Source organism: Scardinius erythrophthalmus, assembly GCF_964197995.2.
Source record: "Scardinius erythrophthalmus genome assembly, chromosome: 1".
Lineage (NCBI taxonomy): Eukaryota > Metazoa > Chordata > Actinopteri > Cypriniformes > Leuciscidae > Scardinius > Scardinius erythrophthalmus.
This window is the reverse complement of record NC_138221.1, coordinates 48,153,105-48,428,546: the sequence shown is the minus strand read 5'-3', so window position 1 is coordinate 48,428,546 and position 275,442 is coordinate 48,153,105. Positions and strand designations below refer to the sequence as shown.

Genomic DNA, 275,442 nt, shown 5'->3' with positions numbered 1-275,442 from the left:
GTAGGTCCTGGTCATGCCATGCTCAAGCCATGCTCAAAATAATCAACTACAAAGATGATGAGAAATCCTTCAGCCGCCGCATTAGTCACCTGTTCTTCCACAAGGAAAATGACTGGGGCTTTTCCAACTTCATGTCATGGAGTGTAAGTAAACAGTTTATTTTATTTTATTAGCGTCTCTGCTGAGCTGGTGTTGTCAGGGGAGCAGAGCTAAATAGCTGATGTTGAAGTGATGTTTTCATTTCAGGATGTGACTGATCCTGAGCGGGGCTTTGTGGAGGATGATAAGGTCACTTTTGAGGTCTACGTTCAAGCCGATGCACCTCACGGTGTGGCGTAAGTCATTTCTCATGACGGTTTCGATGTTGACAAGCTTTTACGACGATAGCTGATGTCACTGTTTTACTTACAGCTGGGATTCAAAGAAACACACTGGTTACGTGGGGTTGAAGAATCAAGGAGCCACATGTTACATGAACAGCTTACTTCAGACTCTCTTCTTCACAAACCAGCTTCGGCGGGTAAGACATCTACCTTTTATTATCACAATCAGAAGGTTTTGTTAATCGTTTTTTTTTTTTTTTTTTTTTTTTGCAATATTCTTAAAGAATGCAGTATGTATCACATAATTAGATGTTTGCTTGGGATGTGCATGAGTTAAATCACTATTAAAAACAGTATTCCTACTTTGCAAATTGAATACAGCCTACTTTCCTACTGCATCCCTCACCTAACTGAAGCAGATGCATTATGTTGTGGTGATGAGAGATGATGCAGTCTGCTTTCAGGTGCAGCCAAGTGTGGCCATATTTTGAGTCTTATTGGTAATGTTTGGTTCTTATTAGAGTCATACATCTCACCGGATGGGGATTCACTTTATATTGGAAAGAAAATGTGAAGCAATAAAAGAAAATATTGCTTATCAGAGCAATACTAGAGCAAGTTTTTTTTTTTTTTTTTTTTTTTTTTTTTTTTGTAACAAGCCCTGTTATTAACAGGCACAAATTAAAAAAAATTCTGAATAAGATCATGTAAATTGATAAAAAGCATGGTCAATTTTATACACTACCATTCAGAAGTTTGGGGTTGGTAAGATTTTTTTTAAATGTTTTCCACAGAATTGTGTGAGACTCTGGTGGGTTTACATTGGTCCCTGTAGTGGGGACCAGGGGCATGCCCCCCTGGAAGATAATTTTGTACATTTAAATTTAAAAGCCTAAATCTGGCAAAATTAAGTTACAAGATGAATGAAGAAATGTTCTTCTCTTGTCATGTAGAGCATACATTTGAACCATCAAAAAATATGTAACCTTTGTTGAATTAATTCATTTCTAGAATAATTAGTGGGGGCCTTTAATACATAGTTATTATGAACATATTTACTAGACGTGTAACAGTTAAAACGTTACAGAACCGTTTGTATCACGGTTTTAGGGTCAAGGTTTCGGTACAGTTCAGTATGTGCTATGTTCATGGAAAAATGGACAACTGTCAAATAAAAATAAAGAAAATAACAAATAATTAGCTAAGCAATAGCAAAAAAATAAATATAGAGCAAAGATACAAATAAAATAAACAGTGCTTTTCAGGTTTTTCAAGTTGGTCTAACATTAGTTTTCAGGTACAGAAATTGAAGTAATCAAATGTAAAATAACATTACATAGTTGACTGTATAAATTAAAGATTAATCCTTATAAAAAAAAAAAGTGTGAATTTATCCATTGAAGCGCAAGACTTGAAAGAGAACTCTATGTTTGCGTGCTGTCTGAGATGCAGCTTTCCGTTCAGTGCTTCGGATGAGCGCGCACACAAATCTTCTCGTAGCAGCCGCAAGTTCTCATTTGCGTCTTCTGGCTCTTGAATGTTTAAATTGGCTTAAATTAGTTTAGTTTAAACACAGATAGCAATGTGTGCTGTTCAGGTCTCACCAGTGCTCGCGGGCTATCAACACCCGGGTGATGACTATCTATGAGAATATAGTGAATGCCTGCTGTGGAAGAGTTGTTTTGTTTTTTATTATTTTATTTTTTTATAGCGTATTGTTTATTTAAATGTTTTCAAAAGTAAAGCACAGGTTGATGCTGTGCATATGTCAGAGATCCTGCTTTGTATTTGCTTTTTAGGCAGTTTATATGATGCCCACTGAGGGAGATGATTCCTCTAAAAGCGTTCCCCTCGCCCTGCAGAGGGTGTTCTATGAGCTCCAGCACAGCGATAAGCCTGTTGGGACAAAGAAGCTGACTAAGTCTTTTGGGTAAGTTTTGTTTTGAATGTCCAAGTTTACAAGCACTGTGTATCAGACACTGACACATGACACGTCTGCCTGTTGACATTAAGCAAGATGTGAAGTGTTCCTTGTCATTCTCCTTGAATGTTTTATACTCTGTTGTTGGTCTTCGTAATAATTTGTGTTAAGTGAACATATTATTTTAGTTTCCTGTCAAATTCTACAAACTACATGACTTTTCCTTTTCTTTTAAAGTAGAAAAGGTACAATTGTCGGCAGACCTTAGACTTAAAGGGTAGGTTGCAACAATAAGGATTAAATTAAGCAAAGTTTAGAGCTAATCAAGGATTTGTTGATCTGAGTTTTATTTTAAATCAAGTTGTTGCACCACTTAATATTGAACACAGATTACCAAATCAGGGATTAGAATTCTAACCTGTGATTTAAAAACCTCCATTTATGATTAGTTTTCTCTGCTATGATGTAATTGTAATTAAATGGCAATAATGTTAATTTCCATTTTGTTCTTTGACCACCATAAATTCTGAAATAAGAAGCTCTTGTTGATAAAGGAAATAAACTTGTAAATTTACAAACTTTGCTTTATTTATAAACTGCTGTGCAGAGAGACCGTTACTGCTTAAGCAGGCAATGAAAAGATTGAGGCAGCGTGTGCTTATTTTATAAGCCTGGAAATATATTTATAGTATCAATTAATGGCGTAATATGGCAGCATAACGTATGACAAAACAACTGAGATAAGAAAAAAATAACTAGCATGATTGACCATCTCCGCTCTTGACAGCGCCGACCTGACCGTTTGAACGCTGTCCATCGGCCCTGAAAAATGAGAAGTGCGGCAGCGATCACTGGTGCTCACCTCATCCTCACCGCTGCTAAATATATTCCTCTTCTTTTTCTTGAAAAGAAGAACAGAGATGAGTGATGGATCTGCATCCCAGATTTTATAGCAGGCGTAAGCTTACTGGCCGCCACGACCATCACACTGTGCTGGCTCAATGCACTTTAATTAATTTTTATTTGGTATAAACACCTGTTACTGTCTTTGTTCAATCAGCCACATATTGTAATTGTAGTTGCACTTTATTTTATTTTATTTAAACCTCCTCACCTGTAAATTTAAAGTTAATCCCTAATTGAGATTTAAATCTGAGTTTAAATTTATGGAGCAACAGGATTAAAGTTAATCTATCTTAAATATAAATTAAATCCAGGATCAAAATGATGTGTAAATGTAATCCTGCTTATTTTTAAACAAGGTTTAAAGTTTGGTGCAACAGAATTATTTGATGATACCTTGATTTAATCTAGATTTAAAACGTCCTTATTGGTGCAACCCACCCCATGTGACTTAAATGTTTTTGGTTAGAAATACCATTGTAGAAGTAGAAAATATCTATTCATAGTCAGGTGTACTTTTATGTGAATCCACCTTTTTTTCCCCCATACGTTTGTTTATATTTAAAAATGGTCTGTTTCCTCAGATGGGAGACTCTAGACAGTTTCATGCAGCACGATGTACAGGAATTGTGCAGAGTGGTGAGTTGCCCTATCTCCATGGATCCTGTAGAATCCTTCTCTTTTAACTTTAACTTGTTGATCAAATGAAGGATAAGTCATGTCAGATTGAATGAGCATGACTGTTTTGTGATTGTGCCAATTCTAGTTGTTGGACAATGTAGAGAACAAGATGAAAGGAACATGTGTGGAGGGTACTATCCCAAAGCTCTTCCGAGGGAAGATGGTGGTAAGTCACCCGGACTCTATCTGTGGTTTCGCTCTACATCTGATTCAGTGATTCAACCTTACCACATTTGGGTGTTTCCTCCATTACAGTCCTACATCCAGTGTAAGCATGTGGACTATCGGTCAGAAAGAATAGAGGATTACTATGACATCCAGCTCAGCATAAAAGGAAAGAAAAACAGTAAGTGTGGCTTTCTCTGATATTCTGTTCCAGGAAGGCCATTCTTGTTATGTGGTCTGTAAATGCATGAATTTTCTGACATCTTGCAACTGAGTTCCATGATGGATATTTGATCTGACAAAATTGGCTAATTCAGCTAAGCCGTTTCAAGAAAAATATTGTTGTAGGACTGCTCACAGTCTGAGATTTAGAGGTAGAGGTGTGTTACTAATGCATCTTTTCTGCCCTGCAGTCTTTGAGTCATTCAAGGATTATGTGGCTGTGGAACAGCTGGATGGGGATAACAAATATGATGCAGGGGAGCATGGTCTACAGGTGAGGGGTTTGCATACTTCATCACCCATCCAAGCTAACCAAACCTAAAAGTGCAGTCACATTTACCTTTGTACGGTAAAATGCAGTCTTCTATTTTCTTTGAATATGCGACGCTTCCGATTGATTAGCTGCTATAGGTATATAACTAGGAAAAATAACAGTGCAGAAATGGTAACTATTTGTGCTACAAACCAGTGTTTAAATATGATGCATACCAGTTTGCAGCATAATGGATTTTTGTACAGCTGAAATAACTGGAAATGGATGACACATGTCATATTGGATTCAAGTATCTTAAACTTTTAACCTGCCAATTCACAGCGTCTACCAATATAAAACTGCTTGGTTTTAAAGTAACCTGAGTAAGCTGTGCTTCAAGCATCACTACACCATTTACAATGGACAATGCACCTAATTTTTCTGTTGAATTTAGCTGAAGTTTTGGTGATGTGACTGCCTTGACTCTATCTAATATTATACAGCTTGTTGTGGATGATACTGGTTTCAATGTTTGCACTTATTCAACTGGAGTGCTGTTTGTGGTTCATTTGTCTTCTAGGAGGCAGAGAAGGGTGTAAAGTTCCTGACCTTCCCTCCTATCCTGCACCTACAGCTCATGCGGTTCATGTACGACCCTCAGACTGACCAAAATATTAAGATAAACGACAGGTAACAACTTTTTTTATGTGTTGTAGATGTAATGTTCTGTGCTTTAGATCTTCCGTTTTGACATTAAACGTGTCATAATGAATGAAGAGTTTGTGACAGAACAAGTGAAACTGATACTCATTAAACTTCTGAAATTATTTCTGTGATGTAATGATGAATTTAGCATCAGGATAGAATAAATGCTTGTCCTGTGGAGAGGGAGATTACACTTAAAATATCCTTGTAAGAGTGACTCATCTAAATGTGGTTGAGCACTTACTTGGATATGGACTGGAGGGTGCACTTTAAGATGGTCTGGCATAAGCTCTTGTTCACTCTCTCTGAGATGATGCTAGAGAAATGGAGGCTGAGCTTGATGTTTTGCCTTGCAGGTTTGAATTCCCAGAGCAGTTACCTCTGGATGAGTTTCTGCAGAAGCCAGACGTGAAAGACCCAGCCAACTACATTCTCCACGCCGTGTTGGTGCACAGCGGAGACAACCACGGGGGCCACTACGTCGTCTACCTTAATCCTAAAGGAGACGGCAAAGTGAGTGTCACCGCACCAATAGTGAGAACCTTTAATTTCAGGGGTCCCTATCTTTTCTGATGGTGTTTAATGGGTGGGCTTTTTGGGTGGTTGCATGAAATGTTTTGTTAATTTTAGAAAAGTAAGACTTGAAGCATTGGAGGGCTCCAGACTGAGACTGAATTTTGCTCCAAATAGTCTTTGTTAGTTTTCACACTGTTGTTGCTTATTGATAAATTACCGTTTAAAAGTTTGGGGACAATAAGTTTGTTTTTTGCTTGATATTAATACCTTTTCAAGCAAGAATACGTTAAATTGATCAAAAGTGACAAGCGCTTTCACATTGTTAGTCAATTTGTTGCTTTGGGTCTGTTTTGACACTAAATAGGTACATAAAAAATTTGAAAATGAACACGTTGGATGTGTTAAGACTGTCAAAATACACATTTCTTTAAAAACAATGTACGAGATATAGCCATTCAAATTAAATTTCCACCTTTTGTGTTCAGGTCCGTTGTAACTCGTCAACTGTGGCTTTACACAGGAAATTATGCATAATGTTTTTTGTTTATCTGTTAGTTGGATTTGTCTCAAATTAATTTACTGTGAATAGGCCCAGAGGGTTAATTCAAGCAATTTGTAATAATTTATACAATATTATTGTTTTGACAGAATTACATTACACCTAACAAAAATTAACCAAATCAGGCACTGGCACAACCAAAACTTCGAGGCAGCAGTGCCACAGTTTTCATTAGGGGTAGTAATCACAGGGTACCTTACGTTACACGATACATGGCTCACAATACCGATAATATCACGATAAAGCAATTTTGTGATAATCGATATATTGCTAGACAATCCTATAATGATACATCACGATATCTGTCGAACTATGAAAACAAAATGCCTTTTGAAAAGGTTAAGTGCAGGTTTTCTCTCTTTATTCAAGTCCAAACTGTTTTTCACACAAAATGTTTTTCAGTTTAATTAAATCAAACATTTTATGCTTATATATTTTAAAAGCTTAAACTTTTCTTTGTGTGTAAACTGACACTGTTTATCTGCTTATCGACTTTTAAATAAACCTGGATACTTCTAAATTTACCAACCTCTTTTATTTAAACCTGGGAACATCTCAGTGTTTACCAGCTTCCTTAAAATAAACCTGGTAATAGTGTTGTCAAAGGTACAGACTTTGGTATTTAAAAAATGTGACGATTCCAGAATTCCCCCTAGCATTATTAGAGGATTCTTAAACGGCTCTGACGGATCTGCTGATAGACGCCTGCTTTCAAACACTCCTGTGTGTATCTAAGCGCTCTGTGAAGAGTATCAAAGATGTCTAGACAACCTGTTTGTCCCATCAATGGTATAAAATAGGGCTGAACGATTAATCGCACTTTACATGTAATCGCACTTAAATCGAGATGGCTTATCACGCTTTTAAAATCGCAAAGGCTGCGATTTATTTTATGTGCAGTTTGTCATTGATGTACGGCTCTGTAAACGCTGCTCCATCTGAAAGCACTGTGAGTTTGAGTCACTTATAAAGTGCATTTGAAAAAACAACAGGCGTTAGACATCTTTCCAAAACATGAGAAGCATTTATGAACCTCTTGTCCAACAACAGACAACATTTAATAACATGCATTTACTCCAAACTCACTTCATAACAACAGTTGAGCTCATCCTTCTGTGAGATGATGTGCCTTCTTACACAGAATAAGGCAGTCGTGTATTTATAAGTCATGTTTAATCAATCAAAGCGTTTCAATCTTCTGTTTATTCTGCTACAGCGATGGGGATTTCCTGGAATGATGCGCATTATTGTACTTCTGTGGCGGGGCATATTTATCGTGTTTGCATGAGAGCGCCCTCTGGCGTACAAATGGGGCAGTATTTACTACCAATCAGCCGCACTCCACTGACAAGCTGCGCATAAAATAATCGCAGCCTTTGCCAAGTCGCCTGCGGTTTTATTGCGATTTAATCGTTCAGCCCTAGTATAAAAGCCGAAGTGCGTCCAGACTTGGGACTTAAACGTGGCTGGGGCGTCTATTATTTTACTTGCACTTCTGTTAAAAACCTCCTTTTCCTATGCTAGTTAACTTATGTTCATGTTTCCCTCATTCATGTGTTGAACGCTACCTCAAGGAGCCATGAAGTAGCGGCGCTGGGAGCAGGAAAATCTATTTAGAGCGCCTTTATTTTATTAATTAAAATATCTATATTTGGCGCCAGCGTATAGATTCTCATATCGCATGGAGAAGGACAACGATATGTCGCCTAGGGCTGTGCCGGTAAACTTGACAAACGCACAACCACGGTTGAATGCGCCACCCCGGTGGCTGAGTAGCACCAGCGTTGGTCCGCCAAAATCTTTTTTTTTTTGTATGTGAATGCTGTTTTACATGAATATTATGACAGGAGTGAAGCACAAAGCTTTGTTTACAAAATAAATAGGTTAGCAATTAAATGTTACATCGCAGCCATGGAAACATTTGGATTTGTGACGAATGAGAGAGTTGTGCGTGAGCCCATAAATTTAAGCTTTGTTTTCTGTTTTGCGATCTGGTCACCCGATTATCAGCGAATTTAACAATATTCCATTAGTTATTATTCCACTAGACATGGAACCTCTTGTTTCTTTTCCCAAATCTTCACTCATTTCTCACCCATTTTCGCAGGGGACTATGAACGTGTCTTTCTTTGGTTTTCTTTTAAGTAGTCCTATTATATTTGCATTCATTACTGTGGTAAAGTAGAAAAACACCGTAAGAAAGCCTACTTTTTTTGCTTGCACGTCAAATTCTTTTTAACACCGTTTATGCTTATTTTACTTGGTAAGGCGCGTCAAGTTTATTTATAAAGCGCGTTTCACATTTTTAGTGTTTTTTTGTTTTGTTTTTTAGTTTAGCTTTCTCTGGCAGTGCAAAATCAAACATAGCTTAAATGTCTTGCCTCTGTGGAAGATAAAATTCGCTCTTCAGACCTTTTACAAGTAGAAGAAAACATGAAGATATATATTTTAAATAAAGGAGATGGTCTTTCTGCTCGTGTCCCACATCCCTGATCCCTCTCAAAGCGCAGAGCGGTAGGCTTAGGCTATATCACACGTCTCTGTGGAAATAATAAATGAATGTTTTTTTTAAATATTGAACGATTATATTATTTAAATTAATATTATTTACTGATATTTATTTCAATAACTTACAGGCTTTAGTGTGTTTCAGTGACGGAAGTGCTCAAATAAACACACGTCTATTACTAAATTGATGTTTGAGCCTCCGTTTATTATTATTATTATTATTACTATTATTATTTTATTAATTGATTATATAAATATATATTTTAAAAAAAACACCCCCCAACCACCACGCCGGTAAAAAAAAACTGCCAACGTCACAGCCCTGACGCCGCCTTCACACTGGCAGTTGAAATCAGCTCCGTAATACGCCCTCAGCGGACGTCGTACTACACGGTTGAAAAGCGTCGGAAGTGAGTAAACAAAAATGGCGGAGAGATTAACGGTTGATTTTGTCAGTGTCAGAATGTACAATTCTGTATGATCTCTCTGTTGAGGGGGTTATAGAGACAGGCTGCTGCATGTTGGAAAGTTCCCCAGGACTTTGACATGTCAGGTCGGCTAAATGTGATATAGTGGTATATAGGGCTTTTAATTGTATTAACTGACCTAATAACGTTAGAAAATCATGAAAATAAAAAAATGACATGACAATTTATCGTTAGAAAATCATTATTTATATTATTAAAAGTTAAGAATTCAGGTTTGTTTATCAGTACCATAGCAATGCTAACTTCCGCTGGAATTGTCGGATAGGAACCGTCTGTAGTTTTTTGCAAGAGTTAAATTTTTTTTAACGCATCCGGATGACCAACGGACACAATTTTTTTCGCACCGCACTCATTCGGACCCGCTTCGGACCCATTCGCATGCGGTCTGCGAATCTCCATAGGAAATGAATGACTTCCGGTCGTTTCGTAGCCGTATCAGAGCTGATTTCAACTGCCAGTGTGAAGGCGGCGTAACACCTTATTGATATTTTACCACTCGTTTTCATAGTCTGGAGCCCTGCTTTGTGTTTGTTTGTTTTAGCTGTAGTGTTTAGTCTGGTAGCAAACATTGTTTTGACTTTGGCAATTTGTTTGATTTTTCTCTTGACTGGTTTATTCAATTAATTTCCACATGCCTTCATAATTTTATTTCCAGACGTAATGTTTGTTTGTTCTTGCAGTGGTGTAAATTTGACGATGATGTCGTTTCACGGTGCACTAAAGAAGAGGCCATCGAACACAATTACGGTGGTCACGATGATGACTTGTCAGTGCGTCACTGCACTAACGCTTACATGTTGGTGTACATCAGAGAGTCCAAGCTCAGTGAGTGCCATGAACATAATTAAGCCTGCTGTGAGGTTAATTTATGATGTTATCATTTTAGCACAAGGTAATGTGGACCTGTAGATGCTGACAGCAATCCAGCTCTTATGAAAACCACCCTGTCTTAGGGCATGTGCTTGTCCTCTGTCCATCTGTGCTTATAAGTGCTGTTGTCATGTCCAGGTGAGGTCCTGCAGCCAGTCACAGACAATGATATCCCCCAGCAGCTGGTGGAGAGGCTGCAGGAGGAGAAGAGGGTGGAAGCCCAGAAGAGAAAAGAGAGGCAGGAGGCCCACCTTTACATGCAAGTACAGGTATGGAGCCACATTATGTCCAACCAAACCAATTATTCTTGGGAATGCAAATGTTCCTTCTAAATGGAAGACTTATTTGTCCACTTGGTGTGCCAGATAAAATGGTCACTTCAGGTCATGTTGGCATAGGCCTTATGTTTAGATCTTTAGAGTTGGATTTGTAAAGTAATTCCAAGCTACTTTGTGTTTGTTTAAACCATCCTCTGTGTTCCTGTAGATGGTGACAGAAGATCAGTTCTGTGGACATCAGGGCAATGACATGTATGATGAGGAGAAAGTAAAATACACAGTGTTCAAGGTTCTGAAAAGCTCCACTCTGGCTGAGTTTGTCCAGAACCTTTCACAGACCATGGTGAGCCTTCACTTGACACAAGTTTCTTGGATAACATCTTTCTCTTTTCATATCCTTACAATGTTAGAAAAGGAATTTAGTACAAAAAAAAAAAACACTTTAAAAATCAGGGAAACATTCAGATTGAGTTTGCTCAAGCAACTTTTTTTAATCATCCTACGTGGTTTTACCAATCTTAATTTATTCATTCACAATGCAAAATGTCTTGCCAAAATTTCAGCCAATAAATACTTGTAAAGCAACTATAGATTTTTTTTCCTCAGTGAATTATCAGTTAGAAACAAATGTTTGTTACTTATAATAAACTACGGTGCAGCCTCATCGCCACAAGAACTTTGATTAGCCCAAAGCAGACTCCTTATTAGGGATGCACTGTTACCGCTTTTTCCAGAACGAGTCTGATACCAATATTTTTCTGTATAAATCAAATTAGTGTGCTTAGAAAATAGATATTTCCTTCAGTTATTTTCATGCCTAATTATGCCTGTTAAAATGTATTATAGGAGCTACTGTTACATTCACTGATCATATTATTACTCTATCACTATTTTATCTTTAATTTAATTGTGAATACTTAGAGCTGCTCCAGCAGGGCTCAACCAGTCATGTGCAGTGAGTGATTGTCTTTTGTTGTTAGATTGACATTGAGGACAAAGACAGCAGTAGGCTTATTTTGATGCTGTTACTTTAAGAGCTGCACATATCCAACATACTGTTACACACGCATTTTCTTTTCAACGGTTTACGTTCACTTAAGACATAACCGTCTAAAGGTGATGATACACAGGGGAACTTTTTGAGCAATGTTGCTAGGCAATGTTTACAGGCAATGCTCTGTGTATCATCACCTTTAGTTTCACAAGAATACTTGCCTACATTTTGCTATATTGTCTGAATTTGTCCATGAAAGAAAACTCTATTTAATAGGTTATTCGTGCTGTCTGAGAGGCAACTTTTTGGTCACGTACACAGAAAACCTCTTGAAAACTTCATGTGATTTGCATACCGCCTTCCTGTAATGTAGGGAACCACTTGTTATGCATAAATCATGCAACAGTTCATGTTTTTACTTGCACATACATTTTAGTTTTATATACCGCATGTGTGGTAAATCAGTCAGCAATCAAGAGCATGCAATAGAAGTGTGCTCTCTCTCTTTACCGTCAGTTAACATTAGTAATATGTGCCTTGTACCTTTTGCTATTGCCATATCCGCCCGAACTGCAAACTTTCCAGTGATGTCTGAAAAGGATATGAGCTTTGAGTCTGTGCCGCTGCTATTTAGGTGTAAATATTTAATTAGTTTAACATTCTATTAATTCGACTACATTTACTTCATAGACATCCTTACCTGATATATCCACTCTGCTCTCTGTTTGCTCTGTTGTTGGTGTTTCTTTGTCACAAGCACTGTACTGTACACACACTGCGTGGTATCGGTTGTTGGTATCAGCATTTTAATGAGTACCAGTACACAAGCGCAGAATTGGGCCTGATACTGGTATCGGTGCTTCCCTTCAGTCAGTGCGTTCTGACCATGTATGTGCTCATACCGGTTATCTTCAATCTTTGTTCACACAGCGTCATACTGGTAATGTTACAACTTCTCTATACTGGTAATTTGCCAGAACAGATTTACCGGTATTTTTGAAAAGGTTTTGTTCGCACATGACCCCTTAACGGTAATTTACCAGTAAAGACTGTAGGCTAGTTAGGACAAATTCTCATTTTGTTGGTATTCACTTAATGCCTGAGGTTAGTTGCATTTCTTTTCTGGTTTGTCCATGGAGATGGTCTCAATGAATTTCAATTCCTCCAGGGTTTCCCGCAGGACCAGATGAGACTGTGGCCAATGCAGGCCAGAAGCAACGGCACTAAACGGCCGGCCATGTTGGATTATGAAGCAGATTGCAACAAGTCTGTAAGTCTGTGCACTCATATTTTTAAATATCCGTACTTTTTATAGCATTCTTATTTCATATTTTGCTCTTGATGCGAGAATAAAGCTGTGTATGTCAATGTCACAAACAGATGATCGACTTGAGCGATAACGAGAACCCATGGACAATATTTCTAGAAACTGTAGATCCAGAAATGGCCTCCAGTGGCGCAACGTTACCCAAGTTCGACAAAGACCGTGAGTTTCAATGTCTACTTGTATATTATGAATATACTCAGAACATTAATGTTCTAGTCTGTAAATGTTTCACATTTCATTTTATTTTTATGTAGAGCAAAAGGCCTACAAAAATCTTTCAGTTCTGATTAACCTTTTAACCTTGGTTTTGATTTTCAGATGATGTTATGTTGTTCTTGAAGATGTATGATCCAAAAACCAGAAGCTTAAATTATTGTGGACATATCTACACACCTATATCCTGTAAAATACGTGAGTAATAAAAGCTACATATAATAGGATTGTTCTCATGAAGTTTGAAAGTTCTAATTAAACAGTCAATCCTTACGTTTAATCCATTCTAACCCTGACCCAAACAGGAGACTTGCTGCCCGTTATGTGTGAAAGAGCAGGGTTTCAGCAGGGAACTAGCCTTATCCTCTATGAGGTAAGACTGTTGGTATGAATAATCTATCAATTTGTGTTTTTTTTTTTTTATAGAAAATAGTTAGTAGAAATGCATTAGTAATCAGTAATTGGTATGGTTGAAAACATATATATATTTGTATGCTACAATTGAATTTAGGCATTAGAACTAGTGGTCGACCGATATTGTTTTTTTTTTTTTGATTGCCGATATCTTAGAGAGCAGGATGGCCGATATAAAGACGATATTTTTATTCTATACTTTATATTTATTTTAATCAATATATTATACATTTTAAATAAATCTTTAAAATAAACATGCTTATACTTTAGATGGCAACTTCTTGAATCTGCAATCCTATTACAGTATTTTTCACAAATAAAGTAATTTATTTAAAAATATGTGAATAAAAAGGAAGTAAACACTGTAACATTGCACTCAGTAATCTGGTAATATTGTGCGCACTGGTAATCATATTTTTTTCAAATAAAGACAAGGTAACGCTAATATTACATACAGCTCACAGTGAAAACGATATGAATATGACACAGTGGGCAACTGGGTATAGCACAGCATATTTTAAAATGAAGGATTTAAAGTTTTTCGATCGCGTTTCCTGTGAAGCTGGTCTTCTGTTTGCATTCTCACTTCGCACGGACCGACCGTCACTCGCAGTAACACGTTTATGCAGGCTACAAATGCACACTTCACAAGATATCACAGCTGGATTCCATTAAATCTGCAAGGTTTGTGAAATTAAATGTTTATTAGATATTCAGAGATTTGTTTAAGTGATGTAGATGTGCATTTGCTGAATGTTGACAGTAAATGAGACAGTATTTTAGCCTAATTGTTTGCCTTTTCTGTAACAAATAATATAAAAGCAACACTACTTTTTCGCATACCATTTACTTTCTTTGTTTACCATTTCTGTCTAACAAAGTATTAGATATGACTGACAGAGATCGTAAACTAATGAATACGGAGAATGTGAGTGAGCGCTGCGTGATCAGGCTCTGCCGTTCTCTTCTCAGGCGCTGGTGTTCTCAGCGCCGCCCGTCAAAATAAAAGTCCCGCTTCCAACACATTGGCCAATCAGAAAAACTTATCGGCCGATGCTGATATTTTAAGTGCGATATATCGGTTGACCACTAATTAGAACATTATACTAGAGCAGCATGAAAATAAATGGTTTGTATTTACTGTTCAAAAGTTTATGGTCAGTTTGTTTTTTTTCTTCTTTTTTTTAACATGAGAATAAGAGGTTATAATTGAGATAAAAATAATGATGCATTAAAGAAAACTTTATTCATCAAAGAAGCCTGCATTTTTTTCACAAGGTTTCACAAAAATATTAAGCAGCACAACTGTTTTGAACATTGATCATAATAAATATTTCCTGATCACCAAATTGGCATAATTGGAATAATTTCTGAAGGATCATGTACTGAAGACTGAAAGGCTGCTGAAAGTTCAGTTGTGCCATCAGGAATTTTGTCAGGAATAAATTACTTTTTAAAATGTATAAAAAAAGTTACGTTACGTTTTTACTGCTTTTACTGTATTGTTGATCAAATAAATGCTGCCTTGGAGAGAGTATGAGGCCCTAAACTTTTGAGCTGTGGTGTATTTCATGCATTGTAATGGTTAGTTTAAATGCATTCTGCATAACTAGGAATTGGCTTCAAATAGGGACCTATAGTTAAAACATGATTCATTCTGTTACAGGAAGTTAAACCGAATTTAACAGAGCGAATACAAGACTATGATGTCTCCCTGGACAAGGCTCTGGATGAGCTGATGGATGGAGACATAATTGTGTTCCAGAAGTAGGAATGCGTCATCTTAATTCTTAGGCCATTTTGCACAGGTTTACATGACCTTGTAATCGATTGTTCTTTTGTCGTTTCACCACCAGGGACGATCCTGAAAATGAAACCAGTGAGCTGCCTACTGCAAAAGACTACTTCAGAGACTTGTACCACCGTGTGGATGTCATCTTCTGTGACAAGACCATTCACAATGACCCAGGCTTTGTTGTGACACTGTCAAACCGAATGAACTACTTCCAGGTTGGTATGGATGGATGAAAGAAAGAATCAAAGAAAGAGAGAGAGAGAGAGAGAGAGAGAGAGAGAGAGAGAGAGAGAGAGAGAGAGAGAGAAATGCAAGCAACCTCTGAAAATTGTCATCCTGGTTCATTTGCAGGTGGCAAAGACTGTTGCGCAGAGGTTAAATACTGACCCCATGCTCCTACAGTTCTTCAAGTCACAGGGGTACGTCTTCTAATTTTTAGTTTAATGGGACTTCTTCATCACCCACTCCCCCACCCCATTTGCATCCATGAACCTGAATTTTTATTCTCCTTCCTCTCAGGTACAGAGATGGTCCAGGCAACCCACTCAGGCACAACTATGAAGGCACTCTCAGAGACCTGCTGCAGTTCTTCAAGCCCCGGCAGCCTAAGAAGCTCTACTACCAGCAGGTGAGAGAGAGGCCTTATCTTCCACTTGGCACTCCTCTAAGGGAATATGAGATCTGCTAAGCCGTTACGTTCGGGGCATCTGATTTATTCATGGTTTTCCTCCCACAGCTCAAGATGAAGATCACAGACTTTGAGAACAGGAGGAGTTTCAAAGCCATATGGCTCAACAGTATGTTTCGAGAGGAGGTAAGAACGTGCTGCAATAATTGTACATTGAATATACCATTATGCTAGTTAACCCTACTTATTTACATAATGTACGTTTCCAGCATGTTTAGCACACTTATCAGTGTGAATATTTCATCCCCCTTTTGCATTAGGAGATCACACTGTACCCTGACAAGCATGGCTGTGTTCGGGACCTTCTGGAGGAATGTAAAAAGGCAGTGGAGCTCTCAGACAAAGGCTCAGAGAAACTGAGGTCTGTTTATTCTCATTTCAGTGAAAATTGAAAGCCCTTAATAATGGAAACAGGGTTCTTGTTATAATTTTCTCAATTTTAATTTTTTTTATGAACAATATCAATTCTTAAATCCCGTGAATCGATCTTTTAGTCTATGCTGTTTTCAGTTGATGAATAAACAAAACTATATAGCATCTCCCATCCAATAAATCGCAATAAGCTTTGAGCTTTTTTACTTTTGATATGAAACAAAGTCTGAGCTTTTAAATTCTGCCCATTTTATTATGAAATTCAAACAATAAACACCGTTTTGGCACTCTTTAATGTGGCGACAGATTGCTGTGGTACCTCAGTTCAGCACGAAGCACCAAGAACTGATCATCTCTTCCGTTTACTACCAGTTACAGCATGAAATAAATATGAATGAACATCAGAAGATATGTTGAAAGATACAGTACAACTTACAACTTATCAATGCATTGAGACATACCTTATATACATTAACATTGCATTTTAAAAACACACACACACAGTTCCATATGAGTTCCGTACAATAGGAAAAATTGGCACACTTACGTTTAGTCCAATTCTCACAATTAACTATGACCTTTGCCTGAAACTCCTAATTACGCCTTATTGATAGTTAGTAAGGTAGTTAAGTTTAGGTATTGGGTAGGATTAAGGGATGTAGAATATGGTCATGCAGAACAAGTCATTCATATGCTTTATAAGTACTAATAAACAGCCAATATCCTAGCAATATGCACGCTAAAAAGAAACTAGTTAATAATGAAAATTGGACCCTAAACTAAAGTGGTAGTTTAAAGTATGTGTATGTTAAGTATAAAGGCCCAACCCTCCTATACTTAATTTTCTGCATAATTTTCCATATATATGTACAAAAAGGTGCAGTGAGGCATCTGCATAAAAACCAAGGAGCGCATTACAGAAAGATCCTAACTTTAGAATCCTATCTTATCTGTTACCATGTAACCATGGCAATTTTCAGTTAAGAGCTCATTTAGGACAAAAGCTATTACAAAATGACATTTCTCAAGTGCTTAATGTTATCTCAACTACAGATAGGAAAAGTAGTATTACAGAAGCATCCTAACTCCACAAAAAATCCTTAAACTGTTAACTTCAAAATTAATTAAAAGCCAACTGTAAAAATCACATAATAGCCCTGTCTGAGAATGGCGTCACATTCATTAATGCTACAAGATGAAGAACAGTGATGTTTGATGGTGGAAAGACTTTGTGAACACCCAAATGATGTGCTGCACTTTGACGACAAAACTCTTATTCTATAGGAGAGTGTAATTATTTGTCAAAGGAAAAGGCTTTGTCTTTTCTACCAAGCTTATCAAAACTTCACTTAATGAAAGCACCAGTTATTTTGTTTCTCCATTCTCCAGTTTTTCCGTTTTACTTCACAACAGCTGTTTGCGTGTTGTTGGTTGCTTGGTAACAGACCTGAGAGTTGATTACCGAACTCGATGGAGGGGTTTAAGATTTCCTAACTATAGATAAGATTAGATTTTGTAAGATAGAATAGGAATCCTAAATCAACTTAAGATTTGCTTCTGTAATTTAACTCTTGAAATGGATATCTTTTGTTAAAGACTGTCACTTCTGATCAATTTAATGAAAAATCCCACTGACCCCAAGCTGTTCACATCAGTAATGTGCAAGTACAAAGGGATACATAAGAATTTCCAAGCATTACATTTTCTTGCTATAGATATAAGCATAGAGACATTTGATGTTTCATGCAATGTTAATGCACCTTGCGTGTTTTGAAATTAATGAGCCTTATAGATCTCTTGAATGTGAATGCATTACAAACTGACGATCCTGAGGAAAATCAGCCAGTTGTCTTTAATCACTCAGTGATGCTGCTATACAAGTCACTGTTCATAATTCTGACTCCTTTCACTTACCACTTCTGATATCATTCTCTCTTTTGCTCTTATAGGCTGTTAGAAATAGTCAGCTACAAAATTATTGGGGTTCACCAGGAAGATGAATTGCTAGAATGTTTATCTCCAGCAGCCAGTCGAACATTCAGAATAGAGGTAAGGATGAGCTGATACTCATCAGCCCTCAAATCCCATCATTCACTGATGTGCACAACAAAGAATCTATTCCCTAGTAAAGCCTTTTAAAATGATTTGGAATCTGAGAGTTGCCACTTAATTGTGGATGCTGTTCCCTTGAAACAAGTTTAATGTCTTTCGTGGCAGGAAATCCCCCTCGACCAGGTTGAGCTGGACAAGGAGAATGAAATGCTGATTCCAGTTGCACATTTCCACAAGGAAGTCTTCGGGACATTCGGAATTCCGTTTTTGCTCAAGATCCGTCAGGTGTGTTAGCTGAGTGTTCGCTGAGTGCATGTGTAGGTGGATTGTGGTCATTTGTTCGGTTTGCATGTGTCGTGTCCTTTTTAATGCGTGCATTTATTGTGGCAGGGGGAACCCTTCAGAGAAGTGATGAAGAGAATTCAGAGCATGCTTGACATTCAGGAGAAAGAGTTTGAGAAGGTAAGAGCAGCAAATGTTAATGTGCAAAAACATTTCCAGCTTTGGAAATTCACTGATACAAATGCAAACTTAAGGTCACTAGTGACCCAAGGTATGTAATAGAGCAATTCTATTTTCCTGTGCAACAATATTGAATCTCTACGTGATGAGAATGCGTCAATCATAATACTACCTTGGACATGACATGGTTTAATGATTTTCTGCAAAGCAAGTGCACAATCATATTAGCATCGTTTAATGGTGGATCTGATGACAACGCTCTCAGCTAGGGCTGAACGATATATCGTTATCGTATCTATATCGAGATATGAACTTTCAAGATATTACTATCGAAAAAAGCAACGATATCGACGATATAGATTTCCCCTCTCCGCACTCGCCCTGCATACAACTCTGGCAGTCACAACAAACATCAGTTTTACGAGTGCCCTTGAATGCACCGCTAAAGCCAGCGCGCGCACACTACCAGGGACGTGGGAACTATATTGTGAAAGGGGGGGCGGCGTTTCCATGGTGACGCGTCATTGCTTGTCATGTGACACACCGCAGCAGCAACAGCGCTGAATGAATGATGATCTGCTTTTATGTCATTTTTCCTTTTTTATTCAGAATATTCACAAATGTGTTAGCTATGGCATGAAATATCTGCTATTCCGATTGTCAAATACATGCAAGTGGAAGTATATTGTTGTTTAAACACCTTTATAACGATCACGCTAGTTGAGCTGTATGCGCGATGGGCGCCGCCGTGTTAGTTTGTGCCGCAGACGCAGTTCAGAGAATCGGATCTGTTGGATTTACAACCTCTATGTTTACAACACGTGAATTCATCCACTTCTCCCGAAATACTTAAAAGTAAGTGGCTGGTGAACTGGGAATAGAATAGAGTAAACATTGAAGTTACTTACACAATGTGTATCTGATATGAATAAAACGTGTCGAATTATAATGGAAAGGATTATTATTACCTCTTCCATAGACATCAGTGTGTATTTTACAAACTTTAATGTATTGTTTTTTTAGTACTTACGTAGTCATATCGTATTGTATCGATATCGAGATATCTGGCATGAAAATCGAGATATGAAATTTTGTCCATATCGTTCAGCCCTACTCTCAGCTAACAATTTGATTTAATGTTGATGAAAAATTATGTTTTTAAGAGTAATGTAAGGGTATGCGATTCATAAGTTGCATAGGATACACGCACATGATTTCAACTTCAGCAAGGTGTATCCGTTTCATAAATTATTGTTGTTTTTAAACTAGTGGTGGGAATCTTTAGGCACTCGATCCAATTCAAAACCATTCTTGGTCTACTTTTTTCTTTTTCTTTTCTTATTAGTTAGTTTACCAACTTATTTGTACTTTTTTTTTATTTAATTACGTATGTAACTATGAGTAGCTACGTTTTACATGGCATAGAATTGATTTAATTTTTAACTTTTGAGAACTTTTAAATGTAGTTTCAGAACATGCAAGCAGAGTCAATAATAGAGGAACAAAGAAACATATTACTAGCATTAAACAGTGTGTTCCATATCTAAGAGTGGTTTCAGTATCTGAACATTTTCCAGCTAAGAACAGTGAGTGATTATTCTCTTTCTCAGCTTTGCTGCTGCTGAATTATTACTTATGCCAACGGATCTAATACGTCACATTCACACTAATGTACAGTTCTATTTTGACACGTCAGATGTTTGTCCTGACTGTCTAATCCAGGGATGACCAATCCTGCTACTGGAGGGCCACTGTCCTGCAGAGTTTAGCTCCAACCCCAATTAAACACACCTGAACCAGATAATCAAGGTCTTGGCATTCTAGAAACTTCCAGGTAGGGGTGTTGAGGCAGGCTAGAGCTAAACTCTGCAGGACAGTGTTTGGACACCCCTGGTCTAATCCATAACTAAGGCATAACTGACTGTTTACATTAATTTTGCATCATAAATGCATTTTGATGCCCTATTTTAAACTATTTATAATAAATTGTTGTACATGATAAAATGGTTATAGATTAAAATATTGTTACTTTTTCACTTTTACTTATTACATTTATTTATTTATTTGTTATATAGTGACTCAAATTATTTGACGGAAGTATTACAGTGCTTTGACTATTTTTGTGCCTGAATTACTAAAATATATACAGACCGGAATGTATGCATCAATAATGTCAAAATGTACTGTAATATATAATTTTATTATTTTGTAATTATTAAAATATCAGGGATCTTAAATGTGCCTTCTGGTTTGCTGAAGACCTGAATATGTAATAATGATTGAAACATTTAAGGTTTAAATGATGGTCAATTCAATTGTATTTATTTCCATTTTCTGACAGTTAAATGACACCGAAATATTGACTAAATTTTAAAGGACTTAAAAAATAAATAATTTAGACAAAGTGCCTTGTAGACAATGTAGAAAGAAGAAAAAAGTAAATGAACCATGGTCACTATTTAGCAGATCACAGTCCTGATTCAGACCCAAGTTAGGTTTCACCCAGACCACCAGTCATTATAAAATAAATTAATATGGTTTTATTTTATTTTAGTTCAAGTTTGCAATAGTCATGATGGGCCGGCATCAGTATATCAACGAGGAAGACTACGAGGTGAATCTGAAAGACTTTGAGCCACAGCCAGGTATGTCACTCTTTTTTCCTCAAATCAATATACATGTGCCATGGATAAATAAAATGGATAACCTTCGCCTGGACAATAATAAAATGATTTTAACTAGAAAAGAATACAAGAAAAACAAAAGTGCTAGTTATTAAAGGTCCCATGACATGAAATTTTCACTTTCTGCGGTTTTTTAACATTAATATGAGTTCCCCTAGCCTGTATGTGGTCCCCAAGTTTCTAGAAATTTTAATCGGTGTAAATCGAGCTTTTGCTATCTTTCTCTGCCTTTGAGAAAATGGAAGCTCAACCGCGCTGATCTTGAATCTCCTCCTTATGACGTTATAAGGAGAAATGTTACCTCCCCTTTCTCTGCTTTGCCCGCCCAGAGAATATTTCTCGCCCATGAGAAAATGAGCTAGGAAGTAGAACGCGCGCGCGATTTTAGTTTGTCCACGAGAGATATCATGGCTTTTGAGCGAGCAAAGCATAATAATTGCTCAATAATTGTATGTACAAATGAACATCGAATGGTCAATACAGAGCTGGGCTTGCTGAACGTCGGACAAGTCAACAAATTATATATTGTGTGTTGCTTTACTGTTTATGGTTACCTAGCTTGTTACACGTAGAATGTGGCTGTCACATTAGCTATGCAGTTACTTGCGCTAATGTAAAGGTAGACAGCATCAAGTTACACACTGTAACGCGAGTGTTGTACACTTCTTTGTTATTTGGATAACCGTTTTCCTGTTGGTTATATGGCGTGCGCGATATCCGCATTTCAAGATCGCAGAGCTTGATGTAATTGTAATAAGATAAATTACAGACGTTACAGATCTCTCATGAAAAGGCAACAGTAGGTTAGCGTTAGCTAACGTACATGATGATAACTGTAAACCATCCGAATAAAGTACCGTATCCAGACATAATATTTTAAACTAACCATTCGGAGACGTCCTGCTGGAGCCGCTGAGTTGCAACTTCTCCATCTGGATCAGATTCTGGGTCAAACTGAAATGCTTGAACGACTGCGTGTCTTCATGCCATCGCAATATATCCAACATAAACAAACATGCATGGTACTGTTGCGCAAGATGGTCATAGGCCACGCACACCCTCCACCTTGCGCCGCCTTTCTCCTCCTCATTAGTATTTAAAGCTACAGACACCGAAACAGCCCGTCTGAAGGAAGCTCATTCTGGGACTGGCTTGTAGTGGCTATAATTCTGCACCGAGGCTGAATTTTTGGAAAGAGATTTTAGATACAGTACTAGGGACCACTAAGGCCTATATTAAAGCCTACAAAAAGTATCATGTCATGGGACCTTTAATAATGCATCAATATTTTTTAAAAAGAAACAGCTAAAATGAATATTACCGTTTCAAATAACAGCACTGCTGTTTAAGCTGCGTGCGCTGAAGCAATAGATAAACTGACGTGCTTTATTACTTCATTAACTTTACAAACGCATCCTATATGGGGTAAATCACAGATATACACGACATAAACATATATTACAAATTACAATTGCACAGAACAAAAGGTTTTGAATAACTTGACTGGGATAGTCATGAAGGTGTAACTGTTATCAATGCTCTGAAACACATCTGCACAAAGAATTCACATTATTTCATAGTCATGTTCTCATTATTTTATGTAGCATGTATGACAGACTTGCGCTGCACATGTTGCACTTAACTGTATTTTCCTTTGCAAAGTGATTCCAATCATATTTCAAGCATTTCAAAACTATCAGTGTGAACAGTGCTTCTCTGAAATGACTCAGCTGAAGGAAATAATCCATAATGTATCGACTTTAATGCATCTGCCACAATTTCTTATCAGGCCAATAACGATAACATTAAACATTGAACACATATCGGTTGCCGATATATCGTGCATTCCTAAACCTTGTCATATTCTGTACTTCATCAGGGAACATGTCACACCCGAGGCCTTGGTTAGGGCTCGACCACTTCAACAAAGCTCCAAAGAGAGGTCGCTACACGTACCTGGAAAAAGCGATCAAGATTCACAACTGACAAGCCCCCACTCTAACCAACGATACTAAAGACTTTAACCAAACCTCTTGTGTGCACCACTTTTAACACCTGCTGTCTGGGTACACAGGCACCATGTATGAAGTCTTCAGCGAATGGAGTGACTGCTGATGCTCCTGTTTTTCTTTTGAGGCTGTTCGATTTGGCTTCTCTAACTATTGACTGCCTATTTGTCTGGAAGAATGAATTGGATTTTAACAAGAAAGGGGGAACAGTATGTCCTAGAATTTTGTTTTGATTTTTATTTTTCGTTGTTTTTGTTTGTTTTTCTTTTCTTTTCTTTTTTTTAAGTTCGTTTTTAAAAGAATTGTTACGGCAAGAAAGCTGCTGCATTGTGAGGTGGAGGCGATGGAAAGAGGAGTTATGTCATTTGCAGAAGATGAAAAGGATACCTCCATCTTTCAACAAAAATAATCACCGCAAATGGCTGATGCTTTTGCTAGTTGCCCTGACATGGTTGTCTCATTTTCTGGTTCCTTAGTGCAACTAGTCAATTTTCATGTTTACACAATTCTTCTTTCTCACTTAGTTTGGTTGGAGAAATTCAGTTTGTCGTCTTTGGAAATCCTGTATAATAAAGTAAAGAGCCACAGCATCTGTTTTAAAATAAATAAAAATGAAATAAATTGTCTGTACTTCATCTTGCACGTTGGCACTTAATAATCCCAAGGTTTTACATTTTTTCAGCACTGTTAAATGTAATCTTTGGTTGGAGTTTGATTTGCATATCCCTTTGGGTTTCTCCCTCTCTCTTTTTTTCCCCCTTCTCCCCATAAGGTTTTCCCCCCCCTTCTTTAGCTCCTCTGTCACTGGCTGTGGGATTATTCTGATGGGGAGGGAGGGGTCGCTTGCTGACGGCTCCAGGTTCGTTGTACTGTTGTTGGCACGAGGCTGCAGACGCATAATAGACTGGTTTGGGACATAGAGAAACCAGCATTAATGAACCAATACAAACTTTTTTTTTTTCTTTAAGCACAGAAGGAATGCTCCCTAGTGCATAGTTGGCTTTGTAAAAACAATTAAAATTGTATATTTAAAGAATGAACATGTAAAATTAAAAACACAGATTTGTTGGGTACAGATCAATTCAGATGTTCATATTCATTGTGTGTAGTTTTATTTTGGATCCTGACGGTTTTTTTTTTTGTTTGTTTTTTTTCCCGTTAACTAATTGCAACAGTTTGTCTCGTTTAAGTGCAGTACAAAGATGACCTGCAGATCACATCTTTTTTGATTTTTTTTTTCTTCTTTTTCTCCAGTCTAATTCCTCCGTGTAGCAGCAGTGTACGACAACTCTTCCTGTATATTGCCTTTTTGCTGGAAAATGTATGTTGAATAAAATTTTCTATAAAAGCTACAGCCATGGTCCTCGAGATGGTGTTTGGATTGTAATGCTGTGCTAGTGTCCTGTAATATGAAGAAAAATACAATACGGGTTCTCATTAAGGTATTGCACAGTTATGTTTCAGTTTTATTAAGACAGTTCCATTTAGATGCACATTTGACATTGTAAAGTTTCAGAGGCTTTTTACAGAAGGGAAACATGGCTAAACAGTGACCCAAAGACAAAGTGAATTTTGAAAGTGCAATTTCTATTTTTATTTAACAAACAGCACAGCCCTATTCTAAGGCCCCATGACTTTTCCCGTTTGTGATGTACAAGGATGACACTTTTTTTTTTTTTTTACACAATTTGTACCCTATACAATTTTTTAGAGCTTGACATGAGCATGTAAATATTTCAGAGCTTTTCCAATGGAAATTAAATTAATTTATTTGGTTTAATTCATTTACATGACTCCATCTCATAATACCCACTTTTTATTAGACCATGTGAAGGGTTCTTCAAATGAAAAATGTTGGAAGTATATTAATATAAGAAATATCTTAAGATGTTTTAATGCTTGTGTTGGGTCAAATCAATTGAAGTCATTTTGAGGCCCCTTTGAAGTTTGCTGAGGGTGCCGTTGATGGCAAAATGGGTGATATTTACATTGTGATGCAGTAAATGTAGTTAGGCAAATCAAATTCCATGAACACCTCAAACTTGTGACCCTTAACCCTGAGTCCTTTATAGATATACAATCAAAACCATGAGTATTCATATTCATTTGTGAATGTAATAATACAGACTAAACCAGATGAACACCAAAAGGTTCTTAGTTACAAGCATTGCAAAGCATGTCCATACGGGCAAGATGACATCTGTGTTGGTCTGAAAGTGTCCTTCATATAGTGTAAGGTGCAACACATCCATGAGCAGTGTTAAAATCTGGGAGGGGATGGGACAGGGTTAGCAGCATTTCTTCCTTTCAATGTGCAGGATCTTAGTGCATTTTGGGCATGTATGATAGACGTCTTTGAAAAACTTGGTGAAAAATGGAATCAGACAGCAGCATAAAACCAACCTGGAAGAGAGGAAGACAGTCACAGTTTGTTGGTGCACACAAGATTTGATGTTTTCATCTGCAAATTCAAATGGACTCTTACCCGCACAGGATGAAGAGTATGCAGGACAACCAGGCGAAAACTCCCACTTTGTAGTTGATTTCGGTTAAGACCTGCTGTTGGCAGTGCGTGCAGGTGGCCATTCCTGGCTTGCGGCCCAACTCATATGAATCATAGCTGACGAATTTGTTTTTGGCTTCAGTTGACTGGGACTGAACTACAGGAGAAGCATGTGTTTAGTAAGTATTGTCTTCATTATTATTTATTTATCTTGTCTTCATTTACCATTATACAACAGTAAGTTCGGGTCCAATAATTTCATATCTATATTTAGTGCAGGGATTAGACCGCTTTTCCTTCCTAGACAGGAACCAGTCACAAAGTCTCGTGAGTGATGAGTTTATTTGATTCATGAATAACAGGAACATGTATGGAAGTACATTTCCAAATTTGAAAAAATTGTTTCTTGCAATACTGACTTTTTCGTAGAATTTCGAGTTTATAAAATACAATTGTATATATATTTCTCACAATTCCAAGTTTTCTCAGACAGATCCTTTTTTATCACAAGATTAGGTGGCTCTTAGAAATATTAACTAACAATTATGAGGGGAAAAACCCCATAATAAGGGTGATTTAAACTCATAATTCATCACCCTGCTGAAGAAGAAGAAAAAAAACAGCTCAAATCAGCTTACGCTGGTTAACTGGTTTTAGCTGGTCTTCCAGCCTGGTCATGCCTTGCTGGTTTTCGAGGGGTTTTAACCACTTCTTCAGCTGGTCAGGCTAAAACTTGCTGAAAACCAGCATGGCCTAGGTAGGAGAACAGCTTTTTTTCAGCAGGGAGAGAAAAAAGTCAGAATTGCAAGATATAAACTCACAATTTTGAATTGCAAGAAACAATCAGAATTGTGTGTTGTAAACTCACAATTCTGAGAAAGTAAGTCTGAATTGTGAGATATGATAAATTTTATATAGATTTTTTGTTTTGTTTTATTCCATAATGGAAACGGGCTTCCATAAACCATGCACCCTATTTATTTAAATGTATACACAATATAAGGACCCTAATAATGGTCCAATCCAGTAAAATCCTGGCATTTTCAAAACATGGGCAGTTCTTTCTGTGTGCCCATTACAGCTAACAGTTTCCCACCAATAATTGACAGGTAACAGACTGACCAGGTGTGGATGATTTCGCTTGGATTCCAGGATCTCCAATAGTGGAGCTTTGCGGGGTGAACGGAGTGTGCACATGGTAGACCTTGACGTTGGAGCCCCTGGCCCCCTCGACTGTTGATGTCAAGAGGAAAGATACGGGTAGAACATTAATATTTCCCTTCATATCTATTTCAGGTTTTCACATTTGCGTCACTGGATTGCTTTCATCATTATTATCATGAAATGAGTCATTCAAAACGACCGATGATGACTCAGCAACTTACTTGGTATGACATACGCAGGCGGGTCCCCGGTTCCGTCAGCACTCATTCTGTCTTTGGCTGAGTTTAAACTGCTGGGACAAAATAAAAAAAAGTCTCAACAGGGTTTTTCCTGGCTCAAAACAAGGCGGAGGTGGTAAAATCCTGATCATGTATTTTAATAATGAGAAAATTCAATTTGTATTTTTCGTAGAGCATCATAATTCTGTTTCCCACATTATTTTTTGTTGGTGGAACTCGTACCTCTGGGGTGTCCGGGGGCATGCCCCCCCGGAAGAAAATGTAATACAATTTAAAGATAAATTCATTAATCTGGTGCACTTTGAGTCACCCGAATCCGCTGTTAAAAATAAATAATCCACCGCCAACCGCCCGAACCTATGATATTTAAAATCGATCTTTAAAAAAGCGAATCGGTTTTTAAAATCGTTGTTTCCGTTTCTGAGAAAATGAATTTTATGAAAATTTTGCCGCTAGCTATGCGGAAGAAAAGACGCTGGCTGAGATTCTACCGGAAATACGTCATTCATGGGTTTTCTCCGGACAAATTTTGACCGTCCAATCAGTGAACAGAGGGAGTGGCTGAGAACGATGGTTGAGGTCGGGCGCTAGTTTGAGTTGCGTTAGCGATTGGCTATGCCAGATTCAATAGTTTTAAACTTCAGCAGAGTAGGCCTACCCGCCTTCCAGGAAGTTAACCCTTGTCAATGAAGAGTGGCCAGACTCTCTGTACAAATGAAATGTACAAGAGTCTGGTAGGACCAGGCTAATCAATCGCCACTTACATTAAATGAACTAAAATCAGAATCATCCTCGCGTTTTCGTTTTCGGTGATATTCTTTTATATTGAAAATTGTTTTAATCAGGGCATTTGTCCGGTTGGGCAAGTAAAATTCTCTTACACTTGTCCCTTAAAAAAACATACGTGTCCCGGACAAGCGTTAATGTCTCGCCCTGGCTCGTGTTTTCCTTGATGGGTTTTCCCTGAAGAGAATTAGCCTACATTGTTGAAAACGAAAGTAAAGAGTGACACACGTTCATTGTGTTTTTCTTCAGAGTTTATTTATTAAACTCAACACATTATAATGATTCATCTATCATCACCCTTGATTAATTGGATTTTTTTATTAGCCTACTTGGGCCGCCCGACCCACGAATTATGATCCGTGCATCACTATCGGCAAATAGGCTACGGTTTGAGAATGGACACGGGCCAGAAACCTGCAACAGAACCATCATGGTGGAAAAAAAAAGGGTATCATTTGTCTGAGTTTTGTCGAGAGCACGAAATTTGGCACTGAGCATTTCTCTTAGGGCTTGCAATATAAGGCTACTTAATGCTAAAGTGTGATAAAATGACAATCTATGCTGGCAACTTAAAGGAGAAGTTCACTTTTAAAATGAAAAGATTAGTAGATTTTTTTCCTACTATGGAAGTCAATGGGACCCAAAAACTGTCTGGTTACTGACAATCTTCTAAATATCTTCTTTTCTGTTCAGCAGAAGAAAGAAATTCATACAGGTTTAAAACAACAAGAGGGTGAGTATATGATGACAGAATTTTCATTTTAAAAGTGAACTTCTCCTTTAAAGGATGTTTTCAAAAACATTCACATTGTGAGCAAAGCATTTGAAAACTACTGTAGGTAAGAATCCATGTTATATTTTAGGATTGCTTGCTGTCACTGTTGTGAGGAAAAACATCAGAAAATGCCCAGTAAAGAAGCAGAAAGGTTTTCAAAGGGCAATGCCTTTGAGTTAAGGGGGAAGAAGACTGAGAAAGTCAGGGATGACATGATAAGACAGTCTTCCCACAATGAAATAGTCTGAACACTTCTCTTCTTCTTGCTCAATTATCATCAATCTATGTGTAGCTACCTGTCAACTTAATGTTGGCTATTATGTTTGGCCAAAGTGTATACAATGCAGACATATTACAAGTCATATGGCATTTATTTCCATGATGCTACAGTGCGGTGAACGCCTAAGATAACAAAAAGACAACAGTTTTACAAGCCCAGGCACTGATTGAAACAGATGTCCACCCAAAGAAAAAAGTGGAATGTTGCTCTACTACATGTCTAACTGCGGTAGAAATACTCAACTAATTAAACACTGATGTTTTATATGGAAAACAAGCTCCAGTCTTACCTGAACTTCACAACCCAAATATATCAGATCAACAATGTGTAGATATAAGGACATAATAATTCCAATTCAATGTATATTTCAAAGTGTATATAAATGATTGTAAAGTTAATTGTATTAGGTGTATCAGTAGGACGTGACCTGGAAACCTCATACAGTCTAAATAGGCTATATGCAGTTATTTTACAGCTAAAGCACACAAAGTCAAAAGCACTATTTATTGCTCGGGTCAGCTTTGATCAAAGCATTCACTATGCCATCTTTCTTGGTAAATGACGATTTAGAGCTCTGGCCATTCAAAAAATGTTGCTGTAATTAGTTATAACAACTTAAGATTTGTTGAGATAACTTAAACATCCAACTTGACTAAAGTTAACTAAACTTAACATTTTAAGTCAAGAACGAACATATAGGCTACTTTAAAGTTGAAACTCCACATTATTTCTAATGTTGAAATTTAAGTTGTGATAATCACAGCAATAATTTTTCACAGTGTATGGAGCTTAACATTCAAACTAAAATAAGGCCACACAATGTTTCATTTACATTTTTACTTCTAAATTTTTTTATATTTTTCTAACTATTTCATCCCCTATTCTGTACAGTTCGAAACTGCATTAGCACTTAACTCGTGTTATTGCCTCCTCAAGACTAATTGCTTGTTGTATTCCTCATTTATAAATCTCTTCATAAAAGATACAAGTATTACAATACCATAACGTGTTTGTGAACGGGGTAGTTACTGCACAACACATAACACGATTTCACTCATTATTTTTAAACCTTTTATTGTCTTCTAATCTGACGCAAATCACCTTTAAAATCAAAATAAATCATTTTAATCAACATCCGAGGAACATTTAGCATCAGTTCTAATTCAATTAAACTAACAATTCAAGAAAAATCCTGAAAGGAATATAAACAGCAATGCAAAACTGTTGAGTACTCAATACTTCAGACTCTTAAACCTTTTCTTAGATCATCAAAAATGCCCCACCTAAAATCCAGAGGCACTGCAAAACTGTACAGAGAGCTCTCTTACCTGTCCTGTTGCTGATAGTTAGACTAAAAACCAGTTTCGATGGCGTTTACAAGCTTTTCATAGTCACTCACCAGCTCCACCCCTGCCTACTTAGTATGCATTAACATATTCTGTCAGGTTTTATGAATGTTCTGATGTCAGAAACAGGAAGAAGGCAGTATTTCTTGACACATAAATCATTTAAAATGTCTCTGAATAACCAGTTTCGCTAATAGCATCAATGGTGGGGTACAGTATGTAAACATAATACTTCTATACTGAAAATGACAAAAATCAGCCAAGTGTATTGTGGTAGCAGGTGTTTTGTTTTCACTTTTCACACCTGTTATTTCCAATGAATGAAAACTTAATATTGTTTGCTATCATGTGAAGTTGGTCAGATATGGTAATCAAAACTAAGTTATATATATATAGTGACTCCTTTACTCTAAACCTTATGTTCTCCCAGAGCCCTCAAAGATTTATGTGTAAAAATGATAATAAAGAATAGTATTTTTAAAATTAACTTATTTTCTTATCAAATTGTCAAAACCCATTTGACAGTTATTATGGAATCTTTTAAGAACTTTTTGGAAATGTGAATGTTGATACTGTTACATTGATGTGATCCCGGTAAAAAAAAAAAAAAAAAAAAAAAAAAAAGTTTAAATAACAGTAGAAGTAATGAAGATTGTATTGCTAACACTTTACAAGAAGTCTTTTTACAACATTTATTAATCTAGATAACTAGGTAATGTTTACTTCTGCATACATTTTAACATTTCATGATCTAGTTGTATTATGAACAAACAAAAATGAATAATGAACAGCAGTATATTTGTAGTATACTACTATAGTAGCCTGAACAGTAGTATATAGCCTGAACTGTAGTATACTACATCAAGAGTAAAACTTTTATAGCTTATAACGAGTGATTATAAATTTTATGAAAGTCAGCAACATATCATTGTCAACCTGATATGTTAATTATACTAAACAGGGTGTAAAAAAAAAAAAAAGAAACAAAAAGGCCCTGGGTTCTCTCAGGCCACAAACAGAAGATGTAAACAACATGTTACAGTGGTCTGAACATTTTGAAAACCCCATTCTTGAAACTAAAGCCCTATTCACACGGGATAAGTATTACTCTACTCATTTGTAATAATCGCGGAGGTTGTCTGTGATCTTAATCCCGTGCGAATCGGCATCTCTGTGAGTTGGCGGGGTCCTATTATTTTTTCAAGATTTTATTGTTTCCTGTGCGCTTTTTTATCCATCTTTCGCGAAGAATGGAGGCTGCGTTGGAGTGTTTTGATAGTATTTTGGGTGCTGGGTCATATCACTATAGGCTACACCATACAACTATACAATTTGCTGAAAGAGAAAGCTGAAAACCATCAGAAGAGCAAAAACAAAAAGAATGATTAGATGGAGATGAACGAGCAGCATGTGGTAAGGAACATTCTTCTGTTTATGATATTTCATACAGCTAGACCTATAACAACAAGACATTACTGGAGATAAGTCAGTAAATTCGAATAAAATCACAGGCTTCGCTTATCCCGTGCGAATGCGCCACACGAAATTCAGATGTGGGTGGGTAATTTCGAAATCACACGTGGTTCCCAGATAATACTAATCCAGTGTGAATAGGGCTTAACAGACTAGATAATGTTGGTTTCCAGCAAAGATATTTCAACTTTTTGTGTTTTAAAGTGTAAGCTCTCTGTGTAAGAGATAAACATGGGCTAAGGGCAAAGAACTAGTTGAGATGGATGGATGAGGGGTATGTGAGCTGACTTCATGAGATTCCCAGGTGTGGCAGGGAGTGGAAGAGTCTGTGTTGCTGATATCATGAGAGTGGGCTCGGCTTCTCAACTGCGTACTTTTGTGTGACACTCCTTTCACTGCGGTTTAGCTTGTCCGATAGCATTCCATCTGCCGTCACCAAACATTATCTGTTGCACATTCCGTAAAAAGGTTGCAAACTTTCTGCTGAAGATTACAGAAAAATAATTATAGTGAGATGTTGAGTTTGTCGGGAGTATTTTGAATGAATGAGGTATATGGCGCATTCCTACTGTACACCCAAAGCACTTTACAATTATGTCGGGGTTTCTCCTCAACCACCACCAGTGTCCAGCATCCACTTGGATGATGCGACGGCAGCCACAGTACAACATCGCCAGTGCGAATCAACCCCCATTGCGGGTTTATTGACAAAATTTACAGACTTTCAGCTGTTTGCAATGAACAAATCAAACAAAATTAATTGAAATAGCTCAACACAACAAATTTTTCAAGTGTTTTCCCCAAATGTAACTGAGCATGCAACTTTTAATGACTTCTGCAGTCTCAAAATTATTTAACACCCTGAATAGAATCCCTCATAACAGCACAAATCTGCAAAACAGGTGTTGTCTCACACCTGATAATCAAGATCTTCATTAATGGCACCAGGTGATCTTGAGCTAGAACACATGTAATATCTGTTGATAACTGCTAGGTTTGTTGAGTGTCATGTTTGACTGCATGTTAGAAATATGGTCAAAAGTCAAAGAATGGTCCAAAAATGCTAATTATAGCTAAGGCACTAAATGTTCCTAGAGACACCATTGGAAGCATAGTCCACAAGTTCAAAGTTTAAGGAACAGTGGTTACGTTACCTGGACGGGGCAGAAAAAGGAAGCTATCAATGGCTGCAACCAGATTTCTGTGAAGGTAGGTTCAGAAAACCCTTGAGTGACTGCAAAAGACCTGCAGGAAGACTTGGTGGCAACAGGCACTGAGGTTTCAGCTTGTACTAAAAGCATACGGTTTCCATGCCAGAACTCCAAGATGTACACCACTCAAAAGCACAAGAAAAGTGTTCAAAATCATACATAAAAGTTTTGGGATTCTGTTCTGTTCTGTGATGAAACAAAACTGGAACTGTTCGGCCCTATGAATCAGCGGTATGTCTGGAGGAAGAAGAATGAAGCATATGCTGAAAATAAAACTCTGCCAGTTAAGCATGCTGGGGCTCGGTGATGCTCTGGGGCTGCTTTGAAACCCGCCATCGCAGGCCATTGCTCATGAGGATTCATCAGAAACACTGATGGGGACGTTATAAACATCACATTAGATATTTTGAACAAAACGTGTTCCAAATCCTTTACTTAAAGCCTTACAAACTAGCATGCTTTGTTCAGTTAAAAAAAAAAAAAAAAAAAAAAAAAAAAATTCATATTCCAAATTCTGACTGGATGAGATTAGTTCAAAACTGATGTATAAAAACACAATTGTCAACATACATTCTAATACTAACCTTAACTCTATAGCCTCCAATTAGAACGATAAACTATGTCACTTAGTGAACAGAGTGGATTCTGATTATTGTTCATAACGTCTTACTGAACGTTTGTGTGTCGATTGCTGTTACTGCAGTTTTATAAAAACAAACCACTTGAAAAAGTATATGGTTCCTATGGCTTATTGTTTTATTTTGCAGTAACATGACAAGTCAGCATGCAATATCCAACCAAACTGGATTTTCAAGATGTGTTCATGGCTTCATAGAGCTATTTTAAGAAACTAGACTGGATAAATTCAGAGAGTACAGTAATAGTTGTCATCTAAGGGGTGTTTTTGCCTTTAAAGGTCACTTATATGGAAAAGATCCACAGGAAATCTTTGGAAGAGCTTGTACTGTAACTTTTGGGTGAGTGAACAGGTATCAATATGCGGTCCTGCAGGGTGCGGTTGCAACTAAGAAACAATTCTTGTAGGACCTCAAAAAGAAAAAGAGATTATGTGTGCTGTTCATAAAGCATGGAATGATAAGAACGTTCATAAATCACATTCCAACAAGAAAAGTCCACCAGAAAGATCTGCAAAGAAAAGCAAGTAAAAATAGGGCCCAATCTACTGCTGTGATGAAGGATTTTTCCTTACTGAGTTTTCACAGGTGTTTTCCCCTTCATTTGAATTTCGCACTGTGTTTTAGGGTAAAATGAAAATGTCTGTAAACTGATCTGTCCAGGGCAGAAAATTACCAGTACCTTTTCTGTTTTTGTTTTTATTTCCAGATTTGTGGTAAGAAAGACAATGTGAAGGCTAGAAACTGATGCAGAGAATTTATGCATGCTGTGCATATGCATCTGTTTTAATTTAAGGATAAATAATAAAGAGTTAAAATGAGAGTCCCGTTAGTTTTGCATTTTAAAACTTGTTTGCATTTTTTGCAGGATCATGTATTGAAATGTATTCTCTGCAGTATCTAAAGTTAACAGTACTAAAAGCAACACTTTCTGCTTTTTTGCCATCTTGCAGCTAAATAAATGGTAACACTTTATTTTGATGGTCCCTTTTGAACATTCTAAGTGACTTTGCTACTATGTATCAACTAACCCTTATTACAGTATTAGTAGACTGTCTGCTTAATATCTGCTTTATTTTGATGTTTCCTAACAGACATTCTACTATCTATAAGTAACTGTGTAACATAGATAGATGCATATCAAAGGGAGGACATCTTAACTTTAAACCACGCTTTAAATAGACAGTTCTTGCCAATGTGTATATCTATACAGGAAGCTATACATTTGTTTCAAGGTAAGATATTTTGGACTTGCCTGTTGCATGATTAGCAGGCTTTTAGTATTACATGTGTTTCAATCTGAGGAACATCAATCATGTATTAGTTCATTTATATATTTTAATTGAGCTGTACTGAAATATTTTAATCCTGGTGTGAACTGAAATTAATTTAATGTAAATATCTGTGATGACCCAGATCTTGGTGCTGAATTGTGATCAACTCCATTAGTGCCAAAGTAATCACAGATCCGAACTCAGCTTGGTTATTCTCCGAGGCTGTTGTAAGCACTTTGCACAAAGAATGCATCTCAAAATCTGAAACATGATCCATGAGTGCAATTTGTTCATTGCTAGGCAACTGTAGCCTACCACCTCTTAACTGAAGGGGAACTGAACCTATACGCTTTTGGGCTCAGACTTCAGGTTTCAGATGTGCTTTAAATTTGTCAGCCATTTAAAAGTTAAATGTTGGAAATCATACCTTAGACATATGTATGTTTATATGTTGTATTGTTATAGATAATTATGTTTGTGTTGTTTTTTCTCTCACGCTTTGAACACTTTGTGTTACTTTATACAGACAAATGCAGATCTTGTGCACAGAAAAAATAATTGGTTGCAGGGACTCATATTCCTGCAATAATATTTATGATTGCCTGTTCACACGTGTTTTGCATATGGAGATTTCTGTTTGAGACCACTCAAACAGTTGACCAAAAGATTGTTGCTGCAGTTGATCCCTGTTGACCACTGCACCAAAGGAAAGGGAAATCTTTTTCACAACATCATGGAATAGGAGGATGTACACATACACAAACTGTCAAAAAAAAATCTAAGATCAAGTTATTTAAATGGCTGTAAAGGAGGTAAAGAGACCATGATGGACCAGAAGTGTTTTGTTCATAATGTTCCTGCTGATGCCTCTGACCTGGACACAGGGAGGAGCACCAACTGAGACAAATAAACCCTTAAACCAAAGACTGAGAAGACTGAATCAGTTGTTATGTTTAGCATTTAACATACTGTCTTCAAATATCATATTACATGTATCTGTATATGTATCCCTCCATTCCTAGTTCAATACATTTCAATGAATGATCTTCACTCATCTTCAGAGCATTGCTGAAAACTACAATATTTCAAAAAGCATAGACTCTTGATTTCAAGTTTTTTAGTCTGCAGTTTGAGAGGATCTCCAGAGAGCTCCGTGCATTTAAAGAAACATCAGAGATCAGTCTGAATTCCCTCAAATCCTGGAATCAGCTTTCCAGTCGACAGAAAAGGACTAAGAGGCTTGACTCGAGTCTGGCCAACGTGACAAGAGCTTTGAGGGAGAACAACCATCTCAACCTCAGACAAATCCATATGCAGAGAACTGTGCTGTCCCACAAGATCCAGAACCAGCAAAGCCACATCGGTTCTTTGGAGTCCTTGAGGAATCAGGTTCGACATGGGATGCAGGATCTTCTGGCCTCTCTCAAAAGACATCAGACCCATATAATGAAATGGGAGAGTCAGATGCAAGAGTTGTTTAAGATCATTTCAGCTTCCAATGCATGAGTTTTAGATCCCCTCAATTTTATTAGGAAGCAACAAGGTGAGGTGAGGCATGTCCAGCCTATAAACCAAAGTCCGAAGAACACAGAATGAGAGATAGATTGCCTACTTCTGGGCACACCAAACAACCACAGACACACAAAATAAGACACAGACAACGGCAACCCTGGTAGAGCACTGTACAACCACCGGTTCAGGCAGAAGAGGAATCTTTTCAACTTCCACTTCAATAAAAAAAATCCCACATATTCAAGCCCCAAAGGAAGAAGCCAGAAGTAGATATTTCGAGTGGTTTTGTGTCTAAAAATGAAATTGAAATGCAAACTGCAAAAAAAGCAGTTTTTTCCAATTCTGTTGTATCCACTTTAAGTGATCTGCATTCTACATCTTTGGAGGAGAAAGTTTCACAGTTAAACAATGCTCTTGTTACCAATCTTGACTCTTTTGCTCCTCTAAGGTCATGTAAGGTAACTTCAGCCTGCACTGCTCTTTGGTATAGGATATTTGGTATATGACAATCTGCGCACTAAGAAGGCTGCATGTCGAAAAATGGAGTGCAAATGGCGTCTTACTGGCTTGAATGGTCTTTATTTAGTTTGGAAGGATCTTCTGGGTGACTACAGAGCATTTATTGAGACTGAAAGATCTTCTTATTTTTCTCAGACTATTGAAAACAATCAAGGAAATCCCAGACATTTGTTTCAAACTATGAATAGACTGCTTAAAGTTGATGCTGTCACCACCTTGCCTGTTTCTCAACAGCTATGTGATTCTTTTCTTCATTTCTTTAACTCTAAAATTGATAGTGTTCGCAAACAAATTTCTGTTGCATCTGGGTTAACTGGTATTTCTGTCACTAATTTTCCACATCTTGATTCTGAGGCTCTCAAAAGGGAGGTATCAAGCATGAAATCTACCACTTGCTTCCTTGATCCTATTTCCACAAGCTTATTTAAATCTTGCTTCGATGTTTTGAGCCCTACTGTCCTCAGTATTATAAATGACTCATTGCAGATGGGGGATATTCCAGCAGCATTAAAGATTGTTGCTGCTCTTATACCAAAACAAGAAAATATTGCCCTGGATGATTTTGATCATTTTCATCATCTCTAATCTTCCGTTTATGGCAAAAATACTTGAGCGTGTTGTTGCCTCTCATTTGTGTAACCATCTTGCAATTAATAACCTTTTTGAACCCCTTCAGTCAGGTTTTCATAAATTCCACAGTACTGAAACGGCTTTGGTCAAAGTTACCAATGATTTGTTGATGGCTTCTGACTCCGGTGCAGTTTCCATTCTCATCCTTCTGGATTTAAGAGCAGCTTTTGATACTGTTGATCATAGCCTATTACTCACCCACCTTGAACAAGATTTTGGTGTGTTGGGGACAGCTGTGAAGTGGTTGAAATCCTATTTCACTGACCGTTCTCAGTTCGTTTCCATGGGCGAAATTCAGGTCTGAGATTAGCTCTGTTCTCACTGGTGTTCCCCCAGGGCTCTGTCTTGGACCCTCTGCTCTTTAATATTTATCTGTCACCTCTTGGCCATTTGTTGAGATCGCTTGGCCTCCATTATCACTTTTATGCTGATGATACGCAGATTTATATACACTCTAAATCTGGTGAACACCTTGATGTTGATTTTCTCTCCGGCTGTGTTTCTGAGATAAAGGAATGGATGAGTAATAATTTATTGTGTCTGAACGGTGATGCTTATTGGTTCCCGTCATCAAATATCCAAAGCTGGTTCTTTATCTTTGACTATTGATGGCTCGGTCTTGGCGACTCAAGCTAAAGTGAGGAATCTTGGAGTTATTTTTTTATACTAGCCTTTCATTTGATTCTTTTGTTCAAAGTACAGTTAAATCATCCTTCTTTCACCTCAGAAACATAGCAAGATTGTGTCCTATGCTAAATTTCTCAGTAGCTGAAAAGCTGATGAATTCCTTTATTGTCTCTAGGATAGATTACTGTAACGCCCTTTAGTCTCTAAATCCACACTCAACAAACTGCAGTATGCACAGAACTCGGCCGCCAGGATATTGACTGGGTCCAGGGTATGCGATCATATTACTCCAGTTTTGGAGTCCTTACACTGGCTCCCAGTCAGATTCCGAGTTGGTTTTAAAATTATGATGCTGACTTATAAAGAATTGCATGGCTTGGCTCCTTATTATTTATCTTAATTGTTAATTTCCTATACTCCAAATCGGAGAATGCGATCTTCACAATCCAACTTTTTGGTTGTTCCTCATACACGCTTACGATATATGGGTGACAGGGCTTTTTCTTCATATGCTCCTGTCCTTTGGAATCCTCTGCCTCTTGATCTTAGGGAAGCTCAGAACTATGACATTTTTAAAGGTAGACTTAAAACATGTTTTTTTAAATTAGCGTTTGATTATTGATGTTACTTTTATTATTTGAGCTTTGCATTGCTTATTTTGTGTACTTTGAGAAGTTGCTTTTAAAGGCACTTTATAAAATAAAGTTTATTATTATTATTATTATTTATAAACGCTTATCCACAGTTTTAGACAGAAAACCTTTTACTATCACTGTTTAACAATTTTAGTTTTCAATTAATAAACTTTGCTTTAAACAAACATACTTCATATTTTTGTTGGTCACAGTCTACATTCAGTCAGCACAGTGTCAACGCAATTGGACTTCTTGTTAAGCAAAAAACATAAATTAGCCTATACCAAATTAAGATTTCAGACTCCTATATAAGATGAATGCTGTAAATTTAGCAGGTAAGGAACCACAAAATGTATTCATACTGCCAAGCACATTCCCCCAATCTTAACCAATTGGCAACACTGTTAAATATAAAAACAAATTTGTGTTTTTCATGATTTACAAAATTAAATAGGCTATATCAGTTATGCTCTATGGGTGAATTAAGGGTGATTGGACACGAGGTCAAATGGAACAGTATAACTATACAGAAGTTTTTTTTCTCACCTAATGAGTGACATAAAAAAAAAAATATATATATATATATATATATATATATATTTGTCACTCATTACGTGAGAAAAAAACTTCTGTATAGATATATATATATATATAATATATATATATATATATATATATATATATATATATATATATATATATATATATATATATATATAGCTAGTTTCGTTAAAATGTTATAAAATTGTCGTAGCTATACTGCACAAAACTTTGATAAATTGGAAACATGAATGTGATGCTGCACAACTGCAACAAAATCAGTAAAACAATTTTTTTTAAATAATGTCAACATCATGTTGTCAATATCAACTGTCAATGACAGTTATGATGAGCATGCTCTTAAGCGTTCAGATTTCAGAACAGTCCCAACTAGACTAGACCTACCGCACATCATTGACACAACCCAGAATAACTGTGAACTACATTTCCCAGAATTCCTTTAAAAACTGTTTCTTTCTTGGACCTTTGTGCTTTCCGTACACTCGTCACGGGATTGCTTATGATTGTTAGTCATGGGGAAGAAGACATGTTCGCAGTAGTTGTCCAGTTCGCAGGTTTAATGTATGTATAATTGTAAAAAGTTGACATGGCCAACATCGCGAAGAAAGTGTCATGGTCTGGCCGAGGCGAAGATCGCGGAGAGAGAACGCCACTGCTGAACGGTGCCGAGGATGGGAAATACAACAGAAAGGTACCAGACAGGCCATGCAGACTGCATAAAAGACATGTATAGAACTCACATTCAATATAGAATGTTTTGGCTTCTACTTATAAGAATTACTTGCTCTGCTGCTGATTAAATACCGCATGCTTGTTAAGCATGCAAAGGTATTGTGTTGGCTTGCTGACAGCAAATGATATTGACAGTACAGTTGCTTTAACTTCATGTCATTCCACAGTGTTGAAACGAAAACAAAATAGTTCTTAAACCTATTATAATATGGTAAAACCTTTGTGTTACTTGTTAATCCTTGTAAGGTCCTTATGTCCTTGTATTTGTGCATGGTGTTTTGCAACTCTGGATATTTGGATTTTTAACTTCCCATTTCTTTTAACCCTCTTATTCGGCTAAGAAACTGCAAGCACCTGTGATCCTGTGACCTACATTGAATCGGTAGTTTTTTTTGTCAGAGCCATAGCTAAATTCTGTCCCCTCACTGTATACTGCACTGGGCTTCATTCATTGTTGTGGGGCCCCTCTTTGCAAATACACACACAAACTACAATGTGTGTGTATGTATGTATATAATACAGGATGTTGTGAGAAGAATTTATGTTATTTATGTTCAAATATAGTCATATTTTTTGTATTGTTGATGTAGATTCTAAATGTAGATTAACATAGACTATTGATAAGTGTAATGTGTTTGGTTCATAGTTATCTGGGGGAGGTATATTTCATATAGGCAGGCTGAGCACTGTGGACCTTGAGGAGGAAATCACACCCGAAGAGGTAAAATCTGTTTGACATCAATTCATTTTTATTCGTAAAAAAAAAAAAGGACACTTCAAAACAAAGAACACTTCATTAGCCCTTATTCCAGTCCAAAACAGTGGCTTCACTGTTTCGATGCAGCTGTAGTTTCAGTTTTAATTTTGAAGTGTTTGTGGTTTATTCATGATTTGCCTGTTAGGCTGCACATAAATATGTCCTAAATCTCTCCTAAAATCAACCACTCTTGGAAGGAGACTCAGGAAAAAGCCTGACATGATGTACTTGATTATTTGTGAGGATATGTTTCCGATGTGCTGGCATGAGGTCAAGTTTGCTCATGGCTGCAAAGAGTTGATGTAGCCTAGCTAAATAAAGTGTTGTGCTATTCTGATTGCATGAGCATAGAATGACTGTATATGCCCTTGATGACTGTCGGCCAAATGCAACTCTTGAGTCTTTTTTTTTTTTTTTCTTCAATTCACACAGGACATTGTGAGAAGTCGACCGAAGGAAATCCCTCACAACGAAAAGCTGCTGTCCCTCAAATTTGAGGTAATTGAATCTAGAGCTGACCTCTCTCTTTCAATTGAGCATCTGTTTGGAATGTTTTAAAAAATAAGTAGGTTTTCAGTAACTTAGCTTAAAATGAGGCAAAATGCAACATGCACCCTTTAAATAAAGTGTCTTTGAAGAGCTGTGATATAAAATGTCACAACTATGCATTCTGTGTTTCAGAGTCTCGATTATGATAACAGCGAGAATCAGTTGTTCCTGGAGGAAGAGAGACGAATGAGTCACATGGTCAGTAGACTCAAATGCAGTAGCGAACCATGACTCTTGAACCTTGGCCCTCTCACCCCCTTCCCTCGTGGGGGGAAAAAGTAAACCCAACCTAAAATCAGCCTAGCTTCCTGTGTCCTATGTTACCTTTGACAAGAAATGCCACAAGCAAACATCAGAGTGATCGTGAGAGTTATCACCAAATTAAGCAAAAAGTAATAAAATGCAAATCATCATTACAAAGAATTGCATCATCACACAATCTGTGTGTCATTACAGTGGAATATGGTGACAACTGGCCATTTTATGCAAGTCGACGCATCAAGACATCGCTCAGACCGAAGCGCATTAGCGACAGACACTTCACCACATGTTGATAATTAATCATATCATTAGAGCAGCTGATTAAATGTATGTAACAGACCGTATTTAAATTATGATTTGGGAAAAATATAGCTATTATGCAAAATTACAGCAAATGTGCAGGGTCGCCAAGTTAGTCAATTTACAGACTGACCAGTAATTTTGCAAAATAACTGTTTTCTCAACTAAAGACAGTGGCAGCGGCAGGCAGGATAAAATCAGTCACGTAACCTATTAGATTTTAAATTAGTTGCACAACTTGCACAAACGGCAAACAATTCCAGCAGTGAAGCTTTAGTTTGATTGATGCTGTCATCCAGGGGTATCACTTAATTGTTGTGGTTTTAAGGTGCTGTATGTAACTTTTTCACTCTACTAAAGCATAAAAATACCATAATATGTTTGCATATTTTGAGGAAACATGCTAAGTTGACATACTCGTTTCTCTGAAAAACACTTTTACGGACAGTTATTGTACTTTGAAATGTGCTTTTCCAGGCTGGAATGTTTGTTTTTGTTTTGGTCTGTGATGCTGCACGCTGCCAATTTGCCAATTTTCATTGTCATTGGCGCTCGTCCCTGTTGCGTGTGCTCAGACTGGTAACCCGTGTGAGCGCCGTCCAGTCTGAGGAGCAGGTGGCGGGAGAAATGACGATCTCCGATATTTAGAATTGGACTGCAGTACCTATTTCGACCACTAGTTGTCATTCTTACAGACTGCACCTTTAAATGCTTTAAAATGGTTTGGTTTTCTGAACACAATGAAGCTCTAGTGTAGGTCTTCCTTTGCCGATTAACTCCAGCTTTTCTTTAAAAATTTTTTTTGAAAAATGCGTGGATAATAAATTAGCAACGATGTCCTCCTCATTAATGTTGCTTGCGGTTTCCATAGCGAATAGTGCTAGCTATTTTATCAGCACCCGCCCCTAAACACATAGATTTTTTTTTCCAATCACATTATTTTCTTTATAATTTATATCACTAAATGAATGAAACTTACAGCACAGTTTAGCACATTTTTTTCTTGATTTTCTCCAAATATGGCTTGATCCAAAATGAATATGCCATGCAGTCATTTTGAAGAGTTGCAGAACGGCACTCACTGATAAGCTGTTTCCACTTAAAAGCAGTTTATTCAGTGTACTGACAGAACAGACTCTGGTTATAGAGTCTATAATTGTTAAAGCCATTGCAGATTAACATGAAATGCTGATTTATTCTAACCACAGGGTTTTAGATGTCTGGAGATCAGGCGATGGGTGATCTGTGGTCTGATTGGGTTCTTCACTGGTCTCATCGCATGCGTGATAGACATTGCTGTGGAGAGTCTTGCTGGGTACAAGTACTTTGTAGTCAAACAAAGTATCCTTTTTCTGTCAGTCATGTAATTTACAATCCTCTGATATAATCTGTTTCTCACGTAAAGCACTCAAAAAAGTGTATTTGTATAAAAAAGTTTTTACAGTTAATTAAAATTAGCCAATATACTGCAGTTCTTGAACAATTTGTCACAACATAATTTAATTTTATGCAGTCAGTTTACATTTGTAATATGAAAGTTGGTGTAATCCATTTCCTTTGGGATTGCATTAATTTGGCCATAACCGAATGCACGGCAATCCAGATCCAGACAGACATGGACAGATTTGAAATCGAGCATTTATTTATTTATTTTTATCTAATGCAATCTGTTTATGTAGTTTATTAAACTTATTTCTCAACTATATTAAAATGAGGATTTCTTCTTTTTTTTCAGGAAAAAGACTATTAATAGCAATGTTTAGTATAAAAAAAAAATCCTGTTATTATGCAGTAACATACCTCAGTAATATTTTTAATACAGAGCTAATCTGATATGTGATGTTTCTTACTGGCTTCAGAGTTTCTTTAATCAGATGTTCAGACATTGAGAAATTCACAGAGCTCGGAGGCCTGTCCATCTCTCTTATACTGTGGGCAGTGTTGAACTCTGCTTTCGTGATGGTTGGCGCCATCGCTGTTGCTTTTATTGAGGTTTGTTTTCTTCCTGTCCCATTGATATTTGTGTTGTGTGACTTCTGCTTCCCTTCTGTTTTTCAGAGTCACTTCAAAGAAATCATACAGCTCTTTCTAAACAATGTACTCAAGCAGAAAGCAGAATTTGGCTGCGTTTGCAATAGCATACAAGCATACTGTATTATTAAGTACATTTCTCGACTTATTGAATCAGATTGGGTTGTTACTTCTTTTTTTCACCAAAATTTTTGTTGTTGTTGTTGAATAGTACTTTTTTCTGAAAGAAATTAATACTTTTATGCAACAAGGATGCATTCAGTTGTTCAAAAGTGACAGTTAAATCAAGTGCTGTTTTACTATTAGTCGAAGAATCCTCGAAAAAATGTATTACGGTTTCCACACAATTATTAAGCCGCACAACTGTTTTCAACATAGATAATAATAAGAAATGTTTATTATCAGCAACATTGAAGACTGGAGTAATGATGCTGAAAATGCAGCTTTGACATCACAGGAATAAATTTCTTCTTAAAATATATTAAAATAGAAAATAGTTATTTTAAATTGTCATACAATTTCATAATGTTGCTGTTTTTACTGTGTTTTGATCAAATAAATGCAGCCTTGGTGAGCATAAGAGACTTTGTTACTGACCAAACTTTTGAATGCCGTAATGTACATTTGTAAACTACATAGTATTTACATAGTTTTACTTTGAACATTGTTCAAAATTCAGTCTTCTCGTTTTCTCTCAGCCCATTGCTGCAGGAAGTGGAATCCCTCAGATAAAATGCTACCTGAATGGAGTGAAAATCCCTCGTGTTGTTCGACTAAAGGTGATGTCTTTTATCTATTTTTTTTTGTGATAAAGCTATGTAGAGCAGTCTTGGCCTAATGGTTACAGAGTCAGACTTATAACCCGAGGGTTGCAAGTGTGATTCTCAGTACCGGCAGGAAAATGTAGGTGGGGGAGTGAATGAACAGCGTTCTCAATAATCCTTGAGCAAGGCACCGAACCCCCAATCGCTCCCTGGGTGTGTGTGTTCACTTCTCAATGCTCCTAATGTGTGTGCACTAACTCGGATGGGTTAAATGCAGAGGACAAATTCCTAGTATGGGTTACCATACTTGGCCTTTACATCACTTTCACTATTTCTCTCTCTCTTTTTTTTTTTTTTATAAAGATCTCTAAAAATGTATTTCTTCTACGTCCACAGACTCTGGTGGTAAAGGTCTTTGGTGTGATCTGCTCAGTTGCTGGAGGTCTTGCTGTTGGAAAGGTACAATAGAAAATCAGTCAATTGGGGTTAATGAGACTTTAATTTGGGGTTAACAGACTCAGCATCTGCTCTTCTCTCCCAGGAAGGGCCCATGATTCACTCAGGAGCAGTGGTGGCTGCAGGAGTATCTCAAGGCAGAAGCACTTCACTGAAAAAAGATTTTAAGGTCAGTTTTCTGTACTATTGAGTCTACTTGAATCTAACAGTGAACATGGAGCCTGACTGCAAGTTTCTGTTTCCTGCAGATGTTTGAGTATTTCCGCAGGGACACAGAGAAGAGAGACTTTGTCTCGGCAGGAGCAGCGGCTGGAGTCTCCGCTGCCTTTGGAGCCCCCGTTGGTGAGACATGCAGAAAATCATTTCAAATATCCACTTTTTTTACATCAGAGTTATGCAAAGTCAGTAACACAAATGTTGTTATTGTTAAAGCATATTAAAATGCCTGATATACGCTGAGTTTTAGCTGTAAGTGAAAATACATTATGTGTTCCTCTGAATAAAAGCTGTTAAACTGCACTGGAATGAATCTTGGATCAGATTGTTCAGGATCATCTTTGATTCATTGTGTTTTTTGGCACAGGTGGGGTTCTGTTCAGTTTAGAGGAAGGCGCATCTTTCTGGAACCAGATGTTGACTTGGAGAATTGTGAGTGATTGTGAATAAGAGCTTGGCTCCTCATTAAAGAGCACTGACTATTTCACTGCTTGAACCTCTCATCCTGCTTTGTTTTTGATCTAGTTCTTTGCTTCGATGGTCTCCAGCTTCACACTTAACTTTTTCCTGAGTATTTACCATAACAAGGCTGGAGAACTCTCCAGCCCCGGTCTCATTAACTTTGGCCGCTTTGACAGTGATGTAAGTCCTGTATCTTTCTCTCTCAGTTACTCTGACAAGTTTTTTTAGCTGCCAGTTTTAAGTTTTTCACAGCACTGAGATTTGAAAGGAAAATCTGTAGAATTGTTCCTTAAAGCTTTCCAAAATGTCACAAGAAAGAAAGAAAACATCGCAATATTTTGGTGTATCTATATCAGTCATGACATTCCTGAACTAAATTGAATGTTTGTTTTCTTTTTTTAGACTGTGCAATATAATTTATATGAAATTCCTCTCTTCATTATCATGGGAGCTTTAGGTGAGGGGAACATCACTTTATCTGTGCATAAAACATCTTAATAATTTTTTTTTACAATATTAAAATCAGTGGATGTAGCTTTTGAATTATTTTTCTGATTTTCTTCCGTTTTTCAGGAGGGATGCTTGGGGCATTGTTCAATTTACTCAATAATTGGCTAACAATATTCAGAATAAGGTAGGATCTCAAGCTATTGAACTCCGAATGTCATGGGCAATATGTTTTGCATTAATTTAAGGAAAACATTTTTGAATATCAAAATGTTGTGTGATGGAAAACTATTATTGTGGCCACCATGCATCTATTCCTTATATTGGCCATTTTAAGTCATTTTTGCAGCAACTTGACAATAGTTCTGAGATTCTGCTAAATGGATGGTAGGTTTTGACATTGAATTGTAGGTATGTGTGTATCATTGAACAGAAGCAGTTGGGATGTGTACGACGACGTTTTCATATCAATGTGTAGGTTATGCCCTCATGTCAAATTGAGGCCAACAAGTAAAAGAAGAGACTTTCCAAACTTGTATGGAGTTTAATAGAGTTTGTGAATGACTGATACTGAAAACACAAAATATCTATGTTTGAAAACATAATGTTAAAGGAGAACTCCGGTCAATTTTAACATTGAGCTCATTTTTTTGTACATTTGGAGTGCTGTCAATACAGAGAACAACGATAAAAATCGGTGTTGCCTACACCGAGTTATTCTATTTTTAAAATTTGCACCCTGTTGACTTCAATGGGGCAAGTACTAAACCTGCTTTTAGCCTCTTAACATCCTTGATGTGTCATTACAAGTGCACAGAAAATGTGAGTGATTCCTGAGTGAATCTGACTGCAGTAGATGTGAAAGATATGTATAAAAATTATTTTATTTAAGCCAGCGCAAATACCTGTGTTTACATCCTGTTTTTCGGTTGAAGTCCACAGTAGTCGATTGGCGAGTTCACGCGCATAGGTTTAGTTACCTATGATCACGCGCGTGAACTCGCCAATCGACTACTTTGGACTTCAACCGAAAAACAGGATGTAAACACAGGTATTTGCGCTGGCTTAAATAACATAATTTTTATACATTTCTTTCACATCTACTGCAGTCAGATTCACTCGTGTTCACTCAGAAGGAATCACTCACATTTTCTGTTGTATGTTGTAATATTGGAGAATATTACATTTAACAAACCTTTTTATTTTTAAACGTGTCAGCTTTATTATTTACACTGCCATTTAAAAGCTTGTGGTCGGTAAGATCACTCAGTTTTTTGTTGTTGTTGATTTGTTTGTTTTTTAAAGAAATGAATACTTTTACTCGGCAGGGAGGCATTAAATTGATCAAAATTGACTGAAGACAAAGTTACTCAACTTTTTTATTTTATAAATGCAATTCTTTTAAACTTTTCATCCACTGTCATCCATCCATCGGCCTGTGAGATTTTAACAGGATGCGTTATGTCTCAGGTACGTTCACCGGCCGTGCCTGCAGGTAATGGAGGCTATGCTGGTTGCGGCGGTGACTGCTACAGTTTCCTTTACTATGATCTATTTCTCCAATGACTGCCAGCCATTGGCACCGGACCACACTGAGGAATATCCTCTGCAGGTGTTTATGTGCTTACTGAGCTTTCAAAACGTTCTCTTAAATGATAAAATGCTTAGTTGAACTGCTCCTAGATCAGAATGTAGTCTGAAATGTCAAACAGAAACGTGATTTGTTATATTGTTCATTTACAGCTCTTCTGTGCTGATGGTGAATATAATTCCATGGCCACCGCCTTCTTCAACACACCTGAGCGGAGTGTAAGGAGTCTGTTCCACAACCCTCCAGGTGTGTCTCTGTACGGGTGTGGTTGGGTGTGGACGGGCTTGAGAATGTGTGTGGACATTGTCAGACTTTCATTCTCAAAACATCAACCCTCATTGTTATTGCAAGCACTTCTTGAATTATGCGGTGTGTCTGCATGTTTTTTGTGAATGTTTGTGTTTGCATATGTCTGTCAGTTATTTAGCAGATTTGGTTACAAGCTGGAAGCAGGCCAGCTAACAGGCAGCTAAAATCTTCCTACGCTCTGGAGAGAAGCCGTCTTTGATCGCTTTTCCAGAGAGCTGCAAGTGCACAATAGTCAGTGCTCAGCCACTGGACTAAACAAGCAAAATCACTTACCAATTGGCAAAGTTTATAATGACTATATAATGACCAAGTTGGTAATGCTTCAGAATGTAATATGATTATATTATAACATCTTAATTACATGTTTTATATATGATTAATATCACACATAATGTTATGGTTTTAATATTACATCATAGCTGGTAGCCTTATGCTGCCCTCTAGAGCTGGAGTGCTTGATAGTGTGCTAAAGAGAACAGATGTTCACCCTACTACAGATCATGCAGGGTTGTGCATGTCTTTTGCATTTACATTTAGAAGATCCTGTCATCCAGAGTGATGTACCAACAGTGTTTTAGCTTAACAAATGAGACCGTTGTGATCAACAGATTGCAAGCATTCCATTTAAAACAATATCTGCTAGGAAAGGTATGCTTCTTGTAGTGCTAACTATAAACAAATGAAATACAGATGAAATAAAACCTAGTACAAATAAAGAAACCAAAAGTTTGTTTCTTTTTAGAAACAAACTTTGCATATATATATGTGTATATATATATATATATATATATAACAAACACACCTCGCATATATTTATAATTACATTAGTTACAGGCCAGCATAGTTCTATAGACAAGAACAATTAACAGACATTATCAAAAATAAATATGAAAAAATAGGTAAAGTAATTTAAAATAATAAAAATGACAACATAATAAACAATTTAAAAAAAATGTTTTAATACAAATAATGATATTAGTACTTGAATCCAACCAAGGGGAACATGACAAGCAAAAGTGTGTATGTGTGTGTGTTTTTATGTATCGTATCGTATCATATCGTACCTAATAACGGGGCCATAACTGGACAGCCTAATATAAATCCTTCAGTCCCTACCATTCCTTCTAACCAGGCTACCCATCTCTTTTTTTTTAAATGAGTCCTACTGCAGTCTAGTTTTGTTTTAATATTGAAATTTTACTGGAAATATATCTCTCTCTCTCAGGAACTTACAACCCCGTGACTTTAGGGGTCTTCACTCTAGCCTATTTCCTCCTGGCTGTCTGGACGTATGGTCTGACCGTGTCGGCAGGAGTGTTCATCCCCTCTCTGCTCATAGGAGCAGCCTGGGGGCGACTCTTTGGGATCCTTTTGTCTGTCATCGCTTCCAGCCAATCAGTAAGTACTTACCCTTCTCTGCACTTTTTTTAATTATAGCTACATTTTTAATTCATTTTTACAGTGACCAAGAAGGGGACATGTTTGATTCACTTAGTTTTTGTCGTGCAACGTCATATTAATTAGTAGGAAGTCATGCCCATGAGATTGTTTTGTCGAGGTTATGACATCCTTATGTTGTGGCCACATGATGTAAAGTCATGGCCTCGAGATCAGTTAAGATCATATCAATTAAGAAATGATTAATGATATATTAACATTGCCTATTAAATTGTATTGCGCGGGATGGTGTCTATAGACTGCTTTTGAACGAAATGTATTAATAGCTAATTGTTTAATATTACTTATAAAACATTTTATCTATCCCATCCAACAGTCTTTTAAATCCATTCACTGATCATTTGTTTTTATATTAATATTTATATATTATTATTATTATTGGTTACATTTTTATTATTCATTGTTATGCTTTATTTTCCCCTTCATTTCTTTTATCTCTTTACCTAATTAACTTTCTGTATATTATGTTACTTAAAGGGTTAGTTCACCCAAAAATGAAATTTCAGTCATTAATTACTCACCCTCATGTTGTTCCAAACCCGTAAGACCTTTGTTCATCTGCGGGACATAAATGAAGATATTTTTGATGAAAAGCTCTGATCCCAGCAAACAGCAATTTAATTACCACTTTCAAGGCCCAGAAAGGCAGTAAAGACATCGTTAAAATAGTCCGTGTGACTCCTGTGGTTCAATCTTAATGTTATGAAGCGAAAACAAAAATAACAACTTTATTCAATGTCAGTGTCCTACACTGTTGACGTTGTAAATACTGTGCAACGCTTCTGGGTTCTACGTCACAACTCCTAAAATTAAGGGGCCAGAGAGCTCTCCGTTTTCATCAAAAATATCAAAATTTGTGTTCTGAAGATGAACGAAGGTCTTACGGGTTTGGAGTAATTAATGACAGAATTTTAATTTTTGGGTGAACTAACCCTTTAAAGTATATATTTAGTAAATACTGTAAATGCCCGATCATGCCAATAAAGTTCTGTCTTTATGACTGTATTTCTGTAGACTACACCTGTAGCCTATGTGACGATACATGAACGTCTGTTTTAATTTGTAGCCTCTCGTGTCCGTGGCAGCATTCAAATGAAGTTTGAATAATTTGTTATTATTAATAGGCTATGCTATGTTATAAGAATATTTAAGCTAAAAAAAAAATTATCTTATCCCAAAGTCTTTTAAATCCATTCATTGATATGTAGGCTATCTTAATTTGTATTTTTTTGTGTGTGTGTGTGCGAGTGTAAAGGCTCCATTTGATCTCATTATCTCTTTACCCAATTAACGTTATGTATTGTCTAATAGCATACTTACAGTACCATATAGCCTATGTTTTGTAAATACTGTAAATGCCTGACAGTCATGCCAAAAAACCTTGGATTATATGACTATTTCTGTAGACGCACTGGAATTTTACGGGAAGTTCACTTCACAGGAATTTACATATTAGTATACAGTATATTTCTTTTTATTTAGGTTTAATTGGCATAATAATAGAATAATATTAAAAATAAAGACACGCTCAATTGCTGTGAGATGGGATGGGTAAAAATGTTTTCTTGTAGGCCTATATTATTTTATGTTCTTCTTACATATTCTTTTATCATTTATTAATAATAATGAACTTTATTCAAATGCTGTCTATAGGCAAACATGTGCGCAATATAATTATTATAGGCATATCAAGTGCCGTTGTTTACGCATTTAACTCGTGGCCATGACAAATAGATCTCGTTCACTCAACATAAAGAAGTCACAAGAAAAATGTATAGTTCCCTCAACATAGGATCTCGAGTCCACAACTTTACATCGCATGGTAATATTACGTTCCCTCGAGTTAATATGTCATGGCCACGACGAAACTAAGTGAACCGAACATGTCCCCTCCCGGTCACCGTAAATCTTCAACCCCAAATTTGAGAAAAAATAGAGCTAAAATATGAGGAAAGATTAACTGTACTGTGTTGTGGACATTTTCTAAACTGATAGATTTGGGCGGATCCTGGTAAATATGCTCTGATGGGTGCTGCGGCCCAGCTTGGTGAGTTATTGATGATTCATGTTCATTTTAACTAGATTTTCTTTAATGAAATGCAGCAGGAATGCAGTCTTGTGGTTTATAATAGTGCTCCCAACTGCATTTCTGTGAAGGAAGTACGTGTCATCATTAACAAATATAGCTGTTTTGTTGTGTTAATTTCACAGGTGGCATTGTCAGAATGACACTCAGTCTCACTGTAATCCTGGTGGAAGCCACCGGGAATGTGACCTATGGCTTTCCCATCATGCTTGTGCTGATGACTGCTAAAATTGTGGGGGATTACTTTGTAGAGGTGAGAAGCAAAATATCTAGCATGGTTGTTTTTGTCTCTTGTGAACTGGTGATTTGTCTTTCCAGTAGTTTTTTGTTTGGGTTTCTTAAGGGTGTCACAAAGCATTAGTCATGCATGTAATTTATGTTTTGTGCTATTAGAGCATGAAGCTCATTTGTGCATTTGTCTGACTGGTTTTTGTTGTTTATAGGGCCTGTATGACCTCCATATTAAGCTGCAGAGTGTTCCTTTCCTCCACTGGGAGGCTCCTGCTACTTCTCATTGGCTGACGGCCAGGTAACCGCACCCTTCGGCCTTACATGTCATATGATGCTTTTATCTTCTCTGATGCACTCTATATACTGACTCTCAGTTCTAATCAATGTAACAGTAATTCATACAACCATGCAACATTAAGGCTATGAATGCTAAATCATGTATGTACAATATATGTGTACAATAACAATTTTTGGAAAAAATAACATTACGATGCCCAGAAATCAATTTCAATTGTACATTGGGTTTAATTTGTCGTTAAATGAGCTCTGCTAATATATATATTGTTAGTGGTGAGATTTTTTGCCAATTATTGAAGCGCACAATTATTGAAGCACACATCCGTGTGAAGACTGTGCTCAAGCCACAAGAGAGCACTGTATCTGCGCCACTGATAGCAGCGGCCGGCAACGATCACTCAGCTTGATTTAAAAAAAAAACACATTTCAGGACTAGATCGCCTCTAATTTAACAAACAAATAAAACGAATGCTCTTCTATTTAACTGGAGATGTTTTATTTATTTGTATTAGGTTCATTGGTTCCGCGACATGTTTCAAAAAGTGGTGGGGACAATATCGACCCTGGCAAAAATTGTTGGGGACATGTCCCACCCACAAATTACGCCTATGCTTTGTAGGTCAAAACACAGAAGCGAGTTAGCATTTTAGCACTTCCAGTTCCATCGGCCCAAAGTCAATGGGGTTTTGAATGTTTTGGTTAAATGGCTGAAATAAGGTCTGTGGGGAACACAAGCTCAAGATAATCTTCACATTTTATTCTACAACATAAAATACATCAATATTACCCAACACGTGATTTTTTTTTTTAAGCTGTTAGCTGTCTTGAAAAAGGCGGTTGCTAATAAGTGGTTAAATGGGACTAAAGAGGCTGTCGAGGAGATTTAACATCATCATGCCGAACAAGTAAACTCACATCCTCGTTGTGCTTATAATTGTGCTCTTATAAACTATTCTAACTCAAATGTTTTTAGATAAAAACTGAAAGAGTTATCGGAAGCTTAGTGACGTTGAATTTGTGGTGCAGTTCGTTTAAAGCCTACCTTTAGCTTTTTACTTCTGGCGACTGCATTTATGCTTGAAAATTCATAAAAGTTGTTCATCTGTGAAAATTATCTTGATGGACAAAACTTGCAAGTATCATAAACTTTTGTTGATCGTAGAGCTTGTTTTTAGCTATAATCCAAATGCTTATGGAAAAATCCTATTGGGTTTTTGTCGAGGGACATTTTTCATATTTGAAAAATATTTTAAAGTGGAAAAACTGTTAAAAAAAAAACGTAAACTAATAAAGATGGAGAATGAGTGCTTCTGAGCTCAGCGCTGTCAAAATAAAAGTCTTGCTTCTGACTATTATCGGTTAAACAGAAAAACTTATCAGCCGATGCTATAACAATTTTTTTTTAATATATATATATATATATATATATATATATATATATATATATATATATATATATATATATATATATATATATATATATATATATATATATATATATATATATATATATATATCTTCTGATATATCGTCCTTTGCAATATATCGGTCAGCTACTAGTCTAGTGCAGTGTTTTTATAATTAACCAAAACTATTACAATTGTTTTCATTAATTGAAATAAAGCTTAAAATAAAACTTACTAACAACTAACTTACTACTTACCAGTATTTTAGCTACCAAAATAAAGTAATAAAATAAATAAAAACAAATGTATTAATAAAGCTGAATAGAATACTTTTTACAAAGATAATAAAAATTATAGAAGCACAAATGTAAAAATAAAAGCGAATTTAAAATATGAATACGTACTACAATATTATATAAATAATACTCAAATAATGCTGGTGCAGTGTCATATAGTGAATGTGTTCACCACAGGGAGGTCATGAGCTCTCCAGTCACCTGCTTTAACAGAGTGGAGAAGGTCGGAACGATTGTGGACGTTCTTAGCAACACATCCACCAATCACAACGGCTTCCCAGTGGTTACCCATACTACTGGGCATGATGAGGTGACACAACCATGACATCAGATCCTGTTACTCCTAGTATATTCCAGTTTCAACAAAGACTAAAAGTTGCCCATCTTCTTCCCGCAGCCAGGCAAAATCTGTGGACTTATTCTCCGCTCTCAGCTTATTGTTCTTCTCAAACATAAGGTGTGGACATATTTTATTATGATGGCTTAAGTTGGACTTTCATCTTTATTTTATAGGCAATACTGTTAATGATAACTGTATTAATTAATAAACTTAATTAATAACTGTTACTTTGGCAAATTCTAATAGTTCAGCCCTCTGTGACTCAGGTGTTTGTGGAGAGGGCATCTTCACGTCTCACCCAAAGGAAGTTACAGCTGAAGGACTTCAGAGATGCATATCCGCGTTTCCCCCCTATTCAGTCCATCCACGTCTCTCAGGACGAGAGGGAGTGCATGATGGACCTCACCGAGTTCATGAACCCGACCCCATATACTGTGCCTCAGGTCAGTTAACTCAAGTAACTTACATTGTAGCAGCATATTCTGGCCAAGGACTCCCCACAGACTGAGACTGTCTGACTTACATGTAAAGCAACCAATCATAGTTTTTTTTTTTGCATGCCATTTAAAGGCAAGTTTATCTGAAATTGATTATGTAAGGAATAATTGGCTCTGGGCCATTGAATTATTAGAAAAATAATGCACAACTGAGGTGGTAATCGTGCCGTGGCCATTACACCTCGGGTGTGCATTATTTTTATAATAATTCAACAGCCCGGAGTCAATTATACAATTCAGATGATGAGAGAGAGAGAGAGAGAGAGAGAGAGAGAGAGAGAGAGAGAGAGAGAGATTTTAAGCGTATGTGAATTACCTGAGTCTCAACAGTGTTCGGCAGCAGCGTCTCTACTAAAAGCGAAACTATAGGTTTATCTGCTATTGTTTACTATATTTATATGCTTGGTCAGTGTCGTGTTGTTGTGGGTTTTGGTTCTTTTGTTTTTATAGGCTGAAAGAACCTTTCAAATAACTGAAATCATATGGTGAAATGATATGGGCATGTAATGCGGTCAAGACCTGCCTGGAACTACTTTAGCCGTGTGCTTCCCTGAAAATAATTGCACACCTTACAACCAGGGCTTGACATTAACACCCGCCAACCCGCCAAATGCGGGTGGATTTTGCTCGTGGCGGGTAACACAGTCACTCCAACTAGCCACTTTGGCGGGTTGAATAATTGTAGTCTTTTCAAAAGGCATCTGAAATAAGTGTGACACTACGACACTACAACACTACAACTCCCGTGAGTATTAGGGCTGTCAACGAATATTCTAAATTCGAATACTTTAAAAAAAACAGAATTTCGAAGGTGAAAATGAATATTCGAATGTGAAAACGCCCGCGGTAGCAGAGGCGCGGCTGTCTGTTTTGCGAGTGGGCGCACTGCCTGAGGGATCAGGGACAGGTAACAGGAAGAAGCGTTGACACATTAAACAGAAACATTACTAAAGTGTAGGCTACTGTACTGACTGAATAGATATTGCATGAATAAGGTAGGTTAGATACAGCAGTTTCATGCACTGCAGGCTTCCACTGGTTTGATTATTTACCGTTTCATGTCAAGGAAAAGTTCCATGTTTACCACAGCACAGCTCGCTCGGAGCGTTCAATGTAGGTTCTATATAGGCCTACTGTGAAACTTCAATTAATGTTAATAATATTTGTTTCAATTACTGAATGAAGCCTGCTATATAAGTCGCGACCTTAAATTGCTTGCACAAAACTCTTGATCAGCACTCAACATTTGCTTGTTGTTTATCCTTTAAACTGTTATGTGCAGAGAGCGTGACGCCTCATTCGCGCCGCAAGACCTCCAGACGCGCATAAACGCGTCTTTACATTGAAATCACTCGCGCCTGACGCGCTATTCGTGTCCGGCGTGAACGCAGCAGGATGAGGGCGAGCGAGAGAAAGTTGATTTACTTTTTTGTGTGGAGGTAATACGTTGTCAAATATGTTTAAACTTAAATAAACTACCTATACAAGTAGTTATGTCTCTTTCTATTAATTTGTCCTGTTATTGACGTAAGCGCGCGTCATTGACAAAATGCGCAACCAGATGTTCGAATAGTTCGAATAGGCAATAGGCTAGGCTATGTGTTTAGCCTATATTGCCCACTAATGTGTGTTTTTTTTTTAGAGGGAATATTCGGACGTCATTTTTGAGCAATTTTGACAGCCCTAATGAGCATTACATGCACACAGTGTTGCCTTGCGCGCTAGTGACCGACAACACAGAAACGAAGAGACAGCTAGCTGCCCTGCTGGAGTTAGTCGTATGCCGGTGTGGAGCTATGTGGCGACATATCATAGGCCTACATAATACATGGTTTTATTTAAAAAAAGGAGCTTTACACACAACCTTATCAGAGCTAATGATAATGACCTGTATTGTTATATATTTATGTAGTCTTGATTTGGGTGTGTACAGTGGTTTTACATTTAAAAGGGTTGCAAATCTAGTTCAAGTAAATTTTAGCACGCCATAGTCAACTTTTATCAGGTAATTTCACAACAACAAAAATGTGGCTAGTAAAAATACTGTGTGGCTAGTAACTTTGGAAAACCACTAGCCACATTGGCTAGTGAGCAAAAAAGTTAATGTCAAGCCCTGCTTACAACGTTCGTCAACCAAACCGATTCAAGCATTCAACAGCCCCGTAATATAAATCATAAAAATCGACTAGCATCAAGAGAAAAAGAAAATTGAGGCAGAGACTAGAACCTCTCCAGTTTGTGGTTTATTCAAGTCGTGTCCAAGCCTTAACAAGAATGCCACTGCCACACCCATACAAGAAATGCCACCAGGAAGTGTATTTTAGTTGACATGAGTATGTGGTTAAATCATTTGCTGTATGAATAACTGTTGTTTTTCATATTTGATTTCAGGAGACTTCACTCCCTCGTGTGTTTAAATTGTTTCGGGCGCTAGGACTGAGACATCTGGTGGTGGTTGATAATGAGAACAGAGTGAGTCCATCAATATTCCAGATGTGTTACTACTTTTAACTCACAGCTACTGTTTAGGAATGCACAATATGTTGGTACTATATTAGTATTATTAATCAGCTATTGGCTGATATTATTCTTTTTTATTTATTTGTTTGTCAGTATCGGTTGATATTGAATATTTAATTGTGCATGTTAATTTCTTCTAGTTTTAGATTTAGATTACCTTTCTGTCATGATTATTTCTTTAAATATTTTAATTGAATATTTTTTCAAATTTAATTAGTTATTTATTTGAATTTCTTTATTCGTTTAATATAATTTCATTTATTATAGAGGAAATAGTGTAGAACTTGAAAATCGTCCATTTATCGTTTGTCTGCAATAACATCAAACTTCAGAAATGTTACGAGTTTCTAATTGCCTGGGCTTTGGATGTGAAGGTTGTGGGGCTGGTGACTCGGAAGGATCTTGCACGCTACCACATGGGTAAAGATGGCCTGGAGGAGCTTCACCTGGCTCAGATGTGATTGGTTGTCGAGTTCATCCTGGACCCTGCCTTCAGAGCACCAGCTTTGGACCGTTATAACTCAGGGGCTGGTCAGAGTCTCTCTCATGTCAAAGATGCCAAACACAAACCTGCAACATGCACAAATTTGTCCCACATTCAGTATTTTAAGGGCTCGATTATTTGAAAAATACATTTTTGCTCCTTTACAAAAAAAGTTATGGGTTGAGTTGAGCGTTGAATGAGCACATTATGTTAGTACGTAATGTTAGTTTTGCACTATGTGACTATTTATTACATTTATAATATTTTAGAGTAGATGAGCTTTTCGGGAGCCCTAACTTTTCGTGGCTCTCCAAAAGCATCATTTTGTCACCTTACACGTTTATCATGGGTAGTTATCATATGAGACATGTACATCAATGTGTCAAGCCGATGATAATGTATACCGACATGACAATGTCTCTATGCATTTTTTTTTTTCAACAAGGTTTTGTTTTTGCAGTCGCAACAATTCCTGCACAATATAAATTATGAATGCTTACTTGCTTATGCATAAAAATAGTTCTAGTAAAATGCTGTTAGCTCAAAGTAAGACATCAGTTATGAACGTGCGGGACAATTTAAGCAAGTTTTCTCTCATGCCCATTTGTAGCATTACAAAACCTATTGGCGATACCTTTATGTGCACTTAATACAGACTACTACATGTTACAGTTAATATGGTTCTTTGCATAATTGTTTACCTAGTTCTATTCAGGATTTTTAAATGTTTCTGTCTTGGTTTATCAGTTTAATATTATAAAATATTTTTGGGTAGATCAGGCCCTAAAATTAAATACATAAATCCTATTTTTCATGTGGCAAGTTTTGGTACGAGCTAAAAACTAACGAGCGGTTTTATGTAGTACATTTCCTGAGGGCAGTTTGCCTACAGAATGTGAATTTTCTGCCTTGAGCTGCATTTGTTTTCTGTGAAAATCTATACTTTAAAATGAACACATAAATCACAGTATTGGGCAGTGAAAGATTATGCTAAAATAATTGCCAAGCACTGATTGCAGGAAACGGTCTTCAACTGAACATTAGATGAAGCGTATAAACATGACGTTGTTGTCTGTGTGCTAAAAAACTTTGACGAATGCTGTACGCCTCGATGTTTAAAGCCAACATTTTTTGTTTTTATTGATCAATGATCTTTTGCTCTGCTGATCTCTACTTTTATATTGTTGATTTGAAGCAACAACAAAAAAAGAGTGAATTTTATAACCATTTGAACTTTGTGAACTAATAAAGCTATGAATCAAATTAATTCTTATTGCCTCTTTAGTAATTCTCTCAGATATTAATGGCTGATTGGGATTATTTTTTTTTTTTATCTGTGTAGTGCAGGATAGGGCATCAATATCTCTGTCTTTTTATCCAAGACTGTATTATTTTAAATGTGTATGGTTAATTTTGTCAGCTTTTATGAATACACTAGCATATATGGCTTTAAAATGAATAAACATGGATTCAAAAAATATTTTATTTTTATTTTTGGGAAACGTGCAGTGTTTGTATATGGAACTGACGAAACTGGCCATGTTTAAATTTGCTAAGGCAACAACACTACATGACTAAGCAGAATGTTATTTTTCAGCTTTTACTTGTCATAATCATCCCTGATACTACACTGACACATTCCTGTGAGGCATCTGAAAAAATGGTGTAAGGTGTGGACATGTGCAAAATGGAATTCTATGAGTAATGCTGCAAGGATCTCATTTTAAGTATTCATGCATGAATCCCATGTTGATCCGCCCTGTGCATTGCTGTCGTGTGCCTCTAAACATGTGTTATCAACACAGTGAGCCCCTCTAAGTAGTGTTTCTCAAGAGAGAAGGCTAACGTAATTGCATTATAATTAAATAATTTATCAAAAAATATTTACATGATTTATAACTATGTAAGTATATCTAATTATGCTGAATCACAAGTGAGTGAGGTTATCTGTGTAGTATTTAACAACAATAAATTATAAGCATTCGCAGACATTAATTTATTTTATTTTGATCGTGCTCCATTAAAAAACATAAAACGCATAGAGCATAAATGCATCCATCTGCAGTGCAGGAGCCTGAGGGTTAAGATCAGTGTGTCCTAATCCATTTAGAGCAAATCCAAATCTCCTTTCCTCTATCTTCTCAAATCAATAGGTGCCAAAATACATCTGTCTGGCATCAACTGCAGAGCATTCGGTAACTGTCGACTTACATTTTTTACCCTGTTTAAATATCTTATATAAAGAGTATAAGGGTCAATGACATGATGCATATTTTTGTGCCCGAATGGATTATTTCCTTTTAAAATAATTTGATAAATTCATGACATGTATCACTTTATCCTATTTAGTTTGAATTCATTTTTAGTACATTTAAATAATACATATTATTTGGTGTTTTGTTATCTTAAACCCCCAAACGTCAGGTGGTGCAACTGTCTGATTAAATGAACAGACTAATAAAACCATTAAAATGGTGTCTTAATAATAAAAAATTCAAAACTAAATACTATTGCATCATTTTAGGTTTGAAACGTTTCATATAAACACATTGGTTGTTGAACGTAAACATGTCTATAGAGGGAAAAACATTATGATTTTAACCTTTTGTTTTGACTTCCTTTTGTGAAAATTGCTAACGACCTTGTCAGTCGTTGGGTTGCAACAGATATCAAATGTAATTTAGCACTGATTGTGTTTTACCCTCTTAATCCTTATGAAGAAGTCATTTAGAAAAATGAGAAAAGAGACTATACATAAACGAATTAGAAGAAAGCTATTTGATGGCAGAGGATTTATTGCGAACTACTAATCATTAACAAGGTCAATGGGAGTCATACGATTCTTGCAGCAACGATTTTCCATGCTTAATTTCCACATTTCTTGTTCATGTTTCAGATACTTGAGAAAAAAGCAGACCATGTCTACATCAAATCTTTAATGGAACATAATTAACAACACCGATAAGGTTTTGTGTTTTAAATTAAGCCGAACATGAAAACTAAATTTGCTAACAACAATGGTCTAAAACACTGATACCATACGACAGATGAAGTGATGTGAACAGTCAATAACTTATAAGGCCTTTCCTCTCTGAGAGCACCTACTGAAAAATAAATAAATTACAAAATATAGAACTATATCCCAAATAGGTGAGTGAACACAGAGTGTACCACTGTATTGCATTTTGGTTATGTGCAGTAGAAAATAAACAGATTGGAAAGAAATTCCACATTGTTTTTCTGGACTGTCATCCAAAACATCATAAACCTATTTCCTTCTGCATCTGAATAGTCACTATTAAATTAATCATGCATTCATAGGCTGGTGCGTTGGCGTCTATAACTCAGCTGTTTGCAACAGAGTATAAAGGCAATGGCGGTGTCCATTTGCAGCGTCCATTTGCAGCACCCCTCATTTGGGATCCAGAGGTGGAGCTACTAAACAAGTCCAGGTGATACATCTTCCTGTAGTCCGTCTCAAATAATACCATACTGGGCGAGCTCGTGCAACTCCAGATGGCTAAACGCTTCCCATGGACGCACCACAGTGATGTCTGTGCATGAAAGAAATTGGCAGATGAAGCACAGTGATGAGCCAGACAGTGAGCAGAATCAGTTTGCAAGAGTAATGGGTTTAGCATAACACAACACAGTCATTTGAACACTACAAAAGCAACGTTCCAAGGGCTGAACTCACCAGTGCCAAGACCCTTCATTCCTGGGATCTCATCACCAAATCTAATGGAAGGAGAGAAGAAATGAATCCCAAAGTTAAGTCTATTTCCTTATACAGTGTTAAAAACAAAGATTCCAAAAGGAAGTTTTCACAGAACCATTTAGTTTTAAAAGAACCATTATTTTTTCTTAGTGTGAAGAACATTTTTAAATTACACTGTTAAGAACCTTATGTGGAATGAAAAGGTTCTGTGGATGTTAAAGGTTCTTCATGGGACCACAGATGCCCAATAGGAACCTTTTTTTTTTTAAGAGTGCCTTTTTGGGAGGTTTGCTTTTGAATTGTCTAGTCACTCTCTATTTAAGTTTAGGGGGTCCTCTTCTGGGTGTTGTTGGTCCTACTCTTGTTGGGATGGGTGAGTCACTGAGACCGTCACAGCTATTTCCCAAGCTCATCTCATACACCGTGTCCGTATCCAAAAAATCAGGCTCTTACGTGGGCTCTAGTGTTTACAGATGACTTCTCGTTCAATGTCAGTCTCTCTCCTTGTGGTCGGCTTAAATACACTCAGGCTGATTTGTGTTTGCGTCAATGGGTCAACAACAAAGGCTGACAGATTGGCGCAGTGACACAGAAGCAATTTGGTAAACAGGTAAACTCGAGCAAAGGGCCAGGATTACTCCTCGGATTCTGAAAACACAAACCGGCCTTCGTTGAGAAATCTTTCTGAATGGTCTACTCGCATACTTAAGTTCGCCTGGAGAGTCTGTCATGGGTTAGAGAGAACATATTTCTCATTCATGAATCATGGCATATGAGGAAATGAATGAAAACTAAAGCATTCAATCTGTCAACAACTTTGATATGGCATGTTTCAAAGAAACTTCTAAAGATCTTTGCAAAGTGAGTTGCATATAGTAATTTTACTCAAAAATCTAAAATGATTGCAAATACTGTATCTCTTTTGATATCAAATATCTCTGAGGAATGTCAGCATTGACTTTCCTCAGGAAAGAACAAAGTTGAGAATAAACAAACAATGACTTTATGTCAAAGTAGCATAAATAGAACAATGACACTGGAAATATTAATCTTAATTATGTTTTAAATAATAATTAATTCAATTTATTAATTTCTCAAAATTTAAATGATAGTAATTATGAAGCTTAATTTACTGTTAAATCATTTTTTTATCAAATAGTTATGTTCTATCTATTTATCTATCTATCCATCGATAGATATCTATCAATACCATAATAATTAATTTTGAAATGGTTATTGTTGCCCCACAGTATTCAACACTACATTAAAGTGAGACAACAGTGTGTGTATCTACACTTCATGACACAGGGTTGCTGACGTTCAGTGTGGCGTAAGCTGAAAGACTAACGTACTTAAGGTTAAGTCCCTGACATTGTGAGTGAGGTTGAGCAGTGAGCACCATTAAGGAGATCTTGTCACACAGAGACAAGACATATGCCAAATGTAGAACTGGGATATCATGTGGCTGTGAGCCTTAATACAATTGAGAAAGAACACCTGCTTCTTTCAGAGAAGAGGAATTCAGGACAACAGGTAAAATATCATCTCATGCAGCCTTTTCCAAGAACTGCAACAATAAAAAAGGGCAGTTAAGGAAAAAGAGACCTCAAAGTCCTCCATTTCCAGTTCACAGCGTGATCTGGGTCTCTTTGAAAGTTAACTTCACTCTGAATTACCCACCATTCCCTGCAGGCATAGCTCCTAAAGTGTAGTTCGAAGATCTATAGGGAGCCTTCTGTGGCAATGCCATAAAACTGAGAAAGCATAACTTACCTTGGTCTCAAATCAGTACCTGGTTGTATTTCTGTGTTCTCTTTATTTTATGTTAAATATGATTTAAGAAAGTAAGGATTATTAGTAGCAGCCAGCAGCAGTCAGTAGCCACACTTTTATAAACACACATAAACAACTTTAAAAAAAGATGAAATAATTCAAACAGATATTAAACACTAATCCAGCTGGGGAAATGTAATTCAACTTTTAAACAGAAGAGGGTGGTAAGAATCTTAATAAAAGCTGATGCAATTAAATTGTCTAATAAAGAACAGTGGTTTGCCAGGGGCCTCAGCAATCTCACAAGGAGCCCAAATCGTACATCTAACTCAGTTAAAATGCTGCTATAAAAGCCTTTTTAAACAATCAAGATCTATGCAAACTGACATCATACACAGTTGAGATTTAATTGAATTCAGACAATTTCAGACCACTGCAAAGTTGGTTTGTGCAGAAAAGATTTGAATATTGTATTGGACAATGAGGGGCCTTGGAATCCAAATGCTGGTATTCTTTACTAGAGGATAAAAACAGGAATGACTGACTGATAAAAGCTGTGGCCTGTAGCGACTTCTTCAGCATTCCTTCTCTACACAAACTCCATTAATCCCTCCTCTAAACTACTGTAATGCAAATCCAGCAATACAGGATCTGTCACAATCTTATGCAAGGACTACAAGGATAAAAATCATTAAAAAAAAAAAACGTTGAATGCTATACGAAGTAGCCTATCAAATCGTCACTAGAAAAAAGTCTAATGCAATAACTGACCAATTTTAACTATCCAAATTTATTGTGTTATGCTATCCATCTAACACATTACATGGCGCAACAAATGCAGGCTATGTTTATCATAATTTAATAATAGCAAGATTTTACATTTAATAGGCTATTCAGCTTCTGTAGATATATTAAGACATGTATTCATTTTGTATTAAATTCAATTCTATCCTAAGCAAACTGCATTCAAATTGCATTAAAGTCACATTTAACGTTATGTGACATTTTGAAACACGTTCCTCACTACAGAGAAAAAGCGCAGTTGTTTGAAGCAGGCATTGTTTTACAGAAACGTCGAAAATCCTGTCGAGGAATTTACAGACATGTTGAGACAAAGATGTTATATAGCCTATTCTAGCAGATGAGTTTGAGTAGCCTACAAGGCATCTTGAGGAGCTCATAGATTGTGGCGCAGAGACTGCACACTGGAATGTGCAGATTGACACTGCCCTGTCTTTCTTCATTTTAAAAAGAGTTCCTGTGTAATCAATATCTTGCTACGGCTAATACGGAACATGGTTGTACATCGGAATTTTAAAGAAAAGTTTGATAAATCTAGGCTATTTGATTACACAGTATCAGATTCACAAAGCTAACGTTGCAGTAGGCTAGTTTGCTTTGCAGCACGTGCAACAACAGAGATTTGTCACGCTCACTCATGCTTGTTTTGTGAAACTGTTTCGACATTTTACATACTTTTGCCATTTTTAGCAATGTGATATTCTTTTGCAAGTGGCTACAAACATAAATAGCGATATTTACAAAACCGTAAAACAATTTTAAGTACTGGGCTGGTGTTTCTCTTAAAAGCTGTGTGTTAGTGTGAGGCGTAGAGTTGTGATTGGCAAACTCTATTTCCTGGTACGCACATGATCTGAACACTCTTGAACATCCGCATCTACAGTTCTGCAAGACGAGACAAGGCGGTAAGACACTTTTACTTTATTACTTTACTATCTAACTTTGTTTTCACTGTTCGAACCGTTTTGTTTCGCTGTAGAAATGATACAAAGATGTATACAATGCAAACAAAATTCATGCTGATATTATAAAGCTGGCTGCTAAAAAAATTTTTTTTATGATTTTTTTTTTTTTTTTGGAAATAATGATTATATAGCTGATCTTTGTGGTTTTCATTTTCTGAGTGACATTCTGAAATGGGAATCCTGTCTTGAACTGTAGTCGGTTTGGAGTAACTTGCAGATTTAAACTTTATTCTCAAGATTTCAGTTCACACCGTTCAAATTTATATGATTTAACTTCATTTTGACAGGAATGTTTGCTACTGAATGATATTAATATCTGGCTATGAGGATACTTTTGTGGATTAATAATCTCACTTATGCCATAGTATTAGTGCCTGCCCCCATCCTCTAACTTTCGATGTACTTTTTTGGTAAAGTCGTATGCAACCACATCCTCTTTTAACGTAAGACCAAACTAAGATCCTGTTCTGACTGGCTCCTCTGTACTCTATACACCACAGACACCTTACTGACATCCTTTATCACTTTATAAGTATGAATATTAAAAATTAGCAGAATGAGCAAATCATAAGACTTTTATATGTTATGTGAGAGATAATGTTGAGTACAGATAGTCTGACATTATCACAATTCTTTTTCCAGATGTATCACCCTAAAGGGGTTTATTTTGGAATTATGACTATAGTGACTGTACCATATCCTACTTGTTATGCTGCAATGGCCTCAATGGCAATCAGAGACATAGCCTAGTCTATATGTTGTCAGAGCGCGCGAACACATGGTCAGTCAGAGGTGTTTAAGAATCCGCTCAACAGCGACTTGGTACCAAAGTCGGTACTTTTGACAACACTAGATCTAAGTGGTTACATGCTTGCTAAATAAAACATAATAGCCTACCTTTTTACTAATGTGCTTGAAGGCCTTAACATGCTTGAAATGGCTGTTCACAGCTATATTTTTAATTGAAATAATTTTATTAGCTTACTTGTGATAATTTTTCAGAAATATTTGAGCTCTGAATGTTGCAATTGACCAATAAGAATCAAGAATTCCAGAAAGCTGTGTATTAAAAAGTTATTAAAATTACCACATCACCAAGACATGTCAAAATCTCACCTATTTTATTTCATTTAAATTGTCGTAAATATCTCTTTTTGCCATTTGAGTATAAGACCATGGGTAATTTTACTTGTGCATGAATGAGAAAGTTGATTTAAAGTGCTGGTGAATCACTGTTATTCTCTTAGTTTTCAAAAAAACACATCTTTTACACATACTCGCATAGCAAGTGCTATATATGATGGTGTTGTTGAGTGTCTTTATAGCCAAACTGGGATGCTTTCATCAGCATGAGAAGGTGTATTGCTATTTTATTGCAGCCTCTGGAGAATTCAGATGTGATTTGCTTTTCTTTTGAAAGCTCATTTTGCATTGACATGGTTTAAGGGGCTGTAAAATGATTGGAAAATTCTCGCGATATCTTTTAGCCTCATATTGATGAGTGTAGTAGATGACATACGTCAAGGTGCATCACTGAGCTGATAAATAGCCCTTAAAAGCTAGCGTGGAAATGATTTTCGAAGATATATTTTTTTCATTCTATCTGAACAGCTAGCCTAATTCTCTTTTTTCCACACTAAATAAACAAGTTTAGCCACTGGAGAAGCAGCCAAAAATATCACAATGCCTGACAAATCCGTAAAGAGGAAGCTGTGTATATTAACTGGCAGACCTCGATAAACAAGATCTCTGTCTATTGATCAAGATACCTTTTTCACTTCCTTCTTGAGGTGTTTGTTGTTCAGGCCTCGGCTTCCGCAGAACTTCCTGAGCTAGTGGAACAGGTCTGAATTGAAAGTGAATGCGATTCAGAAAAAGCCACAGGAGGAACCATTCAGAAGTGTTTAAATTAATTTAACTTTGTTGAGCAAAGTTAGATCCAATTTGTGAGCACATTCAGACAAGCTCCATTTTAAAAGAATGCCAGTGATGTAGACCGATTGGTTGAAACTAGAAGCTTGCTCTTGTTACTTCCTGTTTGTGCAACAGTTTCCAGTCATGCAGATCATAAGCGAAGAGAGATTTTGTTTTTTGTCGAAAGTGTGCATGCATGACTTTATCGTTAGTCTTTTATGATTTTTTTGTTAGTTTATTTTTTTTTCTCCTAGTAAGATAAAGCAGCCCCCTCAAGAGTTGGTTGATATCTTGACAGAAGTAGTCATTGGAAATCACAGGCTGCCAGATACCAGCAGTATTGTGCTTTCAGCTTAGGGTAGTTTGATAGTTCTGTTATGTAATTTGTCAAATTCCTTTTCATAACAACTGTCAGTCAGTCTGAACTCGAATCCCAGATTGTGCTAGCACAATGTGAAGCCTACTCTTTCGGATAGAATAACCACAAATGAGATCTCTTTCATTTCTCAATTCTTTCTTCTAGATAGGAAACAGTTTACATGGAGAGCAATTTGAGACTTAAAGTTGGCATGAAACAGAAGTTGCGATAGTCTTTTCTTCCCTTTTGTGATGTATATCTGAGTGAAATGGCTTCAATCAATGCCTATGGGGAATTGATTGGATGGTAGGGATGTTACTATTGGTTAATCAGTGTGTGACAAAACCGGGGTGTGTGTGCGTGTGTTAGGGGTGGATGGAGTTTTCCCCTCCTTTCCACCTCGCTTTTAAATCGCTTATGAATGCCTGTGCGGCATTAGTGGCAATTCGGGGGCGGCAGTTGCTTCGCTTTGAAACCAAATCTTCCGCCATCGTCTTGTGAGTCAGCTTGCCTCACTCGTCACGTGATAGATGAAATCTGACTCCTGCTGCTGATCTGTGTTTTGACTTTCGTTTGGCTCATGCTGAATTTAGCAGACACGTTCAGTTTTTAAGTGTAGTGTCTGTTCTCTAACTGAACCAAAATAATTGTATTACTATAAAAAAATCAAAACGACAGTGGGGGGCGGTGCCGCGGTGGGCAAGTGAAGTAATCGGTGTGTGGTTGAACACGTGCAACACCGACTATTGCAGCAAGTCTATTGGATGGTTTTGGTGACCGTTTGTCCCGCCCTCGCACCAGTAAACACATCTTCAGAGAAGAGGTGTCAATGCAAGAGGGAGGGGAAGTTTTTAATTTGATTATGAGAACAATTTAAAAAAAATGTCCATGGATAAAAATAATTTATAATAAATGAAGAGTTCAGATGCAAAAGCCTCTAAGTGCCATCTGAAATTTTCTTCTAGAATGATCATTTTTATAAAGCTTGTATTATTTAAGTTAAGTAATTTCACTTAAATGACAATTAATAGGTAATTTGCATTGCCATTTAAGTGAAATTACTGAACTTAAATATACAAGCTTGATAAAAATGAGAATTCTAGAAGAAAATTTCAGATGGCACTTAGAGGTTTTTGCATCTGAACTCTTCAAATACTGCAATATTCAATAAAAAAAGAAAAAAAAGAATAACCAATTTTGAATTCATGGTGAAGTTCCCCCTGCTTCTTTTCTCCTGAGATAAAAACCCTGTAATCTCACATGTGTCTCTGCAAGTTTGGAGTCACATATTCTGCTTAAATTTGCCAAAATACATTTTCAATCAGATGTCAGAGATTTGAGCGTGAAAGCAAACATTTCTCATCAAATTCTTCTAATTATAAGGGTGGTATTAGTGAATAAAGCTAAAATTCATGATTTTTAAAAAATAACTTTAATTAGTTGAATGCTGTAGTTATCAGACGTTTGTGTTATATTTTTTCTTTTGCACTGGCACTTCAGTCTCACGCCTCCTTCATCTGCTCTATTGACATGTCAATCTGCACATCTAATTTTCTTTTGGCTCTGCACGAGAATGAATAACTAACTTCCTATGATTATGATACTTGTAAGTACATGTAATGTCGCCTTTGTGCTAAGTAAACCTAATTTATAAAATGGATAGACTCTAAATTCTGATTGGATTGGATGAGCCACATTCATTGCCGTTTTGCATGACCATCGTGACTTATTGCTTCTTTATACTAAATATAAATACTACTTCAGATGTGATCCAATGTGTCTTTACCTAGTTTACACATCAGATCATGTGCTGTGTGTGCCATAGCTCTGCACCAGACATGCAGTGAGACGCCTAATTGGTCGGCGCACATAAACCAATGTCCTTACAAGTCTCTTGAAAAATTGCTTTGGCATTGCAGCACCCCTTAGCAAGATGCTACCAACGACAGAGCATCAAGGCCGTGTGAAATGCAGAGGCACGCCCAGTGTAACCTCCGACAGGTTCCTCTGACAGGACCATGACCCCTGAGAGAGATGACGGAATGACGTGATGGAGAACTACAAACTGATAGAAAGTCGTCGTTGACCAGGGGGGAAAAAACAGTCTGCCCAGCATGTTGCCCCTGAAAGAGAGAGAGAGAGAGAAACAGAGACAGGGGGGAGATAAATGGGGAAACAATATGATAGTTGATATAAAATGGGGGATGGTAAGAATAATAAGTGTCTCTAGAGAGCAGAAATGTGAAGACAGAGAAATAGAACAGGGAATAAAGAGAAAGGAGGGGAAAGGGTACTGTGTGTGTGTGTGTGTGTGTGTGCGAGAGAGAGAGAGAGAGAGAGAGAGAGAGAGAGAGAAAGAGGATGAGATCATCGCAGTCTCCTGTCTAATGAGTGATGGGGTTGGGAGGCGTGCTGAACTGAGGCGGAGGGTTTGCTTCTCATGCCGGTGGAATCAATAGCGTCTGCAGATCGGAATACCGTTCCCACATTACCGCCTCATTGCCAACACTACAGCCACAGCCGGTCTTCCAGCACGGATTACACACAGATCATTTGTGCATTCGATCACTCCCTTACTTTCTTTCTCTGTCTCTTACATACTGTCTCTCTACTATCTCTCCCTCTCTCTCTCTCTCTCTCTCTCTCTAGCCAACCCACACCCAGTGCTTCTGTATCTTGGGTTTTTTGTGGCGGTAGAAGGGATGCTGCTGTGAATTCTTTCTTTTTTTTTAAATGTGTTTTAGACATAGATTTTTCTGTATCACCGGAGGTGTGCTTTCTTGATTTTTTTCTGATTTTTGGGGGGGGGAAACCTTGTGGAAAAGAGCTTACTCACAATGTTGGGCTTGGATGTTTGTGAATTTGGTGGACAGTTTCTTGAACTGCTCTGGTTAACCGTTTGCTACAGAGGTGAGGATGCATTTATGTTGTCTATTGTGAGATAAAAATGTTGAAAAGTTGAAAAGAATGTACTAAAATTAACTTGAGTATGCAGTTTAAATGCTCTTCAAACTCCACAGAAAGACCTCAGATGATCTGCCAGTCTAATAGACCAGCCCTAAACCTTCAGCTGAAGTAGTTTAAAGCTTATTGTGAATGGCGTTTATAAGTTGCAATGTATCCTAAAACCTATTTACATTTCAAACCGATTTTTTAAAAGTCATACTGAATGGCCATTTTGTGTGATGACTTCCTTTGTGGAAATAGACATTTTTATAGTTGCCATGTGATGCAGTTAAAATAAGTGAAGGTGGATTGATCAATATGTATTGATCGATCGGTTGTTGCTCTCACAACATTGCTTTGTGTGTGTGATCATCATGTTGCTTGTAATTACAAGACACAGATGTTGTTGATTCAGGGCTTCACTCTGCAGAGCTTCTGCTTACTGACACCAATCCAGTGTTCCTCACTCCCACTTTACCTCTTTATCTGTCTTCCACTCTCTTAGTGTATCCATTCACTTTGAAATCTTGGAAGTAATGATGTATGACAAATGAACACCTGCCTTTATGTGTAAAGTGGAGAGTAAATGTACATATATGTGTGTGTGGGATGGGTTACATTGATATTGTTATCTCAGATTCCTATACAGTATGTGGCTTCTCCATTAGCATTCCTATTAATCTCAATGGCAGTTGCTCAGATGACGCAGAGCCCCCTGGAAGTATGTGATTTTGCTCACGGGTGTTCAGTTTTGCAGGTGTTTTGAGGCAGATATCTGACTAATCACTCTAGAGACAGGAAAAATATAAAGTCAACTTAACTTAAATTTAAGTACCCCAAAAAAACAAATCTGCCACTGGTAAAAAATTTACTATAATATATTTAAATATAAATTATTATTATTTTGCAACCATATGCATATGGTGTAGTTACAACATGTACCAACAGGGGCGAATGAAGCCATGCTAACCAGCTAATCCCAACCTGATCTCACGAGAAATTGTTTTACAAAGTTGGAAATGCGTACAATTTTGTATGATGTGAAAAGGAAGCCTGAACCTGCACCCCTAAACCTAGCCCTCAGCGGGGCATTAGCAGATTTTATGTAAAATAATTACGAATTGTCACAAGACTGTTGGATAAAACTTGATCCCTTTTATCTGACTCAAATCTGTAAAAAAAAATTAGTAGTCTGAATGTCAAAATGTGCTTTGAAATTTGATCAAAATCTGATATTTTGGAATGTGCCATAGCCTGTTATTGATAATCCGGACATTGGCTCTGTCCCAGATGATGCACTTACGGTCTTGTAGACTTACAGTGGCCGCTGTGTGCACGTAATCATGAAGTCCATGAGACCGTAGGGTATCCCATTCGTCATTTTAAGTTTCAGAAGGGTGCTTGCGGTGCTTCACGCTTTTGCCTGAAGCGAGATCCACAGCAGACTTCAACCCGAGAGTCAAAACGGCGTTCCATCGCGAAGGTGCCAACTCATAGGAAGATCGTGAGTGTTTAGGGTGCCATTTAGGGCAGGGCATTTGACAGCACTGATCTGTGTGCAGTGTGAGCAAAGCCATAGTAGTTTGAGGCAAGGGGATTCCAGTGGAATCAATGGTGTTTAGGGAAGGCCCACAAAAGCGGGCTCCAAGGGACGGACCGGTGCACGGGGTTCTCGGCTCTCTCTCTGCCGGACTGCAGGTGCTGACACGCTAAGACCCCCTGTGGCCCAGCAGAGCTGCATCACGACTCAAGCCTCAGCTGCTGCTGCGTTGTGATGGATGGTTGCACGTCAGAGACCTGACACATTTTTAAAGGAGTAAATCAATTAGATTGCATGTAGGAGAAACAGAGATTTCAAAAAGCTGATGTGTTTGTGCTCCCTGTAGGGAAAGGCCATATGTATGAGGAGGATCACATGCATCATTGCACTACATGCAGTCAGGTGTTTAGCTCTGTTTTCTCACATTGCAGATGCTGTTTGATTAACAATAATGAGAATTTCAATGTGTCATTCATCCCCCTACTCTTATGTGCACTAATACTTATTTTAATGTTTTTAATTTATAGTTATTTTTTATGTTTTTGACTATATTTAGATCTATGTTTTCATTTATAGTAGTCTAGTACTGTTTTAGACGTTTAATCTGTGTGTTCAGCCATATTCTAGATTAGAATACATGTATTCCTGCTGCATTGTTTCAGTATATTACAGCCAAAACCTTCTGTGATGGTGTCAAATGGCTTGCAGTGTTCTGTCTCTAAAACCGTTGAATTGTGCAGATTTCCGGCCTGCTGTGGTTTGTGTTTGTCATTTACTTAAAGGATCAGAGTTTACTGATATGAATCACTCTCAACTCTGCTCTCAGTTTGATTAGCAGAGACTTCGACGTTGTAAAAGTAGTTGAGAAAGTGGAGGATGTGAGGGTTGCAGAACAGTTAAATTAAAAGTGTTAATATACGGGCAGTATGAAGTCACAGCAGCTGCTGAATTGGCTTTCATTTTAGAGCAAACTGAGCTCATAAGTGCAGGCAAAATATTCAGATTTTTTTTTTTTTTACTATAACACACCATACTTTGAAACATAAATGAAAAAACAACAGAGCCACTAGCTATATTTCCATCTAAAGCTGCGAATTTAACTTTTGCTCAAAATTTTAAAATCGCATAAACCATTTGCAAATAAAGCAGCATTTCAAGAGAACAAAATCGTCACTTTAGGGGAAATTGGCGCAAAATATCTGTAATAAAAATGGAAGTTTCTGCAATCGGGGAAGGAACTATGTTTTTTTTTTCCCTACATCGTAAATGTAGGCTATTGCTTTTCAGAGCGCACAGACGAAATGCAAAAAAACACTTTCATGTTATCTTGCATTCGGATGCCTGGTGTTTGAGAACGCAATGGTGTGAGATGCTTCTGGGTGGTTTTGATGACAGACTTTAGCTTAGGCATTTTATAATGATCAAACCAACATTTGAGATGCTGTGCAATGAAATTTGTCCTCTGGTTAGTCCAGTTATCCAATCACATCCACTGTTGAGGCTGTCACGTGAGTTTTTTGTTGCGCATCGAGGGATTTATTTGGTGAATGTATTCCCATCATAGTTTAGGCTTATGTCTTCTTATAGGATAAAAAATGTATCCCCCTTAATTGAGTGCGTAAGGTATTTATGCACATTTTTAGAATTTATGCACATCATTGCATTTCCATCCAGTGTTTAATTTTTTTATGTGATATCCATAAATGCTCATAAAAATATGTGGATGGAGACATAGCTAGTGTTCTTATGGTTATTTTTTGCCAGTTTTAGGGGCTGTTTACACAACACCTTTATCAACCAAAAACGGAAAACATTTCATGTGTTTTGGATGTTTATTTACATGTGAAAACGCGATTCAAAGTTCTAGTTTTTGAAAACGATACCTTTATCGTCTCCGTGTAAACTACAAATATGTGAATTTGTGAAAACGGTGACATCATGCACATGTGTTTTTTACGTCTTCAGTCAATAGGCGCGTAGTAACATCGCCAACTACTGGCCTGGCAGCATAATACAGCATTTTTAGTCATTGAACAGAGAGCGTATTAACAAGGTTGTCGTCTGTACGCGGAAAACGCGAAGGAAAAACTTTTGTTTTTAGTACATTGTTGTCACATAAATTTACCCTTTGACCCTCTGGGTTTCATCGCCCTTTGCAAGGTTCTTAAATCATTGTTAGAAGGGTGAGATTTGATTGGACTTTAGAAACCCTTGTGGGCCTTCCATTCATCTGCTGAAGGTCCACTGAATATTTGGGTGTACAGCTGTTGTGAGTTGAATATGAGAGACTGCAGTTTGTTAGCGCTGTTTGCTTGTTCACTCCACCTCATTAGCTGTGCACTGAAACCTGCAACGCGCCATAAGATGAAAACTAGCATGCTATCCATCACAATATAGCCAGGCATTTAACTGCTTCTACTGATCAAAGCGGGTCAAAGCATGTTGCCTTTGAAGCTCGAGATGCTGCGGCACACATATTTCACTCAGACATTATATCTCCGAAGGGTGGGGGAAGGCAATTAAAAAAGCTTGTCAGATTCTTCACAGTATTATTATTGCTATTTAACACAGCTGAGCAAGGGTAATTACTGTCATTCTTCTCTTTGCTAATAAAAATGACTTCTCACTAGTGGCCACTGCGAGAATGGCAGCATGTCTTTACAGAAGTGCTTCTCAATTGGTGGGTCGTAAAACAAACATGGTGCTGGTCCAATTTTAAAAAAGATACCCTTATCGTCTCTGTGTAAACTACAAAAACGCGAATTTGTGACAACAGTGACATCATGCGCAGGCCTGCAGGTTAAATATTAATTAACTTCAGTATCTGATTTTAACGACATTTTTAGCTTATGTTTTTACAACAAACACTTCAGCGCTTCAATCAGGATGCTGAGATGCAAATCCACTTATTTAAAGGTTTTTTTATGAGGTGGTCTTTGTTACTCTCACTCTTTGAATCATATTATGAACGATTGCAAATAATTAGCTGTTAGCTTGTGGACATTGAGAGGACATCAGCGATGTTTAATGATTTAATGTGGAATATTAATATGTATCTGATCACATCGCAGTTTTGAGATGCCATCTTCATTATACAGAAAATATGCCCTGAAATGTATCTATAACCATCCTTAACTGCAATCCATCACTATAGTTCATTTTGCTTGTAATTTGCAGTAAGAATCTTGGCTTTGGCTTATGGATATGCTTTAAATTGCCCAATTAGCCCAGTCATTTATTCAGTGTGACCTATTAAAAAAGCTTACCTATTGTGAATCTCAGCTCAGGGGATTTGATTTGTGTATTCAGTGTGCAAGGTAATTAATTGGTGTGCATTTTTTAGCAATATTTAAGCTGTAATTGCACAGGGATAATTGCTAAATAGCCTTATATGCACAGGATATTGGTCCAAAGGACACCAGTGTCCAAAATGTGGCCACACTTGAGTAAAATGTTGTAACACTGCAGTCAGTTCAGGCGTTTCCATTTTGCACAAGGGTTAGCTGTCAATTAATACACATTTATGCATAGCCAAATTTCGCCTCTCACACTTCATTACCACTTTCATCTGTACACATTCAGATTGTTTAGTAGGTTAATTGGCTCACTTTGTCTTCTGTAGCTGGAGTATGCCGTATGTCTCAACAGCATTTTGCACCTGGAAATTGTGCAGCCTTCTAATAAACTATAATCTCCTGCATAGAGTGTTTTTCCCCCCACAGGTTCAATAGATGTAGAGATACAGAATTCATTCCCACACTTTCATACCTTTTTGTTGGAGGAAATTGGCTACCCATTTTTATATACAGCAGCATATGAGTGTCATGGTCCTCAAGCTAATGCTATCTGATGCTAAAAAAGATGGTGGTATATTTTTATTAGATGCTATGAGTGAAAATCGCTCTTATAAAACTAATGGTGTATTAGAGAATGACCCTCAAATCACCCTATTGATCCCATCAGATCAGATTTTATAGCCCCGTCCTTCCAGTATTGCATTTGCCTTCACATTACAGCACTTAGGGTTTTTGTTCTCCTTTCATAAAGGTTCATTGTCTCTCTTGATAACATTGAGGAGGATGTAAGCATGTTTCCATGGCTGCTGAAGAGCTGGCCTGAACAGTGTGTTCATAAAATCAGCTTGGGAAACATATAAACCTGGGTGGGGTATCTCTGTCTTTCTCTTTTTTTAATCCTAAGTTGTGTTCGGGAACATCCATCCTCTAAGGAGTTTCACTTGTTCTCCCCTAGACTACTGAAAGCAATGTTGTAGTTATTTAGATTTCCCATGAATTCGGTACACTCTGGTGTCCAGTGACTTTTTTAGGGATACATTTTTTTTTATTGTTGTGAGCACTATAAGATATGCTTGCTAAACTATTATCCAATGCAAAATTAATCTAGCATGAAAACTAGCTAGTTTTAAACACATGAAATGTCTGTACCCACCTTAAAATGATCATTTTTGGTTTTCCCTCCTCAGAAATCTAGAATTTCTCAACTGTAGGCTATCCATTACTTTAATACATAAGTGCCATTTTAGTAAAAACTATCAGACTTGTCTAACAGGGTTGCAAAAACCTAAAACCTCAGAACCTGAATAGAAAATAAAACAGCCCGTATAATATTGAGTTCCACCTCTTGAGGTTGACAAATTATATTTTCTGAAGGTTACGAGTTTTAGGCCCCATTTTGTACTCTATTTGTAGAAAATGGCAGTGTATTTCTATACAACACTTACACAGTACTGCTTCTCTAAGTGAGTTATGTGGACATTACAATTTAGCTCTCTTAATTCATATGATAAATTGGTGTCCCTGATGTTGGCCTCCTATATGGAGAGCAGTTTTCTGGGTCTTTATTGTCCTCTGTTTCTCTGGGGAGCAATACCTCAGCTGTCTGCTTTCCAGTAATTATTAGCTGTTAGGCTGAAACGCAGTGTGTTGGTTTTGACAATGAAAACACGTTTTTCAATGTCTGACAAGTGGCTGAATTAATAAAAGCAATGGTTTCTTTACCAGATCTGCCACAACCAGACCAGCTTATTAGAATTAAACAGGAACAGCTCTTTTTGCTATATACATTGTCAGACTGTGGGTATTTAGTTAGAAACTGTCTTTCAAATGAGCTGAATAGAAATGGAATTATCAGCGTCGAAGATGAGTGTATTGTTCCGCTATGTGAGGATTACAACAAATGACTGAATATTAAAAGAGATAAGTGTTTAAATCTACTGTCTGTAGCAGTGTTAGCCAATCTGAAGTGGTTTGTGTTTCAAAGGAGGAAAGATAGCACAAAATACATTCAGTCTACTCTGTCTTTTATCAGAACATTACTCATCTGTAGAACGAAGAAATAATCACATTGAACATCACAAACCATGTAGTGGGTCGTATATTTCACACTAGATTTTTACACTAATAGTTCAATATCTGGCCCTTTTATGCTCTTACTAGATGCTCCAAACTTGATCGTGACTGGCCTCCTTTTCAAAACCAGTCTGGAAATGTGGAGACCATAAAGTAATTTTTAGGTAAAGTTTTAGTCAGCTTTAATCCAAGTCAGAACAAGCACAGAAATGTTATCATCTCATAACAATTTACTACAGAGGGGAAATAATAGGTTGTTTAAGTCACAACCACAGCCCTCAGTATAAAATCAGAATGATAAATAGAAATGTTTTTTTATGACCTACAAGTATGTTGATCCAGGTATGTTGTGAAATCATGGTCATTTTGATAGCTCTATGTGAATATGTTTATGAATGTTCTTTCAAACTAATTGAGAAGCAACAGAAAAAGATTATTTGGATCTTAAGACCATGGCTATATCTAAAACCCTAAATTCCTGTTTTTCTTAGGCATAATGGCTGATAAAGAGAAAGACGTGCCAGTGGTTGAGGACGAAGATGAACCAGATCTGAACTACCAGCCTCCGGCTCAGAAAAGCCTGCAGGAGATCCAGGACCTGGACAAGGATGATGAAAGCCTGAACAAGTACAAGCAAACCCTCCTGGGCTCTGGACCTGTGGTGGCAGGTTAGTGTACCTTCACAAGAAAACGCCTATTGCATGTGCACACCATTTATTAATATTATATTAGATTATAATTTATACCATTCAAAAATAATTTTAAATAGTCTGTTCATAAAATAATCCAGAAAAAAGATATGACGGTTTCCTCAAAAATATTAAGCAGCCCAACTGTTTTCAACATTGATAATAATAAGAAATGTATCAGCTCATCAGAATGATTTCTGAAGGATCATGTGACACTGAAGACTAGAGTAATGATGCTGAAAATTCAGCTTAGACATCACAGGAATAAATTACTTCTTATTCAAATAGAAAACAGTTATTTTAAATTGTAATGTTTTACTGTATTTTTGATCAAATAAATGCAGACTTGGTGAATTTTCTCAACATTTGAAGACATTTTTAGTTTATCGAAAACTTCTAAAAATTATTTGAATCTTATTGATATTTTGACCCACATTAATAGATACACACAGATAATGAATGTTGCAAAGAGTCTCATCTTGTGAAGATCGCATTGTCTTCATGGTTAAAGCTGTAGCTCGGCTCTCCAGGGACGGCTCTCCCTTCTCCTCCTGCTGTCTAGACGGATTCAGATCCCCCGGGGGACTCCAGTCTTGGTTCAAAGCCCCCAAACAATATCCTCTTAACTCAGGGAAAGAATGAGAAGGTGGCTATCACTTAGTTTGAAGAGCATAGCTTTGAACTGCTTTGTTGTTTAGAGAAACATGAAACATGAATTATGATTCCACTCCCTGCATAACGCTGGATAATTTGCATTTGATGTTCTGTCCCGTTGCATTAATTATACGATCTGTTATTGTATTTCTCACTCAGTTATTGAGTGAAATAGCTTTGTGTCTTTTCTGTTTCTCTCTATGATGAATTGTGTCTGTGATATTATGATCAAAGCCCAGCAATCCTAATTTCTTTTGCCACAGGGAAAATCCAAATATATACTTCAAATCCTTTAAGTGTGAACTGAAATACTTGCTGATACAGTGTTCCTAAAGGCATAAAAGGCAGATTAATTTCTTCTTGACTCACAGGGCTTAAAACGTTTGATTTAGATGCAATTTAATTTTCTGGCGAGAATTAATCAACTGTAGTCATTTCTCTTTTTTTCAATCAAAAGCAACTTGTGTGCCTAGGGTATTTACCTTGTAAGTCCTCTGATTCATAAATGATTCATCTTTGTTCTGTTGGTTATGGCCAGGTTAATAATAGCCTTTATTCAATATTCTGGAATGCAAACGGCAGCTTGCACTGGTATTTTATAGCGTTTTGTGTTTCAGTATAATGACTGAAAGATCTGCTTACAGTCCTGAGATCATGGTGACCAATCAGGGCAAGGCAAAAAAAGTGGATCTTTTGCCTCTTGAGAACTATGATACATACCCTTCCTTATGTCCTCATTTCCTATATTGCGTATGAAATGAAAATTGCAACATAATTTACTCACCCTCACAATCTGTATGTTAAGATCGGTCCCAGTGTCATTTTAGTACTATTTATTATTATATTTTTTTATTATTATCTTGAATTATTTTTTTTTTTTATGTTTTCAGTTTTCAATTTAATTTATAGTCATTTAATTATGTGCTTGTCATTTTTATTATTTTTTTTTAAATATTAATATTTAGTTTTATTTAAATTTTATTTCATTTTTTCTTTATTATTTATTTCCAGTTAGTAATTTTAGTGCTTAAACTAAAACATATTTCAGATAGTTACTAAAGCCACATTTTTTATCTTATTAATCTAACAATAATTAGTATATTATTAAGTTCTCCTTTTGTACTACACGGAGGAAAAAAAAAAATCATACATCTTATTGATGTGGGTAAAAAAAATGTCACCACATTTTTTCGTAAACAATCCCTTTACCCCCTTCTCTGAGGTTGAAAACACTGGAAATATGAAACAGGCTTGTCCTGACGTTCATTCATTTGCCATAAGATCTTCTCAGATATAATAGTGGGATTATACAAGGGTGATCAGTCATGTTTGGTGCTTGCGGTCCCCAGTGCGCAGTTTTGCGAGTGAGCATGCCTGCGGCGGGTGGCAGCACTTGTGGCCATCAGCGGATGATGAACTGTAGTTCCCACTTTTAAAACCAGCCCACCCTGCATCAATAACACTGCATCAATGAGACCCGTCCAACAATTTGTTATGTGCAGTTTTACACCACTAGCTCCCTCTTGGCACTGCAGAAACAATAATTTAGTGGAACAGTAGAGGTAAGCGCCTGAATTAAGCTAGTCATCTGCCCTGCATGCTTCATGGGACAACTTCTATGATGTAGGGCCTATGGGAGTTCGCATATCACTCTCACTCTGTATAAACTGCTTTTATGTTGATTGTGCGTGTGTGTGTGTGTGTGTGTGTGTGTGTCCTTTTTTCGTGGAGCTTGACATAGTCATAGTGCTCTATGGTTGTATGGAAAAGATTCAAAAGTCTCCTTTTGTGTTACAGTGGAAAAAAAATAATAACAGCATGCAGGTTTTGAATGACATGAGGGTGAATAATGACTGAATTTTCATTTTTGGGTGAACTGTTTCTTTAAGGGGTGGGGCAGCCGCAGCTCTATCACTGTTAAATGTGCTGAGACAGCATGCTGGGGTCACTAACCTGCAGTGGCTCTGTGTCCACCTAAACCCTGACAGGCCCAATCTATTTCTGTAATGGCCAGAGCTCCTATGGACACAAGAAAAGTGGGAGGGAATGCATGTCGGGTTATTAGCAACAGTGATTGACAAGACTTTAAATGCCTCTTTATCTTATAATGAAGGTGATTATGTTTGTGAAAGACACTGTAGTTCAGTTTCAGAAACCTTCTGAACTGCATTTTAAAGAATTGTTGGCTATTTCCTGACACAAAGGCTGTTCCAAAGATAGGCAACTTAATTATGCTGTCTTTTAAGATAACTTTTTTTAATATCCAAGATGGTGAGAAACATGTATATTGTGAATACATTTTGTTCAGTTCCAAAAGGTATTCATAAAAATAGCTCAGTGTAATTCAAATTAGTCAATTAACAATTATTTGTGTTACTTTTGCTGTATATTTGTATGCTGAGAGTATTATTCCTTAGCAATATGCTAACATCAAACTCTATTGAAATCAATGTTACCCAATATTTGTGTTTTTGTTAATTATTTTTATGAGTTATTACTAGCTATATATTAATATATAGCTGCAATATGTTAACGTCAAACTTAATTGCAATCAGTTTTACTCTATATATGTCATTTTTTAATGTATTTTTAGAGTATCATCCTGTTAGCTTAGCAACATTCTACCATTAAACTCAATTGAAATCAGTTTTACCCAATATTTGTGTGTATTTTTTGATACGTATTTGAAGTATCATCTCATTAGCTTAGCAACATATTAACGGCAAACTTAACCAGTTTTACTCAATGTGTGTGTCATTTTTTTTATATTTTCAAGAGTTATTTGAGAATCGTTTCGTTAGCTTAGCAACCGGCAATTTGTTTCCTGTGAGGAACTTTATTCGTGTGGTGCCCATATAGTGTTACCTCAAAGTCATTTACGAGGTTCCATGACCGTTAGTTAGAATGCTAAGTAGGCAGTAGGCATTATGTCGGCTGACTAGGTTTTGGAACACAGCTTTTTATACTGACGACAGATAAAACAATGGAAGTTAGTGTGAATTGTATGACTGGAGAAACCTGTCTTTCCACAAACCTGAACTGATGATGTTCATCTGCTGTTATCTGAGATGAGTAATGTGTCTTATTTACACACTGACTGGCCAGTGCATTGTAGGTGCACATGAAAGCCCTGTTTCCCCCTCCCCATTTTTACTCTATTTAGTCCAGTCAAAGTATCTTCCCTCTGGTCTGAGACACATGATGAATGTGTGGATGAATCAGCTTGGGGAATGATACTTCAAATTGTGTGAAAGATGTGTGCTATTACTTTTTTCTAAGCGATCACACTTAAAGTCCCAATTTTGTGACGGGGAACTTGGTACAGGCAAGCACCACTCACATTTGCTCCAGAACCATTATTAACCAGCAAATCATTTTGGTCTAAAAGCTTCACTGCATGCTGAGAATATTAAACCCAGTAAACACTGGTTGCCTATTCCTTATTGTTTATGCACTTAGGAGAAAAGGCTATTCTGATGGGTTTATCCTGTAGGTACAGTAGACGTATGCTTCAATGATAAATGTAGAGTAGACATTTAGCTGTTTCTCATCTGTTTTATTTATTGCATTGCAGATCCCTCCATTCCTAATGTTCAGGTGACTCGGCTGACTCTGATGTGTGACCAGGCCCCTGGACCCATCACCATGGATCTGACAGGTGAGTCTCACAAGACAAACTAGTCAACAAGTGTAAACACAATCAACTTCATTTAAAATGAGAGCTGTCAGCTGAGTCAATCTCATTTTATTTATTTAGATTAATCGGATATACTAATACTTACTGTGACAATCCCTCAAATGGGTTTGTTTTATTTGTTTTACTGTAATACATTTAAAAAAATTGTATTATTTTGCACAGATTATTTTTTTATATGATTAATTGTACTAAAATAATACTACATTGACTTATTTATATACTATTATATTATTTATTAATATTTTCTATTAGCTTTTATTTTTTATATTTTCAGTTTTATTCATTTTATTTCTATATAGCTTTAACTAATTTGTTCGTTTTTTTATCTAATATTTATATTTTATTATATTTAAGCTTTATTCCAATTAATGACATTTATTTTTATTAGTTTTAGTTTTATTTAACAATACGATAAAATTTTACTTTATTGTCCCCTCAGGGAAATTTTTCTTGGGCTTAGTGTTTGCTGCATTTCACGCAATAAATAAATAAATAAATAAATCGCATGTGTCTCACATAAACAGTCCAATAGTCCAAATCCAAAGCATTCAACTCATATATTTTTGGTGTGATTAGTATCGGTAGGATAATAGTTATGTGGGTTGAGGTAAGTGGATGAATCTGTGATCTGTGGTTTTGACCACACAAAGGCTGCAGATCAAGAGCTGGGAGGGCAGTTGCTTAGTTGACACTATTGACAGAGCCTCAGTAGCTCTGCACTGCATCCTAATGCTTCACCTCCCCTGCCTTCAGAGGGATGATGATGATGATGTCATTGCTTACACTGCCAGCCAATATCATGCAAGCAGGCAGGAGATGGAGATCTGCAACACAAATCAACATACACTGCTGTATGTAACCATGTGCACGCCCTCCATACACTAGAGGGGACTGTATGGTCTTTTGACGGTCAGAGCAGGTTCCTGCCCCCCACCCCCCCACTCCCCAACACACACACTGTTTTTTTTTATTTTTCCTTTAACAACGGGAATATGGCAAAAGGTCACCTGGTTGCTAGGCAATAGGATGATTCTGGGCTGTTTAAATCAGAGATTTAAAGTAAGAATCCCTTTTCAGATATAAAATCTGTTACATCATTTATTCACAGTGTCAAACCTATATGCTGTATAGGCATGTTTCCTCTTTTTAGAACAAAACCAGAAATGACTTGCGGTTTGAGTTGGTACAGGAAGGCGTTTCCCTCTTAACACAGAGTACACTGTTGCGCTTTTGTGTGTGGACTTCCTGTTTAGCAACTTCTATTCTTAAATTACCTCTGCACTGAAATAAAAGGAACAAAACAGTGTTTATTTCTTTATTGGTTGCCTGATGGTTAATGGTTATTATAGACTTAAAACTCATGTACTATGTAACTCATAAATCTATGTAATTCTAGACAAAGGGGTTCAGATAAGTGTTCAACTATTTTTTTTTCAAAGTTGATGTTTAAGTCAGTTAATTATTTTTCTTATTTTATGTATTTATGTAAAAATACATTACATCTTATATCTCTTTTATTAATTCTCGTTATTAATTGTTGTCAAAATCAAAAAACCTGTCAACAAAAAATGTTTCTAGTAATATTCTTTTCCAGTGTGATCCAGATAATTACACTACCATTCAAAAGTTTGGGGTCAATACATTATTTTTAGGAAACTGATGTTTTTATAGCAAGGACACATTTAATTGATCAAAGTGACAGTAAAGTCATTTATAATGTTTCAAATGTTTTAAATTTCCAAACTTTGTTCATCAGAGTCCTGAAAAAAACACAACTTCCAAACTTGATTAAGCAGCACAACCATTTTCAACTAAAAATAATAAGAAATGTTTCTTGAGCAGCAAATCATCAAATCAGAATGATTTCTGAAGGATAATACATTTGAAAATAAATTACATTTTCAAATATATTAAAATAGAAAACAGTTATTATAAATTGTAATAATATTCCACAATATTACTGTTCTTACTGTATTTATGCAGCCTTGGTGAGCATTAGATTCCTTCAAAAGCATAAAAAGTCTGTCTTACCCCAAACTTTTGAATGGTAGAGTACTGTATATTAAATTAAATGTTATATTTTTAAAACATTTACATATACATTTAAAACATTTAAAAACAGTTTTTGCACTGAAATACCATGCTGCAGTAGCCTGGTTAAAACCAGACCATTCTCAGTAGTAACTGAGTTATGGTCTGGCAAAGCTTCATTAATAACTCATTTCCAAAGGGGCGTCACCAACGGACGTCGCTCAAATGCCTCTGGGTGCAACTGGATAGACCTAAAACCAATCAGAGCGATCATCATCATGTAAAGCCATATGCTGCGTCCCAATTCGACTAAGTTACACTACGCCATAAAAGTATGTAACGTTACTCTTTTTGTGAAGAAAAGGTATTTACTTTTGAATGTGTAGCAAAAAAGTAGGTAAGCTTTGGGACATACTACTTCGTCATCTTTATCGGACGGATCTGTCGCGTGCATCCTGTCACTTAAACTGCCCTGTCAATCATCTTGTCACAGTTAAAATCCTCTATTAAATCTAATTTAATTTCCTACCGTTTCGGAGAGAAATGTAGCAGCACGTTCATCTGCCAGTCGTGGGTCTTTCATGGAGACTGTCCTCTCATGTGTTTGCAATTTGAATATAATAATGCATAAAAGTTGCGCTTCACCAACAGACGTCGCTCAAATACCTCTGGGCGCAATTGGATAGACCTAAAACCAATCAGAGCGTCATTGTGTAAAGCCCGCCTCAACGTTTCTGATTGGTGCCGCGATTTCGACGGCATGGGGAAATGGGCTTGAATGAGCTCTTTGCCAGACTACTTTCAGAGCAAATCTAAATTTGCCGGAAGTTGTCTGGGTTTTCCCAGGCTAATGCTGCAGCTGTAAATTCATTCCAATCCATAAATATAGAGGGAACACTTTTCACTATACAAGAACCTGCAGATAAACAGCATAACATATCATTCCATAGCCTGAGCTGTAAGCAGGAGCACATTAGAGATCTGTGATCAGGAACGCAGATGTGCCAGAGTCCTGCTGTGAGTGACAGCCGAGCGTGGCACCTCACTGTGGGACGTCCACTGGGATGGAACGCGCTAACCAGACACCAGTTTTTGATGGATGTGGCTGGGCCAACACGCAATGGAGAAAAAAAACTGTAACAGTTAATGGTGGATGAAGGTGGGGAGCAGAACCTGACTGCACTCAAGACTCGAGATAGCACTCAGCGTGACAGCAGAAGTTCTGCTCTGCTGACGTTCAGATTAGAGCAGCAGGAAGCCAGACCTTATCATGCCGCTCTTAATTGAATCCGAATAGTCCATATCTGAGCAGTTGAATATTTTGCAGTGTTCGTCGCATCCCCTCTGAGAGAGATGTGAATAAAGCACTGAGGATGCACTCTTAACCCAGTCTGCACTCTAAAAAACAAAAAAAAAAAAAAAACGTACAAATATACAGTACTGTGCAAAAGTCTTAAGCGGGGGACACACTTAACAACTGTAAGGCCGATGATGAATGTAATTTGATACCCATACGTGCCGAATCAGAGACAGTCAGTGTTTAAAATCTGCTCCAGTCATTGGAAACAGTCTGTAAGTGTGTTCACTTCAGTCTTAGAATGTTTCAGCTAGTCGTTAAGTGTGTCCCCGGCATTAGACACGTTAGTATTTTCACCCCCCAAAAATTTGTTTAAGCAAGTTAATTGCATCTTTTGCTGTAGTGTGTCGGTAGAAAATATCAGTTTATATTTCCAAACATTCATTTTGCCATTAAAGGTGCATTAAGCAAGATTCTGAGTTTTTGCAGAACTATGCCACCTCTGGCGGCAAGCGAAACTGCAGCCAGAGATGTGCACGCTCACTAGACAAAAGTTTTCTTTTTTTTATCTTACGTGGAGTTTGCGTTGGTGTTTGAAATGAACTACAAGCAGGTCTCTTACAATCCATCTTCTACGGAGAATGCCGGCGAATACACAAACCTGCCAGACATAGCTATGTGAGCGTGCCGTGAACGCGCATGACGTCACGCCCAGTCTAAAATTCCGGCCTGAATCCCTCTTATTTATTTTACTTTACAGGATTATAGAGACAATCTCAGTGATCAGAGAAGGGCTCATTCAGCCCATCTGGCAATTGTTTAAGCATGTATGGGTTAGAAAACGGGTATTTTTAACATGAAAAGTTGCTTAATGCACCTTTAATTGTAGCAATCCAGTGATATTTTTTATGCACAATGAGTCTGACAACAGCCGGTGCTCCACATGGAGATCTGATCTCACCATCATCAAGTCTGTCTGTGATTACATGAAGAAACAAAAAAAAACTGAGACAAACTAAACCCAGAAGAACTGCGTAAACGTTTCCAAGACGCTTGAAGAAACCTCCCTGCGAATGCGAATGATCGAATGCGTGTTTATTCTCAACAACTCATAACACAACGAGATTATTCTCAAAGTATGAGTTTTATTCTCAGCAATTTATTTAACCTTTTTTTTTTCAAAACATGAGTTTATTCTCAAAGTATATATTTTTTTACGCGTTTTGTCTCAAAACACGACTTCATTCTTGAAATTTAACGAGTTTATTCTCAACATTGTATTTCGAGTTTTATAATATTGCATTAAAATGACTTTAAAAGCGAGATGGTCTAATTATTATTATTATTATTATTATTATTATTATTATTATTACTTGGCCCTAATCCTCTTCTGTAGGAAACGTATCTTTGAGTAAAGCGAGATTCAGTGAGTTATGTTGATGGTGATGAGGTGTCTGTGTTGAACGCTGCAGCAGTGGGAGTGAGGGTGGAACGGGCCGCTCTCATTCTCACCTCTTGCCAGATTGCAGCTCCTCCAGACTGCTAGAGCCTCCGCTGGGATCTTCCTTTTTATCCATCTCCATCTTTGCTCTCTCATTGCTGTGTGGGAGTCATTCAAACGACACACCAGCTACAACAACTTCAGCACACTGTGTTCATAACCAACCATGTCCTTCTGAATCTTTGAGCGCAGGGAAGGAAAGAACACACATCTACACACACACACACACACACACACACACACACACACACACACATACATATGTGTTTGTATGTGTGCGCGTCTTCGTTGTTGGGACCAAATGTCACTTCCCGCAAGGATAGTAAAATCGTTTTTTGTTTTGAAAATGTTCAAATAATACAGAAAGTTTTCTGTGATAGTTTGTAAAGTATAAAAATCATTATGTCTATGAAATGTCCCTGGCCCGGCACCATAAGGGGGCATCGAGCCCTAAGATCGCATTTGTGCCCCCTCAGTTTCAATTTGTGCCCTCTCACCCCTGGACTGCGATGGCCCCCTCAAGAATTATAAATGTCTCCCAGGTCATGCGTCCTGCCTCTGAAAAATCCACATAAATCATGGAAAACCAAACAAAGGTCTGAAAACAATGTTGTTGTTTTTTGTAGTCAAAAGTTTTTTGTAGTTACTCTCATTTGACAGTAAAATGGTTTCCACAAAAAATATTAAGCATCACAACAGTCATCATATCAGAATGATTTCTGAAGGATCATGTGACACTGAAGACTGGAGTAATGATGCTGAAAATTCAGCTTTACCATCACAGGAATAAACTACACTTCAAAATATATTCACATATAAAACAGTTATTTTAAATTGTAATAATATTTAATGATATTACTGTATTTTTTAATATAAAAAAAAATGCAGCCTTGTTGAGCATAAGAAATTTCTTTGAAAAACATAAAAAAATTATAGACCGCAAACTTTTGACCAGTAGTGTATGACTATGTAATGTGTGCGGACAATCTAATTTGCATGTAAGTGGAGCTAATCAGCATTTCATAAGGAGATCACACACCCCACGTTTTAACTCTCACTGTCGCGGACATAGAATAATCCTCTTGTCCAATCAGGATTATGTTATTACAGTGATTATCAGAGCTAGATTTAGTCAATTACAGATAAGGGATTTTCATCTTTGTGCTGTTGAAAGGGTTTTGAGAGGGTTTGATGCCGCTTCTGTTATATTAACATTGACATCACACGTCAGCACATGCAGAGAATCCACTTCTCCAAGCCGAGGTGCAGTTCCACTACATGATAAAGCCCCTATAGTCTAAAAATAGTATTAATGTTAAGGACACTAATAAACACGGTCTGGCATTTGGCATCACGTGAATGGGCCACAAATCATCATTAATGTTGTTCATTGTATCAATCTCCGATTTCTCCTTCCTCCCTGGTCTCGTTCAGTATCCATTACAAAGCACTTAGGGCAGATTAAAGGGATAAATTGATAACGCAGCAGTTGCACTTTTGTAAGGAAACTCTTTGCATTGAACTCAGTTGAACTATAAGCAAAATGCGACCTGCAACATAAAAGGCTCGCATTTACAATTATGATATTGATTATTGTTATATTTCTTTAAAACTGTGATTATGACCAGTGTTGGGGAAAGTTAGTTTTAAAAGTAATTTTAACATTACAATATTGCGTTACTCCCTGAAATGTAATAAAAATGTATGAAAAGTAATGTGTTGCATTACTTTTGTTACTTTTTCTCACCTGGGCTGGGCTTGCTTGTGTGTTTTTTAATGACAAAAAAAGTTATATTTTGGCAAATGTAAAGGCCCTTACACACCGAAAGTGAAATGTATAAGTTTAACGCTGAATGAAATGCAAATCCACTCCTGTACAGTAGAGGGTGCAGCTCAAACAAACCTTTCGGCTGTGCTGCCATTCTGAATTGCAAAAAATATATATAGTGCGCCTTTCTCCTTATTTCATTCAACATGGGGACAGGAGATGTGTCAGACTATAAATGGGAAAACTACGGTGGCCGAGAGAGGTCAACGCTCTGCAACTGAAGAAAACATGCAAATAGAAAAACACCTGCAAATTAAGAAAACATCTTCATCAGTTTCACAACACATGTGTGCTCCAAATACTCACAACACAACCAAATACAGAAACACGCTGCAAATAGCACAGACCACAACGGAAATGTTTCCAGAGGACCCCAGTAAGTGACGAACCCAGCTGGTACATTTATTTTACTTTTTAAAAAAATATACTTTTTGCAAAACATACAGAGATGACATGTTTATGACATAACTTTGTATACAATATACAAAATGTATTAACAATATGTTCAATGTCATCAGAATACAAATGAGAAAAGAAGAGTTAACAATTAGCTGAAAAAAAAAAAGATAGAGAAAAAGAACATGAGGGAAAGATATTAATCTGTACATCATTGTACAAATTTTGTCATGTTATGTTTAAATAAGTTTCATAAGAAATGTTAGGTAATGCAGGGTCCAAAGATGAGAAGGCAAGTTTTAAAGTTGAGACACTCACACGCACATATATAACACATATTTTAAAAACTTTTTTTTTAAATGTATATTTATTTGCAACAGTTATGTTAACAGCAATAATAGAAATTTTTGTCGTAAGATGGACACGTTGCTGCGTTGTCATGGGAACATCCCAGGTGAAAATGAGGAAATTACGTTGTCTTTCGTTGCTCCCTTCATCAAGCGCGTTCTTCCAAACGTCTACATAATGTCACACTAGTGCCCTGCTCACTCCAAAGTCCCACTTCAAGGGCTCTGCCCTTCGAAGGGAGTGGGACATAGGGATGCTCACGTCCCAGCCGGGTTCGTCGCTTATTGGGGTCCCCTGGAAATGTTTCCGTTGTGGTCTGGGTTATTTGCAGCGTGTTTCTGTATTTGGTTGTGTTGTGAGTATTTGGAGCACACATGTGTTGTGAAATTGATGAAGATGTTTTATTAATTTGCAGGTGTTTTTCTATTTGCATGTGTTTTCTTCAGTTGCAGCGCGTTGAGCTCTCTCGGCCACCGTAGAAAACAAAGTCATGGCGTTACTTATTTGAAAAAGTAACTCCGATATTTTGTTGTAAATTGAAATGTAATGTGTTACTTGTCAACTGATTACGTAACTCTCGTTACCCCAACACTGATTATAACAATGCACAATTCCACTCTGAATTTTACTCTGGCTGATGTTTTTTTGTTTTACACACAGGTGACCTCGATGCTTTGAAGAAGAAGAACTTCACCATGAAGGAGGGAGTGGACTACAGGGTGAAAATCCACTTTAAGGTAAAAATAAAATAGATTTTGAAGAATAAAAATGGAATTAAACAGTCAGCAGTTAGTGGTTAATCTTTTATACTGTTGTGTATTGTTTGTTTTTTTTACCTATTTTTTTTAAATCTGTTATTCTGAGGTATTGTAAAAAAATAAGGCTAATTTTACAATATTGTTTCAATGCCCTTGAAAGTTGAACCCAAGCTTCTGCAGCCTCAGAGCTTGTAGATATGAAATGCAAGGCTAGAAGTTGATAGATTGTTTATTTCCTGTCTTGATCAGGCCAGAACTATTAAGAACATACAGAAATACACACAGACATTCTTTCCCAGGCTAAAAAGTTCCTAAAAATAACACACTTAAAATATTTGTAAACAGATCAGGGTTACAGTTACAATGTAAGCAGAAAGTGGATTTGTGTATTTCTTCGCAATATGGGTGATGTTGAAATGTTTTTGTTTTGTTACAGTTTTCTTAAGAAATTTTAATTAAAAGTGGCATCTTGAATCACTGAGAGTCATACCAGATCATGTTCCCGCAAAATACTGTTCTTCCCAAAATCTTTTTTGCATCCAAAAATATCCTTCTATCCCATGATTAATCAGGAAATAAGTGCCTGATTTAGCTTGATGGAGAAGATACTGTAGAATATAGCATTATAGTTCATGTATAAATACACTAAAATAGACAGTGACTTAATTTCAGTGCAAATTCCATTTATTCCCTGAAGTGAATTCCTAAATGTTCAAGGATCTAACATGACCCCTGCTGGTGACTATGAGAATGAACATGATATGTTAAATTAATATTTATTCTAATTCATCCCATCTGTTCCTATTAGGTCAACAGGGACATTGTGTCTGGACTGAAATATGTGCATCTGACCTACAGGAAAGGACTCAGAGGTAAGACTAGAGCATCTGTATTCATGAATTTAAATGTCGGCCTTGCTTGGTGCTGGGAATGTGTTTGAGTCAAGGGTGTATGGATCTATCTAAACACACATGTACTGTTTTAATGTGCGTGATCTAAATAAACATCTTACATTCCCATCATCTGATAAACACATTTCACTTATATTTATATATGTTATGTTTTTGGCAAAATCTTGAGACGATTTAGTCCAACAATGCTCAGATTATCTTTGATAACTCCACTTTGAGTTGATCTGATATTATACTGTATAAACAGGAAACTATCGATGATCAGTGTTAATGTTTGTTAACAAAGCATTTATAGATTTGTCAACAACAATAAAGAAAACTGTCATGACAATAATTAAAAGTTTTGAATCAAAAACTGGTTGATTAAATATGACAAGAAAAAATAACGGCACAAAAATATTAACAATATCATTCATAGTCAATAATCTCGATGATTGACCCGCCTGAGGTGTGACCCAATTCAATTCAATTCAATTCAATTTATTAATTCAAACATAACAATGGAAATAAATAAAAAATAATCTTTTATTAATAGGAATATTTAAAATGGTTTATTTAATTCATGTTTAAGAAGTAGTAATAAGAATAAAATAATAAAAAATGACTAAATCATTTTTAAAAAACAATTAAATAAATTAACAAAAGTTTATATGCTTTCTTTGTGTCATTTTGCCAAATGCTTTTCTCTATTCATTTGCCTGTCAGGTTAAAAAATGCCATTGGCCAGTTTACTTGTGGGGGAAACCAATCAATCAGCTTTCAATAAATCAGTGTGGATGAATCGCACTTGTCGAAGACTCAGGATCTATTGAAGAGTGTGATGCAGAAACTCTTACAAAGCTAAAACAAACACTCGTTTTTTATCTGTTAATGCATCTCTCGTATGCAATCTCACTGTTTGAAACGCCTGTAATAGGAAATCAACGTGTGCTGTCATGAATAATTAAGCAAGGCATCTTCTCATAGGATAAGGACACGCAGTCTTATGAATAATCATGAGACACCAACCGATGAGTCATCGACGTACTATAGTACGAGAAAACGTCACATACTGTGACGTTGACACAAAGACGAAATTAATCCCGGAAGTTGAAAATTAACTAGTTTTCTCCTACGATCAAAACTAATGGATGGTAACATTGACTTCTATGATGTTCAACACACAGAACTGTTCAAATCTCAGACAATTTGGTTTAGGGTTTCATGACCCTTTAAGAGCCACCTTCTCTCATATGTGTATGTAAGCTTGTTTCCAGCCTGGAATAAAAAATATAAAAGGTAATTGCAACTTTTTGTCTCGCAATTCTGACTTTTTTTCCTCAGAATTGTGAGAAACTCCAAATTGTGGGACATAAACTCCCAATTCTGAAAAACAAGTCAGAAGTCAAAAACAATTGGTCAACAAAAAGGTCGCAATTACCTTTTTTTATTGCAAGTTTATATCTCACAATTCTAAGAAAAAAGTCAGAATTGCTCGTTATAAACTCGGAATTGTGAGAAATACATTCAGTCTTTTTTCTTGTTAGAGATAAACTTGCAATTGCGAGTTATAAAGTCAGAATTGCGAGATATAAATTCAAAATTCTGAGAAAACCGTCAGAGATAAAAAGTCGCAATTATTTTTTATTCCATGGCGGAAACAAGCTTCCATAATATGTGGCATTCAAAATTGATGTAAGATGGACTGTCATGTATTTTGCAATTCAATTTCAAATGAATAAATGTGACACAAAATGTTTACTAAATTTAAAAGATATTTTCATTTTTACCCGTAGTGGATAAGGCAGTGTACATGGTGGGCAGCTACGGTCCAAGAGCCGAGGAGCATGAGTTTATGACCCCGGTGGAGGAGGCTCCGAAGGGCATGATCGTTCGGGGAAGCTACCACATCAAATCCTACTTCACAGATGACGACAAGACAGACCATCTGTCGTGGGAGTGGAACCTGCATATCAAAAAAGACTGGGACAGTGCAGAGTAAAGAGGTTCTCCTCTGTCTCTCTCTCTCCCAGATGCATAGCAAAATACCCAATTTATGACTAATGTTAAAACGGAGGACTAGGCTAGGTAGATATGCAGCTGGAGTTGACTTTGCAAATGGTTAAATAACAATTAGTCATATACAAAAACCTTAAAACAATGAAGACATTCTTACATATTAAGTGTAATCAACGGTGAGGACAAACAGTGACTGGCAGGGTATTAGAGGCGACTTAGTACTTTGTAATAGATATAACAGCGGTATAATCAACAAATGAAATTCCTCATGCCTGTACTCTCAGGTTAGTGTAAACTGTAAATATTACAATGTCTGTATTCTTGCAATGCATTTAGAGTTCTTTACAGAGCCCATGACCAGATCAGTGCATGCTTGGATGTGAAGCCATTGTGTCTGCTATGGCTAATGTCTTGTATTGATGATGTAATCAGCCTGCTGTTAACTGATAAATACATGTGTAGGAAGTGGTTTGTACTAAGTGTTGCTTGTCCAAAAGGTATTTCTGAGCATTAAACCCCTGCAAAAAAGACCAACTTAGACTAGTATGAAGTTGTTCGCCAGCAAAACTTAGCTGGTCAAACAGCATTTCTGGTGAAGCTGGTACACTTGTCTTACTGGTTAGTCTAGTTAAGAAGTCTAGTTAAACATTTGCTGGTCTTTTCAGCTGGGAACCCACCATCACTGGAGCCCATAGTCAAGCACCCTCCTCATTCCCTGAAATCGTTCAAAATCTGTTTATCTCTGTCCTGGTGTCTGTAACCGTCCTCCATCTAGCTTTGATATTAGATTGTCTATGTTTTTTTTTTTTTGACATTCCAAAATAAATACATTTTATTGTTTATACTGTATGCCTGATGATACTGTTACCTTACACTTCCATCTCCATATCTGATGTTGCTATGTGACATGTGCATATCTTGATTTCTCTTGAACAATTATCTACTGCGCTATCATATTCATATATATCGCAGAATATTCAGAAATACCCTGCGGAAATGATAAGAATAAGATTTCTTGAAGAAAGGTAACAAATGCCATAGGTAATGTATAACTTGCATGTGCATTATGTAATGCCTTTATGAGGGAGACAAATGCTAAATCATCATTAACTGTGAGCTAGTTAGCAATAGGAAGAGAGCGCACAAAAGATTAGCGGATGTTTTTTTGTGAATTGTCATTTTTGATAACCGTGTGACTCTACAGTCAAAATATGATTATAAGATGTATTTGATCAAATGGAAATCCTCATAATTTTTCAAAATATACGTACGATGTATATTTTCTCAAATTCATATTGTGACTGATAATGCAATTGTTGTCCTCACAAATTGGATGTTATCATTAGTCTACTTGTAATCTGTATTGCATGATGCTCCATTTTTAAAAACATGTTAATTAGGGGGTTAATTGTGATGTAATGTCGGCTGCAGTAAGATGTACGATTTAGTCAGGGCATTTTTTCAGCTGACTGATTCATTTGCAAAAAAATAGATTATATTGCTTCTGAATTATCATACCTTCTCATCTTGTATTTTTAAATAAAGTTTGGCTTGTCCTTATTTGTAATCTTGTTTCAAATGTTTTAGTTTAGTTCATGTAAATTACTATGATTAGGCACATCAAGTCAATCTATCAAATGAAAAACACGTGCATGTAGCAGTAATGGCTGGCAATGAACAGTTGCTTCATGTTGCAGCAAAAAAAAAAAACAGAAATAAAATTAAAAAAAGAAAAATGACGAGAAAAGTCATTAATTGTTCACTAACAGCTGATAAAAACGAATCTCAGAAGAGAAAGACAAGCATCTCTCACTTGAGTCTGACACAACATGTACCGCCTTCCAAAATTGACCAATCTTAGTAAAGTACACTAAGTACGTCTTTGCTGATTGGCGCTCTGCTCACCAGTCACGCAAACTGCACGTCGCAGTGTTGCCATGTCCGCCTTTTAAAGCGTCTTTCAGCTTGTTTTTCATGAAGTCGCTAACAAATATGTGGCCTGTTGTAGGTTGCTGTAAAAATCTATAGTTGGTTTAATCGATAAACGTATTAAATAACAGAAAGATGCAAAGATGTTATTTTGGGAAAGTTACTTATTTTGAGAATGTTTATCAGTACAGCGTACCTGTTTTTCAAGCGAGATCTGGCAACACGTGTACGCAAACAGTGAAGTTTTTTAGCAATTTAGCATTATCTCTTCAGCTGGCGAGATGTCATCCGTATTAAGGCACTGTACCAAATTCAGCCCCTCTGGTATGTGTGTGTTTGGCCTCATCTTAAACTTTTGCTGTTTTCTATTGTGCAGTGACCACTGACTGTGTTTTATTTTTATTTCAAATATGCAGTAGCAATGCATTAAGAAATTAGGACGAAGGTCAGCGGATCACAAAAGAGTTCATGTTCAAGTTTTCATGTAATCATTAGTGATCGAATTAATCTATACGCTTTAGAAAGCAGAACACATCAACATATAATGACACGTATCATGTCAGTTGTTGTTTTGGTGTTAACTTTTACTTTTCACAACTTTAATAAGGGCACAGCTTATTCACACTGGGAAATACAACAGTGCTCGCGTAGTACATTGCATGTTTACAGAGGTGTAACCAATAGTCAAATAAATGCACTGCGAAAATACCTTGGCTTTTAGTTTTACATATGTAAGATATTAGATATATCTCTGCAGGGTTTGTATCACTGCTGTCTGGAAACTTTAGTCATGGGAGAACCTGTGCTCTGCAATACTTTGTATCTTCAAACAAATATTCATCATCCTCAAAAATTAAAGTGGACCTGGATAGTAGTAATGGTAAGAATCTTAATACATAATGTGCATTAATAATGGGTTTACTGCATTGCAACTACACATTTATCAAAAAGTCATTACCAGAAAATTGTATCCCTGTTATAATAATTTAATATTCTCACAGGTGTTGCTATAATGCAGTTCCAGAGTCCTCCGGTCAACAGTCTCAGTCTTGACTTTTTGACTGAGTTTGCTATTAATTTAGAAAAACTTGAACTGGACAGAGGCTGCAGAGGTGTGATCATAACATCTGTAAGTCATCAGAAACTTTAGTGGAATCCAGTTTGGTTTATACAGTATGTTCATTTCATTGACAGTGCTGTTTTGGTTATAGGCCCAGCCGAAGGTGTTTTCTGCGGGCCTAGATATTTTGGAAATGTATCAGAAGAGCCCAGAGCACTGCGCAGAATTTTGGAAGGCTGTACAGGACGCGTGGCTTAAGCTTTATGGGTCCACCAAGGTCACAATCGCTGCAATCAATGTGAGTGCCAGTATGTGCTCTTCTGTTTTCTGATACCTGGCTGGTTTAGGTCAAGTATTCATATATGGTTAAATTTTTAGTTGTTGAATAAATTAATTGTTCTGTTTTTAGGGATCCAGTCCTGCAGGTGGCTGTTTGTTGGCTATGTGTTGTGACTACAGGATCATGGCCGATAACCCTCGCTATAACATTGGTCTCAATGAAACACAACTTGGTATAGTTGCACCTTTTTGGTAAGTGCAATTGTTTTGGCACCACTAGCTAGTAGCTACATTTGCCCAAATAAACTGTTAGTATTTGGATTGATGGCTCCATCGGATTGAAAAGGCTTCACGTAAACACCTCAATCGACTGAGAATGTTCCACATGAATGAGGAAAATAAATAATCTGATCAATAGGGAAAAAAATACGCATGTAAATGCTTGAATCCAACTATAATCTAAGTCTTATTAAAAAATATCACATTATAAAAAGGCTCATGTAAACATACGCATCACAGTACTAAGATCTGTTTAGATGTGTTTTGACTTCTTATGAATGTGCATGTTTATTTACATCTTACAAAGTGGTCAGTGGAGGAGACTTTTCTGACATATTTGTCAGCTTTCCTCACGATAGCTCTGTTGACATTATCGCGGCGGCTTTCTCTGGTTCTAAACGCACTGGCTGGACACTGCGCATGCGCTGAAGTTTGTAAATGATTGTATGTGTAAACGATTATGTGAATCTGATTGCAAAGTTTAGGTTTCATATAAACAGAACTTTCAGAATCTGAAATCGGATTGGATTCATTCAAAATGACAAAAATGAGTGAACATGTCTACTGTAAAACAGGATGGTACTAAATGGAGATTTTCTAAACCAGGTTTAAGGACACCATGACAAACGTTGTGGGCCATAGAGAAACCGAGAAGGGTCTTCAGCTCGGTTTACTGTACAATACTCCTGAAGCCCTGAAGGTCGGTCTGGTGGATGAGCTTGTTCCTGAAGATAAAGTTCTCAGCGCAGCTACTGTAACCATGACTAAATGGTTGGCCATCCCAGGTAAATAGTAATAGTTTGCTCCAAAATACAATATTTCAGCCTGGTATTGTTAGTACATTTTGTTCATGTACACTGTTTTTTTTTGCCCACAGATCATGCCCGTCAGATAAGTAAGTCTATGATGAGAAAGCCCACCATAGACAAACTTCTTGCGAACAGAGACGCCGACACCACAAACTTCGTCAGTTTCATCACCAAAGACTCCATCCAGAAATCTCTTGGGATGTACATGGAGATGCTGAAGAAGAAGAGGTCTTGAGGACCTGAACACGTGCCTGTTGTTGACATTGTCTTTATGTAGCGCATCAGTGTCACTGTATATCACATTGTCCTCTCTTTTGTTACTAGAGGATAAATTTGTTTGTAAATAAAATCTTATAAAACTAAAATGGGGTCTCATTAGCATGTGGGTAGTTGACATATAACTTGTCTATTTAACTTTTTTTTTTATTCAACATCAAGGTTTTAGATTCAAGTTTTGCATATGTGTACATGTCAGGTCAACTGGTTGCCTTTTATGTATATATCCAATTGAAACGGCTTCTCGATCAAGAAAAAAAATGTAGGGCTGGACTTGTTTTTGTCCAATATGATTTGATTGGATGGCTGTGGTTTGCTTTTGCTGTGATGTCATATGAGTGACAGGTTGACCTGTCCTCACACCAGTAACACGTCTTCAGAGAGGAGAAGAGATGTCGTTGCAAGTTATTTTGATTAAATATTACACTTTTTAATTATTTGCACAAATAAAACGTTAATAATAAATACATCGTTATGATAAATAAAATAAAAAGAATGGTCAATTTTGATTTGATGTATTTCTCTTTTTTGAGTGAATTTTGAAACAACTTTTGCCTTCACTAGTTCATTTTAAATGATATTGCAGCTAAATTAGTTTTTTAAAATAGCATTTAAATAGCTGCAACTTCACATTCACCTATGCATTTCTTATAGCTATAGAATGATTGGACAAACATCCGTTGAAGCAAATGATTTCTTTTTATTCTCACCAAGTGTTAGAAGCAGTGTGTATCTGCTGTGAGGGAACAACCTTGATCTTTTTTCACATGAGCTTGACCTCAACTGGAAAGTGATCGCTCACTGCCAGGGCCTGTGAGAGAGACGTGAGCACTTCAGACAGATGAATACACTCAGCAATAACTCAGTCTCTAGAGATCCTTAGGTTTAATGTTTAAACCGTTGTGCTGCTTAACATTAATCCCAATGGGGCAAAACCTGTCCTCACCCAGCTCTGGCTCAATCCATGGGCTTCCATGAAGTCAAAGACCTGTGCTGTTCCAGGGGACACTCCTTTCATCATGTCAGGCGTGGCCACAATCCTTTGATATCAAGCATATCATGAGTCACTACATAACATAAGTTTATCTGATCCAGCTAGATAGCTTGTGATGTTTTCCCCACCTGTCATAAGGGCAGTGTGTGTGTGTGACGGTTGTGTCCACACTGTCAGGGATGAGCCAGGTGTAGCTTTGGTCAGTGCGGAGTCGTATTTTTGACCAATTCGAATTTGAAACGTAGCTACAGCCAGCATTGAAGTCTCCCAAAAGCATGATGTTCTGAAATGAAATATGAAATGTCACAAATTCCCTAAATCATACTATAATAGCATAGTTCTCATTATAGTATAGTTACATTTGTGTTTAAACGTTGTCTAGTATCCAAGACTACATCATGCAGAGCATCAATTTCCTGCACAGCGACTTCTGGAGATGTATGCTGGGGAATGAGGGCAAAGTCCCGGACAGCTATGGAAAATACAGACTTGTTAGGGCTCAGTATTCAAAACATTTTCTGTTTTTATTATTTAAAAAAAAAAGTATTCATTATTATTTTTCTTTTTTTTATTGTTATTGACCCCAAATTTTTGAATTGGAGTTTACATTCAGCTATAAGTATGGTCACTCAGGATCTGGAAATCACATTCCCTTCATTTTCACCATAAATTTCTTTAGATGAAAAGCTTTTGCTGAACAGTGCGTTACTGGTAACATTTTGACAATGAACTGGGACCGCCACCTGTATTAGAGGAGAACATCACAACAAAGGGTTCTCTGTTGAAAGTATCAGTTCCACAGGATTCACATCCATCATCATAGAGGAAGCTGTTTGAAACCGATACTGTCTGACGCCTGATGAGAACATAAGTGTAATTATTAATTTGATATGAACCACAGGTACACATATTAGCATACATACAGTCTTATATGATATATGAGCCACATGTTACCTGTAAATAAAGAGATATCTCTCTTTGTAAGTGCTCCTACCCAGGGGCTCACTTACAATGTGCTGATACTCATATGGAGAGGAACCTCTGATAATGAAAATAATATTTTATTTATTTTTTATACAAAAAAAATAATACTGTAACTTATTGACATTAAGTTAAACAACTTACCCATTTACACTTTTCATCAGTTTATTAGTTGCAGAGAGATCACTGTCTCTCACCTCTTGGATGAGTACAATGTCGTAGCGGTGAACTACCTAACAAACACAATACTAAGGTTACCAAACAAGAAGCATGATATGGGTATTCTATGGGTGTCACTCACTTTGGTAATGATGTCAAGCAGAGTGGCATTGGATGCTTTGGAGTCCCCAAAGGATTTGATGTTAAATGCTCCAATCAGAAACGAGTTTCCAATGTGGACGGATACCAGGAGCAGACTTAAAGTGGTAGTGATCTTCATGCTGTAGGCTATTTTGAGATGAAAACATGCATATATTTCCCTGGGAAATATTCAGACATGCATTAGACAGTAGTTAATCATATCTGAGACAGATTAGCACAGGTAAAAGTCAATTAGAATCTTAAAAAATTCTACTCTAATATAAACATGCATTAGTTAAGATTGTATTTTGAGACATTTATTCCATGCAATAAAATAGCTTTACCTGCTGCTGATTTCTGCTTTCACTTGTGCCGTGAGAAAGCTTTCTTTTTTGCACCTCTAAGGAGCCTTTGTATACTGTACCTCAGCAAGTCCCTCTCTCTAAGAATATAAGTGGGATCACATATTCTAGAGAGTTTTTATTTTCCACTACTGTGTAAAGACATCAACCTCTTGCTCGCTCCCTCCCTGGGAAATAAACAGATGGGTGATAAGACAAAGTCTAATGTAACTTTAAACAGGTGAATTGACAGAAGTATTTTAAAAATATTTACTTTGTAGCTGGCTGCTGTACCTCAGTATTCAAGGAGGACTTTTTTTAATACTATGATCTCTTATAGCACAGGTGTCAAACTCAGTTCCTGGAGAGCCACAGCCCTTTTAGTTCCAACCCATTCCTGAGCTTATACTGTAACTGTTCCATATACATTCCCCAATATTTATTTGATTGTATAGATTTTGCGTAACAAGCCAATTTAAAATGTATTTGTTTGTCATCAACAAGAAACTTTATTATTATACTCTGACATTCAGAAGCTCAATTGACCCCTGTTAACTCAGCCCACTCTCCCTTAAAGCAATTCAACTTCCGTGCAACAGGGGGCGCTTCATGTGTGTGCCAACCATTGACATAAGCATGTCTGTGTGCCATTTAAATACAGAATAAATATAGATAGATTTTATATGTACTTTTGCTTTATGTGAGTTATGTGTATATAGTAAATACTTTTGTATTTTATTTAATGCCGTAGGCTACTGTTAATTGGTCGGTTCCTTAGAAATTGTACCAATTTTTATTTGGTAATAATATGTTGCATTTGTTGACACTTCCATTGAAACTAACACAGAGTTTGAATTTGAGAAGGAAAAAAAAAGAGGAAAAAATAAAAAGAAAGAAAGAAAGAAAGAGCAATGGTGAAGACAAACAAGTAGCCGATATAGACATATCTGGATCACTGTATATGTACAGCAGATGCACATGATTCCCTGGATAAACTTGAGATATTGTATAACCTGGCTACAACAGACCACATACCAATTTCAATTATGTTAAATGTTGAAAGTTTACCTGAGATGACTAATTGTGAAAATTCTGAACAAAGTGGAAAATTAGACTGGGCAAGACTCACAGCAAATGATCTTTGGGGATATAAACTATCGACAGAGAAGAGGTTGAGCAAGTGCCAACTGAGACAATTGTGTGTGATAATGTTGATTGTAAGAATCCTAAGCATAAGTATGATATATGTGTGATGTATGATGAAATAGTGGACTGTTTAGATAATGCTAGTAGACCTTTCTGTCAAAAAAGGGTTAAAAATGATCATTTTAGGGCTGGATGGAATGAATATGTTTCTGAACTGCATTTGCAGGCCAGAGAAGCATTTACAAACTGGGTTTTAACGGGTAAAGCTAGGTATGGCCCAGAGTTTGAGGAAAATAAATGCTAAATTTAAATATGCTGTACGGTATATAAAAAGAAACGAGCTGATGGGAGCAAACTCAATGGCCAAGAACTTTCAGCAAAATAATGTCTATTAATTTTGGAAAGAAGTTAAGGCTATCAATAATAGTAAAATACCACTGCCAACTAGTATTGATGGGGTTGTTGGGGCTGAGAATATTGTTAACTTGTGGAGAAAATATTATAGAGATATTTTTAATTGTGTTGAGAGGAAGGAATTTAAAGTTGGTCATGTGTCGAATGATGAAGGTATGATTATTACACCTGATGAGGTCAAGTACGCAATTGAGAAACTGGCTGAGAATAAAGCATGTGCTCCAGATCGAATAACAGCTGAACATTTGAAGCACGCTCAAGGATCACAGTGTTATTTGCTTTGTGTTTTACAGGATTTTTAATCCATGGTGTGTTCCATGATAACAGTTTTACTAGTGCCAGTAATTAAAGCTAAAACAGGTAAAATAACTGGGACAGAAAACTATAGACCAATTGCATTGGCAAGTGTGATCTCAAAAGTATTTGAGCGAATCCTCATGGATAGGCTCAAAGAATATTTAATAACTACGGATAATCAATTTGGCTTCAAAAGTAAACATGGCACTGATCTATTCATATATTCATTAAAATAAGTAGCTAGTAAGTAATGTACATAATTCCATAGTTTTCGTGTGTTTTTTAGATGCATAAAATTGCAAGAAAGAGGGGTTTCCCCATTTCAAGAATTTTACATTTTTGGTATTTACATCAAACCTTAAAAGTTCAATGGGGTAAGAACATATCGGAACCGTTTTATATGACGAATGGGGTTCGGCATGGTCAACTCTTCTTTTTAACCTGTACATGGATGGTCTTTCTATAGAGTTAAATAATTGTAAGACTGGATGTGTAATAGGTGATAGTCTCATTAACCATTTGATGCTGATGATTTAGTTATTATGTCTACTTATAGTGCTGGATTACAACAGCTGCTTCGAGTATGCTCAAGTTATGGTGTGCAGCATGATATTAAATTTAATATTGAAAATAGTGTGGTCATGATTGTTAAAACCAAAGAGGACCTTAAGCTAAATTTTCCTTCTTTCTATAGATGACCAAATTTTGAATGTGTTAAATAAAGTAAAATACTTGGGTCACATCATTAGAAATGATTTAAATGATGACGATGATGTGCAGCGCCAGTGCAAGTTGTATGGGCAAGCTAATATGCTGGCTCGTAAATTTTGTATGTGTACAGATGATGTTAAAATAGCTCTATTTAGGGCATATACTGTACTTCTCTTTATACAGCCCACTTGTGGTGTAAATATGCTAAAGCTAAAATGAAAAAGCTCCAGATGGCATTTAATGATGCGCTAAGAATTTTGCTTAAGCTCCCAAGGTGGACAAGTGCAAGCCAAATGTTTGTATCTAATAATGTACCCATTTTGCATGTCTTAAGGAAGTGTAATTTCATATGTCGGTTGAGTGATTAAAAAAATAGTATCATAATGGTCTTAAATGATATTATATTAAGTAATACAAGGTATTCTTCCTGTTTCTGGAAGCATTGGAATGAAAGCTGGTATGTCTTTCAAATTTTGTCTGTTGTTTGTCAAATGCCTATGTATTTTTCTTTTTCCCTTTTGGGTCTGAAATAAATAATAATAATAATAATAATAAAAGAAAAATATACTAAAATAATAAACATTTTGACAAAGAGGTCAAATTGTTAATCTTATCTCGTCTCCGTCTCGAAGGCACGCTAAGGACACTTCGGCGGCTTTCGGCTGATTCCGGAATGGAACGGACCGGAAGTGTGTGCCTAGAGTTGGTTGAAGTGCTAACAGCTCGGCTACGCTAATGCATCACAGAGCGCTAATCGAGTCTCTGGCTGAATGTGTCATCTTCATCCCAGACACAAATTTACACACTATCGCCATGCTACCGCAGCAGTGAACATTCTCCACGGCAATAAAAAGAAACGACGGCATATCCTTCTGCTTATCCAAGCGGTGAAACTAGGCAGGTTAGGAATTTTTTTCGCACCCCAGCTAATGATTACTGCATGTAACGTTAGCGGTTAGCATGTAAACATATCAAGCAAACGCAACTGACAGTTTGATCATTTGAATTACTGCATTCACACATCATGCTATTATATACTTTTTTAATCCTCTAATTATTATTTTATTTGTAAAAAAATAAATAAAAAAATCCATGTCTATGTATTTTGACAGGCACAAGTACTAACTAGCTGCTAGATTTTGAGATTATGTGGTCGTTCAGTTTTGACTTTTTATCCGTGTATACAATTACTCAACAGTGTTTTGAATTGTGTTTGCTGTTCCTCGAGTTTAATAGATTAAAATGAGGTTACTGTAACTGATACCTCTTCAGTATCAATTGTGATGGGTTGGCTATTTGTTCAATATAATATTTTCATTTGCTTATTTATTATGGCAAAATGTTGTCTATTTACTTTAACATCTTGTTTCTCTTTTTCTTTACAAATTACTTAATTTGAGTTGACAGTAAACAGAAAGTAGCATGTCTTTACTCTTATCACATTTCCCCTGAGAGTGGTGATCTCACTACTACTGAAAGCAAGTTGCTAAAAGCTTTTAAAAAAGCAAGTTATTAGGCACAGTTTTTACACATACTGACCGCCATGTTCTAATCCATGAATCTTTTAACACATAATGGACTGATAAATAAAAGTAAGGGTTTTCAGACTGAGATGAATGCTGAATTGTTTATCTTAATTTGTTCTTTCAGGTGTGAATGACCGACGTGGTGCCTACCACCGCCCTCAGTGAAATAAAGCTCCGCCTACTCTGCCACGATGACATAGAGAGAATAAAAGTGCTCTGTGGAGAGTGGTTCCCCATTGAGTGAGTGCTTGAACCAAACCATCCTTTTGTACGGCTCAAGTACAACACTAACACGTTGCTATATGTTTGTGTTTTAGGTATCCAGACTCATGGTACCATGACATCACATCAAATAAGAAGTTCTTCTCTCTGGCTGCCACCTATAGAGGTGGAATTGTGGGGATGATTGTGGCAGAAATAAAAAGCAGAACGAAAGTGCACAAAGAGGTATGACTTGCATATGTATTGAGAAAATGACACAATGAGGAAAAACTCAAAAAGTTTTAGAATCAAATAATACATACTATCACGGTGCCATACATTCAATGCTTCTATTAAAACGTGGCAGAAGTTTGTTTGCAGTGTTTTATAATATGAATAATAAATGTGTAATTGAGTAAAAAAAAATTACTTTGTCCATAAAGAATAGTTCCTCTGGAGCCTTGATGTAAAGGATCATAATTAAAATCATCTGACATACCCAAAGCCTTTTTATAGCCGGTGATTAATTAGGTTACAGACTAAATTTCTGCATGTAGCGAAGGATTTGACCTTCATTAGAGAGGATTTCGCCTCTTCATTGTACAGTTATGTCTTCTAGAGTCCTATTAAAGCTGGCAGTCACTGGCTGTTCTGACAAGTTAGATAGTTCAGTTTGTAGGCCCATGCATGGCTAGCATATCAAAGTTGTTTATTAAATGTACAAATTCCATGTATGAAGTACAATGGAAATCTTGCTTGAATGCTTAGAATAGACAGACTGTAGACAAGATAGAATAAAATAGACAGTATTGCTACGTATGTGCAAAAATATAACCTATATGGATAAGCTTATAGAAAGTGGTAATAGATCAGGTTGCAAGAGTTCCCATGTTGTTATTGATATTATTACACATTTTACAGCACTAGGGTATGCATTTCTGTATCTAGCTGTGTGAGTTCAAATAGTCCTGAGCCTGAAAAGAGGTTTGTGATCTATGCGATTTGTAGGGTTTTGAGTGTGATTTCTTCGTACAATGATTGCAAGGAATCCTTTTAGTGTTTTTTATTTTATTTTATAAAACGGTTAGTTCCTATCCTTGATTGTGATTGGTCAATAGCTGTGCTTTATTCACGATAAAACACGGCTATGACCGCTTCACCCAACGGTTCTATTTATCTCTATTTATTCTATTTATCGGTTCTATTTATCCCTTAGCAACACCCTGAGCAACCACACGTATCAACATAAACATAGAAAAAAGCGTAAGAATTAAAAAGGAGAACGGTTTGTTGTTTTTATTTGAGCTTTCATGCATATTACACATTGGAACGTTGTTGTTCACGGTCAGGGACTATTTTTTTCTAGCAGAAGGAATGCTTTTATTGATTTAACTTCATGAAAGTTGCACTAATACATTTGTTTTTGCTTTAATATTGCGTGGTAACCGTTTTATAAAAGCAATAAGGTACTTGAGGCAAGTGCTGTATCAGGAATAAGTGATACAGCACAGTACCTTATTGCTTACTTAAAGGCACACTATGTAATTTTTCGCCACTAGAGGTCGTTTATTCAAAACAAAGGCGTAGCTTGATGACGCCTTGATTTCGCGATATCATGGGAGTTGTTGTCTTCACCTCTACAGCCGGTGGAGATTATGACGGGACTCGGGCTGAAATCATATTCATTGATGACCGGTAATGTATTAAAGATTTATTAACGTTATGAAAGCCGTTGGAGCGGAACGAGTCCGCTGGAGCGATTGCTAATGAGAGACAAGCACGACACACAGCTCGAGAGCAGTGGAGCTTTTATTATACCGCAGACGCTGCTTCTGCTTCTTCCGGTCATGCGTATGTGGGGAACGCAGCGCTGTTTTATCATATTAGATACATTTGAGTGTGTTGAAAGTTGTTATAATGCTCCTCTGTGCGTTCACTCGGCGGCTACCATATGAGACACTTGTTGCACACTGCAGTGAGCTAGATCGATATTAGGCATAGTAAAAATTAGTGCTTTATTTTTTGCGTCAACGCTTCTTTATTATTATTTTTTTTTTACCATTACTGGAGATACAGCTCGCCACACACACACCACCCGCCGTGTTATTGTCATGTTTTCTCCCTTTCTTTCCAAACCGCATCAAACGCCAGTCTCCTTTCTCTGCAGAATGCCATAAATCCTCTCAACCAATCACAGCGCACCATTCCACGCATCGTAAACAGTAACGGCGGTGCTTTGAATACACCCGGCATCCTAGTTTTCCTTATCTACTTTGCACTTTTTGATCAACAAACAAACAAAAAAATTAATACATTTGACGGCATTGATGAACCTGTGGTGGATTCTGCCGTAGGGAAGAAAGATAAGCCATTGAAATCTAATCATTTACGTGAGGAGATTAAAGCCCAATTTATACTTCTGCGTTGAACTTACGCCGTAGCTACGTCGTAGCCTGTGTGTAGCGCGCGTACCCTTCGGCATACCCTGACGTGCACCTCTTCAAAAATGTAACAACGCGTCAACTCTACGTTGACGCAAGCGCTGTGATTGGTCTGCTAGGACCGCTCCCTCAGGTTTCACATGCTCCCTCTGCGCGCGTCAACGCGGACAACGACGCAGAAGTATAAATGAAAACCAACGCGTTGCCTACAGCGTAGAGGCTCCGACGCAGAAGTATAAATCAGCCTTAAGAAGATGAGGCACGCGGGAGGAAGAGAAATGCCGACTGTTGCTTGTTCTCACACGACACCGTCAAACTTCTGTCGAATGCCGACACGTTAACCCTAGGGGATCTTTTAAAAAACTTTCAATTCTTGTACTCAACGTCAACGAAAACCGAGCAGGACCAAGCCATTTTACAGCTGATCGCCGTCAAAAAAAGTTCAGAAGGTATTTCTTAGCGATGGCTGATTGAATGTAGCCTATGTGTAGTCCAGTACGTGCCTTTATATAAGATTAGTATTGACCGAGTTCAGAGGCTGTCATATGTGGATCAACTTATTTTGTTGTACATTTTCAACAGTTTCAATATGAAAAATAACTTTTATATTGATTCAATAGATTAATTGCATTTAAAAAAAAAAACGTGTCATGAATTTATTGAATTTTTGGGAAAACATCATCTGTTTTTATAATAAATCTTTGAAAATCAAAATCTGGATTTGAATTATTTGTTATTATAACCTAAAGATGATGTGAAAGATTGAACCAGAAAATAGTGGTTTTCATCTTGCCACTTTCTTGGTAAAGAAAACACATTTTTTACTCAAATTAATCAAAATGGATTTATCACGTTTATACTATATTATTCAGAAGTAAACATTGTAGCTGACAGTGTGTTTATGTCAGAATTAGTGCTGGGCAAAGATTAATCGCAATTAATCGCATCCAAAATAAAAGTTTGTGTTTGCATAATATATGTGTGTGTACTGTGCATAATTATTTTGTATATATAAATACACACATATGCATTTATTTATTTAAGAAATTTTTGCATGTATATATATTTATACATAATTTATATTATATATAAATATAAATAGTTTATATATATATATATAAAAAAATATCTTAAATATATACATGCATATGTTTGTATTTGTATGTACAAAATAATTATACACAGTACACACACATATATTATGCAAACACAAACTTTTATTTTGGATGCGATTAATTGCAATTAATCTTTGCCCAGCACTAGTCAGAATGTTTATTTTTAAACCACAACCTTCTAAGTGCTTCTTTTACCGATATATTTAACATATCTTTTGCATTTCTCATCCAAACAATGTCAAACTTGGCACTGCACTACTCGTGCCCAGACAGCGGTAGAGTTTGAAATCCATCGGAGTAACGGTTTGAATTAATTCCAATTAGTCGTTAGATTAGTCGACTAATCGATAAAATAATTGCCCGACTAATCGTTTAATTAATAATCGTTTACCCCAGCCCTAGTAAAAATGGTACTTGCTGTAAATCAAGAACACGAGATTTAAACAAAAAGACTAACTGTGCTGAGCTGTATAACAATGATTAGTTTTCTGTCAATGAATGTATCTAATCAGTTGTCTACTAAAACATATATTAAAGCGTCTTTGGTGTTTCCATGGTACTGTTCAAAAGTTTGTGGTCAGTAAACTTTTTATTCAGCAAGGATTATTTAAAAGGTTCAAAAGTGACAGTAAAGACATTTATAATGTAAAAAAACAAAAACAAAAAAACAATTCAATTGTAATAATATATAATAGATCTTTGTGATCAAATTAATGTAGCCTTGGTGAGCATAAGAGACTTCTTTCAAAAACTTTACCAACCCCTTAAAATATCTCTTAACACCCTCAATATGTTTCAGTGACAACACAATTGAAATCACAATTTTTTGTTATTCCAGTATATTATCCCAGCTAACCGCCTGTGTTGCTAACTCAGCATATATTTCTCTCCATCAGGATGGAGACATCTTGGCCTCCAGCTTTCCTGTTGAAACTCAAGTTGCGTACATCCTGAGTTTAGGAGTCGTGAAAGAGTTTCGCAAACATGGAGTAGGTGAGAGGTGACGTTTTGTGCTGTTGTGTAACGTCTGCCATGACGCATGCTTCCCCTCATAAAACTTGAACTGTATTCAAACAATTTGTAAGGTCACTCATATCTCTTTCTCTCTCTCTCTCTGTAGGCTCTTTGTTGCTGGACAGTTTAAAGGAGCACATCTCCACCACGGCACAGGACCATTGTAAAGCCATCTACCTGCATGTGCTCACCACCAATAACACTGCCATTCACTTCTATGAGAACAGAGACTTTAAACAGCACCACTATTTACCGTATTATTACTCTATACGAGGAGTGCTGAAGGATGGCTTCACCTACGTCCTCTACATCAATGGCGGACATCCTCCATGGACTATCTTATATCCTTTTCTTTATCTCACATATTTGTGTTCATGTCGCATTTGTCTGTGAGTGTGATTAATCAAGGCGATTGGTAATTAGAGCTGCATGTTATGTTGGTTGCTGATAAAATTGTTATTATTATTAATGATACCATTTAATCCAATAATGTATTAATGGTAATTTTACATGCATGTCCCCAAACCCCACAGTATTGCTTGTACATTCACAGCTTTTCTCAGAGAAATTTTAAAAAGTTTGAAAAATTGTAAAAGTTGAAAAGGTTTGTAAATTTACTACAAATTTACTACAGTACTTTTCAAAATTTTGGGGCCAGTAAGATTTTATTTTTTGATTTAAGAATTTTTTTAAAAAGAAATTAACACTTTTATTCAGCAAGGATACAATGCGTTGACAGTACAGATATTTATAATGTTAAAAAAACATTCTGTTGAAAATAAATGCTGTCTTTTTGACAAAGGTGCATCAGTTTCCACAAAAATATAAAGCAGCACAACTGTTTTGAGCGTTTCTAATAACAAGAAATGTTTCTTGAGCAGCAAATCATCATATTAGATTGATTTCTGAAGGATCATGACATTTTAAATGGTATTGATGTACTAGTTTCATGAATTTGAACTGTAAATGCCTGGTTGAAAAAGTGTTCCTTGACTCTCTCAGCACTGATTATATTCATCATATAGGTTCGGCACTGGCCAGTCTGAGCCCCTGCTCTATTCCTCAGAGGATTTACCGGCAAGCTCAGAATCTCCTGCGCAGCTTTCTGCCGTGGTCGGGCATCTCCTCCAAGAGCGGCATTGAGTACAGCAGAACCATGTGAGGATGTAATCCATGTAAGCCTGACTCATCCATCTCTCATGAGATCACCTCTTTTTCCACTCATAAATGTATCATTCATTTAGCAATAATGATGTCTTATTTTTCAGGTGGAAGAGATTGATGTGTTTGGGTCACATCAGATGCCTGGGCTGCTGAAGACTGATATCGGCTCTCTCTGGTCTGGAGCAGTGTATTATACTTGTACATTTTATATGTGTATATATATATATATATATATATATATACTTTAATATATGCATTGTCATTAGTAGATTTCCCTTTTAATATAAACTCTCCACTTCATGCCTGTAATTCTGCTGCTGTGTAGAAATATTCTATAGTTTATCCAGATTTTTAATATAAATAGATGTTTTTTTTATTTGTGCCTGTTCTATATAGATGATTTTAGGATTTGATGGTAGAAGTATGCATACTTTTTCATTTAGTCATTTTTCATCCATGTCAAGCTTTAGTGTTTTGTTTGTGACACTAAGCATGTATTTCAGCCCCCAGTTTTAAGTTTAATATTTGTTTTTTTAAATAACATTTGCACAGAGGCAATGAATGTAGTGTTGCTATGAAGGGAAAAAATGCCAGAGTTACAGAAAACCCTCCATCTCACCAAATGTGTATTGTTAATGTCAAATACAAATGTGAAAACTCTTTTTAAATTTAGATCATCTTAATTTAGCTAGATTATTACACCATGCCATTCCTTGCAATGTACCTGCTCTTTTAAAGGGGAAATGAATGTAGTGGGGGAGAAATGTTTGATTTTCGCTGTGTTGCTGTGAATCAGGGATTTACACACAAAATAAACATATTTGAGAAAAATACTCCTGCGTTACACAAATTACAACATCAAAGATGATATTTATCTGTGTTTGACCATCCATTCATGATGTCTTTGTTAAAACGTTGATGTTTTGGTGAAGGCCGTTCACAGAGAAGCATTTCTGTGAAATTATAAGAGAAACCTTACGGAAACTGTACTGTATCAGATGTTATTGGCCTCCATGCATTTGAAAAATGTTTCTTCCAGTTCCTTGTTTGTATACATGCTTTGTTTCATGCAAAATATTGAGTTTGAAGACAAAATAGCATGTATGAATAGCTGTTTTAAACAAGTATAGGTAATATAATCACTATCACCTTGTGCTTTTGAGCGTGAAATTGTGTGTAAATCTACAATTATTCTCCAGTCTGGTTTTAATGTGTTGCATTGTAAAATTGGTACATTGTTCTGTTTTACATTTCATTTTATAACATTTTCATTGTGGTGATATCAAGAATTGAAATAGGGGAAATGTCTTATACTCTAATGGTAAAAAAGCATTCTAACCCTAAGATGGTAAACGCGTAGGTGAAATGAAATATTGAAAGCAGTAACTGAATTTTTCCTAATAGTCTCTGAATTGTGTAGCACCCTCTAGTGTTCACTGAGGTGAATTTTTATTTGTACACAACTTAAATTAATTTTATTGTATTGCTCTTATCCATTTGCATCCCTCCATTTGTCTATTCTTCATTTATGAATTGATTCATGCATCAAGAGCATTTTGAGATGACCTACAGGCAAGAGCGAAATAAAAAAGATTGTGCAACCATTTGTTTCAATGTTCTTTTTTGTTTACGTTTCACACTCGGAATATGTGAGGTTTTACGGTAATTGTCATTTAATGATGTAAATCTGGATGGCATCGGTTTAGTCACGCCTCTTTGGAGACTTGGACCCCCATTCACAGTCAGACTCCGAGTCCGAGTAGACCAGCAAACAATCAGCAACAACTACTTTCTTTCGTGGCTGGCTGCTTTTCATTATTCACTGCCTCCAACAATTTCCGGTTGTTTTCTTTGGCTCGTGCACATTTGCAAACGGTGAGTAGCCTAATGCTGTGATTGTTTTTGAAAGATTACATCCCAACAAAGTGACTTTTTTTTTGAAAGTGAAAGAAAAAGCGACTTGTACGTGCTCGTGAATTATTCGAGAGATTAATGAATTACAACGAGAGATGGTCATGTTTGAAATCTGTCAGAGTGAATCCGATGAATATGTTGTTTAACTAAGTTTAAACATTGATTCATTTCTCTTAGGCGTCTCTGGTTTTAATCTGTTGCATCTTTGCTCGGTCATTGGCTCGATTCTACACACGTTGAATATTTTTATTATTTCTTTATTTGGGGATAACTTAAGGTATCATATTGAGCTTTTGTTGGAAGTTTGAGTAAGTAAGTGAAATAAAGTGGTTTAATTAATGCATAAAGAGCCTATTTGAGCTGGTGAAGGGAGCGGTCTTAAAGCAGCTCGTCGAAGTAACGTTAGTAAACGTGTCACGATTCTAGAAAGTATGTATAACAAACATGCGTGTTACGTGTAATGAAGGTGTTTTGTTGCAAGACTGTGACTATTATTTCGATACATTTGTTTGAAAGTCTTTGGCTGAAGCTCAGATATTGACACAATATTGCAGAAGTCTTGTTGACATCAGATGACAGTGAAAAACAGATCTGCTGTGTTTTTTCAGTTTTCTTTTACCAGGACAAATAACAATGTAAAACTGCTTTTGATCTAAAGCTTCAAATAAAGTGTCTCAGTGTTCGGTGGTTGAATATTGTATAGGTTTACTGAGTAATCACTATTTTGTAGAGAGGGGTCAAAATTACAATTTTCACCTGAGATGTAAAAATGATTTTTAGAAAGATGGCAGCATCATTATTTTATTTTTACACAGAGATTGCCTATCAGTAAAATATGTTGACTAGCAATCTTTTTTTCATTATATGCCAACAGTGACAGTTCAAAAATGCGAAAAAACACTTCTTGTTGTTGTTTTTTTGCCTCAGGTTTGCATGCCTGTAACTCAAGAAAACTGTACATTTCAGAAAACTGCACATTTCTGAATGGTAGGCTGTACCATTCAGAAATGTTCTGTTGTTTCTACATGTTGTCACTTCTTCTCGAGTCTCTCCATCATTTTTGACTCCGGTTTGAACATAAAAGGCTGAAAGTTTTAGAAATTTGCAAAAGTGCATGTCTGTGTGAGGTAAAAGAACATGAGCTGTTGCAGCTCCGCCCCCTGTGCCGGGAGCAGCAGCTCATTTGCATTTAAAGGGACAGACACAAAAATGGTGCGTTTTTGCTCGCCCTCAAAGAGTGACAATTTTAACGTGCTATATAAAAATATATGTGGGGTATTTTGAGCTAAAACTTCACATACACACTCTGGGGACATCAAAGACTTATTTTGCATCTTGTGAAAAGGGAATTATACCACCCCTTTAACATCTTGAGGACAAAACTGTGCAAAAGCAACATAAGAGTATCAAAGTGGTGGCTCATACAACTTGTGCACTATTTGTCAGTTCTTCTGAATTGTTACAATGACTTGGAATATAGCCTAGCGCACAAATAAAAAATAAAAATAAAAGTCTCTGAAACACAAATTCCAAATTGGTGAGTCATGCAGGTTTTGGAACGAATGTGAATAATGGGCCATTCAAGTCATGTTGGAAAGATTATAATTACGTGTTGAATGCACAAGGATGGCACCAAAAAAGTTGTAAATAATCACACAATAAATGCAGAATCTGTATTGATGGTAATGTTTTTTTAATTAATGAAAGTAGCATTTTTAAACTAGCTAATGTCACGGTCACGTTCATCAGCCTTCATCTGTGTGTGCACTTCATTTCCCAGAATCCTCCATGGCGCACACCTGCACTCACTCACCCAATCACCAATCATCATCACCTGCACTCCCTCATTAACCACCCTTTATATTCAGCACTCTCCCTTCACTCCTTGTCTGGTCTCGTCGATGTTCACCTTAACATGACCCACAGACTTCCGAACACTTACCTGGATTCCTACCTGTCATTTCATCCTCTCCAATCCGTCCTGCCTGCCATCCTGTTCTGCCTTCAGCCCGACATCATCTGCAAAGAGAACCATCTGTACCAGCAAGCTCCAGCGGAGGCAATCCCAGGCTCATTTGCCCAGTATCTAGATCATGTGTTGTGGTTGAGTGGCTCAAGGTTCACCGTAGGTGAGGTTGAGGACATCGCCACTCAACCACCATCTCCAGCCATCATCATCCGGAATTCAGTCACCAGCACTAGCGGGCCCGCACTTCACGCCAGTCCAGCCGAGCCCGCACTTCACGCCAGAGCTGCCGAGACCAAGGCAGTAGGCGTCGTGCCCGCCGCCCCTGAGTCTATGAGCGTCATGCCCGCCGCGCCTGTGACTGACAGCGTCGCCTGCCCGCCAGAGCCAGAGCCAGTCGCCTGCCCGCCAGAGCCAGTCGCCTGCCCGCCAGAGCCAGAGCCAGTCGCCTGCCCGCCAGAGCCAGAGCCAGTCGCCTGCCCGCCAGAGCCAGAGCCAGTCGCCTGCCCGCCAGAGCCAGAGCCAGTCGCCTGCCCGCCAGAGCCAGAGCCAGTCGCCTGCCCGCCAGAGCCAGAGCCAGTCGCCTGCCCGCCAGAGCCAGTCGCCTGCCCGCCAGAGCCAGTCGCCTGCCCGCCAGAGCCAGTCGCCTGCCCGCCAGAGCCAGAGCCAGTCGCCTGCCCGCCAGAGCCAGAGCCAGTCGCCTGCCCGCCAGAGCCAGAGCCAGTCGCCTGCCCGCCAGAGCCAGAGCCAGTCGCCTGCCCGCCAGAGCCAGAGCCAGTCGCCTGCCCGCCAGAGCCAGAGCCAGTCGCCTGCCCGCCAGAGCCAGAGCCAGTCGCCTGCCCGCCAGAGCCAGTCGCCTGCCCGCCAGAGCCAGTCGCCTGCCCGCCAGAGCCAGAGCCAGTCGCCTGCCCGCCAGGGCCAGTCGCCTGCCCGCCAGGGCCAGTCGCCTGCCCGCCAGGGCCAGTCGCCTGCCCGCCAGGGCCAGTCGCCTGCCCGCCAGGGCCAGTCGCCTGCCCGCCAGAGCCTGTGAGCGTCATTCTCCCCGAGCCAGAGCCAGAGTTTTCAAAGCCCTCATCGCTGGTTCCGTCCAGCTCAAATCCCTCTTCATCGCTGGTCCCGTCCAGCTCAAAGCCCTCATCGCTGGTCCCGTCCAGCTCAAAGCCCTCATCGCTGGTCCCGTCCAGCTCAAAGCCCTCATCGCTGGTCCCGTCCAGCTCAAAGCCCTCATCGCTGGTCCCGTCCAGCACAAAGCCCTCATCGCTGGTTCCGTCCAGCTCAAATCCCTCTTCATCGCTGGTCCCGTCCAGCTCAAAGCCCTCATCGCTGGTCCCGTCCAGCTCAAAGCCCTCATCGCTGGTTCCGTCCAGCTCAAAGCCCTCATCGCTGGTCCCGTCCAGCACAAAGCCCTCATCGCTGGTTCCGTCCAGCTCAAATCCCTCTTCATCGCTGGTCCCGTCCAGCTCAAAGCCCTCATTGCTGGTCCCGTCCAGCTCAAAGCCCTCATCGCTGGTCCCGTCCAGCTCAAAGCCCTCATCGCTGGTCCCGTCCAGCTCAAAGCCCTCATCGCTGGTCCCGTCCAGCTCAAAGCCCTCATCGCTGGTCCCGTCCAGCTCAAAGCCCTCATCGCTGGTCCCGTCCAGCTCAAAGCCCTCATCGCTTGTCCCGTCCAGCTCAAAGCCCTCATCGCTGGTCCCGTCCAGCTCAAAGCCCTCATCGCTGGTCCCGTCCAGCTCAAAGCCCTCATCGCTGGTCCCGTCCAGCTCAAAGCCCTCATCGCTGGTCCCGTCCAGCACAGAGCCCTCTTCGCCGCTGGTCCCGTCCAGCTCAACGCCCTCCTCACAGCTGGTCCCGTCCAGCTCAACGCCCTCCTCACAGCTGGTCCAGTCCAGCTCAACGCCCTCCTCACAGCTGGTCCAGTCCAGCTCAACGCCCTCCTCACAGCTGGTCCAGTCCAGCTCAACGCCCTCCTCACAGCTGGTCCTGCCCAGCACAGAGCCCTCCTCACAGCTGGTCCTGCCCAGCACAGAGCCCTCATCGCTGCCCAGCACAGAGCCCTCATCGCTGCCCAGCACAGAGCCCTCATCGCTGCCCAGCACAGAGCCCTCATCGCTGCCCAGCACAGAGCCCTCATCGCTGCCCAGCACAGAGCCCTCATCGCTGCCCAGCACAGAGCCCTCATCGCTGCCCAGCACAGAGCCCTCATCGCTGCCCAGCACAGAGCCCTCATCGCTGCCCAGCACAGAGCCCTCATCGCTGCCCAGCACAGAGCCCTCATCGCTGCCCAGCACAGAGCCCTCATCGCTGCCCAGCACAGAGCCCTCATCGCTGCCCAGCACAGAGCCCTCATCGCTGCCCAGCTCAGAGCCCTCATCGCTGCCCAGCTCAGAGCCCTCATCGCTGCCCAGCTCAGAGCCCTCATCGCTGCCCAGCTCAGAGCCCTCATCGCTGCCCAGCTCAGAGCCCTCATCGCTGCCCAGCTCAGAGCCCTCATCGCTGCCCAGCTCAGAGCCCTCATCGCTGCCCAGCTCAGAGCCCTCATCGCTGCCCAGCTCAGAGCCCTCATCGCTGCCCAGCTCAGAGCCCTCATCGCTGCCCAGCTCAGAGCCCTCATCGCTGCCCAGCTCAGAGCCCTCATCGCTGCCCAGCTCAGAGCCCTCATCGCTGCCCAGCTCAGAGCCCTCATCGCTGCCCAGCTCAGAGCCCTCATCGCTGCCCAGCTCAGAGCCCTCATCGCTGCCCAGCTCAGAGCCCTCATCGCTGCCCAGCTCAGAGCCCTCATCGCTGCCCAGCTCAGAGCCCTCATCGCTGCCCAGCTCAGAGCCCTCATCGCTGCCCAGCTCAGAGCCCTCTTCGCCGCTGGTCCTGTCCAGTCCAGAGCCGCTTTCGCCCCCTGCCTCTTCCAGTCCAGTGTTAAAGCCTGATATTTCCCCAAAGGAATTTTGGGGGGGGGGGCTATCAGTCTTCTCCGCCATGGCCACCCGAAGGGTCTTCTCCACCATGGCCACCTGAAGGGTCCTCACCGCCGTGGCCACCTGAAGGGTCCTCACCGCCGTGGCCACCCGAAGGGTCTTCTCCGCCATGGCCACCCGAAGGGTCTTCTCCGCCATGGCCACCCGAAGGGTCCTCACCGCCGTGGCCACCTGAAGGGTCCTCACCGCCGTGGCCACCTGAAGGGTCCTCACCGCCGTGGCCACCCGAAGGGTCCTCTCCACCATGGCCACCCGAAGGGTCCTCTCCGCCATGGCCACCCGAAGGGTCCGCACCGCCATGGCCACCCGAAAGGTCCTTACCGCCATGGTCCCCTGCTCAGCCTGTATCACCATGGTCCCCTGATAAGTCTGCTTCACCTTGGTTCCCTGCTCAGCCTGCACCGTCCTGATCACCTCCTCTGTCTGTCCTGCCACCATCCTGGAGTCCGTACTCCTGAACCTGCTCCACCTTCCCGTCACGGACTCCAGGATGCCCACCCTCCCTCCCGTATGCTGCCTTCTTCGGCGCGGGACGCGCCTTACGGGAGGGGGGAGTAATGTCACGGTCACGTTCTTCAGCCTTCATCTGTGTGTGCACTTCATTCCCCAGAATCCTCCATGGCGCTCACCTGCACTCACTCACCCAATCACCAATCATCATCACCTGCACTCCCTCATTAACCACCCTTTATATTCAGCACTCTCCCTTCACTCCTTGTCTGGTCTCGTCGATGTTCACCTTAACATGACCCACAGACTTCCGAACACTTACCTGGATTCCTACCTGTCATTTCATCCTCTCCAATCCGTCCTGCCTGCCATCCTGTTCTGCCTTCAGCCCGACATCATCTGCAAAGAGAAAGAAAGACAAGGACATTACCAACCAGCTAAGCATCCACGGTTATTCTGTGTTTCTGTTACTCACCATCTGTCTGCATCTCCACACTCCCTGAAAATAAACTATTAACCTTACCATCTTGTCTGCATCCTCTGTAAAACCCTGACAGCTAAGTTGCATGTACAAAAGACGATAGTATTGTAAATTGTGATAGAATCTAACAATTCAATTTATAGCACCTTCATAAATTGAATAAAATTTGTGTCTGTCAGGAGTTAATAACCAATAAAGCACAGGAGACAGGATTCGCGAACTTCATCCATCTTGTTGATGTTTACTCTTCACTTCTGTTCTCCACACACTACATCATTACACCTGATGTTTTCTTCCCAACTCATAAATTCAAACTTGAATGCATTATGCACCATAAATAACATTGGAATTTCATTTTTGGGTTTACTATCATTGAATATTTTATATGATCTGTCATTGATAGTTATTTAGTTTATCAATCTTATTTTGAGGTTGCAAAATGATTTACTGTAAACTACAAGGACAAGGCAAAGGCTGATTACATTGGAGCTTACAATTTCCTGGCTTATGTCTACTATTTTTCCATTTTCAATATTTCTTGTCTTAGAAATGTTGTCTTTACCCCAAGAACACATTGTGTTATTTACTCATTTTAACCTAGACCATTGGGCCATGCTTTGTTACGTAACTGATAGTTCTCAAGTTGTAATATTGGATTTTGGGCAGTGACAGCATACCCTGTTGGGACCTCATAAAGACAACTAGAGGTCATGTACTGAGTCTGTTACTGTCTTGGAAAACACTGCACTGTGCTCCTCCCTCTCTAGACAATTACAAGGTTATTTAGGCAGAGGTTTTGGTACCAGTGTTTCTGTGCCCATTTGTGTAACCATTTTATGTGACCTGGTCACACAAAACAACATTAATTAAGGGCATATTTCATTGTATAATCCAACCATCGAGTTAATAGAGAGCGTGATGACTTGAAGAGTTATCCAAAGCTCAGCTTGAATTAAAGACAGTTGCAGAGTGCTTTCTGATCATCTGTTTACACAGACTAGCTCAATCTGTTGCAGAACAAACTCAAGACTAAGCTCATAAAGAAGGAGGTAATGAAATGACAAATTATGGTAATTGTTTCTAGAGAAAGCACCCTGAACTTTTGATCTGCCAGAAAATACTATTGATATGTAAATTAGAGTTCAAAGCCTCTTGACAAAATGGATTTGACCTTTTCAACTATACAAGTCATATACATTTCTTACGAAGATCATATTTTGCAAGCCCCCCCATGTGTGTGACCACCTTTGCCTTTCATAAATGTTCATATTATGCAATACTACCACCCTCAGTCAACCAGTACCAAGTGGGCTGATCCTAATAACAGCCATCTAGAGTCTATCTACACTGTAAAAAGTTTAACTATTATTTACTCAATTTTATTGGTGAAACATTTTTACACTCAAAAAAATTGAGTAAATTTTAAAGCTGTGAAATCAATGAAATATACTGTATGAATTGAGTAAATGCAAGTAAAAAAATTAAGTAAATCTGAGTAACTGCATCTGGTACATTAACAAATAAAATTGAGTAGAAATAATTTAACATTTAAACATTAAAAAAACAATATTTATGAGTAATATTAACTGTTTTTATTAATGAGTAATATTAACTTTTTTATTTTCTCTAAACCTTTGTAAAAATAGTACTCCAGACAACCACCATTATACATTACATTGGCCTTTATTTTCAATGAGTACAGCAATACAGCACATTTTAGACTGTTTTTTCATGTATACAATATTGCCTGCATTTAAACTTATTTAACAAGTAAAAATGAAATATTTAAACATTCAGGTAGCCAAATTCAAGTGTAATCAACCACTCTGTTATCCAATATCCACCGAATCTGCGCTGGTCCTCGTGCCGGAGACAGACTCGCGCTCTGCGGGTGAACTTTGAACTTCATACCGCCGTCTTGCATTTCACTCACAGTCACTGTCTGAGGCACAGCCGAAATATACTGCGAGCGACTGACATAACCTGCCAATAAACAAAAAGTGATAGTTCTGAGGACATTTTATCATCCAAATGATAATAATTATATTCATTATCATTATGAAAGTCAGTCATGTGTTTATGCAAAGCGTTTCAATCACGCAAAAAGACAAACGCGGCTCTCGTCTCGTTTAGGTGTCGAATTACGCCTCTGTAGGCTATGTTGTTTTGCATTAAATATGATTTAAAGCACAGTAATGATTTTATAGATAAAATAAAACATACACCAACCTGAATTTCACAGTGAAAATGCACCAAATCTGCGACGCTGAGAAGAGAGCTGTTGTTCTGGAGACTGGAAAGAGTTCAAACAGCCACGCTCACTCCAACCGTCGAGTTTTCGTCACGTCAGAGGGTGGGGGAGGGGGGCATTGTTTTAATTGAGTAAACTTACTCAATTTTAAGAGCGTGTTAAATATATTAATAATATTGATTTGAATTAAGTAATTTTTTTGTTTCTTGAAACAGATCAGTTTAATTAAACATTCTCAAATATTTTGATAGAAATTTCACATATATATTAAGTATATTATAAAGAAATAATTGGTTAGTCAAATACTAAATTATTTTATTGAAAAAAACTTAAATATATCTGTAAATTTTAGATAAAATTAACTGTTGGATTTTTACTCAATTATTTTGGTATGTTTAACTCAAACAATCAAGTAAACGATATACAGAGATTTTATTAAGTTAATAAAGTTAAAAATTTCTGTAATATTTACTAAGCCACAGAATAATTTTTTACAGTGTACCATGCTACTTCGGTTTCTTTGATGTTATGTACCAGAGAAGTTTATGAAAGCTGGGGCCTGGTACCATGAAGGTAGCTGAACAAACTCAGGGTTACAGGATTATTTTCGAGTTGACAAAACCAAACCAATTCAACCAGGCTTTGCTGGTACTATGATGCTGATCATCAACTTCCTCTGTCAACTCAGGCTTTGATCCTGAGTTTAGGTGTGACATCAGCAGTGAACAGCCAATCACATGCTGAGAAGGAGTGAAACTGCGATTCATTTTTCTGTTCTGCAGAATATTACGAGATTGAAAAATATGAAGAATTTGAACAAATTTACACAGCAAGAAGAAAATAGCTGTCTATGAAAGAGGACAACTAAAAGAAAAAGTCTTGCTATATCAGTGCAAGTAAAAGTTGTGAAGTTAGTTAACTGATAAAGGTATATAGAGAATTGAACATTTAAGCTCACATGTAGTCATTTTATTGTTTTATCTATTGATTCTAAAGTGCATTTATATTACCTTTATATATTTATTCATTTAAACTGTGCGTAATAATAGATAAAATAAAATTGTACATGTGATCGATTAAGCGTATAATAATTACATATCTAAATCATGAAAAAATTATTATTCTAAATAAGCATTACTAAAAGCCAGACGATTTTGTCTTTAAAAATGATTTGCTTCTGTGTGTATTGACCTTTAATTTAGAGTAGAAACAGGTGAAGTGATTTTATCGCATCAGACATGTCACTTTGCTCACAGCTGATTGGTCCAAGTTCGGTTTGCAACCTCTTACCTGGAGCATAACCTGCCCCAGGCCAGGTTAGCCGGGGTTTGTAAGTTACTATGGCGATGAACACTGCTAAAACACTGCTGAAACATACCTGGCTAGCCATCTAAACCGGCTTCATGGTATGGGCCCCTGTTCTGATCAGATGCTGCTTGATCTGTGATGTACTATTTCCAGATTTGCTATTTGCAGGTTCTGGAAAAGCTACCAAATGGCCATCCTTGAAACATTGTTTTGAAAACAACTTATATCAAAGACTTAAAGGGTTACACAAGTCTTAAAGGGTCTTATAACTGTAAATTTTATTTATTTATTTTTTGCATAAATATTATAATTGTATCATAAAAATAAATGTTTCTGAAGTAGTTCTATTCCAAGGACGACAGTAACCTAACTATAGGGTCATTCTGTGTCCTCCAAACTAAAATGTATGATTTTGTAAAAAAAAAAAAAAGAGGAGGAGGAGGAGGAGGTTAAAGAAAGATGGCAGCAGCATTTTTTTTTTTTTTACACAGAGATTGTTAGGTCTATTAGTAAAATCTGTTGACTTTAACAACCCTTGTTGCATTACAGGCTAATGGTGACAGTTTGGATGAACTATTAAAGACTCTTCTTTTAGAATCTTGATTTTGAAGTCCTGTATGGTTAAATTTCAGAGATGTGGACATCTCAGTGTGGCACCATGAATAAATTGTTACATAATATAATTGACTAAAGTGTACAAATTTTCATTAAAAACAAAAACAAATGTGGGTCACTATGCATAGAGCTCAGCTGAGCTAATTCTTATTTATTTTAAAGAGGAATGTCTGAAGAACAAAAAAATTAACTTGAAATGCATTTTGTTGTTTCCTTCTATCAAAACAAGTGCATGAAACGTACCTGAATGCTATTTTTAGGGCGTCTGAAATGCAACTAAATAAATCTATTTTGGGATAAACGCATAAGCTGTTTTCATCATAAATCTATTGTTGGATACCCATCCTTGCAAGAGGAAACTACCGTACTGGTTTTGATTAGCTGTTTCCTGGTTGGGTCCTTTTATTGAACAGAAGGTCCCTGCCTCCCTGTTTTTCCTCCTGCTATTCTTTTTCTCAAGGCTATTTGGAAATTTGGATACGTTACCAAACTATTCCAGTCATAATCTGACATTCCAAACATGATCTCCACCCTTCTGAATCCTGCAAAACTAAGATATCCCTGTTTTTCTTCATGTATTGAGCATTTCTAAATAATCAAAATATAGGCCCTTTAACTTGTATCAACTTGTTGGTTTTTGTGGTTTTGCCACAGTTTCACAAGTTCAGCAGTGTCATTTTATCAGGATACATGTGGTTTAGTTTTTGTGGGGCAAGTGAATATTTGCCAGCAGCCATATCACCCTGTAGGCCAAGACTGGTTGCCCACTGAAGCTAAGCAGGGTTGAGGCTGGTCAGTACCTGGATGGGAGACCTCATGGGAAAACTATTGCTGCTGGAGGAGGGTGTTAGTGAGGCCAGCAAGGGGTGCTCACCCTGTGTTCTGTGTGGGTCCTAACACCCCAGTATGGTGATGGGCACTCTATACCGTCAAAGTGTACTGTCCTTCGGATGAGACATTAAACCGAGGTCCTGACTCTCTGTGGTCATTAAAAATCCCAGGATGTCCTTCGAAAAAGAGAAGGGGTGTAACCCCCGGTATCCTGGCCAAATTTGCCCATTGGCCTCTGTCCATTATGGCCTCCTAATCATCCCCGTGTATATATGTATATATACATACTGATTGGCTTCGTCACCACCAATAAGCTGGTGTGTGGTGGGCGTTCTGGCACAATATGGCTGCCATCGCATCATCCAGGTGGATGCTGCACATTGGTGGTGGTTGAGGAGATTCCCCCACTTCTATGTAAAGCACTTTGAGTACCCAGAAAATTTGCTATATATAAATGTAAAGAATTATTAAGTGAATTTGACTGTAAAGAATTTGTATTTAGATTTAAGACCATTAAGGGAATAGTTCATGCAAAAATTAAAACTGTTTTCATACCCTCATGTCACTAACCTGTATGACTTGTTGAAGTATTTTCTTTATATCATGGAACAGACAAAAATGCTATTAACTTTAAATTATTAGTGAAATTTAAGGGAAAATTTGAATTAAATTACATTTTTGGTGAACCATTTTTTTAAGCACAGTCAGGGAGTAAATATGTTTATTTCATAGATTATAGCTAAAAAATGATCTCTGTAGGCAGTGAGTTGTACTTGATAATTTCAAAAAGTATCATTTGTCGTTTTGTTCAGTGCCTAAACAGTGGAGAACGTTTTGAGCTTGCTGTGCTCTAACAGGTCAAATTCATTTGTCTGCTACTGCTGTCATTGAAATATTAAGGCATTCCTGAATGGCAGAGACAACAAACCATTGATTACTTTTCTCAATATTGGTTGGTATGTCCCCACATTGTGCGCCATATTGTGCTCAAATGTCCTCTCAGTTTAACATGCCACTGGAGAAAGTTGTTTGTACTTTCATTCATGCAACTTAATGCAGTTGTAACAGCAGGGGTCTGACTCAGAGCTGTCCTTGCTATCTGAAACTGTGGGCTGAATTCAATAGTGTGCCGTCACTGTGTGTAGAAACATCTATAGATGAGAATCGCTGTAGGCGTCCAGAGTCCAGACCTTGCAGAGGTTTTAGTCATTGTCACTCACTGTCATTTTTGGCACATTATTTCATCTGCTGCTGGCTGTGATGCATGCAAACTCTTTATTATATTTATCTGTCAGTTTATATCCGTTTAGCATGTTGTCCTCTGGGAAAATATGGGCATGAGTGGGCATGTTATTGGGCAAATGCAGCTGAGGTTGCTGTGATTGTTTTTTTTTTTTTTCTGTGCTGGTGTGATAATCATTGTTGTTTTATTCCATTAAGTGGTGTAGTTTTGTTAGGTCTATCTCTTTAACTCATGTTTTGTTGGAAATGTACATTCATTGGATTGTTAAAAGGCAATAAAAGCTGTGCTTCTCACTTCCTGTGTACTTTACAAACTGGGCCTCTTCAGGTGCTCTCTTGAGCGCAAACAAACAGCAAATTATCACCCACGCAACATTCCCACCTCCAGACTTGTCATGCCATCATGTTTCACAGACTGTCCCTCTCCCGGACATGTCCCGCAGCTGTTCTGTAGCTTAGCAACTCACCATCCATATGCAGAGCATTCCCTTTATCTCTCCATCGCTGCCGTATTTATTAGTCACCACCTTCATGGAAGCTCCGCCCTCCGTACACGGGATCCAGGTGAAGCAAAAGAGGGGGATGTGGTTGACGCAAACCAAGCAAGGTTGCGCTTCCTCATTGAAGAACAAGCAGTGCTTGTACCCGTCCCGAGCAGACTGTTGCTGGTGAGTATCCCGGTCACACCAAGGGCAGAGATGAGATTGATTTCAGAGCTGCTTGTTATTACAGTTGCTAGATCAGGTGCAGATTAGCAAATCAGCTGTTAAATACCGTGCATAACTGTCTGCTGGTGAAGTCCACTTGTAATCTGCATGCGGAGGTTGTTTATCCCTTCATCAAGCCTGGAGGGAATATTGTCAAGGCCTCTAATATGCTGTAAATTGAGATTCTGTGCACTTGAAGACAGAATTGTTTACAGAGTTGCCTTTGTGTGCCTCATTTACTTATGTTTTGTGTGCTTCATGTAAAGACTGTGCTAAACATTTGGCTTGAAAGCTCTAGTCTAGATAGTGACGTGAATGCGCACGTAATCTTATGACCTTACTTTGCTAAACAAGTTATTTGTAGATGTTGCGGGCAGCTTCTTTCATCATTGCTGCCATGACAAGTTTCCTGTTAGGTGACGTCAATGCAAATGTACATCGTTCTGCCCCACTGCATGTTTTTTTCCTTGAAAAAAACCCTGTTTTTCTTTGAGTGCGCAGAGCTTGTGGTTGAAATCTCATTTTGTCTATACAGACCTGTTCTATAGTGCTATTTTGCATACTGCCTTGGTTTAGGATCTCTGCTCACAATACGGCTTAGTGGTCCTATTGTGGTTGGTTAGGGCCTGACAGCGTTATTTGCCTACGTTAGCAGACTTTTCAACAGTAAACTCTTGCCAGAGGTGGAGTTGATGGGAAATTCCAGCAAATTCTATAGCTGACTTTAGTGTAGAGGTCCGTGTGCTCATCCTGAGGTCACATCTTCCTCCCTCTGTTGAACTTTGTCTAATAATACGTGAGTTAAAAGCTGTTGTTTGCTGTTAGAACTCTCTGGAATGGACACATTTTCTACCAACTAGTTCCATACTAAACAAATGCAAATATATAAATAAGCTTAAAAGTTTGGCATCAATGTTTTTTTAATTTTGTGTGAAGCATTAAATTGAATGTTTTTATTTAAAATAAATGCTGTTCTTTTGAACTTTCTCTTCATCAAAGAATTCTGAAAAAGATGCCACATTTTCATTGATAATAAGAAATGTTAATTGAGCAGCAAATCAGCATAATAGAATGATTTCTGACAGATCATGTGGAGTAGTGGAATGATGATGCTGAAAATTATTTGAAATTGTAATATTTCGGAATATTACAGTTTTACTCTAGTTTAATCAAATAAATGCAGACGTGTTGATCTAAAAAGACTTCTTTCAAAATCATAAAAAAATTCCCCAATCTGATTTTTTTTTAAATGTTTTTAGCTTAATTTTAATTTTAAATATATAATAAAAAATAGTAATACGAAAAATCAAGGTTTATACCCACACACATTTTTAAATTGTAACTTTTAAGTACTGCCACTTCTACTATTACTAATACTAATACTAATACTAATACTACTACTAATAATAATATAAGGTAATAAATCAAGGCATAGTGCATGACATGACATGACAATTTACTCAGGAATTAAGAACTTTACATGTGCAGTTATTGGAGTGTATATCTCTGATGTACATAATTTGCATTGTTAATTAATCCCCTCAATAATCGCCAACAGATCAAGCAAATTTGTTTGTGTTGTTTCTTCACTCTTTGGGAATAATAACTCGCTTTAGTGGAGCCAGTGGCAAATTTAGGTTTGTGTTCAAAGTAACAAATTCTGCATTTTACTTGTATCCTTTTATGCATTTAGGAAAAGATTAAAATTTATTTTAACTGTAATAAAAGCCCTTGTTTCTCCCTAGCACCTTTATTTTCATTTCTGCTGGGGTGCGAGAGGAACTATCATAGTCTGTGCAGGGGGTTGGTCTTCAAATATTGTCTTTGGTAATGGGAGACTCACTGGAGTTTTAAAGGTTGAGAACCACTACTAAAGAGACTGCTTTATATGAATAGCTAGAAGCTTCATAATTTCTTACAAAGTAGTAATCTAAAAGTATGGTAATATCTTTCTGTTTTATACATTTAGATAAATGATTGCCAAATTCATATATTATGGTATTTACGAGTTACACCAAGCCATTCAAAATACCATACCCCCCAGAAATCATGGTCATACTGTGAGAGTTTCTTCCTCCTGCTGGGATGTACTACCTGTGTCATTTCTGCTGATGTGTGTGTGTGGAACGAAAGAGAGCTGAAACAAACGTTCACCCATGCATCAGTACCTCAGCACACAATCAGCGCTGTATAATTGGCCCTGGTTTTCAAACACTCAGTGGCCTCGTTTTCGGTTTATGGGGCATGCTGAGTCTGACAGCAGAAAGCTATAATTGCAGTGATGTAATCCATCTGAAGGTACAAAGGGGCCCATTCTCATCTGGCATCTCTCGAGGGAGCCGTCGGTACAGTGTTGCCATGGCAGAGCCGCCTGGGAGTGTCCGGAAAGCCAATTTGCTGCTTCTTCGGTGCTCAAAATTATTACATAATATGCTTTATGGCTCATAAGGAACATCTTTCGTGGTCATCCCGCTCTTCTTTCTCAATTTGTGTGGGCTGTAATGGCCCAAGGGAGAGCGATGACATTGGGGGAGGGCGTGCGATTATGCATTCAGTGCCATTTCCTACTGTGATTACTGGATGCTTGACCCTTCACAGGCCGTTTGTGTTAACATGCAGCGCTCTGGTGCTCAGTGCATTAGTTAACAGATCCCACAACCGGGTCCTGCACGAACCTCTAGTGGCCTGGCCAAATGATCTGCCAGCAGAGCAGGTTTGTAATATATTACAGATATGGCTAACAAAGGCTGAACGTGGCCTGCAGCATCACCAGTGAACATTCACATTACTGTCGCAAATGGAGGCTGAGGGTTGTGTTTCAGTGATGGTGATTATCAGGGATACTCAACGATAAAGTCAAAGGGCTTAAAACACAGTTGTTTCAAATTTTATATGAATAATTAACATCTATAATTTCTGTACATAATGCCTTGCATTTTAAATGAATACAGGAGTGAGAGACGCAGTGGAGCTTGAATACAGAATATTATAGCATTAGAGGCAGGAGAAGAAAATACAGGCTTTACATCTCATGTTTCAATAGTAAAGTAACTAATTGCTGATCTGAGTCATTCAGTGTTGGGTTGTCAAGTGGTTCCCTCAGGCTCTTACATCCACTGCTATGTACACTAGAGACATTTAGTTACCTTAGATCTGTGTCAATATCACAGGGAATTGCATTATTTTTGTAGCAGTGGAAAATTCTCATAAGGAAGGGTATCGGGTATCTGTTTAGTAATGAATCACACCACATCGTCTTAGCGATAGCTTTATATGGGCCTGGTAACACACTGGAGATTAGGGATGCGCCAATGCGCCAAAATTTTGGCCGATACCGATAATTTTTTATATTTGAAAACCGATATACTGGCTGATAAATCTAAATCCAAGTTTTTATATAATTTTTGAGAGCCTGATTACAAAAACAAAAGCCTCACCATTAAAATCCATGTCCCAAGCACACAATTATAATTATGTTCTCATTATAATTGTATGTTGCCTACAGTATATGACAGACTTGTGCTGCACATGTTGCACTTAACTGTATTTTCCATTTTTGAAGTGATTCCAATCATATTTCAAGCAATTCAAAACCATCAGTGTGAACAGTGCGCATCTGAAGTGTCTCAGCTGAAGGAAAAAAATCCATTATTTATCGGCTTTGCAATAAATCCGCCAACTTTTCTTATTGAACTTATGAACTTATAAATGAACTTATATTGGCTGATACTGATATGGTGGCCGATATATTGCGCATCCCTACTGGAGATTATAGACAAATAGTAATAATGTGACCATTTTGGGTAATTTTAATAATATAGATCCAATAAGTAATGTTAACAAGATTCAAATTTGTACTGTAGTCACTTTTATTTGCATGATATGCTGATTAATAGCACATAATTACATATCAATGTTTGCTAAAAAACAAACAAATATAAATAATTCAAATGTGAGTAAATACATTGAATAAGCATGACAAAAAATGTCTTTAAAAGCCAATATATTTTTTTCACTACACCATTATCATGGCCAAAACAATTCACGATAACCATCCTATCGCAAAAACTAGATAAATCTTGGACAAAATAATGCCATCTGTATAATGTATTTTTTATCTGCATAATGTTCTATTTATGGGCCAATGAATCACACTCAAAATACAAGTGTAGGGATGTGGAGAGAGAGTTTTTGACCATAACTGTTCAAATGCGCACTAAAATAACTATTGATCGGCACTTCCTGCAGACTGGTGAGTGGTGACCACAGTGGTGAGTTAACTTTTTTTCAGGTGTGGGTAATATGTTTTGCTTTCATCCCCTCCTTTCATCACACAATTTTGTGCAGCAATAATAGCTACACACTGCGTTGTCATCTTTTTGTACTTTTTATGATGGGTGAAAACCAGAGTTAAGGTGCAGTACCGCCATGTTGGAGTGTCAACCAGAAAGTTGCTGGCGCTTGATTATTTACGATACTATCGTCTGTGCTGGATTAACATGATGATATTTTTATTTTTTATATTACATCATCAATACTTGTATATTGCGACACCTCTAGTCATAATATAAGCCTATCACAGGCCTACACTTCACAGAAATCCATTTTTCAAGAATGTCACTCTGTCCTCCTCGGTGCACTATTTTGCACTATTTGTGTTTTCGGTTCACGTACACGCAGACAATTGTAATGTTTCTTTTCAAGGAAATACTTGTAGAGAACATTTCAGTTTTAAAAAGTAAAGCTTCTCGCACTTTCTGCCTTCCCAGTGTCCCACCCTCAGCATGTCCTCAGAAGTGCCATCTCCTGTGAAGTCCACCACCCCTCCTCTGTCCCCGCTGTCCCCGATCTCTCCGGTGTCCCCCAGCTCTCTTCGTCTGCCCGCATGTCGCCACAGAGACCGGTCGCCCTCCCCCATGAGGGGCTACCTGATTCCCAGTCCCCTGCCCACCCGCCGCAACCGCACCTGCTCAGCGTGAGTACAGCAGCACATCTTAAAACCCATCCATTGCTTTAACCCATTCATTTCATATGTTCATATGTATGCATCTACTAGGGATGTCCAATCCTGCTCCTGGAGGGCCACTGTCCAGCAGAGTTCAGCTCCAATCCCAATTAAACACCTGAACAAGCTAATTAAGCTTGAGGCAAGTTGGAGTTACACTCTACAGGACAGTGGCCCTCCAGGACTGAGTTTGGACACCCCTGTTTTATACAACTTTTCAGAAGTTTCGGGTTAGTAAGAATATTGATATTATTGTTATTACGTTTTGAAGGGTGTCTCTAATGGTCACCAAATAAAAACAGTAGTATTGAAATAAAAAAACTATTTGAAAAGGTAATTTGTTCCTGTGATGGCAAAGCTGAATTTTCAGCATCATTACTCCAGTCTTCAGTGTCACATGATCCTTCAGAAATCATTCTAATATGATGATTTGCTGCTCAAAAAAAACATCCATTATTATTTTTTTAATAATTTTTTTTAATTTAACCAGGAAGGTCTCGTTGAGATACAATATCTCTTCTACCAGGGAGTCCTGGTCAAGATAGGCAGCACAAGACAAAAATTAGTACATAACACAACATAATAATTATCAATGTTGAAAACAGTTGTGCTGCCTGATTTTTTTTTTTCAGGATTCGTTGATGAATAGAAATGGTGATCTTTTTTTTATATTATCTAATGCATTTTTGCTGAATAAGTATAGAGTAACATTTTTGTCCCTTTAAACCCGACAGTCAAGCGCGTGCAGCTGAGGGCCCGGTCTTCAGTGGGGTCTGCAAGTGCTTTTCACGTTCCAAAGGACACGGTTTCATCACGCCATCAGACGGAGGCAGTGACATCTTTGTGCACATATCTGAGTGAGTTCACAGGGCAAGCATCTTCAGCTGAGTCCTACGTCAAAGCCAACACACATTCCACCACAAACCCAGTTAAATCTGAAATCACATGTATCGACAACACCATGATTATCAGTGACGTACAGTAGATGCAAACACAAATCATCATTAATATGCAGCCCAAATTAAAGTTTATAAATGTTAGCGCTTCCAGTGTGTTTGTAGATGTATTTGAACTGATCATGAGGGAGGGGCTTCTGAGAATAGAAACTTGTGGAGTGTGTGAAAGGTTTTGGCGTCAGGTCTAAGTTAAGTACTTGAGTGTGAGAGATAAGAGCACTTGACTGGCTTCTTTCAGATGAAATGTGTTTGTCCAGTGGAAAAATGGATAGACTTGCCATCTGCCCGCTGTTCAAACATTCAAGACTTGATTGTTTAATGTTCAACTACATAAAATTACATTGTCAGTTAACTTAAAAACTATAGTGATTTATAATTATATAAGAGTTATCATTTGTAAAATGGGATCCATTTTGTTTATCCAATCTGAAATAGTGTTTTCCATTTGATGTACTTTTTAAACGTGCGTCTTTGTCTAAATCCAGTAAGCACACATACACACACACACGTTTTGCTGATGATCTCCATTCTTCCAACAGCATTGAGGGTGAATATGTGCCTGTGGAAGGAGATGAAGTGAGCTACAAGATCTGCTCTATTCCACCCAAACATGCAAAGATCCAGGCCGTTGAGGTGACCATCACTCATTTAGCACCAGGCACGAAACATGAGACCTGGTCAGGAGCAGTGTTTGAATCATGAGGTCCTTGAGAACAGCAGCTCTCTGAATCTGAACTGTTAGATAATGATGTCGAAAAGGGTTTCTGTTTCTTTTCTGGAGGTTTGGGGGAACAGGGCTGCATAAATGAATGCCTTAAAGTGCTGTGTGTGACATGACAGCAAATCTCCAAGAAAAAAAAATATATAAAAAAATCTTGCTTCTTTTTTTCTTTATTTGGGTTCAGGAAGGGAGTTTGTTTGAAATGATCTTGATTATTTGGTTTGTGTTTAATTATGTGGCATGAACCAGTCAGTTATACTTGCATTAACCATCTGTGAATTGCTGAGTGATTTGATTACTCTTAACTAAGAACTGATTACACACTCTTAACAGGAAGCCTTACATCTAATATGTAGATTTCCTTTTTTTTTTTTTTTTCGCTGAAAAAAAACAAAAAACATGTTCACTGTGTATGTGTACATTATTGTGAAAATATATCGTTTTGATCATTTGTCATGTGCATGTGTGTTTCTTGGTCATTTTGCTTCAAAGACAGGCAAGAATAAAAAATTATTCAAATTGTCAGATTTATTTTATAACTTCCTCAGACAACATTAAGGTTATGTAGAAATTACCTCAATATTTGTATCTAATTTTACTACATATAACAGTGTAAACCATTTTCATTTTTTTTTTTTGTAATTGTTAATGAGTATCAATAATACACATTTCTCAATTAAATACTGACTTTGCCGAGTACAAACAGACACAGCGTTTACATTTCGAGTCACTGCCGCCGCCTGTCCACAACATTAAAAGGAACATTTAAAGGCATCCAAAACAACATTTCTACATTACACTGACATGGGACACAATATCACGAAGGAATAAGACGGTGTGATTTTATACATATTTATACTTAAGTAAATGTCAGTTAAATAAGGAACTTGACTCTGATGCAGCTGTAAACATGGAAACGTGGTTAGTCTTCACTAATAAAGCTTACAACAATGAGCATTGCATAAACTCACTACATGAAGTACATATTGGGGTTTAAATATTTAAAAAGGAAAGGACGATTGAAACGCCAAGCTGAAGGGATGTTCACTCTTTCAGCTTGGAGCAACTGGAATAGGAGAATCACCCCAAAGATGATAAACGTATACAGGCTGTGATGGCCATTTTGTGAAGATGACCTTGTAGACGTTATCCATACCTTTTCTTACATGGCCTGTGATGAGGAACATGAGGGGATCATGTTCACCTGAGCAGAGGATGGACGCTAAGCTGAGCAGCCCCAAGCTTGTGCTTTTAAAACATGTTTCCTGATGGATTTCTATTGTTAGATCAGGTAGAAGTTTGGCTGTGAAAATACAAACGCATCTTTCATCGTCAATTATGAAATCCTGTTAATGCTGTAGGAAATATCAGCCCTCACATTACCACACCAGGTTGTGCTTTAAATGTTTCGTGCTGGCAACATTCTGTTCGTATCTCACTGGGATTCAAATCAGAGGCTTTGCATCACAGCAAAGACAATGTCTCTTTATGATTGAGGAATTATACAGTAAAGCAGACACCTCAATAAAGGGGCTTTCTGATTGCTTGAAGGTTATTGGCTCAAGAGACGTCCTGTTAAAATGGGAATAGAGATTCTACAGTTCTCTGCAGCTTCTCACTTTTTCCAGCTTTCCATCGACTCTATCCAGCTCAAGACGCAATCAGTCCAATGCTTCCACGACTTGTCTTTCACACATGCTTTTAATTCAGAGAGGACCATAATATTCAGGTGCTCTGTAAATTCAATCTGTCATCATGCAAAATTACAAACTAGACATTTCCAGTGCAACCATTTCTTTGTAGATATTAAAATAGCTATATTTTATCTTCATAAAGCCAGTAGTAGCTACTGTCCACTTCACGTACTTTTAGTGTCATACATAGTGACTACTCATCTTTTCATGTTAACTTCCAAATGCTTAGACCTGGAGTCTTTCTCTTTGACATAAAAAGGGTTTTAAGAAATATTGCAATAAGAAACCCTGTCCCATCTCTGAGGTCTCTATATTGCTTTAACTAACTTTCAATGGAAGGACTTTTTGTTTGTGTAACTTTCTGGTCCTGAATGACCCTACAGTTCACAAACTAAGTTGCGACATCAGCAAGAGAGATTTACTTAAATATATAATTTGAGTGAGTGACCCTGAATTGGAGGCATTACTACTGGGATAATTCCTGTATTCTGCTTCAGATCTTCAATCTGTCCACCCTTGGTTTAAAAAGAAAAAAGAAAAGATCAGCTAAATAAAAAGAGATAGAAAACAGATTTTTATCCTTCCTAATTAGAAATGACAGGATGAGAGTGGACGGAAAGAGAGAGAGACGGTGATCAATTAATTGTGACAGGCTGGTATAAACCCTTGAGTGGGATTGGACCCTATATGTTTCATAATCAAGGCCGACCTGGCAGCCAGAACTCTATTCATGCTCAGTCAGAACGTCGTTCAGGATGTTCAGGAGCTGATGGACATGGTACTCCTTGAAGATCAGAGAGGGACGGAAACGGATGGACCTTTCGCCACAGGAACCCAAAAACGCACCTGGTGAGATAAACAGAAGTTTTAGAACATAGTATCCCATAAAGCCTCTGCATCTTGTGCGGACAGGGTCTAAAATTAACACTATTTGTTATTACTATACTACTAATATAATTATTGCAAATTGCATATTATATAATTACCTGACAATGACCTGAGCTTTGTCATTAGCTATGTTTCCATCCAAAATTGCGAATTTAACTTTTGCGCAAAATTGTAAAAATTGCTTAAAACATTTGCGAATAAAGCAGCGTTTCCATCCCATGCATTCAAGAGAACAAAATCATCACTTCCAGGGAAATTGGCGCTAAATATCTGTAATAAAAATGGAAGTTGCTGCAATCGGGGTGAAGGAACTGTGGCTTTTTTCCCCAACATTGTAAATGAACTGCATCTCAGAGCACACAGATGAAACATCATAACTAATTTAGGAATAAATTATACAATAATCCAATTGTCATAAGAGCAAAAAACATCCATTTTAAACCTTGTGTGTGATGGGTGAGGGGGCCACAGCTTACCTTTGTTCCTGGCCTTCATCATGATACTGTTGCGCGTGGCATCATCGCAGGCGTCTATGGCACAGAATGTACCCTGGCCACGGGCTCTACTCAGGATATGAGGGTACTGGGTCTATGTGAGGAGAAGCAGCGAGACATTCAAACAAATAAACAGCTCACGATGTGGACAGTATCATATATCCACAGCTTCAAAACAAGCACTCATTAAGTTGGCAAAATGGATTACAGGCTCAGGTTTTCTCTCCGGCAGCAGGAGTTATGAGGCTGGCCCTCAGATAAGCAATGAACGTCATGATAGAACCATTAACAGTTTTAAAGCCTTTCGTGATGAGCTGTGAGGAATCAGTCATGTAAGGATATAAATGAAGATGGCTGTACCTGCAGTGCATAAAGGCCCTGCAAAAGAGCCTTCCCTGAGCGCGTCACCTCTTCCAGAAGGTTCTCTCTTCTGATCACATTAAGCACCTCTGATAAGAACAGATTCTTAGAGGGGTCTCCCATCCAGGTGTTGAAGATTCTGTAGGGCTGAGGTGAATACAGTCATGTCAGTTTAAATGGTTCTTACACTCAAGTCTTCTTTAAGACGTCATGCAACCAAAAAGGTATTTTGAGGGCATTCATAGGCAAAAATACTCTAGTTGTTAAAGTTGTTGTTTTTTCTCCGAGGAAAGGCCATTTGATATTTTAAGGGGATGAACCCTTCAGTATGTCCCGCCTCAAATTCTGTTTTTAATGCGTCAACACAAGAGATAAATTGTGTCAAGCAATTTTAAGTAGACCAAAAATGAAAAAGATTATTTATTATTTTATAGAAATAATAATACATTTATTAATAAATATAAGAAATTATTTTCACCATTTAAATTGCACTGTTATAATTATAATAGTAACAACAACAACAACAATTATTATTAAAAATTAACACTCTCATCTCTCCCTATGTGCACTGGTCACTTACATTTTTTTGGGACAATTTCTATTTCACATTGCACTGTTTGTACTGTTTTTGCCCTAAATGTCTCTTTTGATCCACTGCTCAATGTCTAAAGTTTTTAAGTAAAGTATTTATGAAAAGTATACGTTTATATAGGTTACATAGTTATATATAAGGTTATATGTTTATATAGGTTACATGTAGATTTATTGAAGTTTTTTTGTGGCTTAGAATGTAGATAAAACTGCACCATTGGAGGTAACTTTACAGAAAGAAACAGTAGGGGGCATGATTGCTCAGTTCCATACAGCTATGAATCTCATCCAAGGACACGCAATCATTTAGACAAACACAGACTGCGAAACTGACAGAACAATCATCTGATACTAAAACACATTATAACTCCATTCATAAACAATGACTTATAAACAAAAACGATAAAGCAGCCAACTGGGAACAATTACTAAGAATGGGATTGATGATTTTGCAAGAGGGGACATTTGGGGAAACGATGACAGCCCTTACTTTGTCTGCTTGCAGTTCATCCCTGTGGTAATATCCTCCTGTCAGCATCTTCTTGCTGAAGGAAACAACATCAGCAGGGTCGTCCAGACCCCAATGCTCATGGGCCCAGAACTTGCCTGTTGCTCCTCCACCTGTCTGCACCTCATCCACGTGGAAAGCACAGCCATGCTGAAAGATACAGACACAGATAAACATCTGTTAGCTCACTCTCTGTCAAAACCCATCTTGTCAGCCAGCATAAAACCGCATGCAACACCCACTGGACACAGCCGTTGCGCTTTGCTACGCTTCATTTGAAGAGAACACTTCCCGAGTTTTTCAGGGAGAGCGTGGACTTCATCACAATTACTTAAAGGGCCTCTTTTCTTTTCTCTGCATAAAATCAGCCTTATTAAATCATTCCCTTTTGTGTCCTGCCTTATCTCGTTCATAAGGACTCAATTTAGAGCAGATAAAAAGAACTTCGAGAGTGTCTTTTTTTATTAGTGTTCAAAGAGTCTCATTTTAGCAATTTATAACTGGAGTGTCTATCTGAAACGACTTCAAAGCACAGATCCAATAAGAAAGGATGACTATGGAGGAAAACTAAGCATTTTAGAACAGTTGGCTTGGAAAAAACGTTTCACCTTGCGTGCAATATTTCGCAATTTGATGAAGAAGTCAGGCGAAGCGTGGTTGTCCCCCCCCTCTGCCTGGATGGGCTCGATAACAATGCCAGCAACTGGTTTGCCCTTCTGCCTCCACTTCATGATGAGATCCTCAACCTGACACACAGAAAAGTTTCAAACTTATTCAATGCTTTACTTACCTTTACCTTACTTATCTACAATCTGTGCATTGTAAGACAACGATTACCGTCTGTTTTTAGTAAACTATGCTGCACTCCAAAATTGTATGCAAGATATTCCTACTGGATATCTAGTGTCAGATAGTTGACAAATTATGTATTTCTGTAATATTCCTGGTTCAGTACAAGTTTAGTTGAAAGCATTAAGCATCATGTTGATTAAAAAAAAAAAAAAAAATTATATATATATATATATATATATATATATATATATATATATATATATATATAAACATATATATGTTTTGACTCGTCCCTCATTTTCTTAAAGAAACGCAAAAAGCACGGTAATGGTCAGACAATAACAATAGAAGAAAATGGGGCCCATTCTTGAAGGATTTAAAAGCAGAAATGTGAAGCTTATAATTTTATAAAATCACTTACATTACTTAAATCATCACATTTACCATTGCTCTGTGAAATGTTAGTGTGTGAAATCCAATATTTTCAATTGGAATCCATTTAATCAGGAATTCTAGCAAGGGCGAAACATTTCACCTCGCAGATTTCGCATCGGGTTCAAGTTTTTCACCGTATTGACAAACAGATGCTTGGTTGAAAGAGACCTCTTTGTGAGCGGTGCATTGTGCATTACTACACTATTGGCTTTCTGTTGGTCAACAAGGCGATTCTGCGTGAAAAACTTGGATATCTGCTTTGGAGAAATGCTTTGCCTTGCGCAAAATTCCCAATCGCGTATATATTCCTATTGAAATGACTGAAAATCACCCACGGAATTTTGCTGAACAACTAAAGGGTTTAGGGTTCACAGTGATCTGTTTTCATGCTGACAAACCTGTAAAATGGGATATAACTTTACACAACATTAAAATCATGTTAACATTGTTGTTTATGTCTTGTGGTGATCCTATTGAAATAGCGAGTATTTTAAAATGTATGGATTGGTGTACCTAACATATATTTTGGCTTTTTTTTAAGAAAAGGTGGGAAACTCACAAATGCTGTTGATTGAGCATTACTTGTACTGAGCCCAAAATATTCTTTTAATTATCGTGAATTTTTTTTTCTGTGAACACATAAAGGAGAGATCTCAGACCTCCTCCAGGCAGCGGGCCTCTTCCTGGGCGTTCTCCCGTGCAAACTCCTCCAAAGGGTACTGGAGCTTAGGGAAGGGTGCGATAGGCCAGTCAAAGGCCGGTATATCCAACTTGTGAATGGCTTTGGAATGTGTTGTGGCCAGGCAACCTGTAATCCAACACCACACACATTAGGGGATGGATGTCCCAGTTAAAACAAAATAGCCAGGCATCTTTGTTGGTCAAATGAAGTCATATGATACAAATAGATGCAAAGGCAAACAAATGTAAGGCAAATACATGCAGGCCAGGTCAAATCCCTGAAGTGTACTAAACTGAATCAGACACATCTTTCAATTATGTTCTTATAAATCAACGGACAATTTTCAAGCACTTACCCAGAGTTCTCCCATGGAAAGCTCCCATAAAAGACAAGATGCTCAAATCTGGGCATCCAGGACTCTGAGAGAGAGGAAAGAGAATAGTGTGTGTAAAAAGAACATTACGATTTCAGGAGCCACAGTCATGTGCATAATGTGTGTCTTTCACAGTGTCTATTCTCTAACCTGGTTGATCATGCAAGAGCCGATTTCCTCCGCAGATGGGTTGGTGTCTCCTCTCTCCTTATTCTAGAAACCATTTAAAAAAGTATTAGATAACAGATGATTTAAGAGCTGTTCATGTGTATAGAGTAGGGCTGCCAACATATGTACGTAGGTACATACAGTACATGATGCATACATGAATACCTGTATATACCTGTATATATTTCAATTGATAATTTTATTTCCATATAATGAACATAAGCACTGTCCAAGATTCCATTTTATGAGCCCAGTTAATATGGAGTTTACATAACAGTCAGGAATGTTTTTTTTTGTGTAGTTACATCATATTTTCTTATGATTCCCTCACCTGTATCGTTTGACAGCCCTAATATAAAGTAATCTGAATTAAATCAGTATTTCTAACAGATTTAAGCTTTCAAGCTTCTGTTATACTTTTGCAAGCAATATTACCAATGATATCAAAAATCATAATGCTTATTATTATTCCTCCAACAGTTTCAGTCTTGGTATTTTTATTGCCAAAATACAACCGATATCACACCTATATAAAGCAAAATTTGCAGTTTGTGTGAGTCGAGCAGGAGCAAACTGAGGAAAGTCCACTCACTCTGTACCAGATAAACATGCTCTTGAAGGCATTCTCATTGGAGCAGGAACCACAGGCCATGGTTTGTACTCGCGTCATTCCGCTGGGGGCAATCTGATGTTGAAGAAAGAGTCATTCACAGCACTCCGCACTGGCACCTCTACAATAAACAGCAAGCCACTTCCGGCCAATGTGAAAAAGAGCGCAATCATTTATTAGGTTCATAGTGATATCTGCAAAGGACGTTATCAAGATTAAGAAAATCCCAAAGGGCTTTTTTACAACTGCCAGAAAACAATCTGTTCTTCAAGTGAAAGGTCTAAACCTTGCGCAAAACATAGTCCTTACTCTCTACTTGTGAGCATTGTCAGCAATAATTTCTGAGACATATGCTGTTATTAGCTTTTGTTATTGCAAGTTTGTGGAAACATACATCTTTCAAGAAATCCTTCACTCGTGTTTCTTCAAATCCAACAATACTCACCGTCAGCAGGCTCTCGACCAGTTTGTCTGGAAAGTTCTCAGGTGGCAGAATACCAAGTGCCGGCCGGTTGACAAATGCACTCTGAAAACAAAAATCCACACAGAATTTGAAAAAGTAAATTTTAAGTGTTATTACACTACTATTCATAAGTGTATAAAACTTGTGGACACTTGTGAATTGTAGCAAATTGACAATGAAAATTCAGTTACACCATTACAGGAATAAATCACATTTGAAATATTCACGAGTTCACACTTACAAATGATCAGAGAATAAATAGTTATGGGTATTTGGCGTGCTGTCCGGGGGGAGGGCTCCGAGCGCCGAACCCAGAGTACTCCCCCTGTATCTCTTGGTTATGAAGATAACCAGGCAAGTGTGAGGAGATGGGGTGGTGGAGGGAAGCTGAAAACTGTGGAGGAATATGGGTGAGTCGACTGTGTGTATTTATAGGCCTTTATACTACAGGGCCATTGAATGCTTGAATCTGATTGGTTGACGAACGTTCTAAGGTGTGCATTATTTTCAGGGAAACGCACGGCTAAAGTAGTTCCAGGCAGGTCTTGACCGCATTACAGTTCCATATCACTTCGCGTAGTTAACGGTAATAACGGAAAGTAGGATACAATTCATAACAAGAAAAAAACATTTAGCCGCATGTGCTTGATCTGGAATTTTCAATGTCTAGCTTCACAATCAATGGAAACATGCAGTTTAATGTGAATAAATAAAGTATCCTATCTATAATCAATAGAAAATTAAACTGAATATAGGCTGAAAAAATGGATAATCCTGCAGCACGGATTATTATTGCAGATAATATAACAAATAAATAATTATTGATAGGGCTACTTGTTAAAAGGGCTTTGTGTTTCATTTATTTGGCCAGTCTGTCATCTGTCAATAATAGAAAAAAAGAATGAATTCGAATTAATTAAAAGGAATTGAATTAATAAATAAATAATGATGTTGACGCACATGCTTTTCTGTCTCATTATTGCAACATCTCTCTCTCTAATAACTGCATTAATAACTGGGGACACACTTTAAGGCCGGTTATGAATGTAATTTGATGACTGATCATGCCCAAACGCGTGTTCAGCGCGTCCAGTCTAAGTCGGTGTTTAAAATATGCTGCGATGAACAGTCAGAGAATGTGTCAGCTAGTCGTGTGTCCCTATATATCTATGGTGTGTCTCCAGCATTAATCTGCTATCAGAGGCTCAAACCTCCGTTACTTACTCTAAAATGACGTTTTGGAATTAGCAACGGAGGCATTGGTTTAGATGCGTAAGAAATTAGTCCTACATACAAGAGCGTTTTAATGACAAAAGCTTTACAAACGTATTGAAATACATAATCTGAACAATGTTTCGAGGTGTGGTAACTGTAGTATAAGCGGAATAATTGACTTCAGGCCGTTGAATTATTAGAAAAATAATGCACACCGAGCATTATTACTCCGCTTCGCGTCGTGACCGCATTACCACCTCGGGTGTGCATTATTTTTCTAATAATTCAACGGCCTGTCGTCAATTATTCCTTACTTAAATCATGCTGATTGAGTGGACCTGTTGATTACTGATTGCTGACAGCTGGTTGGAATGACTTGATTGTTTGATCATTAGAACGCGTTCCTCCCGAACCTTGTTAATAAAACATCATTTCAAATCAAAATCAGTTATTTTAAATAACTTTAATTAAGTTTCACTATATTACTGTTTACTGTACTCAAATTTTTATCAAATAATGCAGCCTTGGTTAACATGAGACTTCTTTCAAACCATTACAAAAATCTTACAGACCCCAAACCTAATAACAGTAGTATATCTGCTAAAAAGTGAATTATAAAAAGACATTAATTTTGTTTTTAAAGGAAAACTTAAGTGAAGCAGTGCTACTGAAAAGCAGCTCTGTGCATCACACCTTTAAAATTCTCATCTCGTTCCACTCATGCTGTAGCCTGGTAAACTCTGCTACTTCGCTTTGCTTCGTAGACAGAGTCTGGAAGGGCAAAATTGAAAAGCTTTTTCTTTCTCGGCGCTTGTCTGAAGCTTAAAATCATTGGTTACCCGTAAGCCAATCACATAACGTTTGGTTATGGCGTGTGTTATGCGCATGCTCAGCCGCATCTAACTTCCACTGTAAACACATGCATGATGCGAAACCAAAACCATCGAGCGAAATACCGGAGTGAACATGGCTGTAAATGACTTTTGCAGATTATGTGAAGTAAATCTACGCATCCACGGTACAATCAGCGTCTACGTCACGGCTCTCAGCCCACCCTCTGTTCGTTGATTGGCCGGCTGTTTTGAGGCCGGAGGAAAACTGGGAGATAGGTCGCTATCTCAGACTGAGTACAGAAGCGAACTGAAATTGAGCGGAAGTACGAAGTCTGACGTCGTCAGGCTACTCATGCTGCACTGTTTGACTGTACAATGAAAATTAGATTTGCCGTAATCTATCTATAAAGACACACACTCGCACACATATGTGCACCCCCATGCACACAGACACACACACACTCTTCATAGTCTGATCAGGACTCACCACATTATTTGGATTGGTCATCACTTTCATTAAGGCTGGATGATTGTAACCTAGAAAAGAAACAAAAACACTGGTCAATCTATTCATTATACATGCAGTGCGATATCTGAAGATTAGAGACAGTGAAAACACACCAAAACAAACAGCAATTGAATTGAATGGTCACATTTTGTCACAATTGTAGCTGAAGGCAACAAAATGTATTTGCACGCTAGTGAGTTGAGGTGGATAATTGATATAGTCACTCTCTATGACTACAGCTGCAGTGAGAACAACTCTCTGATACTACTACTCTTACACAAAGCACCCAAAAACATTAGAACACTTAAGCCACAATCAAATATGTATGAATGTCATTGCAATACACAAAAATATCAAGCCAAGTGGAAAATCATGCTAGAGCTTTTCTGGGTCCCTAAGTCATTTGTAGAAGTCGATTCCCTTCAAGAAAATGTTCAAATGTCTTTATTTTGAACAGCACATCTACTGTCTGTGATTTACAAACTAACACACATAATTTTGTGAAATTTTTGAGAAGTAACTTAAACAATGGTTTAATATTTTTTAGGGCTGTTTTCGACTAAGGATTTTCATAGTCGAATCTGATTCGTTAGATTTTGCCGTAGTCGACTGATAGACTGATAGTCGACCTTTTTTTTTTTTTTTTTTTGATAGCAGCTAGATTTTTGCCATTTCAAATAAAAGAGCTAAAAAAAACTAAAAGAAAAACATGGTAACAAATAGCCTACCTTTTATTCATTTAAAGCCAGATGAACAAAACATCACACATATATCATAACATTTCATAAACATGAGGAGCAATATGAGAGAGAAATTTGGTGATCATTGTTTAGGTACATTAAACCACGTAAAGCTTTTTCACGCCCATGAGAACCGTGTGGAGTCAACTCACAGCGCTCCGCTGCCCTGCTGAAAATGTGAAGCAGAAACGCTTAATATCAGATAACGTCCATAATAATTGGACTCTGGGTTCGATTTTTTGACCATTTTCAGTGGTTATGAGGAGCAATATGAGAGGGAAATTTGGTGATCGTTGTTTAGGTAGGCTACATTAAACCACGTAAAGCTTTTTTCACATTAGGACTTATAAAGCATAGATATCATATATAAACGCGTTTATATATGATATCTATGTTATAAAGCCCATGAGAACCGTGTGGAGTCAACCCACAGCCGCTCCGCAGCCCTGCTGAAAATGTGAAGCAGATTTTTGAATACATTTTTATTTATTTACATTAGTAAGCTACAGGACATCGTGTTTCAAAACATGACCTGCGCGAAAGCGAAAAAAAAAAAATTTTACCCAGCCCTTCTGAAAATGCGAATGCGTCTCTGTCCCCAGCACATTTCAAACCAAACTGACGCCCATGTATTCGACTATGAGGTTCATAGTCGAATCAGACCTCTCCGAATCGAATCGTCGAATCCTCGACTATTAGAAGTCAGCCCTAATATTTTTGCATAATGACATTTATTTGGTATAAGTGACTTTTTGAGGTGTCTGACTCTGTGCACCTTGATGAGACAAACTGTATGTAGAGGTAGAGACAATTTATTGAGATTAATCAATCTTAATTAACAGATTAATAATAATAAAGTAACAGAATTTACTGTAATTTCATTCGTTTCTTGAATAAAAAATCAGTTATGGTAGAGAGAGCCTGTAAATTCACTGTCATTTGTAGCAACTTCAAATTTAGCCGTTAGGGCTGATCCAAAAAAAAAGGGAAGAACTGATCTGTTATGTCTGCAGAACAAGACATGCCCATGAACATGTGCCATGCCCTAAATTTAAGCACAAACCATTTTCAGTGTGTTTCCTTTGTTTTTTCAAAGCTGACATTACATAAAATTGTGCATAGCAATTCACCAGCAGAGAGCTCTTGCACATAGTGAAGCTACAATTGAGAACAACTCTCTGATACTACTGAGAGTTGTATTATAATATATATATATACACAGTGGGGAGAACAAGTATTTGATACACTGCCGATTTTGCAGGTTTTCCCACTTACAAAGCATGTCTGTCATTTTTATCATAGGTACTCTTCAACTGTGAGTGACGGAATCTAAAACAAAAATCCAGAAAATCACATTGTATGATTTTTAAGTAATTAATTTGCATTTTATTGCATGACATAAGTATTTGATATATCAGAAAAGCAGAACTTAATATTTGGTACAGAAACCTGTATTTGCAATTACAGAGATAATACGTTTCTTGTAGTTCTTGACCAGGTTTGCACACACTGCAGCAGGGATTTTGGCCCACTCCTCCATACAGACCTTCTCCAGATCATTCAGGTTTCGGGGCTGTCACTGGGCAATACGGACTTTCAGCTCCCTCCAAAGATTTTCTATTGGGTTCAGGTCTGGAGACTGGCTAGGCAACTCCAGGACCTTGAGATGCTTCTTACGGAGCTACTCCTTAGTTGCCCTGGCTGTATGTTTCGGGTCGTTGTAATGCTGGAAGACCCAGCCTCGACCCATCTTCAATGCTCTTACTGAGGGAAGGAGGTTGTTGGCCAAGATCTCGCGATACATAGCCCCATCCATCCTCCCCTCAATACGGTGCAGTCGTCCTGTCCCCTTCGCAGAAAAGCATCCCCAAAGCATGATGTTTCCACCTCCATGCTTCACAGTTGGGATGGTGTTCCTGGGGTCTCATCCTTCTTCTTCCTCCCAACACGGCGAGTGGAGTTTAGACCAAAAAGCTTTATTTTTGTCTCATCAGACCACATGACCTTCTCCCATTCCTCCTCTGGATCATCCAGATGGTCATTGGCAAACTTCAGACGGGCCTGGACATGCGCTGGCTTGAGCAGGGGTACCTTGTGTGTGCTGCAGGATTTTAATCCATGACGGCGTAGTGTGTTATTAATGGTTTTCTTTGAGACTGTGGTGCCAGCTCTCTTCAGGTCATTGACCAGGTCCTACTGTGTAGTTCTGGGCTGATCCCTCACCTTCCTCATGATCATTGATGCCCCACGAGGTGAGAGCTTACATGGTGCCCAAGACCGAGGGAGATTGACCGTCATCTTGAACTTCTTCCATTTTCTAATAATTGAATTCTTACTGGTTGGTAGGTGATCAAATACTTATGTCATGCAATACAATGCAAATTAATTATTTAAAAATCATACAATGTGATTTTCTGGATTTTTGTTTTAGATTCCATCACTCACAGTTGAAGAGTACCTATGATAAAAATTACAGACCTCTACATGCTTTGTAAGTAGGAAAACCTGCAAAATCGGCAGTGTATCAAATACTTGTTCTCCCCACTGTGTATATACTGTATATATATATATATATATATATATATATATATATATATATATATATATATATATATATATATATATATATATATATATCGTCTATATAAAAAAAAATAACCTCATAACCCTAGCAACAATCTGAAGTATTTAGGAATACAAATTTGCTTTTACCTAGTTATCATATATATCTCCAATCATATTGGAGAATGAATCATGTCACCTTTGCCACACTCCTATTCTCTAACAAATGTGGTACTCATTTTGTCGAGGGGATTCTCCGTGATTGATACAAGGTCTTCCCGGCCGTGATTAAAGCACATTCGAAGGCATTGTCTGGAGGTCCGTCTGATTAATGCTGTGTGACAGGCTAGACACTAGAGATCTTACTTCCATTCCTGAGTGATTGTGTTTAGTGGAACACGAGATCTTATTCCCAAGTGATAGTGTTAAAAAGGGACGAGGCATCGTCCGACTAGAAGCAGGTGTTGATGAGGTGATGCCTAGTAGAGTATAAATTTGTAGGTGTCGAAGTGGAGACGCCCCTTTAACTTAAGTCAGGTGCATAAAGGAAAATCTACCACAGCAGCTTAATCAAGATGACTAGCTTTTAAAACTGCATGCCTACAGCTCACTAGGAGTAGAAACAGTACTAGTTTGACCTCAGTATGATTGCTGAGGAGTTCATTCTGTTCTAAACGCTGCATCTGGCTCTTTCAGTCCTGTGAAGTCAACTGAAACAAGCATTTGTCCATGCAAGTGGCTGCCTTTATGTGAAAACACCAGCTGTTACCACATGGGTCATTCCTGTAATACAGTACATTTTCATGTCTCCATCATATTTTTTGGATAAAATTTTTTACAATTACAATTCTCAAAGATTAAATCATATTAGTTTCCTTTATTATAATCACAAACAGACATGTGTCAGTATTCGGTAATATGGTATATTGCGGTAAAGAGTGGTATTGTTATTGTGGGCACTTCAAAGGATAATTCTAAGCAACTTATCCCGAATTTTTTAGATTTTTAAAATTCACATTAGCTTGATTTCTATTAACCAGTTAAAATTTACGCGTGCACATTGGCCTGAAAAAAAAAAAAAAAGTTCAAACAGCTATTTATATTTTTGTATTTAGTATGGTGTTTAACAAACAACTCAAAATACTTTTACTTTTATTATTGTTCTTTATAGTTGAGTTCTACTGGACTTCTGATTTTTTTTCCAAACATTTGTCTACACTTTGTATACATTTATTGTGCATTGTTCTATTATATTTAATTATGTCAAGTTAGATACATTTACTGGACTCTTACTGAAGTATTATATCATCAAAACTTCCAAAATGCCTATAAAAATACACACTCAAAAAGAACTTGCACTGATGCAATGAACTTTTTTTTCTTATTTCCATCGTGCTGAGATGTGTCTTGACTGTCTTGCCATAGTGTAAATAATCGAGTCAGAATTAATAATGTTTGATTGCCTGAGCTTGACCAGAGCACATTTCTGAAAGTCTTTTTTCATAGAAATACTTCGTTACACCACAAGCACATTTACTTCTAAAACCATTACAGAGTACAGAATGTACTGCAAAACAAGAATGTACCTCATGAACTCTAGACAAGCCAGTACAGACTACTATACAACACTCCACCCACTGTTTCTGTTATTTACAGCAACAGATGTTTTGATATCTTGATCAAATGAATTATGAAAAAGGGGATGCTCAAGCTCATTAAAAAAAAAAAAAAAAACATCAAAGAGGTAGAGTTATCTATTTTGCTGACTGATGGTTGAATCTGTCCAGCGGCTGATCCAGGATCACAGAAAGCTTTAGATGAAGACATGTGCTTTTCTGACACATGTAAAGAACAGGCCGCAGGGTGAATAAAGCCTCGCTGTTGCTTAAACACAGGATACAGGTGTGCAACACATTAAGTAAGAAAACTAGTGGATTGTGGTGTGTGTTGCCCTTGTGTATGCATGTGTCTGTCATTGTGAATGTTTTGGGTGAGTGGGGGTTGTACACTGATGTAACAACAATATCCCATAAAACACTTCTGTTCAAATGAAACAGGAGAAGCAAGTGCAAGGGAAATCAAAGCTCATTAAATCGGAGTCACCGCCTGAAGGCACATCTGAGAGCGAGAGACAGTAGCTTCACTCAATTTGTTGAGGCTGATTAAATGCAAGTAAGCTAACGGACCAAACGAATGAGATGCAGACAGAGGAAAGGTGCTCTTTCTGCCTCTCAGGTCAGTCTGTCGTATCTGTACAGGCAAACCTCAAAGGAAGTCCTGAGTTCCTGTCGCTCACATTTAATCATCCGCACCAACAGTCGCCTCAGGCAAAGCCACAGGACGCCTCTCACATTTACTGAGCAAGAACAACACAGTGGCCACAGCACTGTATGTTGGATTGTAAGATCCTTTCCAACTCTAGTGCAGTGTTGTTATTGTTAACTAAAACTATTAAAATTTTCATTAATTGAAATAAAATGAAAAAAAAAAAAAATACAATATATAAATATTAGATAAAAATATTGCTGCTAGTGTTTAATTACAATCAAAGAAAATATTTAATCTCAAAATACATCTATGAGATTCATTTTAATTAAATTTAAATAGCCGACTAATTAATTCTAAGATAATTAGAATTAGAATTAAGATAATCTCTAGATAATTCTTAAGAAATATTGCAGTATTTTATTTTATTATATGTGATTTATCTGTGCACTGCACATCATTCTTTTTTTTAAATTCATGTGCCCTCATAAACTCTAATCAAAGTATCTTCTCTTCTCTGATGACACTGGCACGAGGGCGGGACCTCACATGACCTGTCACTCACATGACATCACAGCAACAAACCACAACCATCCAATCAATTACCACTGGAAAAAATCCTGACCAGTCCTACATTTTTTCTTGTTCGAGAAGCTGTTTCACTTGGATATACGTCACACAACTTCCCTTTCATGCCGACTTTAAAGTCCGCGTGAACCGGAAGTTGCAAACGACTTTTCTCCAGTGTTGTGACGTATTTCCCAGTGAAACGGAATATTGAACAGAGGGCAGGGTTTTACTCTAGCGCTCCTCCTCTCCATCTCTGCTCATAACAGACTATCGGTTTGAGGGGAGTGGTTAAGCGTTTCCCAACCCAAGTCCTCAAACCTACGTCATCAGGGAAGGTCCTCCAATGCAGAGGGGAGGGGCATTTTCAGATTTTGATTAAAGATTACGAAGCCCAAACATTTTTTTGTGTGGATTGACTTGCATGGATGAATTGTTCACCACAAAACGATCAATTTAGGCAAACAAAGTTAATATGGTCAATTTTGATTTCATGTGGACTTTAATTCAAAGTTGTCTTATTTCCTGTCTTACAGTAGATGTGTCAGTGGTCTGCAGAGCAATGAATGTGTTGTAACAGAGACCAGCTTACTGACAGAGCTCACCAATGGGGATGGAGGAGATTTGTGTGTACACGTCCAGCATTCGGTTACCGTCCACGTCCACCAGGTAGTTCCCCCTGCTCTCCTCATAGTTGCAAAAGAAATGAATCGCTCCAACATTCTGCAAACCAAGAGAGAAGTAGAGTTGAATGTTGCTATTAAAGTGAATTGTGATTCATCTGTACACCTAATTTTTTTCTTTTTCTTGGCAGAGCTTCAGCTTCATGTCAGTGAATGGCTAATAAGAAACCCGCAAGCTGATGCACCACATGTATAAGTGGTGATTGTACAACTAAATGTTTATTGGCACAAGAATTTGTAAAATAGAAATATAAAAAGTGAACATCAGGAAAAAATAAATGCTACAAAAGTCTAAAATATATTCCCTTTAATGAATTCACATGTACTGTACAACTGAAAAAGCAGATGTCAAGTTTCAGACCGTGACTCATTACCACAAAATTGTGAGCAACGGTGCTTTATCTACTGAAATTGGCTTTTCCGTCTCCGCGGCTTTGAACCTGATGCAGCATCTATTTTTAGCACGTCTGATGCTATGACTCTTCTTATGTCTGCTTATTGTGCACGGGAGACAGACAGCGGCCAACAGACACGCACAGGAGCTGCGGCGAAGCGAATCTGTGATATTAGCTTCATCGAAGCCTGTCAGCTCACATCTATCTAAGAGGTCAAAAGATGACTGTGACTGCTCTCAAGAAGCTGGACCAGACAGCAGATAAATTACTGCCTGAAATACATTCATCACTCAATACGCTGAAGACATCCAGACAGGCTGAAATATGGCTGGACGTCACATCAGAAGTGACATTGCTGATCTAGGGCAGTCATACTTTAGCTTTACTGCTGTTAATCATATCGTTTTGTTTTGAATGGCACTGTCTGAAAAAGTGACTCATATAATTAAATCATTATCTAAGTACAAACTAAGAGAACTGCACCTCATTTGATTGACCATGGTTTTCAAATATCTCCATGTACAGAGTATGGAAGACTTCTATCTAATTGCATAACGCAAGTTTAAGGTACAGTCATGTGTGTATAAACTGAGCAAACACCAAAGTTTGTCTCACCTGAATCTCTCCGAGTTGTCTCATCAGCTCCTGTTGAATGAGAGAAATTAATCTATTAGTCATTCTGCTCTGCAGAGTTATCAAAATATATTTCTATCAGCTTTAATCATACAAATATTGGACACACATTATTTTTCTTATGATTGTAATGCTTAATTTGTTAGTTATACAGTTATATAGTTATTATATATATATATATATATATATATATATATATATATATATATATATATATATATATATATATATATATATATATATATATATACACACACACACACACACACACATAGGCCTGTCACGATAACAAATTTTGCTGGACGATAAATTGTCCAAGAAATTATTGCGATAAACGATAATATTGTTGTTCGAGACCATTTTCATCTAATATAATGATAATGGCATAATAATGCAGGTACACCTTTTCAAAGATCTATAAACTTTTATTTCTTAAGAATATTAAACATTGAAAACGGAAAAACATTTTAAATATCCACAAAAAATTAACAAAACAACCAAAAACAATAAAAGCAATGGACTCTCAGTGTCTGTTAACAAAAAAATTCACTTGAATAAATACCAAAAACAATAAATAAAATGGATGTAAACAAAATTGCACTTCAAAAAATATTAAACATTAGGCTCAGACATAAATAGTGATACATTCCATAACAGGCAAAACTGCCGGTTAGGACCTTTGTAAACAAATAAAAAAAAAGCCTCAAAAGGATACCACAGCATTTTGCACTGTCCTCCTGTTACTTTGTCGTCTAAACAAACGCCCGAGTGATTGTGTAATTTACTGTCGGGAAGACGGAGACGTGCTTTATTGTGTGTATATGCTACGCACTGAAAATACTTGGTTAGGATTAGGGGTGAGGAGTGCGTGCGTATTACACGCCATAAAGTGCGTATCATATGCACGCAAAAACTATTTTTGGCGTATAAATGGCACGAGAAATAACATTCGTGGTATAGATACGCATTTTCATGAGATCGGGCTCGCTGTCACGTTTGGCTTTGAAACCAATTCCATCTTTTTCTCTTTTTTTTCCTCCAACTCACAACTAGCGTCTTTTCTCTCTCCCGGCAGTCGCCGCAAGCAGTCCCGCCGGCGCTTTCCCATACAAAGACCATGTGACTGACAGGCGCCGCGGCGCCGCCTCCCCACACAAAGACCATGCAACTGACAAGAGGGTTCACTCCTCCTATACGCTAAGGAACCGAGAGTGGTCATCCAGTCTATTTGGTAGAGAGAGAGAGAGACGAGGAAAACAAACAAGCATGCAAATGGAATTATCGCGGCCGGAAAAATTATCGAGCTCATTTTTTTTTATCGCGCGATTAATTGATTTATTGACTATCGCGACAGGCCTACACACACACACACATATCATATATATATATTATTCAATTATTCAAGCATTAAAATCATAAGAGAAATAATGTGTGTCCAATATATATATATATATATATATATATATATATATATATATATATATATATATATATATATATATATATATATATATTCTTAAATTCTCTCTAAAAAAATCTTATATTTCCTGCAGAGACATATCACAAAACAATCTGGTGATAAATCTTATGGTAAAAAAGTAAAAATGCTGAGACTGAACCTGGGACTTTGGACCTGGCACAGCGGTCTTCATGGATGGGGTGTCATATTCAAACTCTGAAACAGTTTTTGTTGCAGTTTTGCTGACATATCTGGATCCTAATACAACAAAAACAGAATAAAAACTTAAATAAGACCACATACTTAATAATTTCAGACACTCTTACTATGCAGTACATATTTCCCATAGTTACGTAATATGTTGGATGAGATTTTGAATTCACAGTTTCTAAAAATATAAATCATATTACAAGAAGAAAATGAATATCACATATTTAGCTGAACATGGGATTAATTTTATGTAATTTTACTATTTTAATTTGAGCGGATGTTACCATTTATTCCATATCCCCGAGTGCTGTGCACAAACTGTTTTAATTCTTGCTGTTGTGTAAATGATCAAATCTGGTCCCCTATTATAGAAATTCACTTTCATAAAAAGTTACAGAGTTCAAAAAGTGCTGCATAACAGGAAAGAGTCATTCATTCATCCTTTAATTTCCTCTTGAATTATGAAAGGTTGCCTCAGTTTCAGTGAAGATAACTTCCTAAAAATGCTTAGCATTGCAATTTAGATGTTTATCTGAGTATCTCAAAGTAATTAACCAACTGAACCCTGTAAGACCTTTTGTACTTTTGTTGTATATCTGAACAGTGGCCAGCAAATACATATAAAGAATAAATGCCACAAAATGCCTTTTAGCCATATTTGAGCAGTAGTACCCATGTGCACTTGAGGGGCTACATAAGTTTACAGAAGTGAACTCATAACTGAGCTACTGATTAATGTAGGACGCTGACAGGATTGGGACAATGTGACCAGACACTGAAGGACAAGACACAAACAACTTCTCTATACATGCAGAATTCACCAGCCAAAGCTGGACAGAACCAGATCCCTGTAACTCATTTACATGGTTAAGTAACTTTGAACTGTGTCCCTCTCGACATTCGGCTCTCTATCTATCCACACATCATTATCATTCTAAAGGAAGCCTCTCACTTACTAAGCCGAGCATGGAGTTTAATCACTCTGATAAAGTCTCTGTGACAGCTACAGCTCTTTTTGATGGTCACTAGTAGGTTGAGAACATTATAGTTAAACAAGTTTTTAAGACTGCAGGGTATCATAGTCTTCCATCTCAGCATGTTTTTTTTTTTACCTGGAGCGGCTAGACGCAAGTTTTGCTGAAGGGAGGCGGCCAGCTGGCGGGTCAGGAGTGAGGAAGCCATGTGTAGTACTCACGAAGGCAGAGATGAAGAGCGAGAGAGAGAGAGAGACAGCACACTGCCTGCCTTTCACCTTCCTTTTACTTCACCTGGGGAAAAACAATGAAAGAGATAGGTTACAGAGAGTGGGAGGCCGATATAGGTGTGGGATTACAAATTTAAGAATCTGTTTAAGATCTGCTGATCTTATGTCTTTACATAACATAACATGGAAAACTAAGGTAGAGTACATTGAATTTAGCATTTAAGGTTATGACGATAACAAGACAGTCCTGTTCTCTCCATTGTAAATTAAATGAGTCAGATTACTGAGACTCTCACCCTTTGTCTTTAATGGCTCTTGGAGCCCCTGTCCCAGTCTTTGAATAGTTACAGTATGCTGATTGGATTAGGATTGGTAACACTCTAGAGTCTGGGTTCCTATAGCTGTATACTTTATTTGCATGCTTCGTTTAAGGTCGTCACCCAAGTGCTTTGTATTCATTTCTAAGCACTGCCCTCTAAATGTATATAAATTACAGTGTACACTGCCTTAGTAAGACTTGATGACTGCAGCAACGACAGCTGGTGTTCTCAATAAAGAATCCTGCGTAAGATACAACCAAGTCTCCTGGTCTTCGCTTTCTGAGTTTGTCAATGCAACCCTGTTCTCCCACTCTTCACACACTGATAGCAACACCGCAGGAGAAATGCCAGCACAGGCATCCAGTATCCGTAGTTTCAGGTACTGCACATCTCGTATCTTCACACCATAGACAATTGCCTTCAGATGACCCCAAAGATAAAAGTCTAAGGGGGTCAGATCGGGAGACCTTGGGGGCCATTCAGTGTGTGAAGAGTGGGAGAACAGGGTTGCATTGACAATCCAACACAATGGGCAGCACATTGAACACATTTTATAAGTGGTCAGAAACTTGTAAATAACTCATGAACGAATAAAGTTACGTTGAAACCAAGCACACCATTGTTTTTCTTGTGACATTACCAATAAGTTTGATGTGTCACATGGCCCTCTTCCTATTGAAAAAACAAAAGTTGTATCCAAGATGGCCGACTTCTAAATGGCCACCATGGTCACCACCCATCTTGAGGAGTTTGCCCCCTCACATATACTAATGTGCCACAAACAGGACTTTAATATCACCAACCATTCCCATGTTATTACGGTGTATCCATATAAATAGCCCACCCTGTACATTAAACATACTATTATACAGACTATTTATTTTGTAAAAAAAAAAAAAAAACATATTACCATATTACCATACACATTTACAGATCACCGTTTGCCATTGGTCGGACAAACAGTTAGTCCTGCCACAAACTTGCACTATTGGACATAATAATTGTACTACATTGGCCTGGTCGGAAAGCTCAAACAAGTGTTATTTTTGTTTTATTATATTATATTTTTAGTTTTATTTATATTTTTAATTCGCTTTTATTTTTATACATTTGGTTTTCATGTTCATGTTTATTTTTTTAGTAATTTTATTATGTGCTTTTGTCATTTTATTAGATTTTTGTTTTTTATTTGTCTTTTTTTTATTTCAGTTTTAGGGTATGTTTACACAACAACAATGTAGTAAAAATGGAAAAGTCTTTCCTTTGCGTTTCTTTTACATACAGATAACAACGGTGTCAAAACACCGTCCATTCAACACGGATCCACGAAAATGACTAAAAACGCTGCATTATGCTGCCAGGCCAGTAGTTGGTGATGTCACTGTGTAAAGATACACTACGCTCCTATAGACTGAACACGCAATACGTATCTGCTTTCAACTGGTGCTTGAAAGTGACTCCCACACCTTATTGGACTGTTCTTTGATACTTTTTTGACCATTCTAGTTGGTTGCAATCATTTAAAGAAACATGCACTGAACATGTATCCTGACTACGTCAGACTTCGTACTTCCGCTCAATTTCATTTCGCTTCTGTACTTCTGTACAGTGTCATAGCTTTCCGTTTTCCTCCGGCCTGAAAACAGCCGGCCAATCAACGAACAGAGGACGGGCTGAGAGCCGTGACGTAGACGCTGATTGTACCGTGGATGCGTAGATTTACTTCACAAAATCTGCAAAAGTCATTTACAGCCATGTTCACTCCGGTATTTCGCTCGATGGTTTTTGTTTTCGCATCATACATGTGTTTACAGTGGAAGTTAGATGCGGCTGAGCCGGCGCATAACACACGTCATAACCAAACGTTATGTGATTGGCTTACGGGTAACCAATGATTTTAAACTTCAGACAAGTGACCCCCCGCGAGAGAGAAAACACTTCTCTATTATGCCATTCCAGACTCTGTCTACAAAGCAAAGCGAAGTAGCAGAGTTTGGTATTACCAGGCTACTGAACATGGGGGGCTTAAGAAAACTTTCCGTTGCCCTAGAGGGTTAATCATTCATCACAATGAGTAAAACCAAAGAATATAGTTCTGACGTGCAGCAAAAGATTGTTGAGCTTCACAAAATAGAAAATAGCTAAAGCATTGAAAATTTCAATGGTCACAAAGCCTAAAAAAAATAAAAAATAAATCAAACAGCACCTACAGAACATGCTGTTTGGGAGAGTTTTTTTTTTTTTTTTAAATCCTCCTCGCTCAAAAAAACTCCAGCATATTCAGTCGTCAGTCACGACTGGAACTTCAAAAGGGACAGGTTTCTATGGTCAGATGAAACAAAGAAAAAAAGAGCTTTTTGGCAGCAAACAGGGATAAAAAGTACCCCATGCCCACGGTTAATTACACCGCTGCATCGTTAATGTTGTGGGCCTATTTTTTCCTGGAGGTCCTGGACATCTTGTTCAGATACATGGATTCTAGCAAATACCAACAGATAAGAAATCTAAACCTGACGGCCTCTGTGATTTACCCCCCATTTTCCATTCTTTTACTTAAATGAAAAGTTAGATTTTTTAGAATGTTTGAATGAAAGATGCAGATTTATTTTTACAGTCATCTTTGATCATATTTACCAGGGTGCCAATAATTCTGACCACAACTGTATATTGATATTTTATTTTATTTCAGTTAACAGAAATGTTTTTAATATTCCTTGTTTTATTCAGTTTAGTTTTAGTTCACAATGGCTTTAGTTTAACCCTGACTCAAACAAACTGAGGAATATTCAGAAAGCACCCCAAAGCCAAAATGTTCGCAATTTTCAGAGAAATCATCCTACAAACAGCTTGTCTCTAAAAATAGTTGCATATCTATTTTTTTATCAGAAACTGATTAACAACCATATTGGTGCAAATCTTACAGTCTGCAGTGTGACAGTCCTGGGATCATGCTTCACAGACAATTCCTCTCTTCCTGAGCAGCAGGTTCAGCCATGCCCATCAATCCTGTCCTACAACAGTGGTCCTGACAGTTGGCCCTCATGCCACTTAATTAAAGCGTGGTTGATTGGTGTTAATTACAACATGGCTTAGACACTCACCAGCCCTCAGATGATCTTTTTGCACTGCAGAACCATCACAGCCGTTTCTTGGGACGGAGACAAGTGACTAACGGCGTGACTTTCGAGTACTGCTAAACCTTCCCAACAGGCACAGGGTTCAGGGAACTCGAGCACCACTCAGTCACACTCTGGCGTTAAGATTATCTGGGAAGAATAGTCCTGCCTAAGGGAAAAGCTGAGGCCTGAGGGAATCCCGACATATCTTCAGCTATTATAATGAGTGAGCATGTGCTTAGGGAAGGAAAAGCAAGGTGACGTTATGCAATTATTATGCACAAAATGTTCTTAACTGGAATAAACATGTTTCTGAAGCAATATTGTTCATGCTCAGTTTAAATGTCATAGGCATATGTTTCTGTCATCTTTCTAGTCTGGACATTTAAAAACCTGTGAATCAATCTTCCTGCTCTATTGAAAGGAAGCTAGTCTTATATGTTTGCTTGTCCAAAGGAATCAATTCAGAGGGGAGAACCATAGCATCTTTATTCATGCGCAGGAGACAAGAAGCAGAAAGTGCATCTCTGTTGTGCTATAGGACGCTTACGCAATTGAGGCGGCAGAAGCAAGAAAAATCCAGACGCTCCGTCTCTCAGAAGCACCCCAACCAGACGGCTCATCGACCAGATAGAACCGGTTCTGAAAATGTGTGTTACACAAGCCTGTTGTCATGCGCCTGTGAGGATGCAGCAAGCAAAATGGGTTAAACTAGTTTGACGGCTGGGGGGCAACAACTTGACTGATGGAGCTGATTTTCCTTTCTCGAGTGAAAGAGACTAATTTCATTTCATTGACTGATAGAGAGCGAAGAGATGAGGGAATGCTGATGGGAAGAGGAGTGTGGATACATAATAATAATATATAATAATAAATTATATTTGTAATGCGCCTTTCTCAGACTCTCAGAACAAAAATAAATAAATATATATATATATATATATATATATATATATAGGCATAGTTCAATTGACTCTGTACGCAATTGTATAGTCCTTCAACCAATCAGACCGACGATCCAGGTGACGTACTTTGCACAAAAAAACTCCAGGCAGGAAATGGTGTCAACAAACGTGTTGGTTTGGAGCATTGATCAGCGGTTTGCAGAATGGCATCGAGCGATTTTTGCAGGTTGTGCAAAAAAAAAAAAAAACATTAAAGTGAGTGGTATTTTCACCCACTCGAGCGATTTGTTAGCTAAACTAAAGAAGCTATTGAGCATCGTCGAGAGGTTAAAAGGAATTGGATTTGATTAAACCTGCCAATAGTGCGCCAGGTGGATAAGCCAGTTTGTGATTGGTCCCCACAAATTTGTAACGGAAGCAGGATAGAAGAATGTACAGGTTTCCAGCCTGAGCTGCAGGGCAAAATCAAATTGCCGGCAGATCGGGCTGGGTTTACCCAGTCTATGGCTGAACTGGAAGTAATGTGGGAGTAATGTGATGGCGTGAGGATGTAGTCAAAACACGTGCAGGAGAGTTTTGTATATATTGCAACCTCTTAATAGAATTTGCTGGTAAACCTGCAAAGAGAGAATTACAATAATCAAGCCTTGACGTGATGAAGGCATGGATAAGCCTCTCTGCATCAGGCCTAGAGAGAAAGGGTCTAATACGAGCAATGTTCCTCAGATGGAAAAAAAGCAACCTTCGTTATGTTTTTAAAATGAGAATTAAAAGTTAGCTGAGCATCAAAAATCACGCCCAAATAACCCACCTGGCCAGAAGGGGACAATTAGGGTATTGTTTACTGAAAGTTTAAAAACATTACATTTACTGACATTAGATGGAGTGCCAATTAATAAGATTTCAGTTTTGGAGCAATTTAGTTTTAGAAAGTTGAGTTTCATCCACGCTTTGATTTCCAACAAACAGTCAGAAAGTTGAATAGAGATCAGGCTGAGAGCTGATATAAATCTGGGTGTAATCCACATAACAGTGATAGCTCAGGCCATACTTCTGAATGATCTGCCCAAGAGGCAGCATATAAACACTAAATAAAACAGGACCCAAAACTGACCCCTGAGGGACACCATGACACAGAGGCACAGTCTGAGATCTGTTAGTACCCAGGTAGACAAATTGGGAACAATCTGAGAGGTAAGATTTAAACTAGTTTAACACAGTTCCAGACAGACCGGTCCACATATGCAATCTGCCCAATATGCTGTGACGTATGATATCGAAGGCAGCATTAAGGTCTAACAAAACCAAAATGCCACAAGGCCCAGAGTAATTTATCTGCTCATTTTCAGCATCAAAATCAAACCAGCACTCTTTGTTCACATCACATGACATCTGATTCTCTCTCAGCTAATCAATATTCATCAGGGGTCTCTGCATGGGCGCTGTGCTGGGGGAACATTTCAAAGCGAACAATAGCCGCCTGTGCTGGATTACACAACTCCGAGCCACTTCCTCTGCTCCCCATCCTCTCAGCTCAGAGTGTGGACTAAAGCCAGCGCTCCACGAGAGCAATGAGAAACCGCACCAAACGCGGAGCCATTTTTAAAATGCAAATTATTCCTTATGTTACGTAACACCATTTTTGGGAGCAGCTCCCCCTCAGAAAAGGAGCAAGATAACATCAGTAGAAGTGAGCAACAAGAAATACAGAATACATCCTCAATACAAATATGTGAAGCTAATTTTTAAACTTCAGAGATGACAAATTGTGATTAACTGATTTTAACTGATTATTTGGGTTTGCACTCTGGGATATAATCATCATAGTCCTGATCACCAGCAAATGAACTTTGATCGTTGGCTAGCGATAACATTGAGCTCACTAAAGCTGTCAGTGAAGAATATGAGTACGGTTCATTGCGCACTCATCGCTAACCCTGTTAAAGCCTATTGGTAAACTTCATTACACCAATTCCCCTCTGCATGATTTAAACAGTCTATTAGGTCATGCACAAGTCATTCTTTGCTACACTCACTCATACGAATGTGGTGAAGAAATATTCACAGGATTTCCCTCTATTTCATTAAAAAGATAAGAATCTAGACTAATACTGAATATGAAAGCTCAATGAAAAGATGACTAACAAAAATATTCAGTCAAAATCTGAGAGGTTATGTAGTTGAGATAGACATTAAGAGTCTTTAATCAGTCTCTGTAGGAATGGTACATGAAAAAGGGGACATTCAGTGGGACTGAGGAGGTAAAACATCTGACAAATACTGCAAGACAGTTGCCAAGGGAACCAAGGAGGAAAACAACTGTACAACTGGCTGTCTTTCTTGTCTGGACGACAGATCATCCTCTGTAGGGAAAAACTGTGGTGCTATTAAGAGGATAAATATTGGTTAAGAAGCAATAGGCCAGGTTTTAGGCATCAATACCTCGAGAAAAATAATTGCATGGCGTATTCATTTAAAACAAAGCATGACATTGAGAGTGTTGCAGGGCTAATCCCAACAAATGCATCCTCAAAATTGGACAGAAACATGTGAAGTGCTCAGCATCAGATGGGAAGATGCTATGAATAACAAGTCCCACATACTGTACATGTACAGACAAATCAATCTGTCATCCATAAGGGGACTTCAAAAACATTCAGCATTCCTGAAAACCTGCTCCACAATCAAATGCTTAAGCAGGTCTATTCTGCCAACCTTCGCGCTATAAATCTACACTGTAAAAATCTGTGATATTTTACAGAAAAAGGCTACAGTAAAAACCTGTTAATTGATTAGCTGTATAGCGATAGTATAGCTATGTAGTATAGTATTGTTTAACATTGCATTATGCTGTTTTACTCTAAATTAATATTTTTTAAGTAAAAAACATGAATTACCTTAATTTTTGGTAAAAACAGTAAAAGTACATTCCCAGAATTCCCTGAATGACACATCACATTGGATTATATTATATGTAAATCATTTTGTTTCATATTTTTACAGTATTTTATGTACATTAGGGTGTTTAGTGTACCGTTTTTTATGCTAAAAATGCGATTTTGGTATTTCAAGTAGACTGATAAATTAACATTAATGAAACATATGGCTAGGAGTTATTAAATATACAGTCACCAATATGCCATCCCGTAATACCAGAATTGTCAGAATTCTTGCAACCACAGTTACCAGTTTTGTTGTTGCTGTTTTTTGTGAAAATTAAACAGATTTTTTACAGTGTAGGATAAATCATCCTTTTTATTCAGTGTGCAAAGCAAAGACATTATTGCAGGAGAGATTATGATACTGGATACTGAATGACAGAGCATACACCAAGAGCAGCTGAACATGTAAACAACATTTCACATGGATGTTTTGGAAACACAATTTTAAAAGAAAATCCAACAGCTAGTGTATACTATGTCAATATATTTGATTATGAACAAAATGGAGTTTCTTGCAACACAATATGTAAAGCTTTAAATAATCTTACTGAATATTACTGAATATAGTTTTAAAGAAACTGATAAGTCTTAGTTTCTGCTAAACAAAATGGTTCTATAGATCCCATATTAATGTATTATGGTTCAACTACAGGTCATCAATACAAAAAATATTTTTTTTATTTAATCAGTATTCTTTCCTGTTTTCCATTAACATATTTAGACATCATTAACACAGATGCAAGCAAGATGCATAAGAAAATATATCTTGAATTAATTTTAAATGTATTTACTTAAATGTATTCACATTTAAATTAAATATTTTTTTGTGGTTGAAAGCAAGTTTAAATCTTACAGAATAACTTATTCTATGCAATTTTGTTTCTCGGGAAAAAATGAATACTGCAAAACAGGGCAAACATGCGGTTATGGACACACTCACAATGAGGATAAAAATAATAATAATAATAAAAAAAAAAACACTAAACAATTTAAAAAAAAAGTTGAGGTATACATGAGTGCATTTGGATGACAGGTGGCTAATGTTGTTTTTGTCAGAATCAGTCACAAAGCAGCTGGTGGAACGGAGAAGCAACAGTATCCGGTTCCGACTGGATCTGACCTGTCAAACGGTTCTGCGATAGAGAGAGAGAGAGAGAGACGTATGGAGAGAATCGAGTCGATGCAGCAGTCCACCAGTCTACTGTCTCGCAACGCTGCAATGTTTCATAAGAAACGCGGCTGTTAAAAAACAAGACAGCTATTGCATCACCATCAACGCACAGCGAGGCGTTCCTGCAGCGATACCTCTAATTCACGATAAACTTATGATTATGAATTACAAAATCAAACCGCGTGCTTATGCTCTGTGTCGAAAGCGCTGCAGCGTCTCTAGTTCGCTGCAGCTGTAATGATACTTAATGACATTTAAAGACTTACCCTTATGTTTATTCGTTGTACGGGTGATGAAATCTAGCAGGTTCTTGGTGGAAGGACGAAAAAGTAAGACAGGAGTGAGGAACACAAGCGGATTTTAAAACATCATTACAAGTCTGGCCCTTTTCCCGAGAGGAGGGTTTTGCTGGGGGGATCCGCCGACTTCAGCCAATAGAGAGAGAGAGAGAGCTGCAGCTCCCGGAAATGTCAGCTCCCTTACACTGAGTAGGCTACAGCTGTGTAGTCAGCAATTCATATTTCCCATTATGTAGCTCCAGTCTAGTAGGTTTTGATTCATTTCCGTGACTCGAATCTTTTGAATCACGGACGCGGTTCACCAAAGGATTCGTTCACTGATTTAAAGGGATAGTTCACTTTGAAATAAAATTTTGGTATGTTTTAGCTTACCTCAAGGGCATCCAAGATGTAGGTGTCTTTTTTTCCGCAGTAGTTTCAATTTTGATATTTTTAGGTCAAACCGTTCTTGTATGACAGTCATATCATGCAGGTCGATGGTCACTGTCTCAAAACACAAGCACAGAGTCCAAATTAAAACAATTCCCCATCGTCCAAATTAAACAATTCCCCATCGTAAGTACACATTGATGGCCTAAGTCTAAGACACGAAACGAGCGGTTTGTGTGAGAAAACGAACAGTATTTATATCGTTTTTACCTCTTATAACACAGCCACGTCCAAGCGATCTGAGGGCGCGTGCGCATCCTGGTGTGTGACGTGTACGCAGACTGGTGCATAGATATATACACTAGATGTCGCATTAAAGACATTCGTTCCAATGAACTGCCGTAGCCAAGGCGACATCTAGTGTATATATCTATGCACCAGTCTGCGTACACGTCACACACCAGGATGCGCACGCGCCCTCAGATCACTTGGACGTGGCTGTGTTATAAGAGGTAAAAACAATATAAATACTGTTCGTTTTCTCACACAAACCGCTCGTTTCGTGTCTTAGGCCATCAATGTGTACTTACGATGGGGAATTGTTTTAATTTGGACTCTGTGCATGCTCTTTGAGGGGTGACCATAGACCTGCATGATATGACTGTCAGACAAGAACGGTTTGACCTAAAAATATCAAAATTGAAACTACTGTGGAAAAAAAGACACCTACATCTTGGATGCCCTTGAGGTAAGCTAAAACATACCAAAATTTAATTTCAAAGTGAACTATCCCTTTAATTCAGTGTTCTGTATGCCAGTAGGTGGCGTTATGAGAGTTACTGAATCATTCGTTCAACCGATTCCTTACAAAAGAACTTGCAAATACATAAAAAACACAAAAACATAAAAGTTTAAAAGCAGCGGAAGAAAAGGGATAGGCTACCTTAAAACTCTCTAATTCAGGGGTTCCCAAACTTTTCCATTCCAGGACCAGTATAATCTCAAGACCCACCAATATATCTTAATCTTAATCAAAAGTTTGATGAATTTATTTTCTGGAAATTCAGATTTTGTGGTGTCTGTGCTTTAATCTTAAATTAATCTTAATTTAAGTGATGAAGGATTTTGAAAGTCTGACAGTAGATCTGAGTATTGTACGTTTAAGTTAACCCTGCCTGGTTTAAATGTTTGAAAATGATTTAACAGTTGAAAACATTCGTTAGACATTTAGAAAAGTAATCCAATGTAATCAGTTACATTACTTTAACAAAGTAATTGAAATAGTTACACACACTACTTATTACATTTTAAATAGAGTAACAAGTAATCTGTAACCTATTACATTTCCAAATTAACCTTCCCAACATTGCGTGTCATTCACTGGAACGTAAATTTAGCTGCAGCCAAGTAAATTTAGCTTTTACCACTCTGAAAAACCCTGCTTTAGTCTAATGAATCAACAGATAGACAGACAGACAGATAATCAAACAGACAGAGATAATCTGAAGACATTTATTAAATGTAAAACTGAACGAATCATATCCCACTTCTTTCGTTCATTTTGTTATTTATGATTCGTTTAGACTCGAATGGGGGCAGTAGGTACAACCAATTAAATGCGTTTTAACAGCCCGCACTCTAGTGCTATTGGTTCGTCCAATGGTCAGTCTCAGGAGTCAGCGAAATGGGTCCATCAAAATGAACGATTCATTCAATTAGAAGATCTGCTCAAAAACACCAATTCCATTAAAGATACATTAGCGTTTAGTCAAAAATACACATTTCCCACATTGTATCCAATGCAAATGCTACATTCAGAGTGCACACATAATTACAAAAACTATAGAATATGACCATTAAGATTAAGATTTAAAAGGAACCTTTAAAGGTAGCAATACATTTCAAGTGCTAATTCAGGCTCTCTCTACCTTTCAACTGTGCATTGAAACACCATAAACAAACAACAATACCATGCTGATTTATAAATCGAATGGCTCCATGAACAATTAGCCAAAGCAAGAAGAACTGGTCAGACCTGACAGATTGACATGAATTCGTAATCATCTGCTTTACAAGTCCTTTCCTAACTCCTGTAACCTCTAGTGTTCAAAGAAGGAACAACAACACTCTGGCACTTTACCTCTGTGTTGCTGTATATTTGCATGAAACGACTTTAAACGTGCGCTTGTGTGTACACACACACACACACACACACACACACACACACACACACACACACACACACACACACACACACACACACACACACACACACACACACACACACACACACACACACACACACACACACACACACACACACACACACACACACACAAACATATGATGCATTTTTTTGCAATTTTTTTTTATATGTATCGTATGCAAATGCAAAGATCTACAAATATCTACAGTTTAGGTCATAAAATGAATAAATAATATATTTGCATGATGCTCTTCAGTATTTTAAAATCTATATTTGCTGAAACACATTTTTGGCATAGGCAGTATATTACCTCAATGACAATACATTTGTGTTTGTTTTCAACATTTCATAAAATATGTCAATAGAATTTCCATAAACTCTCCCAATGATCCTTTGAAAAACTTGCCCCAAACCAACTCTAAAAATTAAAGCTGGTCACAGTATAACATACATAAGCACCAACATTCTTGTCTGAAATGGCATTCCTTTATAATTGTAGTTTTTAATGAACAAATGTAAGAGCAAATTATCAAACCAAATACTTTGAATTTCAAATTATAAGGAAAATAGGAATTACAAAGACAGATTCATTCTGCAAACATGGTGTTAAAAGGAAACTTAAAAACCCGTGGTGTTACATATTAAAGTCTTTCTGCGGTCACCTTCCAAAGTTCCTGCAGAGGAGCAGAGGATAGAATCCTTAATGAAATACATTTTGACACTGTTAATTTACTACAAGCATGAACAGCTCCCTCTAATGGCCCAAATGGTCAACCACCATTGTTTTTATTGTGCTTTATAGATAAAATGATTGATTGATACTACTGTATATGATACATATTTAAAAACAAACAAACAATTGAATTATTTATAATTATAAATACAGACAAGCGCTTCTCACCAGCTGGTCCACCCTTTCATACTGAAAGAACTGTGAAAAGGAGATCTTCACAGGCTCAACCGTGAAATTCATCTTTCCATCTGTCATCTGCTGTAACTGGTCTAGGCAGTGACGGAAGTGATCATAAGCTTCACAAGCCACGTCCATGTGTCGAAGAGTGAAGTTCAATCTGCGGAAATACAGAAACCGTTCAAAATGGAACAAGAGGTCTAGGTTTTTCTTGGTTAGCATGGCCCTGTTAGCCACTGCTGATAAATGCCATAACTACACCAATCTGGAGCCCAAAATCATCTTTCTCCATTGGATGGCCAATACTAAACTGACTAAATAATCAATATCAAATATTTCATTAAAATAGATGATTTTCCTAAAGTATACTAATTGTTCTATTTATTTTATTATGTATTCATTATTTTATTTAAAAGTAACATACTTTAAGCTAAATATATAATAGCTAAATGACTTACCTAATGTATAATAATAATTATGTACTAATTATTTTATTTAAATTTAATGAATGATGAATGTGAATGGAAAAAAAATGAGCTACAAGTGATGTCTTGGTAACAGGCCATTCTAACCTCTTTTCTATGGAGATGTAGGATGTGCTGGGGTGCCGCATGTTGCTGCAAAGTCTATATAGTATTCTGAACAAAGCATCTGTAAGATCGTCATCATAGCACACTGAAGGGGAAGAACAAAACATTCTTAACAAATAACAAATGACTATCAATCAGGCTTTTATCATGCTCACTGAGAGCGCCTATCATTATGTTAATACTCTCTCCAGTTTGTATTAAGGTAATGAATTCATTACTAATTATGAAAAGCACTCCTTGCAATGTACCATCTGCTGCGATTAAAACCGTGGTATTATCATGCAAGTCTGCTACTTCTGCGTCAGTCCAGCAGAACTCCAAATCGGCATCTGGGGAGAGTTGAAATATGAGGTGAAATGAGATGACAACCACATGTTGACTTTCAGAAGTCCTATTTCACAGGTCATCATCACTGGTATTATGAGTGTGAGAAAGCCCTGTGAATTATACTGTGTCAAACGCCCATAGATAGACTATACTTCCCACTTAGAAATGGATTCTACAGAAGGTGAGGAGACTGCACAGCTCTAATAGACGTAACTGGTCATGTTACGATCGCAGTTCTGGCTCTGATCCACACCAATTAGCATCTCACACCTGATGTTCCTTGAGTTCTTACCTGTGCAGAAATCATCTGCCATCCAGTCCAGCTGCCGCACCTTTATTTCACTCTCTGATGGATGTTTAGAAGGGAAATCAAGATGAAGGAAAGAAAAAAAATGTATGAAATTACACAAACTATTTATGGAAGCCACCTATACAAGGAGTGATGGTTTGAATAACATGGCAGACCATCAATGAACTCCCGTTTTACCTGACAGACACTATCCTTTACACATATGATGATGCTGACATTTACACTTAAGACAGAACATTATGTGAATGAATTAGCTTCAGCATGAAACCGATCTGTATTTGAACTGGCAAAAGAACTAAAGAACTGGCATGTTTTGTTTGGACGATTACAGAGGCACAAAACCGAGGAGCACATGGCACAGGCGCTCTGCCAGAGGAAGTACTCCTTCCTTATGACACATTATCAACGTGACAAGCTGTCGTTAATGAGAGAACGCTGCTTGAAATCCTGATATGGTGTTAATGTTTACCTTGGGGTTCAAAGTGCAGCTTGTTCAAAGTCACATTTCTCTGACACATGTTCAGAAGGTCTTCACCAACATCTGCAAAACACAAAGAGGCTTTCATTTACTGAGCTAAAAACCTTCATCCATCATAACAAGCTATTTATCTTCTGAAGATAATCACAAAGCTAAAATGTGCGGTGACTAATTCCACACATTGGCGCAGTATAAAAGACTACTAAAAGGAAAGATGAGACTATTATACTAAATGAGACTGAAAAAGGAGAAAACAAATTAGTGTCTTATTATACAGTATAATGCTAGGTACATTACACTGATATGCTAATGTATTCACCTACTATTGGTGTAAAATTAAAGAGAGACAAAATAAAAAGGTTTAATAAAGTCCAATAGTCAATGAGTGGACATGAGTAAATGAGTTATGTACATAACTTACATTTCTATTTAGTGGCCAACAGGGATGCACACAATATATAAGTTACATATCAGTCATCAGACAATATGAGAGATTTTTTAAAATCTTATCAGCCTATATTGAATATTTTATTGTGCATACTCATTTCACATATGTTTACATGTAGATTACCTTTGTCATCATCAAACGGCCACTTAAAGGTCATTAAAACAAATTTGAATGAAATCAAATATACATCATATATTAATATACATGTAGATGTAATTATAAGCAAATCTCAAAATGAATATACATTTTTCATATTGTACATTTATGTTATGTAAATTCACATCGGATTCACACATGACTGGCTTTATTTTTCACAGTTTAAGAGTTTTACTTTTTATTTCTTGAGACAAAATATTTCAGCATTTTGATATTGGTCATTAATTGATTGTTGGCCATGACATAAAAATAATCAGCTAATTGGCATCATCCATTATTTTTATATTAGTGCATCTCTAGTGCCCAATGTGTTTGTGGACTATGAAACCGTTTAATCCAGTTCATGCCTGATTTGCATGAACATTTCTTTCTGCAACATATGAATATTTATCAAATTAGTTTTTATCACAATCTAGTGGTGCCCTTAAAGCTCTTTCCAGATTTTTACCAACTCACAATAATCTTTTGTAATTCCCCGCACAGCGGCAGTCAAATAAAGACAGGACTTAGAAAAGGTCCAGCACAAATCTCACAGGAGGGAATGTGTTAGTGAATACTGTAACATCATTCGCTCAAAGCAATTAAACCACTGGCTTCTCCAGTCTACTCAACAGTGAAGTTCTAAATCAATGTTTCTCTCTCTCTATCAAACATTCCAGAAAATGAAAAAGGTCTTGTTGTCACAAACCAAAGAGCGGCTTTTGTCCATACCCTACTAATATTGACACAAAAGTCTGTCGAGAATAACATCTGGGAATAAAATCTACAACGTGCCTGTGTGTGATTTGTTCTGCAATCTTGGAGACTCTTTGAAGATAATGCTGTCGTTTATTGTCTACACCAAGCCTTTCCAAGCTCTTTAAAATGACGGCTCCATCTACTTCAACTGGTCTGAGAACATCAATCCAGAGTCATACAGACAGACATGCCTCTAATAAGTGACCTTCTTTCCAAAGAAACCTGGTTTTTAAAAAAACTTACAGAAAAAAATTAAATGGCAGCAATCATCAGAAAAAAACCATTGTAATCACTGCTTTCACACTACTGACAAATGGGTTGGGAGGGGGGGGGGTCTCTTGTTCTTGACACTGAATGGATACTGTCCATTGTAAGAATGCTACTACACCATCCTTTGACAAAGCTGGATTTTTTCAGTGTTCATGAGCATGATAGTAAAAATATTAACCATTTGCAATTATTTAATTTGGAAATAAAAATGATACATTTTGTTGTTTGTTTTCAATTATTGTAATCCTTGTATTCTGACTAGCTATTCTGGTTGTCCCTTTCCCTCTTAACTGACATAATCTGTCAAATAAAACCTGTATTATGTTCTTTGGACCCTCTTCCTCCATCTCTTATGGTGGAAGTGCTGGACACTATTGGTCCGTGTATACAATTAATAGTTGTCTTATCAATGGCTGTTCCCTCCTGTTTTAAACATGCAGTGATACAACCAGTCCTTAAAAAAAGGCTAATCTCTGCCCATTACTAATTTGAACAAATTATTGTCCCATCTCAAAACTTCCTTTTCTTTTTAAGGTACTGAAGGTGGTTTCATTAGAAAAAAAATTAGACAGGTTTCAGTCAGGTTTTAGAGCACAGTACTGTACAGAATTTGCTCTTTGGAAAGTGTTGAATGATCTGATACTGAGTATTGATTCGGATGACGTTCTGGTTCTTTTGGACCTGTGCAGGTCTTAAACAAAAGTGATCATTCAAATCGTTTGAAACTTCTTGAGCAGTATGTTGGAATTAGGGGATCAGCATTAATTTGGTTTTCGGGCCTTTCTTAAAGGATGAACTTTTTTCCAGTAGCTACTGAAAACTTCTCCTCCTTTTCTGCAGCTTGTACATGTGGTGTGTGCTTCTGGGTTCTATTCTAGGCCCGTTTTGATCTTCCTGTATCTGCTTCCATTAACCAATATTTTTCGTAAGCATCAGATTTCATATCATTGTTATGCAGACGATTAAAATCAGATAAGAACATGTCCCTTAAGACATTGTTCGACTGTTTAAGCGATATTAAAAGCTAGATGGCGGAACATCTTCTTCAATTGAACCACTCCAAAACCGAAGTGTTAGTTTTTGGTCCATCTGAATGTAACAATATCCTTTCTAAAAGTCTTATCCTTATAATCAACACAGTAAATTCTCAAGCAAGAAATTTATGAGCAATTTTTGATTCAACACTCAAATTTGATTAAGTTCAGTTGTTAAATCAGCATTTTTTCAGCTTATGAAATAGGGTTATGGAATAGCTTGCCCTCGTACTTACGATCTTCCTCTTCTATACGGGTTTTTAAATCTTCAAATAAGACGCATATTTTTATGTTAGCTTATGAGTTCGATTAACGAGTTTCAGCATTGCTGAGGTAATAATGTAGGGTTTGATTGTATTACTTGTTACTGTTTCTTTTCTTTTTTTTAAAAATTCAACAAATTTGTGATTGTGATGATATGATCTGATTTTATTGCTATTACTCTAATTTACTTGCTTGTGCGGCACTTTGGTCAGCCCTGCCATTATTAAATGTGTCATATATACTGTATATATGTATGTATGTATGTATGTATATATACACACACATATATATATATACACACACACACACACAAATATATATATATATATATATATATATATATACACACATATATATGTATATATATATATATATATATATATATATATATATATATATATATATATATATATATATATATACACATATATATATATATACACACACACACATATATATACACACACATATATATATATATATATATATATATATATATATATATACACACACACACATATACACATATATATATATATATGTGTATATGTGTGTGTGTATATATATATATATATATATATGTATATATTTAAAAAACAGCCTTTAGCAAGGGAATTATCAGCATGAACAGTTCCTGATCCATTATTCTCTACTTTTGCTCGTTTTAAAATGCACTTTTTTATTTAAACTACTAAATCAACTCAATTACATCACCACCTGTGCAGTACACCGTTTTAGCCACCATTGCCATGACAATGCTTGTCAGTCCCGTTCCAGCTCCAAGCTCAAGGACAGTAGCGCCTTTGAACATGCTTGCTTGTGCCAGGATGAAATCAGCCAATAGGAAAGCACCACGCCAGATCTGCAACGAAAAACAACAACTTTGAACAGTGCAGTAGAGTAGACGTACTGCATAATTACCCATTCGTCGCTGTCCTCACCTGTTTCCCTACATCCTCCAGAGACGTCGCCATAGTATGCTCTGTTAGAACACATTTAAAGAGATGCAAGGTGTCATAAAATATGACAAAACAATTCATTAAACCACATAAATCTCTAATGTCAAGTCGAGTCAAGTCATCTTCATTTATATAGCGCTTTTAACAATGTAGATTGTTTCATGTAATGATTGTAATGTAACCCTCACCAATCTTAATGATGTCAACATCCTCCTCCTCCTCCTCCTCCTCCTCAGAATCTTCATCCTGGTCAGTCAGCGTCACTGCAGATTGACTGAGGATAACTGGACATACTGCATCCCTGTTACAGGTGGGGTATCTGGGCCTTCTCACCACATCCAGGTCCCCATCTTCATCCAGAGGAACGTTTGATGCATCAGAGTTCTCATGGACAGGTGAATCACAGCCTGAGTCCTTCCCATTGTACTCCCGCAGAATCCTAAACTTTGAAGTGAAGACTAGACATACAAATGCAAATCCATTTTTAGTTAATATACAAAAGGTGTGAACTCATAACTGGCTTAGAACAGTCACACCAGCCTCAGCTGCAGCAGATGCAAAGATCTTAAGTCAGCTACAGTATGGTGAGCTAATGAACTCTGGCTGTGGCAGACAGAATGACAGAGGCCTTTTTGCACTGAGCAGATATGTGATATCTGCCTTTTCTGCAGTGGTAAAAACTACGTATGAGTCTGTCTGGTGCCATTGGACTGGGCCATCGATCGACCCAGTTCTAAGAAAAGAGTCTCTACATCATTTAGATGGATTTCTTTTTGTAGTAGTGACAAAAAAAGACAAAAGGTTTGATTAAACTGATTAGTTTGTATGCTTTACCGAAGAGGCTGTACATTGTTCTACATTCACAACTGAAAAATCTGATTAGGTCCATAAGGTTAGTCAAGATTTCTTGAAACCAGACTGACATAATTATTAAAAAACAAAAAAAAAAAAAACATTGTTTGGCCTTTAAAGGTCCCATGGCATGAATTATTTTTATTATTTATAATGTTTTCTGGGGTGCCCTTATAATGTTAGTATGTTTTTTAGATCAAAAATTGTCATCATTTAGAAATAAAAGGCATATTTCCAAGCCTGATTTTAGCCTCTGATTTGAACTCTCTGTTTTAAGGGGCGTGTCTGCTGTGAGACTTCAGTGTAAACGCCCACTGCTGTGATTGGCTGACATGTTTGCATATGAAATAGCTAGCATTACATGTGGAACTCTCTCGAAAACTTTTACTATTACAGCTATTATACGTTTTTAGTATAATACTAAACTTCGTGAGAAGTTTTTAAAGTATTTAGATCTATTCCCATCACATAAAAGGTTGCAGTGAGCAGATGACAGTCTGTTTATCGCGTGAATGAAGATCTTATCATTGCAACGCAATTTCTGCATTCTCACTATTAATGCTTTCACCAATGCAAACATTATGTAAATTATATTACATTATATTATGCAGTAAGAGCTTCGTTGTGCAGCGTAACAGCATCAAAACGAGTTTTGGTGTTTTTTAGTGTGTTTTGTTCATTACAAGTGTCCAGATAAACTCGCACTGTGTGATTGACAGCTTCAAGGGCGATTGGAAAGGGTTTGTTCTTCGATCGCTTTCTGTAAATATTTTAATCACTGTTTAAATAAGATTATTTTCATCCTACTAAGAGAAACGATGTGAAGTTGATCTTTTAGTCACTGGCTTGATTTACTGATGCATAAACAGTACTGAACGATTTTGAGAGAAAGATTATCAGTCTGAACTTGAACAATTACACATCAGAAATTCTTCAGAGGCTCGGATGAAGGAATTACAAAAATACTTTTGTGTTCATTTGTACATCCAAACACTGAGCAACTGATGTCCATGATGAAGCCATGATGTCTTTCGAGGAAAAAACAATATCGCGCTCGCACGGTTGTAGCTCATTTTCTCATGGGCGGGCCAAATTCTCTTTGCGGGCAAAGCAGAGAAAGGGGAGGTAACCTTTCCCCTTATGACAACATAAGGGGAAGATTCCAGATTCGCCCGTCTGAGCTTTAATTTTTTCAAAGGCGAAGCAGGATACCCAGGGCTTGGTTTACACTTATCACAATTTCAAGCCACTGGGGGACCATAGGTAGGCTAGGGGAACTCATATTAATGTTAAAAAACCTCATAAAGTGAAATTTTCATGGCATGGGACCTATAAATATTTTTTTGACTATTGTACATTTAAAGGTTTATTTTGTTTGTATGCTACTGTTCAAAAGTTTGGACTTTTTTTAAAAGATGTTTTTGAAAGAAGTCTCTTGTACTCACCAAAACTGTACTTATTTGATGCAAAATACAATAAAAACAATATTTTGAAATATTAGTAACTTAAAATAACTTTTCTATTTTAATATATTTTAAAATGTAATTTATTCAGTTGATGGCAATTTTCAGCATCATTACTCCATTTGTCAGTGTCTCAGGATCCTTCAAAAATCATTCTAATATGATGATTTGGTGATCAAGAAACATGTATTATTACCATCAATGTTAATACCATCTGTTGTGCTGTGCCTGCTTAATATTTTTGTGAAAACAGTGATAATTTTTTTAAAGAATTCTTTGATTAATAGAAAAAGCATTTATTTTAAGTAGATTACTTGCTGATCCCAAACTTTTGAATGGCAATGTATGCAATGCATAATTATATTGTTATTGCATTTTATTATATGCATTTAGCATTGTTTTCCCTGCTGTTCACAATTAGCCTAGAACTGACCTGCAACTCATTTTTGAGTCTGCAACCCTGCAGTTGAACAACACTAACTAAATCAAAGAATACTGCCTTCAAATGTACTCTAATACAGACAAACAGAGATTTGAATGGGATATGAGAACAAAAGCACAGATATATTAAAGAGGTCTAGTGTAAAAATATTAGAAATTAGTTCTAGAGGGTTTGGACCAATGACAAAATGTGGCGTTTAAAAATGAAACTTTGGATGGGAAAGAGTGAATCTTAAAACTCAGTCTGGATTATTTTTAATTACTAATCTACTATGTTTAAAAGTGAGACTGATAGAGAAATTATGGGCACAGAACTTTTGTGTCAAACGTTTAAAATGGAGCTTTCTGGCCGATGGAGTTTGCACAGCATGCATCTTATTATTCAAGAGCAGAACCATAAAGCTCGTTTTTACAGTGTCAGCTCCAGTCTAGCGTTGTAAACTCATCTCATCTCTGCTGTTCAAAAATCAGGCTCTTTTTAGTTTTCTAAGAATAGTGATAGGTCGTATACAGTATAATTTCAGCTTCATTTAAGCCTAGCTGCTTTGGTGAGGATAATGAATCTCAGCCTATGCAACTGCGCTCATGTTCACATTTGCAGTTTAAAGGCCCAGAAAAGGCCACCCAGTAATGCTGTAAATGCACAGTAATAAAAATAACAGAACTTTGCAGTGATAAATGTTGAGAGCTCTGGCATTAACTTAGCAAAAACACTGGAACAAATTGCTGTGTTTATTCAGTTTGGCCACATAAGAAAATCCTACTTTATGTATGTGTGTGTGATTATTATAAGTCGGAATTGAGTGCCTGCTGGTCATTCTTAAGTTCATAGGCTAATAACTTTCTAAAGGTAAACCTGTGTATACAGGAAATGGTTAACAGTCAGTGTGTAAATACATAAGGCGCACATGGAAACCAAATAGACAGGGATCAAGGCTATTAACACAAAAGGTTACAGTCGGTTAAGATAAACTCTCATACATGTAATACAGAGCAGGGAAATTATGTTATCTGTAATCATGCCAAAAATAAGTGTCAAGTGATGGAAAAAAGCAGAAAGAAAAGCAAGAAATAGCAAGAAAACAAAACAAAACAAAACACGGTGTAAAGGAAATAGCTAGGCTCAGAATAGCATACTAACATACACCTACACAAGCAGTATGTAATGTGTATACTGTGCACAGAATGCATGAAATACCAGGAAGACCCACCACAGCCCTGCAACTCATTTTTGGTTTGTGACCCTGCAGTTGAAAAACACTAGCCTATATGTGCTATCTCATTGCTATCTCAAGGATGTTCTACTTGGTGAAATCACATTCACCTATGTGGTATATATGTGTACTGTGCACAGTGTGCATATTAAATATACCATGCATGAAATAACTGGGAAAACCCACCACATTATCCTTCAGAAATCATTATATTATGCTGATTTGGTCTTTATAAATCATAAAATATATAGGCCTAGCTGTCTTTTAAGTCTTAGGATGGTGGTCCCGCAGACAAGGAAGATCAAATTTGGGAGAATGTGGTATGTAAAAAATGACAATTCCTACAATAAGATGCACAGATGTCTCCCAGCTCTCCTTACCTGGCTGTCCTACGCCGTTGAGTCTCTTCATGAGATGGCAAGCGTTTGGTAACAGCAGGTGCACATCAGACAGAACAGTGTCACTTCTAAATGTGACCTGGTCCATGACCACCCCTGCATGTCACCCAATCAAGGTCGAACTCTAGGGAACAGGGCAATTTCAATCAAATACCTCATCATCCCCTACATGCAGTCGGAGAGATTATTAATCTGGAATTCTACACGAATGGAAAACTATTGTGAGACTATTTTCAGACAGTTCTACTCTAAAGGCAATAGCAGCAAGTGGTCTGGTGAAGGATTCAGACCACTTGAGACTTTTGGAGCTTTTGTTTGGGCTCGATTGAAAGCGATTACTCTTTTCTAGAAATATCTTAAAGTGGGCGTGACCATGCGTTCAAGAAAGACTCTCAAACTAAAGCCACTTTCTTTCTAACCGTTCCCTTCATTTTTTGGTTTAGCCAGGAAGCTAAACAGAGAGTAGGTGATATTTACCGAGTTTTGACGAGGAGGAGTTTAGTCAAGTGCATAGATCATACTAATAATACGATGAGATACTGTAGATTAAGGTTATATTGCAGCTTACGAGAGGTTAGACTTGCATTAGTGTTACATTAAAAGCAGACCGTGTGTGTACAAACCTTCTGAAAACAGTTCCACACCAGAACGCACTTCGTAAAGATTATGGTATGAATTAAATTCAATTACTGCATGACTTCATGTCAATTTCATTTTTATATATTATTTTATTATTTGGCACATTTATAATCTGAAATATTACATTTATTATCAACATTTTTTTCTACAACGTTTGTTAGTTATTAGGCTATAATAATTCATTATTTTGATATAATAATACTTGTTATTAATAAAACGTTTATTAGTCATATTATTATAAATGAATGATAAGATACTTATAAATGCAATTATGACCCCATAATTTCAATTCGTTTTTATTAGTATGGCTACACTTTATTTTAATGTGTCCCTTTTGCAGTGTAATTATAGGCTACATTTCAGTACTGAGTAATTTTAATTAACTGCATGTACTTACGATAAAGTTAGGGTAGGATTAGGGTTTGGTTTAGGGTTAGTTACATGTACTTATGCCCAGCGGCGGTTTCTTCATTAGGGCGATCGGGCGACGCACCACCAAAGTGTGTAAGGGAGTAAGGGACTTTTTCAATCACTATCTCATTCAACCACAGAGTTACGCTAGCAGTCACTCACTGTTGTTCTGCCTCTGGATATAGCAGCTAGTCCAATCAGCGCCGAGTCACGTTCTGTGGAGTACCGCCTCTTTTTGGGCGATTTCACTCTGGCTGAGAATCGCCCAGAGTCTTCCCATAGACTTACATTCAAAGATTTTTTTTTTCGAACTGCAGGCACTGCAATGCATTCTCTATGGGTTCCGGGAGGGCTCGCACTAACGTGCTTTCGTCATCATACGTAACCTTATCTTGTGCAGCGATTGGTGGAAACAAATGTTCCTCTAATAGTATTTAGCCATAAGCTGAAGTGACATCCAATAATTTCCTCAGTGCATAACTTACATTTCACGGACATATTCTCCATCTGTAAATGTTAGAAAGTCCAGTTTGCTGTCATGAGTGGGCGAGCTTTCTGCAAGCTATACTTCCGTGAACGAGCGCCCCCGCGTGCATGCGCGCCGAACAGACGGAGCGCAATAGAATAGGAGCGCAATTATTCTGACTAAAATATACATTAGCACTAAATTATAAATATATTTAGCTAAAACATTTGTTGTTGAATATTTGTTGTTGTTGGTGAACATAAATGTGCTAGAGAATTTCAAACCTACATGTGTATTTTTATGATATTAGCTTTTTTTTTTTTTTTTTGGTTTAGTAAATTTAACTACTTTAAAAAACATTATTTTGTTTTTAGATTGTAATGTTGCAATGTTAGAATGTAATGTGATTTGACCCCTTTTTTGGATAGACTGCAGATAGACAGCAAGGTTACACTATGTTTGTTTTTATAACCTTCAATATAAACATTGTTTGTAGGACAATATCGATCTGGATATTAAATATTAAAAAAAAAAAATTAAATACAGGTTTTTTTTTATTCAAATAGAAAAATAATAATTAAATACTCAGATTATACTATACATCGCCATTTAGCCCAAAAATTCAGATTTATTTGGCAATTGGCTACCCTACCGGCTGAAGTTTTAGCTAAACTTTAGGCTAATGATAGCTACATTATTATCACTGTTAAATTGTTATTTAACAATAAGCCTACATTCAGTCCTGAATTAAAAATTCAGTTTGTTGTGCCCCCCCAAAAATTTTTAGCACCAGCCGCCACTGCTTATGCCTAATTTTTAGTCATAATTAGTAAATGCATGTGTAACAAGGACACATTAAAATAAGGTGTTGCCATATTATTTTATTATTTGGCACATTTATAAACAAACCGATTTGTTTTGTTGAACTAAAATGACTACAATTTGTAAAAAATTGATATTAGTTTTCTGATCGAATAGAGAGGAAGAGAAACCAGCCTAGAAACTGACTGGAGTCTGAAAGGCTGAAAGACTGTAGGCTACCAATAAATTAATTCAGAGATCCCTGTGGTAATAATCTATCTAATACAAACAAAGAAAGGTTTTCATACTAGAGGGGGAATTGTATGTTGCAATTACGTCTATATCTAATCATGTTTGTGGTTTTTAATAATCACCAGCGGTATTAATCTGTGCCACAGTTCACGGTCAATCAGAGCGAGCGCACTCGCGCTCATCTGAAAGTGGAGCATACTGCCCTCTTTCGGTGAAATTGCGCTACAGTACAGTAGGCTATAGCTGTTAATGGATAAAGAGCACAGCATCCAGCGAAGGGCTTCCAGATGGGCAGCGACGCTGAGGGAAAGGAACACACTCAAGGGAGCGAGAAAGGAGGAGTTTCTCTTCAAGCACTGTTAGATCAGAAAGCTGCATTCAGACAAAATGAAAGTCACTTTCACGGGTTTGGCCAGTTTTGTGGCCACCTTTTGTGTCCTCAGTTTTGTAGGTCTCGTTCTGGCAATTGGAACCGATTTTTGGTACATCATTGACACTTCTAAGAGAGAAAACAGCTCATCAGTGTCCCTGAGCTCACATTCTGGACTGTGGCGGACTTGTAACTGTAAGTCACATGACATATTTGTGTTTGACGTTCTGTTTGTGTGATTTTTAGGTTTTTATGTGGATAGATAAATGATACAAAAAAATAAATTATAGTATATAACAAAAAAATAAATAATAACAGACGAAATCGTTCTCTCTTACAGTTCATAACCAGTGCCGGCCATTCATGAATCCTTTTCGAGCCGGAAGAAACATATCAGATTCACAAAGGCAGATACTAAGTAAGAGCTGTGTGTCATATCCTCGTATCATCCTCATATCTCATGATCTTGTATGTGTTACTGATAAGTTTAACTCAGCAGACAAAACCAAATTCTTAAAATCATTATCTTTAACGTTTCATGTTTGCTATCTAAGGGATACCACTTGTTGTGGAAGTATATGGTCTGTTTAGTCGAAAACTCCTTGGTTTAGCTTTATACTGAGACTGTATTTATGCTGTATTCATGTATTCACTATTTGGTCATTTACAAGGATTTTTTTTTGTAATATGAACTACTGTGATTCAATAAAGATTGTATAGTTTGATGTATCTCAGAAGAACAAACCAGAAAACACTTTCATTTACAACTTGCAGAGGGGGAAACTTAACATATCAAGGAAGCCACACAGATACAGCTTATTATCTGTTAGCACTACAGAAACAGGCGCAAAATCACTGTTTCAAAATATAAAGCCTTATAATTTCATCTCAAGGTATTGTGACAATATGGCAACAATGACAACATTTTATAGGCTTTATATTTTTTTGTTTTTGTTTTTTCCCCTTGATTTAAAGTTTTTAAATTAAACTCATTATTAAAATGTAAGTAATTTTGAACACATCTATGATTCTTGCACATGGGCTGCATGCTTCAGAACAGAAAAGGTGTTTTAAGGCCATTTTAACCTGAATCCCATCATACAAATTCCTTTGATTGTCCTTTTATATTGTCATGGAAACAATCTTCAATTAGAGGGCAGCTGTGGTAGAAACAAAGCTGTAACAAGTGCACCACTGTGAACCATAGCTTGTGTTACACTGCTAATATTGCGTGGCCACCTGCCAACAGACCCTGCAACATTATTTTCCCTTTTCCTTTCTTTTTTTTCATAGTCTCAATATGTCTGTTGGCCATAACCTATAATTAATGTGCAACATCACTCCAAATGATTCATTTTTTTAGTGCCAAACAATCACCAGCTATAATTTAGTTTTTCTTTTAAAATGAGCCAAATAATGTAGAATTGCAATTATTGCCGCTTTCAAAGTGTCTTAATATTTTGATAACTGTACAAAAGCCATTGAGAAGAAAAGCAAAAGATAAAGGAAATTGGCAAAATGTATCTAACAAAAAAAAGTCTTCTTATCCATCAAATCCATAAAAATGATACTCGTGTCTGAGCCATTCGAGGCACTTGTGTGGGACTGAATGAGATTTTTTAATTCACATGCTCTGTCTATACCTGAAACATTATCTGTACCTGCCTCAAGAGACTGCAATGAGGTTGTAAAAGCAAGATTATCTCAGATTCAAGACCCCTAAACTGGCTCAAATTGGATTTAGTTTCTGTTCTGCTTTGAACAATAGACTCAATAAGTCTGGGTTTTCAGGGTGTTGCTTTGATTAGATAGTAGCCTCTGCTGCACAAAGCTAAATACCCCCCCTCCCCCTTCCCCACAGCTAGTTCAATATATCTTTCCCCTCCATCTGCGCTGAATTGTTCGCCTAAAAGATAATCTTTGGATAAACAGTAAAAGAAATACCTTATGTGTCGAACATCATCATGGACACCCTGATTATGGCTTGTGACAAAAATAATGCAGAATAATGTCGGTAATACAAGTGAAACGAGAATGAAACACACCCGTCCAATTCAATCATCCTACGGATCGACAATATTGTGGCTGCTCCAGAAAGATAATAATGGCTGGCTTGATTTAAATTGTAAATTGACAGTGTGATTTCTGACTTGATTGTAAATGACAGCTTGTCACTGTCTGTATTGCCTGTTGTGTTCATTTGTAGCAAATGTCCAAACATATCAACATGGACCCAACAACTTAAAATGACTGGTAAATTGGGCTTTGCATTAACATTAGAAGTCGATATCCTTTGACTATTTTCACTAAAGTGAAAAAAAAATACATGTCTGTGTCCATTGGTATTAGGGCATTAAAATTCATATATCTTCTTTCAGCAAACACAAATTTCAGTCTTTCTTGTCTCCTTCACCTCCCATTATTACTAATATATTTTTGCGGTGATGAAGCCATTAAAGAAAATCCATGTCCTTGAACATGCTGAATCATCTTTAATCTTAATGCTCAATAAGAAACTCTGGAATCAATACAAACTCTTAAGTCTCTAATTCTGCTGGCAAGCATGTCCGACAGTAAAAAAATACAGTGTGTGCATTTACATATATTATATGAATACACATAAATATGCAATGATTTTTATTTACTGAATACAGGGAATTTTTATAGCAAATAAAAAAATAATAGATGTTCCATTTAAATTGTACTAATATAATATATATATATATATATATATATATATATATATATATATATATATATATATATATATATATATATATATATATATATATATATATATATATTATATTAGTACAATTTATATATATATTTATATATTTATTTATATATATATATAAATACAGTAATATTGTGAAATATTACTACAATTTAAAAAAAAAATTCTAGTTGAATAAATAGTCATTTATTTCTTGTGATAAAATTGTAATGCTATCGGTACCGACTACTGGAATTTTGGTACCGTGACATCCCTAGTACTTACAAAGTCTCAAGAGCTGAGCTTTGACCACCCCAGCCTACACAAAGAAAGCCAAATAGCTTTTCACATTTACTCACCTGCATCTCAGGCTGGCTCCATCAGTTTCCTTTAATAATGATAGACTAATTCTTATTAGCAGGGCTGGATCGCTCTTATTCTACATGTATACATTGATATGCGACATCATATTTTTAATAGTCTGCTATCAAAACTGCAAAATGTTATAAAATGTGCCATATGCTTAATGCATCTGGAAACTGTAGCACAAACTGCAACTTCATACAATGTCTCTCATCATGATCAACACAATGGGGAAAAAACATCATTACATAAGCTCTTCAAAATGATCCTGAATAGCCTTCTTGATTTTCATTCAGAATGAATAAATAAAAACATTTTCAAGAGCACAAATGTTTTCGCAAAAGTAGACAGATTCATTAAAAAGACATAATTGGAACAATTCCAACTTAACGGACAGAACACAATTTTATTGCTATGCCAACCATGGAAATAACCGTTTCCAAATTAGTCCAATTAGCATGACAAAGATTGGACCCAGTGAAAAGAATCTGCAAGAATTGCGAGCATCCCCACTGACACATCCAGACCTCTTCTCTCTCCAGACATGCAAGGAACATTCATCGTCCTGCTGCCTCTCAGCGTGATTGTATTATTTGTTGGAGGAATGCTGGGCTTCATCAGTATGTTGGCAAGATCCTACCTGCTGCTGCTCCTGACTGGAGTCCTGCTTCTGTTCGGCGGTGAGTACCACCTTCGCTTTCACCTCTGACTGAGCCACTTGCAGCATGAATATTAATTCTACCCAAGTCACGCTTGACAGAACATCTGGATCTTCAGACACTTTTGATAGTAATGAATACACAATGTGGTAAAAACTGATGGAAAAAAATACTATGAACAGTTGACTTGGGGGACTGGAATTATCTTTGGAATTTGAGAGATACACTCAAAACACACACACACACACACACACACACACACACACACACACACACACACACACACACACACACACACACACACACACACACACACACACACACACACACACACACACACACACACACACATTAAGATTTTTGTATCTTAAAAATACTCCATTCTGAATGCAAAGAACAGCTCCTAAGAAGTTTTTGTTTTCATTTCACCTATACACTACCCATGACTTGATTCCATGGTGAAAATAAAAATGTTCTATTATAGAATAGAATAGCACTTCCAATATAAATCATTGTCAGAATACAGCATACACCATATTGCATTTTTAATGCTGATGAAAATGAGACTGTGAGGTATAGATTTGGCATGTAAAGGTCCTAGATCACTTGTAATTTTAAAAACAACTTTCAAAATTGTTTCATGAGATGTTGTGAAGAAAAGTCATCTCTTTCATGCAAATGAAGCTTAAGAGATCCAGGGTTCCAGAAGTCAAAATAAGACTTTACTGAACAAAGCACCAAAGCAGAGTTGCCTGCAGAACATCTGAATCTTACTTTGGCCAAGATGCAATTATTATACCTTTTTCTTATCTGTTATTTTGCAATAACCAAGTGACATAACGTCTGATTCACCTTTCCTGTTTTCCCCTCAACTGTATGAATAAATGAGTCTGAGAATACAATTTATGAAAAAATAATGGGAAAAATTTACTTGCGTGCTGTAGTGATGTACATTAGTGTTGTACCGTAGCAGTTTTTATGAATCTGCTTCGATCAACACATGCAGTCTTATTCATGTAAGCTTTTGCCTTAGTCCTAAACCTATTAGTTCATAGGCAAGGTTCGTGTAGGCATATGATAAAAAAAAATGAAGATTATTGTGGAATGGTCAGTTGAAGTGCTTTTGACTAGGGATTACAAATTGAGCATGCACAAAACTACACATGTTAAATCCGACCTCTAGTTCATAAACGCCAGAGGAGAACTGGCCCCCGACTGAGCCTGGGTTCTCCCAAGGTTTTTTTTTCTCCATTAGGTCACCTGATGGAGTTTTTCGGTTCCTTGCCACTGTTGCCTTTGGCTTGCTCAGTTGGGGATATTTGGGGATATTTAATTTAATTAATCAATCAACAATACTATTGATCAGCATTACCAAACGTGGACGTTTTCCACTAGAAACAAACATTGATGTATTATTTTAATTTAATACTGTGAAGCTGCTTTGATACAATCTGTATTGTGAAAGCGCTATATAAATAAACTTGACTTGACATGTATTTACTTGTATTATGATTTATTCTTATCAAAGAAGCGAAGGACTCTCGAAACCCGTGCAAGGGGTTGGCACTATTTTTGAAACAGAATAGAGTGGTGCAGGCATGACATTGTAGGCCAAAACGTGGAAGCGAGTTAGCATTTTAGCTCTTCCGGTTCCATCATCCCGAAGTCAGTGGGTTTTTTGAATGGGGTTTTGGTTAAATGGCTGAAAAAAGGTCTGTGGGGAACACAAGCTCCAGACACTTTTTCACGTTTTATTCTTCGACATAAAATACATTAGTATTGCCACACTCGTGATTTTTTTTAAAGCTGTTACATGTCTTGAAAAATGCGGTTGCTAACAAGTGGTTAAATGGGCCTAAAGAGGCTGTCGAGGAGATTTAACATCATCATGCCGAAAAAGTAAACTCAGTCCGCTGTTACAGCCTCGTTGTGCTTATAATTGTGCTTTTATAAACTATTCTAACTCAAACGTTCTGGGAAAATGTTTTTAGATAAAAACTGAAAAAGTTGTCGGAAGCTTAGTGATGGTGACGTTGAATTCGAGCGACCGTGGTGTAGTTCGTTTATTCATAGATGCCACCTACGTCACTACAAATAGAACGCCGCCATATTTGCGACCGACTTGCCCGGTATGGCCGCCCAAACTGCCCATTTGAATGAGAGAGAGAGACAGAGATACCTGGAGAAAATTTCTATTTTAGGCTCCGATCCTTATTTTTTACCCCCAGTTTTCTTTATTCCATTATTATCTGCCCCAGGCTTGCCCCAATTGGCCTTTCATGATATAGAAATACTTAGGCTAAAGTCATAGAGCTTCATGACGCGCGTTCATGAGAGTCGAGGCGATGTCATGAATGAATCTATGAATCTGCAGCTGTTTGGCTGGCATGAATGAATCTATCTAATCCGTCCATCAGCACAGCCAGAGACATCAGCCGAATATCATAAAAGACTGCCATATCTGTCCGAAAGAACAGATGTTCAATTACAGAGAGAAGGTTTAATACACACAAATATCGAAATGAAAGAATCTTTTTAAATGATTCGGCTGCGATTAAAAGCTATCAAGAGGTAAGCTCAGTGATTATAATATAACGACTTAAATTGCAGTTTGTTCGTCACATAAAGCTATCATATGAATATTAATATAACGGACGAGTCGTATTAGATCACTTTTATGATACTTTTTGGATGTTTTTTTTTTTTTTTGTCTTTTATTATTACTTTTTTTTATTTATTATTTGTCTTTTGCGTGACAGCCCCCAGTAGGCTGATGTTACTCATTCACTTTCATTACATCGACAAGAAGAGTCTCCATTATAGGCTACATATTCAAAAATGTCCCTTTGTCTTCCACGGAAAGTATACAGGATTTGCACATGAAGGTGAGTAAATGACGGCAGAATTATCATTTTTGGAAGAACTAGTCCTTTAATATGCATTTCAAGGCTGAGATTATGCATCATCTGCAGAGCTAACGTTAACGTTACTTACACAAAATAACATCTAAAGCGCATGTGACGAAGACAATATCTTTATGAACTTCAGAAAAATATTTATTAGATTTAGGTAGGTATTAACTAACAGACAGTCAGACAATTATATTCAAAACAACCCCAAATCTTACTAACCATGATAAAGTGCATTTAAACATATCCAACAATAAAATGAAGACAAAACATTATCTGTCGACATCTGTCTATAATGTCGGCCACTGAGAGTATAGGATGGAAATATAATTAACCACAAACTAACATGAGACTTCAAGTCTTTTAAATAAATTATTCTCTCTTCTCTCTTCTTTTGGTATAGAATAAAATACCAGTTCAGGGTTCCCTCTTTCGGCTGTTGTTGCAGCCAACTGCACAACAACTGCACAACATATTGCAGGCCTCATGCGTTCTCGCTTCACACACCTCGTGACTTCCTGTTGTCGAATGCGCATGCGTCGCGTCTGAACGCGTTGTTGTCTTTGGAGCTCCATCGATTTGATTTATAATTCTTGATTTTACTCTTTAAACTTACTTACAACAAACATTTTCCACTTTTCCTCACTGAGAAGCACTACTGCTCAAACCTCATAGTTACAACGCGGACTGTTGAGCAGACGTGTCTCAAGCCTGTTAGTGATCCGACGCTGGATACTCTTATAGGTTACTCCCGGGGATCACGGCTGAACGCGTCTTCTCAACACTCACTTACAAACATTTTTCACCTATCGTGCGTCTACTCTACACCCGTACCACTAAAAAGACGGATTATATCTAAGACGTTTGTCAGAAATTAGTATTAATTGATAGCATCACTGGTAGTGTCGTTGCTAACTTACTGTCCATCTGTTAAAATGGCGAATATATCAGATGTATGTAGTCTACCTTTTGGTGCAGGTGAGGACACATTTGAGCTGCACGCGGTGCAGTCTGAGCTGGAAGCTGTTGAGAAACAGATCCACGACCTTTTAGTGAGACAGGCCGAGCATATAGACCGGCGTTTGGCTCTTGAAACATCACGCGCTGATGCTCACAAATCAGAGATTAATGTTACTAACCCGCTGACTCCGACCTCGTCTACTCCGTGCGTTACTCGGCATCGGTCCCAAGCGCCAAGGTCGCGATCAGCCATGGTCTCGTTCACTCCGGCTCCAACACGCCACCACGAAGCCTGGATATTTCCGCAGCGGAAGACGCGAGTCAAGTCTAGACCAAGACCCTCTCCGACCCTCCCGGTTTTCGAGTTATCCACACAAAACTGCTTCTCCCCTCTTCGCGAAACAGAACGCGATGCTGTGATCATCGGTGATTCCATTGTTCGGCACGTCCATGCTACATCAGGTAAAAATAAGGTGCACAGTCACTGCTTTCCTGGTGCTCGTGTTTCTGAAATCGCTGCTCGCGTTCCCGATATTCTGAACGATAACGAGCGCGTCGGAACTTTGGTATTGCACGCGGGAGTGAACGACATCAGGCTGTGCCAGACGGAGGTTCTGAAGAAAGACTTCAGGAATCTGATCGAGATGGTACGCAGCACATTGCCTTGTAACGGAAAGCAGATGATCAGGTCTGCCTTTGTGTTGATTAATCAAATCTAATCAACAAACAAAAGGTACTGATTAACCCCACAAAACAAAACAACAGTGTTAGCAGATGCTCGGTCAGGTCCCCTGAGTTAATCTCATCAACTCAAGAAGATATTCACACTGAAAAGGAAGGACAAAGTTCGCCACGCGGTTCCACGTGTGCACGACTCTGCATACACACACACAAAACACTCTCACCTCGCTCTCATCCTTCCTCCTCTTCTCCCGGCGCGACGCTTCCCCGAGGAACATCCCGGAAGGCCTCGGACAAACACATGTTCGAGTCGTAGCAGCCGTTCTTTTGCAACTAAGTTATATTTGCCTCTTCCTTCACGGAAGATGAAGACGAACTTTCTCAGTAACGTTACATTTCAGTGAGCCTTTTCAAGCTTCCCGCGACACCGGAAGACGCAGTCGAAACAGGACCTCGTCCGCGCTTTCAGCATCAACCAAACAGAGAACAGACTTGCAAGTATATTTATCTGATAAAAGCTGCTTTTCTGGGGTCCGGCTTTTAGGTTTCTGTATGTAACAATTACTAGCTTTTCCCTTCTCTCTATTTCTCTCTTTCTTTCTTTCATTTCATTTTATTCTTATCACGTATGTTATTATTGTTTAAATGTTTGTTTGTGTTTATTGTTTGCATTTTTACGTACGTTTCTATTCGTAGCTCATATAATCTTTAGTCACATTTATTAAAATCCATTTATACTTTTCACTGTCTCCGTGTTTGAAAACCCACCATTCTAAAGTCAATGAAACAAAAGATCTTAAGCTACAAGCTCGATATTAGACTACATTCAGTAGTTTTAATTAATAAACTCAGAAGGTTTGATGTCCGTGGCCAGGAGATCAAACTTTCTTGGAGTTTGTAAAGAGATAACCCTTCTTAACTGTGATAATCTCACCTTTATTCGCTGGACGAATAACGATTAGATCAGTTACAGAACCAGCTAATCTCTATAATTGATAAAATAAATGTACATGCGACTTATGAATTATGACCATGAGTCATAATTATTAATATTTCCAAAATTCCCTATATTCTTGAGCTAATTCAAATTTACCCAAAGTCGTATTCGCTACATTTTGGTGGAGAATGCGGGCAGTTTCAAACTTTATTTGGTGGGCAAAATTCAGTTTCAGTGAATGTGTATTATTGGTATTAATAATTGTAACGTTACACGCGCGTTTTGAATTGTGAGGTAAGTCGCTATAAAGCGAACTCACTCAGCTGACGTTAGGCACAAAGCCAGCTCAGCTCTTCAAATTAACAGTTTCAAAAATGTCTAAGCATTTTTAATCACTGTTAAGTGCTAAAACTGCAGTTCATGATATTACATTTGTCTCTGTAAAGACGAAGCAAAACTCTTTACAGTTAGTTCATGTAATACAATTTAAACCGACTAAATGAAGACGAAAGGATCTCTTTTAGGACAAAGACGTAAATCTGACCTGAGCAGTGACTCAGTTTTTCAGTCGTAATAGGCCTTATTATATACAATACGTTAACGATAAGCTCCTGGTCAGAAATTGGCCTCGCGATCCAATTTCGTAAACCTACGCATTATCATAAAGTGCTATTTTGATTATTGCTTATGGGAGATGAGCAGATGTTTAATTCCTGTTCATAGCTGTAAGTAAACAGAAGAAAAAAATTCCTGTTCACAGCTGAAATAAACAGAAGTTCCCTTTCAGTCGCTCACGTTCGACGTAACGTCGACGTGACGACGTAATTGGGATCACTTCAGGGAGCCCTATCAACTTCGAGTGTCTACAGAACGAGCCAATGAACGTTGGCGTGCGTGAATCGCGTCACGCGCCCCGCCCCGCCGCGCGGGTATAAACAGGAAGCGGGCGCACGCACACATTGTCTTTCACTTCGGAGCCGAGTTTTCTATGAGACTTTTTGTCTATCAGAATCAGCCTTTGAAGACTTCAAAAAGAGGATCATCTCTCTGTTCCTGTGTTGGTGTGACGGCGCGATCAGCGGTGGCCGCGAGCATTGCAGCTCTCAACTGCTGTTTCACAGCACTGTGTTTGTGTTTGTGTTTGTGTGTGTGTGTGTGTGTGTGTCGGTTCGGTGGGCGTTTCCTCTGTGTGTGCATTCACACTGCGGCTACCCCTGGGTGCCTCAACACAAAAGAGAGTTTTCTAAATCCTTTTTTATTTTTACTAAAAGAGCAACACAAGCGTGACCCTGCGTCTTTTTCAAGATGTCATTCCGCTTGTGCGTTTCTGGATGCCGTCGTTCCCTGGCGCCAGCAGATGGCCACAGCAGTTGCCTCTCGTGTTTGGGCATTCAACACGCTGAGGCAGCTTTTGTGGATAGTTCATGTTCCCATTGCGGGAATATGACTATCGCAACGCTTAGATCGAGACTCGCTTACCTCAAGGGAGGTGCAGTCCCCTCGCCTATGCCCCGATCTAGTGTCTATTCTGCCCCGCAGAATAGACCTACTTCAGTGCATGACCAGGGTGATCTGAGGATTACCGTGAGGGCTTCCCCGTCGAGTCATCCTCCGCGGGCCCCTCACGCCTCACAAGCGCTGTCGCCATTGGGGCCCCTTAGTGAACGTCTTGGTCCTTCTCCGGAACGGCCAACCGTTTCCTTTGGGGCTCCAGCTGACGATCAGATGTCGATCGCAGCATCGGAGGGGGAGCTGTCCTCTGGAAATGACGACTCGGCTGCGTTGCCCCCCTCGGGGTGTGTAGCGTTGTCCGAGCCAGATCCAGAATGGACTGCTATGCTTTCCCGGGCCGCCGAGAAGGTTGGGCTTGCGTGGAATCCTCCACCACGTCCCGAACCTTCTCGGTTGGACGATTGGTTTCTCGGGGCGGGCCGTGCTGGTTCTCAGTGCGCCGCCCCGGTACCTTTCTTTCCGGAAGTGCATGAGGAGCTTTCTAGGACGTGGAAGGCACCGTATAGTGCCCGAAGCCGTTCTAGTGGCTCCTCACCCCTCGCCACCCTCGACGGCGGGGCAGCTAAGGGGTATGTGGATATCCCCCCAGTGGAGCGGGCCGTCGCGATGCAGCTGTGTCCGGCGTCCGCTTCCTCTTGGCGGGGTAATCCACTCCTCCCGTCCAAGGCCTGTAAGTTTTCGTCCGGTCTAACGGCGAAGGCTTACAAGGCCTGTGGACAGGCTGCTTCCGCCCTCCATGCCATGGCGCTCTTGCAGGTCCACCAGGCCCAGGCGCTCATGGACATGAACGAGGGTGGTTCTGACCCAGAGCTCCTCCGGGAGCTCCGTGTGGCAACCGACCTCGCCCTCCGGGCGACGAAGGAAACCGCACGTTCAGTTGGTCAGGCGATGTCCACCTTGGTGGTCCAGGAGCGCCACCTTTGGCTCAACCTGGCGGATATGAGGGACACCGATAAATATCGGTTCCTGGATGCCCCTCTTTCCCAGGTTGGGTTGTTCGGCGACGCGGTCGAGAGCTTTGCCCAACAGTTCTCGGCCGCACAGAAGCAGACGGAGGCCATCCGGCACATCCTGCCCCGGCGGACCGCTGCTGCTCCCACCCGTCCGCCGGCCGCAGACCCTCCGTCTGCTCGTCGCCGAGGTTGGCCTTCTGCGGCGTCCTCCGCTCCCGCTAAGCCCCAGCAGCAGCAGCAACCATCCAGGCCTCAGCGCGGAGCAAGCCGTAGGAAGCGGACCCCGCCCGTCCAGGCCGCTGCCAAACCAGGAGGCAAGCGACGGTTCAAACGACCCTGAGACGGGCGGCCCGGAGGTGGATCAAGTTGCTCTTCAGGAGATGGCGAAGGCGCCACTCCTTCCCCCGGTGGAGGGCCGGGCGGAGAATCTTTTGTTTCCTTTTCTTTTTGTTCCGCCACTGACCCACGGGTCAGTGGTACCCACATTTTCAAAAAAAGAGCAATTTCTGAAACCTCTGGGCCCCAAGAGGGCGCGCTTGGCAGTCGACGACGCCGCCATGCCTTGTCACTCCCCAGACCCTCTTTCATCGCCAGCAGGCAGCAGTGGCTGTGTCCTGGACGCACTGACGCCTCCGCACACCCGCTCTGCCCCTCGACGGAAGCAGGTATGTGTTGCACCACACACTCAGACCCCACTTCGGGCCGCTGTGCCGTCCGAGTCGGGTCCCTGCATTCCGCCGCGCTGCCCCACCCCGGGTACGTCTGTGGTGCTGTTAGTCCCGCTTGCTCGGTCTCTGGGAGCCTGGTTAACGCTTCCCAGCCCGTCTCGCTGGCTCATCCGTACCGTCAGACTCGGCTATGCGATTCAGTTCGCCCGGCGCCCCCCTGCTTTCAGGGGCATTCTGTTCACCCGTGTTCTGGCGGACAATGCCCCGGTGCTCAGGGCAGAGATTGCAGTCCTACTGGCGAAGGACGCGATCGAGCCGGTCCCTCCAGCCGATATGAAGACCGGCTTCTACAGCCCGTACTTCATTGTACCCAAGAAAGGTGGTGGGTTACGACCAATCTTGGACCTGCGCGTCCTGAACCGGTCCCTTCACAGGCTACCGTTCAAGATGCTTACGCAGAAACGCATTTTTAAATGCATCCGTCCCCAAGATTGGTTTGCAGCGATCGACCTGAAGGACGCGTACTTTCATGTCTCGATTCTCCCTCGACACAGACCGTTTCTCCGCTTTGCGTTCGAGGGACGGGCATATCAGTACAAGGTCTTACCCTTCGGGCTGGCCCTGTCGCCCCGCGTCTTCACGAAAGTCGCAGAGGCGGCCATTGCTCCCATGTGCGAGCGTGGTGTTCGCATCCTCAACTACCTCGACGACTGGCTTATTCTGGCCCAGTCGAGAGAGCAGTTGTGCGAACACAGGGACATGGTGCTCAGTCACCTCAGCCACCTAGGGCTTCGGGTCAACTGGGAAAAGAGCAAACTCACCCCCGGGCAGAGGATCTCTTTTCTCGGTATGGAGTTGGACTCGATCAGCATGACAGCGCGCCTCACCGAGGCCCGTGTCCAGTCAGTGTTGAACTGCGTGAGCACGCTCAGACGCAGAACAGCGGCACCACTGAAACTGTTTCAGAGGCTCCTGGGGCATATGGCATCTGCAGCCGCGGTTACGCCGCTCGGATTGCTTCATATGAGGCCGCTCCAACACTGGCTCCACGATCGAGTCCCGAGATGGGCGTGGCAGAGCGGCTCGTGCCGGGTCCAAGTGACCCCGCACTGTCGCCAAACTCTCAGCTTGTGGTCGGACCCTTCGTTCCTGCGGGCAGGTGTTCCCCTGGAACAAGTGTCCAGGCACTCTGTGGTCTCCACGGATGCCTCTACCACCGGCTGGGGGGCCACGTACAACGGGCATGCAGCTTCAGGCCTGTGGACGGGGCCTCAACTGCATTGGCACATCAACTGCCTCGAGTTGTTAGCAGTACGTCTTGCACTGAGCCGTTTCAAAACGCTGCTTCTAGGCAAGCACGTACTGGTCCGTACGGACAGCACTGCGACCGTTGCGTACATCAACCGCCAAGGTGGTCTACGTTCCCGCCGCATGTCACAACTCGCCCGCCATCTCCTCCTCTGGAGTCAGAAGCATCTGAGGTCGCTTCGTGCCGTTTACATTCCGGGCCTGCTCAACCGTGCAGCCGACGAGCTCTCACGGCAGCAGGTGCTACTGGGAGAATGGCGACTCCATCCCCAGGTGGTCCAGCTGATTTTCGGGCGCTTCGGGACCGCACAGGTAGATCTGTTTGCCGCCCCGGACACGTCTCATTGCCAGTTGTTCTATTCTCTGACCAAGGGGACCCTCGGCACGGATGCTCTGGCACACAGCTGGCCCCGGGACCTACGCAAGTATGCGTTTCCCCCAGTGAGCCTTCTTGCACAGACCTTGTGCAAAGTCAGGGAGGACGAGGAGCAGGTCTTGTTAGTTGCGCCGTATTGGCCCAACCGGACCTGGTTCCCGGAACTAGTGCTCCTCGCGACAGCCCCTCCCTGGCCCATTCCTCTGAGAGAAGACCTGCTCTCTCAGAGATGGGGCACCTTATGGCACCCGCGTCCAGACCTCTGGAAACTCCATGTCTGGTCCCTGGACGGGCCGCGGAGGTTCTAGGTGACCTACCCCCTGCGGTAGTTGACACCATCACTTCCGCTAGAGCCCCCTCTATGAGCGCCTCTATGCGTTGAAGTGGAACCTGTTCGTTGACTGGTGCTCCTCTCACGAGGAGAACCCCCGATCTTGTTCGATCAGAGCCGTGCTTTCCTTCCTGCAAGAAGGGTTGGAGCGAAGGCTGTCTCCCTCCACCCTTAAAGTGTATGTTGCCGCTATTGCTGCACATCACGATGCTGTTGATGGTAAGTCTTTAGGAAAGCATGACCTGATCGTCAGGTTCCTGAGGGGAGCGAGGAGACTGAATCCTCCTCGCCCACTCTCTATACCCTCTTGGGACTTGTCTCTGGTCCTTTCGGCACTTCAGAGACCACCCTTTGAGCCTCTGCAATCAGCAGAATTAAAAATTCTGTCCTGTAAGACAGTACTCCTGGTTGCATTGGCCTCTATCAAGAGGGTAGGGGACCTGCATGCATTTTCGGTCAACGAATCGTGCCTAGAATTCGGCCCGGATAACTCTCACGTCATCCTGAGACCCCGGCCCGGATACGTGCCCAAGGTTCCTACCACTCCCTTCCGGGACCAGGTAGTGAACCTGCAAGCGCTGCCTTCGGAGGAGGCAGACCCAGCCCTGGCTTTTCTCTGTCCCGTTCGCGCTCTGCGTCTGTACGTGGACAGAACGCAAAGCCTCAGGACCTCAGATCAGCTCTTCGTCTGTTACGGAGGCCAGCAGAAAGGGAAGGCTGTCTCCAAGCAGAGGATGGCCCACTGGATAGTGGATGCCATCGCCTTGGCTTACGAAGCCCAAGGCGTTCCCTGCCCGCCTGGGTTGAAAGCCCACTCCACTAGGAGTGTCGCTTCTTCCTGGGCGCTGGCTCACGGCGCCTCGCTGACAGACATCTGTAGAGCTGCGGGCTGGGCGACACCTAACACGTTCGCTAGGTTTTATAGCTTACGTGTTGAGCCGGTTTCTTCCTGTGTGCTCGCTTCTACTAGCCGGTAACACCGAAGTTCCCGCTCTAGTGTCGGCTTGCTGCGCCACTCCCTTCCTAGGAACGGATACGTGCGCTTTTTACTCCAGTCGAGTTCCCCATTGGCGAACCCTGTGAGTTCCTCCGCACCCCTTCGGCAGTCGGACGTTGCGGAGCGTCCGACGCCAGGCCTAGTGCTCGTATGCTTGTGTAACTTGTGCTAGGCTGGGTTCCATATGTGGTGATCCCTGCGGCGATCCCATATGTGTATTCTTCCACGACCAGTTCCCTGCGGTGAGCCCGTGTCTTCCCTTGGCAGAGTCTGCTCTGCCGTCACTGTCCGGTGTGTCTCCCCCTTCGGGTGGAGCCACCCCAGTGACATTCCATATGTCGCACTGCCCCTTCGGCCAGTCCATATGTGTATTCTCCACATGTTACCTCCCTTCGGGCAGGATGTGGCTCCGCAGCGTTCTTTCCCCTGGAGAGGTACGCTTTCCCAGTGTTATCCAAGAGTTCCGCTGTGTGGGGTATAATGGAATAGCAGTTGAACTCCCTCTACGCAGATCTTCCGCCCCAGCAGTTGGGGGTCTGAGAGTCTTGCGTAGGGCGCTGGATGTGGCAGCAACCGTGGCGTTTTCCATGGGATCCCAATTACGTCGTCACGTCGACGTTACGTCGAACGTGAGCGACTGAAAGGGAACGTCTCGGTTACTGATGTAACCCTCGTTCCCTGAAGGAGGGAACGGGAGACGTAACGTCCCGTCGCCACCGTTGCTGACCATCGCTGCATGGCCGTCACAAATCTCGGCTCCTCAGCGAAAAACAATGTGTGCGTGCGCCCGCTTCCTGTTTATACCCGCGCGGCGGGGCGGGGCGCGTGACGCGATTCACGCACGCCAACGTTCATTGGCTCGTTCTGTAGACACTCGAAGTTGATAGGGCTCCCTGAAGTGATCCCAATTACGTCGTCACGTCGACGTTACGTCTCCCGTTCCCTCCTTCAGGGAACGAGGGTTACATCAGTAACCGAGACGATAATCCCTGTTTATTCAAACCGTTTCATGTATAATGTGTAAGTAAACCGAAGTCTAATGCCGGTTTACTCACAGCTCGATTAATTAAAAACGGAAGTTTTAATGCCTGTTTTATTTAAACCGTTTAATATATAATGTGTAATTAAATAGATGTGTAATTCCTGTTAGTCACATGTTATAAAACTCGTGTAATTTTCCGCATGCAACAGAGCGCGAAATACTCGTGATTTCCACAGATAAAAAAAAATCTGCTGTCTAAATTGCTGAATCACGTCACCGACACTAGAGGGCAGCCTCTAGGTGTGTGGCAGTTCTCAAATCACGCGCGCCCCACCGACGTCATCCTGCGTGAGTGTCGCCTCCCACTGACGTCAGCCTGCGCGAGCGCAACTACGCCATCTCGTGGCGTTATAAGATAATACCTGCTTTCAATTTCTTTTTCTCTCTGCATTCATTTTCTCTCTCAAATACTTAACTGCATTCAAGCTTAGCTTATGCTGATATTATTTGGAGTTAGACAATTCCTTTTTCTGTTTTTGACTGTCACACTTTAAGTTAAGTTCGGAAAAAAAGAAAACTTTTCAAATTAAAAACTTAGATTTGATTCACTCAGTTCATTGATAGGTCCACCTAGGAAGAAGCACGCAACCGTGTGGCCATCTTGGGTCGACTTATCAATATCTGTTTAACCCCCAGTCTGCAATTGAAGTGTCTCATTGCTACCCTTTTCGTTTGATTATTTTTATAATCAATACTAATAACTTCAGTGTTATTGTAGGGATTATAGGAAGTCATTCTGAATTTCAGTTTAATTAATTTTAGTATTGATACATCACTGTCATCATTCTAATTTTCTTTCCTTCCTTATTTTTATTATTTTGAACCTCCCCTTGCATGCTTAGTTGAATTCCAATTCAAACTAGTTTGAATTTTAATTCAAAATTGTGTCTAATCAGCCAGGGAAGACCACTGAGAAGACATATGGCCCTCACCCTAGTGGCACAAACCCACTGCCGGGGCCTATCCCTCTGCCTGCGTCTCAAGCCTGTGTTGTTATTCACATTTTCTTTCATTGATAATTTTCTCTTTTTTTCTCTTCCCTCTTTTCTCCAAAGGGGGGGGGGGGGGGGGGTAGGTTATTCTGATAAATCACCATCAGTTATCATAATTTCCCTTTTGTTGTATCACTATTTTAGTAAAGCCTTTGCCTCGGACTCCTGCATACATATGTACTCAATTTGATGAAACCAGAAAGCCTTAATTTACATTGAGTCTAACATCTTAATCCCTTATTGTGTATCTATTGGCAGGACTCAGTCAGTGTTTATAGGCTTAGGTCTCTTTATTTTTGTTTTATAACACTCCCCGTGTTATTGCTTGTGACATTTCATTGCAGACCAATTCACTTCCTTGTGTTGTGTTTCCCTTTGATCTTCCCTACCTTCAACTTTGTTTTTATTTTAATTTTTCTCCATTTCTGTTGTGATTTGTTTCTCTCATTTCACTGACAGACAGAACCTAAGAGAGACCCCAGGAAAGTGAATAGAGTAACGATCAAAGCCGGCGTCATTAGACGACCCCCAGGCTACCGCCTGTCAAAATCTCTATTGTGGGTTTATCCATACCCACGAAATTGGCTCCGCTAACTGTCGGCATCAGTTAGCCCCGAAATTCTCATAAACGGCCTAGCCCGTACGAGTATAGCTCATTTGACCCTAAAACAAACTTGCATTTTGTCTCTTTTTGTGTGTGCTGTGCTTCTCTCACCACAGTAAGCAAAGATGTCGAGCTCATCCAGTCACCCAGTCCGCTGGCACACTCTCGAAACATGGCTGCGAGAAATGACAGCAATGGTTCTGCCCCAGGACGCCGCTGACCCACAGTACCTGGACCAGTTTGAGACCTACGATCCTTCGGAGAACTCGCACTCAACCTCGTCATCAAGGCCCGGGCCAGCGAAAGGACCAACGCCGACCTGCAGCAAAAGACAGCCGCACTACAGCTCCAGGCCACAGAGGCCCTGGAGGACCTGGCACACACACAAAGCCGTCTAGACCAGCTACTCTTCCTGACCGAGGAAGAGGACGAGACGGACACGACGCTGCAACAGGAAGTTGAAAGACTTCAAAATGCCCTAGATGATCTTCATCGACACACAGACCAAAGAGAACAGTTGGAGAGAAAAACCAGAAAAGAACTCAACGAAAGGCTCCAACAGGCTGAAGCTCTCCTTGAGAGAGCAGAGACTAAAATCCATCAGCTCACTCAGCAGAGACACGAGCTCCAAGATGAACTTGACACTGTTCATGCAGAACTAAAACATGCTTACAGATTGCAGAGTGTCTGGAACGGAGAAACACGCATCACAGAGTTTCTCCCGGTCAGCCAAACACCAAAAGCTGAAGGGGGCGGAGCTGTAAAGGGTCAGACTCCTCTCCAGACGGATTGGGCCCCCAGCAACAGCTCTCCTCCCAAAAGCCTTGACAAGCTAGCCCGCAACATTCCTACGTTCAACCCAGCTCCTGCAGGAAACCATGACATTTTTGCTTACTTACAAGACATTGATTTTCACTTGCAAACTGTCGCCAACGTGACCGCTTGGGATGCATTGTATCTGCTACGAATAACTGCAAATAGAGATGTGCGTAAGTTCCTTGATCGCCAACCAAACCCTGTCAAGGCAGATTACAAGCAACTGCGACAAGCTTTGATCCATGAATTCTCTGACCCAGAATCTGACCAAGGGTTTATCAATGCCCTCGACGTGAAACAGGCCCGACTTGAACACCCAAACTCCTATTATGGCCGACTCCGACAAACCTTTTTCGGAGCAACCGACACCCCAGATATGGAAGAAGATGTGAACTTTAGAACTTTGTTTCTGCGGAATCTACATAGCAGCGTGAGGGGACATCTTGACGTGCTTGTCTGCCCACGAACAATGTCCACTCGAAAACTCAGAGACTTAGTCCACAAGGCTTACACCAAGCAAAGGGCTATAGATGAAAAGACTGTAAAAACACACACAATCTACTCCTTCTCTGAACACTGCTCAGAGCCAGACAGCAGGTGGCAGCACGACTGTGACGGTGCTCATCCAACGCGTCGGACCGAGAGCTCAGAAAGATTCGGGAACCAGCATCATCCGCCGTCCAGAACTCCAAGCCCAGACCGTCGAACCTGGAACCACTCTCCCCAGAACACTGGTGAGCCAGAGTCTTCTTACACAACAGATGAAGACAGTGCAGCCACGTCTGACACAGACACAGAAAACGAACACTGACACCTATTTTTTTACAGTCTATGGTCCTCCCCCAGAAAAATGTTACTGGAGTAAATACCATTTCATTCTGGTGCCTTTTAATTAAACAAGTAAACTAAACTCCACTAAACGTCAGGCGGTTGCCTCCACGTCGTGCATTAAAAGCACAGCTGTCCGTGGATTATCCCCCTAATACGGTCATCTTCCAGCAATGACAACTTAAAGCTGTTATTGATGTTTGCAACGCAATATTTGACTGGAAAGGTACAACGGGCGGTTACTTTCGTCAGTTGCGGCTCGTTTAGAAATATAATGTAGCGATTCAGCGGAAATGGAGTTTAATTTATTAATTTTAATTAAAAAAAATAGTTATTTTAATTCCTCAAGTGGAATGGATTTGACTGACGGCGCTCTGAAAAGCGAACAGACAAATGCGCTGAATTAGAGACGGTAAAAGTGAGTGGGTCCAATATCATTGATCTTAAAAAGTGGGTGGGTCCTGTCCCACCCATATAGGCTACAATGGTTCCGACGCCCATGTCTTGATGGACAAAACGTGCAAGTATAATAAACGTTTGTTGATCAGAGCTTGTTTTTAGCGATAATCCAAAAGCCTATGGGAAAATCCTATGAGGTTTTTCTCGAGGGGACCAGTGTGATGCTAACAATGATTGGCCTACAAAGTCACGTGGTTTTGTGCAAAAACCTTTTTTGGTTTTGTGTTTCTTTTTTGACAAGCTTCAAAGCCTCGGTTCTAAACGTCACATCACTAGCCGCCACCATGTATGCTGATCCAAGTGATAGTCAACAGTTTATGAGCAATGTAGCTTAAATGTCCACTGGTGGCAATTAAATCTGAGATACAACAATCTAGTTGTGGGTGTGTATTTGTGGGTGTGTGTGTGTGTAATCCACTTTGCAGACACATCAAGGTAAATAAAGAGATTTTTGAAAAACCCAAGCATGTGTTCATGTAGGAGGGGAACACGGGGAACAGAGGGCAGCTCTGTGACTGGGCCCCTGGAGTGCAATCGACTTTTGGAACTGACTCAAATTGCAAAAAGCTTTGTCAACTCAGGTTAAGTTTTTGATTAGCTCTGAAGCGATTGCCCATGAAAATGTAACACGAGAGAGCTGGTTCAATTCAATTAAGAGATCATTTTGAAAAAAAAAATATGAAATTAAGTGCATTCATATGGCAGGAATAGAGAAGAAAAATAGAAATTTCAGAAGGCAGCTGAAAGAAAATATCTGACTATATCAATGCAAGTGAATCAAACAAATAGGCCTTATAATAACCTGGTTGAAACATTCAACTCCGCCTGTTGTACTGCTCTAAACACTAAACACAGTTCCATTTCAGTCGCGAACGTCAGACGTAAAAAAAAAAAAAAAAAAAACGTCAGACGCAGTCGACGTCGACTGAATGGGGATCAGGGACGTCAGGCCTATTTTAGGGGGGCTGATCAAGCTACCCCAAAATGTTCCTAAGCCCCCCTAAATGATAATAAGAACAACAATAACAATTCGATTTATCAATAACCGTATCCTCATTCATATTTAGACGCAACAAATGATATATATCCAGCTACAAAAATAGCCGAAAAGTCGGAAGTTGGACAGAAGTACAAATTTGAGTCGTAACGCTGCCAACTCTCACGCATTCACCGTGAGACACGCAATTGACACTTTGCACACGCTCTCACGCCACACATCAATTTTCTCACGCACAGAAAAATCGCGAAGCAAAGAGGACACGGAGACAGACAGACTAGACAGAGCAGGTTACTTTATGATATAAAAGAATCTCAGCTCTCAGATTCTGTCAATTTTATTACGAAATTCAAACAATAAATACCGTTTTGGCGTTTGTAAATGTTACGTGACAAATCCCTAGCGCACGTGAACTGATCATCTCTAGCTCATTTACCTCAGGAAAGCCATTTAATAAACATAATATAGGCTATAGCACGTAGTTGGCAAGAAAAAAAAGCTATAGAGACTAGCCTATTTTGCTAAATATGTGTTACATATTTATTATATTTTTACTTATATCATTAAATAAAGTTGTTGTTATTATAATAAAAAAACTTATTACATTTAATTTGAGTTATTTTTAACCTTAAATAATACTACCAGCTGATAGGGCTGTCTGTATGTTTACAGCATTAGGTGAGTTGTTTTTTTCTAAAGAAAAATTTATGCCTATCTTGAGTACTTTTTGTGACAGCAACTAGGGGTGTAACGGTACGTGTATTCGTACGCGTTTCGGTACAGGGCTTTCGGTTCGGTGCACGTGTGTACCGAATGACTGAATGCAATAGTTTGTGTGCGGAACATAGGTACATTTTCGTGTTTCCACACGAACATATTAAGTGGCGGAAGTCTCCGCGTTCAGCGCATATCCCGCCCTGCTGCTGCCTGATTCTAATGTTTTTTCCTATTAGACATTCTCTGGTTCTCTTACGAGAGTCCTCTCGTACTGCGTTTTTATCAAAACGCTACGGGAAAAGTCTCTTTTCACGAAATACTGAAGCAAAAAATTATCCTTAATTTTTATACATGTAAAGCGCGTTGCAGCAGTAGTCAGCTGTGGCGAGACGGCTTGCTCGCTCATTGGCTGCTCTGCGGCAACTGCATAAGCCTATCGAGCGAGGCCTGAGGTGACGTCAGGCCAATGAGGGCGCTTCGCGCCCTCCTTGCCATTTCCCGCCGAGACGGGTGTGGCTAACCTCTATAAAAGGAGCTCGAAAAGGCTGATTCACTTGATTTTCATCTCTTCAGCGAAGCGCACGCATCGCTGGATCACGAGGAAGCAAGCGTCGTCTGAGGCAAGCACTTCAGCGGGACGAGCCACTTGAATCCGCTGGCCAACGCCGCCTTCTACAGCCGTACCTGCTGCGCTTTCCGACGCATATCCTTTCATTACCTTTTACTGTTCTTGTGTGTGTGTGTGTGTGTTCGCCTTGCGACACTCACCCCCTAAAAGAGCTGAGTCTTTTTAAAGATGCCTTCATGCGGCTCGTGCCGAGCCCCACTCACCGAGGGAGACCGCCATGTCGTCTGCGTCTCCTGTCTGGGTGAGGACCATGCAGCGCTCGCGCTCGCTGACGGCGGCTGCCCTCACTGCGAGCTTTTGCCGATGGTGACTCTGCGGACTCGCCTGGCATTCTTTTCAGAGCCTGCATTCCCCGCCGCGCTGCCGCGCCGTAAGAAGCGCCGCTCGCAGCGGGTCCCGAAACCCGCTCCAGCCCGACTAAGCTCGCCGGTTCGCCCGCCTGCTTCACCGGCTTCTCCCGAATCACTTCCTGATGCTCAGCGCCCGCAGTCTGCCGCCGCTTCATCAGAGGAAGTCGGTTCCAAGGCCGCGTCGGGGGAAAAGGATTCCTGCTCTCTGCTAGCTTCAGGCAGCGAGGACTGGGCGAGCTCCGAGGATCTCGCGCCTGCTGCCCGCAAGCCCACTACGAGAGCCAACATCGAGAGAGAGCTCATGCGAGTACTCGCGCTGGCCGCGGCGAGTCTCGGCCTCGAGTGGTCTGCACCGGAGCTCCCCTCTCGCACCCGGCTGGATGGTAGCTTCCTCCCTGGTGAGCGCACTTCTCCGGATTCAAAGCCCGCTCCTTTTCTTCCTGAGCTGCATGAAGAAGTTGCGAAGGCCTGGAATGCGCCCTTCTCTGCGCGAACGCGCTCGTCTGTGTCACCAGCATTTTCCTCCTTGGATAATGCGAAAGACCGAGGCTACCTTTCACTTCCGCCGGTGGAACAGGCGATAGCAACCCACCTTTGCCCGCCCTCTGCTGGACGGCGGACTAAACCGGTGTTGCCTTCAAAAGCCTGCCGCATGACGTCCACGCTGCTCGCGCGAATTTTCTCCGCCGCTGGGCAGGCCGCGTCAGCGCTACACACCATGGCTACACTGCAGATATTTCAGGGTGATCTCCTCCGTAAGTTGGACGAGATGGGACCTGAGGCTATCTGCATCGCGGATTTGAGGAGCGCTTCAGATCTAACACTCCACGCTACCAAGTCTGCTGCACAAGCCATGGGAAAGTGTATGGCTTCCGCCACTGTTGCTGAGAGGCATCTATGGCTGACGCTCACGGAGATGGCTGATTCCGAGCGCAACGCGTTTCTCGACGCCCCGCTGTCTTCCGCTGGCCTTTTCGGTTCTTCTCTCTCCGAGTTCGTGGAGAGATTAACTGAAGCCCAGAAAGCGTCTCAAGCCTTCAAGCACTTCCTCCCGAAGTGCTCCGGTTCTGCAGCGAGTCGTGGAAAACAGACTCCGCGGAGCTCTCAGCCTCAGCCCCCGCCTTCGGCCGCATCCTCACAGCAGCGGCAGCAGCGCAGCTCCAGGCCCCGCTCTCGCTCTACCAGCCAACGCCCCGCTCCGCGCGGGCCGCGATCGAGGATTGTGGTGAAGCCGGAAGCCCCGAAGAAGTCCTAGCACGCCTAGGAAAGCGCAGGTGTGTGAGTCCCGCTGCGGCCGGTCTCTCACCCAAGCGCGCCACTGTTTCAGTCCCAAGACTTGCGACTGTTCCAGCGTTTTCTGCAAGATGCAAGCCCGCTCAGCCGCCCGCTTGCCTGCACACAAAAGCCGTTTTTACGGCTACCCAGATATATCCCGAAAAGAGTGTATTTTCTGGTGTCCCGGCCATGGCCGATGGTGCTATAAGTGTAGTGTCGATGCCCACTCCTCAGTGCCCATCTCTACACACAAGCACAGCCCTACACTTAGGGCTCGCGCACATAAAATCGACTCAGGTCGATTGCGCTTCCAACATAGTGAAAGTGCCCGCACAAACACTATGTCTCACAGACCACAGGCTCTCTGTAAAAACGAGACCTGTGCGCGCTCGCTCTGCTCAGTCAGACAGCGCGCCCAAAGCAGTGAATGTGCCCGCTTCCCGCCCACATCTACTCGCAAACATGAGTCCCACGGGACCCGCTCAGCCCTCCCTCACTCAGTCAAGCGCTGTAGTAAGGTCGAGGACGAGCGCTCTGCCCGCTGTAATAAGCGCGCCCCCCGCCTCGAATGCCACAGGCATAATGCCTACGTTAGTGCGCCCCGAAGCGCCTCTGTCACACGGCGAACAGAGCACGCTTCGCATCCAGCCCTTAGCCAGCCATGCAGAAGCATGGGCAGTGCTTCCAGGGGTTTCGAACTGGGTGCTAGGCATTATAAAGAGAGGCTTCTCGCTACAGTTTTGTCGACGCCCTCCCCGCTTCACAGCGCGCGTCCAAACTACGGTGGTTTCAGAAGTAGCACACCTACTTCGCGCCGAAATATCAAAACTGATAAGCAAAGGGGCGATAGAGCGTGTTCCCCGAGCTCAAAGCGAAGGGGGACTATACAGCAGATACTTTCTAGTCCCCAAAAAGGACGGCGGTATCAGACCCATTCTGGATCTAAGACGGCTAAACAGAGTATTAGTGAAACGCAGTTTCAAAATGCTCAAGACCAGCAAAATTCTCGCGCATGTTCGCCGAGAAGACTGGTTCATGTCGATAGATCTGAAGGACGCGTATTTTCAAATACAGATAGCGTCACATCACAGGCGATACTTGAGATTCGCCTTCGAGGGTCAGACATACCAGTATACAGTCCTGCCCTTCGGCTTGTCCCTGGCACCTCGTACATTTACGAAATGCATGGACGCAGCGCTCGCTCCCCTCAGACTCAGAGGCATGCGAGTGCTGAACTATTTGGACGACTGGTTGATCCTAGCTCAATCACGATCTCAGCTCTTGGAGCACAGAACCATTTTACTCGATCACCTCGAGAATCTTGGTATCACGGTCAATTGGGCGAAGAGTTCACTGAACCCCAGTCAAACGATTTCGTTTCTGGGTATTGTTCTTGACTCGCAGTCTATGACGGCGCGGCTGTCGCCACAGCGCGTGCTGCACATTCAGCGCGCGGCGAAGTTTTTCCGCCGCGGCGCTTTCACCCCGCTCAGGAAGTTTCAAAGGATGCTGGGTCTCATGGCCTCAGCATCATCAGTTCTCCAGCTGGGCTTGCTCCGCATGCGCCCGCTGCAGTTCTGGTTGAAAGCGCGAGTACCGCGCGGAGCGTGGGTGTCCGGCCGGTTACGCCTCAAGGTCAATCAAAGCTGTGTGACAGCACTGATACCTTGGTTGGCGGAAGGCTGGTACCAATCAGGTGTAAGCCTGGGGACTTCCTCGAGAGTGAGGATGGTGTCGACAGACGCATCCACCTCGGGATGGGGAGCGCTGCTCGAGGGCAGACCGTTCTTCGGCCTGTGGTCGGAACGAGAAAAGCAACAACACATCAACTGCCTGGAAATGCTGGCAGTGCACAACGCGCTGACGCGTTTTTGTCCCCATATCAAGGACCAACACGTCGTAGTCCGTTCGGACAACACGGCCGTGGTGTCCTATATAAATCGCCAGGGCGGTCTGAAATCCACATCCCTGTACAGGCTGGCGAAACGCCTCCTAATATGGGCTCAGCACAATTTGCGCTCGCTGAGGGCAGTGCATGTGCCTGGGCTCCAGAATGTGGGCCCAGACAGACTGTCCAGGAACAACATTCCCCTGGGCGAATGGTCTCTACACCCACAAACAGTCCGGCTGCTGTGGGAGAGATTCGGCAGAGCGGAGGTGGACCTATTCGCGTCCCGCGAAAACGCTCATTGCCCCGTGTTCTTTTCCAAGAACGACAGCGCGCTGTCCCAGATGTGGCCGCGCTGCCCGCTATACGCTTTCCCCCCCGTCTCCCTCCTGCCACAGGTGTTAGAGCGGGTCAGGGAAACAGAATGCCCAGTGCTGCTTGTAGCACCGTTCTGGAGGAACCAAGCATGGTTTCCAGTCCTGATGCAGCTAGCAGTTCCTTGCAGGCTAAGCTACTATCGGTGTAGTCGATTCAGCTGTCTAACTAGAACACTGAAATCGCATGCGCAACGCGCTACCGACTGTCTTATGGGCAGAATTGTGTAAGACCCACATTTCCCACTTTCAGTTCAGGTTCCCCACCCTGCCTATGTGATGTCATATTCGCGTCTACTGGCGCGACCATATAAGGATGGAGGGAATCCCCTCTTGTCTCTAGACTCTCTCTGTGAGGTCATGTTTACGTCTGCGGACGTTACAGTTTAGGGAATTAAGGTCCCCCATCCCTTATTCCCGGATTCTTTGTGAGTCTATCTGGTGATTATGCACTGTACATCTGGCTTAGCTTCCAGTGATCGGTGTTTTTTTATCCCAGCACGCACGGCGTTTTACAAGGGGTTCCCGTAGCGTTTTGATAAAAACGCAGTACGAGAGCACTCTCGTAAGAGAACGTACTCGGTTACTAACATAACCTCGGTTCTCTCTAGAAGAGGGAACGAGTACTGCGTTCTCTGCCGTGCGTACGGTTCACTCTGGTTCGCTTCGGCGATGAAAATCAAGTGAATCAGCCTTTTCGAGCTCCTTTTATAGAGGTTAGCCACACCCGTCTCGGTGGGAAATGGCTAGGAGGGCGCGAAGCGCCCTCATTGGCCTGACGTCACCTCAGGCCTCGCTCGATAGGCTTATGCAGTTGCCGCAGAGCAGCCAATGAGCGAGCAAGCCGTCTCGCCACGGCTGACTACTGCTGCAACGCGCTTTACATGTATGAAAATTAAGGATAATTTTTTGCTTCAGTATTTCATGAAAAGAGACTTTTCCTGTAGCGTTTTGATAAAAACGCAGTACTCGTTCCCTCTTCTAGAGAGAACCGAGGTTACGTTAGTAACCGAGTACGTTTTACCAGTGTTTTACCCGTCGTCACTGTAACCTAAACCAATGAAATAGACTGCAGGGCGAAAAAAAGCTTTTCCGCTTCGTGTGCGCTGCCGCACTCTCCGTTCCGTGGTGTGGGTGTGGGTGGGTGGGTGTGTGTGTGTGTGTGTGTGTGTGTGTCGACGACCCGCTGCGCTCTCTGCTCAATGTTCGAGTCCGTGTTTGCGCTGCGCGTTCTGCTCTGTCGTTAACGGCCCAAACACTTCAATCATGTACCGATCACGCACTGGAAAAGCAAAGTCCGCTCAAATAAGGTGAAATTTCTCAGTAGTAACTAGACTTCTGTTTGCTGAGCAGCTGGTATAGTCATGCTGGCAACAATGGTAAAATGACCTGCTCTGATCACATGCTCTGATAATAATAGCTTTGGACTATATTTTATTTTGATAATTATTAAAAAAGTGAAAAAAAAAATCTTAAATTGATTATGTTGATTGATTATTGAAAAATAATAATACATTAATATATTTGTTTAATATTATTTTAATATAGGGCTATTTTCTGTTCCTGCACTGTAATCATAGTTATTTATTTATATTTTTCATTATATTTTATTATGCGATATTGGTTTGATAGAGTATTTGATAGAGTATTTTATTTAGTGGAGAACTTTGCAGCAGTATATTATTTCTTATTCTTTTTTTATTTTATATCTATTTTATTAAAAAGTGTTTAAAAAAGTGTAAACAACTTGTAAAAAAAAATTATAGTAATAAACAACCTGCAGTTTAATGTTTGCATTTCTTTCCCTTAATGTACCGAAAATAAACCGAACCGTGACTTTAAAACCGAGGTACGTACCGAACCGTGATTTTTGTGTACCGTTACACCCCTAACAGCAACCCTATCATTTTTGATCAAAGATGTGGCTTAACTTCAGAATTTGAACTAAAATCAGTATTCTTATGATTGCGCTGAACATTTCTGACTAAGTTCAACAAACATTAAATTACTTATTCATAAACTTAAAAAAATAATTAATAAAAATGTAGGTGTGACGGGGTGAGACTAGGGTAACAGGGTTGAAGATGGTAACGGGGTTGAAGAGACAAATACAGCTAAACATAATATAGTTGTTTTTTACTCAAATTCACTGTAAGATTTTCTATAAACGCAAGATACAAATACCCTGGGGGCTAAGCCCCCCGTCTTCCAATCCTAGTGACGTCCCTGATGGGGATCACACTTAGGGAGCCTGTCTTCTTCGTACTACTATTTAATCAAGCCAATTCAACATTGGCGTGCGTGATTACACGCTCCACCCTGCAGCGCGGGTATAAACACGGAAGTGGACGCACACACCAGTTGCCTTTCGGCTCGGAGCCAGTCGGATGTCTCTGAAGAGTACCATTGTTTACACAACAAGCGAGTGTGTCTGTGTTCTTACGGGAAGACCTCACAGTGTTGTTGTTTCTACAGCGCGAGTGCAGCGGTGATCGTGAGCTTCTCAAGCTCTCAACTGCTGTATTAACATCATCAAATTTCTATTTGTTTGTGTGTTTGACGGTTGGTTAGAGGGCGAGAAGTGAGTGCTTTTTTAAGTTCGCTGACTCAGTGTTGCCGTGGTCATTCCCTGTGTGCTCCGGCACTGGTGACGGTCCCATTTCCTAAAAGAGCAACACGGGTGAGAGTGCGTCTTTCTCAAGATGCCATTCCATCCGTGGATTTCTGGGTGCGGTAGGGCTCTGTCCCCCTCTGACGGTCACGAGAGCTGTATCACGTGTTTGGGCTTACAGCACGCTGAGGCAGCTCTCATGGATGACTCATGTTGCCATTGTGGGAATATGATTATCTCGGTGTTGAAATTGAGTCTCTTGAGCTCATGGGTGAGCTCCGCACTAAAAACCGACCTCGCCCTCCAGGGCACGAAGGTTGCAGCTCGCGCGATTGGTACAGCGAGGTCCACCCTTATGGTCCAGGAGCGCCATCTCTGGCTCAACCTGGCTGCTATGAGAGAAGCAGACAAGGTTAGATTCCTGGACTCTCCCATTTCACAGGTTGGGTAATTTGGCAACACAGTGGAGAATATCGCCCAACAGCTCTCTGGCGCCCAGAGGCAGACGGAGGCCATCCGGCATCCAGGTGGTAAGCGACAGCGGAAACGTTGAACCTGGACGGGCCACCCAGGGATGGGGAAATTGCTCTTGGAGTGGCCACCGATCCACTCCCTCCAGCTGGTGGAGGGCTGGTTGGAGCTTTTTTGGTTATGTGTGTGTATGTTCCGCTGCTGGCTCCCGTAAAAGCGGGGCCAGCAGTACCCACATTCTCAGAAAAAGAGCAAACTTCCCTTTTCCTGGGTCCCAAAAGGGCCAGTCTGGCAGTGTGTGACCCTGCATAGCCTTGCACCCCTCAGCCCCCTCTTGGTCGCCAGCCGGCAGCTTGGTGTGGTTCGAGGACCCGGTCATCCGCCTTCTCACGCATCCCCTGCCGCCCAGTGGAGACAGGTAAGTGTTGCACTGCACACTCACATCCCTGTCCTCCACTTCGCTGCCCCACCTCGGGTACATCTGTGGTCTTCTGGGCATGGGCCTGGTTCGTAGAAGCAGAAAAAGCTTCCCAACCGGTCCGGACCAGACTGTGACCATCAGACTTGGCTATGTGATTCATTATCGCTCAGCCCACTCAAGTTCAGTGATAGTCATCACACTCAGGTGTTGAGCAGATATGCTCCTGAAGCTCAGTGATATTTATCACACCTTGTGTTGAGCAGTGCTCCTGTCTTGGGTGCGCATGTCGCTGTCCTACTGGCGAAGGACGAGATATAGCCGCTCCCTCCAGACGATATGAAGGCCAGTTTTTATAAACTCGTTCTTCATGGTACCTAGTATGTTGTGGGTCGTGACCATCTTGGACCTGTGTCACTTGAAATGGGCCCTTTCATGAAAGCCTCCGTCCAAGTGGCTAACACAGAGAGGCATTTTTCATAATGCCCCGCCCCCAAGCTTGGTCTGCAGCGTTTGACCTGAACGACATGTACTTCAGATCTCTAACCTTCCGCACCACAGGCCATCCTACGTGTTGTGTTTGAGGGTTCGAAGTATCAGTACAGAGTCCTACCCTTTGAGGTTCAGAAAAAACAGGATATTAGATCACATCTTTCTCTCTTTACATAGATCCCTCTAAATTGGTCCTTACATCCAGTAGCTTTACAAACTGTCAACCAGTGTCTTCATCTCAATTACTTAAAATAATTTCTCAGATAAAATTCACATTCTGTCAATCAGATGTATTGCCTGGTCGTCTGTTTAGAGAGGTTTAGAGAGGACACAATCTGCCCCATCCTCTTAGCTATAATAAATAGCTCTTTAATAAATGTTTTTTTTCCCAGAAAGTTTTAAACATGCTATTGTACAGCCCCTATTGAAAGGACCTCACCTTGACCACACCATGCATAACAACTACCAACCTATCTCTAAACTTCCATTCATTTAAAAGATTTTGGAAAAAGCTGCAGTTACAGTTTACAGTTTACCTCATACCTGCTTACTTTTAATATTCTAGACCCATTTCAATCTGGTTTTAGAGTGCTCCATAGCACTGAGTCAACACTGCTGAAGGTTACAAATGACATTCTGTTGTCCTTTGATTCTGGGTCTTCTGTTATCCTGATACTTTTAGATTTGAGTGCTGACTTTGACACTATTGATCATAAGTGACTCGAGTGTGTTGTTGGAGTCAAGGGCCTTGCTTTACAGTGGTTCGCCTCATATTTAAAGGGAAGGACCTTCTCTGTAAATATCGGGTCATTCACTTCACCCTCTGTGCCGATCCATTGTGGTGTTCCACAGGGATCCATTCTTGGGCCTCTTTTGTTTTCCCTCTACATGTTACCTTTTGGCGCAATATTCAAGAAATATAACATACATTTTTACTGTTACGCTGACAACCTCTAACTATATCTTCCAGTCAAACCAGGAAATGACTTTTCATTTTCATAATCTCTTCACATGCCTTGATGAAGTCAAGACCTGGATGACAAATAACTCACTGCAACTGAATGAAGATAAAACCTGCTGCTGAGTGAGTTCACGTAGTGTAACAGCGCAGCACTTCTGTGTTGTACGTCACACGCATCACACACATGACCAGCGTCGACCAATAGTGAGCCTACGTGCTGACGTAAAACACAGAAGCACTGCGCTGTTACACTACGTGAACTCACCAGAGGCCCCCATAGAAGAAAATGAATAGTTGAATAAAGTCATTTTTTTTGTTTGTTTTTGCGCACAAAAAGTATTCTCGTCACTTGATAAGCTTAAGATTGAGCCACTGTAGTCACTTGGACTATTTTAAAAGTCCAGCTCTCAGATTTAATCAAACATATCTTAATTTGTGTTCCGAAGATGACCGAAAGTCTTACAGGGTTGGAACAACATGAGGGTGAGTAATTACTGACAGAATTTAAAATTTTGGGTGAACTAACCCTTTAAGTAACAACCTACACAATCAGGCAAAAAATCTTGGAGTCTGTTTTGATCCTCTTCTCCAATTTGACAAGCATGTAAATGCAGTTGTAAAGAGTAGCTTTTTTCTACTCCGATCTATAGCAAAAGTGAAAAAAATATTTTTCAAGTAAAGACCTTGAAATTGTGATTCATGCACTAATTTCCTCTCGAATGGACTACTGTATCTCTCTTTACGTTGGCCTACCTCAAACTACACTGTCTCGGTTACAGATGGTTCAAAATTCAGCATGATGTTGTGTATGTATTTTAAATTAGTTGCTGTTCTATGTTATGTATGTATATACATTGATTGATTTTGATACTTGATTTTATCTCCTTTTTTCTACTGCTTTTCTCTTTATTTTATTTTTATTGATTTACTTGATTGCACTGTAAAGCACTTTGGATCAACTATGGTTGCGTTAAACTTGTGCTCTCTTCTAGTAATGCTCCCAACAGACCTGATTTTACTCAATGTTATGTTTAAAATGCTGGGCCCGTATTCATAAAGATTCTAAGAATCCTCTAAGAAAACTCTTAATTTAGCTTAAAAACTTTTACGTAGGAGTCTTAGCTTAAAAGCGATTCGGGACCGATCTGAGAGCAACTCTGAGTAAGGAAAAGACAAAAACTTTCATCTTAGTAAGGAGGCGGGGTTGACCCCGTTGCTATGTATGACACAATCTTTTGAAGACTGTGATTGGTTGGTTGTCCAAGAAGGAAAAAAAAAAGTGATTTCCTATTTGATCATTCTCTCACACACACACACACACACACACACACACACACACACACACACACACACACACACACACACACACACACACACACACTATATATGTGTATATAAATCCTTTTTTTTTATTTACCATGCTGTTAATTTCCTATAAGGTATTTGATTGGCTTAGAATGATAAAAAATGTTCCACGCTTTCCAATTACACTGATTGCTGGCATGTCTATTTAAGTGGTGGTTTGAATGTTGGTTTTAATGTATCAAACATGGAATTTTCCCAGTTGCCAAATATCGTAATGTAGTGATTACTTTCATTCCTGGCGCTATGGCATTTCTGCGCTGTGTCGGAGATGTTAGCGCGTCTCTAATAAGATCAGTCACAAACATGATCCCTGCACGATCTAATCTATAGCGTCTTATTAACTCACTGTTATCCATTGTCTGCAACACATTTCTTCTCCCTCTTCGTCTTTCTGCCATTTTCTCCGCTGCTAAAGAAACTCTTAAGCCTCTTAAAAGTCCTCGTCCGTGCAACAATTTTGACCTTAAGACCTCTTTTAAGGGTTAAGATGCTTTCTGAATTACATTTTTCTTTACTAGGATTTTTTCTTTAATTTTAAGAGTAAACGCCCACATTTCTAAGAATTTTCTTAGAATTTTGTCACTAGGAGCTACTCTTTGCATTAAGATTCTTTATGAATACGGGCCCTGGTGTTTGTTGGTCCAGTTTTTCCTGAGTTATTTGTACAGGTCACCATGTTTTTCACTGTCCTTTTTATGATATAACTTTGAGCACTGACAATGGAATACATTTCTTTTTGGGCCCATTTAACTTAATGAAATCCCTCCCCACATAATTTGTAAGAAAATACAGGTTCACTTGAAATCCCTCTCAGGATAAAAGCCTTTCTGTTTCAAGACTTGCTCGGTATGACAGTAAAAAGAAATTGTGTTGCATTGTGGACACCATGGCAACAACTAAACCCAACATGAACTCTGTACTTAATCAGACTGACACCAAAACATTGAATCATTGTATATATGCCCCTAAATGTCATCAGATTATAGATCACAACCATTAAATGACTCAATTCCTTGGAGCCTCTTCTTTAAATTACCAGCAGGAACTGATAGGGATGTAGGTTCTCAAAAGTCATGGGCTTTTTAAAGTAAAAAGAGCACCAGCATCAATGACTTGCTTTCAGCTACAATGCCCCCTATTGTGCAGAGTTGTGTTAGACTATCATTTGCTCCATAGATGGTGGAGCAGAAGATGTGGTGGTTCATTTACAAAATATGTTTCCAATGAGAAAGAAATTCCACTGCCTGTCAATAGAAAGACCTTCTGCTTTATTTGTATTATTATTATTATTATTATTAATAATATATATATATATTTTTTACCATTTTACACATTGTAGAGGAATATTAAAGTAAAAAAAAAAAAATACTAGATGCAATACTATTTAAACCATCAGAAACTTTTAGACTATCTACAAAAATGTTAAATTAAAATATGAGTTTTGTATAAAAATATCTAGCATATCATTTTTGACTGGTTGTGAAATACAGTAGGCCTATAACAACAACAATAATAATAATAAGCACAACATCCTTAATGGGATGTGAATAATGTCTATTATCAGTACAATGTATTAATTTAGTGATTACGGTTTACAAGCACTTAAGAATGTCTTACAAGCACCTGTCCTCCTGTTCTGTTCCTTACAGCTGTGCTCTCATTGGCTGGAATCTGCGTCTACATGGCGTACTCAGCGGCCGCCTTCAACGAGGCTGTGGGTATCTCTGGCCAAAAAACCCTGGAGGGCATAGAGATTTACTTTGGCTGGTCTCTGGTTCTGGCCTCTGTTTCTTTTGTTGGAGAACTCTGTACTGCCATGGCATTTCTACTTGCCTCAGCCAGAGTGAGACAGCTGACCAATCAGGAAGAAGATGAATAATGATCTGATGTGACATGATCTGAATTAGGATTGTTCTAAGGACAGGAGAGAACTGCACCACATAAAGGCATGAAAATGACATATAAACACTGAAAATTAAATCGATGTTTACATTTTCATATTTTTTAAAGGGAAAAGGGAAATTTTTAATAGTTCCATCTCATACATTTCAAGAAATAATATGATCAATGAGTTATGACAACATGTGTTTTTACATCTCTTTAACTCATCAATATAAGTTTTTTATAAGTTATACAAGATTCCACTCATTTTTGAGTGGATAAAAAAGCAGCAACCTTTTTTTATATACAGTAGTTCCTCTGGGAACTGCAGAGTTTTGTTTTATGTTTGTGACAGAAATGCCAATTCTGAATTAATAAAATTAAAACATAATAATTTCAAAAACAATAAAAAAATGTCAAAATGTTAAATATACAAGTAAACATGTTGAAGAATGTATTAACACTAAAAATATCCTCAAGTAAATAATTAAGGGGGTTCAGCAAACAAAGGGACTCCTTGATGTATCAGAAACACATTTGTCGACCATTGCAACCAAATTTTTAAAACTTGCATTTGCCTATTGTTTTTAAGTAAGTTATTAATGTTCATTTTGTCTATTTAGTACTCTGTCTCTCTGCATTTTTTCAAATCACAATAAAAGATCAGATTCATGTATTTTGAATATTTCCAGAGGTAAAAGTTCTTGCAGCACAGTCAACACGAACCATTTATATTTGTTTTATTTTTCCAGAGGGGTGGTGCCCTCTGATTGATTTATGCCAATTTAAAGCAACACACATGTTGATTTTCATGTAGAGTGTTTATTTAAAAAGCAGCCAGTAATTACAAATACATTCCTCATTAATTACTACCAATTTGCCTATACACGACAATCAGACCTTGTTACTTGAACCTAGATCTATAGCTGAATACATATTCATTGTTATAGTTTTATTATGTTCATACAAGACTAAAATCTTGTGTCTCTTCAGATCACAAAGTGAAATCAGATGCTTTACCTTCTCCAGATGGCTGGTTATAAAGTTTGTTATAAAATCGTTATAAATGGACGACAGACACAAAGGTTTCATGGCATTATTTTGGAAATTACACTGCAATTTTGCTAAATACAACAACCTTGCTGCATCTCATCTGTCTGTCTGATTTCCACAATTACTGATTTAGGAGACTTGTAGAAAAGACCCTATTGCATGGTTTCACAGACAAGGCTTAAAGACCCAGACTAAAATGCATGTTTGAGCTGTTTTAACTGAAAGTAACTTGCAGTGGAGTATCTTAAAATATGTCAGAGTCATTGCTTTGTCTTAAGATGCACACCAGTAATGCTTCTAAGGCACATTTCTAAAAGCTACTTAAATGCTAAATAAGACCTAATCCTGGCTTAATCTAAGCCCAGTCTGTGAAACCAGACCTATGATATTAAATGCTTACTGTCAGGGCTGGAGGTTTCTGATCTGAGAGGTGGGAAGTATTGATTTTGAGCTTGTTTGAGAAGGATTGGAAATAATACAAAAAATAAACAATCCCAATGAATGCAAACAAAAAGAGGATGTCTTGAGCTTAAATCTCACATGTAAATATTTAAATGCATATTAACTGTTCATGTACTTAAACAATGTACATGTTTACTTATATTTAGTTTAGTGTATTGTAAGACAGTGAGACACTGAAAATATAAACTGATAATTTGACAGGCGGGAAAATTAGCAAAAAGATTTATAATCATTTGTTAACAGAATGAGACCCATCAGAAATTGATTTTATATTATATTATTTTAATATTATGATTACTATTAAATATATGTGTGTATAAAACATAATTTTGCCTAGAAGTGTATCTTTAGTGTTAGACTTGTACTTTGAAGAGTTTCAATATATGGCATGAAATCACTGAAACAACATCAACAAGAAGTAGGCTATCTTAACACGTCCAGGCACTGTTTTGAGGACAATCCAATGAGTAGAAATATCAGGTCAAGCATAAAAAGTAATGCTATTTAAGAGCAGAACTAATGCTCCAATTCCTTCTGAATATTTTAAGGGCTAGCTTTTTGAGGTTGACCTTGAACTCATCTCCTGTGGAGTCATTCAACCTTGAATACAGCGTTATCTGCAGACGCTTTGATTGTATTCACAGATGAGAAGCGCCACATTCTTTTTCTTTCTTTTTTTCCTAAAGCATTTTCTACGTGATGTGATGTTTTTACATTATGCGATCTTTGTCTCTCTCTGCTGGTGGCCAGACGTAAGTGTTTTTTGAATTTTATAATTATTCCCAGAATTTTTTAATGTTTTTGAAAGAAGTCTCTTATGCTCACCAAGGCTGCATTTATTTAATGAAAACATTAAATTTACATTAAAACAGAAAAATTGTGAAATATTATTACAATTTAAAATAGTTGTTTTCTATTTGAATATATTTAACTATTTTTTTTAAATGTTAATATTTTAACTATCCTTTAACTTCATCAAAAGTGACAGCCAAGACATTCATAATGTTAAGCATTTAATAAATGCTTCAATAAATACATTTAATAAATGCTGTTCATTCAACTTTCTATTCATTAAAGAATCCTGAAAAATCGGTTTGACTGTTTCTACAAAAATATTAAGCAGCTCAACTGTTTTCAACATTGATAATAATAATAAATATTGAGCAGCAAATTGTCAGAATAATTTCTGAAGGATCATGTGACACTGAATAAAATACCATCACAGGAATAAATTACATTAAAAATATATTAAAATAGAAAACAGTTTTTTGCACCATTGACTTTAATAGTAGCCTATCCTATGGAAAATAAGTCCGCGGTTTGGTTACTGACATTCTTCAAAATATCATCTTTTGTGTTCAGCAGAAGAAAGAAATTCATACAGGTTTGGAACAACTTGAGGGTGAGTAAATGACAGATTTTTCATTGCTGTGTGAACTATCCCTTTAAAATTAGAGCAGTGAGGGATTTCTTTGTCTTTTGTTTGCTGAACAGTGAAAACAGACAGCAGCAGGAATATTAAGCAGCTGTCACTTTAGGACATAATGCACTGATCCAATACACTGATATTGTACACATGCTTTGTCTTTCTCGACTGTTTGGGATATAACCATGTATTTGCCAAGACTAGCCTGGTTAAAACCAGACCATTCTCAGTAGTACCTAGGTTATGGTCTGGCAAAGCTTTTTCAAACTCATTTCCAAAGGGGCGTCACCAACGGACGTCGCTCAAATGCCTCTGGGCGCAACTGGATAGACCTAAAACCAATCAGAGCGATCGTCATCGTCTAAAGCCATATGCTGCGTCCCAATTCCCCTTATGCCATAAAAGTTACTCTTTTTGTGAAGAAAATGTATTTACTTTTGAATGTGTAGCACAAAAGTAGGCAAGCTTTAGGACATACTACTTCGTCATCTTTATCGGACGGATCTGTCGCGTGCATCCTGTCACTTAAACTGCCCTGTCAATCATCTTGTCACAGTTAAAATCCTCTATTAAATCTAATTTAATTTCCTACCGTTTCAGAGAGAAATGTAGTAGCACGTTCATTTTTTTTTCATGGAGACTGTCCTCATATGTTTACAATTTGAATATAATAATGCACTTAAAAGTTGGTGTGCTTCACCAACAGACGTTGCTCAAATGCCTCTGGGCGCAATTGGATAGACTAGACCTAAAACCAATCAGAGCGATCGTCATTGTGTAAAGCCCGCCTCAACGTTTCTGATTGGTGCCGCGATTTCGACGGCATGGAAATGGACTTGAATGAGCTCTTTGCCAGACTACTTGCAGAGCAAATCTAAATTTGCCGGAAGTTGTCTGGGTTTTCCCAGGCTATGCCAAGACAGGCATGTTGACAATTTTTGTGTGACTGTCTGTTCAAGCTCAAGAAGACTTAAAAGCAAACTCAAATTAATATTCGCATGCTGTCTGAGATACGGCTTTCCGTGTGCGCACTCAAAACTTCTCACAGCACATGTAAGTTCTCTTTTGCTCTTCTTGCGCTTAAATGTTTAAATTGGCAAGACTTAAAAACATGCGCAAATGATAAACATTTTGTGACGATGCAGCACTGGCCTGACTGAGACAGTACCCTCAACTGTCCCAAGCATCTTTCATTCTGGCCCCAAGCCCTGCCCAGAGCTTTCGTTATTATTTTCTGCCTCTCCAAATTAGCACTGATTGTCTGTTTAACTCTTCCACTGCCAGCCACTGGAATTTTTTTAATCATTTTCAGAAAACTCTCATAGCCCCCAGAATATTTTGTTGTATAAATATCTGAACATGCAATATATCAGAAGAAAGAACAGAGCCTCTAAAGAACAACAACTTGAATCGTAAAGTAGCCTAAGCATGTGTGAGTCTGTTATATTGATGCACAAACAATCGCACATTTACACATTTCACTGCATCGCATTTTTCCACACACATACAGGGTAGTGTTTTTATCAGTTGTGTATGTTGTTGTGTTCAGTAATTCTGAATGGATCCTTTTACTGTAGTAGGTAGGCTATATGCAGTCAGGTCAAGGCAGCTGGTTTTGGGGCTTTTTTGGCATCTCCATGTGGTCCTGTCCGGTATCGTCTAATGTAAACAAACTCTTTGCCGTTGCACTGTACACACATTAAACACTAAAAAGTCTGTTTTCTGTAATGTTTTTGTTTTTTTCATGGGCTTTTTGATGTGCAGAAAAGAAGCGTGAAGTCCTCATACTGAAAATAGCAGCTCCAAAAAAAAAAATGTATTTAGTAGTGCAACGTTTAGACCATCAGGTACACTTTTTGGTGTGCATAAATGAATGTACCCGCCCCTTCTCAGCGCTGCGCTCGTTGTCTTTTGACTTCCGGTCTGTATTTTCACAGCAATTTTGCGTGTTTATGAATGAACGGCTCGTTTTAAAATTTTCCCGGTCGACTGACGTTTGTTAAGTCATCTGCTTTAAACATTACAGCCCTCATGATAACTTTCATTAACTCTACATTAAGTAAATCCACTTCAAAAGCTAATTACTCCTGGACAGCAGTGCCATAGAAATATACAGAGCGGCCGCAAAAACGGAAATTAAAAGACAATATTCTAAAGATGGCGGCGCCCTCGTTTCTCTGGCGCATAAGGTCTATATCATTTGGTTATTTGGTCTCACAGTGAAGAAAATACATTGTAAGAATCGCCCTTCAATCTGAAAGTTTATAAAGCAAATACCAAAATGAACGTGTTAAACAAGATAAATGGTGTATGCCTAATTTCACGATAAGGGTGTGAATAAAAATTGTTTGTGCTTTGGCTCTGCGTGTCATTGCGGATGAATATGGTTATCCTACTGCTCATAAAACAGAAAACTCATGAATAGACACAGTAAATGCCAATGTAAATGTCATTGGCCAGGTAAGAGCTGTGCGTGTAAACCTCACTTCCCTGATCTCAAGAGGTGCTCTAGCGACTAACATTATAGGCTGCGGTCTTTAGCCTCCTTGTTAGAGCGCCCGGACTTAGAAACCACGGTTCAAATCCCGCTTGGAGCAGGTTCAGTAGGACCGGTTACACCAGCACAGCGCTACAACAAAGGTAATGAAATGACCCTTCACAATAGATACTTTACAATGAACTCTGTTAGAGAGCTTCATATGGCAATTTATCTGTTCAATAAAACACCTTACTCACCTGTTGAATAATAAAAACGCCATCTCTGCGTCGCTTTTACAACATTTAAAATCCCTCAGTTCTCATCATCTCCGAGAAGCCAATCCAGTGTTGATTCTAGTTGTCCTGAACTGCTCCGAGACACAAGGGTTGAGGATCATCCAAACGCAGTATTTATTGAAAGGGTAATCCACAATCAAAGTCCAAAAACAGGCACTGGTCAAAACACAGGCACACAATTCAAACATATACCAGGGCAGGAACTCAGGCAGACAGGGTAAATCCAGGGTCAAAACAACAGGGTCAAAACCAGGGAACAGATACTCAATAGAGTGCTCAGAAATGCCGTATAGTGACACAAACAAGACTTAGCAATGAATGACTGAATTGACCAGGCTTTAGGGTGAGCTAATAATGCTTGATTGCTGTCAGCACTGATACACTGACAGCAATCAGGGATAATGAGGGCAGTGACTTCTGGTGTCCGAATGTAGTCCATGTGTGAATGGCAATGAACAAGAGGGGAGTTCCCTCTGGTGGATATCAAGGGCACTCCAGGTGGCGATCGTGACATTCGTTTTATTACGAGCTCCATCACGTTCTCTTTGTGCCAGCAGACTCTCCTCTGTTCAGTGGTTTTTCAAACGGGTTTTTAGATTCGAGATTTAGCTTCTCCATGTCAACCTTTATCGCTCGTTGTGACGAGACACGCCTGGGAGAGTGACGCATACACAATTTCCCATGAAAACCACCCATTCAGGTCTAAAATATAAACACTTATAATAGAAGCTTACCATAGTGAATCAGGGCAAGACAAAAACACGCTTTCAAAGAAATATTAATTCATTATTCAAATTAATTTTGAACAAAGTTATATAGTGTAGCTTACCTTTAAGTCAAGGTTTACAAAAAAAAAACCTTATTAACAATTTAAATTTAATTAAATGCACATTGTTTAAAGATGTTTTAAAAATGTTTACAGTACAATGAGACAAACAAATGAAAAAAAATTGCAGTGTACTTTATTACAGTAATTACTGTCACAGTGTTTGTGTCACAATTCCTTACTTGGAGGATAAATAAGTAAGCAAGCAAGTAAATAAATAAATAATATCAGCAGTTGAGGGGAACGAAGGTTTGAATTATATTACAAATGAATTTATTGTAATTATTGCAGTGTAATTAAAGGATTATTCCTGCCAGAAAATAAAATAAAAATCCACCTGGTGGCGGCTCAGGCTCAGGCCCAGCCCAACACAACACCGCGCGCATCACATCAGCCTTCCCCTGTTGTCTCTTCTTACTGCGGCAGGCCCTCACCTCACCACAGTAAACCCTGCGTATAAAGCAGCCTAAAGACAGTCGCTCTGAGAGATGATTATTTACCACGCTGCAAGAGCACAACCTCTAGCGACCAAGCTGCTTTGTCGTAAAAAAAAATTATGAAAAGTGCGCGGGGTCTGCGCGCGAGGGCCAGAAGCAGCCGCACTTCACACTGGCATCAGTTACGGCGAGCAGTTTGCAAATAAACAAAGCTGCTGCCTCTCATAAATTCTGTGCGTAATTACGCACTGCAGATGCATGCGGGGAGGCGATGAGATGCAGGCAGACGTTATTTATCCCATGAAGTCGCTGATGCTGCAGACAAGATGGAGCTGATCAAATATTAAAGAGCAGCATATGGAGGTGCTGGGTGTGAGGAGGCCAACAGCAAGGTAGGAAGAGAGGAGAGGGAGAGAGAGAGAAAGAGAAGGAGTGGGTGTGAGACAGATAGGGAGGGAGAATAAGGGAAGGAGTGGTGCGTGAGATGGAGAGATGGAGGGAACGAGTGCGCGTGAGGGAGTTAATGAGACAGAGAGGAGGAAAAAAGAGGCTAGATCGCTTGCCATGTCAAACCTCAGTCGACCTAGATGTCAACGGTATGGAGATGGGGCTTGTGAAGTAGCTGCACTATTTGGGCAAAGGAGTCTGGAACTGATGGGATTGAGGCTGGGGAGCAGGAGGAGGGAGCGGCCCTCATTTATTGTCATAACTAAGCATCACTTCTGTGTTTATGCTACTATGACACTGCTGCTTATGGCATATGCCTACGTCACACTGCGCTGCTTTCCCATTGTTTTTCTACATAAACGCGCTAAACCGTTGTGCTTGCGTCGGTTGCAACGTCTCAAGTTAAAAAAAGTTGGCTAAACTTAAACAACAACAACAACACAACAACAACGCGTATTTAGTTTGTATTTTATTTCACTGCCCCGCGTCTCGAGTTTTTAAGTGGAGAATAGTGGATATTATTCGACACTTGCAGTTTTTTAACAGTCATTCTCAATATGACCGGCAGGTGGAGGAAGAACATTGAGAATGCACGTGGAGGACGTTCGCAGCTCTCAGCTAGGCTATGTGGAACAAGAGTGAGAGGGGTCAATGAGAAGAGCTAGTAAAACAAAAATAAATTACAGTAGTGGTAATAAACTCTTTTCATATAACTGACACCACAACACTATAGATAATAAAACCAATCAGCGTTTCATCTCACACTGGTAATATTTCATGAGAGAGCATTTATGGGATATTGAGCCATTGAATTGTGCATAACATGTGTTCCTGTAAAAACATAAGAATTATATTGTGCTGCTAAAAGCATCCTGAGTGATGCACATGGAACTAAAGGCTGTTTTTTTATTGAAAGAGAAATGCGCACACACAAAGGAAAATGTAAAAACAAAACAAAAAAAAAAAACATCAAAATGTCTTGCTTCCGTAAAGAAATGTTTAAGAAGGAGGGTTGGTAAGAGGATGGAAGGGGAAAAAAAATTACTCAATAAAAACAGTATTTTCTCGAATGTCTGCATATTATCAGACCATGATAATCAGATTTTCCATGCTCATGTATTCCATGCATTCAACAAAGGAATCACTGCTCACATTCTGAACTGCACAAATCAGATGCAAATCCCATGCATGAGATTTTATTAGACATGTGAGGACCATGATTTGTAACTAAATGTGCCAAAACAAATAAGCGAAGGCACACTGCAAGGGATTTCGTGAAGGTCTCGAGGGTTGTGTTCTAAAAAGTAGCCCACTAAAAGGGCACACAACTTTGCATGTAAATCCATAATTGACAACAATGTTTAAACCAAACCAGCCCAGTGCCCTTGGGAAAATGTGAACAGATGTTCTTGAACTCTACAAATAAAATGAGTGACAGCAGAAATAAAACAATGAGTATGTTTTGGTATATATATATATATGCTGAAATCAAACTAAATGTCAGTAGTAAACTCTGTATTTAAACAAAGTACCTTTATGTAATGGATCATAGTAATGACAGAATCTAGATTTAATAGATTTAATGTCTGGACTGGATGAATAAAGTCTACAACATTTTCATTTTTGTCAAGAATACTGAAAAATGGCAGCCAGACATTAAGGGTTAATATTGCAGCATTAATGTAATTTTATACATAACACCATCAATAACAGCCTAGCCGACGCTACTTGACATATTAGAAGCCATGCACATCACTTCCATCATCTCCTAAGGCACTGTTACATAACCTCCCTGTAATGGCGATGGTTCATAAGAAGACTTGTAGATATATGTAAATATGCATCTCGATACGCACACCACAGAGACATGATTAAAAATATGGTTCTTCAGAGGGAGGTTCATTCTTACTATCAGAGGCCCTGTAGTATATACTGAGTCATTCTTCATAATGCTTGTGTTTACAGTAAGAGCAGTTCCCATGTGTGCACATTTGGCCTACTATCAACACCGCAAACTGAGCATACAAACAGTTTGAATAAAAACATAGCACTTTTTTGTGTGCTAATGCAATTATATCCATATGCCTTTCCTAGTGCAGCTTTATACTGCAGATGTTCAAAATGTCTGAAGGCTCTTTTTGGAGAAGACACGAGTCACGACTCTCTTTGGTGTTTCAGCTAATCCTTTATCACTTCAGCTTTATAAAGATAAACTTGTTTCTGCCACCACAGGCATTTGCCAATTTAATAACCGATATTATGGTTTTGAACTAATGCCATTTTCTGTTTCCCAATATGGATACGTTTGATGCAAAGAGAATTGATATTTCTTCATCATAGCTCAGGCGCTCTGCGAAGACAATAAGACTCCTGCTATATTGTGAATAGCGATCGTTCTAATGCAATTATCATAACCACGGGCTACATAACAGTTAAGAAAACATCAAATGAATCTAATCTCATTTATTTTTGAAATTAAACAACAAGTGTCATTTCAATTATATTAATTTCGATATGTAAAACAGATATTTTATTATATGAAATGGACGAATTAAAAATAGTTTTAATAATTAAAAAAAGAAAAAGAAATTAATACTATTATTCAGCAAGGGTGCATTTAACTAATCAACATTTAATCCAGTGACAGACAGTAAAGGCTTTTACATTGTTACAGTTTGTTTTCTTTGGAACTTTCTATTCATCAAAGAATCCTGAAAAAACTTCTTTCAACATTGCTAATAAGAAATGATTCCTGAGCACTAAATCATCACATTAGAATGATTTCTGAAGGATCATGTGACACTGAAGACAAGCTTTTCACTCAATAATAAATGACATGGAATAAAATACATTTTAAAATATATTAAAATATAAATTGCATTAATATTTCACAGAATATTTTTGATCAAATAAATGCAGCCTTGGTGAGCATTAGAGATTTCTTTCAAAAACACACCCCAAACGTTTGCAAGTGTTTGATCATGTTGAAGGGCGTACACAAATATTGACAGGTAAACTAAACTGCCTTGCTTAGCATGTATGGGGTATGAATTTGGATTTCATCGCTATATTAACCAACCAGAACTAGGATTACCGCTTTTCATGAGTGCATTCAAATGGCAGAAGAAAGCTAAAAGATACAGTGTGCCTCAGCGGTTGAACTGTCTGTTTGATGTCTTCACACCGAGTGATGCGCATTAATGTTTGCATACATCACACTCACATCAGCTCTTTCTGCAGAGTGGCGATGTCATCTCAGGAATGCTGACAAACGCCGCTGCACGTCATCTCACGTGAACGGCGCAACATTCCAAGAGCCCCGGTTAAACAGAATCTAGCGCACACGAAATCTTTGGCCTTTTGAAATTGAAAACGGCAGGTCGCGTCACGCCGTCGGTGAATTCCACAGGGCTCCAGACGAATGAAAACAAGACCCAGGCATCTCAACGTAGCTCTCATTTGCATTACGGGTCTGATGAGTCATTTGGAGACTCCGGATAAAGACAGGGCTGCGGGAGGAAGAGGAGGAGGGCGAAGAGCTTCCCTCGGCGGCGTGCAGTCGAGGCGAGGGTTCCCCTGCAGCAGTGTTTAGAGGCCTGGTGCCTAATCTCTGATGAAATGTCTATTATCAGAGACTCTGCGGGAGAAAGTGGAGCAGAACAGATATGATGGAGAGGCGATTAGCTTCTGCCCTGCTGCCTCCTGCTTCCCCTCCAGCTCACTCAGTCATTCATTCATAATGTGCACCTCCTGTATCAGCCCGTGTCACGAGCGCAGAGAAAGTTTGCATGAAATCCAGCCGACTGGTGACAATTTAAGTGCAAGTGTCTGATAAGGCTCACACAGGCAAGAGGCTGCTAGGTGCAGTGCACAATTCTTAGATATGACAGTAACTCGTGCCGGTCGCGCTCGTGACGAATGGCTTCAGAGACGCATTGCAAACTGCATTAGGATGGCAGTTTTTGTAATTATGAGTGTCGTGGCTTTTGGCCTTTTCCTCCGGGAGCCCAGTCCTCCTGTCTCTTTAATGAACACGTATAGCTACGTTTAAAATCTATCCCGGTTTAACATTTAAAAAGGTCCCCTCAAGATGTCCTAAGGCCTATTCATACCAAGAAAGATGACTATATTAGCGTTCACGCTAATGTACGAAAACGTTCTGTTTATTATAAGCGCTTGCTGCATTTATGTCATCTGTCATGAACTGGCAGTCTGTGAACTGGCTTTTAAAATAGAATAAGACAAAATAAGCTTTAAAAAAGCTAAAACAACAAAATATCAAGATATTTCTTAATTGAACTCCTCCCCAAACTACTGGAATTCTTTAATTTAATCATTTTAATTGTGTGTATTTTAGAGTGAGACACTACAGACAAAATTTTGGGCTTTTTGGCTTATCATAAAGTGTTTTTTTTTTTTTTACACTAGTGGAAAGAAAACATCCAAAATACACTTTCAAGTGTATCTTTTATAGCACTTTACACAATTACAGTACATATCTCTAAAGGCCGTTTTCTCAAAATGATTTTTTTCTCAGAAATCTCCACTTCAGTAGCACTTACATACACCACACTTTACAGTTGTATTCCTATCTATATTCTTAAGGGGTTTACAAAGGGGTTTGTTCATATATAATTTGCCTGATTTTATACATTTTACTCCTAAATGTATTTTTTTTTCTGGCTGTTGATAGCATTTTATTGATTTACGGAGTGATAAAAAGAGATATCCAAAATCCCCTCTGTGAAAACTTTGACTAATATGTCAAAAAAAAAAAAAAATTAAACAAGAATTTTGAAACTGGCTTTATATAACTGCATATATTTCAAAAATATATGCAAATTAGTGCATATTTAATTAGATAATGCCTCCTTTGCATATTTAAACAACATTTCAGAAAACTTTTTTGTGCTATTCTAAATGTAATCAATCAACTGGGGAAGCATGGTGATATCTATTAGTTAATTATTTTACTCATATATTCATCTGGGGTCTCTTGCCTTAATTACTTATTTAAATTTTGAACACCTCTAATTTATGTGAGTATATTTTTGAGTTTTAACATTTTAAAACTTTTAATATTGTTGTGGACAGTTTTTGGAGTCAAAAACTATGGTGTTATAAGATGCTTTTATAGTCTCAGTTGGTCTGTTGACTGGTTATGGAGCAATTTTGGGCACTTTTCAGCTTGGACAGGTTGGAAGACCAGGTTAAGAATAGGCTGGATGACCAGTTTAAACCAGGCAGCTATAGGACCACCAAACCACTGTAGACATCTGAATTCTTGTACAGTCTTACATAGAATCCAAAGCGTTTGAATCCTGGTGACAACTGTGATTTGTAAGTCTGCAGTGTTATGAGGGAGCGATGGTGAGAAAGCCAGCGTCCACTCGCTCCAATCTGCATGATAATCAATCCAGACTCATTCAGCCAATCAGACTGAGCAAAGAGACCCAAATTACTTCATTTAATACGTGATTTAATTCAGAAACATAAATCATCACATTACTGACAGCTCTCATAGAGCCGGTGGGAAGGGGGACAGAGCGGCGAGCCGGGCGAGAGAGACTGAATTAAAACCTTCAGACCTCCTTTACCTCTCCCTGTGGACGTGGCAACATAATCTGAAGAGAATGTACATTTTTCATAATAGAATTAATAACCAATTTTAAATTATGTCCCAGACTTGTGACCCAAGATACGTTAATTATTGATCACCCATTTCTGTGAAGAGGTGTTGTAATTACCTAGCATAATGTGACTCCTTCATCACATTTAAACATTTATATTGCTTATCTTTCCAAGGAACCCCTGGCTAAGTTTTTCCAATTACACTGATCAAATCGAGAATACGGGGTAATTCTTCTTTTCTTCAATTAGAACTATCTGTAGTATACATAATTTATAAAATACCATCATACCTTGGCGAAATGAGAGAAAGATAATGGATATCTGCTACTTACAGTTACGAGGGGCAGACAGGTTCAGGTTTGATGATGACGAGAGGGCCTCATCATTCTCCAAAGTAATGTTCTTCATACCATGTTCAGAATATTGTCATTTGTAGGGCCGTTATGCAAATGATGTTCCTTTAGAAGAACTTTTGTGAAAAATCTACAGCCATTTGTGACTGCACCCTAAAATAAGTCCATATTGTGTGTCATTGTAGAAATATCTGCAGTCCGGAGATGTTTCATAACCCTGAAAGTGTTAGGGATAACCTAATCAGACTGCGAGAATCCGATCTCGTCTCTTCTTAAGGCCGTATAGATGACCACCTCAGACCTGGAAGCATCAATTCCTTTTAACCTCCTCAGATATGATCGTTTCCCCTTCGCCTTGAGCTATTCGATGCAATTTTAGGCAATGAAATCAGATCAGAGGACAACCGCACTCCATCATCTGAATATGAGATCCACCCGGCATCGTGCAAAGAAATTCCAAGACAAATTCTCGTTATCTTGAGAAACTTTATTGATGGTTATTGTTATGCAGATCATAGTGCATGCACATACAATGACAAGGAGAAAGCCTGTCCACAACACGTACTTAAAGCAGAAAGAGCAGAATCACAGCAGTGGGTAAGATATTTTTGCCAGGTTGTGTGATGTGACACACACAGTACACAAGAGGATATTTGCAGCCGGATAAATTGAAGCTGCTCTTTTGTTTGTATTTAATGCAATTGAAACTTTTATAAATACAAAATAAAGAAAAATGAGATATGTGACAAACACCTCTAATTAGGTATACTTGTAAACAACATGAAGGGAAGTCTTCGCGTATGCACAGCCAAGCTGCGACTCTTCAAGAACACCTTGACAGCTTGTTTGTGTAGCACTTGTAAATGACATAGTTATCATTATTCCTATTTACATATAGATATCTTTTTCACAAGTCATATATTTCTCAGTTTCTCGATAATCAAACAGTTTCAAAGTGTAAAGGCTGTGTTCTAGAAAATAATAGTACAAAGGATGTCACATTAAAAATGATATCAAAACGAAACACTCGGAAGAAGCAGAGAACCAAAAGAAAACGGACAACGGAACGTCTCACAAGTGAGAAGAAGAAGTGGTGATGAAAAAATTGCAGGTTGTGTGTGCAAAATTGTACAGTTGACAAAAATACTATGATTATATCTACATAATGATTGCATTACTTGTAAAGTGTTGATATAAATCTGTGTATGATTCCATAAAAAATGAGACACCTTTCTCTAACAGTTGGTCTACCACACTAAATCTAAAACATTATACAGTTGTGTTTTTCGTATAAGAGAACATTTTCACTGCACAGATCAAATTTAATACACTGTTTATTTTTTCCCACTCTCATCTTGTACAAATAATCAGTTTCTTAACTTCTGAGAAAAAAAAAGAAAAAAAAAGAAAAAAAAAAAAAAACAATAAAAAAAAAAGAAAAAGAAAAAAATATAATATATATAACCGGCGCAACCGTCGCCATCTTTTTTTTCTTTTTCGTGTTTCGTCTCTCCCGTATTATAAAAGTCAGCATTTATATCAATCGACGTACTGGAAGTACTGTAATATAAAAAGAACGACTCGTGGTAGGCCTAAACTAGCGAGGGTCTGACTTAAGGACTAGATAATAGTTAAACAGTAAAAGACTGTCATGATGAATTTTTGGGGAGTTTCTACGAGCTGCTATGTATAGTCTGAATATACACATTGAACACCCCAGGAACATAACCTTTGGCTTTGAGTAATGACTGATATAAGACAGCTTAAATAATCGATACCTCAGTGGTCTCTTTGACCGGCTCTGTCTTCTCTGCGCTCGGGGAACTACACCGACTTTACTGGCAGTCCCCGGTCTTTCGGTCTTCCCACCACGCAGACGCCCGTATCTACGCCTACCCACAACCCCCTGCGCGCTCTTCCTCTACGGCACAGAACCCAGAAGCGAAAAGAAACCAAAAGAAGGATGAAAGGCGATGTCAACGAAAGCGTAAACCACTGGACGACTCTAGTCACTTACACTCTTACAAAATATGATAACCCCGAAGTGACTTGAATATTTATCATACAGAACTCATTTACATGATAAAGCCCTAACAATTTGTATCTTCTTATTTTTTTTTTCATCTTTTTAAAATCTAGCAGCTCTCTAGATCACCACAGAAACCTCTACAGCCAACAATCTATGTAATCTTTAGAAATTAAAAACCCACAATATTAAAATACACAGCACAAAATATCTGAGGTATAAGATGAAAAATATCCGTTTTTGTCTTCTCTCTTAAGAGATGCTAAAATGATGCACTACTGCATGTATTGCAATACCCAGGCCTCTGAATTACTCCTCCTTTACCCCCACAGGAAGATTCTCAATAGGTTTTGAAAGGTTTTTTTTTTTTTTTTTAGTATGGCGCGAAACGACTGTATCCACCTCGGTATATACTAGCCTGCAAAGAAGAAAGAACGAGACCCACATCATCGGCGTGGCTTCTGGTCTTGGCATCAGTCAAGGGAGCGAAAGCATTCTGGAAGAGAAGCCACGGGTTTGGACACGTTTAATTGACACAGCTCAGAGGGGACCTCCGCTAGCATTCAGGCTATTTACCGTACATACCCCCCGGACGCAAACCAATCACGTTCCATCATGCAGCAAGCACACCGACACACCTCATGCCAGAAGAGATGCATTTAGCTACTTAAAAACGTGAAAGGGATGAAAGAATACATGAGTTAAATAATAAAAAAAGAGCAACATATGTAGAGTTTCATACTCTGCAAAATCATTTTCTTAAAGGGTTAGTTCACCCAAAAATGACATTTCTGTGATTAATTACTCACCCTCATGTCGTTTCAAACCTTTAAGACTTTCGCTCATCTTCGGAACACAAATGAAGATATTTTTGATGAAATCTGAGAGCTCTCTGATCCCACCATAAACAGCAATTTAATTACTACTTTCAAGGCCCAGAAAGCTAGTAAGTAAAGACATCGTTAAAATAGTCCATGTGACTCCAGTGGTTCAACCTTAACGTTATGAAGCGACGAGAATATTTAAAAATAAAACTTTATCCAACAATTTGTTCTCCTCCGTGTCAGTATCTGCCTCTGTTCACGTTGTAAACACAGTGCAGCGCTTCCGGTTCTATGTCAGAACGGCGGCTCAGTATTGGCTGGATCCCGCGTCGGTATCACACGCATGCGTTGTGGTGCTCACGTGAACAGCGTCAGAGACTAACACGGAAGAGAAGAAATTGTTGAATAAAGTTGTCATTTATTTATTTTGCGCACAAAGTATTTGCGTCGCTCATAACATTACATTTGAACCACTGGAGCCACATGTACTTTTTTAACAATATCTTTACTACCTTTCTGGGCCTTGTGAAAGGGTCAGAAAGCTCATGGATTTTATCAAAAATATCTTCATTTGTGTTTCGAAGACGAACGAAGGCCTTACAGCTCTGGAACGACATGAGGGTGAACAATTAATGGCAGACATTTCATTTTCTAACCCTTTAACCTGTATTTTCGTCTTATCTTCAGGCAAAAATCTGTGAAAAGATTTGGTAAATTACCAAAAACTAAACTGTAAACTATGTATTTGAGAAACTTTTTTATCTGAGTTTTTTAGGTGTGGTCACAAACAAAATTTGAGCAGTTTTGTAGGCAAAAAAAGGAAATATTTTGGTAATAGTGTAGATTCATGTCAGAAGCGATATAGCCTCGTGCAAGTACTCTACTCCAACATCAGGTGAACTGAGATTAGCTTTGTGTCTAATCTTCACTGTGCTATACAATAAAGAAAGAAACAAAAACTAAAAATAATGCTTGTCACTTTCGAAACCAGCAGTCCTCTGTTAGTCAATGCGTTGAATTAGCATGACTAACTGAATCGCAAAATTTTCGTGCGCAATTCTTTCACCCCTACCGTGACATTCCCAATCCTGTGGGTTCCTATTGAAATGATTAGATTTCACCGGCAACAATTTGCTGAGCAACGGTATATGTGACCACACCTTTAGAGAGGTTTATGCTTAAAACAAGAAAAAACTATTTGCAAATGGTGTAAGAAAAGTAAACCTTCAAATAATTACACATTATTGCTCTTACACAGAAGTTTTAAGCAAGTTTAAAGTGGAAAACTAGACAAAAATACAGATTAAGAAGTTGATCTTTGCAGTGTGCGTTTTGTATGCAATTTTGCAATCAAAAGCAGTCCACGTACAAACAAGAGACTCCTGACGGTCTTCCTTGCACTCTTTCATCAATCCGTCTCTCCTCTGCTCGCTCCCTCTTTTAGCTGTTGCTACAGCACCACTTAGGTGATGGATTTAATTATCAAAATGACTAATTATTCCATTAAGGGGAGAGCACGGCTAGGTGATATTCACAAAATTAGAAATATAATAACTAACATGCACTACACTGCCAAGAAATTAAGACATTTATCACGTTTACTGGGAGGATTAATGTGGCATTTCAGCTGCCGTTAGCACAAGAGACAAATTCAATTAAGTTTAAGTGAGGAGATGTCAGCAGTGCTAAAATCCATGCAGGAGGAAAAGGTGGGAAGAAAAGGGAAAAGAATGAGCATACATGACAAGCGTGCACAGAGAAAAGAGCAGGGAAGGGATAAATAAAGGGGTAATGAGGAAAGAGAAAAAAAGAGAGAGGAAACGAGGAGGAAGAGGCAGATGCAGAAAAAAAAGTCACGCTCACCATGGCACCAACGCTGTATGTGGCTGCTGGAGCAAGTGCGTGGTTGTAGGGGTCGGCAGCATAAACTCGTCCGTAACTGTGGAAACAAAGAGACGGTCAGATCGTGCCGGCAAGTTGAAAATCGCTCCTTTTCTATGCAAACACAAATGTCATACAGTCATATACAACACCACGGACTGAAGCAACTACGTACTGTATGGTGATGATTTCAGAGTGTTTGGAAAATGACTATCAAATGAAGTCAGAGAGGAGAAGATCACATGGCTCTTGCAGTCATGCTGCACAGGGCAGAGGAAGACATCACTGTTTGAAAGTTGAAGGGAAAGTTGTGCAAGACATCATTAGATGCTCTGCTCATTCTTATTCTGTGATTACGGGATGGCAGCGCTAACGGCAACATCCGTTTGTACGTACAAGCTTTGGCAAATCCAAGTACCAAGAGGAACTTGCTTGTTTTTTTCTAGTTCAATACACTTGCACAAAAACCCTTCAATTTTTTTTTTTCGTAGTTTAATTTAGGCATATTGATCAAAAAGGCAAAAAATACACCACAGGAGAGAGAAAAAAACCCCAAACAGACCAGAGATCAATGTTTTACAGTACTTGCCCAAAAAACAAAACATCTGTTCATTATCCTTGAAGAAAATGGTGCAGTTTAATGTGTAATGTAGTGTCTTTTATCCTGAGATCTCACGTTGTTCCCCCTCAAAATTCGAGTTAAAACAACCTGGAATATCTGCTGCTTCGAGCATTGTTTTGCATGCATGCTGTTTTTGGACCAACTCAAGGGACGATCAAAAGGCAGAGAATTTCGTCAATTTACATATTCCGCCACTCCTGGCGATTAAGAAGTTAATCCACTGCAAATTAGTACAGACATTGTTATTCACTACACAGTCGCTCTGTCTTCATATTTCAATGCGCGGCCAAGTATTTTGTTTGACCTGCGTTATCTGTGTTTACAGGGGTTAGTTTTAATGAGTATGCAGTGCAGTGATCAAACCGGGGCTGCCTGTGCTCTTCAGGAGCTAAGATTGAAAAGGTGACCCCTAAGGATATAGCGCCTGGTGAATTATTCCTAAAGAATTAGGTAAGGGGAAAACGCTGATTGGATGAGTAACCTGAAATGCAAGAAGTGGGGCTTTTAATGGCTTGTTTGAAGGACACTGTTGGTGTTTTCGTCTGTTTTTCCAGCAGTGCTACAAATTTAAGCTTAAACTCGTCCTTGTGACTATCGGTTTACTCCTTTCCAAGATTCGTCATAGTAAACTCTTCTCTTCCTGCCGCCCATCGAGACAGGTTGAAGGCAAACCCCCCATCCCCCCCCCCCTGATTTATGAGACTGGTAGGCTCTATGTTTGTTAATGAACACCAGTGACTATAACATACAGCTAAATTAGATCTGGGCCCTGAGATACAGGTTAATAAATCTCAAATGGCTGGGATATATCTGCATTATTGACTTGATGCTCATTATTTTGGAAAATGTGTGCTCCAGCAGCGCCATTCCTCTAAATGTATTGACTTTTCCCACCAGGAGACCGCATGGACAGCTCATTTCTATGATTTCTTTAAACAATGCCGGGCTGTACTTTAGGGGCTCTAATGCGAGTTGCGGATCCTCTCCGCTTTACTATCTGATTATGTTGGTTTGTGAACGTGTGGCCTTCGGGGTTATCAGCAATTATTGAACTGGGACAATTAGACCATAATTTGCAAGTTTTTCAGACTCCAAATTACACATTTCAATTGTGTTTTACAGAAAACAGCTGATGTCTTCAAGAAAGTGCCGTCTGCTAAATTACAGCCTTGTTAGCATATTCATTTTCCCTGGTCGAGGCGGGGAATAAAGAAAAAGAAGAAAGGCTAGGGAAAAAAATAGGGCTGTCACAAAATCAATGTGTGGATGGACAAGTCCATTCTCCTTTCGGTATACCGCAACTCAAACCAGTAACAATCACACTAGTGTCATTCCCAAGATCTAGCCACCTATAGCCAATGTGCAAGACACCATACACTACATGAGCAACCTTGATACCACAATGACAACATCACTAGCACTACACGCCTGTAAAATAATAACAAACAAACCAAAAAAAAAAGAAAAAAAAAGAAGCCCTCTCGAGCACACACACACACACACACACACACACACACACACACACACACACACACACACACACACATACAGATCTAATGGAGAGGGAAGGGCGATGGTGGAGAGCTCAAAGGAACGATGGAACACAAGGAAGATTAAGAAAGGAAAAAAAAGGAAAACCACAGATTCCAAGCTCGTGACAAGCGTGTTCATTTCACTCTTCAAGGAACACATGCCTCTTCCAAGCAATGCCATGGGAGAGAGAAACAGAAGACGAGAACGATGAATGCGATGCCTTCCAGCTATCCTCATGCAGTACTCCAAAACTACTCCACTCGTCCAAAAAAGAGCATTCAAGAGAAACGTAGTAAGAAAAAAACGTAACATCTACTAATCAAAGGGGGCAGAAATAAGGAGACAGCCGGGCAATAGAAGCACTCACTGTCAGGGTGCATTAAAAAGGGGGTATATGCTCGCTCCCTCATGGGTGCATAGAGAAAGTGAGGGTGATTTGGTATTCATTTATAGTTATTTATTTTACCTGAGGAGGTGTTACAAGAAATTTCATCTGCTGCAACGAAGACGAAATGATTTCTGCAAGAGAAGATAAAATTTACAATACCGCCTGCTGACTGGCTGGATGGACGAGAGGTGGGGTGTGGGGGGGGGGGGGGGTTAAGGGATTGGAAAGGGGGTAGGGGATGGATGGTGAGGGTGCTTGGCATAAATGGGTTTTAGTTCACAAGCAAAAACAACCAGAGCTCTCTGTGTGCGGCCCTGCACGCTGTACGGGTATCAACATGGAGGAAGAGGGAAAAGCATGCTGAGATGCAAATGCGGGAGTAAAGAAGAGGGGTAAAAAAAGACATACACAGTATATCAGAGATGAGACTAAATCAAAACCTCGGACGGGGACCGATTCAATAGAAACTGCAGCTGTGCTCGAGACGCTTTTGATTTCGCCGCTCTAAACGTCCTCTGCTCTGTAAACCCCCTCCCTCCATCACTATTGTTCTGTAAAAGTCAAGGAACTGCATTCACAGCATTACTGAATAGCGCTGGATGGCCTTGATCGGTCACATAAAAGCCGGTCGTCGAGCCCGTTAGAAACACCTGAGACTGCGACCATTATACATGGATTATATTGGAAATCAAAGCAGATAATATTATACATCAGAGTGCTTATGTCATACACCGTAAACTGTTCTTGGGAGTGAGACGAGAAGAGAAAGAAAAGGAAAACTACCTCTGTATTCTGAACAGATTTATGGTAGATATATTTTAAAATGTCAAAATAACTAGGTGCACTCATTTGCACACGTATTTACATAAAGAAATAAATAGTACATTTTGAAAAATATTTGGGGTAGGTACGATTTAAAAATAAAGAAAATTATATTTTTATTAAGCAATAACTCATTAAGTTGATCAAAAGTGTCAGTAAAGACATTTATAATACAAAAGATTTCTATTTTAAACAAATGCTATTCTTTTGAGCTTTCTATTCATTAAGGAATCCTGGAAAACATATCACGGTTTCCACAAAAATATTAAGCAGCACAACTGTTTGCAACATTGATAATGATAAGAAATGTTTCTTGTGCAGCAATGATGCTGACAACCCAGTATTTCCCTCACAGGAATACATTTTATACATTAAATGTATTCAAATAGAAAATATTATTTTAAATTATAATTACAATTTATTAACTAAATGCTAATAAATTGGTGAGCATAAGAGACTTCTTTAAAAAAAAATTGTATTAGTCAACATAAAAGTCAGAACTGACCATATTTACTTTCTTAATGCATGTTCCTGGTCGTCTTGTGAATGACTGATTAGTCCAATTTGTTATGAATATATATATATATTTTTTTTCATTATCTTTAATCAGAATGTAATAACATGCTCTTCTTCTGAAATTACTTTTTTATTTCCTGATGAAGTCACTTAAGACCAATGCCAAATTATTTAGACAGTTTTTTTTTTTTATAATTTTTTTTTTTTAAACTAACATTGGTTCAATCGATTCCCAATGGAAATATGCAAATCTCACCCTACTTAAAAAAAAAATTATATCCTCTGACACTCAGAAATAGTTGGATTATGGAAGAAAATTGTATTACAAATGGCAAATCAAGATGTCTATAAAATTACGTACATTAAGAATAATAAAAAATGCTATTTTTTTTGGTGACCATTCAAGACATTTTCAGCACTATTCAGTAGTGCTGCGAATGCAGTGCAATTCAATCATAAGTGCCACTAGTTGGCAGTAAGTTCAATACGACTGCCATACAGCCAAACGTGCGCAAAAAAAAAACTTAAAATTAATAAGTGCACCTTTAATCTTGTGAACTGTGAAATATATATTTAGATTCAATTTAATCAACATTTATTGTTTACAGCTTTAAGTCAGCAGAAACACTATACAGGACTACAGTAGCCTTGTTATAAAAAAACTAAATAAAAATAAAAACTCTTTAATTGCAAACAGGAATAGGGTAAATGGTGCACTCTGGGTAAACAAACATGACTAGCATGAGTCATATTATTGGTTACATTACACAAGCTTCATGAGTCACTTCACAGGTGTGACAAATGATGTGTCATGGCTCGATCTCACGTCTAATTAGAGACATTGGCCGCCATATTGCCAGGCCCATTTTTAATTGCCGCTTGGAGCTATATTTAATAACTAAATGAATCATTTATTCCTGCTATGCATTCAGATTGAATCGGCCCTCTTAATCATGTTAGGGGGTTTGTTTTGAATACAATGTTCTATTTTGCATGACAGTATTGACCGTCCCAATGCGCAAACACACACACACACACACACACACACACACACACACGCACACGCACACGCACACGCACACACACACACACACACACACACACACACACACACACGAGAGTAAAGCTCAATGCAGACATGCATTTGAACACATGCATTAAATGGTGCACTTTCTATAATTCACAGTGCCTTACAAAATTAGATATGTATTGGCTTCAGATATGACCATTGATTCCAATCATACACATTAAAGACTACACATGCACTTCATGAAGACGCTAAAGTCGCAAGCACTTCATATGAGCATTGGTACACGTACACACTAGACTACACTGTATAATGTTTCATCTCTTCTTTGTATCAGCAATTAGTGGTCACTGGCACTTCCAGGCAAAATGCAGACATCTGGCCAACACATCCAGGGGTGTAAAGCACTTGAGTAATTCTACTTCATTCATACAAATAAAGGACAATTTTTGGAAATATGTACTTTACCAAAAACTAAACATTTGTAACTCTACTCAATAACATTTCTAATGAAAACATTATACTTTTTAGTTAACGTATAAAGGACGTATTTTACAAGTGTAAATCTTTCCTTATATTAATAAAAAAATATTATATATTAATTTAATTAAAAAAGTTTGGGGTCAGTTATAAAAAATGAATAATAATAATAATAAAAATGTAAGTAAAGTTTTCTATTTGAATATATTTTAAAATGTAATTTATTCCAGTGATGCCAAAACTGAATTTTCAGCATCATTACTCCAGTCTTCAGTGTCACATGATCCTTCAGAAATCATTCTAATATGCTGATTTGCCACTCAAGAAACAGTTCTTATTATCATAAATGTTGAAAACAGTTGTGTGGAACCACGATACATTTTAACATTATGTCTTTAGCATAGTTTTTGATCAATTTAATGCATAATTGCTAAATAAAAGTACTGATTTCTTTTAAAAATATATATTTTTTGATGGTATAGTGTATATTTTTGTTGGTCTTCGTTATGTCCCTTTGAATCTTTTAAATAAAATGTAATTTGCTCACATTACTGTATTCGTCATATATTCATCCTTGAAGAGATGTCAACATAATCTTTGATCCAAAGCAAAGCTGTTTAATTACATCATAACCATTCTTGACGACAAACACTTGAGGCTTTACATAACAACATTCAAGTGTCAACACTTTCTAAGGAAAAAGTCGATTTTTTACTTTGAAATACTTTCACTCAAGTATATTTTTAGCATGATACATTGATTCTGATTTTTTAATTATGTGAAATCCCACACTGTCACTTCAGTATCATTTCTCAGTGCTTTTTACACCCCTGAGCATGCCTGGTATGCGTTAGCAGCATCATTTACTGATAAACTGAATGAATGAAGAGTTGAAAGAGTTGTCCCGCACAGCTGTTAACCCTGAGGGTTTTCAGCTCAGTCCAGGGAGCGCCAGAAACACGCACGACGGACCACCTCAACCTCTCCTGAACAAGCGTCGCGGGGACAGAGGTCATGGTGGGTTGTTGGAAACCGTGTACTCCTGACCCACACGTCCCCGGCCCGCAGCTGTTCAGATGGGAGCGGTCGAGCCTCGAGCAGCATCGACCCTGGACACTTCTGACAGAGAGCGAGTGAAGCTCTGACAAACAGCAGGAACCAGATGCAGAGGCTAACTGCTAATGAGACCAGCTGCGGGAAGGCAGGGTGTCGGAGTGCGCCACTTTGTTAAGATAAAGCTTTTGGGGTATTGATATCCGCCACCATAGAAGGCAAGAGATCAACTGCAGTCAAAACACTCGCAGGATTAGCGGAGATCAGAGATGATATCTTTCACACAAAGTGATAACATCTAACAACGCTGAGAGGTTATTTTAATGGAGGCAGATTGAACGATTAAACTCCAACTGTCTAAAAAACGTTACTCATTGAGATATGAATAATTAATTTTTTTTATGAGGGAAGAGAGATTATAAGTCATTTACATTGGAAATGAATAATTCAATCCTTTTGAATCTGAAACATGTAAAAAATGAATGACTTCTCAATAACAATCATTTATAAGTTCCATCATTAAAGACTAGTCTTATGCAAACTCATTTACCTAGAATTTGTATGGGAAAACCTAATTTGTATGGTGGGCTGCGGTTTCAATTTCCCAAAGCTGCTATTATTCTCAAAATGTGTCTAAAGGTAAACAAAATAATTCAAATGTTATTGAGAGGCCTCTTCATTTGCATAATCAATCAAGCAGGTTTCTGCAGCAGAGAGCGAAACAACATTAAGGAAACTTTCTGAATTGAATCAGTTTGAGCATTAGCATTAGCTCTGCCCACTGGCAAAGCAATGACTATGTCTACTAGTATAACTACATTTTTAATACAAACTGAACCACAGGCAATTTTGTGGGGGTTCATAGAACATAATAAAAGAGAGACTAAGATCTGTATTACTGACAAAACACTTAAAGCAATCGCTGAAACACATCATTCATGTCTAGCAGGACGAGCTGTGCACAGATATCTGATACTGTCAGATATAGTAATACTGATGCTTAGCTTAGAAAAAATCTCTGATGTCACACGATGCACAGTAGTGTCACAACCGTTTATTTATCTGTTTCCCAATAAATGGATCAGAATCCATGTTAAATAAAAACAGAAATGATGTAGTTGGTCAGAAAATGTCAAGGTAGGAAAACTTCTTCTTACATTTATTAAAGTCTTCCAAATATTTAAATGTATACTTAATACAAAATTAGTAAATGTAAATCTGAAAAGCTATACTAGAAATGTCCCTGACTGTATCTACCATTAAAAAGTTTAGGGTCAGTAAATTAAAATAATAATTATTATATTCAGCAAATATGCAATAAAAAGATTATTCTTTCGAACAGTGCTTCATCAAAAAATCCTAAAAATATTATAAATAGTATAATATTAAGTATAAAAATATAAGTTTTCACAAAAAATATTAAGCGGCACAACTGTTTTCAACATTGATAACAATAAGAAATGTTTCTTGAGCAGCAAATCAGTATATTAGAATTTCTGAAGGACACACTGACACTGAAGACTGGAGTAACGATGCTGAAAAATTAAATACAGTAAACAAAATACATTAATGTTTTAAAACATATTACAAAAGAAAGTTTTTTTTTTTTTAAATTTTACAACATTACTGTTTTTACTTGCTATTGGTAATCAATAAGCAACTTTCAAAAACAGGAACAAATCTTACTGACCCCAAACCATTGAATGGTACTTCTTGATGTACTTTTTTATTTAAATCAAGCGTAGCGTTAGTTCTGGCAGGTCACGTTAGTCAAGCTCGCATCAGCTGAACCTCAGCTGATCCACATCTACCTATAGGAATACGACGCCTATCACCATATACATATATAAGCTCCTTCAGTATTATCAGCAGCTATCGCGTTTCTCAGGAGCTAATTACCCTCCTCCATCCTCAGCTCCTCCTCTCGCCCAGTCAGGATTTGACATTCTGATTCCCCTTGAATCAGAATAATTATCGAATAATGTTGTACTTTAAAATCTTGAATTAAATATATTTGCAAATTTTCATGTTGGTTCTGTTCTGTTTACCCCAAGGGGGATTATTGCTGCTCTCCCTGCTCTTATCCATGCTAGGCTGCATGGATGCGCAGGGAGTTCTCGCCCAGAACGGAACCATTCCGCCAATCCAAACTGTATGCTAATTGTCAATCATATTTGACGGTAGTGGTCCTGACAGAACATGGATTCTGTTCCATTTATTGGTAAATAAGTAAATAAAATATTTGAATGTTTAATTCGGACAAGCTAGTGCATCTTTACATGATTACATGATTGCCTAAGCCGAGAGTAATCGAACCAACAGAAAATCAGATTACCGCTATACCATAAAAGATTTCTCATAACAAGAAGCCACAGAACAGCAACAAGAGCCCTTGGAATCAATAACGTGGTTTCTTAGGACGGTATTACTCTAATCTCTGAGGACAGTCTACTGTATTTCTTCAGAGAAAGTCCCTGCATGTGAGGAGGACACATGTGGTTATTGAACTGATCATGAAACCACCCAGCCTGGCAACAATTACAAACACTAAAGACTCTACCACATGCAGCTCACGGCCGGCAGACATCCAAAAGTGCGCTCGGGTGCGTTTCGTCCCGATCCGTGGCTAATGATCTGCCTTTGCCGCGGACACTAGGATCTGCATACGCACAAACACTCCCGAGATGATTACATAAACATGATGTAATGATGATGAGCACCACGCACAACCAGTCGGGTGTGATTCACGGCACACAATTTTCAACATGCATGCAGGGACACCGTTGACAGATTATGACAGCACTGCTAAGATGACATGATAATCAAGTGTTGCTTCATCTAGTTATGGCTGCACAATATCAGTTGTTACATGTTGGATGACAGCATTACGATCATTATTTGGCATTAACAGTCATGAGCAGATATGCTTTTGTGTCATGCGAATGTTTTACAATCACATCAAGGCTCCGAATTTGCTTTATTCTTGATTGCGTGCCATCTGCAATAAGCTTACACTCACAATTGACAAGAGAGGGAAAGAGAGAGAGAGAGAGAGAGAGAGAGAGAGAGAGAGAGAGAGAGAGAGAGAGAGAGAGAGAGAGAGAGAGAGAGAGAGAGAAAAGAAAAGGAAATCAAAATCAGCCAAGACGACTTCCTCTGGTCGCCCTGCCAAACGGGCTTTTGTCTCATCTCTGAGGAACTGTCAGGTCTATCCCACTTCATTCTGCAGTTACAGTTGCTCCACCATGGATGCGCTTCACCATTACATTTGCAGTGACATCTCATTTGATTTAATTTGCCAATTACTGCACTGGGCACCGTGATATTCCCCATCACCACTGGCGAGGGGAATTAGGCTAATAAATCAGGCTGGCCTTTTTTATTTTTTTGAGCGCACGCCTGCCTCTGCTCGTGACGAAGGGAGAGAGTTTGACCTCAGAGGAGGAAGGGTGAGAGAGAACGAGGCTGGATTGGGTGTTAAGGGCCCCGCCGGAGGGCCTGGTAAGGTGGTGTTGTCAGTGGTGTGCAGGCAGCGGTGTGTGTCTTACCTGTCACTGTAGGCAGCGGCGGTAGCAGTAGCAGGCTGAGTGTATCGGTAGGCAGCGTAACCACCCTAGAAACACAACACACACACTCGCTCACATGGGCACGTCGACAACAGATGTTTGGACTTTTTTATAAAATTTGTTTGTGAGAAATGAAACAGCGATGGTGGGTGGAGGGGGTGGGGGGAGGGGGTTGGGTTTGATGTTATGTGCTGTGACAGAGACTGTACGACTGAATCTCATGGAGATGAAGAGGCATGGAGTGCTTTTGGAGAGCAGCACGAGACAACGTCGCATTCGTTCACTCGGAGTTCACGGTATCGGCGCACGCAATTGCCGGCATGCTCCAAAAGAGGGGACGCACATGTCATAATCATAGCTATTAAATATGCATAATCTAATTACAAAGCAGCAGCCTTATGTTGGTGTGAGTCAACCTAGTTTCTTATTCATCTCATGCATGCATCTGAGGATTAATTATGTAGCGCTGTCATACTACACTACTTCTTTTTGCCAACAACAGAGAAAGAAATAATTTCAACATGTGGAACGGTAACATCTGATGTTCAGTAAGGCAAAAAGGCCAAACAAACACATCCAGTCAAAAGCGCACATGTCTGCTGATTTGAACGGTGTTGTTTTCATAGTCAATGACTGTGCGAGATGGAGCTGCCTGCTTAAAATACTCCCACACGGTCAGTGCTGTGCTGTGGATTTTTTTTTTTTTTGACTTTTTTTTTTTCTTATATGAGAATTAATTAATGTCTTTTTATTTAGTGTCAACCATTTTTGTCATATCTAAACCCAAAGCCCCATTATACCCTTTATAAATACTAAACCAGATATCTACCTCTGCCTGGAGTCTTTGTGCGCAGTGTCATAAAATACAAACTATCATACTTGCACCGCAAAAAAATTGTATCATTATGAATAATCTTTATTTAAATGAATTATCTTTATTTTTCATCCATTTAACTTGTCAAAAGTATTTCTGTAATTTGTCTTTCATTTCATGTTACACTTGATTTACTTTTCAGAGCTTGATTTCCTTCATTAGTAATTATGAAAGTAAAATAAATCACTGGAAGTTGAGTTGTGACTGGCACCAATTTGATACCAATTTTAGGTGCAACACCTATACATATTAATTGTAAAAAAAACATTTAAACCCCTAGAACCTGCTTAAGGTGGTTAGGAAGGAAGGAAGAAGAAAGAAAGAAAGAAAGAAAGAAAGAAAGAAAGAAAGAAAGAAAGAAAGAAAGAAAGAAAGAAAGCAAGCAAAACTTAATCCTAATCTATAATCTATATTCATAAACAAACCATGGTTGGGAATATCTGCTCTAATTTGATTGGTCAGGTGACATTGTTTAGCCAACTAATAAACTGACAAACATTTAGTCTGACATGCAAGTTGCTCTATATATTCCTATTTACAAAACTGTAGTTTAAAAGCAATAATACACTCGCAATCGGGCTGTTTTACTAAATATTCAGAACAGCACTCTTGCTTGTTGTTTAATGCAATGTAATATTTCCTAATATTTGGTGTATTTTTGTACTGTTGATTTTTCTCTCATCCATTTTTTTTTTTTTGAGGAGGAGGCACAGCTTCCTTTACCACTCCCATTAGCAGTCCACAGAAAACACCAACCGATAAGTCCATCTGTACACCTCTGCTCTTTCTCTGTTTCTCCGGGGTTTACTGGTCTCCTGACCCTGCTGTTCTCCACACCAGGCCTTCAGGCTGTAGTAATTACCAACCTTCCTCTCCCTGCACTCACACATACATAACAGCAGTTCCTTCTCACAACCTTCTTCATGTTCCTCACCCTCCCACTTCCACGCTGCACCACCTCCGTCCTCTAACTCCTTCCATAATGACTCACCGGGTAATTCGACACTCCCACTGCGTGGCCGGCCCCTTAACAAACCATTTCATTTACTCGCACAACGCCTGACACATTGTCGTGATGCATCTGCGCTGTATTTAAAGCCGGCGTGGTGAGCTGCGGAGCGGGACGGCCGAACGGGGCCCCTTAGTCACCAGGGCTGTCATCTCTGACAGACGGGGGCCGCGGGCATCTACATGTCTCTGAAGCTCCATTAGGCTTGGTCAACTAACCTCGGGGAAACTGACAGGGTGTGCAGGTGCGGTGAGAGCAGTGGTCAGGACTTTAACGCTGAGATGCGCATCTGTTGAGCAGCCACAATTTATCATTATGACTCACGAGGAGAGAGGAACAGATAGTGCTCCACTGACTCCTGACTGCTCGTATCTGTCTGGAGTGGATGTGGACATACTGAGCTTATCATGGTTATTGATGCACATGGTGCTTTTCTCATACTTTTACTAGTGTGTGTGTTTTTGCCTGCCACGACCGCTTGATGGCCGACAGGTGGGAAATAATACAGAATAAGGGCTTCAATAAAAAAAGTTATAGTTCATATTTAATTGAATTGAATCACTGAATCATTCATTCAACCGATTTGTTCAAAACCGTGAAAGAAACAAGGGATTGTCTTTATGAGTAAGTAATTTAACTAGCCTAGAAATCTAGACGCACCCTAGTGGCGGCAAAATTTATTTTGCAGCCAGTGTAGTCTAGCAACTCTCCGTTGACTTTCGAGCTGGAAAAACCAAACTCTAGTCAGGCCAATCAAATCGTGTATAGAGTCGGTGGGTGGGCTTAACATAATGACGGCAGAGTTGTGACGGTTCTGCGTGAATTCCTTGCTACTTGAAAACAAAGAATGGCGGCTGCTGCTGGCGAACAGCGGTCTTTCGAATCGGCTTTGGCCGCGACTCTGGAGGACTTGGAGTTAAGCTTTTCTTTGAGAAAAGAGCAAAGAACGACACTTAAGTCATTCTTAAAAAAGGAAGATGTGTTTGTAGTTTTGCCGACCAGATACGGCAAAAGTTGAATCTATCAACTAACGTAAGCTCCGCTGGTGGGAAAACGCTCTGGTTGGTTGAAGCGCTGTCCTATTGCGTGCAGAGGGATTTTGAGAGATAACCGTTTATCCCGCCCCTCGGATTGAGCCGTGCCAATGGTGAGTTGCCAGACCCAACATCTTGATGTAGGTCTGGCTTGCCAGGCTATAATTTAACCATTCACTCAACCGATTTATTCTTATTATCTTTCAGCTTTCAATAAATGTTATTATTTCCTCACAAAATAATAAAGTTTTGATGCTCTTTAATGTGGTGCGACAGATTGTTGTAGCTACATCAGTTCAAACAGCAGTTTAAAAAAAAACTAATCAAATGTCCATAGCTCGTAAGTTAATTTTTTTTAAAAATTTTTAAGCAAAAATGTTTCCAATCATTACTGATGTTGCAAATGGATTTGCTAGTTACAGTGTGGCTTTGGGCATTTCTGGATCTTCAAGAAATGAAAACTCAGCCACATGAGGCAAATGTGAAGCAATTTATATTACAGATTAAGTTGAGAGATATTACACACGCTGTGTCATTTATATTTGGTAGATCTTTCTGCTTTATTGCACCCCTGCATGTGGTATGTGCTCAGTATTTCTTTGTTTAACTTTTAACCCATCTTAAGGATGTCTGTTCTATGCTAGTGTAGCTTCATTTTTCAGACCTTATCCAACATTCAGTACATTTAGCAGAGCACTCAGCAAATTAAGATTGGTAATAAACAAATACAGTTTCTAATGAATATTAGATGATCTTATCGCAGCGGAACAATCAATCCCAGCCATTGTGGCACTGTGCTAATGACAAGAGAACAGAGGAAGCGTTACAGCAGCCTTCCCGTCATTTCCATGCACATTTGTACCCTGTACAATTTGTTTCGTCCCAGAGGAGGCCGAATGGGGGGAGATACATCAGGCTGTGGTCAGGCTCAATGAGATATGGCCTTGAGGAGAACAAGGTTTCGGTCCCTGCTAGTTATCCCACCTCAGCTCCAGATGTTTCTTCTAATCTCAAAACGCGACGCTCCAGATAAACGCAAACATGCCCGTAGATCGCCAACGAACGCGGTGAAGATTTGATAGTTCACCATTCATTAAAAACCTACAATTTTACATGCAACCCCTATAATGCTCATTTTTCACATTAAAATTACATTTACATAAATATTAAGAAAAAAAAATATAATTTTAGATTCTAAAACTGATTATACAATATCTAATGTGATAATACTCAGTAACCAATAAAAGTGTATTACTTTCTGCTCCAATTTGCCTATCTAAATATATTTACCCTCACAATAATCATGAATCTGTGTCTACTGTAGGTACAGGTACATATAAGTTTTCACATTGTACAATCGCAGCATGCCATGCTCTAGTGCTCAATCTTCACTCTGAGTCTCACCCTAACTGGCAATAAACTCATTTGTTACTCATGTGTGAAAGTCTCTTGACACAATTAATGAAGGATAAAAAAAAAAACAACAAAAAAAAGCTAACAATAAAAACAACAATGTATCAGCTGGTTGGTTTACAGTCGGAGGGATGAATGGGGCGGGGGTGTGGGCATGTAAATGAACATTCAAGGACGACATGCGAATACTTACATAAATATCTGCACCATAAAATCCGTCCTGGTAAACAACACTGGAAAGATGCAAACACACCCGCACACACAGACAAACACCAAACAAAACACATCAATATTAGTGCATGTTCCCATGCAAGCAATACCAACCCCACCTCTAGCCAGGGTTAGTGGAACAGAATAAGAAATACACACGCACTGAATAAGATACTTTTTAAAGGCACTCATTACTTCTGAAGCATTTTAGAAGGAGAACGTGGAGTAAAGACTTTGTAGAGGGGCTACAGAGAGCTGAAACATACTTGCATCATATTTTTAGTCTTTAGCAAAAATTTTAAATATAGATTTTTTAATATATATGAAGAATTTTTGTAACATTTGAGAAAAATAAAAAATTAATAGAAATTAATGTAATAATAATAATAATAATAATAATTAATATTATTATTATAATTATGTGTTATTGATATTAACCAAACATTCTGGTTAGGAATTGTTCTAAGGCAAGGAAATGAATTCAAGACCAAACAGACTCCATTCATACTTTTGTTTTGTAGATAATTTCAAGTGTGCTATTTATTTATTTATTATTCCCCCCCCCCCCATTTTTAAGATCTGAAGATCTTGAAAATCTCTGGTAACACTTTATTTTAGTGTCCTTGTTACATATGTTACATGTACTTACCATAGTAATAACAGTAAATTATGCATAATGACATGCAATTAACCCTCAACCAAACCCTAGTACTACCCTAACCCTATAGTAAGTACATGTAGTTGCTTAATATTACTCATTACTTAAATATATAATTACACTGTAACACGGTCGGACACCTTAAAATAAAGTGTAACCAAATCTCTTATTGACTGTCACTGGCATTCAACATTTTAATGAAGGTGACAATGATGTCATTGTAATATTTGCATATTGAATTGCGATTGGTCTTTTTTCTTAAATTTATTTGCATACTGAATTACATAAATGTAATCATTTCTGAGCCACATTTGCAGCTCTAAAATGCTGATAATTCCTTGAAAAACTATAAAATCTCTAAATTTCTTCTTTTGCTGCCTAACATCCAATGATATTTTTCTGTGAATCTTCTAACCTTCATGTTTGTCAAGACAGCAGGAAGTGGAATTTAGTCAGTAGCCCCTGTTTCTAAACTCCACAAAATCTCCTTCAGTATCATCTGCTTGAAGTTACGCACATGAAATTAGAACCAAAATAATCAGAATCATCATTTGACTGCTCAGAGATCACAAAAATCCTTCTGAATTCAGTTGTTTGAGAGGATTTACATAATGTTACATTACATAAAAGGAATGCTTAAGGCCATCGACCATGACAGAACGGCATGACAGTTCAGTGTCATCATTACTTGCAGGATGCACGGGCTACATGCTGCACTGGTTCTGTGTGGTGAGGTCGAGATGCATGCATGTTACAGCAGCCCGGTGACGAGGGGGAGCGCTTGTCAGAAGGTGAACGTGTGTGTGTATGTGAGAAGGGAGTGTTGCTACTTACCCTCCATAGGCTGGGATGTGTGGGGGAGGCGCGGCTGCCCGGAACGTATTGTAGACGGTGCGCCCTCTTCCTCTTAAGTGTGCCCCTCTGTACGCCGCCGCTGCCGCCGTGGCTGCTGGGTATGGGAAGCCTGGCACTGTGCAGAAAACATACAGTATATGCATGAGGAACAATTACAGAAGAAAGAGAGTTATACGGGTTTGGAACAGTACTTTTATAGCTGACCAAAAAATAAAATAAATAATTGCTGTTGTTGAAATAATGCTGAAATAAAATAAAACAAATATTAGATGAAAAACTTAAAATACTATAATAGTATACAAACAATAATAAAATAACACTAGGAACCATCATTATGTAAATGTAAAAAAATTAAATGAAAAACATGCTTTTCATGCGGTTTTCAAATAAAAAAGTTTGATGTACTGTGACATCACCATCATTAACTCCCATTCAGTATTCAGCAACTTGATGAACAACCCTGATGAACGACAGAGTGAACTAAGCTGGTATGCGTAGATTAACCAATCATAAAGTGTTAATTTACATATATATGCCTTAAAGGTGCTTTCAAGTACATTTTACTCAAGCAATATAACACTGAATTAAGCCATGCTTTTAAAGTGTATGCTTTACATACAAGTAAATAATACAGTAGATATTGTGTAGACAACATATCTACATAATAGAAGTAATGTGGTAATAATACTAATACTAATTGTACCCTCCAGAACACAGAGAACTCAATACTTGGTACACAATACACAATTTATTGGATAATTTTTGAGTATGAATGTGTCATTTTGAGTAGGAAATGGATTGTCACAAAACAGTAAATTACTCAACCAAACAACAAAAGCAATGTTAAAATGTCAAAAGCAATGTCTTATTAATTATTCATGCCCGATGGGAACACCAGTATCAGAAAGTTGAGTAGGTTTTACTTAATTTTATAACGTTGGTAGTACTTACGCTTTAATTTCTACAAGCTTAAATTGAGTAATAATATAGGATTTATATACAGAATTTGTTTTTCAAATTCTTGCCTGCACTAACTTATTCAGTTAGAAATTACAGGGTTTTTTGTTCTGTAGTATTTACTTCACCACATAATGATTTTTATCAGGGTGCTATGATAAAAGAGATGAAACAAGAACAGTGTTGCTAGGGGCGGTCAAAAACTATACAGTTATACAATGTAGTATTTGACTGCAGAATGCCACAATTGACCAATCAGAATCAAGTATTCCAGAGAGACGTGTAATAAACTGCCAAATGAACTATAATTCCACAAGTCTCAACTAATATAAGCTGTGAGGAATGGTGCCCTACCTCCATTTACACCTGCAATTAGCCGAAAACTCTAACAATGAGTAATAAGCAAACTACAGGAGACATACAGACCTCTGAGGCTGGGTGAAAACAGAGCGCTCTGTATTGTTGTTAAATGATCATTAAGTTTAATAGGGCGTCGGTGGTGAAAATGACTTTTAAGAGGCTTAATTTGAAATGGTTGAGAGGAAGAAAGAGAGAGGGGGTTTGTGAAAGCTGCTTCATTCTTTAACATTACAGGTTTTCAAAAGAAAGATCATATAAATGTCTAATAGGAGCACTGAATCTTTCATTTAGACAATGAAAAATTCAGATTTAAGGAAGGGGTTTGCGTGATGTAGAAATGTGAAAAGGATTGTTCCATTTGACTCTTTGTCACCTTGGATATGTCTCGCTTTCACGCAGTGCACCACAGCTGTCTTAGTATATTAAAGAGAGAAATACAGCTAAATGGACTCTACATTTTACATTCCAATTTATTATATTTATGAAAATGAAGGAAGACATACCTTCCTACCATTGAAGTGTGTTATATTTCTAATGTTAACATATAAATGATTCTGATATAAATACATGTTACTTTAATTTTAATTATCAAAGCATGTATTTAATATACAGTGCTATGCATAAGTTTAGACACCCATGCTAAAGTTGACTAAAAAGAGGAATAAAAAATCATCTTTTGGAAATTGAACTTAATGCCTTAATAAAAAAAAAAAAAAGGGAAAAATCCAACCTTTAAGGACACCAATTTTCTTTGTGAATGAATAATGTATCGTAAATAAATAAATGTTCGTCCTTTAAATACAGGGTGCATAAGTCTGGACACCCCTATGTTAAATTCCCATAGAGGCAGGCAGATTTTTATTTTTAAAGGCCAGTTACTTCATGGATCCAGGATACTATGCATCCTGATAAAGTTCCCTTGGCCTCTGGAATTAAAATAACCCCACATCATCACATAGCCTTCACCATACCTAGAGATTGGCATGGAGTACTTTCCATAAGATCATCTCTCAATGCAAATCAAACCAGCTATTAGGCTAACTGAAATAAAACCATGCCAATCTCTAGGTATGGTGAAGGCTATGTGATGATGTGGGGCTATTTTAATTCCAAAGGCCAAGGGAACTTTATCAGGATGCATAGTATCCTGGATCCATGAAGTAACTGGCCTTTAAAAATAAAAATCTGCCTGCCTATATGGGAATTTAACATAGGGGTGTCCAGACTTATGCACCCTGTATTTTAAGGAAGAATATTTATTTATTTACGATACATTATTCATTCACAAAGAAAATTGGTGTCCTTAAAGGTTGGATTTTTCCTCATTTTTTTAAATTAAGGCATTAAGTTCAGTTTCCAAAAGAAGATTTTTTATTCCTCTTTTTAGTCAACTTTAGCATGGGTGTCTAAACTTATGCATAGCACTGTATATATATATATATATATATATATATATATATATATATATATATATATATATATATTACATTTATGTTAATGTTATTCATCTCTTTAAATGTGTGTGGTTTATTAGGAGGCTAAACAACAAAATCAGATGATGCAAACAACTCAAGAGTTTGATAAATGCCTTTGAAATTGCTACAATGGAACATTAATGCAGCATTTTTTAAAAACGGCAATGAAGATTCATTAGTCACATGTATTCCTCCCTCCTTCCATTGCAGGCAGCCCATCTGACAGCCATTTTTGAAATATGCTGCATACACGTTTGCATATTTGCAAGAGCTTCACTTTGATGTGTAGAATGTGTCCTGAGGAAAATAAATATGAGATGTATTTAGCCTGAATATTTACAGGATAAACAACTTAGACTATGCACTTTCATTTAGAACGATGAAGGGTGGAGGGCTAGATGAAAACGGAGAGAGAGAGAGAGAGAGAGAGAGAGAGAGTAAGTGGCGCTGAATGAGAAATGGGAGCGTGAGCAGCAGCAGTGAGCTCCAGGGGGATGCACAGGAGAGCTAGTCCGTTTTATTGCTTTGAGAGCGATTACAGTCAAGCAGATGCTCTGGCCGACGGGAGGTAGCCTCCGCATCAAAGCCATAAAAGTGTACAACTGCTTTGTAGAGCAATAATTTCTCTCATTGGCTTTTGTGTGGGAAGTGTTTTGGGGAGGGGCGGTTGACGGGTGGGCTGCAACATTGCAGGAGGTTCAGGTTGCCCTGTGCATCTCACTCTGCAACCTTACACAGTGCAGCAAACCGCAGAGACTCTTTTATGAATGCATATATAAACAAGACCCGCTTTGAGATTCGAGAAATCTCACAGCTCTCAGATAATATAAAATGTAATGCATTGTGTATTGTGTACAGATTATTTTGCAGCTTGTGGTGATTTATGGTGAAATACTCATGTTTGTTGAGAGCTATAGGAACAAGACCATCTATCTATATTTATTCGTATTTCTTTTTAAAAGAAAATTTAAATGTATGTGCAAAAACACATTATGAAAATGAACCACTGTAATGTGTATGTTTAAATGAGTGGTATAGTTTAAGGTGGATGAATTATTAAAAAATATATATAAAAAATCAAATCAAATAAATAATTATAAAATAAAATAAATAAAAAGTCTGTAATGATCAAAAATAAAAGAATAAATTATTCTGAAAATGAGAGTATTTAAAACAAATAAATAAATAATGATCATTATTCAAATTATTAAGGAAAAAATTATTAAATTAATTGAAATAAATTAAATGGGGGGGGGGGTATTTTATTAAAAATGACTAGTCAGCTAGTGATTTGTTGGATGACTAGTTGACCACTGTTACCCATCCCTATTTACTTGCAGTTATTTTCCTTTCAAAAACATATATATTTAAATGCAAGTAGACAGTCACTATTCACATACACTGTTCTTTACAAGCCCTCCCCAGCTTTATAATCCAAATGTATGCAATCTCTCTGTGAGCAGTCTTTTGAAACACGTTTTAAGTCTTAATGAATGTACATTTTTTTAACACCTCTGTACACAAGTCAGGGTCATTTCATATTGTTTCTTCCCACAATGCAATCTCAAACGTTCATTGTACGACAACAGAGGCAGCCACCAAAGTACTTTCATTCCTCTTTAAAACGCTTCGTCCTTCCGCTAAAATCCGCTTGTTGTCTTCCACGATAGCCTATCTGCACAAATTCATTCCGTTTTGCTGCTGCCTTTTTGAAAATTCTCAAATTCTTCTCCCGCACTCCGTTAATTGCACGTCATTTTTCAAACTTATCATTCAGTATTTGCGAGTTCAAAAAAGCCCAGCAATGTTGAAAGTGCCAGAGGCGGTCGCTGTCTCTCGTTCAGTCAGGACTCAATCAAAGAGAGAGCAAGGACAGTGATGTCATACTAAAACACTGAAACATTAGCGCTGCGAAACTGTCAGTCAATACAAATGACCCTCTATATCATTACGACCGACCATATTCCATTTCAGTTCATCTGGTCGAAACTCCCTCAGCCTGTCTGTTTCTTCTGAAAATTCAATAATCTGAATGTTGGGCACAGAGAAGTCGCCCTTCCTTTCCTCTCACTTAAGGAAATGAGTTGAACAATTTGTGATTAATTATTTGTTTGCCAATAAACATTAATGATGAGAAATTGAGGTCAGTATATGAATGTGCATGTGTGTGTGCCGTCAGAGAAACGTGATAGTCTGAGTGGTGTTTAGTCTTATGAATGTGCTTCTTCAACTTACTGTATGTCTCAGGGGTTGATTTTAAATCAAACAGACTTTGAACTTTTCTTTGGGTCATATGAGAATGAAAATTTATGATCAAAATATTAATTATATCTTTAAAACTATAACACTCTACACCAAAGTTTAAAATAAAAAAATAGATGTATTGTGTGAAAATATCAGATGTCTGTCATTATCACAAAGCCAATTCTGACACTAATAATTTTGGTTACAGACAGTAGTGTCAGAGATGCTTGATAAAATGATACGTGAAATGTGAAATTATTTATTTTTAAATTTAGTTTAATGGCTGATATTTCTGCAGTATTGACAGAGACCCAAACAAGTATTTGTCACCATTCGGACAAACATATAAAATACTTTAATTTCATTGCACTACAAACAAATATCACTTGAAAATTTAATATTTTATTGTGTGTCAAAAATGTGATGCATTTACACAAAAATGTAATTGTAAAAATAGTATTTCATTGTGTGTGTTTACTGTAGAATACATAAAATGCTAACTATGAAATAAACCTTAACTTGAAGTTGGCCATTTTATTCCAAAAATGTTTACAAGGACATTTCCATCACATGTGATGAAACATGACATAACTCTCTTGTGATGCATATGTCCAAACAAAAGTGCGTCTGCTAGACGAGTCTTTTATTTTCTAAAAGTGCCTAAAGTTGGAGAAACACCATTATATGTTTGCCTTTTTTTAAGAGTGCATGTGTTATCAGACAGTATATATGGCTTCTAAAAAATAATTGCTAGAGCTGCATCTTTTTAACCTTGTTCATATGTGTGAACTCATTTCCTAAAAGAAAGCATGCAACAGAGAAAGAAAGAGAGTGTATTTGTGTGCGTCTTTGGCGAAGATTTTCACAAATTTCCTGTGGTCAGGGGTGGCCTGCATTTGCATAATCTCTGGACGTAAATTGCTGAAAGTCTAATTTTCAAACATCCGCCCAATCTCCGTCAGGCGTAACACTTAATCAGAGATCAGTCCGGCAGACAAGCGGGGTCTGGCACGTTGGTCATCCCTCAGCCTTCTGCCGATAGCTTTCATTTCCCTCAGCCGGAGAACTGTTAATGAACATCAAAGCTATCTTAAATCAACAGCCTGCCGCAGGTGAGAGAAGCTTCGAGTGGCGAGAAACGAACCTCTCATGAATCAAAGATGCTCCTTTTCCATCCCGGTCCTTTAGGATATTTGTTTATAGCTAACTTTCAAGCTTACTAATCACAATTCAAACTCTACGGCACACTCAATCGCTCTGTGCAGTCTCTCCATTTGCAATCTAAGCAGCAATGTGCCAATACCTATTTTCAGTCTTTAGGCAAACGAAAGGATTCAAGGCGTTTTCCGTTATCGGCACAATTCGGGCGTATTAACGATGCTTTAATTATAATTAAGACAGATACCTAAAAAAAAAAGAAAAAGCAACAGCGATCGCTGGAATGAACAAAACACTCGCACCTTAATGGGATGTGGGCTGTTTGGACACTTGAAAGGTGAGACGAAAGCAAATCAATAATGAGCCATTTTGTAATTAACAGAATGTGCGCTGAATTAGGCAAACGACTGTCTGGAGAAATTGAAAATATTGATTTTAATTTATGAAATATATTTCAGCCCTTTGATGCCCTTGCGTCGACAGACAATTAGATTTAACCATCACTTGGATATTTTTGCCTTCTCGTTTCTTCTTATTATCATAAAATCTCGATATTTTCCCATATAATGGGGAAGGTAATGATGTTCGGGGAAGGTCAGAGGCTTGGATGGCCAAGGTTGAGGAGGAGATGACCGAAGGAAACGAGAGAAAAAGAGTCCAGCTTGTCTTTCAACCGACGAGACCCGCTCGCTTTCAAAGGCCCATAAAATGAAATGAAGCCCTGGGGGTCTGGAAGCTGGCTGGATTATGTTTTCAAAGATGTGTACCGTGTTTGCAGTTGTGACAATGGCGTCTTGGAGCCTCTTGCCAATAGACCAGCAAACATTGTGAAACAGGCCCTTTGGGTGATTAGAATAATCACTTCCTGCTTGCCAGCTCTTTCAAGCCTATGCCAGAGCTCATAGATTAAGGTCACCCGCGTTATACACACCTCCAACCACCAGGCACACAACTATGCCTTCATCAAAAATGCAGCTAAACACCAACCCGTTTCAAATTTCTGTTTGTTATTCCTAACCAAACAATTAACAGTACTGACAGAGACCCCAGACACTTAAAGTGTTGGAATTTCTTTGCACTACAAACAAATGATCAAACCAAGTGGCATCTGCAACAAATAATGCTCTTTTCTCAGAAATAACATTTCTGAGCTGATTTTATTCGATGTCTTGGCAGAGTAACCACAGGTGTAGTTCATAACATTAACTACCAAATATCAATTAGAGTGAAAATGACACATTCTTTCTTTAAAATGAGCGATGCTTGCGTCGATTTTTCATCAAATGAGTTATCTAATGCAATGAGATACATTAATTTTTACTGGTCAATACTTTTTGGAGCCACTGTAAGTTCAGTAAATGAAATAACATAAGAGAAAAACACTATTTGAAAGGAATGTGAAATGGTCATATCTGGTATCTGAGTAATTTGCCATTTCATATCCTCTGCAGCGTTCATAAATGGAGGATTCAGGGCATGTGGGTTGAGAATTTTTTTTACACACACAAAGCACATTAGTGAAACTGCCCATTGGCCCTAAATGCAAATGCATTTAGCCCTCTGCATTACAGGGTTGCTTTCTGCAAATTATTTATCGATTTATCTGGAAGCATAGTAATATGATTGTATTTATTATTATACGATATTATGCTGTATTTCATTTGCTCAAACAAAGGTGAGGATAAATGATAATGAGCTGATCAATTTTAGTTTATAGGAGTTCTACATTTATAAATATATCAATTCATAAAAAAATTTTCAGAGGTGAAATGTATACTTTTTTATTTTTCTGATATTGTCCAATGACACCTTTTTCCACACTTCCCCCCCCAGAATTCTCCTTTTAGACTGTTTTTATTTGGAGCTATTTTATGTCTGAAAGTCAAATAGGAAAAAACAAAAAAACAAAAAAAAACACACATATGCATTCCCAATGCATTTTTTTTTACTAAAGATATAATGCATTACAGAGCCAGTTTCTTTGAAATGAGGATCCACTCACCTGCATAGAATTCTGGGCTGTAGACTGCACCCACGACTGGATTCAACTTCCAGCCTAGACAGAGAAAGAGAAGGAGACCATCTGATATTAGCCACCCTCGGTCTGCACTACGAGAATACTACATCTGATCCTTCACAAGAGTTGGCTTCTGGTTAACTACAATCTCCAGGCCCATGTGTAATGATGTCAGTAGAGGGCTGACCACACTGAAGCACTGCTGTCATCTAGAGCCAGGATAGGGCCCTTCGTGGCCTGACAGATTTCTCTCTAATTCTAACCTCTACAAATGGCCTGTCTGTTTAAGTCCTCCATAAGTTAAAAAAAAAAAAAAAAATCCCTGTGATATCAACTGAGATCTGATCTAAAAAGCTAGAAAAGAGAACTGCTGTGAAAAACATTTTCACAGTATACTCAGAAAATCGACAATTACAAGCACTCTCCTTCTCTGGTTTCAATCTGTGGGTTTGTGGCTACATGTTTTTTAGATTGTGAATAAGACAGTAGAGTTGGTTACACTTTATTTTAAAGTGATATAGTTCCATTGTAATAACTAAAATCAGCACTGAGTAATATTAATTAACTACATGTACTAAGGGTTTGGTTTAGGTTTAGTTACTTGTAATTATGCATAATTTACTGTTATTACTATAGTAAGTCACCTTAAAGTAAAGTGTTACTGTAAAGTTTCCTGTCTGTGAAGTTGTATACTCGGTATAAAGTCTAAACTTTGTCCTGTACACCTTATAATGTAAATATATACAGTGGGGTCCCAAAGCATGAGACCACTTGATGTGGTCAAAAAATGGGATTCAAAATGTAATTTAAAATAAACAGATTATAATGATTTGAAAAAGCATGTAAATAAGCATTAAACGAATATGAAATATTTAAAGTTCTGCACTATTTCTAGGTTGTTAATTAGATGAGTAAATCTGTGACATTGATCTGCACAAGATGCTCTTTGGATTATTCTCAAATCATGCTGCTATCATTAACTCTTTTTTCCGCCATTGATGGAATATTGACAGAGTTTTCCATCCTTTATGACACGCTTCCCCGCCATTGACAAAATTTTCTGGCAATCCATGTTTTCAATGTTATACGTTAGGGGGTGGCGCAATTATGCATTTTCTGAAAGAGTACATAATTTCCAGATCAAAACACAGGCGAAAAAGAAGCAGAAACAAGTAATAGAAGCATTGCTTATGTAACGGAGGCAAGCTAATAAGAGCTGTGATTGTAAACCTCACTCCCCTGATCTCAAGAGCCTCCTTGTTTTCTTGAATTTCTTTGAAGAGTTTCCTTGAATTTCTCAGCTTTTTGTATAAAATGTTTCTTTTTTTTTTAATGAAACTTACCCACATTCAAGGGTTAATAAAAAGAATACATGAAGCTAGAATCATTTTTTTTTTTTAAGCAGAGGCTCTGTTCTTTCTTTTGATATATTGCATGTTCAGATTTTGGTGTATCAAATGATACAATTAAATTTAATGATATAAAATATTATAATTTCATTATTATGTTATTTTACACTCAAAATATTGCATATACTGACACAAGTGGAATATTGGTAACTGACACAAGTTGGAACAAACACTTTTGTGAATCTTTCCCCGCCAGTGTTTTTTAAAAAGGTTTCCATTTTCATTTCCATATACCATTTTCACCACGTTTCTTGGCCCCCAGAATATTTTGTTGTATGAATATGAAGTGTTTTCTCACAAATTATGGAAATTTCCTTCAATGGTGGGGAAAGAGTTACTAAATCACAAAAAAGACTAATTAATTGTCAATATCAAGAGAACTTGTTCTTACCGTTTGCATATGGGTTGACGGTCTTTTTATTCGTCATTACCCGTGCTGTTGCATTGTTTACCTGAGTACAAACAGGAACGTGTAAGCAAGAACCATACTGAGGCTTAGGCTGTAAATATTGAAATATTTCATGCATTACATTGAAGATTTTCAAAATGATTATAGATCATAACAAACAGTTAAAGAAAAGTGGTAATACATATAAAGCAAAGAAAATATATGCAAAAGTCTCATCATAAAAAGACTCGTCAGCATGCGTCATCAAATGATGATCACGTTGAAGGAGTACATGGAGTAAAGAAAAACAGAAACACAAAATGCACTCAACAAACAAAAGGCATCAAGTATGAGACAGCATGCAGTAGAGAGGGAACGACTAGGTTAAAAGAAAAAACACGAGAGCGTAGGAATGGAAGGAAACAAAAAGTTTGGCATTGTGCAACATACACTAAACCTTCAGAGTTGAGGTACAGTCGGAAAACAAAGCAACATTTAGCATTCAACACTCCAAGAGCCTTGTGCTTCATCACAAGAATAATAATCAGAAAGGAAAATAAAAAGAAGTAATAACGAAAGAAAATCATTCAAGCCGAAAGGACAGCTAACAAAGGATATAAAAAGAGGGTGCATTATTTAACATAATCATGGAGTTCAGAATCTGAGTAGGATGCGCACGATTCAGTTCAATCCAATCAGAGGCTCTCAGGAAGCTAAGTGTTCACTCAAGTAACACGCGTACCAAGAGAAAACAGCATCAAGAAACTCAACATCAAGTCAAAAAACAGTCACGAGGTATCAGCGCGGAGTTCGTGAAATGGCAGATGGCTCTCTCCACTTACCATTCGCCGCCATCGCCCGCGTGTGTATGTATTGTTACTGAGTTTGGTGAGGGGCCTACCAGCTACCGTTGGAAAAGGGGGGAAAATGAGAAGGCAAAATAGGCAACATCTTACTTAAAGATGGCACCACGTCACATCCGAAAATAACTCTTAAAAATTGAAAATAAAAAAGCTGCAAACAAAAAAAGCACAACTGTTAAATGTGAATCGGCTATAAGGAAGGCCACTGTCGTTGACTGTAAAGTAGACAACAGTTCTCTTCTAGACTGTGAAGTAAGTGTCATTGGAGCTGTAGATTTAAAAGGCTCGTGTTTGAGAGCAGCCCTTTCTAATAGCAGCGTCTTCAGGCCATTAACAAACGCTGCCGGCTTCGGGCCGCTTTTAGCGCAGATCCCTCGTCAACTTTGCAATAAGGCCTCTGGCTATCATCACACAAATGCTGTTTGCACTCTGCCTGATGACTTACTGCACCCATTTGCTTATTAAGCAAAAATATGCTATGAAAAAGAACAGAAAAGAACAGAAAAGAACCGAATAAACAAGTGAATGCCAACTAAAGCAAAACCAATTAGATAACGCGAGCACCGTGGTCTACCTGATTTGAAATCTTAGAATAACTGAAACGTATTAGGGATACAATGGGGGGAGGGAGGGAGGGAGGGAGGGAAAGAGAGAGGAGCACACGCAGGAAAAGACGAGTGATGCGTCTAAAATAGTGAGATGAGAGTGAGGCACACACTGACACACACAACAGAATTATGGATAACAACAAGAAAGACAACAACAAACAAAAATGAATAAAACAAAACAAAAACAAAAACAATTGAGAAGGGAAATATTTGTTACATGCACCTCTATTTTACGACCTTCTACCACCGTGCCGTGTAATTTCTCTCTGGCCCTGTCCGCATCGGCACTATTTTCGAAAGTTACGAAACCAAAACCCTGCATGCAGGTGGGAGAGGGGAGGGGGGAGAACAACATGCACATTATTAATTCAGTCATACACCCAAGAAATCCACTGTGGCTCTACCTCTGCCATTCTCACACACAAAAACAGCTGCTGCTGCTGCTACTGCTGCATTTACCCCCTCTCTCTTTCTCCTCCTCTTTTCTCCTGCACCATGCAAAGCATCGAGATTAACGATAATTTACGGGTTCTGTTAGAACCTCTAAGGAGAAATGGAATACAATAGCACGTCTAAGAACGTAAAGTCACTTAAATGTAAAAAAAGAGAAAAACAAAAGCAAACAAAATAGTGTACCTTTAATAACAAGTCTTAGAGTAAACATAATCTATTGGGAAAAAGTGGAATAACATAAACACTGTCATTTTAAAGTCTATAATGCAACATAAAGAAAAGTCATTACAAAAGAAAAAACAAATGATAAAGGATTGTGAACTAAAGAACTTGTTAACATGCATCATTATCTCCCCCAGCTGGAACAGAAGAACATAATTCATATTTCAATAAAGAAAATTGTTTGTGCACAGGAATGATGCAAAGTGTCATAACACTGAATAACGCTGTCAATTACGGAGCTCAGTGGAGAATGTTCTTCATTTGACACCATAACAGAACAAAGACAAGTGCCAAACACATTTCCACACACTCCATTGAACAGGGCACTAATAACTCCAGCACAGCAGCTGATATGAGATTGCATTACATACGTTAACATGACTACAACAAGCATTTATTCTGTACAATACAGGTACTAATTCATCATTGGATTCTTTCCCTTTTTAAATAAACATGATGTTCATTTAAGCCTCTAAACTCACTGCACTGTTCTGATTGGTCCAAGAATATGAGCATGCAAGGGAAGTAAGTCACACACGTACCTTTGATCCCCGTTCATTAAATATGATTTCAACATCTAAGATTTTACCAAATTGCTGGAAAGAGAACAGAACACAGATCAGACATACTGTCAAAAACTTATTCGACATGTAAACTCACTTTCTAATTTCAAAAACATTTACTTAAAGCTGCAGTCCATATTTTTTCCTGTTTGTCGCCATCTCTGTTCGAAACCTGCAATTGCAGTTATTTGCGGAATTATCAACTTTACGTGGGTTGCACATCGGCATGAAACGGCGCGGATGAATCCAATGTTTTGAGGAGAATGTGCGGCTGTGGTGTGGATACTGGCGTTCGCAATCACAGAATATACTTTTTGGAAGTATGACCGATATTAGAATTTTCAAAGTTACATCCACTTTTGTTCTGATCAACTAAGGGGAAAAAAAGCATTGCAGTAAATCGCGCTGATTAAATCTAACGATCGCTTATCATATCATGTCAAACCGTGCAAATCATAGAAGAGCAGTTATTTTGTACAAACAAGTAACAATCATAGTGCTATGAAATAAACGGTGAATGAACGGAATCCCTGTTATGCATAAACGTGTTATAATATAACATAATATAAACATCTTACGTCAGGAAAATTTTCACTTTACCGATCTGATTCGGATCCAATACTTGACAACGGAGGAGGCGGGTTTGATTTGGAATTTAAAACAAGGAGTTTAAAACAAGGAGTTCACGCCATCTTTCAAAAACACTGCCGATGTTTATCCTTGTTTTCGCATGGGCCGGTTGCAGTCTCTTTTTTTTCTCTAGCCACTCCGAAGTTTTTAAGCTTTTGGGTTTTACAATGGGTGAATCTCCAGCTGTCACTGGTGATTGTCATTTGAAACATTCTGGATCCGCCATAAGTTTAATTATATCAAGTGCTGTGAGAAAAGGCTATAAATCTACACCTCGAACATCCTCACGCGCAATATAGCCTACTAGCCGAGACGCCTTCTTTATGTGTACAGATGTGACGTAATGACGCAAAGACATGCTCGAATTTCCCGCGGAAATCCACCAGTACCACTGGAATTAAAAACATTATTAAAAGCTAACCGATTTGAATCGAGCTAAGGCAAGCAGATAGTTTTGAACAATGGCTGGTTATGTTTTTATTTATTTATTATTATTTTGGATAATTTTTAACACAAAAAAGTTACGGACTGCAGCTTTAATCTAGGTGCATCAAGCTACACGTTTTAAATGTTGTTTAAAAATCTAAAAATCACCAATTATTCATATTCATATTCAATTTTAATGGATCATTTATTATCAAATTCTTGAAAAAAAAGATATGAAAGTTTAAGTAATATTTATTTAAATTGAGTTGTTTAAAGCTAAAAATACAGTGACATTGTGAACTATTATTACAATTTAAAATAAAAAACTTTCAAATAAATAAATGTAATTTTATTCTCATGTCTTCAGTGTCATTTGCTGCTCAAGAAACATTTAATATTCATTATCAATGTTGAAAACAGTTGTGCTGCTTAATATCTTTATTGGAACCTTGATCGTTTTTTTTTCTCAGGATTCTTTGATGAATAGAAAGTTCAAAAGAACAGCATTTATTTGAAACAGAAATGTATTGTAACAATGTAAATGTATTGTTTTTACTGTCACGTTGGATCATTTTAATGCATCCTTGCAGAATAAAAGTACTCATTTATTTAAAAAATAAAATAAAATCCTACTGACCCCAAACTAAATACAAAATATTCCAATAAATCCTTCAGTTATGCCCTATGGAGCTACCAAAACAAGACTTGACCCACATGCAGTAGGACAGCACGTTAGCACACGCCTCACACACCTGTGCTGGCGTGGCCACTGTCTGCACTGTGAGAAAGAGAGAAAACTGGTACTTACGCCAAACATTTGCCTGAGGTCTGGATCTCTAAACCTGAAGGGGATATTAGAGACGTGGAGCCTCTTGGGCTGCGATTTGTTTTCTGTGTTTTCAGATGACTGTGTTTGCTGTTGGCTGTCTGTCTGTGCTGAATCGTCTGTCTGCTGTAAGGGGGAAAAAGGGACAGAAATCAGGGAATATCAGTTAGTAAGACAGGCAAATTTTGATGCGCCAACTGTAAAGAAACTCAACAAGCGAAGATGCTGTCTTTGCACACAGGTGTTTGCCGCACCACTGATGTGCTTTTCGGCTTGGTCCATTCGCAGTGCTGCAGTCAGAATGTACAGTCTATCGTGCCTGTACCTCCAGGCGCTCCCACGGAGCCAGACCAAAAGCTTTGTTTTCACAGCATAGCTCTTGAAAACTTTCACCACCTGTTCCTGTTCACTTTTCACAGGCAGATTCGAAAAACATATGTAGAGCACGCACACACAAAACGAGGCGTAGTTTGTAATGCGGTGTTTGCAGGGGTTGGGGCAGTGGGTGGCAGCTGTGGGTGATATATGACAGGGCTGCTTCACTATATCTTGCTTTCTCTCGCTTTCTCTGGCCACGCATGACTGCTGGCTGCTCCCTGCAACTATGTGCCTCTCAGCCTGGACTGCTGCCTGGGAGAGAAAGTGGCTTAGCCCTGGGTGTGTGTGTGTGTGTTTCTGTCTGACTGTATTTGTATGACTTAGCTAGAGAGAGTATTGCATTGGGAGACTTTACTTTCTATTTTTCTCCCATGTGTACGTTTGTGTGTCATTGGGCGACTTCCAAATGGCATTTTTGTGCCAATAAAGGAACAGTTTAACCAAAAAACTACAATTCTGCAATCATGATTTTTTTTCAAAGGGATCCTTTTTGAATAATGAAGCCTTAAAAAGGATGCAAAAGCAGCATTAAACCAAAAGTATTATACAATTTCTTTAAAATAAGTGCCATTTTGTGAAATGTTATTTCATTATAAATTGAACTGTTTTCTATTTTATAATATATTTGAAAATGTCATGTGATGTCAAAGCTGAATTTTCAGCATCATTCCTCCAGTCTTCAATGTCACATGATCCTTCAGAAATCATAATAATATGCTGATTTGCAGCTCAAGTAACATTTCTTATTGTTATCATTGTTCACTATCATTAACACTTGTGCTGCATAATATTTTTGTGGAAACTGTCATTTCTTTTTTTTTCAGGATTCTATGATGAAGAAAGTTAAAAAGAACAGCATTTATTTTCAATATATTTTTGTAATAAATATATTTTTTGTTTACTTCTGATCAATTTAAGACACGCTTGCTGAACATTTTAATTTATTTAAAAAATATATACTATTTGAAAGGTAGTGTATACCCTTTTGAAGTCATGTGCTATCTTTGTGTGATGAACAGGTCAAAATGTAAGCCTTTACTCATTTATAATGTTATTATATTTTCGTTATTATTTACTTAAAATATTCCTCTTAGATGTTAACCACAGTGATCGGATCATTGAATCAGTCAAACCCGAGAAGTGAATCATTCTAAATCATGAATGTATCATTCAGGCCATTCAGGCTGAATCAAGTGATTCATTTAAAAGATCCAGTTCAAAAGAATGATTTATTCACAATGAATGATTCTGCTCTCATAAAAATGCATTTTATTTTTCACCTCACCAAACGTGTCTCTTCCCTTTGGAGTGAGGCCATAGTGGTGCTCTTTCGAATGTAATTCACCCATTATGTGTGTTAGCATGAGCATGTTCACATGTATGTGAATTTATGTGCATTTATTTTCTTTTGTAGCGCTTGAGAAAGGGAAGCGGAGGTTCTGCCTCGAGCCCGCGGTTATGCCCTGAGATATTTTTTTAACTTTCTGCTTGCTGCAGCTGTCCTGTCATGCTTCAAGCGCTCTGGAAATCATATTGTCTGGAACAAAAGAATGACTGAGCCCCAGTGTAACAACTGCCTCTCTGACATTACAGATGCTCAGGACTGTTAAAGCAAGCTTCACTGGAAATGCTGGCAATGGAACGGACCGTGTGTCTGTGTGCGTGTGGCATTCTTATTTAAATCAGGCGGTGCTCAGGGCGACTCTGACTACAGCGGCAACAGAAAGTTTAAAAAAAGCAAAGCTCAAATGAACAGCTTGCTGGGACTGTAAATATGAATATCGTGTCATCATAATGTTTGTACAGGGTACGATATACCCACCCGACTGAAATGCAAGGGTGGGGGGAAAACATGAGAGAGCACTTGAAAAATACTAGTCTTTCAATATATGAAAGGCTGCAGAAGTGCAAGGAAAAAAAAAATCTGTCTTGTGTTATTACAAGTCATAAACAAAAGAACACCCACTCCTCAAGGCAGAGAACAAAGAAAAACGGAAGATAAAACGCTAAAGCAGTGTAGTAAACCATCCAATGTAAAACTGACAAGATGTGCGCCGTCTTTATTGCTTTAACAAAATTGCACTTTTCCTATTGCGGGAGGCTCGGTTTAATGGTGTCGTGAGGCAAGCGGCCCTCAGCAGAAGAGACAACTGGGGTGTTATAATTGGAAATATGCTTTTCCATTTACTGCTCTTTCAATAAAGGTATAGGAAGGAATGCAGCGGGTCTTTAGGTTGAAGCACGGCGCGGTCGGCAGCCATATGTACGGTTTCAGAGATCTCATTTCATGGTCCGTGCATATGGCTGCCTTAATGGCTCAATTAATTGATTCCGAAATCAATTAATCGATTCGCCCCTGTCTAGTAGCCGTGGGGAGCCGGAGGCCACGGTGACTGATCTCAGGGTGATGGGATGAGACGGGGGAAAAGGAATAAATCTATAGAACTAAAATAGGGGCCAGGGGCAGAAGCGAAACACATTTCGAATCCCATTCACAGTGTGTGTTGAAATATTCGGGCATCAAACTTGCCTTGAAATCCCGCTTTCATTATTCAAACATGCAATGCACAATATGATACTTCCAATCGTGACAAATAACGATCGATTCCAAAGCGGCCTAAAAAAAAAAGAAGAAAGTCCTCTGTGGGCATTTCAATGGAGCCAGAGATTGTGTTGCTCCCTGTAGGGAGGAAAGGTGAGGGAAAGATGGAGCGATAAGGACAGGAATGTGAGGGAGGACAGCGGTTCAGCCTGGGAGACCTACTCAATTACTGATTGGGGACTCACAGAGTTGTGAGTGTTTACCATTCATTGATCTCACACTGAGTGCTAAACGGCAAACAGTGACAGGGCTGCCGGTGTGTGCTCTGAGCACACACACACACAAAAACACACAGCCGCTGGAGTGTAAGAGCCCACACGGACACACATATGGCAGCGCTGGACAGAAAAAGATAACCTCACAGTGAGGACTTGGAGTGTAAAGTGGCTGTAAAATATTTTCCTTTCCGAGGAATTTTTCATTGTGGGGGAATGTGGAATAATTGCATCAACCGTCATTGATCCATGAGGGAGCTTTTGTTTAATAATGTGTTGTACATTTCATAAAAAAGTGAATAAGGGAGAACAATTCCATATTTAATTTATGTATATATGTATTATGTATGTGTGTGCGTGTGTCTACTTGTACAACTATCTTTGTGAGGACCAGTTTGAGTTTTAGACCATTGGAGTGAGGACAAAGAGAGTAAAGTGAGGACATTTTGACCAGTCCTCACTTTCTGAGAGCTCTTTATAGGCCCGTTTGAGGGTCAAGACTTGGTTTTAGGGATAAGGTTATAATTAGGTTAAGGGTAGGTTTAGGGTAAGGGTTCGGGTTAGGCACTTACTTGTGATGGGTAAGGTTAGTGTAAGTGGCTAGAGACTGCATTGTGTCAATGAATGTCCTCATAAAGATAGATGTACAAGAATGTGTGTGTATGTGGTGTGTGACATTTTTCTTTATGAAATGTATATTCAATATAATAAATGTGTGTGTGTACATAAATATAAATATATATACACGGCCAGTTACCTACTTAACCTAAAAGGAGTGGATTGTTTATCATTCCTTTCTCTGAACAATTCTGGGATGTGTGCCAGGTAAAAATATAGCCTGTGTGTGTGTGTGTGTGTGTGTGTATAGCATGCATACGGCTGACAGTTTACATAGCATGCCATCTGTGCCGCATTCTTTTCACTGGCAGAGGACTTCAACATGGAGGGAAAAACAATAACAAACAGTAAAAAAAGGCTTCCAGTTAATCTTTTTTGGTATCAAAGGATTCATTAATAGTCGTTCATTATAACAGACGCATATTTTGCTGCAATGTTGGTTTTACATGAGCAGAAAAATAAAAACCAAGCATTTGGGAAAGATAAACCAACCAAAGCCACAGCGCTCAGTGCTTCAGAGTGCTGCACGCTCATTTGCGAAGACGTTCTCATGCACAAACAACTGCACAATAGCTCAGAGGTACAACACTGAGGGTTTCCTGCACTCAGTGAACCGCAGTGGCAAAAAAAGGCAGATAACGTACATCAGCGATGATGCCTTTTTAAGATGTGCTATTTTCAGCACAGCAACATTACTAGAGTGAAACGCAGTAGCTGTCTAAGTCGACCTCCACTATCATCTGTGCGTCTACAACCATCCGTCGACCCCCAAAAGCTGCACCGGAGGGGTTGCGAGGGGGGCGTTCTGCAAGATGTCTGCCCTCTTGCGGGTATGGCCCAGACCACACGTGCCCTCCCTAAAGGAAATCAGCTCTCACTCCGCCTGGATGAGGATGGGCACGCCGGGGCCGTCTCTCTCGGGACCGCATGGGGGAAGGCGGCCAATGAAGCACGACAGGAGTCAGAGCAGCAAGCTGACATATTGAGCTGACATCCACACCATTTGTGAAACATCCTTATTTAAGAAAAAAACTGCATGAGAAAATAATCAACAGATTTAAAACAAATATGAGACCAAATAAACCACTCATCTTTCTGAAGTGACACTATCCAGAAGCGAAATGTCACTTGAGAGGAAGCAGTACCTGCATGTCACTGTGATTGGCTGTTTACAGTCAATGAGATAATGCCTGGCTATCATGTTCACACAGTTCCCGCAAACCAACCTGAATGGGTCAAGCTGGAGGCAACGGACGGGCTAATTACAGAGTAAACAACTCCCCCACTCGGACATCACCACTTTCTGCATTGTCCGAAACTAAATGAACTTGAAATGATCTGTGAGTGGGCTGGTTTTAACAACCACTCGGGTCGGTTAAATTAAAGGTCCACCTCTGCGTCTGTGACCATCATTACACCCGTGGTGTTTACTGAGAATCTGATGACGAATGTCCTGAAATGAAGGTGACAATTAATAATAACAGCCGTAACAAAACTGTTAAGAAGAAATGAAATTTGTCTTAATCTTTGTTAACATTAGTACCATTTATAAATATACAACTGTTTATTGTTTGTTCATGTGAGTTTACAGTGGATTAACTTTTGATTTTAATAATTTATTAGTAAATGTTCAAATTAACATGAACTAAGGTTAATAAATGATGTAGAAGTGTTGTTCTTTCTTAGTTTATGTTAACTTAAGTAGTTAACTAATGTTAACTAATGAAACCTTACTGTAAAGTGTCACCCATTTTACAATAAGTTTAAATTCATTAACATTATCACGTCATAAGGTATAATAAACTAAAAAGAAACATTTAATTACAGCATTCATCAATTTAGGATAATGTTAATGTATAAATAACCTATTGTTCATTATTATATCTAAACAAATGTTAATTTAAGCAACTTCATATGCTAAAAAGTTATTAGAATACACTCCTGTCCAAAAGTTTGGGGTCGGCTGTTTTTTGAAAGAAGTCTCTTATACTCAATGACGTTGCATCAAAAATGTAGTAAAAAAACAGTAATATTGTGAAATATTAATACAATTTAAAATAACTGTTTTCTATTTGAATATATTTTAAAATGTAATATTGTCCTGTGATGTCAAAGCTGTATTATCAGCATCATTACTCCAGTCTTCCGTGTCACATGACCCTTCAGAAATCATTCTAATATGATGATTTGATGCTCAATAAACATTTATTATTATTATCAATATTGGAAAGAGTTGTGCTGCTTTATATTTTTGTGAAAGCCAAAAAATAGCATTTATTAAAAAAATTAAAAGATATATATATATATATAAAATATATATATATATATATATATATATATATATATTTTGTTTTTATATATATATATATTTTTTTTTTTATATATATATATATTTTTCTATCATTGTAAATGTCTTTACTAGGATAGTAAAGGGATAGTTCACCAAAAAATGTTTCATTCTGTCAATTTCTCTCCATCATGTCATTCCAAACCCATAAGACTTTAGTTCATCTTTGGAACACAAATGCAGATATTTTGATGAAAAGGATGAAAAAGATATCTGTCCCTCCATTTATTGTAAAGCCTAAATTTAAAAATGTCATCATATAAAGCGATCATGTCTCTTCAGAAAATTTTGACTAAACCACTCAATTCACATTTGTCAGCCAAATTAATAAATGTAAATGTAATGTAAATATATGTGTGTTTCAAAGATGAACGAAAGTCTAACGGGTTTGGTACAACACGAGGGGTGTAATTTTTAGGTGAACTAACCCTTTAATCCTTGCTGGAAAAAAGCCTTAATTTCTTTGGAAAATAAAAATAAAAATGACTGACCCCAACGTTTTGAACAGTAGTTTATGTAGAAATGAACATTAACCTAGATGAATAAATGTATTGTTCATTGTTAGCTCATGTTAGCAATTGCATCAACTAATGTTAACAAATAGAAATGTATTGTAAAGCATTACTACAATTTTATATTATTGTTTGCTTTTGGAAAGTAAATACTGTTCCATATGCATTCATGAAATCCACCACAAGCTCTCTCACACTGACCACTGAGAATATGGCACTGCGCTCTATCAAAACAGCAATGAAAAACATCTATTACTGTATTAAAACGTCCCTCTGGGAGCTGATTGGTTATCACCTACTCCAACAAACAAAGAAAATATGAGAATGAGGGATGTGTCACAGTAAAGGCCTCTTTTAGTTTGTAGATGAAGGATCAGTTGTGAGGAACGACCTGGATCTAAAAACAGCTTCAGCCAGATGAGGTCATAGCTTTGGATGTCTGTAAAGTTTTGCTTTCTCTAGGCTCATAAAGTGAAGGAAAGAGATTGATAGAGAGAGAGAGAGAGAGAGAGAGAGAGAGAGAGAGAGAGAGAGAGAGAAAGAGGGGGGGGGGGGGGGGGGGGGGGGGGTAATGGCTTTTCCAGATGTGGTTTTGCTCCCTTCTGCTCTGGCACTAAAAAAGAAATTTGAACACTAAGGTAGGATAGGCAATGAAAATCTGGCCGCTGTTCGCAAGAAAGCTCATATTTTCCTTCAAATCATCAGTAAAACGGTTTAAACATTTTGTCTGTTGAGCATATGGTCTAATTATGGGATACAACAGGAGTTTCTCTTAAAAATGAGCAAATTGTTTGTTCTTTCTAAGGAATGGTTCACCCCAAAATTAAACTTCTATCATCCTTTTTCTCACCCACATGTCATTCCAAACATGCATGCTTAAATCGCCCATCACCCACATGCAACACAAAAGTAGACATTTTTGAAGATTTGTTGCACATCTTGTGCCATACGAACTAGTGAACACATTTAATGCTAAATTTTAACATAATTAGAAATGACTAGCATTAACAGGGTGATAATACATATTATTAGGGGAAATAACTGCAAATATTTACAAATTTAGTTTATATGGCACAACTCAAAATCATAAAAACGGGCCACATTGCCCGTTTACATGGGCCAAAAAGCCCCCCCCCAGGCTCTTCCCAGCTGTCATCTGATTGTTGTAGAATATATAAAATACATCTGATATCATCAAATTACAAAATCCCAGTCAAAGGGATACATCTGAATTCTATGAGTTCTTTACATAATGCTATCAATTATGCACAGGCCTATATTACAATAAACTAACTGAACGATTCTACTCAACTGACCTATAGGTTATGATGAATAATGAAGTTTCAAATGTATTATTATATAAAAACTGTAATATAATATTTTATAATATTTATCAAATTAAAAAAACCTACATAATTTAAATAAATCACCGAGTCCACAATTAACAAATAGACAGTCTATTGAAGTCTACTGAGGAACAGACCAACATTTTAAGTCATTATTCACTGATCATTTACAGTGCACATCATGAGCGTGAGAAAATAATGACATAACTTTTTTAGGAAAACTATTCTTTTAATAAACCAATTTCTCCAGCGACTTCTTGTTACTGTGCAGAATTGCGCTGAATCGTACACTTTTAGAACAGAAAACGTTCTTGAAATTATTTTAAAAACCTAGAGGGAAAACCTCACCAAACTAAATTCAGCGAGAGCACTTTGTACTCTGAGCTGGTGAAAAACACAAAGATAGTCAATTATTCATGGAAATGCCCTGAAACATATGAAATATTAAGGCAGCCTACAGCACTGATGTCCTTGGAGGGCAGATCACGGAGGGCACCTCAATCCACAGCACAATCCAAAAAACCTGAACCGTGACGAGCAATGCCATCAAGAAGAGTCGGAGATCGAGAAAGCGAGAAAGAGAGATATTCTGTAGAGAGCGGCGCTTACTGTGGCTGTGCCGGAGACCGACTGTACGCTGTTGTCTGGTCCGCTGGGCTCACTGTGCGTCTGGGCAGGGGGGTACATGTTCAGAGTGTGCTCTGCCACGGGGGTCTGGCCCGGGTAGTCTGGAGTCGGGTGAGGGTGGGACGGCGTGTACTCAGCAGGAATGCCGTTCTGAGGGGGAGCGAACTGGGCCGATGGGTAAGGCTGGGCCATGGTTTCTGGGGGTGCTGGGGCGTCTTGATTACCCTGAAAAAACAGAGAACAACAGCAAAATATTAGCGACATTATAGCATAGTTCACTAAATGACCAAACATGCCGTATGTAAACGCCTGAACGCCACATCCATATCTGCACTGAGTTTCAAAACCATGGGCGGACGTTTATAGTGATTTTAGCTGCCACAACAGCTATTTATTGATTTTTATAAATCGAATGTTTGTAAAATAAATGCTTTGTGTGAGTGGTGGGGATTTTGAGTCATCTTAGTTTCTTCTAATCCACCAAAAATAGATTCATTCAGATTCGTTCACCGACCCTTCATGCATGTTACATAGTTACACCAGGTGATAGTGACAACTGTAACTCATAACTTTGAGTCCAGAAAGAGTGTTCAAGCATCCTGCTAACTTTTTTGTCCTTCATGATTTGTTCACTTAAAAGATTTGTACTAAAACACAGATTCCAAAACATCACTAATGCGTTCAAGCCTGCTTGAGATGGATATAAAAATTCTATTTTTTTTTTAGCGTGTATCACGCTCACGTGATTTAAAACATTAACATTTACATATAACAAAAACATGTATGATAGTATCTTTGTTTAAAGGGTTAGTTCACCCAAAAATGAAAATTATGTCATTAATGACTCACCCTCATGTCGTTCCAAGCCCGTAAGACCTCCGTTCATCTTCGGAACACAGTTTAAGATATTTTAGATTTAGTCCGAGAGCTTTCTGTTCCTCCATTGAAAGTCAATGGACGGTATACTGTCCATGTCCAGAAAGGCAATACAGACATCATCAAAGTAGTCCATGTGACATCAGTGGCTCAATCTTAAGTTTATCAAGCGACGAGAATACTTTTTGTGCGCAAAAAGTAAACAAAAATAACGACTTTATTCCACTATTCATTTCCTTCTCTCTAGGCCTCGAGTGAGTTCACGTAGTGTTTTTGCGTAGCGCGTCTATGTTGCACGTCACACGCATCACACATGACCAGCGTCGGCCAATAGTGAGCCTACGTGTGACGTACAACATAGACGCGCTACGCAAAAACACTACGTGAACTCACTCGAGGCCTAGAGAGAAGGAAATGAATAGTGGAATAAAGTCGCTATTTTTGTTTACTTTTTGCGCACAAAAAGTATTCTCATCGCTTGATAAACTTAAGATTGAGCCACTGATGTCACATGGACTACTCTGATGATGTCTTTATTGTCTTTCTGGACATGGACAGTATACCGTCCATTGACTTTCAATGGAGGAACAGAAAGCTCTCGGACTAAATCTAAAATATCTTAAACTGTGTTCCGAAGATGAACGGAGGTCTTACGGGCTTGGAACGACATGAGGGTGAGTCATTAATGACATAATTTTCATTTTTGGGTGAACTAACCCTTTAAGGATATACTTGTTAATAAAACGACAGCATCCAATTTAAACTCAAAATTCAAAAATCACATTGTCTGCAAATTCATTCATGAAGTTCACACTTTAGTCATCTTGACTTTAGACTTACTACTGCATTGTTACTTTAAATATGTTCATAAAAATAATTTGAAAAAAATTCATGAAAATGGTTTCTCCTTGTGTTTGATGGATAATCAGTCTAATGGATATTTTGTTTCTATTATTCAGTATAATTCATTATTCGTTAAGTTATTCAAATAAGTTATTATTCACATTTTTCTATGGTATTCTTTCCATCTGACGTTGGATCATGGGACATACTCTCATTCGGACACAAGAGGTCAGACATGATTGTATACTTGGTTTTATGTATCAAACATGCTCATTATGTCCACATACTTTTGGTCCATATTTGAGGTCCACACACACAAGCTTCATCTCGCGTCATTCGTGCTCTCTGTGTGTTGAACTATTAGCGAAGCACACACTTAGCTTCAGACACAAGTTCTTTCATAAAGCTGGGCCAATTAAATTACAGTGTTAGCATGCACCGGACCGACAACAAATGAACAAGCACACCCACAGACAAATGCGTTCCGTACACAACGCTCATCAGACCTTTATCTCAGGAAGAGCTTTCTTATTTGATCAGGACCAATTCATCCACCTCCCAGCGCCCAGATTATCCACTTATGCATGGAGACGTCTATACACCTGACCTCGCACACCAAATCTACGCTAAACCACCACTTTGCAAGCCTTTCTTTATTTGTGTGGATTTTGTATAACCAGATGGTGTGTTTTTGTTCTGTACAGCCATTTGGAAAATTGTATTGGTCAGAGGCCAGTGTTATTTTAATATTATTTCTCAAGTATTATAGTATAATTCATATTTTAAATTAGCTTTTATTTTATATTTTCAGTTTTTGTTTTAAGTTTTAGTAATTTAGTTATGTGCTATTGTAATTTTTTCTAAAAAAACATATACGTATAGCTTTATTTCAGTTTTTCAAGTTTTTCATCAAATATCGATTTTTTTCTTTTTTTGTATTTTAGTTTTATTTCAGTTAATGAAAACTTAAAAAAAATTGTTTTAGTTAACAATAACACAACGGTCAGAGGTTTCTGACAACTGTCAATAATTGACATACATTCAAGTATAGTATAGATGTGTACAGCCATAATGAGTGTGGATAGTATAGCCCAGATAATTAGGCCTTGGGAGAATTTGAAGAGAAGTGTTTGCATTCATTTCTTTGACTTTAAGAAAGACTTTCAGTGTGCTCAGATTTTTCAAGATACCAAAGAAACACATTTTAGGAGAAAAATCTGAGAAGCAGGTAACTTCATCCAAAAATGAAAATTAAGTCATGACTTTTTTCAAAAGATTTTTTGAAAATTATTTTTGTCCATACAATGAAAGTCAATATGGATGCCATTGGACAACATCTGATTCTACAGAAGACAGAAAGTCTTACAGGTTTGGAATGATATCAGGGTGAGTACATTTTTTGGGTGAAATATTCCTTTAAGAAAGTATATGGAGACAATTTTTGAGACAGCTTTAAGAAAATATTTCTGTTCGCTCTCCATTTATTCTCACTGCAGTCTAGGAGAAATGATTGAGATATTAAAGAGATCTAATTGGTTATTTTCCATTCTTACAGGAGGAAACCGTTTGTGACACATTTCATACACACACATTCACATCTTCTCCATGCCAAACCATGAGTTATGTAGGCAGAGAGATCCCAGCGCCCACAGGCCTGTTGAGAACACACTCTGACACGGGACAACTGCACATTATAAAAATAGCAAAACACACTCTGCCACTACTTTCTCTCCTCTGACCACAATGCCACACTACACAGAAATCCTACGTACAAAGCGTAGGATAAAATAAGAAAAAGTCCACAGTTCTATCTGTGATTTATATGAATATTCCAGTCTAAAATTAATTAACCCATATGATTTCCCTATACAATAGCATACGATGTGTGAGGAACATGTATGTATAGTGTATATGTGTATAGTGCACATGTACCTGTATAGTGATGCCATATCCATGAACAGTTCTTTTATGTCAAATCTTTTCACTGAAAAACTGGACTAAATCATTTGTTCAAGTTTACCTCACTGTCTCAGTGATCTGGTTGCCCACTGGAGTGGAAGGCAATAAATGAAAACTGGGTAAGTTTTGAATTACCTACTAGTAGTGAATATTGACATTTTGGTCATATTTAGGATACTTTTATGGTACGTCTGCATCATTTTTTATGCTTGACAGCTCCAGTACGCCTAATTCATGGGTTCGATTCCCAAGAAATGTATGAACTAATAAAAATGTATACCTTGAATGCAATTTAAGTCACTATGGATAACGGCATCAGCCAAATCTGTAAATGTAAATACTGAAAAGAGTGGTCAGGATGTTCTTCAAAAATTCACCTTTTGCATTCCCCAGAAGTCAGTCCCACAGCTTTGGAACAACGTGTAAATAATGACAGGATTCTCATTCTTGGCAAGTTGAACGAGCCGAGAAGAGCCAGGAGGGAAGCCGCAACTTGCTACTCTGTAAACGGGACCTTGTAAAAAAAATCCCTGCTGTTCCTTAAGCAGATGTTACACACATCACGCTGTTTTCCATTAACACCATCAGCACTTCGCATAGCACATTGATATTCAAGAGCGGGCACACCACCGCCATAATTAGACTATCATTTGATCAGGAGTGCTAAACTCTTTATACACAAGTGTCAAAGACGTTAAGGGGAGGGTGGAAGAAAACTTAGAGAAAAGACAGTGGTGCTTCTCCATGGTGTGGGAAGCCCCTGATGGTGCAAGTCTGCTGGGAGCTCTACATTTGCGGTCATTGTAGTCGTGCCGTCGCTGAGATTTTTTGGAGGCCCTCGTAAAATAGCTGTTGGCAAACACTGGGAGAAAAAATGCGATGGCAGACAGTCAGGCTTAGCTAAACGCTTTGGCCTCCACCCTAATGAGAACCACATTTGGAGGACTGAAATATGTTTTACGTGGCAGCGCACTGGATTCATCACTTCACTGTGCTCGGCTTCCAGGCGAACACTTAAACATACGCAGCTATAAAAAAGTGCCTTTGTTTTGGTAAAGGGCTTTTTACGACACTTTGCAAAT

The 275,442-nt window shown here is 38.6% G+C and overlaps 13 protein-coding genes and 1 long non-coding RNA gene across 32 annotated transcripts in view; 8 read left to right on the top strand and 6 right to left on the bottom strand.

The window, feature by feature from the left end:
* The first annotated feature begins 7 nt into the window (after positions 1 to 7).
* usp7 (ubiquitin specific peptidase 7 (herpes virus-associated)) lies at positions 8 to 24,768 on the top strand. Of its 2 annotated transcripts, none has more exons than XM_081365624.1 (28): positions 8 to 143; positions 247 to 335; positions 412 to 520; positions 2,123 to 2,253; positions 3,732 to 3,786; positions 3,914 to 3,994; positions 4,084 to 4,174; positions 4,407 to 4,489; positions 5,049 to 5,158; positions 5,530 to 5,686; positions 9,925 to 10,069; positions 10,253 to 10,383; positions 10,601 to 10,735; positions 12,555 to 12,656; positions 12,767 to 12,872; positions 13,032 to 13,124; positions 13,232 to 13,299; positions 15,007 to 15,107; positions 15,197 to 15,350; positions 15,487 to 15,554; positions 15,655 to 15,763; positions 15,872 to 15,949; positions 16,084 to 16,184; positions 18,145 to 18,244; positions 18,413 to 18,532; positions 18,638 to 18,709; positions 21,264 to 21,354; positions 23,273 to 24,768. In XM_081365624.1, exons 1-28 carry the CDS (start codon positions 30 to 32, stop codon positions 23,377 to 23,379), a joined length of 2,901 nt encoding a protein of 966 aa, XP_081221750.1. In that variant the 5' UTR covers positions 8 to 29; the 3' UTR covers positions 23,380 to 24,768. The 2 variants fall into 2 exon arrangements, with proteins under 2 accessions (XP_081221750.1, XP_081221749.1); XM_081365623.1 differs by having other exon boundaries at positions 5,530 to 5,707.
* A 786-nt stretch (positions 24,769 to 25,554) lies between these two features.
* On the bottom strand, positions 25,555 to 30,497 carry litafd (LITAF domain containing). 2 transcript variants are annotated; one of them, XM_081365700.1, is made up of 5 exons: positions 30,478 to 30,497; positions 27,291 to 27,361; positions 27,028 to 27,138; positions 25,888 to 26,057; positions 25,555 to 25,805 (listed from the first exon to the last, which is right to left on the bottom strand). In XM_081365700.1, the coding sequence occupies exons 2-5, from the start codon at positions 27,300 to 27,302 to the stop codon at positions 25,691 to 25,693; spliced, it is 408 nt and encodes a 135-aa protein (XP_081221826.1). In that variant the 5' UTR covers positions 27,303 to 27,361; positions 30,478 to 30,497; the 3' UTR covers positions 25,555 to 25,690. The 2 variants fall into 2 exon arrangements, with proteins under 2 accessions (XP_081221826.1, XP_081221825.1); XM_081365699.1 differs by having other exon boundaries at positions 25,888 to 26,062; positions 30,478 to 30,491.
* A 1,387-nt stretch (positions 30,498 to 31,884) lies between these two features.
* ptx4 (pentraxin 4, long) lies at positions 31,885 to 36,895 on the top strand (the record flags this gene model as incomplete). Its single annotated transcript, XM_081374495.1, is given in 6 exon segments — positions 31,885 to 31,908; positions 36,187 to 36,591; positions 36,595 to 36,654; positions 36,657 to 36,761; positions 36,765 to 36,821; positions 36,824 to 36,895. Coding segments are annotated over 6 exon segments (723 nt in total).
* Positions 36,896 to 40,052: 3,157 nt separating this feature from the next.
* On the top strand, positions 40,053 to 59,534 carry clcn7 (chloride channel 7). Of its 2 annotated transcripts, XM_081365645.1 has the most exons (25): positions 40,053 to 40,263; positions 40,951 to 41,025; positions 41,494 to 41,559; positions 41,743 to 41,808; positions 43,380 to 43,512; positions 44,054 to 44,163; positions 44,901 to 44,981; positions 45,363 to 45,425; positions 45,508 to 45,591; positions 45,671 to 45,764; positions 46,006 to 46,070; positions 46,164 to 46,280; positions 46,503 to 46,557; positions 46,674 to 46,734; positions 48,018 to 48,159; positions 48,291 to 48,384; positions 49,673 to 49,845; positions 51,901 to 51,952; positions 52,117 to 52,244; positions 52,435 to 52,520; positions 54,399 to 54,531; positions 54,619 to 54,678; positions 54,828 to 55,004; positions 57,450 to 57,530; positions 57,953 to 59,534. In XM_081365645.1, exons 1-25 carry the CDS (start codon positions 40,159 to 40,161, stop codon positions 58,037 to 58,039), a joined length of 2,388 nt encoding a protein of 795 aa, XP_081221771.1. In that variant the 5' UTR covers positions 40,053 to 40,158; the 3' UTR covers positions 58,040 to 59,534. The 2 variants fall into 2 exon arrangements, with proteins under 2 accessions (XP_081221771.1, XP_081221772.1); XM_081365646.1 differs by lacking the exon at positions 40,951 to 41,025 and having other exon boundaries at positions 40,057 to 40,263.
* Positions 59,535 to 64,549: 5,015 nt separating this feature from the next.
* Positions 64,550 to 94,394, top strand: arhgdig (Rho GDP dissociation inhibitor (GDI) gamma). 2 transcript variants are annotated; one of them, XM_081365680.1, is made up of 6 exons: positions 64,550 to 65,259; positions 77,938 to 78,114; positions 82,364 to 82,447; positions 90,548 to 90,624; positions 91,454 to 91,517; positions 93,332 to 94,394. In XM_081365680.1, the coding sequence occupies exons 2-6, from the start codon at positions 77,943 to 77,945 to the stop codon at positions 93,535 to 93,537; spliced, it is 603 nt and encodes a 200-aa protein (XP_081221806.1). In that variant the 5' UTR covers positions 64,550 to 65,259; positions 77,938 to 77,942; the 3' UTR covers positions 93,538 to 94,394. The 2 variants fall into 2 exon arrangements, with proteins under 2 accessions (XP_081221806.1, XP_081221805.1); XM_081365679.1 differs by lacking the exon at positions 64,550 to 65,259 and adding an exon at positions 69,919 to 70,501.
* Positions 94,395 to 95,453: 1,059 nt separating this feature from the next.
* On the top strand, positions 95,454 to 98,700 carry eci1 (enoyl-CoA delta isomerase 1). The gene is made up of 7 exons (XM_081365667.1): positions 95,454 to 95,807; positions 96,241 to 96,363; positions 96,485 to 96,612; positions 96,695 to 96,841; positions 96,953 to 97,074; positions 97,708 to 97,886; positions 97,979 to 98,700. Exons 1-7 carry the CDS (start codon positions 95,765 to 95,767, stop codon positions 98,143 to 98,145), a joined length of 909 nt encoding a protein of 302 aa, XP_081221793.1. The 5' UTR covers positions 95,454 to 95,764; the 3' UTR covers positions 98,146 to 98,700.
* A 249-nt stretch (positions 98,701 to 98,949) lies between these two features.
* On the bottom strand, positions 98,950 to 100,600 carry dnase1 (deoxyribonuclease I; the record flags this gene model as incomplete). Its single annotated transcript, XM_081374484.1, has 8 exons — positions 98,950 to 98,997; positions 99,133 to 99,226; positions 99,309 to 99,463; positions 99,540 to 99,652; positions 99,924 to 100,036; positions 100,135 to 100,221; positions 100,306 to 100,394; positions 100,463 to 100,600. The coding sequence occupies 8 exons, from the start codon at positions 100,598 to 100,600 to the stop codon at positions 98,950 to 98,952; spliced, it is 837 nt and encodes a 278-aa protein (XP_081230610.1).
* Positions 100,601 to 104,095: 3,495 nt separating this feature from the next.
* On the top strand, positions 104,096 to 112,428 carry naa60 (N-alpha-acetyltransferase 60, NatF catalytic subunit). Of its 2 annotated transcripts, none has more exons than XM_081364268.1 (7): positions 104,096 to 104,271; positions 105,021 to 105,136; positions 105,214 to 105,343; positions 109,550 to 109,646; positions 109,774 to 110,008; positions 110,673 to 110,842; positions 110,936 to 112,428. In XM_081364268.1, the coding sequence occupies exons 2-6, from the start codon at positions 105,027 to 105,029 to the stop codon at positions 110,827 to 110,829; spliced, it is 729 nt and encodes a 242-aa protein (XP_081220394.1). In that variant the 5' UTR covers positions 104,096 to 104,271; positions 105,021 to 105,026; the 3' UTR covers positions 110,830 to 110,842; positions 110,936 to 112,428. The 2 variants fall into 2 exon arrangements, with proteins under 2 accessions (XP_081220394.1, XP_081220395.1); XM_081364269.1 differs by having other exon boundaries at positions 104,107 to 104,267.
* Positions 112,429 to 112,536: 108 nt separating this feature from the next.
* Positions 112,537 to 133,201, top strand: carhsp1 (calcium regulated heat stable protein 1). Its single transcript, XM_081377734.1, has 4 exons — positions 112,537 to 112,706; positions 130,335 to 130,540; positions 131,305 to 131,427; positions 132,066 to 133,201. Exons 2-4 carry the CDS (start codon positions 130,350 to 130,352, stop codon positions 132,226 to 132,228), a joined length of 477 nt encoding a protein of 158 aa, XP_081233860.1. The 5' UTR covers positions 112,537 to 112,706; positions 130,335 to 130,349; the 3' UTR covers positions 132,229 to 133,201.
* On the bottom strand, positions 120,276 to 120,957 carry LOC308694608. The gene is made up of 2 exons (XR_014030625.1): positions 120,841 to 120,957; positions 120,276 to 120,594 (listed from the first exon to the last, which is right to left on the bottom strand). It is a non-coding gene; the product is annotated as an uncharacterized lncRNA (long non-coding RNA).
* abat (4-aminobutyrate aminotransferase) lies at positions 132,758 to 162,605 on the bottom strand. The gene is made up of 16 exons (XM_081377718.1): positions 162,300 to 162,605; positions 153,488 to 153,643; positions 152,326 to 152,423; positions 150,689 to 150,718; positions 149,601 to 149,718; positions 142,841 to 142,890; positions 140,288 to 140,368; positions 139,825 to 139,917; positions 139,215 to 139,277; positions 139,047 to 139,110; positions 138,669 to 138,817; positions 137,391 to 137,528; positions 136,765 to 136,932; positions 135,684 to 135,830; positions 135,306 to 135,417; positions 132,758 to 134,787 (listed from the first exon to the last, which is right to left on the bottom strand). The coding sequence occupies exons 2-16, from the start codon at positions 153,555 to 153,557 to the stop codon at positions 134,666 to 134,668; spliced, it is 1,503 nt and encodes a 500-aa protein (XP_081233844.1). The 5' UTR covers positions 153,558 to 153,643; positions 162,300 to 162,605; the 3' UTR covers positions 132,758 to 134,665.
* Positions 162,606 to 164,199: 1,594 nt separating this feature from the next.
* mettl22 (methyltransferase 22, Kin17 lysine) lies at positions 164,200 to 176,432 on the bottom strand. 2 transcript variants are annotated; one of them, XM_081363947.1, is made up of 11 exons: positions 176,237 to 176,377; positions 175,742 to 175,883; positions 171,580 to 171,849; positions 171,374 to 171,414; positions 171,150 to 171,294; positions 167,514 to 167,585; positions 167,027 to 167,080; positions 166,656 to 166,736; positions 166,390 to 166,492; positions 165,809 to 165,977; positions 164,200 to 165,581 (listed from the first exon to the last, which is right to left on the bottom strand). In XM_081363947.1, exons 2-11 carry the CDS (start codon positions 175,845 to 175,847, stop codon positions 165,549 to 165,551), a joined length of 1,074 nt encoding a protein of 357 aa, XP_081220073.1. In that variant the 5' UTR covers positions 175,848 to 175,883; positions 176,237 to 176,377; the 3' UTR covers positions 164,200 to 165,548. The 2 variants fall into 2 exon arrangements, with proteins under 2 accessions (XP_081220073.1, XP_081220074.1); XM_081363948.1 differs by lacking the exon at positions 176,237 to 176,377 and adding an exon at positions 176,383 to 176,432 and having other exon boundaries at positions 164,201 to 165,581.
* Positions 176,433 to 178,715: 2,283 nt separating this feature from the next.
* Positions 178,716 to 213,235, top strand: tmem114 (transmembrane protein 114; the record flags this gene model as incomplete). The annotated part of the gene is made up of 4 exons (XM_081390485.1): positions 178,716 to 178,893; positions 179,039 to 179,116; positions 182,320 to 182,457; positions 213,006 to 213,235. 4 exons carry the CDS (start codon positions 178,716 to 178,718, stop codon positions 213,233 to 213,235), a joined length of 624 nt encoding a protein of 207 aa, XP_081246611.1.
* A 15,670-nt stretch (positions 213,236 to 228,905) lies between these two features.
* Positions 228,906 to 275,442, bottom strand: part of rbfox1 (RNA binding fox-1 homolog 1) — a 291,777-nt gene continuing 245,240 nt past the window's right edge. For 6 of the 13 annotated variants that reach the window (XM_081370504.1, XM_081370506.1, XM_081370507.1 and 3 more), the window contains 11 exons: positions 270,665 to 270,907; positions 262,020 to 262,163; positions 260,135 to 260,188; positions 259,141 to 259,233; positions 257,450 to 257,510; positions 255,635 to 255,688; positions 247,418 to 247,553; positions 245,909 to 245,948; positions 241,368 to 241,432; positions 231,361 to 231,436; positions 228,906 to 229,169 (listed from right to left, as the gene is read on the bottom strand). In XM_081370504.1, the coding sequence (XP_081226630.1) occupies positions 229,047 to 229,169; positions 231,361 to 231,436; positions 241,368 to 241,432; positions 245,909 to 245,948; positions 247,418 to 247,553; positions 255,635 to 255,688; positions 257,450 to 257,510; positions 259,141 to 259,233; positions 260,135 to 260,188; positions 262,020 to 262,163; positions 270,665 to 270,907 (1,089 nt within the window). In that variant the 3' untranslated portion in view covers positions 228,906 to 229,046. Of the gene's footprint in view, positions 229,170 to 229,258; positions 229,340 to 231,360; positions 231,437 to 233,999; positions 234,053 to 241,367; positions 241,433 to 245,908; positions 245,949 to 247,417; positions 247,554 to 255,634; positions 255,689 to 257,449; positions 257,511 to 259,140; positions 259,234 to 260,134; positions 260,189 to 262,019; positions 262,164 to 270,664; positions 270,908 to 275,442 lie in introns of all 13 variants that reach the window. The other 7 variants (XR_014030469.1, XR_014030471.1, XR_014030473.1 and 4 more) reach the window with 3 other exon arrangements.

What these genes read in the sequence shown, in the direction of transcription:
- naa60 (XM_081364268.1), top strand. Translation starts at nt 105,027, where the DNA reads ATGACCGACGTGGTGCCTACCACCGCCCTCAGTGAAATAAAGCTCCGC. An exon ending in GGAGAGTGGTTCCCCATTGA is followed by an intron (nt 105,137 to 105,213) that starts GTGAGTGCTTGA and finishes TTTGTGTTTTAG; the next exon opens with GTATCCAGACTCATGGTACC. An exon ending in GTTTCGCAAACATGGAGTAG is followed by an intron (nt 109,647 to 109,773) that starts GTGAGAGGTGAC and finishes CTCTCTCTGTAG; the next exon opens with GCTCTTTGTTGCTGGACAGT.
- carhsp1 (XM_081377734.1), top strand. Translation starts at nt 130,350, where the DNA reads ATGTCCTCAGAAGTGCCATCTCCTGTGAAGTCCACCACCCCTCCTCTG. An exon ending in CGCAACCGCACCTGCTCAGC is followed by an intron (nt 130,541 to 131,304) that starts GTGAGTACAGCA and finishes TAAACCCGACAG; the next exon opens with TCAAGCGCGTGCAGCTGAGG. An exon ending in ATCTTTGTGCACATATCTGA is followed by an intron (nt 131,428 to 132,065) that starts GTGAGTTCACAG and finishes TTCTTCCAACAG; the next exon opens with CATTGAGGGTGAATATGTGC.
- eci1 (XM_081365667.1), top strand. Translation starts at nt 95,765, where the DNA reads ATGTCATCCGTATTAAGGCACTGTACCAAATTCAGCCCCTCTG. An exon ending in GGACCTGGATAGTAGTAATG is followed by an intron (nt 96,364 to 96,484) that starts GTAAGAATCTTA and finishes ATATTCTCACAG; the next exon opens with GTGTTGCTATAATGCAGTTC. An exon ending in GGTATAGTTGCACCTTTTTG is followed by an intron (nt 97,075 to 97,707) that starts GTAAGTGCAATT and finishes TTTCTAAACCAG; the next exon opens with GTTTAAGGACACCATGACAA.
- mettl22 (XM_081363948.1), bottom strand. Translation starts at nt 175,847, where the DNA reads ATGGACCAGGTCACATTTAGAAGTGACACTGTTCTGTCTGATGTGCAC. An exon ending in TGGAGGATGTAGGGAAACAG is followed by an intron (nt 171,295 to 171,373) that starts GTGAGGACAGCG and finishes TTTTCGTTGCAG; the next exon opens with ATCTGGCGTGGTGCTTTCCT. An exon ending in TAAAACGGTGTACTGCACAG is followed by an intron (nt 167,586 to 171,149) that starts GTGGTGATGTAA and finishes TGTGTTTTGCAG; the next exon opens with ATGTTGGTGAAGACCTTCTG.
- abat (XM_081377718.1), bottom strand. Translation starts at nt 153,557, where the DNA reads ATGGCTTCCTCACTCCTGACCCGCCAGCTGGCCGCCTCCCTTCAGCAA. An exon ending in AATCTCCTCCATCCCCATTG is followed by an intron (nt 142,891 to 149,600) that starts GTGAGCTCTGTC and finishes TTTCTTTTCTAG; the next exon opens with GTTACAATCATCCAGCCTTA. An exon ending in TGCGAAATATTGCACGCAAG is followed by an intron (nt 136,933 to 137,390) that starts GTGAAACGTTTT and finishes TGTATCTTTCAG; the next exon opens with CATGGCTGTGCTTTCCACGT.
- usp7 (XM_081365623.1), top strand. Translation starts at nt 30, where the DNA reads ATGCTCAAAATAATCAACTACAAAGATGATGAGAAATCCTTCAGCCGC. An exon ending in AATATTAAGATAAACGACAG is followed by an intron (nt 5,159 to 5,529) that starts GTAACAACTTTT and finishes TTTGCCTTGCAG; the next exon opens with GTTTGAATTCCCAGAGCAGT. An exon ending in ACCCAAGTTCGACAAAGACC is followed by an intron (nt 12,873 to 13,031) that starts GTGAGTTTCAAT and finishes TTTGATTTTCAG; the next exon opens with ATGATGTTATGTTGTTCTTG.
- litafd (XM_081365699.1), bottom strand. Translation starts at nt 27,336, where the DNA reads ATGAGTGCTGACGGAACCGGGGACCCGCCTGCGTATGTCATACCAA. An exon ending in GCCTGCGTATGTCATACCAA is followed by an intron (nt 27,139 to 27,290) that starts GTAAGTTGCTGA and finishes TGACATCAACAG; the next exon opens with TCGAGGGGGCCAGGGGCTCC. An exon ending in AGCGAAATCATCCACACCTG is followed by an intron (nt 26,063 to 27,027) that starts GTCAGTCTGTTA and finishes CTTCTCCTGTAG; the next exon opens with TTCAGTCCCAGTCAACTGAA.
- arhgdig (XM_081365679.1), top strand. Translation starts at nt 70,429, where the DNA reads ATGTTGGGCTTGGATGTTTGTGAATTTGGTGGACAGTTTCTTGAACTG. An exon ending in GTTAACCGTTTGCTACAGAG is followed by an intron (nt 70,502 to 77,937) that starts GTGAGGATGCAT and finishes TGTTTTTCTTAG; the next exon opens with GCATAATGGCTGATAAAGAG. An exon ending in GGGTGAAAATCCACTTTAAG is followed by an intron (nt 90,625 to 91,453) that starts GTAAAAATAAAA and finishes TGTTCCTATTAG; the next exon opens with GTCAACAGGGACATTGTGTC.
- clcn7 (XM_081365645.1), top strand. Translation starts at nt 40,159, where the DNA reads ATGGCCAACATCGCGAAGAAAGTGTCATGGTCTGGCCGAGGCGAAGAT. An exon ending in CATTATCATGGGAGCTTTAG is followed by an intron (nt 46,558 to 46,673) that starts GTGAGGGGAACA and finishes TCCGTTTTTCAG; the next exon opens with GAGGGATGCTTGGGGCATTG. An exon ending in ATACTACTGGGCATGATGAG is followed by an intron (nt 54,532 to 54,618) that starts GTGACACAACCA and finishes TTCTTCCCGCAG; the next exon opens with CCAGGCAAAATCTGTGGACT.